This window comes from Anticarsia gemmatalis, chromosome 27, assembly GCF_050436995.1.
Source record: "Anticarsia gemmatalis isolate Benzon Research Colony breed Stoneville strain chromosome 27, ilAntGemm2 primary, whole genome shotgun sequence".
NCBI lineage: Eukaryota > Metazoa > Arthropoda > Insecta > Lepidoptera > Erebidae > Anticarsia > Anticarsia gemmatalis.
Window position 1 is genome coordinate 1,855,217 of NC_134771.1, and position 269,726 is coordinate 2,124,942.

At 35.6% G+C, this 269,726-nt stretch overlaps 9 protein-coding genes across 10 annotated transcripts; 5 read left to right on the forward strand and 4 right to left on the reverse strand.

The window, feature by feature from the left end:
- Positions 1-1,431: 1,431 nt before the first annotated feature.
- Positions 1,432-2,250, reverse strand: LOC142984403 (uncharacterized). The gene is made up of 2 exons (XM_076131957.1): positions 2,169-2,250; positions 1,432-1,740 (listed from the first exon to the last, which is right to left on the reverse strand). The coding sequence occupies exons 1-2, from the start codon at positions 2,217-2,219 to the stop codon at positions 1,432-1,434; spliced, it is 360 nt and encodes a 119-aa protein (XP_075988072.1). The 5' UTR covers positions 2,220-2,250.
- A 2,486-nt stretch (positions 2,251-4,736) lies between these two features.
- LOC142984606 (uncharacterized) lies at positions 4,737-6,202 on the forward strand. Its single transcript, XM_076132345.1, has 2 exons — positions 4,737-4,866; positions 5,220-6,202. The coding sequence occupies exons 1-2, from the start codon at positions 4,822-4,824 to the stop codon at positions 6,039-6,041; spliced, it is 867 nt and encodes a 288-aa protein (XP_075988460.1). The 5' UTR covers positions 4,737-4,821; the 3' UTR covers positions 6,042-6,202.
- Positions 6,203-13,297: 7,095 nt separating this feature from the next.
- Positions 13,298-37,621, forward strand: Oda (Ornithine decarboxylase antizyme). Its single transcript, XM_076132429.1, is given in 8 exon segments — positions 13,298-13,538; positions 31,018-31,119; positions 31,581-31,587; positions 31,589-31,685; positions 32,198-32,325; positions 33,826-33,921; positions 35,212-35,324; positions 35,975-37,621. Coding segments are annotated over 8 exon segments (810 nt in total). The 5' UTR covers positions 13,298-13,428; the 3' UTR covers positions 36,132-37,621.
- Positions 37,622-39,382: 1,761 nt separating this feature from the next.
- On the reverse strand, positions 39,383-43,378 carry Dhfr (dihydrofolate reductase). The gene is made up of 4 exons (XM_076132140.1): positions 43,075-43,378; positions 42,431-42,602; positions 41,138-41,248; positions 39,383-39,624 (listed from the first exon to the last, which is right to left on the reverse strand). Exons 1-4 carry the CDS (start codon positions 43,161-43,163, stop codon positions 39,436-39,438), a joined length of 561 nt encoding a protein of 186 aa, XP_075988255.1. The 5' UTR covers positions 43,164-43,378; the 3' UTR covers positions 39,383-39,435.
- A 9,627-nt stretch (positions 43,379-53,005) lies between these two features.
- Positions 53,006-167,124, forward strand: Dgk (diacyl glycerol kinase 1). Its single transcript, XM_076132120.1, has 24 exons — positions 53,006-53,343; positions 107,120-107,204; positions 110,420-110,487; positions 151,192-151,265; positions 152,880-152,991; positions 153,344-153,458; positions 154,765-154,929; positions 155,411-155,533; positions 155,866-155,990; positions 156,435-156,511; positions 157,030-157,190; positions 157,565-157,678; positions 158,082-158,173; positions 158,858-158,998; positions 159,567-159,825; positions 160,722-160,808; positions 160,885-160,975; positions 161,375-161,501; positions 161,881-161,973; positions 162,858-163,013; positions 163,617-163,761; positions 164,019-164,087; positions 164,388-164,500; positions 165,028-167,124. The coding sequence occupies exons 2-24, from the start codon at positions 107,126-107,128 to the stop codon at positions 165,118-165,120; spliced, it is 2,679 nt and encodes an 892-aa protein (XP_075988235.1). The 5' UTR covers positions 53,006-53,343; positions 107,120-107,125; the 3' UTR covers positions 165,121-167,124.
- A 29,901-nt stretch (positions 167,125-197,025) lies between these two features.
- Positions 197,026-203,115, forward strand: LOC142984479 (uncharacterized). The gene is made up of 3 exons (XM_076132114.1): positions 197,026-197,153; positions 199,480-199,649; positions 200,107-203,115. Exons 1-3 carry the CDS (start codon positions 197,139-197,141, stop codon positions 200,180-200,182), a joined length of 261 nt encoding a protein of 86 aa, XP_075988229.1. The 5' UTR covers positions 197,026-197,138; the 3' UTR covers positions 200,183-203,115.
- A 12,585-nt stretch (positions 203,116-215,700) lies between these two features.
- G6P (Glucose-6-Phosphatase) lies at positions 215,701-220,060 on the reverse strand. The gene is made up of 7 exons (XM_076132373.1): positions 219,885-220,060; positions 219,191-219,355; positions 218,618-218,809; positions 218,039-218,169; positions 217,427-217,614; positions 216,891-217,012; positions 215,701-215,958 (listed from the first exon to the last, which is right to left on the reverse strand). The coding sequence occupies exons 1-7, from the start codon at positions 219,935-219,937 to the stop codon at positions 215,733-215,735; spliced, it is 1,077 nt and encodes a 358-aa protein (XP_075988488.1). The 5' UTR covers positions 219,938-220,060; the 3' UTR covers positions 215,701-215,732.
- A 3,339-nt stretch (positions 220,061-223,399) lies between these two features.
- LOC142984555 (segmentation protein even-skipped-like) lies at positions 223,400-239,856 on the forward strand. Of its 2 annotated transcripts, none has more exons than XM_076132258.1 (4): positions 223,400-223,802; positions 235,524-235,587; positions 235,875-236,007; positions 239,480-239,856. In XM_076132258.1, exons 1-4 carry the CDS (start codon positions 223,445-223,447, stop codon positions 239,804-239,806), a joined length of 882 nt encoding a protein of 293 aa, XP_075988373.1. In that variant the 5' UTR covers positions 223,400-223,444; the 3' UTR covers positions 239,807-239,856. The 2 variants fall into 2 exon arrangements, with proteins under 2 accessions (XP_075988373.1, XP_075988374.1); XM_076132259.1 differs by lacking the exon at positions 223,400-223,802 and adding an exon at positions 228,347-228,529.
- A 3,263-nt stretch (positions 239,857-243,119) lies between these two features.
- On the reverse strand, positions 243,120-249,433 carry LOC142984533 (uncharacterized). Its single transcript, XM_076132232.1, has one exon. It carries the CDS (start codon positions 249,279-249,281, stop codon positions 243,519-243,521), a length of 5,763 nt encoding a protein of 1,920 aa, XP_075988347.1. The 5' UTR covers positions 249,282-249,433; the 3' UTR covers positions 243,120-243,518.
- Positions 249,434-269,726: the final 20,293 nt, after the last annotated feature.

Below are 269,726 nucleotides of genomic sequence, written 5' to 3' on the forward strand. Positions count from 1 at the left end.
CGCACAAATAATTGTTCCGTGTGGGAATCGAACCCACGACCTCTCGACGCAATGGTATCGGCATGGTCACCTAAGCCATTGCGCCACGGTAGTCATAATCTTATTGGGAATCACAATCGTGTAAGATTGACTTAAGTCAATTGAAAAACATTTATTCTATGAAATAAAAGTAATGTCATAAGATTCGTGCCTTATCGATACACCTGTAGGGTTTGATAAAAACAACGTTTTTTTATAATGTAATATATTTCAACTCAAATTGCTAAATATATAATCTTGATATAATAACAGATATTTCGTAATAAGCTGGCAACATTGCGATGCCGTGTTAGTGTTGCCATAATGTTAGGTGATATCGTTATATTTAAAATGTTTTAAGTATAAAAAGATAGATAAATATATTGTGACTTTGGTTAGTTTAGATTTTAAAGTTCAAATTGACTTTTTGGGTAACTTGGAACATGCTTGGTTATACAGTAAATAATAAGATCTAATTAACCTTCAAATCATAGTTCAAAGACAGTCTTTCTTTCGTCCGAGTAACCCAAATTATCAAAGATATCAGAAAAATCTGAAGCATTATAAATCATATATAAATACATACATATAAGAAAGTTATCCACAATAACATTCAATACATAATAACACAGAATACACACATACATACAAATATCTATAAAAAAGCAAAACAAACATTCCAACAACTTTTCAAAATGGCTGAAGTATTTTCTGACAAAAATATTTTCCCAAATTTTTAAACTAACTATGCACTTGGTAACGTCAAATAACACATAAATGTGTGATAATTTTGACGTTAATAGGATGCATAGTAAGTAAAAATCGAATCCCCAATTATTATTTAATATCAGCACAGGGATTAACGTAATAATGCATTTTTTTGACAACTCCCACACTAAGAAATGCTCTTGTATCGCGAGGACTTTTACAAACATACAAACAATGGACACAAAGTACAACCAGTCCCGAAACAATTATTCGTGGATCGCACAAATAATTGGTCCGTGTGGGAAACGAACCCACGACCTACCGACGCAATTATAGCGGCGTGGTGGCCTAAACCACTGCGCCACGGAGGCAATCGATACTGGTTGATAGAAAGACTTGAATGAATAGACCATTGTCGCAAATTGTCAGTTAGCCTACCCAAGTTCAAAATGCATAATTAATCCTTATGTAATATTAAATATTTACAGTCTAACTAAGAAACATCGTGTAAACTGATCAGTTATAGAGTGTTTTGTCTCTTTCAATCCATTTCATAACTGTATATGAGTGAAAAAGACAAAACACAAACGAATGAAAGCTTACATGACATTTTTATGTAAGGCTGCAATAAGAGAAGTAAAACAGCTGCAATTTTCCCCAAATTTTGCCATTAAAAATACATCAACCAATCAAACGCTTCACTCCTTAGTAAAGAATGTTATAGCCATTGTAGCCGTAGTTGTTGTAACCGCATCCACAGCCGCAACCTCCGTAGGAAAGGGCTGGGGCAATAGCTGGTGCTGCTACGGGCACTGGGACGGCAGCGATCACATTAGGGTTGAGGGGCAGAGTCTCGGAGAGCAGGCTGCTGACGGTGAGGAGGGAGAGGGTGTCGGCTAGGCTGCTGGCCACGCTAGGGGAAGCAATGATGGGGGAGGCAACGATAGGTGAAGAGATGGCCAAGGGAGCGGTTGAACCACAGCCGCAGTTGCGGATGATTTGGCTGGCAGCGTTCTGTAAATAAGATTGAGTGTTACATAAAGCTGAAATAAGGAGTTGTTAACGTGGCGGTAAAGTGGTTTTAGTGAAGAAATCTAAGCTTAGGACGATTTTAGCAATCACAAAAAGTAATGTTCAATTAAATGCAAAGTTTTTCAAGACAAACGCAATGAAGAAAATTATGAAAATATTCACAAATTTTGTTTTTGGTTAAATTTAACACCAAAATACAGCACAGCGAGTCTGCAGTATTCTACTTTATTTATATATTTTTACACAGTTAAAAGTATCTTAGTAAAATAGAATCTCAACCTGACCACCATGAAAAGCTCAAAAACCAAGGTTTTTAAGGCTATCAGTCGCATATACACTCGTAAACCAATAGGCCACGAAATCAAAGCAACACAAAAGAAAAGATTGTAATAAATAAAATGTAGTCTTACCTGGAAAAGAACAGCCTGCGCCACAACGAGGAGTACTGCGAAGTATTTCATATTTAGTTCTTTAATAATCTTCACAACTGAATGGTCTTTCAAACTACATGAAGTCTATTTATACCATGTTTATTTCAACATTTAGTACATTTCACTATTGCTTATCGAGTTCTAAGTTATGTTTATGGGGTAACTTTGATAAAGGTACAGGTTAAATTACGAAAATATTTAGGTTAATATGAAATAAGTAGATATTTTGGGTCAACGATTACCAAAATTCAGGCTTTTTCGTATACCTATTTATGAGAAGTTTGCATGACAGTTTCCCCCTTAAAAAAACAGGTCTAAGGTTAATCGACAGAGTCAAAGGATTAAAGGTCAGATTGTTAGGAATTTTAAATCAAAGCTTAATTAGGCAATATTTTTTAAAACGCAATATGTGAAAAAAACATTGCATAAACTTTTCATAATGCGCGCTCATTAAATAGTAAGATTTTGCATGTATATCGTACTGTTATTCCTACTATTATATTTTGTTTATGTGAACATCTTTGAGATTACGAGAAAACGGAAATAATATGTTAACATTAAAATAAGAACATAGAACAGCATTACTATTGTAACCAAAAACTATTTCGTAGGAGTCGTATTTGAAGAAATACGTGTAATAAACCAATAATATTATTTTTGTACATGAAACTGTGTATTTTGACCTTTCGCAAGGGTAAATATCCAAATCCCCTAAGGCTATGTTTATTTTTGGTGTTCTCTGATTTCTATTGTATGTATCTTCGTGGTTCAAAAGGTCAGATTCATTCTGGAAGAGAATACATAATCAATAACTCAATTGTACTGATTCTATGGCCTCTGCGGGAATACGACTGCGAATTCAATTCCCAGGGCAGTGAAAATGTATTGAGGCCTTTAAATAACTCTGAGTTTAGTAATAACAATTATTGGCCCAAAAGTAGCGGTATTTTTAATTCGCCTCTGCCAGTAAAAAGGACGTGATAATGTAAAACATACTAACTTACTCTCCAATCAAATGTATGATATACAATAAAAAGTTTTTGGTACTATCATTCCATCGTCGATCACTTTTTTCGACAATCAACCTCACCGTTTTACAAGACTATAAGCAAGTTTCAACATAGTCAACCTAGTGTCAAAGTTGTTCAAGCCGCCAGAAGGCCTTTGACGTGGCTTAACGATTGTTATCGTAGTAGATAACAACCGGGACCGACTTTTAACGTGACCTCCGAAGCACGGAGACGCCCAGTTCAAATACCACTATGCGGTCACCCATCTATGGAGAGACCGCGTCAAGGGTTGCTTAACCCACAGATCGTTTACCGACCGTTGAGCGCAACTGGCTATGGGCGCCTTTATAGGCCACTAATTGAATAAAAAAGTTAAAATGTATCTAACCCTAACCAGCTAAGGTTACTGTTACTGCTACTGTAAGGAGTATTTTCTCGAAATAAGAGATCGGTAAAGCTTCAAGTTAATACCGCTCGTAATGTACGGGACTTTGAATTCCTTGAAGAACTATTTAGAGAACTCTCACGTAAGTATGCAGGGTTTCCTTGCGATGTTTTCCTACAACAACGCCAAGTTACATGAGTTAAACATGTGCAATCATTAGTATATAGCGCAGTAATGGTAAAGTATTTTCTACGAATAAATAAGTATAAACAAGAATAGGGTTTGCAGGTTTTTTATATATTTTATCTGCTAAGGTTTGGGGTCAAAGTAAGGCTTCGTTTTCCAGATTCTTAGAAATTAATTAAGGTATTTACATAAAATTTGAAAATTTGCCAACATAATATTACTCTTCCTAAGCAGAGGTAGCCAATAGCTATTGGTTTCCAAGCCAATATCAACTTGCAAATAATCATTCACCTTTTTTACAGACATTTCTAGTATTCCTGTTAACGTATAGAAATTATACATATTTGATTATTAAATCACAATATAAATTTAAATAAATTTAACCCATTACTGTCCCACTGCTGGGCAAGGGTCTCCTCCCGTAATGAGGGAGGGGTTAGGCCTTGAGTCCACCACGCTGTCTAAGTGCGGGTTGGGGACTTTGTATGCCCTCAATAAATGTTATAAACAATTTTTTTTAGGCATGCAAGATTTCCTCACGAAGTTTTCCTTCACCGTTGGAGCATGTGATAATTATTTCTAATACACACATAACTCCGAAAAGTCATTGGTGTGTTGCCTCGGGTTCGAACCTGCGACCACTTGCGTGGGAGGTGCCAACTTATACCACTCGGCTATCACTGCTCTATCTCTATCTAAATCACAATAATATTCTTATATCTAATCTATAACATAAAGTTTACCTATAAATATTACAAAAAATGCCTATTTTTACATAACTTTATCAATTTCAACTATTTTCTATTGAAAGGACTTTCAAATTTTAATTCCGGAAGTCAGTCATTGCCGAAATTCGGCGAACTAGTGATGTGACATAGAATATTCTTACAACTTTTGTAATCGATCGATTATAATAAATTATATAATTATTCATATTGTTGTGTTGCAATTGTTTAACTTTATATACAAAACCATGCGATTATAATCTATCGATGTATTGATAAGTTAGTTTTACTTCAAGTTTGTTGTGTTTTACGTTTAGTGAAGGAAAATGGTGAAGAGTGCTCTAATCTTGATTTTTGGAGTGATTTTTAATGTAAGTACTAAAAAATACTTATTATTAAGAGTTTTAAAAAACTAATTGTTAAAATTTCAAGATAATTCAAAGTTTCCCAATGATTAAAATTTTGCTTCTGTCATATAACGAGAAAACTCTGCATTTCATCTCCCAGGCTCCAATCTCATTAAAAATACAACTATACTTCAACTTTACATTTGTATTGAGGTATTTATTATCGAAAAATTTACTGGCAATAAGCGAACATAATACCATTAACAGCAAAATCCGAAATCCATAATACATTTGTTTTCCTGTAAATCTTACGGCACAGTTTTAAATTACAGTTAAGTAGTATTTCAAGTCATTCATTTTTAATGCTATTTTCACAGGGGGCAGCATCCCAAACTCTCGACTACATCACATCATCACCATCACCGCTAATTCAAAACTCTTTATCATCATCATGCAACAACTGGGACGAACTCCTACCCACACTAAAAATGATCAAATCTTCCTCAAACATCAAGAAAGAAAGACTTTTGAACGTCGTCAAAATCATAAAATATCTACTATCAGATGAAATGGAAAAGACTCAGTGCGATAAGATTCTAAATGATGTTAAAAACATCAATGAATTTCAAAGTTTAGGTATGCCTGACATAGACAGTATTGTAGATGAAAGACTTAAACCTATAAAAGATGCTTTAGAAGACAAAAACTGCGTACCAAACTTCGAACTGAAGAATGAAATGGCCAAAAACAATAATACAGCAGAATTGAACAAAGTCTTAGCTAAAATATCTGCGGCGTTGGCTAAAGTGAAAGAATCTAACGAGAATGCTGAATCAGGAGTATGCCGCCGCAAAAATGAATTCAACTCTATAACTAAGTCTGCAAGATTCAATATCCCTTGTCAGAAGGCGTCCGATATTTTAAAGGAGACTACTACTTTTGTCGTACCTAAAGAAGCTTATTGCAATCTCCCTGCCAATATAAATTTAGACTCTATTTTGAAGAACCCAAAGGTGAATTCAGATAATTTGCCGTTTAAACTAGTGCCTAATTCTGTGACCTGTGTGGATTCAGATGACAATGTTGCGATACTATTTAAACCTAAAAAGATATCTTTAATGCAAGTCTATGGGAATTTATTGAAAAAGATTACTATTACTGTTTTAGTGCCTTACTTTGTTTCTAAAATTAATGGCTGATTTATTTTGATTGATTTATTTATTGATTGTGTCATATTTCTAGGAATTAAGTAGTTATTTATACAATTTCGTATTCTGCCGTTATTGTTCGAGAATTTTCTATTAGATGTTTTTAACTTTTACTATTTATTGTTAATTTAAGAGTAAATAAAATGGTAACATAATTATTTTATTGTTTCATTTATACCAGAGGGGATATCACGTATCTCAGTTGACAACTAATTGAAAGCCACTATGCTGTACATTGTTTTTTCCCTTAGATTATAGTGATGAACACGTTACGTCAAAGCAGCAATGTACTGCCATCAATTTGACGCACACTAGTTGCCAATCAACTGAGATACGTGGTAAACACTCTGGGATCCTTAATTTTTGTTTCTACATCAAATTTGCGATATTTTTTAACCGACTTCAAAAAAAGGAGGAGATTCCCAATTCGACCTTATGTTTTTGTTTTGTTTTTTTTTTTGTATCTTGCACTTGGATAACTTTTCGTACAATTCATATATCTACAGAATATATTTGACCTAAAAGAACTATCGATAACTTATAATATTATGTCCGAAATCCAATATAGAAAGTGTTGAGTCAGCACCTTGGATTCATATTCGGGTCACTGATAGTAAAATATCGTTGTCCATGAGGTAGGCTAAAGTGATATTCCAAGCGCACGATATTATTGGGATCATACCTTTCGTTATTTTCATACTACCTGACCCGCGCAACTTCGCTTGCGTCACCTAAGAAAATGGGTCAAAATTTTCCCCGTTTTTGTAACATTTTTCGTTGCTACTCCGCTCCTGATGACCGAAGCGTGATGTTATATAGCCTATAACCTTCCTCGATAAATGGGCTATCTAACACTGAAAGAATTTTTCAAATCGGATCAGTAGTTCCTGAGATAAGCGCGTTCAAACAAACAAACAAACAAACTCTTCAGCTTTATAATATTATAGTATAGATTATGACTTTTAATGTACTTTCAAATTTTAATAATTACTAGCTTTCTGCTCACGGCTTTGCACGCGTGGTTAAACCCCCCTCGGAATGGAATTTCCAAAAATCCTCTCTTAGTGCTCCTCTACACTTCGTAAGAGTTTTTCAGACCAAATCTCAAATTTCTACGCCCAGTAGTTTCGGCTGAGCGTTGTCTATCAGTAACCGTCACATAGTAAGGGAATATCTTTATATATATAATTCTTCTGTAAGTGTGTATGTCACTGAACTTCTCTTAAACGACTGGACCGATTTTGATGAAATTTTTTGTGTGTGTCCAAGGGGATCTGAGAATGGTTTAGATAATTTAAAAAAGTTTAAAATTTTCAAATTAAAAACGTGTAGACAGGACAACGTCTGTCGGGTCCGCTAGTCTTTATATAAGTACTTATGTATTTTGATAATTTTATTACCATTTTCTGCTACGATTGGGCCTGAGTCTCTTCCCATTATGAGAATATGGAGTAAGAACAGTACCCATACTACAGTACCATAGCAAATAAGTTCTCATAAAATTAATACACATGACCGTTATAACTATTATTTGTTTAATTTTCTCATCTCATTGTCTAAAAAAAGATACGAAACTCTTAAAAAAAGCCCTGAAAATAACCAAAAACTCAAATAACGTTTCTTTTTCTTACAATTTCTAAAGCAATAGCCTTAACTCGAGTTGTTGAAACAGTTTCATAATAACATTCACCGTGCGTGTGATAAGAACGTTTTCTGTGTATTTCATATAACTGCGCAGTACTTTTTAAGGTTCCGTAACCAGAGGGTAAATCGGAATCCTATGTTCTTCCTCCGCTGTCTGTCTGTCCGTTTGTCCGTCTGCCCAACTGTCAAAAAGCTGTCAAATAAATGTAAATTTTCACAAATAATGCATTTTCGTTGCCGTATTAACAACAAATGCATTATTTTCTTAGCCTGTTTGAGTGTCCCACTGCTGGGCAAAGGCCTCCCGGCGACAAAATCCGACCAGTCCTTCTCAAAATTTAATGTGTCCAGGTCATCCCGCCATCTCCTTTTAGGTCTCCCGCGTCTACGATGACCATCCTCTGGTACCCGGTTGGTATATATTATTATGTGGGCCAACTTTCTGTATTTCCCCTGAGAATTAAAGAAAAAATAAGTGTTGGCACGGAACCCGTCGCGCGCGAGTCCGACTCATACTTGGTCGGTTTTTTTACGATTTTATTGTTTGTTCTACAAATACATTGTTTCTTTGTGCTCGGAACTTTAATTAAAAGTTATTTTTAAAAGGTATGCCTTGTATTTGCTAAGAATTTAAGGTTTTATATAGGCACTGCGATGCCTTAAATCCTGGTTTCTAAATAGGCTTTTGAAAATCGTCTCAACACTTTGGAAAATAAAGATTTATGATAAATGTTTGTAAGCAAGCGTCTCTTCCTGAATATGATAGAAGCGTTAGGTCTTCAATCCAGAACGCCAAATGCGGGCCGGGGACTTTGCATGCCCTAAAAATGGGTAAATTTTTTTGGCATGCATGATTTCGTCATGATGTCTTCCTTTACCGTTGTAGCTAGTGATATTTATTTCTGATACACACATAATATAGCACATTTTCTGTTTAACTACCTGCTTTACAAAATAATATGTTTCGTACATAGGAGAAGGGTCAGACAGGCAGTAATTACGCAAACAAAACAGAACATGTTTCTTCATAAACATAACAACATTAGAATTACTCCTATCCAACACTAACGCTCTTTAAAAATAGACTTAGCTACTTTCTCCATTACCCACATGCATCCATCAACATAACTTCTACGACTAGAAAATCATCTCCTAACAACGCAAAACTCGTGGTAGTAGTTAGTAACAATATAATTCACGTATAATTTCCACCCCCATGGAACGCGGAAGGCGCCAGAGAGCCTAGCTTCCCCCCTCCTCCCCCCACTCCCCCATACTGACCCACATCGGCTCCACCCTAGAACTCACTTCAGGCGGAAACATTGTTTTACTTTTGCAAGGATGCAAAGCTTCTCGTACTATGAAAAATGGCTGAGAGATTTATGAGTACAGTTTAAAATAGCTGCAGTTTAAGAAAATTTTATTGTATGATTTATTTCACTGTGAATTTGCGATGCTTTGCAAGTATTGCAAAATGTGAACTGTGTTTTATGCTATAGATACTAGTTATCATTTTTAAATGAAAACTTGATGACTATGATATTCATTTTTGTTGTCAATTGTTTCGAATATTATTGTAAGCACCTACCTATGTTATTACTTTATGTCATAACACGTGACTTGGCAGTTTGTTATGTTTCATGATCCAGGATAAACTCCTAGCGAAAAAGTTAGGACAGAGACATAGAAAAACCAGGGTATTAAATTATTTTAGATTTTTCAATTTCTGATAGTTTTTCTTTAGGTGTTTAGAATCGCTTCAAGCAAAGTCTTATTAATTCAGAACTTTAACATTTAGTGTGTATGAAGTTAAATAAACAAATGTGTTTTGTATTTGGTAAACAATTTTTAAGAAGCTAAAAGCAACTAAAAATAGCCCACAAAAAATAAACAATTTGCTTTGAAAGTCAACAGCAGGTTTCCTTTGTCATTTATATTTCCATTCTTATGTACAACACAAAGACTTTTTGATAGAGGGCGTTGGATACGATAAGGCCTCTCAACAATCCTATTTATAAACTTACCTCTGTTATAAGAGGATTCTATTTTAGGAGTAAAAGAACAAATAAATTCAAATATTATTGTTCCACTTCTGGGCAAAGGTCTCCTCCCAAAATGAGGGAGGGAGTAAGGCCTTGAGTCCACGCTGGCCAAGTACGGTATGGGGACTTTGCATACCTTCAAGAACTGTTAAGAATTCTCAGGCATACAAGGTTGCATCACGCTGATTTCCTTCACCGTCGGAACAAGTGAATATTATTGCTAATACACACATAACTTCGAAAAGCCTCGGCTACTTCGCGTGGGAGGTACCAATTTATACCACTCGGCTATCACTGCTCTTAAAAATAAGAATATTGTGGGAGTGATTATGAGTGGTTAGAGTTATATAATTACTAGTGTATGTCCGCGACTTCGCGTGAATAGATTTCACAGGGTAAAAAAATTTACCAATTTCATTTAAATCCGTCCAGTACTTTTGCATACATAATTATAATAATATCACGTCTTTTCCTCATAGGTGAAGCCAAAGACCAAAGAATGATTTGCCATTTGGTACGATCCTTACAAATTTCCCTTGCCTCATTCACATCCATACATCTTGTCATACAGGATAGGTGTTTTATCATTACTTTTATCTTTACAAATTTTACACTTTACATCACTCTACCCATTAGGGAAAACCGTACAAAAATTCGTTCAATATATTTGGAGTTTTAACGCAAACAGACAGACATGACGAGGGAACTTTTCTTATAATATGTATTGATACTGATACAATCTATAGAAATGTTATTTTTCTTGAAAATACCTTTTATCTAACCTACGTAGGTGGTAATATTGTCTTGGTTATTACGTAGGATGGTCTAAGTTAACTAATTATAGTAGTTTTTAAACAATAGCCGTGTCTAGACATAACAATCTGGATATTAATCTATACCTACTAATATTATAAAGCTGAAGAGTTTGTTTGCATTTTGTTTGTTTGAACGCGCTAATCTCAGGAATTACTGGTTCGATTTGAAAAATTATTTCAGTGTTAGACAGTCTATTTATCCAGGAAGGTTTTAAGCTATATAACATTACGCTTGAGCTATTAAGAACGGAGTAGCAACAAAAAATGTTTTAAATACGGGGAAAATTATGACCCATTCTCTCTTATGTGACGCAAGCGAAGTTCCGCTAGTCAAGAAGTCAAGGATAAATGTCACTTAAAAGCATCATATCAGTCAGTTAATATAGGACTTCAATAATTACTATATGTAGGTAGGTACGGCTGAGAAATGACCTAAATTCTAGCGCATTGCAGTCCTAAGGACGTCGAAGGGTCAAAAAGACCTTCGAAGTCCTTTAACGATTTCAAGCCTAGAAGTTATATGTGCTTTAGGCGACTATTGAATTTTTTTCGCTTTCTGAGGTACTGACCGTTTTTTTATATGAAGTTTAACGCTATTGAATAGATAAACTACCGCTATATGTACTTAGAAACTGGGCATGAGAAGAGCTTACAGCAAAAATATTTACTTCTAATCATAGGTAACTTACAAATACTTCGTGATATGGGATTGTAGTTAAAGATGTAAAAATTTTAGGGAGAGAATCTGTGGTAGAGAATAGGCTCGTCCTCAAAATGATTCTGTATGTTTTCGAACACAAGTTTTAGATAGGTGCTTTTAAAAATCATCTTTTTTTGAGTTAAGTCAAGCATTCAGCATTAATCACCTACACAACAAGACGGCAAGGCTTATAAACGTGATTAGAGCCAATGAAGTTTCTAGAAATCGTATGAAAATAGCATTAGCCTTAGTCTGTTCCCATGGGAATAGTGCAAGATTATATCTACGTACATTCAGCCGGACCAAACCGGTTCGATTGGAAGTCAATACCGACAGAGTACCAAGCAGGTTTGCCATGAAATGAAAAATGGCGGTCGGGCAACTGCAAAATAAGTACAACTTATTTTTGTACCTGGCTGGTTTCGAAAGTTTGTTTCAACAATTCTAAATAGAAGATATTTTAACGATAATAAAGTCGACAAACAAAACAATCGAATTGACGTCGGGGTGTAAACAATGTGACGTCATAATGTCACTGCGCATGTGCAGATGAAATATGTGGTTCACACGAGGCGAGAATTTATGCGCAAAAAACAATAATAATAATGTTTTGATAGAAAAGCCTGTTTTAAATAAATTACCTATAGTGGGAAAGGGGAATCGTCTAAATTGCAACAAATCTAAATAATTATTTCGATATCAAAAATTAATTTAGCCTTTCTTCCAACTATGGTGGGGTTAGCTTGCAGTCTCACCGGATGCAGCTGAATATCAGTATTTTACATGGAGCGACTGCCTATCGGACTTCCACTATCCTGTTACCTTGGTAATAACACGATACCCCACGATAGGACTTCTTTAATTTGTTATTTATTAATTATTTCTTTGCAAGCAGGTTATTCCCCAAAACTAGTGATGTCACAAGTATAGTAGTCAATAAAAAAGAATGAAACGTACTTCTATTTTGCACTAATAGTGATTACTTATGACTTTAATATTTAATACTGCTTTTAGGTTTGACTTATAATACAATACATAACATTGTCATGTTCAGAAGAAATATTTGTATTGTACTCTCACTCCTACTGTCACTATTTATAGTTGTTCTTAGAACTTATAAACACTTGTATTGATCCGGTTTTCATTCATTAACCTTATATAAAAACTACCCCTACCAATTCCTCCCGTGTAAACCCTCCCGATCTCCCTAAAAATAGAGGGAGAGGGTGGTCTATATTTATATAGTATTATACCGTCGATGCGGCGACATCCACAGTCGCGAACACGCTGCCGAGCCTGAATGTCGTTTTCCACGTTTCCAGAAAGATCTAGAAGATACCAAACAAGTGTACGCGTTTTTAATGTGCAATTCAGTGAAATAACTAAATATTCCTTAATTGGAAGTGCTTCTTTCAGTGAAGTGTAAATTAAAGTGAAGTTATGACGTTACATGCCTTGCCGGCATCCAGTTATATGATACAAGAACAAATATTTAAAAATATTGAGCCCGAAAAGAGTAGTATGCCTTCATTAATTTTTCGTAATCGGTAAGTCGATCGATTTGAATTTTTTGTTTTGTACGCATTACGGTGCGGCCCAATCGATAGTACTGCTGCTAACTTCACTACGGTCGATGTTGACGTTTTGTTTTGATGGAACGGAACGTTGTCCGTAATAACTTCAAAGGTTGTCAATGACATGAGTATTGATTTTTATTGTTCAAATTTTTTTAATTAGTAGTGAAACGAATATATCATTGATAAATAAGCTTCAATTGAATAAATTATATATTTGATGAACTAAATTGAGACTAAAGCCTATATTAATTTTGTAAATGAAAAATTGATTAAAAACACATGGTTTGCTTATGTGTAACGAAACGTTTTTATCGAGAATAGAAACGTCACGTTTCCGGTAGCCATTATGGAAAAATTGTATTATGCGACCAAATTCAGACGGCTCAAGCCACGTGCGTTTTGTATGTAAATAGAGGTACAACTTAACTTATAGGTTAGCACCTTTCGCTCGGACTTCAAGTTGATTATTCATCAAATCAAATCAATTTACACTTTGCTCGCTGAGTGTTTCGTGTGCACTACGCAATATCTGCAAACCCTACGGTCTTAACCGTGTTTTTCTCCACAAGTTACTTCAAGGCTTAACTACGATTTGCCAAGATGACGAAGTTAATACAACAGTTAAATTTTAGTAGTAGTATTAATAACTTCGCTAACTACTACGATGTTGCTGGTTTTGAGATCGACTCCGAGGAGGAGAAGAACTACTAGTGAGTACTTTTAATTTCTATTATACTGTTGCCTTTTGTTGATAAACACGTATTAGGGTCAATAGTTTTCGAAGAAGAATGTTTTGATTACTTTAAATCGGTATGGCGCTAATTACGTATCAATTTTACATTGTCCTTCTAATTCGATACGTCATCAGTGTATTGGCTGACTACCTTCATGTCGCAATCTTTATATTTTTATCTAACCTTTTTTTCACGTGGAGGTTATTGCCTGAGGAGGTTTTATTCGCGGCAGGCACGGCATGTTTTCGATTATGATCAAGTATTTCGTGTTCGATTTTATGTTGATATTTTTGGCGATATGATTTATATTCCATTTATAAGACGGTATTTATAGCTATCGTATTCAATTTTAAGTTGTTTACTCATGTAAGAAAGCGTTGAATCATCTGATGATGAATTCAAAAAGTATCTTCAACGGCAAAAGAACTACAATTTGCTACAAGATTTTACCTCTTCTAAACAATATTAATTAATTAAAATGAGGAAGTTACATGAAATACATTTAAAATTAAAATGAACATTACACAAGATGTTAATGAAAAACATTCTATTTTTAATTCATGCATCAATCTGAATTAATTCATTGTTTATGGTTACCATAAACATATTATAACATCATTTTTAAAACTGAATATTACATTTTCCTGGCCTTTACTCCCATCATAAGGGAAAAATAACATAACAATAAGCATATATAAAAATCATTTTACACTTAATTTCAACCCAATAATCAAACTTAGGACTTATGTACATATCACATTACTAGCCCCTGGTTTCTAAGTACATTTAGCGGTAGTTTATCTATTCAACACTGTTTTTGTATGAGTTTTAACGCTATTGAATAGATAAACTACCGCTAACTGTACCTCAGAAACCAGGGGTAAGACTGCTAAGACATCAAATAAACATCTTATAAAAGAATTAAGCAGGAATAGACTGAAGTGACTGACCTTTTTGAACAACAAACTATATATAAAAAAAACTCAATTGTCTATGCTAAGTCGCTCTCTAATAGGATGTGAAGCCATACTGGTTGCATACTTATTGCATTAAATAGAATTGCACATTGTTCGCTTATAGTGTATAATTTACATTCCTATATGCATGTGTTGTTTAAAAGTAACAATAACAATTTGTTAATATATGGGGGTAGGTAGGGACTACAACTGACTATGGTCAGTAAACAATCAGTGGGTCATGTAACCTTAATAGATAGACAAATTTAACCTATTAATGGCCCACTGCTGGGCAAGGGTCGATCGGGCTGTTGTAAAGAACAAGCAGCCTTACTGTGCACATTCTGGGTAGATGCTTAGTGTCATTTTAGGTTAGCATCTCTGAGCTTCAAAGTCTTACAAAAGTCACTCCTGGTTTCTGATAATGAAGATATACTTAGCCATATCAAAATACTTCAGTTTGACAGGTCTTACAGTGGTTTCAAAAACAACTTGTCTACTATACAATATGATTATATACATACATACATTAACTAACACTTTCTTCTCATATTGGTAGGCACAGTCAGATTTACACACCAATTGTTTAAATGCTTCATACAAAAATTTTGATCACAGCTAAAACCAATAACAGCTTATTTCTAACACAACTAGAAAAAGTAAAAGGAACCTTGGAATAGAATCTGAATCCTTAATTTAGAAGGCCAAGGCAACTTACTTTCTGTGAAACTTATTACATACTAACATGTATTGTTCTTCAACAAAGAAGAAGTTCAACAAAGGCAGTACTTATTCTTGATCCTTCATATTTTGTGTTCATTTTGCAATAACTAACTTAACCAGTGCAAAGTCTCATTATTATTATATGAAGTAAGTCAATAAGTATAGGATTTATTTAAAGATTTCTACTGGGAGTAAGTACAGCTATCCACATGCCACCTTTTATTAAAATGAGGTTGTGGGTCATACTTTTAAAGTCTATAAGACAGATTTTGGAATTAAGATTTATGACGAATTCAGACCCCAAAGAACTCACTTAAGCTGTTTTAGGATAGATACAAAGTCTCAGCCCGGTTGGTTTAAAATTGACAAAGTTTTATACAAACCTTCATTCCCGATTTTATCTCCTTAGAGGTAGAATTTATAAAAATCCTTTCTTAGCTGATTCCTATATCATAACATCTACCTGCATGCCAAATTTCAGCCCGAACCGTCTAGTGCTTTGGTTGTGCGTTGATAGATCAGTCAGTCAGTCAGTCAGTCACTTTTGTTTTATGATAAAGTCTTTAGACATTTATTAATTTAAAATGCATTGGATCAATCAGTAACTGTAAAAAAAACCCCTACCTTTCATCCACATACATACTCAATACACAAAAGAACACTACATACTTATACATATAAAACAGCATATATAAAATGACGTACACATCACGCCACGTGACGTCACAAACATGTCGAATCGTTTAAGAGTCTTGTTTTTGAATCAATCAGAACCGAATGTTATCAATTGATTTGATTAGATTGTGAAACATTGACTGTGGATAATTTTGATACTTATGTGTTGGTTCGATTCTCATAAAGACCAAAATATATCTGCTTTACTTATTTCTCTTACACATACATACATAAAATCACGCTTTTCTACTACTAGGGTAGGAGAGACCAAAGAACCCCACTTGGTACGGTCCTTACAAACTTCCCTAGATTAATTCGTATTCATGCATCTTGTCATACAGGAAGTTAAGAGTACTACAATTTCTAATACATTTATATTTATTTTCGAATGTTTTGATTAAGTTCTTTGCAATATAAGATTTTCCGGTTCCACAATTAAATGGTTTGTGACAGTTTACCACTTTTGAATAAGTGTTGGTTAGGCTATCAGGTGAAATTTTTTAGTTGTTATCATGCATTTAGGGCCAGATATCTACCGGATAAAATGACTGTAAACTCATGAATTACTATCAGACACTTGTCAAAGTGACCTTAAATGTGAAATCTGTCTTTTAAAAATAAGTCTAATATTTATGATTGTCCTTAAAGGGTGTTTTGTTGATTGATAATTATATTGATACCACAGTTATCATCGTAAATATGATTAGAAGATAATGATTACCGTCTGACTTTGACTGATAGTTTATTTTTTTTATTGGATTTAAACTAGTCAGGCAGATATTATTCCATTGGTGGGTCTGCTCTTCGAGCAAGTTCCAGAAACCTATGACCATAGCAACTACAAGGGTCTGATATAAACCTGGTTGATAAACAACGTGATTGTTATTAGCCACAATTGATAGTGGACAATTGATGGCCAACCTTGGACTAATGGGAGACTCATGACGTGAATTATATGAACAATTTGTACCTATGTATACGGAATAAATAATAGGCATCTATACTAATACTAGCTGACAATGCAAACATTGTTTTGATATATAAAAAAAAAAAGAATAGTGTCACTTACCTCCGGTTTCTGAGTACCTACATTTAGTGGTAGTTTATCTATTAAATAGCGTTTTTTTATATGAGTTTAACGCTATTGAATAGATAAACTACCGCTAAATGTACCTCAGAAACCGGGGGTAAGGGGTATAAAAAATAGATGTTGGCCGATTCTCAGACCTACTTAATATGCTCACAAAATTTCATGAGAATCGGTCAAGCCGTTTCGGAGAGTACGGTAACTAACATATAAGATTAGAAAATTGAGAATTTGTTTTTTTGGTTAAGGCGCTTATCTCAGGAACTACTGGTGCGAATTCAAAAAATATTTTTCTCTTGGATAACCTATTTCGTAAGGAAGGCTTTTGGCTATATAGCCTATGACCAATGATAGCAGAGTAAAAGTAAAAACTGTTACATAAACGGGGAAAATTATGACCCATTCTCTCTTATGTGACGCAAGTAACCGGCGGTCCTATAGACAAGATGTATGGATGTGAATGAGACAAGGGAAGTTTGTAAGGATCGTACCAAGTGGCGTTCTTTGGGCTCTGCCTACCCCTATGGGAAAAAAAGTATGATTTATGAACGTAGAAAATAATTTGCGATTTGACGAAATCGTTCTATACAAAATACCTAGGAATCTGAAACAGAGTATTATATTCCATTGCTAAGTAAAACCTCTCTAAAATTGCGCCATAACCTAGTTCTATGCGAATACAGTCCTTTCACTATCGGTTCAGTTGTTTTCGAGATCGGCACACACATACATGCACACTTCATTTATATTATGGTTCTGTTGTGACAAACATAACGCTGTGTTTATATTCGTTTGTTAAATTAATGAACGTTATAGTTTGTTGTAAATTAGTAAACTTTGTATGTTAGTCATGTGCAATCTCCAAAACTACTGAATCGATTTAAAACATTGTTTGAACGTTTGAAGACCATCTTAAATTGTATTTAACTTACCTTAGCTTGAGTTAATGATCTCTGGAAATCTGTTCATGGAGACAAAGTCGCATGGAAAGGCTATTTAGTTATTTCCGCGAACAAAGGAGAAAAATACTTGAACGAATTTGAGAGAAAATATAATCCTAACCTACTATTAATATAAATGCATAAATTAGGATGTATGTTTCTTTGTTACTCTTACACAAACTACAGAACAGATTTTGATAAAACTTGGAACTGTAAAACACATGAGATACTTTTTACCTCTGAAAATCTTTTCACGCAGACGAAGTTGCGAGCGAAAGCTAGTCAGATATATTCCGTGAAATAAAGATAATGAAATAACACTCGTGCGAGATAAGACGCCATTTTGTCTATTTATTTATAGATTACTTTTACCGTTTGTTGTTTATGATAAGTGAGAAAAACAGGCTTTTGCGTAAATTGTAATGGCGGAAATATGTTTTACAGATATGGGTCTAATACGTTACAATACCTTCAGATAATACTGCTATTGTGGTTTGAGTGGTATGTGACTGCTGGTTACGAGGTTCGATTTCCCGGTTGAGTATAGTGCAGTTGAGCTTTTCTAATTTATCTTGGATTTTTCTCAATAGTACCTATTCTATTTATCCCGGAGTTGAACATACCTGGCATATTGCAGTCGCAAACTATTATATAGGAGTAAAATTGTTAATGGTAGAACGTGGCTGTATTTCATGCATATCCCATATCTTTAGGTATAACAAGGATCTCATTGTTCCGGTTTCTTTTCCGATAAATGGGTATCTAGCGCCTATTACTAACCACCCGTTAAGTGATCAAGTTAAGTCCAGTTATTGTATGGCAAGATGTTTGAATGTGAATGAAGTAAAGTAAGTTTGTAGGAATGACAGTAAATGGCGTTATTTGGTCTCGGTCTGCTATGAAAAAGGAGTATTATGTAAAACATACTTCACTTTGACCTTTCAACCGTTTTATCAATTCTATTTATGTAATACTATCAACCTAGTTACAAGAATTGATTCTATCTAGAACATTCCTACGTTTCGATGATCGTATACTCGATATACTCGTACTTCTTAACTTGCCTAAGCCAAGTGAACTTGCTTAAAAGCCAAGTGAACGTTATGATACCTAAATACGGGAATTAAATTGTGGACTTCAGGACACCAACCTTATTAGCTTCAACTGTAAAAAAAATCTGGGCTTTAATAAAAAGAAAAATGCTGATTACGGGGCTCGCGTATTAAGCATCCTTTATTACAACCGTTTAGTGTTGATTAAAAATAATATATTAGACATAATTATCGGTTGTTTCAACGGTGAAGGAAAACATCTTGATGCAACCTTGCATGCGTGAAAGTTCTTTAGGACAATTCTTGAAGGTATACAAAGTCTCTGACCCCTAAGCGTGGTGGACTCAAGGCCTAACTCCTCTCTCATTTCGGGAGGAGACCCTTGCCTAGCAGTGTGACGATAAAGTTATTATTATTATTTTTTTGTCTCACTGCTGGGCAACGGTCTTCTTGAGTCCACCGCGCAGGCTACGGGTTGGGGACGTTGCATACCCTCTAGAAATGTATTAAAACATTTTCTGGGCATGCAAGGTTTCATCACGATGTTTTCCCTGTTCCAGCAGACGGACTTTAGTTTTTATTCAACTATATCTACGCTAAATTATTAATACCGTTCTGTGATTATGCTGTTGAATCAATTTCGAAAAATCACCTGTTAGATCCCAATGACCGGTCCCTACACCACATGATCATTAGTGGTTTGAGACTATGAGTCATCTGCTTATTATCAGTTGCATAACTTAATAAATGATAGTAAGTGACCCCTCGCTTCCCGCCGTCTGTCTATCGTGTGATAAGCTCAAAAACAAATGAACAATGTGGCGATTTTATGCCATTATCGAGTATTGAGTAGATATCGGGTTGAATGAAAAAAATAACCGGTGAATTTTGCGACAACTAAAGAAAATAGATTTTTTAGTCGAGTAGAAAGTAAAAAAAATGTAGGTGACTTGGTTGAGATATGACGATGATAGTAAACGAAATGTCTAAGCCTAGGGGTCTAAGATATCTTCCAGTTGATCGAAGGCTCGAACCCAACGTACTAACAACTTCTCGTGTGTGTGTATTACAAATAATATAATTATTGCTTTATCTAACCGTGATGAAATCTTGCATGCCATAGGGTTCTTGAAGGCATGCATAGACCCTAGCTCTTGGCCAGCGTGGTTGACTCAAGGCCTAACTCTTCCCAAATTACAGGAGGAGACCCTTGCCCATCAGTTGGACATTTATGGGTTAAATTTATTGATTTAATATCTATTAAGTCCCATTTTATTAATATACTTTATGCATGTACTTAAACAGCAAATGATTTCTTCATGCCTATCTAAAGCGTGCAGTTTCATATCGTATAGTTACATAATATAATTTTATTATTATTACATTAGCTTAGAATGATAAGTTGCACGTTCGTCACGAAGTAAGATAGGTACTTTGGTTATACGCTGATAAATAATTGTTTTGGTGATAAATACACACACACATACATACGTTATGTGTTATGTACTAAATGTCCTCAAAACTGCAGTTCGTGTGTATGGAAAAATTTGTATGTTTGTCACGTCAATATCCAGAGTTTAAGCTCTTATATAGCCTATATACAATTATGTGCACATTTTCCAAACGGGCGAAGCCGGGATGTGTAGTACTTAATACATATTTGAGCTGCGTCAACCAGCTTGCATCCACTTTCGTTTTTCTGTCTTGATCCCACTCGTGAAGTCGGCACAGCGTGTTTTCCCTTACGAAAAGATTTGGCTGATGTCTTTACAACCGGCCGATTGCCTTATGTTGGACCTACTTGGAGACCAGTTTGCATCCCCTCATAAACTTTAATAAAACTTCAAATATGTCATTCTGTTACGTGCTTTCTCCAAAACAACTAAACCGATCTCTCAAGTGTGAACTACATAATAATCGCCATTAAATACATACTTATTACTGCAATAAATTGATTATAATAATTATAATTACTCTAACCTCTCCGACCTGGTCATCATCGGATAAGCGTGGACTTTGATTCATTAAGTGCTTAGCAACATATTACTATCACGATATAATTACATGGTGCAAAAGATTACACAGTAATGTCCTCTGGAAAGATCAACATATATTACATACCTACATAAAATTACGTATTTTCCATGAGGGTAGCCAGTGACTACCAGTTTGTATATTAGGTCGGGGAAAAAGTCTTTTCGCATTATAGTATGTATGAACTTGTAATAAAATCTCTTTGGCTTCAAGAATCACAAATGAGTACACGGTTCGGTCTTCCAGTGAGCTCGTAAGGTACCCAAATATCGAGCTTTTTGTGTAGAGAAAAGATTTTATTACAAGTTCATACATACTATAATGCGAATAGACTTTTTCCCCGACCTAATACTTATAATGTTCTTTCATATTCCTACGTCTGACGATTACGTAGATATAAGGATCAGTAGCGCGATTTTCTGTCTGTCGACTAACTACCGATCAATATAGTATGAAAAGCTGATCAGAGGCCAATAGCGAATGCCATAAAAACTAATTTTGAGTACATTTTCAATGTCAAACTGTCGATACCGACTGTAAAAAATCAAGCTACAAAACATCTTACAAAAGTTTCAATATTGTAAAAGAGAAAACAATTTGCTAATAGAATTTTAGACTCATATAGTGCTTAAAATGAACTCTTCAATCATAGTTTATTTGTATCTAGGTATAACTTTTTTATTCCACTCCAGTTTCTAACCTTTTCAACCTATTTCAAAAGCCTTTTCCCGCCTTGTCAAAGTGACATCTGTCAAAATTCTCCCGCCCGCTGCCGTTCCGTTTATGAAAAGGGGACAATAGAACGCACTGGTAATGTTCCATTCAGCCAATATCGTGCCTCTGTTGAAGTCTTCGTGATATGAAACTGAAAGCCTGAAAAGGTGAATGTTGCATTGAATTTGGCACAATAGAAGGTTGGCATTTAGGTTTTAGAATATTTTTTACTATTTTCTACTCGCGACTTTAAGTACATTTTTTGGAGTAAAAATTATCCTATGTGTTAATCTAGTTTACAAACTATAAGTCTTCTAAATTGCATGATAATCTGTTTAGTAGATTTTGAGTGAAAGAGTAAGAAACATACTTACATACAGATCTTTTTAATCATATTTTATTATTATAGTTGAATTTTGTATTTTTATCGATTAAGTTTGGAAATTACTTGAATTGCTGTTAATAGAAACAAAAAATACAATGAATGGAAAAACTTGTAGATTGCAATTGGAATTATTTTTGTATTTAAAGACGCCTTCAATGCGCTTATCGATTAATTAATTAGTTAAATGAGTAAAATGGTTTGAATTTCAAATGAGACGGAGACGATACGCAGTTGTGACGTCACATATGCGCATATTGTTCATTACTATGTAAACTTCATACAGTAACGGTTTGAGAGAAAGAGACAGATATAGACTTCTCGCTCTTTTAACTAATTTTCATTTCGATTTCGAGTTTTTGTGCAGATATAATATTACTGTTATACCCGAAAGAGGTGTATGATATTCATTAACGTTTCGCCATTAACAATATTAGTCCGATGTAATAGGGGGCAAGTCTATTGCTATACACCAGGCACGTACTGTTAATTAGAAAAATACCAATAACACTGACTGAACAGTGTATCGAACCCGGGACTGTGGTCTCGGATCATACTAAGCAGTCGGATACACCACCGAACCATAGAGGCAGTCTCTAATTGCTACAGTTCCATCACATATTGCCATACAATTTCAGATTCTATCATATTCGTCAACTCTTTTTAACCCAGTAATCGTTAAAACGTGCGCTATTGTAAAACCGTTCATTAGATATTTAGATTATGCGTAGTGCGTGACATAATCAGTATTTGTTAACGCACGCGAGACACGCAATGGCGTTTATTCTGATGCAGAGTTCACGTTCATCCAGTATTCCATTCCAGTTCTGGAACAATCTGTTCGAGCACTAGAATGCGAATAATTCTGGATTACTAAATTCCTGTTGTGGTTTTAAAGTAAGAATCTGTCTGGACTTTGCTCATGCTCGATAAGTGGTCTGGATGGGTTAACTTCTTTATTGCACTATTCAGGTTCTGTGTTGCGTCTTACTGGAGCCAAGTACGTGTAATTGAATCGTAGAGTCATTTAAGTAAATGTAAAATAATTACTATTAAAAGTTTTTTTTTTAATCCAATTTTTTTGTAGGGCTTTGAGACAAAATTGACTATTTCAGCCCATTAATAGTTTGAGTAAGCGCTTAGTTAGTTCTTAGGGACATTTAGACAGTTTTAGAAAGATTTATTCTTTAACTAAACGCTGTAATAACAAGGAAAGCACACAACTAGATGGTCGGACGACATCGTGAAATGTGTGACTGTAATGGATGAGACAAACGCAGGATCGTAAAAAATGGCGTACTGAGGGTGAGGCCAGTACTCAACAGTGGGGAGAAATGGGGTCAATAGATAGATAGATAAAAATGTTGCATTCCAGTGGCACTTGTATTAGTTGTATTCCAATAACAGAACTGGAATCCAGCTGCAACACACAAACCGGGTTTATTTCGCGAAACTTCTCTACAACCTACTGCGTATTTACCAGCATCTAAACGGAAAATTCCTTCGAACAGTTCCACATTAATGTCAAGGTAGCGTCAGAAAGAAAACATAAATTAATCTCTCTGTTATCTGCACGTTTTAGTGGATCTCTGATTGTAACTGTAACTGTTTTATCTTGATTTTAATGGCGGTTTGGAACGAATTAATGTGGTTTTTGTAGTAGTTGATATTTAGCAGAAACAGTATGAAAAAAATGGTGAAAATTGCATTCTGGATCCGTTGCAATCTCAGCGACAATCGTTTTCTCATATTACCAACAATACTAGTATGGGGGCACGGCAGTGGCCCCGCAATGTTTTATTTTTTCTATACAGTACACTAATTATAAACATATGCAACATTAATGAGAACAAGAATGTATATACCTATTTTAGGACCCGCCAAAATTAACAGACAGGAGCAGAGACATCAGACATATTTATGCATTTTTGACAGGGGTAATATGGTACAAGTGTATCACGAGATTTGCGGTCCTGCACACGGTTCTTCCAAAGTTTAATTTAATTGCTAGTGCCCCTGTCAAAAAGGAACGAAAATTATGGTATTATTTAAAAAAAAAAATAATTGAGAAACAACTTGGCATAAAAATATTTCTATTTGTCATTTTTGTTTGCCAAACTAATGAGAAACAATTTATTTTTCTGCTCGCATAATTCACGTAAAATACAAAGTAGGTGATTTCTAATTCAAGAACATTCAACCGATCCGGAAAAAAACATACGGCGCAATATCCGCGAATTCTTTACTTAATAACTATTTTTTGTGTTGGCAACCTTGTCCCGGCTGAATGACGGGACAGCCACGCCCGGCCGCGATTTAAAAATAAATGTAAACAATTTGCGCGCCAATTGCATCACGTGACTTTTGTTTTTTATTTTTATTATCTGTGTAATTTAAATCATTGTTTTAAATTTTTCATTTTGGCTTTTTTTTCTACAAATATTTTGTTTATTGAATAGTATTTTGCCGGTCCTACGTGCCTTCTGAAACACGGAGGAAATAGACATGTATAAGATCGTCAACCATCCACGGAATACCCTCGTAAAGCGTAGCTTACCATCAGAGATCGATCCGCGCGGCTGATATAAGTATTTCTCAGTAGCAATCACATAACACCGGCGACTCTAGAAATCAATTTTATTGTGAAAATAGGCCATGGCACAGTTTTAATCTTGATGTTATCTTTTTTCCATGATCACCTTTTAAACAAGTTTCGTTAAAGCCATCTCGATTTCTGCAAGTAACGCATAGCCAGCCTGAAAAGCTTCTTTTACAAGAGTCCCTTGTTAATAAGCCACATTAGAAATGTAAGGGTAAAATATCTAGCTTAAATATGACTACTCTCCATTTCAAAAACAAAACTTCCCATGAACCCGAAATAAGGAATTGAACTGCCAAAAATGTAGACGTTCTACTTCAAACAAATAATCGATTATTCTCAAATACTTGGCACATATTCCCTGCTCCTTTACAAAACAATATCGGTTACCATTTGCGATTATATCCCGTTGTTGTAATATGGCAACGTTTCAACTGTTTGACGTAGAGATCTATATTCGGATTGGTTTAAGAAAAATGGTGTTGTTTTTGTGCTTTTGGATTTACGAAATTTCTTTTACATTGAAGATGTATTTGGGTATACAAATTAGTCTTTATAAATGGCAACACATCTTCAATTAGTACTGCGTATAATTTACAGTTCTCAAGTCAGTCGTAGTACCTTCAAATCACGACTGCCGTCCATAACTACTATTAGGTCGGGGAAAAAGTCTTTTCGCATTATAGTATGTATGAACTTGTAATAAAATCTTTTTGGCTTCAATAATGACAATCACACTATTCAATAGCGTTTTAACTCATACAAAAAAACGCTATTGAATAGATAAACTACCGCTAAATGTACTCAGAAACCGGGCAATAGACTTTCTGCTGCATTCATGAGATAGGCAAAAAATTCGTCGTTTTCTTGGTCAAATTCAAGACCTGCGTCTCCTTCCAACGTTCTTCTTTTATGATAATGCCAACTTAATTCTGACTTTACTCATTACTATTAATTGGGATTATATGGATCTCAACAGCATAATAAAAAATACATAATCCGTTCACCCCACTCATCGTCCCAGCAATTTCAGCAGACATATTGGCGATAATCACAAAATCGAATGATTCAAGAACTTTCCTCGCGTATTCAGGCCGAACTAGTGTATCTCATATCATAAATACACGCATTTGGCAACAACTATGTTTACAAAGATGTGACTGAATCGTTCCAATTACATGCCGTTTATTGCTGTTAGAATATAAAAGTGTGTTTTTAGAATGTGTTTACAACAATTTTGAAAAAGAAACTTAGGTTAACTGAATTTGTTTGCTGTTTTTGAACCTACATCCCCCTTTTTCCTGGTGACTTAAAGGCGAAGGTATCTAATAGCAATCTTGTCATTTCTCCATGTCATAGTGTAAACATTCCTGGAGAAATCCAGTTACATTTGTGGTTAGGGGAAGAAAATAATGACTAAGAAAATGACGTAGGGCTTTGAAAACGTTACAAAACACGTAGCTTCCCAAGAATAAAACAATTATCACAACAAAAGCCCACGTGAAAATAAACGCTTACCTAACGAAATCTAGGAAATTCCCTACCTGTATAAAAGTCCCGTGGATTCGAAACGTGAAAGTGCTGACGTCATTAAACACTCGCGCTATTATTTGTCTTTTTTTAGTACACAACACTGATGCTATTTTTGAACATTGGCAAGGCCTCGGCCGGTACTGTTTACGAAATTCAAATCAGTCGCTCTCCACACTTCGGACCGAACGCACGTGTTGAAAATAAAAACAAATTATTCTAAAAGTCGCAAATAAACGTAATATGCTGTATAACGTATACAGCATACGGGTATTTTTCAAAAAGTTACCTTTGAAAAACTGTTTTTTGATACCTTAGTTTTTACCGTTGTTGTTTATTTTTAAATTTAGTGAAACATTCCAGTATTTGTGATATATTTTTTGTTGATAATATTATACGAATTTTATTTCGTTTTATTTTATTATAGTAGAGTAGTTTTACTCTAGAAAACATGGTTGTCAAACTGTACGGGTGAGTGACTTTTATTTATAACTCTTAGAACTAATTATTTTCTCTTTATCAGTCTAGCTAATGAAAATTTGTATGAGACTGTGCTATACCAAAAAATGGAGTATATGGGAAGACATTTGTTTCCCAGCCGTAGTATGACGCATTCTACCAGTTGCATGCAATATGAGGGTAGTCAAACTTTTCATAAGATCTTCAAAGTAACATAACTATTAGTAATTTGAAATAGCTTTGCTATAACAATTCACACTCTATTTTGTATAGGCCATGATACATATTTACATTTTCTAGACTAAACTGTTAGCTTCTTCCCGCGATTTTGCTCTTGCAAAAGTTTTCCAAAAATAAAAAGCGTCTTGTAAATCAGACTCTAGTCTTTACATTGTTTGTGCCTCAAATATCAGTCATCCATCCTTCTGTCTTAAACCTACGTGTTTACAACAAAGTAGCTAGAATTTCAAAACTTATTGCTTGAATTGGAATTAATACTACTTTATCAATCATCAATCAATTAAGACGAGGAATTTTGATACATTAGAACTGTTTCGAAATTTTATTTGAGTCCGTTTGTTTACAAACTCCCATACAAGAAGTCATCTATATTTCACCAAAAGCATATTATCACAGGTCCATTCACCTATTCTAAATATAGAGTTAACATACCAACAACAGGAAAAGTGTCTGCATATCTGTTTACCTCCAACTACAAAACTGCTGGATCGTTGTCAATGAAACTTGGCACGGATGAATCATAAAGAGTTATCAAATTCCTAAGTTGTTTTGTTGGGATACTCTTGGCGTGTGTGTTGGATTATTATTAGAAAGTTTCGGGTACTATACTAGTTATTTTAGTATCTGAGGAGTAAAATCAAATCGTAATTTATTAATTTAGGTCAAATATTGACACTTATGATATGGCATAAGGCCATAGTAAGCATAGTATGGCAATAAGCGCGCCCCATAGGACCCTTATTGTGGCACAACGCGCGTCTGCCTTCACCTTCGGGTATAAATAATATGTTTGTAATGTACACAATAAACGCATAAACTTTGACAAAAATTTTATTCAAATACGAACGAAAATATGTATTTGGGATCTGCAAAATTTGTATCGAAACATACAATATAATTTGTATGTTTGTAAAAACTATATATAAAAAGGAAGTAATATAGGAAGATGACATAAAAATATCTTTAAAAAAATATTGAAACAGTTAAATAAATAATATTAAATTTTGCGGTCGTTAACCGGTTTTCAACGGTAATTGTGTTCAACCTTCAGTGCACGTGTCATGGTCAGGCGTGACACGTGCACATAGAGAGGAAAAACCGGTGCTCATCGAAATACTAAGTTACGATCCTTCCTGTGGATTTTTTTGAGAATATTTTGAGTTTTTTTCCCGTTAACACTTATAATTTCATAGTATTGGTAGCCTATGTCTCCGGCAGTTCTCTGAAGTTACAATCCAATAATATTTATTAAAATTAGTGTTTCTTTATTCTAACTATCAAGGTTTCAAAACAGCGTCTCGAAAAGCCGAGCAGTTTCCGAGTTATGACTATAAAATTGTTTTGATTCGAATGTGACCTTGTAAGGAAGTAACATTTGGTTTGTTTTGGCTCTCTTCGGCGTTGTATGTAACCTTGTAATGACGTCATGGTACAGAAGTTTGTTTGTGTGTAGACACAATACTTTGTAATTAAGACTTTTGATAATCTGAAATTCTGAAATCATTATGAATGTGTATTGCTGAAACATATTTTTTCTTGCCTTCGCAACGTAAAGTAGAGTTATAATTTTGATGTTGTCTAAAGTTCAATTAATTATATTATAATGATGAAAAGAAAATAGGTTCAATAAGAAATATTGTAACAAAAGATGACTCTTCATAGCTTCAAATAAAATGTTATGAAAACATAAAAAATATACAGAACAATAAAAAACATTTTCCTTTTTAGGGCGGTTAAAATACGAGTAAATAAAACCAAACCTTATTCATCTGAGGGTAGGCAAAGAAACCCACTTCGTACACCTTTTCATAAATGTTCGCTGAAAAAAACAAAAAAAAATCGTTCTTCAAATTTATCTACACGTGATAACACCATCACGTGTCAGCCTTTTTAATCTAGATGTCCTGATAGGCCTTATCCGATACGTTATCTGCTGGATAAACTATCTTAAGATATAAATAAACAAATTATTTATAGGTGAGGCAATATTATTGGGATTTTCCATAACAAGACTTAGTTTAACTGTCAAACTATTTATATAAAACTGTTGATATACGATGTTTGCTGGTGGGTAAAAACTAAATTTTAAGTCTTACTATGCAGTTGTTAAGGTTTAAGGAAAGAACATTTTTTCCCGGCAAATACCCGTAAAATTCATAGGGACAAGATTGAAATCCAAAATGACCTATTATTTCACGTCTAACGTCTGAACCTTTTTGAGTAATTTTGCAGAATTAAAATTTATCTCGGGAAAGATATAAAATAATCACTTATTCACGTCCCATTGCTAAACTAAGTCCCATAATGAGGAAGGGGACTTTTGAGTCCAAAGGTACCTTTTTTAGAAAATTCTTGGGCATGCAAGTTTTCCGTCGCTGAAAAAGGCGTTGGGGTTAAAACGATGTGACGTTAAACGTTTTAAAATCCCTAAATTTTCGTAGGCATTACGCCAAATACAGTAGATATTATTTATCAAACAATACCAAATGTGCTGGCAGTATTATGTAGCTAAACTTTTTAACGGACACTCTTGGGTACCATCCAAATGCGGGTACTTTGATATTATTTAGTGTTACCGTCTGGCTTTTAGTTATGATATGTTTGCATGAGATATACTAGTACCTTTCTAAATGGCTAATGGAATGGTATTTTTAGAGTATTCCAGTGGACTCTAAAATTAATAAGAATAAGCGTTGAAGGAAGGATAATGAAATTAAATGAAATAGTAGTTTGTTCGTCAGCTGGCTGATAAAAAATCCTTTTTTTTCTTTCTAATACATGACATCACATTATAAAAACTTATTAAAGTCAAAGAATAGGGCTAATTACGTCAGAAATATAAGGAAAATGACCAAAATTATGACGTCATTGCTTCAAATAAATTTATAGCCGTTTTCTTTATGCGTCGGAGTACAGTCTGCGTTCAGCCGTGTCGAAGTATTATTAGTCCCACTGCTGGGCAAACACAAAATCTAACGTATACAGGAAAATATATAGTACGTAGTACCTTTCTAGAATATTCAAACTTAACCATAACTATAAGACTGAAAACATCTATAAATATAAACCACACTCTAGATAAATTATCATCACAAACAAAACTTATCATATAATCTCTATAATTGTATGAATCCACCTAGAATCTTAGTCAAACAGTCACATTATAACTAAATCAAATAACTTCAAGATTTCAAACTAAACTGACGTGTTTTGTGAAACGTATTTTCTTAAAATTCTCACCAAAAGTATAATTGGATCTCGAAAAGCATATTCAGATATAAATTAAAGTAAATTGTGATATAGAACATATTTTCGGCAGTTGAAAAGCATATTTGTAACGCAAAATTCAAATTTAGAAGCGTAAAACTCTAATTCGGAAAGTGAAATTCAGATTTGGAACGTAAAAGTGATCGGAAATTGCGAAAAGCATATTTAGAATTTGAAAAGAACGTGAAAAGCTCATTGAGATTTTCTTGAAGTTTCTAAAGTAGTTCAAGATGCCTTATTACGGTATGTTTGAGAAAAAGGCAGGGGATTTATCGATGTTAAGTGAATATCTTCAAGTAGATGCCTTGTACTTAAACCTTGGAAAAGGGTAGGTTTAAAATAAGTACTTACTAAACTACTATTGTTATCCTTTTTCAACTGGGAGAATAGAAAGAGAGGGATGTATTGTCTTTTTTCACTGGTATAAATAGACGTACGAATTGCGTATCTGTTTTAAAAGAGACATTACTTTTCTAACTGTGCTTGATTCATAAATAAGATGTTATTCTTCCTCAATTGAAATAAGGCGAACGCGTCAATTTATTTATCCCATGGTTGTTCATCCTAATTAATTGATGCATTAAGTTTACCTATGTATCGCTGTACATGAAGTATAAATAGGTAGATAACGAATTGATGTAAATTCAAACAACATAGGGACCGCGGCGGTCATAGCGAGCGCTCAAACGCGCACGCAGACCGCCCGGCTATATTCGAAATCTAACCTTAATGAGAATTATGAACGGGTTTATGTATGTATTACATAATTAAATGTATGATGTTTGTATTGTTACAGTGGTGATGGCGCGTCGCTGAGCGCCGCGGGCAGCAAGCGCTCGGCCCTGTCGGCTTCGGACGCCGAGTGCTTCTCGCTGTGCCTGGGCGCCGGGCCTCTGTGGTAAGAAACTGTTATTATATACAATACTAGATTTTGTTCGAGACTTCGACCGCGTGGTTTGTGCCTTAGGACATAATTTTCATCCCCTATTTTATCCCCTTGGGGATAGATTTAATCAAAATCATTTATTACCGTATTCCCATGTCATAACGTCTACCTGCATGCCAAATTTCAGCCCGATTCGTCCAGTGGTTTTGGCCTGTGCGTTGATAGATCACTATCTTATTTCTGCTCCGTAATTAAGGTATTTTGGCAAAATAAAAGCAGTACCACGCCACCACACCACATTAGGTCTTCCAGACCACACTTGAAATCAAAACACTTCTCTGAAATTGGAGGGCTTGCAAATTTATTCAAACTAGATCAGCAGAACAATAAGATCAGCAAATAATACAGTTTTTCATGTCCTAGAGCTAGTTTCTTCTACAATTAGTCATAGTTTGATGTTGTTTTGTTATCAGGTGGTCCTGATGTCCCTGCTCACGGCTCGGCACCGCCCGGAGGGGTGAATGGCGGGGCCGCGAGCCCCGCGACTCCATCAACACCCACCCACGACGACAACAACCGTAAGTACATCCAACCATCTTTTTTAATATTTTTTTTATTTGCAGGTAACAACCATCTGTTTTATTAAACAAAAGTATACCCATTAGGTAAACCCTGTATTAAAATATATTTAACCCGTTCCTGTGTACGACCCTTCTACGTCGGGCTAAACCAATAAATCAGATAGGAAAAGAAGGCTAGTCTATACTATGAATTACTTGATTCCAAACTTGAACTTTCATGGCGACGTTTTTCTATCTGCAGACCATTAGGTGTATAACATTATTTTTTCGAAGTAAAAACGTGAGAATAAAGCGTAAAAAAGAGGCGGTTTTCATTTCTCAGTACAACGTGGTAATACATTTTTGCACAATTTCTCAGGAATTCACAATATTTTATCACTTGATTATTACAAAAATGATTGTCATGACAAAAAAAACTTGATTGACATGACAAAAATGGCACAAACCGACCTTTTTTCTTCAAAATCATCGTTTTAAGAGTGTTCTTGTAACGCCAGTGTATTGTGCAGGTGACTTGTTGAGCGCCCTACTATGGGGGAGCGCCAGTTCGCTGGCGAGCAGCGCCGAGAGCCTCATCACCGAGCCGCCCTCGCCCTCGCACACCCACCCTGCGCTACACCAGCAGAGGCGTGAAGCGGTACGTACCAATTATTAAACTAGCCACAATCAGCGCAAGAGGAATCTTCCAATTTTTTTTTTTTTTTTTTTTTTTTTGTTAACCCGTACTGTCCCATTGTTGGGCAAAGGTCTCCCCCAAAATCTTCCATCGGTCCCTATCAACGGCTATCTCACGCCAATCCTCCAGATAGATGTCCAAGTCATCGCTCCAACGTTTTCGTGGCCTACCTCGACGTCGTCGGCCCTCAGGCGTCCATTTGGTCACGATTCTTGCCCACCTATCTGAATGCATCCTGATGATGTGTCCTGCCCAATCCCATTTTAGCCGCGCAGCCTTAGTGCCCACATCAGCGACTCCCGTTTTTGAGCGGATTTCGGTATTTGGAATTCGGTCTGCTAGTTTAATACCTAAGACGCTTCGCTCTATGGCTCTTTGGCAAACCTTCAGCTTGGACTTTTGAGCTTCAGTCAGCGACCACGTTTGAGCACCGTAAGTTAGGACAGGCAAGATACACATATCGATGAGTCTTCGTTTATGTATCATTGCAAGGTTACCCTTGAGCAATGATTTCATTGACCAGTAGCTTTTCCAGGCGTTTTCGATACGGCGATCGATCTCTTTATCCTGCCTGTTTTCGAAAGAGACTAGCTGGCCAAGGTAGATATACTCATCGACATATTGTATATCTTGCCCGTCTACCATGACCTTACGCATCGTGCTGTTGGTCATGACCTTAGTTTTGGACCGATTCATCATCAGTCCAACCTCAAGGCTTGCCGCGCTCAGATCTTGGAGCATGTCTTGCAGTTCTGAGGCGGATGATGCAAAGAGGACGATGTCATCCGCAAAGCGTAGGTTTGTGAGTTTTCTGTCCCCAACCTTGATTCCTTTTGACTGCCATGAGTCTGCTAGGGTTTTAAATATCTCCTCAAGAGTGCCTGTGAAAAGTTTGGGAGACAGTGGGTCACCCTGTTTGACACCTTTGTCTATTTTAAATGTTGGTCCAGGGCGGCTGATTTTAATGTTTGCCGTGCTATTAGTATATATATTACTGAGGAGGTCTATGTAACTTTGATCTATTTCTTGTTGTGCTAAGGCGGTAAATATGGACTTATGAGTGATACTGTCAAATGCTTTTGTATAATCTATGAAAGCTAAGTAGAGCGGTATATGAAATTCAGAGTGCTTCTCTATTACTTGATTGATGGTGTGTAAGTGGTCAATTGTTGAATATCCTGGGCGAAAACCGGCTTGTTCGGGAGGTTGGTGAGAATCGAGATAACCGTCAATTCGGTTGTAAATTATTTTTATAAAGGCTTTATAGAGGTGTGGTATTAGACTTATAGGTCTGTAATTATTGATGTCAGTCAATCTTTCAATATTATTTATTTTTTCATAGCTCATGACCTGTAGCGCGATTCTGTATAACTATCGAGTATCGACAACCGGCTAGCAATCGAGAAATTCTGCATGAAAAACAAGCTTGTGCTAATATAAGGTTTTTATTGAAATTTGCAGGTGATCAGTAAGATCTTGGAGCGTAAAGACCGGCAGCCAGTAAAGATCGACTTCAAAATATTCCTCACTGAGAATACAGTCACTCGCTGGGAAGCTGTAAGTAACAATATCTCTCTGTCTGTACGTTATTTTGTAACTAACCTCTCTTTTTCACCCACGGCAGTAAGTGTATCAGATAACTTTTAATAGTAAAAAACTTCATCACAGAATGAAAATAGTTAATATTGGTATACTAACGGTATTGAGTGACCTATCAAACCACTGCTTACTTGTTTGTTAAAGACAAGCATACAATTTTAACAATATATAATATTAATTGACTGATATTAATTTGACTGCCTCTGTGGCGCAGTGGCTTAGGTCGCCACGTCGCCACCACTGCGTCGGAAGGTCGTGGATTCGATTACCACACGGAACAATTATTTGTGCGATCTACAAACAATTGTTTCGGGTCTGGTTGTACTTCGTGTTACGTCTTAAGTCCCCGCGAGACAAGACCAATTTTTTGTGGGAGACCTTTTAAAACGAAGAAAAAGGCTGACTAATAAATCTAACAGAATTTATCTATAGATCATATTATAGCGTAATTATAAACACAAATGGCCTAGTACTATGGACCTATTTCACGTTATATAACTATTAAATTATACTGCGCCACTATCAGTGCAATGGAATGAGTACATTGACATTAATGATAACCTTTTATGTACTTAGTATTATAATATACGTATATAAGCCTAATACAAATAGTAATGTTACTAGCATATTATGCATTTTCTTGGTATAAAAACTTGTCGTAACAAATTCGGCAAATTTTGGGGCTACAAACACTGATATGAATACGACAGTTTACTATGATAAAAATTTTATCAGCCTACGAATTATTTCTGTATATACAAATATCTAGGGTATTTAGATTGACTCGACATCGTCATAATATGATGTATTTAGTTAAAAATCTAAATTGAAACTCGACATGTGCAATAGTTTAGCAATAATAAGTGTGCCTTTGCAGGTGTGTTAGTTTTTATCAAAATAATTTTAAAGTAAAAGCTAAGAAACTTATTAAGTACTTACCTAGCATAACAAAATTTAGCTTAGTTAGTTGATTTCTTAAAATTATCCTCAATAATATTGTAATCAATAATCATTTATTCACATCACTTAATTTCATACAATCTAAATTACTGATCCTGAAAAATACCAGCCTAGAGGTAAAAATCCCACTTGCATAATCTACCTTACTGTAAAACTCATCATAATTTTACTGATTCTGTGAAATATCAGCCAAGAGACAATTAAATCTACACCCATCTACTCTACCTAACTCTCCACAATTTTCCACAAATACAGTTTATATAAAACCATTTGTATGTATGTTTGTAGGTGGTACAAGGCAACACCATCTACCTGCGCATGCCGGGAGTGCTGCAGTCCGGCAGCAAGGAGAGCTTCATGCTGCTTCTTGACTTCGCCGAGGAACGTCTTGGTTGCTCCAAGTGAGTATTACACTATTCAATCAATTATTGTATCAACCACATTGTAAAACGTTTGGCGATTGAAAAGAGTAGCCATGAGTTTCTCGCTAGCTCTTCTTATAAGACTCTACCCCCTTTCCGAGCTAGTGGTTGATTCAGTAATTGTAACGACTATCTTATGTGTCAATATTTGACCTAAATGAATAAATGATTTGATTTTGATTATTTCATTTAAGGTTAGGATAGCATATTCCGTCTATAGGATAAAACCGTCATTTTCAATTAATAATAGAGTTGCAGCGTTTGTGGATTGTCGGTAAAAGGTTTAGGCAACAAGACTTAGAAGAATCAAACCACACAAGATGCAGAGATAATCTTTCTTGAAGCTGTTTTTTAATTATACTTAAGTTCATTGTTATGTAGTGAAGAATTTGGATTCTTTAATTACCCACCACTGACAAGCTATTGACAATTTTCACTGAAAATTGTGGTTACTCGACCAATTATATTCTGCATAAATAACTGTAAAACTATGAATGCGAAAGTAACTGAATCGTACCCAGTGTTATAAGTAGCGTTACAGAAAACATTGCGTAGTTTCAACAGTAAGAAATTGCAATCATCTGAATTATAACTGCAAATATTTATTTACATTTCTTTCTTTTCTTCAGCTGCATCATCTGCGTTCTGAAATCCCGGCCGGACCGCGCAACGCTGCTCCGTACTTTCATGTTCATGGGATTCCAACTGCTGCCCCCCAACTCCCCCCTCATGCCGCAAGAAATCACCAACCCAGAGTACATATTCTTGCACTACAACATGCAGTAACACTCGAAAATTTCGAGTTATAACAAGTCGGAAAATTGACACTATAATCACTTGAAATTTTCGAGTTATAACCCAACATCTTTCAGACACTCCGACTTGAATAACTCGAAAATTTCGAGACATCATCGCGTAGTTAAAAAACGTTTATTATAGAAAACAGTATTTTGAAAGTTGCACGTTTAATCATATTAATGAAAATCACTGGGCTTGCTTAGTATGGCGTATCGACAAGTCTTAAAGTAGTTTTAGATGTTTAGTGTATTATTGTATTGTGTTAATGCGAATTTCTTATGGATAGTGGCACTCAAAAGTTCGTTACTTCTCGAATCATCTTTCAAAAACTCGACATTTCGAGTTTTGTCTCATGTGGCTTGAAAATTCCGAGTTAGTATTAGTAGCTTGAAAATTTCGAGTTTTTAGAACGAATTTTAGTATAGTATCAAAAGAGATTCGTCTTAATTAATTATATAAAAAGTACTTTTATTTCTACGAATTCAGCTTTGAATATAACGCTATCATGAGCTGTTTACTTTCTCAACTGAATGTAGTATGTTAATTCTTAAAGTAATTAATTTCTTTAACAAGTTATTATTACATATATTATTATAAAATTAAAATATGTATTGTCGTCGTGTTTAATCATTATTCACCCGCTCCGGGGTAGAGCGAAAAAAAATAAAAAATGAAACAAAAAAATGTAAAAAAAAGTTAAGAGTAAAAAAAGATTTGTAAAAATATTTCGGATTTCCACCTTTCACGAGTTTCGACTTAGATTTTTTTAACACCTATCACGGCTATTACTTATGCTAATCCTATTTTAATTTGGGTATAAGCATTTTAATCCAGTACAGTTCGAAATATTTTTTTTCTGTCAAATCTTTTGCGCATTGACGATTTTTAGGTGACAGTTAAAAATCGTGACTGGGCACTGTATCTTATAGATTAAGCATTAGTTTTAGTAATAAGTGGTTTTATGTTAATATTTTAGTATTAATATTTGACATATTATGAAATATATAATTCTGTGTACATGTTATTCTCTTGTTCGAGTTGAAACATCTACGAAAAAACTATAGGCGACAGAATTTCACTTATTCGCCTCGACTTCTAAATATATAATTTCCTGAGCCAGTGGGTCATTAAACAGATACTAAAAGCATAATTTAACACCTATTTTATATGTTTTTTTTTCGTAATTCCACGATTAGATGCCAGTAGTTTAAACTACATTTCATAAATGGCTATAAAAACATGATAATCCCACTATAGGTCTAAAATTTCAGTATTATTTAAGCCACATAACATCTCGATGGTTATAAAGTAGTATGAAAAAGAGACTAATATGTACTTAATTCCTTGTAGCATACTTTTGCATGGTCCCCTGAATTTCAGTATTGATCACACATACATTTTGTTTTGATGGGACTTCGTAGTGTTAATGTAAGTCTATTGTATTAATTGATAAATGATTAAAGTTAAATAATAATCAATTTTGACGTTTTATTTCGTTTTCCCCAATATAAAGATAATTTTAAAGATAGTATACGCCAATATACTATGTTAGTTATTACCACATTCTGAGGATCGCACCGTAAATAAATATAGAATAGTACCTACAACATAATAATAGATCGATTTCATTGTTTTAAACCGGGTCATTTAGAACTATATATGGTTGGTATGCACTTGAAGTCAATAGATGGCGTTAGTTCGACTCAAATTACTTCAATATCGTCCAAGAGATGGCGTTGTTCGTAAAAATACTTCGTTTTAAATTACCTTTTAAACTGAAAAGCGAGTTATTTTAAATATAACTACATAATACTAGTATATATAAATCCCTCTAAAATCATACTGACATACTTATCACCTCAAAATAAAACACAAAATCTTTTCCAACAGTATTTTTACGTAGTTTAACAGTACTTTATTATTCTTTAATATAATATTCACAGTTTCCTATAAACTCTGAAGTAGTAAGTGATGTCTCCCTCGGTCTGTCGCTCGGAGGGTATCGCCTCCTCGTCCACCACCTGGAACTGCTGCTTGTCTATGTGAGGGAAGAATGTATCGCAGTCGAACGAAATTTATAACAAGTATATCTTGAACTATTAGGAATATCATATTATTATATACCTGTGATTTCAAAGCGAGTCATTTATCAATATATTTTGGTATGCACTTGAAGTCAACAGATGGCGTTAGTTCCACTCAAATGACTACAGTATCGCCCAAGAGATGGCGTTGTTCGTAATTTTTATTTCGTTAGCCTTTCAATTAGTAACATTTATTTTAACTATAGCTACGTAACACTGGTGTCTATAATACTTCAAAAATCATACTGACATACGTTTCACCTCAAAATAAAACACATAACATAGTTTAACAGTATATTATTTATTTTTTATATAATATTCACAGTTTCCTATATACTCTGAAGTAGTAAGTGATGTCTCCCTCGGTCTGTCGCTCGGAGGGTATCGCCTCCTCGTCCACCACCTGGAACTGCTGCTTGTCTATGTGCGGGCAGAATGTATTACAATCGAACGAATTTATTAGGGTCAGCGCAGACCAAGAGGAGCGCAGCGGAGAGGATTTTTTTAACGCACTTGAAAATCAACTTTAAATTAATTAAAATAAAGTGCATAATTGCTTGAACCTGACAAAAAATGCTCGCGCGTCCTAGAGGATGCGCGGGTATCCCCGCGCATACTCGAGGACGCGCGAGCATCGTACGAAAAATTTCAATGTTGTTACTGAGTTTAAAGAGAGAGAACGTCATTTTTATTCTTCTTCAGTCAAAAGAGCAATTATAATCATAGCCCAGTCTACCATCGTTGACGAATTTTCACGAAAACTGGCCTGTTTAATGAAGAATGGTAACCTAGAAAGTTTTCCTCGCGCAGGCTCGAGCAGTCGCGAGCATGCTCGAGCATCCGCGAGCCGTAAAGAAAATGCTCGAGACCGCGCGAGGATTATTCCGGTCTGTCTGCGCTGGGCCTTAGAAGTATGTGATTATTAATCAAGTTATACATATTTTGGTGCATACTAGAGCTCAATAGATGGCGTTAGTTCGACTCAAATTACTTCAGTATCACCCAAGAGATGGCGTTGTTCGTAAAAATATTTTGTTTTACATTACCTTTTAAACTAAAAACCGAGTTATTTTAATTGTAACTACGCATCACTGGTATGTGTAATCCCTTCAAAATCATACTGACATACTTTTCGCATCAAAATAAAACACAAAATATAGTCTAACAGTATATTATTCAGCAAGTATTGTTCAACAGTATATTATTATTTACAGTTTCCTATAGACTCTGAAGTAGTAAGTGATGTCTCCCTCGGTCTGTCGCTCGGAGGGTATCGCCTCCTCGTCCACCACCTGGAACTGCTGCTTATCTATGTGGGGGAAGAATGTGTCGCAGTCGAAAGATTTCTGTATCTCTGTTAGATAGATCTTGCCGCAGTTCGGGTGGGCCATTGCTGCCTGGAAAAACAGAAAATAAATAGTATCCCAATAAAGTAATTTTTCAGGAACAGAAAAGAAATAGTATACCAATAAAGTAATTTTTTAAGACTAGATGAAGTTAGCAGGACGGTATACATGCGTTCCTAGGTCAGAAGCACGTAGCGACAGAGGGGAGTGGCATTCTAAGAGAGAGCTTCACTTTGCAGTTGGATATGAAAAGCTGAATATATTCAAAATATGCTTATGATTTGAAATAAAACGAAATAACTGGGCATGATTGAAAAAGTTAAGCAACTTTAATAATTTTTACTCAGATTGGAGATTTTAGAATTCAGTAGTTTTATATTAACAAGAGCTACAAAGCCATAGCAAAAGTGTTAATATTTTTCTATAAACTTAAAAAAATTACATTACACCTCAAATATTTATTTGATATTGATATGTTATGAAAAACAAAGGTATTTTTTTCTATTTGAAATAGACTAACGTAAAGCCGTCATTGGATAGTCTTTTAAAAAGGTGCAGTGCATTAGCTTATAAAAACAACGAGACTTAATAAATAAGTCATTTATCAAACATTCATAATAAAATATTTACTACAGACTTGACTGACATTATCATTTAAAAGAATTAACTATGTCATCTCCATGTTAACTTCAGATAAGAGGTGACGAAATTAATTACACAATAATTATAATTTGTTATTATTATCTTGCAATATTTAGAGTTAGGGGCTTCAGGGGTCATGGAACTGATAGGGGCATACCAACACGAAATTTTTATATATTTTTACAATAACTTGGTCATCTGGTAGCGAATTCTTAGTGATAAGACAGATGATAAATTCATTCAAGAATTTTTAACCTGATAATAGAAGGTCCAAAATCCACTAGGTTTTTTGTATAAATTTATATAACACTAGCTGACCCGCGCAACTTCGCTTGCGTCACATAAGAGAGAATGCGTCAAAATTTTCCCCGTTTTTGTAACATTTTTTACTCGTACTCTGCTCTTATTGATCGTAGCGTGATGATATATGGCCTATAGCCTTCCTCGATAAATGGGCTATCTAACACTGAAAGAATTTTTCAAATCGGTCCAGTAGTTCCTGAGATTAGCGCGTTGAAACAAACAAACAAACTCTTCAGCTTTATAATATTAGTAAGTATAGATATAATCTAATAATACATATCTTTTATTCTTCTTGTCATGAAGGTGGTAAACCTCTTTAAGTAGAAAGTATAACCATGACATGGTACCCAATTGAAGCCAAAGAAAAATAAATCAAACAAGTATTTGGCTTGGATGATCTCAAATACATGAGCGCTAGTTTACCATTTATACACACAATTATTAAAAAGATACCTACTAGATATACTTCATAGATAGAAGAATGACCAAATTTTCACACAGGAACACAATTTTTTTTGGACCTGATGGTCAAACTTGGACTATAATAAGTCTACATTATACTCACCCAACTGTTGTTGAGCTGTTATATGAACTATGAGTATTACAATAATGATATTACCTCATATATAGAAGAGCCTCCTATAACCCACGTAGACTCAACATCATCTCTCCCCTCTATGTGTGTGATGGCTTCATCTATACTTGGGACTACCACTACTTCTTTTGGTGCCTGCAATTTTAAAGATACAATTATTATGACATTTTGATTAGTAAGTAAAGCAGCAAGCTAATATTGTCTTGCAAGACTTATGAATGGTTTCTGAGGCACATTTAGCGGTAGTTTATCTATTTAAACTGTCATCTATACTAATCTATACTAATATTATAAAGCTGAAGAGTTTGTTTGTTTGTTTGTTTGAACGCGCTAATCTCAGAAACTAGTGGTCCGATTTGAAAAATTCTTTCAGTGTTAGATAGCCCATTTATCGAGGAAGGCTATCGGCTACATAACATCACGCTACGGTCACTAGGAGCGGAGTAGCAACAAAAATGTTACAAAAATGGGGATAATTTTGAACTATTCTCATAAGTGACGCAAGCGAAGTTGCGCGGGTCAGTTAGTGTTTATATAAGCTTAAACGCTATTAAATAGATATTACCTCTGCCTAAACGTACCTCAGAAACCGTGGGTTAAATATACATAGAGTAAAAATCAATATTAAATTTTGTTGATGATAAATATTTTTGTTCTGTGTGGGAATCTAAGCTATTGTTCTGATTGACTGCACAATTAAATATATTTAAATGACTTTAAAGAAATTATTATGAAATACTCATAGAACTTAAAAAATGCAATTAATGTGCAATATTATAATTAAAAAACTATTAACAATTTAATGATCCATTCATTATGAATGATGAAAGTATGTCAAGTACCTAATGCCCTGACATCTTGAAAAAGTGACTAGTTGCATCATGATTGTACCCTTAGTGGTTTAGGTCGCCACTCCGTTGCGTCGGGAGGTCGTGGGTTCAATTCCCACACGGAACAATTATTTGTGCGATCCACAAATGATTGTTTCGGGTTTGGTTGTACTTTATGTCCATTGTTTGTATGTTTGTAAAAGTTCCCGCGACACAACAGAAATTCTTAGTGCAGGGGTTGTCTTTTTAAATTGAATTGAATTTAGTTGTTAGTCCAATGACAAATGTTACCAAATAAAAAAAATGGTATAGCTATTAAGTTATGGAATTTACTTTTCCTCGTAAAAGGTTTGCAAGTCCATAAAAGATTGGAAACTTATGGGCTGTAGGGATGCATAAATTTAATTAATTGTCAAGACATGACTATTAACTCAGTTTCACAGCATTGGTTACAAGATTAAAAAAAAAAATTAAAACTCATACAAACCTTTTCCTTTACACTATCAACGTTATGTGTAAGCACAATATTTAGTCTGTCGCTCAGTGGTTTGTATTTATCAGGTATTGAGTCCCATGTCTTGCGGCCCATGATCACCGCGTTCAGTTTAGTAGGGTCCTTAACCTTAGACGTCATTGTTGTGAAGTATGCCATTTCTTTTCTGGAAAGTACATATATATGAGTTAATTTACAATTTGGTGCTAAGTGATGACCTTTCTGGCCTAGTAACTGGAATATAAGCCATTCCTATCTCAATAATTAATATTATTTGATATGAATCAGAATTCAAATCTTATCAGAACACAGAGAACCAGCACACTGCCAGGAGTACAAGTGAGGATTGTGAATGACCTCTCTTAAAAGTTTTAGGCAAACAACATCAATTTTAAAAGTTATATTGAGAATATCATATTCAGAAAGTATTATATTGCCTCCCTGAAAGGAATTTCCACCTTACAATTAGGTTTTTCAGAAGAGGGGTTTAGACAAGTTATAGACACCTAAGAAATACATTGATAATGAAACTTAGAAAGTAAGGGTGATACAAACAGTGTTTTGTTCTAGGTACCACAAGACAAAAAATTAACATAATAATTGACTTATAAGATCAATAAGAATACACTTGTTCTTACTTCAGACGCCATGGCAGCGATCCATTAGCTCCAATACCCATATTCTCACAAGCAGCGGCTATTAAATTCAATGTAGATTTTGCCGACATGATTTTAATAAGAAAAAAAAAATACAAAATAATATGGAAGCACACAACTATGGAATGATATTTTAGAAATAAACACTTTTTACTTTAGTTATTCGGTTCCGACTACAAAATAATATACTTTTTCTTATCTTATAATAACGAATAAGTGAATTTAAACAACATGAGGATATTACCGCGCTATCGTATTTATATTTTTTATTTGACATTTGTTGTCAAAAGTTCCAAACTTTAAACTCTGACAGCAAGATAGACATATATTTTGTTCAGCGTGTGTGAAAGAGACCGATATAAAAACATGCGTTGGGTGTAAACATTCTCTCGCCTCACTGTATGTAGAACGCAATAATCAATAGTGCTGTGACCTAGCTATGACAATCATGTAAATCAGTGACAAATTACGTATATTAATTACGAAAATAAAATCATTTATATTCTTTCTCTTGATTTAAATATATAAATAGTGTACAAATTGTAACGTATTTTACGTCTGAGGTTAAAAGAAAGAAACGTAATCTAACCAAATGACGGTGAATAAGTATGGCAATTTGTTTAACAACCAGTTGGACGGTTCATTTTATCTCACCCTATTTATCATAGAATGGGAGCCGTCCTTCAAATGGTCAGCAAGACAATAACAATAAAGGTTGGCCAAACTATATGACGAGACTTTACTTGCTAAGTCTCTTGATGTAATCAGAATCCGTAATGTAAATGTTTTATTACAGGCATTACGGCTACAGAGTAGAAAACTGAAATTATACAGACCTTCGCGCCTTTTTTCTAAAAATTATACTTACCTACTTATACTAGAGTACCTATGGGTGTAGTAAGTATGTATAATTTACAAGTTCTTTAGGCATTGTGCTATTTACATTATCAAAAGCCAAGTTTATGTCTTAATTAAATTTCATCAATATTTTATTACAACGAGCGCAGTGGTAAGCAAAATAGCAAGACATGGCCTCTCCTACATTACGAAAACACCTGTTCCCAATAGTTCGCATATAAAAAGAAGCGATGACGAAATCACCTACTTAAAAATAAACCTACGTCAAGTCAATCAATGACACGGAAAAAGCTTTTTTCAACAGCCGTAAAAACGGCCATAAACGCATTTTAACATCCTTTAACGCGCTTATCGACAATGAAAATAAATAAAAATGTTTATTAAGCTATCAGTCGTACAATAAAGCGTGTGTTTGTCGTAAATTCGAGTTAATGACGTTGCCTGACCTGTGACGGCCATTTTGTGACGTTGAGTGTGGGCAGGGAGTGATTTGGTGAGAGATAAGAAATTATACTGCCATTCCGTACTGAATAACTATAAATAGTAATGTAATAAAGATATAATGGTGAGATATTGAATAATTTATAATAACGACATCTAGCGGCGTCTAATAGAACTATTAAGCTCTTGAAATGACGTAGAAAAGGTTCCGAATCGCACCATCAATAATTATATCCATCGCCGGAAAAAATCTAGTATGTTTATTATAGTTCTTAACATTAAAGTGCATCTCATCATGCTACCGAAATCTTTACGTGTTCGATTTCCGTATGACGAAATTTTAATAGTTATTTTTTTGGCTGATAACTTTTCATACCCTTGTCGAATAAATTATGATTCTATTATCGGCATACAAAGAAACTCTGAAATCACAATAACATTTCAGCATTTCCTATTTCTGCAACTGTTACTGTTTTCTCAAGCCCCAAAAATATTGTCTCTCTCATCAATAAAAATAAATATTATTTTACTCCCGAACGACCAAATAAATATTATTTGACAAATCGTCCTCTGTCAAAATGTTTTTTTTTTCACTAAACTGGGCGCGTTCCAAGTCCATCTCTGTGATTTCCCGCCATATGGCAGCGGTTTACAAAATTCAGCTGTTTGCACAAAATGTACCGTAGTGTGTCATTCGTACTCAATTCTTGGATTACGAATGCGTATTTAGGTTATTGAAGTCTTTAATTAATTTCCTTTTTTATGTAGATACCTACCATGTCTTATAAATAGTTAATTATTTTCGTCTCATATTAGGGGGGCAAGCATATAATAATAATATAACCAGAATGTAATCAAGCTTTGCCGCATCTGTACATATGCTACTACAGAAAATTTTCCTGCAGGAATAGAAACGAGACAACAATTTAGAACTCTAACCGAATCGGGAATCGATCGTAATGTCATGATTGTTAGTCTCTTGGATTTGGATTTGGATTTTCAAACTTCAGAACCAATTTTCATTATACAGGAATCCTTTTTCCTAAATTGGGAACCAAACATAGTATTCATGTGTGTCTTACAAGAGAGTTCAAACCATCAAGCAAACTAAAAACCAAATACGCTTCAATAACTTTGCCTTGCTTGATCGGGGAATCAAACCCACCTACCGACCGCAGACTCAAAGCATACTCTAGTTATTTATTCAAACCAAAATCTGAATAGGTAGGTACTGCCAAAGAAGATATTTCATACAACCTTCACAAACTTTAAAAAGAGTTTTCCCTCAAAATTAATTTAATTACGAGAAAACAAGCCTTTTTAAACATTTCCTAACAAAATATTCATAAACACGGACCAACCAAGAATGTTGCCAGTTAATTATTTATAATTGAGCCGTGAATGATGAGCTAATAAACTGAAACAATGCTTTACAAAAACCTTTTGTGTTAGAATAAAATAAACGGGTTGGAAATTAAATGAGATGTTGTTTTATTAAGGTTTTTGAAAAATTACGCCTTTGTTTTAAGTGGTGTTCTGATTGTTAGTAATTTTATATTGTGTTTTTGAGGCTAATTCCATGTAATGAGTACCTATGTTTGGTTTTCCATACCAGCTATGTTACCTAACTAGTTATATATTATGTAGTTATTTATAATTTAGAATTGAATTCTCAATTGATTTAGTTTGGTCTTAACTACTATGATATCAGAGCAATAGACAGATTATTTTTGCATTAAAATTAGCTTCAATTGCGTTAGACATAGACTTATATTAAAAATAATTTAAGTATAGTACTTGAATAAATGTACCTATATTCTTTAAGTAAATTTTAATACTAAGTTTTAAAAAACGCGTATTTCAAAAATCGTTAACTGTGAGCCACTTGGCAGTTTTCGCATCATACAAAACTGTATTTAATTAAGTATTTTTCTTTCGTTTCTTTTATCAATCTGTTGCCTTGCACTGCTGTCATTACATTACAGAATAAAGTGTTTATTCTTAATTAAATAAGCTGAGGTGTTAACTACGATAACTCGGTTACTCACCAAATCTATCGTAAACAAACCAAACGTACAATATTAAGCTAACTTTTTACATAACTGCGAGCCGGTATACCCGAAGGTGTAGGCAAAGGTGTTTGAAATGCACCCGTGTTTCTCTATTTACAATGTTACTCCCATTAATAGGGTGTTACAATGTTACTCCCATGTAATCTCAATAAAAAAATAATAGGCTCGCCCTATTATTTTTTTATTGCGAAATATCTTAATAAAATTTCCATGTCACAATGTTATTTACTTTACTCCTCCGTAACGGCTTGACCGATTTTCATGAAATTTTGTGAGCATATTGAGTAGGTCTGAGAATTGGCCAATATCTATTTTTCATACCCCTTAGTGACACGACACCATTTTTTTATTTGTATGGCAAAACCACTTTTGCCGATTCAGCTAGTTTTCAAATAAATAACGAAAGCCTTACAGCACTTCGCTCGATTCGGGAATCAAACCCGATACTTTTTGATCAGCAATCGTACACTACTAGACTACAAGGCGTCTAAATTTAACTTTTACTTATAGATAAACTCGCTAGTCGCTTGCGTTAGTAGTTAAATATAGCGCAGTTAATGTAAAGCTCAATGAGATTCAACTCATGTTGATAGTAGGCCGTTAAATATAAACTTTTTATAGATTTTAACGTTCTTTGTGAAGATACGAGGAAAAGTTTTTGAGAAATACGCTTGATTACTGCACTCTGTCCGTGTGCGCATCGAAGTTATTTAATATTACTTGACAAAAATTTGTTCTTTAGTATCAATGGGGACTAATTAGCGGTAATTAACTTTTGAACAAGAAAATATTTAAAAATCCGTTCACAGTACTGCCGTCGTAATAAAGAATGCAGTAATCGACATTTTTGCAAAATTGATATTTTTATCGAAATGACGTTTTAAGACACGTATCTTACTATTGAGTAAAAAAATAAATGAAAAAAATACTTAGAAATCAATGAAAAACTAGTTAATAATGCAGTATTTGCATGAATTTGTTCGCTACTTGTTAATATAAATGCAGTAATGAACATGAACTAGGATAAAATGCAGTAATAATACTCGAAATACTAATTTAAAATGCAGTAATGTTTTTATCATAGGAATAAACGTAGTATTAGTTTTCTTATTCAGATAATTAACAGGTCTTTGATATGTGCCAACACGATTACCATTAAATATCTTGAATCAGGACATACTTTTATGTCAGCCGATAACTTTCACCACCAGGTTGAACAACAATTAAAAAGAGCAAAAAAAGTTTGCGATTTCTCAGACTTCATTGATTGCATTCAGTTAGCTAATTCCGGAAAAGTAACAGTGAAACCTATGGAAGTTACTGATTTTTACAAGTATATTGATCATTCATCGCAGCATAAATTGAAAAAGAGCACAAATCGGATATATTTGAAAGATATTGTTAGTATCGAGGTGCGTAGGAATAATTTTAATTTATTTGTAAAGACCGAACATGATGGTGAACTCCGAGAAATAGGGTTCCTAAAAATGAAACACATAAAGTCTCATTCAATTCCCGATCCCATACAAAATTCAAGTATCACTGAAGCTAGAAAATCTGCAATTATTTCAACGCTCACTAGAGTTATTCCAGAAAATAGACTACCATTTTGGCAAAACTTGCATACCAATGACAATTCAATTGATCTAGTTAATATTTTAGATGTAGATGATTGTGATGAGTAAAGACTGAACTTGCATTTAAATTAATACATTTTAAGACTTACAAAGTGCCATTATTAGCTCTAAGTTCTTTATTGTTTTAGTTTTTAGGTGGGAGCTGAGATCCCTATTTGTTTTTGTTTGTAATCGGGAGCAGCAGTCCCGTTTGAAGCATAACGTTGATTATATGAATGTTGATTGTTTTATAAGTTTATATGATTAAAAGCCTACTAGACCTTGTGAAGGTCTCTAAATAAAAGTATTCGAATTTTATTTTTTTTATTTTTACACACTATCCTAAATTCAAGGGTCTAAAATATTTTGTACTGCATGTATATAATAGTATTTATTTTGACTTTACTATTCCTTTGACTAACACAAAATGCAGTAAAAAGTATTTGCTAGACATGAATGCAGTAATAAGCACAAATACTGCATTTCACTTTGTGATAGACTATAATATCCATTAGTAACACAAGGTTGAAATGCAGTAGTCAACTTTATAAATAACCTAAACCAAAATTAAATATTTGATATTAAAATATATAATGCATAGTAATAAAATATACGTTTGATTTCCAGACGACTAGAGATAACAAGAAATCATTTAACCGCGTTTTTCTCGAAACCGCGAAATTGCAAGTACTGCATTTACGATTACGACGGCAGAGTAAGTTGTTGGATTATTCGATGGACAAACACAAAAGTTATCATTCGAAATATTTCTATAATATTTTTGATCTTCTAAATAATTTATACATTCCACTCAAATTCTTTATAATTAACGGAAATTACAGAGAATTGTTAAAAAAAAAGCATTTTGAGATTATAATATACCTCCGACAGCTGGCTCTGTACAAAGTTGTTGGACTATAGCAAAGATTAATTACTCTATATCCTACCTAGGTAAAACTTAAACTAATTAGTCAAATTCAATCAACGCTAAAATATAAATTAACTACATATTCGAAGTGCACATTATCTCTGAGATATTAATATTGCACTTCAGATGAGAATATCTACGTATTTGTTATCGTCAATAATGAGTCAGCGCCAAGGTTCTTGCGATGACGTTTATTATTATTTATAACTAGTTTAATATTATTATGTGTAATATAATAATAATATTTTGCAAATAGCAGAATGTAATATTTAGCCCAATATTAGAGTAATAATGAAAGTGAAAGAGGTAAGGTATGTAAAGATCGTACCAAGATGCGTTCTTTATGGGCCTATCTCTATGGGTAAAGAGGCGTGATTATGTATGTTTGTTTGTAATGATGAGGTAAATTCTGTATTCTGATCAGATAATAAAATCGACTCATGGCAGCAGTCTTTTTTTTATCGAAAATCCATTTTTTTTGACTATCGTAATTACGGGTATCAGTTTAATAGATCCCTGAAATCAGAGACCTCGAAATACCATGCGCGGTAACTTTTTAAATATACGATCATATGCCTTTATAAAACTCATTGATCAAAAGTAATTAATGTTATTCTGATTTCAGGGATCTATTTAACTCATACCCGTAATTACGATAGAGTAAAAAAATCGATAAAAAAGGTATTACAACCTTATGCGCAGGAGGTGTCGAGACAGACAGCCAGCCAGACTAACAGACAGCTCAGATTTACTAATAGAGTTCCCGTTTTACTCTGTGGATACGGACCCTAAACATTAACCCCCCAAGTGGCAGGGATAAGGAACAAAATTAGGCGACCGGAACCGCGCGACTAAACTTATCTTTCTTATAATGTTAGCACAGATGTGTTCTTAGGTATTAATTATACTGATCTATCCATAGCTAAGGTTATCTTAACCATCAGCTGATAACTAGAGGTTACGCTACAGGTGACTTTAATGTTGTAAACACTCGATCTAATAAATTTTAATATCATGCCTCTTATACCCAAAGGTCTAGGCAGAGGTGTAAGAAATACGCTCACTTTTCGCCATTTACATTCTTCTTCTTATCTTATAGTATGGTTAGTGGTCAACCTAGTGTCAAAGTTGTTCAAGCCGCCCGAAGGCCTTTGACGTGGCTTAACGACTGTTATCTTAATTGACAACAACCGGGACCGACATTTTACGTGCCCTCCGAAGCACGGAGACGCCCAGTTCAAATACTACTATGCGGTCACCCATCGGTCGCCAAGGTTTGCTTAACCCACAGATCGTTTACCGATCGGTGAGCGCAACTGGCTATGGGCGCCATTTACATTGTTAGTCCATGTTGAATCTATAGCCACATACTGAGCACGTTACGAAACTCCGTAGGTATTTCTATTGAGAAATGTTCTAGTATAAATAAGTAAAGACCAAATTACATGAACAGGGAACTAAACCCGAAATGTCATGATGAGCAGCCGAATACTGAAAACTGCGCCATAGTTACTGATATATCCATAGCTAGGGTTATCGTAACCATCGGCTGATAAGTAAAGGTTACGCTACAGGTGACTTTAATGTTGTAAACATTACATCTAATAAATATACTAGACTCAAAGGCGACGGACATTATGTAAACACGTGGTTTTCACTACAAAATAGAAGTTAATTTGTTATTATATTACTATACTACCGATTATCGCCCGGTTGAAACAGTTATTTTACAAAAAAACCTTTACAAATTTTGCCCATAAAACTACCTTTTGAATCACCCTATCTGTAAAAAAATCGCATCAAAATTCGTTGCGTAGTTTTAAGGATCTAAGCATACATACAGACATAGGGACAGACGCGGGAAGCGACTTTGCTTTGTACTATGTAATGATACATATTCTATATACTGAATTCTTCCGTGTTTAAAGAAGGCACGTTAAATTGCGGTTCCCAGCTGTCATTTTCAAAGATCTTTGACAGTCGTTAACAGTAGTCAGAAGCTTGAAAGTCTGACAACCAGTCTTACCGGTATAGGTAGGTATTCTGTTAACCAGGTAACTGGAATGTGGAGGTCCAAAAGATAGTCGCTCCATGTAAAATTCAGCTGCAACCGATGAGACTGGAAATCGACTATTGGCTGAAAGGATTTTACGATAATTATGAGGTCATCGCCCATTAAACAATATCCGATAATAAAGCAAAACTATGGTAGACTAGAAGCCACCCGCGACTTCGTCCGCGTGGAAACCCTTCCCATGTAAAACCCGATACCTCAAAAACTTCGGGATAAAAAATAGCCTATGTGTTATTCTGAGTCTTCAGCTACCTATATACCAAACTTCATCGTAATCGGTTCAGTAGTATTTGCGTGAAAGAGTTACAAACATCCATACATACATTCTCACAAACTTTCGATACATAATACAATTTTAACCACAATGTTAGGTCATAGCTCAATCAATGCGGTGTGCCTACAATAATATCCTGTGCAGGTCTATTTAGAACGTAAATAACCAATTTATCTTGAACCATGGTTTCTATGAAGACTGCAGGATGATAGGGATCTTTGTATACTGGAACAATAATATATTAACATGCTTTTAAAATGTAAGGATATGAGTAAACGGTAAACAAATGCTTTCATTTTTAGACGATCGCCATAACAATACGCATTGTGTCGCGGGTACTTTAACAAACATACAAACAACGGACTTAAAGTATAGCTATTGGGTAACCAAAATAATATCTATATCTACTTGGTTCGAATCCCAATCGGAACCTCTAATCCCTGCCAATAGCGATTATTAAATGTATGACGGAAAATCCAAGGCCATAAATTTCTGGCACGACCCGGGATTTGAACCTGAGACCTCTGCGAGATAGTCGTATTCAGTAACAACCAGGCCACACGCCTTAATCACTGTACCACAAACATAAAAAAAATATGAAGTATCAACATTTTCGTATTTCTCACCCATCCTCTGACCTACCTCGCAAACGTTGCTTAACCTCGAATCGATCGCCATTAACTATCATAAGTGGGGCTCATAGTATAATCACTATCTGATAAAACTATCCCAAATACTACTATCTATTAGATAAAGAATACCTGTGGCGTAGTGGTTAAAAGGGTAGTTGGTACTGCTGATCTGAGGATTCGTAGGTTTGATTCCCACTCGGAGAAAAAATGCTACTATTGCTGAGAGAGCTGAGAAGGTCGTGAGTTCGATTCCTAGATGAAAAAAATAGGTAGGTACGTTAAAGCATCACGTGAATGGTAGTTTGGATTAACTCAGTCGCAGGTTTGATTTCCGTGTCGAGAACTGTATCTATTTTGGTAAAGACAAAAATATGTGACTGATATTTTCATAGATATTACATACTTTCGTAGATAAAATCATGCCTTATTTCAATGGTAGAGGTAAAAGATTGCATTTGCTCTGATTCTTGCAAACAAATTCCATTTTTCATTACAAATTCATCTCAAATTTTATTTTTAGTGTACCTACATACATTTTTCTGAAAAGAAAAGCCCAATAATGTTTTCGATGACGATCATCAAAGGTCGCATTTACGATAATTTGGACTCATGCAAAACACGTGAGATATACTAGTTATCTAATATTATACCAAAACATATATTAATCTATATTTAATATCCCTAGTATCGCGAAACATCTCAATAAATTTTAATATAAATTAAATGTCAAATCAAATTGAGTAATGACTTTTCGCGCGCAAACAGGCGTCACTTGTTATAAAAAAAAAACAAAACATGAAAAATTAATCGCGTTCCAATTTACAAATAATGAGAGCATAATTCGATATTTTTGTCCAACGTTAGCGGTCAGGATAATAAGTGAGCGAGAGGGCGCATACAATAAATTTGCGGTTAGAACGAGACAAATATATTGTGTACTTTCGCATATAGATTTGTTGAAAGCTGCGATAGGGACGTACTTTGGAATACGTTCAGTTTTCCAGCAGCGTTGCAAGGGAGAGGTTATCGCGCGCGCTCTCGCAAATTTATCGCAATTTCCATGTGATATATATAAAAAAATACTAGCCATGTTCTCAAAGGGTGATTTTAGGACGAATAACATCGTGGCGAGGTTATTTTCTCGTTACAATGGTTGAATGTGCAAAAATATTGCGTTTAGTTATCAAAACAAAGTCTAACCGTTTGATTAGTGGAATTCTGTGCGTATTTATATTATTGTAAATATTGGCCGCATTTAAATTGTCGTTGCTTCAGTGGATTAAAAAAACATGGTGCAATGTGATGTGACAGGTGTCAGTGGAGTTTGAGTTTGCGAAATTGGAATTTTAATTATTGGTAAGTTTATGTAGAAACTATTTTTTTTTGTATTTTTTAATAATGACACCTAGCGTTTCGAAAATGAAATTAAAATACATATACATGGGTGGTCTTACTAATACTCATTGCAAATTATAAGATCTTGCAGTCCTGTATTAAATTTTCAAGTCAAATAAAATATAATTAGGTTGAAAAATGGTTTTCTGTTGGAAAATTTCGGGTGTGAAAAAACGTGGAATTTGAATATATTATTATGCCCTCTGAAGGCTCATCCCCTATTACAGAAGGCGCTTATAGCTAGTTGCTCTCACCGGTCGGTAAACGATCTATAGGTTAAGCAACTGTAAAGCTGACATTTTTCAGATGGGTAGCCGCGTAGTGGTTTTACAGCAGAGCGTCTCCGTGCTTCAGAGGAAACGTAAATTTTGGTCCCGGTTGTTGTCAATCTAGGTTTTTGTTGTGAAGCCATTTGCGCTGATATTTCATGCCTTCAAGATTGTTATCTGAAATTGTGAAATTAAAGGTTTGTTTAGCAATTAATTACTGACGAGAGGTGTAAATAATGAATTAGGTATGCAAGATAAGTACCTAGCTGTGTAGAGATTGTAGCTAGTTTTGTAATCTCTGCCTACCTCATTGTAACTTTATAAAGCGTGATGTTATAGTGATTACTTTTTAGACTGAAGGCAACTCCGGTGGCATATAAATAGATGGGAAAAAAGAGCCTGTGTATGATCCCGGATTTTTGGATATTTTCATGTTGTGCTTAGCATGTCTAGCGAATCAGACATACAGTCTTTCACATTTATAATTTAAGTAAGTAATAACATAAGTCCCCAACCCGCACTTGGCCAGCGTGGTGGACTCAAGGCCTGACCCCTCCCTCATTACGGGAGACCCTTGCCCAGCAGTGGGACATTAATGTGTTATTTTATTTTTATTTTTTAATTTATTAACCTAAAACCTTGCATGCCTAAAAGATCTTTAACACACATCTGATTCTTAAGGGCATGCAAAGTTTCTTCACGCACATCGACAGCGTGGTGAACTCAAGGTCCAACCCCTCCTTCCATTAGGGAAAAGACCCTACCCCAGAAGTGGATCAGAAAAGAAGAAAAAGCTAATAATACGAAAGTCCATTTGTCACGCTTTTTCTACAAAACTGCTAACCCGAATACTATACTGAGAGAGAAATCTTAAATTCCTATTCTCACGTGAAAACATCCACGTGAGCAAAGCCTAAAACTTATCTCATGTATGTATGTAATTTTGTATGCAAACAGTTAGATTACAAGTCAGATTGCTTCATAACTTTATGTAAATTACTCTATCAAGATAAGAATGTGTTACAAATAGAATAGGTACTGTTTACTTCTTTGTTTAAAACCTATTGAATACGGTGTAAGGAAGGTAATTACTGCAATAATTTATTTATATACATAACTAGCTGCCCCGGCAAACGTTGCTTTGCCATATAAAAAAGAAAATTGTGTCACTTAGGTGTATGAAAAATAGATGTTGGCCGATTCTCAGACCTAGCCAATATGCTCACAAAATTTCATGAGAATCGGTTAAGCTATTTCGGAGGAGTATGGCAACGAAAACTGTGACGCGAGAATTTTATATATTAGATATCACGTCTGTTATGTATGTACATTAAGGTTTAAGCAGAAGTGTATGAAATTCACCCGGGTATCGCTATTTACAATTTTAGGCCCATGTTTGTTTCTTTGTCGTATGGTTAGTGGTCAACCCAGTCAAGTCAAAGTTGTTCAAGCCGTCCGAGAGGCCTTTGACATGTCTTAACGACTGTTATCTAAGTAGACAATAGCCGGGACCGACTTTTTACGTGCCCTCCGAAGCACGGAGACGCCTAGCTCAAATATCACTATGCGGTCGCCCATCAATGGAATGACCGCGCCAAGGGTTGCTTAACCCACCGATCGTTTACCGACCGGTAAGCGATGAGGCCCATGTAATAGAGCATATTGCCGTATACAAGTTAACAAACTCTTAATTGAGAAATATTTTAATTTAAAAAGTTAAAAAAAACCAATAGCACTTTGCCCAAACTGGGATTTGAAACTGAGACATTGAAAAAAGGTATTAAGGCTTTGATTGTACCATACTGGTCGAGAGCGGGTTTTAAAAGAACTTTCAAGCATGCAAGATTTTCTTCACCGTTCTGGATTTCGAGGTTGGCTATAACAACCGAAATCAAATAATTTATTATTGAATCTACCACTAGCTTCGAATAAAAAAGAAAACCTAGCAAGAAACTCACGGCCGCATTTCAATCGCCAATGTTTCCCGGGCCCACTATGTACAAACAAATATCTCTTATAACGGTGAAGGAAAATGTCGTGAAAAACCTTGCATGCCTGAGTATCTTAAACGGTTCTTGGAAGGACGTCAAAGTCCCCAATTACTTTTTGAAAGACATTTTCACTATCTGACCGGCGTTCGGCATTTATCGCGGGAAATTGTGGAAAAAAACCCCAGATTTTTGATGAAATCGCAAGCAAACGTAGCAAAAGTACTCCAATTTTATTTCTGTCTGAAAATAATTGTGAAACATTATTAAATATCGTTAACAAAATTTCTCAATAGCTATCCAGTTGTTGATAGTCAATAGTGGTAGAGAATTGCGTTACAGGAAACCTTTTTCGCGAGATCTCTAACCGTCTCATACTACTTAACTACCTATGCTCAACACAGTCGAATCTATACTAATATAATAGTTTGTTTGTATGAACTCGCTAATAAAAATTATTTCATTTGTTAGATAGCCCGTTTTTCGAGGAAGATCATCACGCTACGGCCAATAGTAGCAAAGTACACTTAAGAAATGTTACAAAAAACGGGTATTTTTTTACCCATTTTCTTATAGTATAATCTATAGCTAGTATAATCATAAATATCAAACATAGCGACACATCATCTTTGATTAAATAATTTATAAGTCAACGAACGTACTACGAGTATTATAATTTCAGCGGAAACATTAGGAAATTTGCATAGCTAATATCTTTGAAGCTATCGATCTCATCACAGCAATTTGAGGCCCTAAAGCTCCGTACATACCTACAAACGTTTGTCTTAGACACTTAGATATACTGTAAAAAAAATTCGTTCACACTCGAGGCAAAACACCAATGACTTTCTGAAGTTATGTGTGTATCCTACTAATATTATAAATGCGAAAGTTCTGAGTATGTTTGTTACCCTTCCACGCTAATACTACTTAACTGATCATGAATAAGTTTGGTATGTAGGTAGCTGAAGTCCCAGAATAACACGTAGCCTAGGCTTAGTACTTTTTAACTCGCAGTGCCCGAGGGATCGTGATTTACACGGGAAGGGTTTTCACGAAGACGCCTGCAGCCTCCAGTTAGAAATATTTGTCACTTGTTCCAACGGTGGAGGAAAACATCGTGATGCCACTTGCATGCCTGAAAGTTTTTTAAAACAGTTCTTGAACGCATGCAAAGTACCTCAACTCGCACTTCGTGGTGGACTCAAAGCCTAACCGCTCCCTCATTGTGGGAGGAGACCCTTGCCCAGCAGTGGGACATTAATGGGTAAATTTGCAAATGGCCTTTGTAAACTCTATAGACGAAATTTTGGTCTATTTGTTAATCATTTTCGATATTTAGTCAATTCTCTAATGTTATTCCGATGTAAGTGTTACCCAACAGTGTAAGTCTGAATACTTAACTCCAGCATTAGCATATTGATGTGAAATAACAAGGATTATCTCCGGTTTGAGATAATGTTATGATTCATATTACCTTCTTGTTATATATTATCATCCTATTAGGGAGATAAACGGGAGATTCGCGGTGGTTAAGGATATCTTATGTGTAAGTATCTAACAAGAATCTAGGCACGGAGCGCATACAAAAACGGCAATGTTCTAACACTATTGAATATCGAGTAACTATCGAAAATGTATGCAAGAATGTGCTTTTTTACCACTATCGACTACCAACTATTAGCAAAGTATCGAAAAAAAATGAATAAAACTGATCAACGCCCCTAGCGGGTGTCGTAGGAACTAATTTTTACGTACAATTTAAATGTCAAACGTTTAATAACACTTTTCTCTGATTTTAAGGATAATTTTTGAATGAAAAATGATCAGCGCCTCTAGCGGTTGTCGTAGGAACTATTTTTTACGTACAATTTAAATGTCAATCTTTTGTAGTATTTTTCTAAATGTGTACCGATAATTATTTTCTATAGTTTAAATTCTATGCCGAATAATACGACGTCCGGTCAACTTTTGTACCAACTTACTTTTTTTAGCAACAAACGGTCATCGTCTTGCCGATCTTCACAGAGATATAGAGTAATATTTTACGTATGGATTAAGTTAGCACCTAAATTCCTAATTATAAGTTTCCTTTAATAGTTCATCAGGGTGAATTTACAACTTTTAATTGAAAAACCCGAGTGGTTGGTCCTTTGCGCGTCAAATAAATCAAAATTCCACTTGTAGTTAGATACATACATACAAGTATATAATCTAAATATATATAACTCAAAGGTGACAGACTGACATAGTGATCCATCAACGCACATCCCAAACCACTGGACGGTTGGGGCTGAAATTTGGCACGCAGGTAGATGTTATGACGTAGATATCCGCTAAGGATTTTGATCAATTCTACCCCTAAGGAGATAAAATATGGGGTGAGAGTTTGTATGAAAATTCTGACCTAAGTCACAAACCACGCGGACGAAGGCTCAAAACTAGCAATACATATAGAATATGCAAAAAAGTAATTTGTTACCTTTCAACCATCACTGTTTAGGTAAACAGTAAAAATAACTCATATTTTTAACCTCTAGAGTACAACAAATGTAATTTTAACTGCATAACAAATTTTATTCTTCGTAAGAGATTCGACCATAAAACCTTACAACCGGAAATGCGAAATGTAGACCGGAAACAGTCGAATTTGGCAACTGGTTTCGTATTTTATTTATGGTAGGAGTAAATGCAATGTTATTTAGCAGTAGGATTTATTGAGGATCTTGCAACCTTGGGGTACCAAAATTGGAAGTTTTTATTCACTGTTTGATTCATTGTTCTTGTGTAATACGCCAGGAGCTCTGATCAGCATTCGTTAATTGTGATAAATCCTACTAATATTATACATACAAGTTTGTCAGTATGTATGGATGTTTGTTACTCTTTCACGCAAATACTACTGAATCAATTACGATGAAATTTGGTATGTAGGTAGTTGAAGACCCAGAATAACACATAGGCCACTTATCCCGGCGTTCCCGAGGGATCGGGATTTACACGGGAAGGGTTTCCACGCGGACGAAGTCACTTTCGGCCTCTAGTAGTTAAATAAATAAGGTCGTTTGCCTCTTAGACTTTAAAGCTTAATAGAAAAAGGGTTACAAAGGCCTCTTTTCCATCTTCAGCACCTATCAAAAGAAATATAAGAACCTCGTTCTATTTCCACACATGTGACAGGTGGAAAGCAACATAAAGCACACCTAATACGTTAGCAGATCGTTACAAAACAAGTAAAACAAACAATCTAGCCACACCGAGTGCTATCTGAATAAATAGCGGCGAGTAAACACGACGCAATTATGTAAACACACTGATAAAAAATTAACGTCTATTTTCAACTGAACGTTTCAGTTTACATCATTTTTTTGACTGAGATTTTGATGATTTCATTCGTATGATTAAATTTTCTCGCGTTTCGTGACTATTTTCATAAACTATGACAACTATAAGCTTGAAAGTTTGACAGCCAGTCCTACCGAGGGGTATCGTGTTATAACCCAGGTCACTGGGTTGTGGAAGTTCGATAGGCAGTCGCACCAGGTAAACTACTGGTGCTTTCAGCTGCGCCCAGTGAGACTAGGAGCCGACTCCAACATAGCTGGAAGAAATGCTAGGCTGATGATGAAACCACGCAGACGAAGTCGGGCAAAAACGAGTAAACTCTTGCGTTGCATGTTTAATATATAATAGAATACGGGGATTAACGCGAACACGCATTTTACCTTAAAAAGTTTCGGCGCAGGTTGCACTTGCCGTGTTCGCGTTAATTTCCCTATTCTATCCTACTATTATAAATGCGAAAGTTTGTGAGAATGTATGTATGTATGTTTGTTACTTTTTCACGTAAATACTACTGAACCGATTATGATGACATTCGGTATATAGGTAGCTCCAAAATAACACATAGGCTTTTTATCCCGGAATTCCCGAGGGATCGGGAATGACACGGGAAGGGTTTTCAAGCAGACGAAGTCGCGGGCGGCCTCTAGTTATATACATAAGAAACTAGTAGTTTTATAGTCATCTTTTTGCTGTAGACATTCAGACGCCATTTTAAACTTAAAACACTATCCGTCTTGCATTTCCTTTTAATCTCTAGTTCTTTAAGATTTCAGTTTTAACTGTAAAAGTTTTATAGTTTCAGTTTAGTGTTGTATTTTATGAGTGGTTGTGACAGTAAAATATAAGTGCTTTCTTCTTAATGGGTGTAATACTAGCTATATAAATTAATAGATAGATGGGTGAAAATACAAAAGGGAATGCTTTGAGTTTTACTTCTTGGTAATCAGACAGTCGATCTATTTTTTGCATTTATTTGCCATGCAACACACAGGCAACCAAAAACTCAGTGCAGTACGATACTATCAAGTAACTTCAATATTCTCGAGCCCTTCTTATTAAAAAAAAAATTGTCAAAGTTATCTAAACACTTAAGAAAATATATCTCGCCGAATACGGTAAATAACTACATAGGGGAGCAGCTTTTCATACCGTTCTCTCGATAGTTTCTCTCTCTTTCTCTGCAGGAATAAAAGTATGAACTCCTGATCATGAGTTCTCAGGTTCGAATACCGGTTCGGGAAAAGAGTTATTAGTCTTTTCTAATTTATATTAGAACTAGCGTAAGCCCACGCCTTTGTCCGCATGAAAATATTTAGGTATAAAGTATTGTTATACTAAAATTGCTATTAAAATAATTTTGCAAATATACCTGTCTATAATACTATACATCCGTTCTTGAGCCGAGTTTATAATTTCGATCATTATTTTAAGCTGACGATGATCGCTCGTGAGATAAGTGGTGCTTGACCGAACACTTTATCTTACATCTCTTATAACAGTTTATGAAGAGTCTGTACGTTCAAGATGATTTTAAGAAGAATTTCGTAACTTTAAAATCGAAAAAGAAGAAAGAAATTTTGTGTGCGTAACTTTCGATCGCGTAGAAAGAAAGAAATAGAAAAAAACCGTTCTTTTAAATTTGGTTTAATTCTGTTCAGCCAGCAGTAAAATCGTTATAAAAATTGGTTTTATATTAGTACCTTGGACTTATTCAATCTTAACTAAATTTACACTAAAGCTTTTCCCGAAATCTCTGTTATCTCTTGGTGAAAACTTCATAAGAATCTGTTCAGTAGATTTTGAGTTAAACCCGAATGAACAGACAGACAGATATGGCGAGGCGATTTTTTGCAATAATATGGATGCAGGTTATGGTATATGAATAAACCAGTAACTTTTATTATAAGCTTGTCGATTTTTTGGAGAAAAGTCGCAGATGAAGACTAGTGTATCAAAAAATCGCTTAGTCAGATCAATTTTGCCATTAGATATTGCTTGGTTTTCAGGTTAAGTGTCTGATAATATGGCCTTGTTTCGATATACAAATACTTGTTAAATTTTATGTATTAAGGTTAATTTCTTTGATAATATTTTGCAGTTTCTACATGCAACAAATTGTTTGGGACAACATTTAGTAGCTGTGTTGGATTGTGGCAGATTTTTATTGGATCATTAAAGGCGACTTAAAAATTAACGAAAATGTTATTCAAATGTTTTAACAGAGTTTCAAAGAGCGTAGGTATAATACATATATTATGATATTTTTAATTATGAGATCATAGGTTCCAGTCTCGACTCCTGAAGATTTTGGTTGCATATTCATCGGTTACAAAAGTTATTAGATTACCAGACTTTGTTTGAAAAATAATAACAACTGTATATATAGCCTTTTATCACATGTTCAGCAAACTGCCAAAAAAAAAATACACAACCCTCCATTATCTTAGAAATCGTCATACGATATCGGAGTCGTATCGTAGTCGTCGGCACTAAAACAGCCCACTAAATAACGCTAGGTCAGACAGAAGCCAAAATAAAAGCAATCAGAGATATAAATAATATAAAATAGTGCAAAAGTTGATTCATTACATGCTCGTGTGTGAGTAATCGATTATGTTTATGTTTCAAAACCTTTTGTGATACGGGTCAAGACATAAGCGGCAGCGGTTAGCGTTTTAATAAAATCTTTATTAAAAAATGTCGTCCTGGGTATTACGACTACGGTGGTTTTATTAGAACCAATTAGCTGTGTAGGACTTGTTTTATAGTGGCCAAGTGTTTACACAATACATAGGTACACTCTCTATTGCCTTACTCTCATAGTCCGGTGGGACGGCTGAACCAACACGACCAGGGAGAGGCACGGAGGTCTCTCAACTTCGTAAATCCGGGCAACCTCTGGGAATTTCTTAACAGAGAGCTCAGAAAAGAATTTCAGGCTCGAGTCGAGATTTGAACCCGAGACTTAATGTGCGGCAATCGAATATTCTACCGACCGCGCCACAACAGAGGCAGTGAAAAAATATCGCTTACATCTACTTTAACCATTGCATTACAAACGTCATCGAATGATGCAAACTTTTCCGCTCCCGCTACCACCCACAACTTGCAAGTTCAAATTAATTTCAAGTGCAATCATTGACAGACAGACGGATATATGTTATGTATATTATTATTTATTATTGTTATATCAATTTACGTATGTAATGTGGTGTTTTCATTGTGATATTGATGGACGAAGATATTTGTGTATTCATTAATTATCGCCTAGCCTTTCTTCCAACTGTATTGGAGTCGGCTTCCACTCTTACCGGATGCAACTGATTACCAGTATTTTACGTGGAGCTACTGCCTGTCTGACTTCCACATCCAGATACTTGGGCTATAACACGATACCCTTCGGTAAGACTGGTTGTCAAATCTACTGTTTACGACTGTCAGAAATCATTGAAAATCGCGGGGACTTTTTACTAACATAAAACAGACACAAAGTACAACCAGACCCGAAACAACTGTTTGTGGATCGCATAAAATTTGTGCAATTTTTTTTTTGTCCATTACTGTCCCACTGCAGGGCAGGGGTCTCCTCCCAAACGAGGGGGAGGGGTAAGGCCTTGAGTCTCCCACGCTGGCCAAATGCGGGTTGAGGACTTTCTGCAAATTAAAATTTGTAAATTATTAAATAATTGTTCCATGTGGGAATCGAACCCACGACCTCCCGACGCAATGGTATCAGCGTGGCGACCTAAACCACTGCGCTACGGAGGCAGTCGAATCATTATTCTTTATCCATGATTCATATACTACTAACGACTAGTTTGGGCTAGTAATGCACCTGCACTGAAACTTGACCGCAGTGTATATGACCTTGAAGCTCAATCGATATGCTGATAGCCAGTAGCCAGTCTTTGATGTAAGTGCACACGTAATGTTATGTCAATTTAAATTGTTGTAAACTTTAAACTTTTATATGAATATTTTCTGACTTAACTATACTTCTGTAACTATGTACATAGAAATTTTCACTACTTATTATATAATATCAGCTTAGGGATTTGTATTTGGAAAAGAACCTAAGTTTGACTTCAAGTTAATTATTAATTCATAGTACTTTGTATCAAAGTCGCCTCTATGCAAGTTAGCTTTTTTTTTGTATCTGCGTACCATTTAGAAAAAACAATGTGAGGATATTATATCTATATGTTGGTATCGCTTCAGCAGTCCCGACGTGAAGGTGTAACAGACGGACAGGCTTCCGATTTTAAAATAATGTAAGTATAAATTTAAATAATAAGTCATTATCGTTTCATTTGGGTAGGTATATAGTTGTTATTTCATATTTAAGAAGATATTAGGTTTTTTCAATTTGTTTAAAACCCATATTCTTCTGGTTCACACAAGAATCAAACCCACAACCTCACGTCACAACATATTTATACCTTCATCATTCTATCCCTATGATTTTACAGCTAAAATTACATACATACGTTTAATTTCATAACCGGAAAATGATCTACGAACTTCCTTTTAAGGTTTCCTAACTAGTCTAATAGTGACCTTACACTTTAAATAAGGCTGTATTTATAAAGACAAACTATAGCAGTACGATTTTAACTGCACGTTTGGCGCAGTGGTTAAAGTAGTCACCTTGTTGCAATAACCGTAGCGTCGCGCGTGGTGCGTTCGAATCCCACTCAAATCTTTGTGTGATGAGCACGAGTATCTGTTCTAAGCTTGGTTGTCAATGTATTTATATGAGCATGTATTTAGAAGTATATAAGTATGTTTATCAGTTATTTGGTTACAGTACAAGCTCTGCTTAGTTTGGAATCAAATGACCATGTGTGAGTTGTCCAATTATAGTTAATACTTCTATTCAAAATTTATATGAAACAGTATGACCCGTGTCACTTGTGGTATCTGTTTGCGCGCAATTTACGGACTTATTTTTGAAAAAAAATAACTTATTGTTGAAACTAGATCTTCATCTATTTCTTTGCTAAATTACATAAGAATCGGTCGTGCAGTTTACCTGTGAAAGCATAACAGACAATCTATCAAATTTAGGTATAGTAGTAGTAAATCGCTCCGAGGTCGCAGGTTCTTATCCAGGTTGGTGCCAAAAAGTAATATTTGAAGTTTTATGTATCCGTTTAACAATAAATATTAATTGTAACATTGAAGTTATTAATTAAATATTTACGATGTGAAGTAAAGACGTCTTTAAATAACCACCCCCTGTAAATACGTCTTAGGGTCTAAGGGGTATAAGGGTCTAATTGATAATAACTTGTTGTGTAAAGGACGGGATGTAAGAGCCCCAATTTAAGGGATGATGTATGACCAATTATTATGTAAGTTAATTCAAAGTTGGGATTATGAGGCTGTGCTTTTAGTAAAGACTAGCTGACTCGCGCAACATCGCTTGCGTCACATAAGAAAGAATGGTTCAAAATTTTCCCCGTTTTTGTAACATTTTTCACTGGTACTCTGCTCCTATTGGTCGTAGCGTGATGATATATAGCCTATAGTCTTCCTCGATAAATGAGCAATCTAACACTGAAAGAATTTTCAAATCGGTCCAGTAGTTCCTGAGATTAGCGCGTTCAAACAAACAAACGAGCTCTTCAGCTTTATAATATTAGTATAGATATTATAGTATAATATAGTATAGATGACTCTACGAGATGTGTTAGAGTAATTCATGATTAAGCATTAAATGTCTAAATTCAAAATCAAGTACGGTTTATTTCATAAACTTTTAACAAGTTGTTGAAATCGTCATATTTTTAATCTACCATCATTTCGAAAAAGCTGTTGCTCGTGAAAAGAAATGGCAAGAAACTCACGGCGTGCTCTTTTTATGGTAGAAGACCAGAAATCAATAATGGAACACGTTTTTCAAAAATCTAATCTTAAGTAAAATGTAAAGTCTGTAGGCTTCTAGTTATAGTCATAATAATCTTTACCGCTATTAAAATATGAATGCCATTTCGCATTTTTTACACAAAACTATTGTAACACATACTTCAAGATTTATCCTATGTGTTTATCTAGGTTATAAACTATCATACACACTGAAACCAAATTTCATGAAAATCCTTTCGGTAGTTTTGGCGTGAAAGAGTAACAAACATACATACATCCAACCTCTCAATCTTTTATACGGACAAGACAAGACTACAAGACATATTACATCCCGGGATATAAGTTACTTTTTCCAACAATAAGACAACGCAGGCGTAGTCACGAACATAAGCTAGTTTAAGTTCATAAAATCTTTATTTATTGAACACCTTATGCATGTACACATTTTGTCATAAATCTCCGGTATTTTATTTAGTTCATGTAACTTTACTAAGCGGTAAAGTATTTAGGTATCCTCACGATGTTTTCCTTCATCGTTAAAGCAATGACTAGCAATTAAAAATGTGTACTTTACCTGACATAATAATTCACGTAAACAGGAAAACTTGGCGAGTGAGTTGATATGAGACTTGAATAATAAGTAATTTTTACTAAAATCCTTTGATAAATAATAAATTGACTTATGAAGGTAAAAAGAGTTACTATGAGTTCTTGCTGGCTCTTCTAATTGCCTATATAATGGTGAAAGTAAAACTGCACGTTTGGCGTAGCGGTTAAAGTCGTTACCTCGCCCGCAATAACCGTAACGCCGCGTGTGGCGGGTTCGAATCCGAGACAAATATTTGTGTGATGAGCACGAGTATTTGTTCTGAACCTCGATGTCAATCTATCTATTAAAGTATGTATTTAGAAGTATATGAGTATGTCAATTGGTTATATGGTTACCGTACTACAAGCTCTGCTTAGTTTAGATTCAGATGACCGTGTGTGAGTTGTCCAATGATATTTATTTAATGACTTGACTCCGGGAAATCGCTGTACGTCGGGCGAAGTCGCGAGCATAAGCTAGTAATACTATATTAATTAGCGTGCATGACAATTATCACACACCGCAATTGAATTTATTCTGGATTACTTATTTTTCCAAGCCCAAATGCCTATTTAAATGCAATTCACTCCCAATTTCCATTTAATTAGGTCAAAATAAATAAACAAGGTGCAATAATATTATCACTGACAGTAAATGTCACACTGACACATCGGAATTTCCCGCCATTGTAACAATATAGATTATAAATAACAGATAGCGTAAATAGGTCATCGTATTTCGTATACAGCCTATGACGTGGGTAATTGGCATTGGAATTATTTTGCGGAAATAGTTTTGATAGAATAGTTTGGGCTTGTGAGTTTGCTCGCGTTTTTCTGAAGTAAACAGTGCCTTAAATATATTTGTTGCGATTTGCTAGTTGTATAACTTTACTTTAATGCATTCTGCAAAATTTTTAAGGAATATTTACTGGCAATTTTAGAAGTTAATAGGGGAGGCCTTTGCCCAGCAGTGGGACATATAAGAGGGATGAAAGAAAATAGAGTTCCAAGTATCTATGTATATATCCATCGTACATACAAACTTAGACGTTTATTAAGTAAGTAGAATTAAGATAATGTTTAAACTTCAATTGTGTTGTATCATAACTAATTGTTACCTTTCTTTACATAAGTTACTATCTGATGGATAAAAAGTCCGTAAGTTTACAAAAAATATCAAATTCCACTTGTGAAAGTTGTGAATGTCTGTTCGTCTGTATCACTTCCACAATTAAACTTCTCTACCAATTAAGGTGAAGTTTCATGGTAACATAGGCACTGTTTTCCAAAATTAACTTTTAATTTACCAAAATTATACACGAATTACTACTCACGCTCTGTAGTACCTAAGCCACCATTTCAATCACTTTATTTCAACCTGCACCTGTCATAACCACAAGCTGACACTGACTGACAAACTCCTGCAAAACATTTAACATCAAAATAACCGTATCAAACAAAATCGCCGAGTTTTAATAAATATAATTCTACGGTCGGTTTGAACTTCAAACATTTTCGTACCACACATTCAATTATACATGCATACATAAAAACCGACTCGATCCTTTGTTTCCCAATTCGGGAACAAGCTCCCGACACAGCATACATAAATAATATTCAATTAAGGGCCATAATTGCGTCACAATAATTACACCCACATCGCCTTTTGCGAACACAATGGGTATAACTTTCATGGCATTCTCGCCCTTATTGTTTCGGGACAATAGGGATTTTCGTTTGGATTAGGCTATTTTTTTTTTGGATAAAAATGGTTGGATATAAAAGGAGAGTCAATGGAGATGAATTAGGGTGTTATTTAATTGATGGATTATGATGATTTGACATAAGGTTGTGTGATAAAGATACTTTTTTGTGCGATTGACCTTGCAAATGTGTGCGCTGTTTTGGATCTTTTGTGAAGAAAATGGTGGTAATTTGTCAAGTTTTTACTGAGGTGGTCCTTGTCGTACGAAATTTCGGATTACTGTGTTATGAGTTGCAAGTCCGAAGAATGCTATCGGGATTCACTAGGTATATAGAAATGCTTAGCATTTGCCAGAATTGCCAGTTGTTAGTTTGGTTACCTTAGCTTTTTCTAAGGTAATAAATGTTATGTGCTGACCCACTGTTGTGCAGGAGTCTCTTGTCGGGGCGAGTGAGGCGTAAAGCCGTATATGTTGCACCTGACCTCTCACTGGTCGTGTCGGTTTAGCCGTCCCACCGAACTATGAGACTAAGGGAACAGAAAGGATATGAGTTTTGTGCATACACTTGACCACTATGAACAAAGTCCTGCACTTATGGCTGGTTTCAATTAAACTGGCCGCGGCAGCCGAATATCCACCAGGAGGACATTATAAAGTAGGATTGTACTTTCAGGAGTTCAGGGTCTAAGGATGCGATTATCCTCATAACCTGTTTTATTAGTCATAGTTTGATCATTATAAGTTTGAATTTGGCATCTTTACTTAAATGACAGTTATGACAACCACTTGTACAAACGACAGGTGATATACCTACTGAACTATAGTTTAACGAAACTATCAAAGTAGATTTCTACGGTTGGATTTACCATAAAGGGATTTTGACAGTACCGTAGCAATGAATTTAGTGTTGATTAACCATAAATATGGTTTTCGGGTTTATGAGTTTGATTAAATGGCGTTCTCTGCCTTTCTGTCTACTCCTATGGGAAGAAGGCGTGATTTTATGTATGTCTGAGTTTAATTATATTTGGTTAGGTAATAGAATATACTAATTAGGGAAGGATTTGCTTCTTTGTTAAACAAATATTAGGGCTGTTAATTTGAGGCGCCCATAGCCAGATGCGGTCACCAGACGGCCATAAGCGTCCGGGCGGCTTGAACAACTGAGACACTAGGTTGACCACTAACCATACGATGAGAAGAAGGTCAAAACAGCTCGGTACACAAGGCTCAGTAATTGTTCTTCTTATCGTATAGATAGTGGGTCACACCTAAGGTCAAAGTTGTTGAAAGCCTGACGTTTTGAACTACATAAGTAATCTAAATGATTTTTTTCCGTTTCTTACTTTTCCACGTCTTAACAGCTTAACAGACTACAATAATCTTTACAAATATATTCCTAACACCTTAAATATTGATATAAGCTATATACAATCGAGAAAATATCAAAAACTCATGGAAAAATTCTGTACAAATCGCAAGCGAAGTAGCGGAAGACGTTTGGTCAATAAATAATTACATGCATCACCTTAAATCATAACAAACCGTACTCTATGGTTTACGTCACGGGCGCCATCTTTTATTTCTCGCTCACCTACATGATAGCGGTTATTTCAGAACGAAATGTACAGTCGGAAAGAATTGCTGGATTATTTGATTTGTATTAGAATATTTCTTAATAGTACTAAGTTTGTTTACGTGCCCGGTAAATGGCAATATGCTCGCCTTCTGCACCAGTTTGGAGCTAACATTGTTAATGGGGTAATGTGGGTGTATTTCAAACATCTCTGCATACACCTTCGGCTATAGCAGGCGTGATATTATCTTCGGCAATCATAGGTAAATTGAACTGGATCCAAATGGGATATTTTGTATAAAAATTTTATCAGCGTCTGGAACGCGTACCATGGAAACTATTTTTTCAGTACATTTTAAATGTCAAACACTCTATATTCGATAGTCCCGATTGTAGAGAGAGAACCGCGCTATACATTTTCATGTAAAGTTTGTCTATAGCATCCTTTTTTCCATGTGGATAGTGGATAGTGCAAGAAAATTGCACTACAGAGGTACGATTTTCTAACACTATCAACTATCGACAACCAGCTGGCTATCAACAATTTTTATAAAGAAAATCGTATAAGCGCCTCTACCGTGGGTCATGTGAATTATATTCGCAGTCACTTTAAACGCCAATCTCTCGATACTCGATAGTACCGAGTGTAAAGAAAGCACAGGTAACTCATTTTCTCGCGGACTGTACGATAAACAATCTATTTTTTGTTCGTGTAACTAGCGATAGTAACGTAAAGTTATGTTCTTGGCAACGTTGTACGTTATATTTGTGAGTAATGTTTAAATAATTAATAATATATGTGGTATTTTAATGGATAGTTTTTTATTTTGATGCTTTTGGCTGTCGTGACGGGTAATATGTGGTACTGGACTTTGGCACGGGGAAAATGATGTGGAAATGTTTGAAAGAAAACTGTTAGCAGATTGCTCTTCTTGTTTGCTTTCGTATTTTGGATATGAAGACCAAAATTACACCTTATGGCTACTACACACATGCACCGAAAAAGGCGTGACATTATGTATGTTATTTTGTTTGTATATGGCCTTAGCGCATGGATAGATACTACTAACTAATCAGCTAGAGAAATTTACCCCCGATAGTAAACCTTGATCCACACCGCAAACCATTCTTGATCTACACAGAGCCCATTTTTTGCTAGAAAAATAAAATATTAGGTCGGGGAAAAAGTCTTTTCACATTATAGTACCTATGTATGAACTTGTAATAAAATCTTTTCTCTGCACAAAAAAGCTCAATATTTGGGTAACTCACGAGCTCACTGAAAGAAACCTAATGAACCGTGTACTCATTTGTGATTCTTGAAGCCAAAGAGATTTTATTACAAGTTCATACATACTATAATGCGAAAAGACTTTATCCTGAACCTTTTTTTAACGCTTTTTATTCTACAAATATAATCCATATCCGTCTACACACGAAGCAAATCTCATAATAATCGTATTGTTTGTTTAATTTGTGCCAAACGTGGTGTAAACATCACTTGCGGGTAGTTGAGTATTCAGAGCTTTGCCGTTAAAGTCTGCTTACAAACGTTAAGCGTCGTAAAACTTTCTATAACAATGCTTTAAATAACTCATTGATTGTAGGGTACTTTTCGAATAACTTTCAATAAAGCATATTCTTTTTACGGGAGTCTATTTTTTACAGTTTTGGTCATATGACACATATATATATAGGTATAACTTTACCGAGCTCCGAACGAAACTGTTTCTCTCCAATTTTTATAGTTTTGGTCAAATGCTGCCGCCGTTATGTGTGTAGTAGCCATTATACTTGTCAGAAGATTACAAGTTTTTTAAAGAAACAGTAATGATGAACATCAATATTTCATCAAATAAAAATAACATTTTCATTGCAGGAAATGATCTTACGTCCTGAATTGGGTGTAAATTAGTTTACTGTAGTTACAGATATCTAATTTATTGAAGGAATTACTATAAACTTATCAAAAATACCGGAATCAATTCCAGTTATTTCCATCACAAAACACTAGTCCTAATAAACAATATTACAGCTAAAATATTCCCACCGTGTTTACTTAAAACACCACTTTTACAAACATACAAATATCTGTATTTACAATATAATATGAGATATTGTTTGTTGGTTCGCAAATAATACTCAGATGAGTAGGCCGGCTTTATTATATACAGAAAATGTTGTGATTCATTGTGGAAATGGGTTTGAAAAATAAATATATTTTGGTAAAATATACTAGGATCTGTTTCGTGGTGTTAACCTTTGATCTCTTATTGAAGATATTTCGGGTTCGAGTTCAAGGTATTTTAGATTTTCTTTTTAAAAACTTAAACTAATACACACATAACTTCGAAAGTCATTGGCGCGATGCTTCGGGTTCGAACCATCGACCACTTGCGTGGGAGGTGCCAACTTATACCACTCGGCTATCACTGCTATGGTAGACTCAGGGCCTGACCCCTTCCTCGTTCGAAAGGAGACTTTTGCCCAGCAGTGGGACAGTGAGGGTTTAACATAAAATTGCTCAATAAAAATCGACTGCTTTTGTGGCGCAGTGGTTTAGGTTAGGTTAGCGTCAGGAGGTCGTGGGATCCATTCCCACACGGAACAATTATTTGTGCGATCCACAAATAATTGTTTCGGGGCTGGTTGTACTTTGTGTCCGTTGTTTGTATGTTTGTAAAAATCTCCGCGATGCAGGAGCAATTCTAAGTGCGGGAGCTGTCTTTTAAAAAGACAGAATGACATGTAATAATTTACAAACTGCAGTATAATAATATTGTTTATAAAACAGATTGTAGCAGACGCTGTCTGTCGAGTTATTATTAGTCATCCCTCAACACTTGCCCGTCAATTTAAGACATGGATGTATGTCTGGGATATTACATACAAGACATATCTATGACGGCCGATAAAATGTATGGAACATGAGCTTTTTGTTAAATAATGATTTTGATGAAATGCATGGTTATGTGTTCAAATTAAACTCATGGCTTTCAGAAACATCTCTTTAGATTTTTTGTAAAGAAAATTTTACTAATACACACAAAACTCAGAAAAGTCATTGATGTCTTACCTCGGGTTTGAACCTTCGATCACTTGCGTAGGAGCTGTGCATTCTTAGACTACTTTCCTATCACTGCTTTAAGAATTATAGTGTGTTGTCCTGGTTTTCTTCCTTTAAAGGAGAAAACTTAAATATTAAGCGTGTCGCTAGTCGCTACCTTTGCGAATACCTATATGCATCTATACTTCAAAAAGCTTATTGTATCTGTGTTTTTAATGAATCAACTAGGACTGTATAAAATGTAATTATATAGAACAGATAGTTTCAGTTCTGACAGCAATAATCCTCGTTAATGCAACACAACAACGATATTTACTTGTATTCATTCAATCATGACGGATCATGACGGCTTTGTAACTATAACTGTAGTTTATATATCATTAGTAGTATTTATTTCGTTGCTCTCTCTAGTTTTTTAGAAAACATATCCGTACTTTTTTTAATAAAAAATATAAGATGCATACGTCGATACATACATAGCGTGAGATTCTTGCTAGCTCTTCTCATAAGGCTCTACCATCTTTCCGAGCAAGTGGTAGATTCAGTAATTGTAACGACTATCAGAAGTGTCAATATTTGACCTAAATGATTTTGAGTTTTTGATTATACAATCTTATGTATATACAATCACGCCTTTTTCATGTAAGGGTAGGCAGAGACCAGAGACCGCAACTTAGTAGGATGACTTACTTACAACTTTAAAACTGATACGATATTTGTGGATACCGCGCGGAAATCAAACCTACAATTATTGTAGTAGCGTAGAGACAACTTAAACCACTGCTCCACAGATATATCAATGTATTTAGCGAAGTGAGAGATTGAAGCTCGAGAAAACAAATGAACAAAATAAATGCATTGTCTTTCAAAATACGGATGTTATTAAAAGCTCTACATTAACAAGAAAATCATTCAAAACAACCATAGACAAATAACACATCAAGCTAAAAATACCACAGACAACAAAGCGTGTTTTTAATAGCAATATAATAGCAAAGACATTCAATGATTCAGTCTAATCCAAACATTTCGTAATAAAATTATTTTATGTTCGCAACGCAATAAATGTTGGGATTTTCATTTCAAAGTGCAAAAACGATATAAAGATGTTGGATTTGAAATTAATTACAAACAAACGATTAGAATTTAATAGTAATATAGGAAATTTAGAAAATATTGTGACTGTAATGAAATTTTCATTAGGAACCTGATTGATTGATTTTTTTAAAAGACATCTCCCGCACTAACACTTGCTCTTGTGTCGCGGGGACACATACAAACAACGGACACAAAGTACAATCAGACCCGAAACAACTATTTGTGGACCGCACAAATAATTGTTCCGTGTGGGAATCGAACCTACGATCTCTCGACGTAATGGTAGTGCAGTCGAGACCAAGAAATAGAGAATGTACCCGTGTATTGTACTCTTGCTTCACCTAGAAATCAAACCCAGTATTCGTGGCTTAGTTGACAACAGCCGCGCAGATCGATCTCCGAGGTTAAGCTATGCTTGCCGAGGTTGTTCTGTGGATGGGTGACCATCTTATACATATCGAGTTTCTCCGTGTTTCGGAAGGCACGTTAAATTGTGGGTCCCGGCTGTCATTTTCGAAGATCTTTGACAGTCGTTAACAGTAGTCAGAAGCTTGAAAGTCTGACAACCAGTCTTACCGAAGGTATCGTGTTATAACCCAGATATTGGGTTGTGGAGGTCAGATAGGCAGTCGCTCCATGTAAAACAATGGTATCCAGCTGCATCCGGTGAGACTGGAAGCCGACTCCAACATAGTTTGGAACAAAGGCTAAGCGAATATATATATATATATATATATTTCACGATCTATAGTCACTTATGATCAAGCCACATTTTTCTACTAACGCTGTTTACTGAAGCGTTTCAAAAAGTTAATATGTTTCTCACTTATTACTAGAAACCTTATTTACTCATAAATATACCTATCTCATTCACTCTCATTATATCTCGCTCCCACTATCGTATGTTCTTTTCCTCGTGTAGTAGGAACATTCGTTTTAATTAAAATCACATGTAAAATTAATGAAATGTGTATAAAATGTACGGTGTTTAAGTTTTAAATGAAATTATGTTGTTTAAGATATTTCTATTTTCTAGAAACAAGATTGTTTGTTGTTTTGCGCGCACTTTTTTTATTGTTGTAAAAAGTAACATTTTAACTTTATTTTTCATTCTTACTATGAAATATTGTATTACATGAAAATGAACGCGAACATGCATTTTACATAAAAACCTGATCACTGCGAATTTTTTCAGGCCACGTTACATGACCAATGGCATCCTCTTGACAATGATCCCTTCAAAATTCCTTATTTTTCATTCAGATTTCGCCAATACCAACATTGTTAGAAGAAAGGTTAGGCTGATTTAAAATTCATAACTGCACGTTTGGCGCAGTGGTTATAGTGGTCACCTCGCCGCAATACACAGTTTTAGTTTCATAATATATATAATGTTAAGAGCGTATTCTCGCCAACAAGCTTGAAAGCTTGGCGAGTAAAATTATCTGTTACCACATTTGTAAAAAATACTTTTATTTCAATAAAAAAGGTAAATAAAAAAAAAATAACCGTACTGCCGCGTGTGTGCACGAGTATTTGTTCTGAGCCTGGTTGTCAAGTTATCTATATAAGTATGTATTTAGAAGTATATAAGTATGTTTATCACTTATTTAGTTACCATAGTACAAGCTCTAGTTAGTTTCGAATCAAATGTCCCTGTGTGAATTGTCCAATGATATTTATTTATTTACTCATACAATCAAGTCCGCCGATTATGAATACACCATAATATTCTAAGTTCTTTATGGTGCTATTTACATAAATAACTTTAAAATATAAATAGAACATTGATGTTTATTTCAGAGTATGAATTGACATCGGCATTGAGCAGGTTGTAAAGTTTATATTCGTTTAACGGCTTGTATTGTAAGATTTGTAAGCCGAAGCCGCTCGTATTAATCAATCAAGCGGTTTTATGGTATACCTTTATGTTTAAATGTAAATTATGTGTAGGGTACATTAGAGTTATTTGAGATATTATGTAAGGCCGGAAAATTAAAAGTAACTGGGTTTATAGCACCGACTTTCTCTTGGTATTATTAAGATTGACTGCCTCTGTGGTGCAGTCGGTAGTGTATGCGAATGTCAATGGTCTCGGAAGTGCATCCTGAATCGGGTCAAAAATTTGTGTAAGAGCTTTTTTGTCATGAAAGACTTTGTGAATTGCTCGGAGATAGGAAGGTGAAGTTGTAGACCTCTGTGTGTCTGAGAGCACGTAAAGCCGTCAGTCCTGCGCCTGATCTCACACTGGTCGTATCGATCATCCGTTCCGCGATGCAATGAAATTGAAGGAATAGTGTCCCTTGTTGCGCACACACTTGAATTTTTTAAACAAAGTCCTGCACAGTTGGCTGGTTTCAATGAAATCGGTCGCTGTAGCCGAATATCGGCTAAAATTAATCCTTATACTTAGTCTCGGGGGCTATTACGTATCTCAGTTGACAACTATTTGAAAACCGCTACGCTGACCACTGCTTTCTCTCTTATATTATAGTGATTAAGACATTACGTCAAAACAGCAATGTACTGAATAGTGCCAATCAATTTGACGTACTCTACTTGTCATCTGAGATATGTGATAAGCCCGCTGATCATTAAAAAAGCTACGGCTGGGTCAGCTAGGCTAGATTAGCCTACTGGCTTAGCTGATACTTAGCGTAAAACCTATATCGCACTGCCTTTTCTGTCAAAACCGATCTACGCGATTCTCCACCCGTTTAATAAGTATATAGCCATCGCCTATATTCCCTAGTGGATAAAAACAAATCGTAAAGGTCTATACATATATAGTATATAGATTTGTTATCGTTAAGGGCTCCCCTTGTTTTGATGTTGGGTAAACATGCGATGTTTGTTGTGAAGCTAACTTCTGCGTGCTATATCCGCATACGAAGATATTCTAAGATAATACATGACATGATTATTTTGTTATGAATTCTCTACCAAATAGACTTGTCCATTAAATTGTGGGTCTGGGCTTTTTCAAGAATCAGTCGTCAACAGTAATCAGAAACTTGGAAGTCTGACAACTAGTCTTACCGAGGTGTATCGTGTTATAACCCAGGTAACTTGTTGTGGAGGTCCGATAGGCAGATGCACCATGTAAAACACTGGTATTCAGCTGCATCCAGTGAGACTGGAAGCCGACTCTAACAAAGGATAAAAGGGTAGTTGATAGCCTGGATGAAATGTGAAATATGTATATTAATTAATAATTATTTTAAGGGCTGACTAGAGATTCAAACCCGAGATCTCTTCGCGACAGTAAGTTATCAATGCGCAAATTCAGTCAAAACCCTTTCATAAATACGTGCATTCACTAACTAGCTTTTGCTCGCGACTTTGCCGCGTGGTTTGTAACTTAGGACAGAATTTTCATACACACTTTCATCCCCTTGGGGGTAGAATTATAAAGGTACGTCATAACCGCTACCTGCATGTCACATTTCAGCCCGATCCGTTCAGGGCATTGGCTGTGCGTTGATAGATCGCTATGTGAGTCACCCCCGGTTTCTGAGCACATTTAGCGGTAGTTTATCTTTTCAATAGCTTTTTTTATATGAGTTTAAACGCTATCGAATAGATAAACTACCGTTAAATGTACCTCAGAAACTGGTGGACCGTCACCTTTGCGTTATATATATTTAGATATACATATACTGACTCTCAGTCGAAACGCTAAAATTGGACGAGAATTCAATATGAGCAAACGTTTCCCTCTCATCCCTAATTATGTAAATAAAGGTGATCCTAATCGCTTGCGACATTTGATGTGAAACGTAACGTTTAGCATACGATTAGCCTTATTTGACAAACATCAGCATTTTAGCAGTTCAAAGAGAAATATTCAGTGCAGTAATGGGCTTAGGAGAAGGTTAGGGGCATTTGCTTTCCGAGGCGCTTTTAGCTAGTTACCTTCACCGGCGCTCATAGCCAGTGGAGCTCACCAGTAAACGATCTGTGGGCTAAGCAAACCTTGGCGCAGTCATTTCATAGATAGGTGACCGCGAGTATTTGAACTAGGCGTCTCCGTGTTTCGGACGGCACGTATAAAGTCGGTCCCGGTTGTAGTCATTTAAGATAACGGTCGGCTTGAAAAACTTTGACTCTAGATTGATCACTGACCATACGTTAAGAAGAAGAAGACCGGTTGGTGAACGGTCAGTGGGTTAAACAATCTGACTTTGACTGCCTCCGTGGCGCAGTGGTTTAGGTCACCACGCCGATACCACTGCATCGGGAGGTCGTGGGTTCGATTCCCACACGGAGCAATTATTTGTGCGATCCACAAATAATTGTTTCGGGTCTGGTTGTGCTTTGTGTCCGTTGTTTGTATGTTTGTAAAAGTCCCCGCGACACAAGAGCAATTCTTAGTGCGGGAGTTGTCTTTTAAAAACAAAAAAAAAAAATCTTAAAGCGGACATTATATAGATGGGTGACAGTATATGGGTATTTGAGCCGAACGTCTCCGTGCTTTGGACGGCGCGTCAAAAGTCAATCCTGATTGTTAAATCATACAGATATCAAAGACCTTCGAGTGTTATAAACAACTTTGACACTAGATTGGCATTGGCTTTGACACTCGGTAGGAATGAGTCAAAGCTTAGTTACGTGAGAACTACGTTCCTAATATACACCCAAACACCCATCTAATTCTAAGCCTTAGTGGTTTTACCACATTGATTGCTTGTTCTAAAGTTACTCTAGTAAAGCTATCAAACAAAACAATAAAAATAAACAGTTCATAAATCTAAGAGATAATAATAAAAAGTGACAAATATCACCATTATCCATGTCATTATATTTAACGTAAGAACTTCGCACTTCAAAACAAACACGATCAAAGAATAGATTAAAAGACATTTATGAAATATTAGAGTTGTTTTTTTTGTGATTTTATGTATAATATGATCACCCATCCACTAATCAACCTCGGCAAGTGAAGCTTAACTTGAGAGATCGATCCGTGCGGCTTTTGTTATTTAGCCACGAGCTCCTGGAATCGAATGAAAACAACACAATAGAATGAGATTGCGTGTGGTCTTTTACTGGTCATAAAGATGTATAAATCAGTAATTTTGTTTGATATGTAAAGATCAAAGAAATATATAAATTATCGATTAATCGTTATAGTATTGTAATTGTACGCGATTACGATGTTTCGTTGGAATTAGAACAGAATATGACCGCCCACGCTGTATCAAAAGATTTACATAATCCTACTAATGTACGAAATGCGAAAGTTTGTGAGAATGGATAGATGTTTGTTGCTCTTTCACGCAAAAACTACTTAATCAATTTTTATGAAATTTAGTACACTGATAGCTTATAACGTAGATTAACACATATGATACTTTTTAGCACCAGGAATTCTTTTCTCGCGGACGCAGTCACGGGTAGAAACTACTAAACTAAAGTTTTTGAGGATGGATAGTTGCAGGTATGCTTCTTACACTTAAACGCAAAAATTACTGACTGGATTTTCATAAAATTTGGCACACTTACAGTTTATGTGTAGGAAGAGTGCAGAACGATAATATTTTTTTACTAATAATGCTTATAAAGTACATACATTAAATCAATAAATAAAACATTAAACACACTACCACGCATTTGACATTTGTCTATATCATAGAGCACTGAAATAGACATAGAGTACCGTCTTACATGTTTACTGAGGTCTTACTGAATTTCATAAATTTTTATATTAAGTAACTTATAATTTTAATTCATTATAGTCGATTTTCGACTGCTGGCGACCACTAGTAATATTCAATCCGTGATATTGTTTATAAGTTAGAAACAAAAGCGTTACATTCACCTCTGCCTACCATTCCGGAACAGGTGTGTTTAAGTAACCTGCATTAGCGGTGGGTTGAATGTTCGCTTCTAAAATAACATCGTATTTATATCTATTCGCGATGTATTCTGAATACGACCGAATTATTGATTGTAGACGAAAATAAATATGTTTTAAGTAAATGTAGGAGGTTAATTAATGTCTTCTTTTATTTGAAAAGACAACTCCCGCTCTAAGAATTGCTCTTGTGTCGCGGGCAAACATACAAACAACGGACACAAAGTACAACCATGTATGAAAGAGCATTTAGTGGATCGCATATAATAATATGTATAATTGTTCCGTGTGGGAATCGAACCTCTTCAACGGATTGCTGGTGGCATGGCGAACACCTTAACTTCTTCGTCACGGAGGTTAAGGAATAAGGATGGGATATCTGATGTGGACTACCGTCGGATACACTACCGACCGCGCCACAGAGGCATTCTTAGTCATTTCTACAAAAATACTGGTATATATTATGTCTTCCCATAGGTGTAGGCGGAAACCAAAGAACGCCACTGGGTACGATCCTTACAAACTCCCTTGGTTCATTCACATACATACATCTTGTCATACAGGACCGCCGGTTACGAGTAGCACCTGACATTTTTGCAAGACATCTCCGATATGATCTGAGTATGTCTTTCTTTATTTCTATTCTTTTTTATACATTTATTGAGGGCATGCAAAGTCCCCAACCCGCACTTGGTTAGCGTGGTGGACTCAAGGCCTAACCCTTCCCCCTCGTTGTTCGTTCGTTTGGAAGGAGACCCTTGCCCTGCAGTGGTACAGATGTGGGTTATTAAAAAAAACTTTTTTCAGTTATTCATAAATATACATAATATCACACCTTTTTCCCATAGAGGTAGGTAGAGATACTCTTACTCATTCTTTCCAAAAACTCCAGCCGTTATATACAACTATACATAATAATAAACATGTATATATAAGTTGTTATTGCATATTTATCCGGGTTGTGCGCGGTCAACCCGAAATAGTGGGTTATTTATACACATCGTGTAATACATGACCTGGATACAAAGTAATTGTGTCTGCACTGGATGCTGGGTTCCAAAATCTTTTAAAACTTTTATGGTAATTATATGGTTAGTGATCAGACTACTGTACATATATTATCATCGAATGTTGTTCAGCAGTTTAGTTATAAAAGCGTTATCAGACAAACAAACATTACAATTTATAATAATATTACAGATTGTTCAGGTATTTTGAACAGCAGGTGAGATTTTCTTGGCAAATACAAATTGTTTACTTGATTTTTATTATAAATTAAAACTTGTTAAGTGCGAGTATCGTATCGTTATTTTAAAAAAGTTATCACGTTTGCTGTGTATGTTAGCCTCCTGAAATACTAATTATATTGTTTTATTTCTTTTGCCGTTATAACAACAAATACTACTGACTACTACTAATTATAATACTGTCTAACTATCAGGTTTATGGCCCACAGCCTGGTGACAGACAAACAGAGAGCAAAGTCTCAGTACTAAGGTCCCGTTTTTAACTTTTGATTACAAAACAATTAACAAGCCTATACATACATTGCCATTCTTCTCTTTGGCCATTCTACTGCCGACAATTTTATCTCAAACTTGACTTTTCACATAACTATCCACACTCCAGAAGCAGTTACGTCCATCTACTATGTACGAAACGTGCTATATTTACATAAACAGCTACGTCATCGGTATTACGTCACGACTACGTCAACACACCCACGTCTCTAGTGTAATGCGGAAGAAATATCACTAAGAGTATAATATTATAATAAATTACTATGAAAATACTTTTGACTTATAATAGTTAATAAAAGAAATCTTCATCAGTCTAGCCTTGCTTCCAACTATATTGGAGTCGGCTTCCAGTCTCATCGGATGCAGCTGAATACCAGTATTTTACATTTTATATACAGTATGTTACGATACCCCTCGGTAAGACTGGTGGTTAAATTTTCAAGCTTTTAACAACTAGTAAAGGCTGACAAAGATCTTTGAAAATGACAGCCGGGACCTTCAATTTAACGTTTCTTCGGAAACACGGCGAAGCTCGTTAACGTATAATATGGTCACCCATCCAGGGAACAACGATAACGACTGTTATCTTAGTAGAAAACAACCGGACCGACTTTTTACGTGCCCTCCGAAGCACGGAGACGCCTAGTACAATTACCACTATGCGGTCACCCATCTATGGAATGACCGCGTCTAGGGTTGCTTAACCCACAGATCGTTTACCGACCGGTGAGTGCAAGTGGCTATGGGCGCCTCAACCTATTCAGTACCTAGCTAAACCGTTGTGAAGTTACATAAGGAGATGAAAATACGCCAACGATGACGGTACTATGACGTCACATTACATCAGCTGGTGTTATGCTTCATTGATGTCGTCACTCGTGACCTAACTACTTTTGATAAACAGGTATTTTTAGATTGGAAAAGCTATTTAAAGAATCTTGAAGGTAAGAGGCCTCTAAAGGGAGGTTCTTTTAATGGAAAAGCCAAGCTATTCTACAAACTACATATGTTGGAGTCGGCTTTCAGTCTCACCAGATGCAGCTGAATGCCAGTATTTTACATGGAGCGATTGCCTATGAGATCTCCACAACCCAGTTACCTGGGTTATAACACGATACCTCTTGGTAAGACTGGTTGTCAGACTTTCAAGCATTTGACTACTGTTAACGACTGTCAAGATCTTTGGAAATATGGTGGAATATTTCTCAGATACCCGTATGCTCGTATGTTATATTCTGTATGTGCCCGGTAAATAACAAGTGGTCCCCTATCACATGGGACTAACTTTGTTAATGGCAAAACATGGGTATATTTAATACATCTCTGCCTGAACCTTCCATTATAATAGGCGTGATAATATGTACTAGCTGACCCGTGCAACTTCGCTTGTGTCACATAAAAGAGAATCTATACTAATATTATAAAGCTGAAGAGTTTGTTTGTTTGAACGCGCTAATCTCAGGAACTACTGTACCGATTTGAAAAATTCTTTCAATGTTAGATAGCCCATTTATCGAGGAAGGCTATTGGTTATATATCATCACGATACGACCAATAGGAGCGGAGTACCAATAAAAAATGTTACCAAAACGGGGAGAATTTTGATCCATTCTCTCTTATGTGACGCAAGCGAAGTTGCGCGGGTCAGCTAGTGGGTCATAATGTTCCCCGTTTTTGTAACATTTTTTACTGGTACTCTGCTCCTATTGGTCATAGCGTGATGATATATAGCCTATAGCCTTCCTCGATAAATGGGCTATCTAACACTGAAATAATTTTTCAAATCGGACCAGTAGTTTCGCTAATTCCTGAGATTATCGCGTTTCAACACACAGACTCTTCAGCTTTATTATATTAGTATAGACGTATAAAAATGAAGATTTTTCACAAATATGTCCTCAAAATGTATTTTATTCTAACCTGTAGTTAACAGGGTATGCTGTAAATTTCCTGAGATAGGGTAACAAGGTGAACTCACCGTTTCCTCGGGCAATAAAATAAATTGCACGGAACGGCGAAATGCAAACGCTTTACATTTACAAATAACGAATTGTGGTGAATGTTTTTAGGAATAAATTATTTGATTTAAATTTAAAAGGAATCTACTATTTTTATTTTAAAATCTTTATTGCATGTAAATAATGAACAAGTAGGCGGTCGCGATTTCGCCCGCGTGAACTTTTTTTTTCTTGTTCTCGCTTTAATTCTAGCGTGATATTATGAAGCCAATAAAAAGACTATACAACACAAAAAGATTGTTTCAATTAAAAACTGTAGTTCCTGTGATTAGCGCGTGTAAACAAACACACTCTACTGGAATGAAATCTCACTGGAATCGAACCTAGGACTTCGCGGCTAGCAGCCGGACACACTACTGACTGTGTCTAGTAGTTACCGAGAATCAAGCTAAAACTTTTCTGTCAGTAAAACAATTCTATCCTTGCCCTACAACCAATAATAGAAAGAGAAACAATCTAAAAATACTCAAGGCATCAATAAAAGGTTAATTCATCAAAATAACGGCTCGTTGCGAGTCAAACAGACACGTTCAAATAATATTAATGTGACTGCGCCTTTGATGTTTAATATACGCCACAAATTATAGGTGGACAAGCTATGAGAGACAAGCGATTTTATAATAGTAGCTAAAACAGCCGGTTCGATCTCTCAGGTTTAAACTACGCTTGCCGGGGTTGCCCGGATGGGTGACCATTTTACATACGTACCGGGTTCCTTCGTGTTTCAGAAGGCATGTTTAATTGTGGGTCCTAGCTGTCGTTTTCAAAGATCTTTGACAGTATATTATAGTATCGTGTTATTATTTTGGTAACTGGGTAGTGGAGGTCTGATAGGCAGTCGCTCCATGTAAAATACTAGTATTCAGCTGCACCTGGTAAGACTGAAGGTCAAGTTACAAGGTTCCATCAAGATGCTTTCCTTCACCGTTTTACAAGTGATAATTATTTCTCATACACACATAGTTTCAAAAAGTCATTGTTGTGTCTCGGGTGCAAACCGTCGACCACTTGCGTGAGAGGCTATCTGGTCTTTTTTTTATACCCGCTATATCTTTTACCTTGTGGCACAATACATCAGCGTTCGGAAGATTTCCCTCCAATAACACCGGATATCGACAACAATTTAACCAACCGACTTTTATTTGAGCCGACAATAAACGCAAACCATTTGCTCCCAGATCTTATTCCTACTCAACAACTACAAAGAGTTTGGTTTTAATGGATTTTGGAAATATTTGTTTATTTATAACATTACTAGCTGACCAGGCAAACGTTTCTTTGCCATATAAAAAAAAAATGTGTCACTTAGGTGTATGAAATATAGATGTTGGCCGATTCTCAGACCTAGTCAATATGCTCACAAAATTTCATGAGAATCGGTCAAGCCGTTTCGGAGAAGTATGGTAACTAAAACTGTGTCGCGAGAATTTTATATATTAGATGTTATATGCCAAGGTGTAGGCTGAGGTGCATACAATACACAGGTACACTCCCTATTCCATCACTCTCATAACTCGGTGGGACGGATAACCGACACGACCAGTGAGAGGTCATTTGTAAGACTGACAGTTTTATGTACTCTTCGAGGCACGGAGGTCTACGGCTTCAACTTACTAATTCCGGGCATTCTCTGAAAAAATCTAAACAGTAAAACGCAGAAAAGTTTTTTTGGGTCAACCCAGGATTCGAACGCGAGACTTAGGGTCTCAGCACACATATGGGATCGGAAAGGGATCGTCACCGTATCGCCTCGAGCCGTTCAGAATGGTTTGTATTAAACTCCCTACTGCAACGCACACTAATCGGAATAGTAACGTAATCGCCTCGCCTCGGAACAGGCTCCGAACTTGAATTCCCGCGCTTACGGCTCATCGTCCCCGCGCTTACGTTTCTCCGTCCCCGCGCTTACGTCTCTCCGTACCCGAGCTCACATCTCTTCGTCCACCCTTTCCCCTTTCCCCTCCCGCGACTTGCCTGCTAAAGACGCCGCCATTCGCAAGGAGTATTTCATTCGTGTTGCGCGTATGTTTTATTTAAAATTTTAAGTTCGATTCAAACACAAAATAACGATGCAAAGGGAGAAATTTATTGAAGAAGTGAGAAAATATCCATAAGCGAGGCGTAAGCGCGGTGTCGCCTAGCCGTAGCCGAGTTGACGTACAGGCGCTGCTGATACGCTTTCGTTACGTGCATACGGTAGGTTGACGCCTGGTTGACAGCGAGGCGAAAGGCGTTACGGTTACGATCCCTTTCCGATCCCATATGTGTGCTGAGACCCTTATGCGCGGTTGTCGCATATACAACTGATCGCGCTACCGATTCATTTTACAGTTATCTAAACATGTACACAGGTAATTTTTTTAATCTGAAAGCTTCTCAGAAGAACTCTTTTTCTCTTTCTTCCTCTTTTAAGTTGTCTTGTAAGTTGTGTCGCGGGGACTTTTACAAACATACAAACAACGGACACAAAGCACAACCAGACCCGAAACAATTATTTGTGGATCGCACAACTAATTGCTCCGTCTGGGAATCGAACCCACGACCTCCCGTTGCAGTGATATCGGTGTGGCGACCTAAACCACTGCGCCACGACTTCTTAAAGAAAACGAAGCTTTTTCGCTCTTTTTTTGGGCTAAGTACCTAAATACACTTATTCAATAAGACTAGGTACTTAAGTACAATGACATAAGCACTTTTACACTACTCCAGTCAGCTCTTAAGTAGGCTTCTAAATGAGCTGACTAATTAAGGGCTTTCAGGAGTACAAAGGTGGGTTCGGCCTAAAGTCATGAGCTGGAGCTGTCTGCCCTTATCAAACTATCAATCTAAATCTACACATATAATTAAACAGTAAAATTTAATATATTCACAAAATAATAAATTTGGGAACAGTAATACAACACTAATCGACAAAACGTTGACTGTTTCAGTATGTCTGGACCTCGATTCTCTACCACTATCGACTACCGAGAACCGGCTAGCTATCGAAATTTTGACATTTAGAATCTACTGCCAAAATGTTTCCTACGACGCCCGTCAGAGGCGCTGATCAGATTTTCATACAAAATTTCTCGATGACAGGTCGGTTGTCGGTAGTCGATAGTAGTAGAGAATCGAGCTACTGTTTGTATGCGCTACGGAACTACTTGACGGATTTGAATGAAACTGTTTTTGTTTCAAGCTATTAAGTCTAGGCAACTTATAGGCTACAAATTATTTTGAAAAACGAGAAAGATACCACGCGGACGAAGTCTTGGACTACTACGAGTAACACTATTTAACTAAGCAGAGCTTGTACTATGAGTAACCAGATAACCGATAAACAATAATAAACATTCTTATATACTTCTAAATACATACTTATATACATAGATACATTAACAACCAGGCTCAGAACAAATATTCGTGTTGCTCATCACACAAATATTAGTCCTTTATGAATAACTGAAAAATAGTGTTGAAAAATCTCATATATTCTACACTAGTTGACCCGCGCAACTTCGCTTGCGTCACATAAGAGAGAATGGGTCATAATTTTCCCCGTTTTTGTAACATTTTTTTACTGGTACTCTGCTCTTGTTAATCGTAGCGTGATGTTATATAGCCTATAATCTTCCTCGATAAATGGGCCATCTAACACTGGAAGAATTTATCAAATCGGACCAGTAGTATTTGAGATTAGCGCGTTCAAACAAACAAACAAATTCTTCAGCCTTATAATATTAGTATTAGTATAGATTTGTCAATACGCTTGCTCTCTACCCTTAATCCACCCCCTAACCAACCCCCTAAGAGAGCAGGATCCAATAATACCGAGGACTTTGCAATCCCTTCGTCCTAAATGAACAAAGTTTGGACAGCGTAATCTGTTGATATGCGATTATTTCACGATCATTGTGACCCGTTCATTTTTGTTGCCATTTACAATTCAAAGCGAGATGGAAATAGTGAGATACGGGAAGTATTCTATCGTATAGTTAGTGGTCAACCTAGTGTCAAAGTTGTTCAAGCCGCCCGAAAGGCCCTTGAGATGGCCTAACGACTGTTATCTTAGTAGACAACAACCGGGACCGACTTGAATGTATCGAAGCACAGAGACGCTCAGTTCATAGTGGTATTTGAACTGAGCATCTCCGTGCTTCAGAAGGCCTGTTTAAAGTCAGTCACGGTTGTTATCAATTAAGATAACAGACGATTCATTTAAGGTCTTGGATTCTTTTACTTCAGGCGAAAAGAGAGAAAAAATAGGAAAGATAATTCTGAAAATCTAATGCGCATTTATGGATCACATAGATGTAAATGAAGCAAAAAAAGTTTGTAAGAATACCAAGTGGCGTTCTCTGGTCTCTGTCTACCCATATGGGAAGAAGACAAAATTTTATGTATGTATGTATGTATTTATTTGTTTTTTGAAAGCCTTGGTACTTTAGCCATACTCGGACAATTACAAACGTACTACGTGCCAATTTAAGTTAAAAACTAAATGTGTATAAAATTTCTGTCCTAACTGTCCTACTGAATCGTCTTTTATCGAATTATATCAAACCGTCACGGGCTGACTAAATCTTAAGCTGTTTTATAAATACAGAAGTTCATGAAAAGAAACGAAACGACTTCTTTAAAGATTAATGAATGTTTATCCAAAAGCTTTTTACAATATATTTGTTATATAGAAGCAAAATAACGTCTCAGCAATAACAAAACGAAATTTAAATCGAAACGCATCACATTACTCGCGAATAAAAATTCCTTTGATTCCCGCCGGTCCCAAAGGCCCGGGTGCCAACATCCTATAAGGACAGCCAAAAGAAAAATATTTATATACTTAATACGGTAAACATTGTCCCGTATGTTTTTCCGGGTGGATCTTCCCCCTATATAAGGCGATTTCAGACAAGCGTTTTATTCTACATGTTATGTCGTTTCGACATACGCCTTTCAAAAGCAAAATTTCACATCTCTTAACTACAACGCTAATTATTGGCAGCTCCTCGCATCAATCAATTATTGTATCAACCACATTGTAAATCTTTTGGCGATTAAAAATAATGGCCGTTAGTGCATTGCTAGTTCGTCTCATAAGGCTCTACCTCGTTTTCGGGTTAGTGGTATATTTTGCAATTGTAACGACTATCATAAGCGTCAATATTTGACCCGTATAAACGAGGATTCCTGCTATCGGTGACTGCCTATCGGATTTTCACAACCAAGTTTCCTAGGGTGTAACACGATACCCCTCGCTAAGACTGGTTGTCAGACTTTCAAACTTCTGAATACTGTTAACGACGGTCAAAAATCGTTTATAATGACAGCCCGGACCCACAATTTAACGTGCTTTCCGAAACACCTATAATATGGTTACCCATCCACAGACCAACCTCGGCAAGCGCAGCTTAACCTGAGAGATCGATCCGTGTGGCTGTTGTTAACTAAGCCACGAGCTGCGAATAAAAAACGCAAGTGTGAAACCACTCTTAGGGGGTGGGGGTAGTTTTCCCAAAGAATTTAGGGGGTGAAATGTCCACCTGCGTTTTTTATGTTTTATTGGCACTGACTGAAGAGGGTCTTGAATTTTTTTGTTACGATCAACGTGACGAGTGTCTCTCTCAGATGTGAAAGATTGGGGTGTTGCTACCTTTTTTATGTATGGCAACAATTTACGAATAAATTGTATTGTAAATAACAAACAAACGCGTAGATTTTATGTACATTTTGAAAAAAAATTCTGTGTAGGTGTATTACAAGTCTTTTTTTTAAATTGATCTAAATCTTACTCAGATTATAAATGCGAAAGTTTGAGTGTATGTATGTACGTATGTTTGTTACTATTTCACGATCAAGCTACTGAACAGTTTTTCATGAAACTCGGTAAACTGATAGCTTATAACCTCGATTAACACATAGGATACTTTTTACTCCTGGAACAAAACATCAATACATTTTAACCGACTTAAAAAGGAGGTTTTATGTCATCGATCATAGAATATGTATGTATGTCATCGATTATAGAGGACAAACAAAAATATTTGTGTAAATATCGAAAATTAAATGACAGTATTATTCATTTTAACCTTTAAAAAAAGCACAAAGTTTGTCAAAGATATTTGTCTTGCGAGAACGATTTATTAAAGTGACAAAAAACTTGTACAACATTTAACTAAGATTTATATTAGTCTCTTGATGTATCGCTGGCTGTAAATTAAAGTGCCTTTGCTTTGAAAATACTGCCATTTGTCTATAGTGACAAAAGAAATATAGGTTTTTTTAATGTGATTGTTTTTTAAACGAGTTTTCTTTTAAAAATATGAATTGTGCAGTTTTTTGCTCGCATGTAATTTAAAAAGAAATTATGATATTTTCAAAACAAAGTTAAAATAAATCGGTAATGTCTTGCAAAAAGGTCTTGTATGACAAGATGTATGGATGTGAACGAGGCAAGGGAAGTTTGTAAGGATCGAACCAAATAGCGTTCTCTGGTCTCTACCTACCCGTATGAAAAGAAGGCGTGATTTTATGTACATAATATGTTAAGTTATCTGGCCAACGAGTCTATTATCGCCGCATTAAACTAAATAGAAATCGGTTCATCTGTTTAGCTGTGAAAGCGTGAAACATGGCTGTAACATGGAGGGTTTGACATACATCTTTGCCTTCACGTAATGACAAATGTATAACAGGCACTCAGTCACTGTGTATTATGTAAACGAGCTTTGGAATTTCGGCCTCTCATACTAAAGAAACTTAATCAATTTTTCTTAGTTATTTTAAAAAAAAAACAACTCTTGTATCGCGGGGCCTTTTAAAAACATACAAACAACAGACACAAAGTACGATCAGACCCGAAACAATAATTTGTGGATCGCACAAATAATTGTTCCGTGTGGGGAATCGAACCCACGAAGACCTAAACGAGATGGTAGCAGCGTGACGACCTTAACCACTGCGCCACTGAGGCAGTCAAAGTCAGTCATCATTCCTGCAGGGTACACATTTATTATCTCCCAAACTAACCCATACAGTCCAAACTGTCTAGATTTCAAAAGCTGCTTTCAAACTACTGCTCCCAAATTGTAAGCTGAAGCACTAATCATATTAGCGTATTCACTTAACTCCCGGGAGCATCGGTGTCAGTTTACACGCCAATTTGCTCGCGTGAGTTATGACGCGGTTATTAGTAATGCGAGTAGTGGTCCTATAATACTGTTGATGCTAAAGGTTTATGGTATCGGGGGGGTAGAAATTAAAACAGGTTTTAGCTAGAACTAGATGTTGCCTCTGTGGCGCGTTTGATAGTGTATCCTCCTGCTAAACACTAGGTCCTGGCCTACCTAAAGAGTTTTTCAGGTCAGGGCTTTCCATTGACGTACCAGATGGCTGGTTTTCTAGTGGAAACGCACCTCACACCCCAACATTTCTCCCCTAAGAAAGTTGGGCATCCAATGGAATTTCTTCCCCCGTCAAGAAAAGGTCCCGAAAAGGGTTCGATACCCAGGTTCGATAAAGCACAGTTAGTATTTTTCTTATTTATATCAGACTAGTTGAGCCGCGCAGCTCTACTCACGCATTTTTTTGCTTTCTTCTCACCATAAAATGATATAATGATAAGAATTTGGTAACATGCCCGGTATATGGCTAAAGGCTTGCCCCCCATTACATGGGACAAACATTGTTAATGGCGATATGCGGATGCATTTTCATACACCTCTGCCTACACCTTCGGGTATAATCGTCATAATATTATGTTATTCATAATATTAAACAATATAGAGTATGTTATTTATAAAATTGGATAACACGAAAGGTTCTAATATAAGTTAACCTTACAATTGGTCACTAAAACATGTCTGTTTCAATAAGCTACTATTCCCACCATCTCTTTGAAAGGTCAGTATTAAAAACAAATATATTCAAGGTGTGCTCGTCCTAGTTTCTGCAGCTACTTCCATGAACCGCGTTTCAATATTCATTAGTTTTACTAAAATCGATATTGCAATGTATCTATGTTACATTTTACTACTTTTCTATTATAGCCAGTTGCGCTCACCGGTCGGTAAACGATCTGTGGGTTAAGCAACCCTTGGCGAGGTCATTCCATAGATGGGTGACCGCATAGTGGTATTTAAACTGGGCGTCTCCGTGCTTCGGAGGGCACGTAAAAAGTCGGTCCCGGTTGTTATCTACTACGATAACAGTTGCTTGCAATGTAAGCGTAAAAACAACTTATTACCGACTTTGCATTAGAAATCTTGAATTATCTATCTATACTATAATATAATATTATAAAGCTGAAGAGTTTGTTTGTTTGTTTGAACGCGCTAGTCTCAGGATCTACTGGTCCGATTTGAAAAATTATTTCATTTTCAGTTAGATAGTCCATTTATCGAGGAAGGCTATAGGCTATATAAAATCACGCTACGACCATTAGGAGCGGAGTAGCAACGAAAAATGTTACAAAAACGGGGAAGACTCACCCATTCACTCTTATGTGACGCAAGCGAAGTTGCGCAGGTCAGCTAGTTACATGTAAACCTTACATATGAATCAGTCTAAACCTCTATCAGTTAAAAAAGCAGTATCAAAATCTGTAGTGTAGTTGTAAAGATACATACATACATACACAAACGTGGGAAGCGACTTTGCTTTATACTATGTAGTGATAGTAGTCCGGTAAATTGCACCTAGTCTGTATAGAAGCTTGATAGTAATCAATAAAATATTAGGTCGGGGAAAAAGTCTTCGCATTATAGTATGTATGAACTTGTAATAAAAACTCTTTGGATTCAAGAATCACAAATGAGTAAACGGTTCATTAGGTTTCTTTCAGTGAGCTCGTGAGGTACCCAAATATCGAGCTTTTTTGTGTAGAGAAAATATTTTATTACAAGTTCATACATACTATAATGCGAAAAGAGGTGCCCATAGCCAGTTGCGCTCACCGGTCGGTAAACGATCGGTGGGTTAAGCAAACTTTGGCGCGGTCATTCCATAGATGGGTGACCGCATAGTGGTATTTGAACTGGGCGTCTCCGTGCTTCGGAGGGCACGTAAAAAGTCGGTCCCGGTTGTTGTCAACTAAGATAACAGTCGTTAAGCCATGTCAAAGGCCTTTCGTGCGGCTTGAACAACTTTGACACTAGGTTGACCACTAACCATACGATAAGAAGAAGAAGAATGCGAAAAGACTTCCCCGACCTAATACTTCGATCATGTGTTATGTAAACAGTAGTATATTACTGTAACGTGAGACAGTGCAGTATCGATCTTACTTATACTAATGAATATTGAACAGTACAAGGTCTTTCCATGTAGACTTAGGTAGCTATAGATAGGTCGCAATTTTACATATTAAGTCGGGGAAAAGTCTTTTCGCATTATAGTATGTATGTACTTGTAATAAAATCTTTTGTCTACTACAAAAAAGCTCGATATCTGGGTACCTCACGAGCTCACTGAAAGAAACCTAATGGACCGTGTACTCATTTGTGATTCTTGAAGCCAAGGAGATTTTATTACAAGTTCATACATACTATAATGCGAAAAACCTTTCCCCGACTTAATACATACACAGCATCACGCCTCAAGAATTTGTAGTTTAGACCCAATAGGTAAGCTACGCTTGCTGAGGTTGATCAGTGGATGGGTGACCATATTATACATATGCCGAGTTCCGCTGTGTTTCGGATTTTCCCCGGGCAGTAATTTTCAAATATCTTTGACAGTATCGTGTAATAATCCAGGTAAATGGGTTGTGGAGGTCCGACAGACATTCGCTCCATGAAAAATATTTGTGGGTATTCAGTTGCCGACAAAAAGCTCTGACTGAAAATCAGACCTCAGCCCAGCATTTCTTCCAACTATATTGGAGTCGGCTTTCAGTCTCACTGGATGCAGCTGAATACCAGAATTTCACTTGGAGCGTTTGCCTATCGGACCTCCACAACCCAGTTACCTTGGATATAACACAATACCACTCTGTGAGACTGGTTGTCAGACTTTCAAGCTTCTGACTACTAGTAAAAACAAACCAAACATACGATAAACTAAAGTAATAAAGCAAAGCAGTACCTCGATTCTCTACTACTCGAAATCTACTCTAATCGACTACCGACAACCGGCTAGCTATCGAAATTTTGACATTTAGAATGTACTGCCTAAATATTTCCTACGACACCCGTCAGAGGCGCTGATCAGGTTTTCATACAAAATTTCTCTATGACTTTTGGTTGGTTGTCGGTAGTCGATAGTAATAGAGAATCGAGCTACTGCAGAATTGCTTTAGAAACCGCTTCACATCTGTTACATCCCTAGTCTTTGAGGCTTTAAAGTCTACGAGTCTTCAAAAGACTTGATTTACTCAGTCTTTATTGAGTTTGAGAGTATTTTCATTATGTGTCTCTGAATTGATTCTCAATTCTTAATTAGTTTTGGTAGATGAAAGTTGCCTTAGTTGAAGTGCGATGAAAGGAGTTGGCATTCGAATTCCCAGTACTGGAACTCATTTAATGAGAGATTTGAACTGAATCTAAATATTTACCACTCATTTATTTATTTTCTTTTTTTTATTAAAAAAGACAACTCCCGCACTAAGAACTGCTCTTGTGTCGCGGGGACTTTAACAAACATACAAACAACGGACACAAAGCACAACCAGACCCGAAAGATTTAACAATTGCAACGGAGGCATTAATGGCGACTATGGTAATATTATGGCATACAAAATTTTAATTGCCAGTCGAAAAAATGGTTTTAAGGATTTACAATTAGACTAAAAGTTTCGATTCCTATTTAAAGATAGGTCATTAGGCATTCGTTTTCTTTTAAATTCAGGCTCATATGATGCCGGGTATTTACAGTAAATAGTTTTCAGTTTCAGTTTGAAGTTCAAAAATGCGCATCAAATATTATAATATATTCTTCGTCAAAAGTTCGTTAAAGTTAAACTAAATATCATTATCTGCAAACATTCTTCTAACCTTATCAAACTGGAAACCAAATCTACTCACACACCCAAAACCAATCGCCAAAACAAAAAAACTCCCAAAAAATTAAATGCTATTGTTTTACGAGCGCCATAAGAATGAACCCCTCGATAAAATATCGCCGTACATATAATATAGCATGGATTCCGAGTGGTGGATGTATTCCGGAACTTATCCAAGCAATCTCGCTTAATAGGGACCGAGGGTATATGAAATTCCGCTGAGAATGGTTTAAGGGATAAGCTGAAGCGACAGCGGGGAGTAGAGCGATTTATTTGACTGTTCATTGAAATGAGACAGTGTATTTGTTGTGTGGTGTAGTTGTACATATTTTTGATCCTGACTGTATAGATCTCCCGAAATAAAAGAGAAACTAGGCCTCGAAAGAAAGAGAATTTGAAATTAATAAAAACTTATTGTGAATTGCGCTTCTCTGAGTGTCCGTATTGTAAAAAGAATTAGATTTTAGGATATTGTTGTTTGTTAGCATTTGTAGAATATTGTTGCTGATTTGTTTTTTTTTGTTTTCAGGTAAGATATCAGAAGGTTTTTGACGCGATCTGAATGCAAAGGTATTATTTTTTGTAATTATATTTTTAATGATTTTTTAATAAATAAATAATGTATTTATAAGTAAGTGTAATACACAGTCTAGTTATTATAGAAGTAAAAACCTCGGAAAAGGCCTTGTAAAACTGCATTATCATATTCTTCCACTCACACCCGTCCATCAATCTTTATCACAAAACACATACTCCCGCTCCGCCTATAACTTACACCACTACTAAAATGAATGACATTAAGCTGGGCTTACTTTATGGTTGCTCCATGGTTTCAGTCGGTGACGTCACGCGTCATACTGCAACGATCACACTTGACAACAGTTTATGAAGTATTTTATAAGGAAGAGTGATTAGACCTGTATGGGACATACGTGATAAGAAGCGTGAAGATCTAGACAGTAAGGTCTATTTCGTCATATTTTTGACCATTATCTTGCTCTTAAGATTATCTAGTAACTAGTAGATCTGCGCAGTTTCGCCTGCGTTACATGGAGAGAGAGAGAGAGAATGGGTCATATTTTTTTTCGTTTTTGTAACACTGGTCGTAGCGTGATGATAGCTTTTCTTTTTTTCTAGCCTATAGCTTTTCTCAATAAATTGTCTATCAAACATTAAAACAATTTTTCAATTCGCACCAGCAGTTCCTGAGAGAAGCACGTTCAACCAAACAAACTTTACAATATTATAAAATTAGTAAGTCTAGATCAATGAGTGATAGTTTCCATGCGGCAGAAAAAAACATCTTACTAACTTACTTATAATACTTATATGAGAAGGGTTGCTCTTAAACTCAGATAGGGGTGAAACAGAACATAAGCTTATCTATTAATTCACCCTTAAGGGTATGAACAATACCCTATAAATACCAATACCCTATCATATTATATACCTACGTATTACAGAGATACCCGTTGAAGATAACCGTGAAATATCGGCATTTTGAGTGAATACCGCTCCGTCTCGAAGGCTTTTGCGGAGTTTGTGCTTATTAAGGGTTGATGATTGAGTTATCATTATTGCGTTATGTCAAAATAAATACAGAACGCGGTTGTTATCTGATTGTTTTTATTAAAAAAAAAATTGTGTTTCCCCAAAATTACATTATTAACAGCTGTCAAAAACGCACCTGAATCTTACAGCCGTTTCCTGCAAAAATGCTTATATTTTTGTAGATCTTTTTAGCTTCAACAATAATTGTCAGCATTATTCTAATTTGACGTAACCTAAAGGATTTTTTTAACAAAATAAATCTTATGGAGAACCATTCAGTAGCCTTTGAATTCAATGCAATGCAATGCAAATAGACAGACGCGGTCAGAGCTTCGTTTAATAGAGATAGCAAAGGATGCCTTATCCATACTAATATTATAAATGCGAAAGTAACTCTGTCTGTCTGTCTGTCTGTCTGCTACTCAATCACGTCTAAACTACTAAACCAATTTGCATGAAATTTGGTATGGAGATATTTTGATACCCGAGAAAGGACATAGGCTACTTTTTACCCCGGGAAAATGACGCATTTCCCGGGGGAAAATTCAGAAAATTCAACGAATACGCGAAAAATCAATATTATAATGACATTGAATTAACAAAATTCCGTTGCCATGGCAACTGTTTTAATGGCGGATATGTCTTAGCGCGACTTCGTTATACTAAGAGATATAAATAATTTTGAGAATATTTTTCGTGAAAAAAAGCATATTTTATATCATCACGCTACGACCAATAGGAGCAGAGTAGGTAACAGTAAAAAGTGTTACAAAAACATGGAAAATTCTGACCCATTCTCTCTTATGTGACGCAAGCGAAGTTGCGCGGGTCAGCTAGTAATTTATATCTTAACTAGCTTTTAGCCGCGACTTCGTCGCCACCTGAATTTTTCCACGGGAATGCGTCATTTTCCCGGGGTAAAAAGTAGCCTATGACCTTTCTCGGGTATCGAAATATCTCCATACCAAATTTCATGCAAATGGGTTCAGTAGTTTAGGCGTGATTGAGTAACAGACAGACAGAGTTACTTTCTTTCCACTACAGACTCTACACCAAATATGATCTTCTACAAGAATTCATCCATAGGTACTGTAAGTAAGTTTATCAGTCAGTAAACTAAGTTAGAGTCAGTAAGCAGGAGTCGGTGAGGGCGCGATATCTCGCAACTTAATATCAAGCTCCCGGCGTTCCTAATTGTACTGATTGACTTCTATGTACCACTACTATCGTAACTCGATACCTATATAACTGTTTTGAAATGTAAGTGAGAATTTTGTGAGTTTGAGGTACTCTTCGTTACCTCTGAACGGATTCGAAAAATGCCTTCGCATTTTAAACTATTCATCTGTTGTAGATTTTTTTTAACCCATTACTATCCCACTGCTTTGCAAGGGTCTCCTCCCAAACGAGAGAGGGGTTAAGCCTTGAGTCCACCACGCTGGCCAAGGGCGGATTGGGGAAATTGTATGCTCTTAATAAATGTTTTAAAAAAACTTTAGTCATAGCTTTAATATTGATAATATTGTTAGTGTTTCTGATACAATTGTTAAGAATAAACAAATGATCTTAGATTCGGAAGTCGTACAAACACCTAGGTAATTTATTTCCAAGGAAATCATAATAAAAATACTGAAAACGTTATCATCTCAAGACAAATGAAACATTGAAAACATCATCATACAAAATTATCACAGCCAAAGATTTACCTCGTGAATAGTCTATTTTATAGATTTTTACTCGAATCGACTTGAATACTGTCATTTTTTTCTCGCAATTCTAGAAACCTGTAGTAGAGGTCTCGAAAGTTCTTGAGCCTTAAGACTGATGCCCTCAATTCAGAGCTCTGTTATTCTTTCAAGACGGATCTTAATCAGTTCGTTTAATTGGTTTCCATTTAAACTCGGAGAGTTTTGATACTTTCGGTGTAATGTTATTTCTGGTTTATCGTTTCATTTTATTTATGGCTTTTAGAAGTTTTTCGGTGTTTTGGGTGGCAGTTTAATGGTGTAATACCTACTAATAGAATGTGATGGTAATTTTATCTGTTATATAAAGTAGAGAGTAGTCTTTAGCTAATAAACCATTATCAATGGGTAGGAAGATTGCGTAGAAAGAAAGAAGAAATGGAGGATCTCGTGACTAAGCAGCATCAGCCGCACAGATCGCTATTTCAGGTGAAGCTACTCTTACCAAGGTTTGGCAGTGGATGGGTGACCATATATCGGCATTCTCTGTGTTTCAGAAGGCACGTAATAATCTGGGTCCTGGCGGTCATATTGTCCCTCCCATATGTATATTGTGGTCCCAGGGAACTGAGTTGTGGAGGTTTGACAGAAGTCGCTACATATATAGTATTGTACTGGTATTCAGATGCATTTGGTGAAACTATAAGCCAAATTCAACATATGTATTGCAAAAGAGGCTAGACTGATATAACTTTTTTTTAAGTAGAGTAACAAAAGTAAACAATAAACCAATATACTATTAAACGCCTAATAGAAAACACTACACACAAAATGGACGCACATCCCTTTCCGTTCACAGTAATCAGATCAAATTAAGCGCTAAATAGTTTATCGCGGGTAAAAATCCTAGCACACCCTTTACTAAGGGCCGGTACTGACTAGGAAGGGAGTTTGTTTTTCCCTTTTAAGCCTAGATATTGCTTTTGGCTGAGACGTGAGACTTTCGCTACAATAACCGTAGCGCCGCGTGTGGTTCGAATCCCACTCGGGACAAATAGTTGTGCGATGAGCTCGAGTATCTGTTCTGAGCCTGGTTGTGAATAAGTATATATTTACAAGTATATAGGTAATTATGTTTATCAGTTGTTTGGTTACCATAGTAGTACTCTGCTTAGTTTGGAATCAAATGAACGTGTGTGAATTGTCCAATGATATTTATATTTTAACCGAAGGTCGCAACATTAAGTCCTGAAAACTATCAAGCAGTAGTGATGGTCTAAGCATTCGTAAGTGGTTGAGGCTTCGAGCCCGAAGCTACATGTCAAGGACTTCTCGAAGTTTTGTGTGTATTTGAATTAGTTGTCACTTATTTTAACGGTGAAGGAAAACATCTTAATGAAACGTAGCATGCACGAAAGGTCTTTGATTTTTTTTATAAAGGGATGGAAAGTCCCTAACGTGATGTACTCAATGTCAAACCCCTCCTAATTCCGGCAGAAAACTTGCCCAGCTGTGTGTAGTTATTTTTGTTATTTCTTCAAAATCAGGCAACGTGGATTTCTGTAATTTAGAAGCAAACAAACGGATCTATCGAACAGACAAACAGATTTCTTTATCTGATGACAAAAATAATACTGCGAAAAATCAGCTGACAAATTATCTGAGGACAAACAATTAGCCGCAAACAGTCTGCCTAATACGGACACATCCTAATTTTATACCCAAGCTTATTGGCGTGGAATCGACAACGGTATTGCAAGCACATTACGCAGAAGGTACGGATTTTTCCAAATCATTGGGCCCAATCGGCGGAAATAGCCGACAACAGCCGACATCGCCCGAATTACCACGAACTTTGACAACTGACGAACAAAGGATTGCTTTGATTTAATTTGAAAAGGTTATGGATTATTTAATTTATGACTTTATTTTATTAGGTCTGCTTTTTATTTTGAATGTCTGTTAAGGTTTTATTTGTTTTTATTTAGGAGACAATGTACGACGTGTTTTCACTGAAACAAATGGAATGAACCGCTTTTATTTTCATTTTGGATCAGCTAATCGTCTATCTATATCGGCTTTTACTGATATAAAATATGGTTAATTTTGGTTTCAATACATGTACTTATTTTATTTTTTCATTTATTTGTAAGTTTTGTGTTAGTTAGTTGAAATAAGTTGACTAAGAAAGATTTCAAAACGTATTCTATCGCTGCGATCGGACTTCGGAGCTTGGGTAGAACAACAGTTATTCAATAAAAAATACGAACGATTTGTTCATTATTCTAAAAATATGAAACCTTATCTACCCCATCTCAGTATTGAATTAGAATATCAAACAAAGTTTTATCCAATTTAAAACTATACAGACTATTAAAATTCTATGAATATGATTTCAAAACTAATAACTTATGTTTATATAGTTTTAGTCTTGTTAGCATATACGTACTTTTAAAGTAAAATTTGAAATATATTGCGTATTTTTTATTAAAACTGGACTAGTTTTTATCTATACTAATATTATAAAGCTGAAGAGTTTGTTTGTTTGATTGTTTGTTTGAACGCGCTAATCTCAGGAACTACTGGTCCGATTTGAAAAGATCTTTCAGTGTTAGATAGTCCATTTATCGAGGAAGGCTATATCATTACGCTACGACCAATAGAAGCAGAGTAGGTATAAAAAATGTTACAAAAACGGGGAAAATTTTGGCCCATTCTCTCTTATGTGACGCAAGCGTAGTTGCGCGGATCAGCTAGTTCATTAATAACTAGGTACAAATTTAATAGCAATTATTATGTGTAGTAAATACTGTTAATGTAAGATGGTAATGAATATATAAATAAATAAATAAATGATTTTTTTTCTTACTATACCCGGCCATTTCAAATTTGCAAACTAAGTCATGCCATTTTATCGGAGTCTCTCGCTCGCACTTAAACATTGTCACATTAATTTCATTCTTTTGATTATGACGTAGTTCGCACGTTTGTAACCGGCCTGGTTACAGCTCTTCTCATTTTTAATAAGGCATTTCCCATAAAGCTCTTCTCTCCTTTCATAGCGAGTGTCAGGTACTACTGTTGACTATTGTAGCTATATTATTTTTTCAAATTACTCATCAACATCATTGGCCTTTAACCATCAATTACAAATGCTCAATCTTAAATTAATAAATGATTGATTTTGATACATTATTCTAACAATTATTTTGGATTGATAACTTAGCTTTCAAATCCCTCCAAATAATCTAGATCTACATTAAAGAACTAGGTATACGTAAGACGCAATATATAGTTTTATACACAGACACATAAATTCATACTCATCTACCATAGGGAGAGGCAGACACCAAAATAACATAATAAATTTATACTAATATTATTTATATACTAATATTATAAAGCTGAAGAGTTTGTTTGTTTGATTGTTTGTTTGTTTGTTTGAACGCGCTAATCTCAGGAACTACTGGTCCGATTTGAAAAACTCTTTCAGTGTTGTAAGGTCCATTATCGAGGTAGGCTATAGGCTATATATCATCACGCTATGACCAATAGGAGCAGAATAGCAATAAAAAATGTTACAAAAACGGGGAAAATTTTGACCCATTCTCTCTTATGTGACGCAAGCGAAGTTGCGCGGGTCAGCTAGTAATTTTATAATTCCCAAAAAGAGTCTATTGAGTCTATCTATAACTCTACTTTAACTACTGTACCGATTATGTCGTAATTTTGCAGAGCCTTCAGGGTAATAACACGCTATTTTTGTTCCCAAATACATCAAAAGTATAGTCATCAATCATCATACTATAACATTTTTAAACCACCTACCGCACTCAATAACTCACGACCATAGTAACAAAGTAACAAGCTTCCATTACCCGGGTATATCCGGTTGCGCGATCGTTCATACTGCATATAACCGGTTATCCGCTTTATATCCGGTTACGAGCTATTATTCATTGTAATACGGTGTGGTTTTCGTTTGATGTCATTTTTCCTTGGATTGTGAACGGAATGTCGTATGTTGGGATAAAAAGAAACTGTATTTTAAGAAAAATAGGTTACTATGCGACAGTTTCATTTTCAAGTAGATTATGGAGATGTAATGTCGGAAAAATGCCCTTAAACCATTTTTAAGTTACACATAAAGAAACATCTCTAATACAGAACTTAGTAACTAGTCAGTACATTGTTTTATTTTTGTAAGATAAATAAATATTATTGGACAACTCACACACGTTGTCATCTGATTTGTCAAACTAAGCAGAGCTTGTACTATGGTAACCAAATAACTGATAAACATACTTATATACTGCTAAATATATACTTATATAGATAAATTGACAACCAGGCTCAGAACAAATACTCGTGCTCATCACACAAAGATTTGTCCCGGGTGGGATTCGAACCGGCCACACGCGACACTACGGTTGTATCGGCGAGGTGACCGCTTAAACCACTGCGCCAAGCGTGCAGTTTTGTTTTTTTTTTGTACATAAGTTTTATTTGATTTTGTTTGCACGATATAGTTTCCTGTAATTAAAGGAGCATTAAGACTGAAATATTGTTAATGTTATAAATAATTGTACAGTGTATCCTTTTTTGGAGACTCAAATCTTTATATATATAATTCTTCTGTAAGTGTGTATGTCACTGAACTTCTCTTAAACGACTGGACTGATTTTGATGAAATTTTTTGTGTGTGTTCAAGGGGATATGAGAATGGTTTAGATTCACAATTTTGTCCGCTGGACAATGTTTTTTTATTTAATTTTTATGGCAAAACAACGTTTGCCGGGTCAGCTAGTAAATAAATAAATAAGTACATTTATATGCAACAAAGGGCTACAGCTCAGTGTACGCTATGCATAACACAGCACTGATAAATTATTTCAAAACTAAAATTTCATCAAATACGGTTTAGTTTATAGCTACTTTCAGCCTGCGATTTATTCCGCGTGAAAAGATTTCCCCAGGGTAAAAAGTATCTTATATGTTAGTTCAGGATATAAACTATCTGTGTAACATATTTTATCAAAACGCAACGTATAGTTTTTAGCGAAATTGAGCTACAAACACCCCATGCATATCTGCACAATCTTTTTTTGTTATAAATTTATTACAAAAGATCATATTATCTAAAAGATGAAAACTAAAAACACACCGATCCCCCGGTTTAGATCCATTAAAAGTTTCAAGTAATTTTCCATTCGCCCCTATTCCTATTTCTGCGCTTCTATGAAATGAAAACAATTGTATATTTTACAATTAAATGTTACCCGGGATTTCTAGATCTCACCCGGATATCCGGTTTCATCCGGATAACATTTTAATCAAAGAATCGTTGTTTACTTGGAAATGCTTTTGAGATATAATTATTTTTAAAAGTATTTTTATTGTATGTTTGTGTGTACAATATAGGACAGTACCTGCGTCGTTCCGGGGGTCTAACAAACACTATTTTACAATTATAAGGTTAACATTTGATGTATCAATAATTTGATATTATATTGATATGAACATGAAAACAATCAAATCACTTGTAATGGGAACTTTATGGAATCTGGTTCTGAAATAAAACGGATAAATTGTAAAGGATGTCTTTGTTCTACGCTTTCACCATTAAACGGCTGGACCTATTTTGATGAAATCAAGCCAGTTCTTGTGGAAACGACACTCAATATGAAATCGAGAGAGTTAAAAATCTCTAAATTTACTTCTTGAATATTATAACCTTAGTAATACAGCATTTTCGTTAATATTCATTTTATCATTTGACGTGTCACGCACACAATGGTTTGAATACTTTGCACCGACAGTCCATAACTCATAACCGGTTCACCCGGGTATTTACCCGGGTAAATACCCGGTCGCTTACCCGGGTAAGTGTGACGTCACAATAGGGCTGTCATTCAGGGGTATAATAGGAGGCCATACCTTTTAGTTGTGGAATTGAAAAGATATTGAATGTGAGATACTAAGGATGTTATCCGGCTTCGCTTGGTTACTCGGCGCTTTGTAAAATAAGGCGTGTAATAGAAATGAAATTGCTTGAAAATGGCCGTAAATTGAGTAGAGAAAAACCCTGTGTACTCGTATGAATCAAGTCTTAGTAAGAATATACGAGTATACTTAAATTTAAATTTCTATTAAATTATTCTATTTCTATTGAAAATTTGAAATATTAGCACAAACAATGAAATTTTAAAAGCGATATTTATATTCGTTGTTAATTTAAATGGTCACCCATCTGATCCATGACTTGAGGTAACTTATGTTGCTTAGCGCAGATTGATTTGCCAGCGCATCAGCAACTTGACTAGTATCCCCTTATTCATATATTATGATATTTTACATAGTTATATTATAAATGCGAAAGTGTCTTTCTGTCAAGTATCACGCTTGCACGGCTAAGTGCTGTACAGATGTTTATGAAATGTTGCATATAAATAGTTTTTTACTTTAAACAAAATAAATTTCCGGGTCCAAAAGTGTCGAAAACTCTAAAATCTGTGCCAAATCCAACCCGAAAATCCTCCCTTAAATAGCAAACAAATAAAAAAGGGTTTCAAAAACAGCCAGTAATGTGTTGCGTACATAAAACACGTAACAAAGGCAGTGGTCAGTAGCCCTGACCACGCCGGTCTAATGTAACGAACGTGATCTGACTGTGAAGTTAAACTATAATGTAGGGCTGGCACTGGGTGATTGTGAAAAAGTGTTGTTTTTCTCCCATTACGAGAGGAGACCCTTGCCTAGTAGTGGGACATTAATAAATAAAAGCCTATTAATGTCCCAATGCTGGGCAAGGCTGTCCTCCCGTAATGAGGGAGGGGTTAAGCCTTGAGTCCACCACGCTGGCCAATTGTGGGTTGGGGACTTTGCATACCTTCAAGAACTGTTCTAAATATCTCTCAGGCATGCAAGGTTTAATGCCATTAAGTAACGCTCATTATGTATTTTTTTCCATATCATTTTGTTGTCTTGGCCTTCGATACAACGATCCCCTGAGACAAAAGATTCGTCTCAAACACAAAACTTTGAAAGCGAAAAATAAATCAAAACATAATCAGTCCCCCGTGGCAACCCTACAATAGGGTAAGCAACTCGTAAATATTTGTCGATTTGATTGTAAACACAGTGTATCTATGGCATAGTAACTAATTAAGACCAACGCAAGATTTTTTTGAAGAAAAAAATTGTTCTGCAATTAAATGTTAATCTCTAAGCTTTTTGTTCAAATCTAAAGCCTATGTTTAGTCCCGGGTTTTTGACTATCTCTGTGCTATATTTCATCAAAATCGATGCAGCAATTTAGTCATGAGCCCTTTATGTGTCCCAATGCCAGGCAAGAGCCTCTTTCGTTCCAAACCTGTCTACGAGTATAGATACGAAACTTTAATGAAAACAAATCAAGATAACTCCCTTGTGGCAGCCCTACAATAGGGTAAGCAACTCGTAAATATTTGTCGATTTGATTGTAAACACGGTGTGTTTACGGGTTGGGAATCGATTCCCATTATAGTTACCCTGGGAATAACTCGTGCTCAGCTGTCTTGTTACTTTCGCTATGATTTTTTGATGAATTGGGAAATTTATTTTGATACCTTTATCCGTGTCCAAATATTTGTTCTCTTGCGTTTTTCACCTTTGAGTATAACAGGCATGATATTACGTATGTATGTATGTCTGAAATAAAGATATACATACTAGTACATAGATACAAATAGGTACATACAGTTAGGATAAAGACTCTGTAGTCTAACTGTCTTAGCCCCGGTTTCGGAGTACATTTAGCGGTAGTTTATTTATTCAATAGCATTTTTTTGGATGAGTTTTGACGCTATTGAAGAGATAAACTGCCCGATGTTTCGATATAGTTACTTCGATCGTGGTCACGGAATATACTTATATAATTTAGAAAATACCTTATCCTTACCTGGAAATCAAAGCCAAGGCTCCTTGATCAGCAATCGTATTCACTACCGACCGCGTCACAGAGAAACATGTCATAATAGAAAATAACAACAGAATAATAAAGCAAACTGCATCAAATGCAGACCATTTAGCTAATAGCGCGGCTCAAGATGATCGATGTGTTGTCAAGTTGCTTTCAACACGTAATGTATGGTCCGTCGTGTCCTATTACGTTGTAGGATGACTTCCTTATAACAATACTTGAACATAAATATGATCTAAGTGCTTTAGTTGCTATTTCTTAAAGGACTGCTAGAGATTTTATCTAACTAGCTGACCTGGGTAGCCACGGTCTAAAATTTTTGAAAAGCCCTCCAAGCCTTAAACTTCCACATTCTTTTAGCAAACCGTAACACTCCGTAGAAGATAGGCAAAATTACAAGCAAAGCTCTTATTATTATTGGCTCAATATCACAGCAAACTTACTATAAGTTTGCAATAAATTTATTCATTGGAAAAACATCATTTTAGGAGGATTACAATATTTCTTAATAGTAACTTAAAGATTTGAAAAGTGTTCCGCATGACAAAAGTTTTACGCCGACTTACATAGGACTATAACTACAAATTGTTATATTATCCATTCACTAAAGATCATTTATTTTTTACCTTTTCTAAATTGGTTCGGACAAAATTTATTTAAAAGAGCTACAGTTGCCCTAAAATTACTTTAACTCATTTACGAAAAAGGAACTGCAGGGGAAAGCATAAGCTTGTTGTCTATAAAATACTAGATGACTCGCGCAACTTCGCTTGCGTCACATAAGAGAGGATGGGTCAAAATTTTCCCCGTTTTTGTAACTTTTTTCACAGGTTCTCTGCTCCTATTGGTAGTAGCGTGATGATAATATATAGCCTATATCCTTCCTCGATAAATGGGCTATCTAACACTGAAAAAAATTTCCAAAACGGACCAGTAGTTCCTGAGATTAGCGCGTTCAAACAAACAAACAAACAAACTCTTCAGCTTTATAATATTAGTATAGATTAGTATAGATATTACCCAAAACATAATATTTCAATGTATCACCGTAACTTTGAAAGTTCCGTCGAAAGATGCAGAAACTCTTAAAATTATTACTTGTATCCCCGAGGGATGGTTTAGTATATTGAACCCCTACCCTTGCTATCTAATAATGTAATGGATACTGCGGTATATGTACCTCTACTAATATTATAAATGCGAAACTATGTCTATTTCTCATGCTTAATCACTGAACCGATTTCGATAAAATTTTGTAGAAGTAAGTTTTTTTTGCAGGGGCAGCTGTAAGTGTGCACCTTTGATGTAAGTGGTTGTCGGGTCGATTTCGAGACATCACACCAATAATTTTTTCAAGTTATATGTGTATTAGAAATAATTATCACTTGTTCCAACGGTGAAGGAAAACATCGTGATGAAACCTCGCATGCCTAAGAGTTTCAAGAACAGTTCTTGAAGGTATGCAAAGTCTCTAACCCGCACCTGACCGACGTGGTGGACTCAAGGCCTAACCCCTCCCCCGTTTGGGAAGAGACCCGTGCTCAGCAGTAGGACAGTAATGGGTTAAAAAAAAGAAAAGTATCAGGCCTCAAGGCCTATCCCCTTTCTTGTCCAGCAGTGGGAGAGCACAGGTTAAAAAAAAGTTGTCAAGGTCTCTGATCAGTTAAGTAAGTGGTGCCAATATGACGGACAAACGTCTAAATATGAGTTGGGCATGTTAAAATTTGAAATATCATAAAGTTTTGCACAAATATGGATTGAGTCTCAGCATGAAATTTCAGGAATCACGGTTTGACTTTCTCAAAATTTTACGTCAGCGGAGCCGCGCATTTCAAGGTTCTCTACTAAGTTGTCGCACTATGGAGCATATCTACTCAATGAATGGAAAGAACAAATCGAATTACATATTTCACATTTCACGGTCGAACGGGAACATGTTTCATACAAAGATCTTTCCATATAAAATATTGTTCGGATAACTCTGTGTATTGTCAGTCGGGCGGAAAGGTCCGACCTTTCTTCTTGAGTGGACACAGGTGGAATACTTGTATTAACTAAGTTTAGAGCGTTTAAAGTTGAATGGAGATGTAGTTTGCTGAATAAGTTTAAGTAATTAGATGTTTTTAACCGTTGAAATTAGTTAAACGAAATCAAGAACGAATTAAATAAGAATCGAGAAACAAACAGATTACTAATTTTTTGTGGTTTTCTGAGATTTTGTGTTAGATTTTTTCAGCCGGATTTGGGACCTGCGGTCGTAGACATATAGAGCATGTAAAGCCATCGGTCCTCCCACCATCTTACGAGAGTCATGTAATAGAGAGTGTATCTATGTATTGTGCACACACTTGAACACTATAATCCAAGTCTTGCACCGTAGGCCAGTTTCAATGAAGGCGGCGTTATCGAAAAATGTGTCTGTGCATAATGAATGTTTACGAAAAAAGAATTGAGAGAGTTTAAGAAACAGCAATAAAGCAACAAGAAAAGTCTGTTTGTCAGTACAAGCTAATCTTCAGACTGACTGGATGAATTTCATATAACATGACAAACAAAATGAAAATAAATACAAAGTTGTTACACACAGGGTTCCATAACAAGTATTATTATCGTTACTATCAATACTGTGTAATATTTACTATGTTATGTTGTTTCAGAGGGCGATGGCGAGCACGGGCAGCTCGTTCCAGTGGGACAAGCTGTCGCCCGCCGAGTTTCAGCAGCTTCAGGAGCTTACTTCTTGTAAGTTTACCATTATTTACTTTTAATACATAGTATAAAACAAAATCGCTTTCTGCGTCTATCCCTACGTCTGTATGTATGCTTAGATCTTTAAAACTACGCAAACTTTTTGATGCGTTTTTTTAATAGATGTGGTGATTCAAGAGGAAGGTTTATGTGTAAAAGTTGTAAAGGTTCTTTTGTAAAATAATAGTTTAAATCGGGCGAAGCCCCGTACCGCTAGTTTCAAATACAACATCGGAGGCATATGTTTTAAAATCTTTTGACGACTACAAAACGACGACTAAAAAATCGTCATTTAAAATCATAGAAATATCATCAAACACCACTCTATACCGACTTTGATGAAAATAATGTTTAACATAGTTATGACGTAACATCCATCCAGATGGATAAAATAGGGGATGAAAATTTGTATGAAAATTCTGTCCTAAGTCACAAACCATGCGGACGAAGTCGCGGGAAAAGCTAGTCAAATTTTAAACAGCATGCTTTTCAAGCTAATACCCCTATAGAATCACTCGATACTATAAATAGAGTCCAAACCCCACTGAGCAAGCCCACGCTTATCCAATCATTCAGAGAGCCTTCGGTCATATGACACAGGTATTAGCTTGAAATATACGAGTATAGTAACATAATACTTGCAGTGTTCGAGGATATTCCCCTGGGTTGTATTACCAGACTAGTTGACCCGCGCAACTTCGCTTACGTCACATAAGAGAGAATGGGTAATAGTTTTCCCCATTTTTGTAACATGTTTTACCGGTACTCTGCTCCTATTGGTCGTAGCGAGATGATATAGAACCTATAGCCTCAATAAATGGGCTATCTAACACTGATTGAATTTTTACAATCGGACGAGTAGTTCCTGAGATTAGCGTGTTCAAATAAACAAACAAACAAACTCTTCAGCTTTATAATATAAGTATAGATTAGTGGGTTCTGTGAATGGCGGGCTAAAGTTAGAATATCATACTATCGTACCTACTTTAATTCATATAATTCATTTCGTATTATAAAGCACAATGCACGAAGTCGGGCTAGGCAACTAGTTAAACTCAATTTCGAATAAAAAGTATAAAACCGTCAGTGTATACACGAGCTGACGTGTGTTCGTATAATTGTTTCAATTACGCATATTGAAACAGGCGCGGCTGAATTATGTTTATTAACTTGTACATATTGGATTATAGTACTACCTTCGTTTATTATGAGTTTTTAAAGCTAACAAGCTTTTGTCTGTGAATTTGCTCGTGTTTTTTGCAGGGGAAATTAACCTCTTTGCTCAGGTTGTAATCTATTGCAGGATACATTAATAATCATGGTGGTGCACCCTTTTCTCAGGAAGAAAGGACACTTTCGCATTTATTATTTTTTAGAATAATTTTAATATGGCTTTTAGCCGCGGCTCCTCCTGGGTTCCCTTTTTATGCGTAATAGTAGACTATGCTTGGCTTCGGATTTTCCACTATATCCCGTTTCATTTTTATGAAAATGCTTTATGGTTGTTTCATTGTGAAAACATCACAGACAAACAGTCTTGCATTTCTGATGACTTGCGCAGAATCATTTTCTTTCTGTTTTAATTTTCCTACTCTCCTAGGGGATGCTTTAAATATAATAATATATATATATATATATATATATATATATATATTCGCTTAGCCTTTGTTCCAAACTATGTTGGAGTCGGCTTCCAGTCTCACCGGATGCAGCTGGATACCAGTGTTTTACATGGAGCGACTGCCTATCTGACCTCCACAACCCAGTTACTTGGGTATTAACACGATACCCTTCGGTAAGACTGGTTGTCAGACTTTCAAGCTTCTGACTACTGTTAACGACTGTCAAAGATCTTCGAAAATGACAGCCGGGACCCACAATTTAACGTGCCTTCCGAAACACGGAGGAACTCGATATGTATAAGATGGTCACCCATCCACGGAACAACCTCGCCAAGCGTAGCTTAACCTCAGAGATCGATCCGTGCGGCTGTTGTAAACTAAGCCTCTCGTAAAATATAATAATATGTTTACTTAAAAGTTTCCAATCAATTTCAACCAACAAATTCTAATAACATCACTGTCCTTAATTTCAGGTTTACAGTGGTTCAGCAGTTTTCCCGTAAAAACGTAACAGACAGGCAGACAGACTACTTTATAACAATATAAATATAAAAAGATCGATTCCCCAATTCCCATCAGGTTTGAATAACAATCTACTTGAAACATTACCGTAATGATTTGATTAAAATGAGCGAATATTCCCGGTAGACTCGTTTGTATCTAAACTGGAGTTTATCATAATAATGGCTTATTATCTTTTGTATCGAAAGGCCTGTAATCGGTAGATGGTTAACCATCAATGAGGTTTTAAGTCCTTGGTTAAGTATCGCCTATCGTATTTTTATTGATATATTTCTTTATATTTTTTTAGACAACTCCCGCACTAAGAATTGTTCTTGTGTGGCGGGGACTTTTACAAACATACAAACAACGGACACAACGCACAACCAGACCCGAAACAATTATTTGTGGATCGCACAAATAATTGCACCGTGTGGGAATCGAACCCACGACCTCCCGACGCAGTGGTATCGGCGTAACGACCTAAACCACTGCGTCATTATACACTGTATCTATCAGCGTCTGACAGCTAATTTAACCCATTACTGTCCAACTGCTGGGCAAGGGTCTCCTCCTGTAATGAGGGAGGGGCTAAGCCTTGAGTCCACCACGCTGGCCAAATACGGATTGGGGACTTTGCAGACATTAAAGAACTGTTCTCAAGAATTTCCAAGCACGCAACGTTTTCCTTTACCGTTAAAACAAGTGATATTATTATTTCTAATACACACATAACTTGGAAAAGTCATTGGTGTGTTGCCTCGGGATTGAACCGCCGACCACTTGCGTGGGAGGTGCCAACTTATTAGGTCGGGGAGAAATAATTTTCGCATTATAGTATGTATGAACTTGTAATAAAATCTTATCACACAAAAAAGCTCGGTATTTGACTATCTCACGAGCTCACTGAAAGAAACCTAATGTGCCGTGTACTCATTTGTGATTCTTGAAGCCAAAGAGATTTTATTACAGGTTCATACATACTATTATGCGAAAAGACTTTTGCCCCGACCTAATATATAATTACTCCGCTATCACTATTTAGTGCATTTATAATGTTAACTAATGATAATTTTTTGTCAACAGATTCCACTAAGAAGTTACAAGATGTCCTCAAGCTGTTCTGTGAAGTTAAGAAACAGAGTCCAGACGGGGTAAGTCATACTTCATAATAAATTAGTTTTAAAACTATGCAAGACACTGTCTACACCTGTTGCACTGGATGTCGTAGGTTCGTTTCTCTTCAATAAGAAATATTAATAATAAACTGAAACTGCAAAAAGGCAGAAAGGGGAGGCCTTTGTCCAGCAGTGGGACGTTACGAATTTTCTTTACACTTTTTTGTCTCCAACTGTGTCTTTTGAAAACCTTTCCCGTGTTTCAAAAACAAGTCGATTTCCTTGAGCCGTTCGTTTGTCTATGTTAATATAAAACTCTTCCGATACTGAGTGACTGACTGACTGATAGAAAACGCACAGCCGAAACTAGCAGTAGTATGAAGACTCCTTATGTGGTGTAGAGGAGCACTAAAAGAGGGTTTCGGGAAATTAACATTAATTTAGTACGAATATTAAGTTTTAACTCTGCATATCTTTATATATATAATTCTTCTGTTAGTGTGTATGTCACTAAACTTCTGTTAAACGACTGGACCGATTTTGATGAAATTTTTTGTGTGTGTTCAAGGAGATCTGAGAATGGTTTAGATTCTCAACTTTGTCCGCTGGACAATGTTTTTTATTTAATTTTTATGGCAAAACAACGTTTCCCGGATCAGCTAGTTAATATGTATATTCTAAAAGAATATAATATTCTCACTTTAAACACCACAAAAACATAACAGACGTCTATTCACCCTCGACAAAAAGTTGATGTTTTTCAACACGTTTCACTGAATAAGTAACATCGTTATAAAGTTATTAAACTTGCGAGTTTAATACAGTCATATAATGTAAGTAATTTGTTTGGTTATCAAGTAAAAATAACACAAGAACCGAAGGAAATAAGTTTATGAAACAAATAAGAGGCGGAAAGTATTTCTTTTTAGTTATACTTATATTTTTAACTGTACCTATCTTTGGCGCAGTGTTAAGCGTGATCACTGTCTTTCTTTTACTTAGGTTCATATTTCACCCAAGATAAATATTGACGTAATAAGCATAATACGAATAACACTTATAACGACGATACGAATACGAACTTTTAATACGAATAATAACTAATAACCTTTTATACGGGACTAGCATTGTAAATTTTAATAATATATGTTATGGTAATATAACATGACATTACTATGAGCCCCATGAGTTCTAAAATCTCAAAACGAGTACATTACAATTTCAAGTCGTTCATTCTAGAAAAAATAACTACTTGTTGGATTTCTCGTTAATAAAAGGTACCTATAATCTCTTGGATTATGAATACGTTTCCTAGAACATCCACCCAAAGCTTTGTCCCACCGTATGTGTTTCATAGTAAACCGTGACGTCACGATCCTCAGAGTGCAATATATCAGACTGTATGCAATAATCCGTGTACAGGCCGATTCAATATGTTCTGATGAACGAAGCTTAGTCCAGACTGGGAGTGTGACCCATTCAATGTGTGTTTGAAAGTGCCTTAGTTTATACTGACTCGGAATAGAGGCAATTTATTATGTTTTTTCGTTTTTAAGGCTGCACTCGCACTAAGATTTGCTATGTCGCGGGGATTTTTACAAACATACAAACAAAGGACACAAAGTACAACCAGATCCGAAACAATTATTTCTAGATTGCATAAATAATTGTTTCGTGTGGGAATCGAACTCACGACCGACGCAATGGTAGCAGCGTGGCAGCATTAACCATTGCAACACGGAGGCAGTCAACTGTGACGTCACGATCCTCAGAGTGCAATATACCAGACTGTATGCAATAATCCGTGTACAGGCCGATTCAATATGTTCTGATGAACGAAGCTTAGTCCAGACTGGGAGTGTGATCCATTCAATATAGGCTTGAAAGTGCCTTAGTTTATACTGACTCGGGATAGAGGCAATTTATTATGTTTTTTCGTTTTTAAGGCTGCTCTCGCACTAAGATTTGCTATGTCGCGGTGACTTTTACAAACATACAAACAACGGACACAAAGTGCAGACCCGAAACAATTATTTGCGAATCGCACAAATAAATTGTTTCGTGTGGGAATGGAACCCACGACGGAATGGTAACGGCCTGGCGACCTAAACCACTGCGCTACGGAGACAGTGAACTGTGACTTCACAATCCTCAGAGTGCAATATATCAGACTGTATGCAATAATCCGTGTACAGGCCGATTCAATATGTTCTGATGAACGAAGCTTAGTCCAGACTGAGAGTGTGGTCCATTCAATACGTGTTTAATAGAGCCATTGCTTTTATGTTTTCTCTCCTTAAAGGCTGCTCTCGCACTAAGAATTGCTATGTCGCGGAGACTTTTACAAACATACAAACAACGATTTTTTTGAATACGTTTCTTCATCCAACATATCACATTATTTATTTCTGTATTATTTTTGGATTGCACAAATAACTGTTCCGTGTGGGAACCGACCTATGTGCCAAGGAAGCAATATATTTATGTGGGTGGAAGACACTGTTAGGCGTCTTAGTTTATCGTATACAAGTTTTTCCAGAACTCAGGAAAAATCTGTCCCATTTAGTTGGAAAATAGTGGGGATTAAAAAAAACCTACAAATTTGATCAATTTCTCGTTTTCACATTTCTTTATTATTATTCCTTCATAGAATACTCTTCCCCCTTTTCATCCCCTTCGGAGGGGAATTAAAAATATTCAGACTAAACTTCAAGTTTCTACGTTCAGTACTTTCGGATGGGCGTTGTCCATCAGTCAGTCACTAAGTAACGGAATAGTTTTATACAAATTGATGATTTCATTGACAAGCAAGCGAAGCTTTAGGCAAAAGTACATATATCAAATAAAACAAAACTTTTTCTACAAAACCTTCCCATACAATTTCGTACCTAATAAAAGCTTATCAGCAGTCTAAATACTGGTGATAAGAGTCAATCGACTGATAACTGTTATCACTTGATCAGATTTCATTATTTACCTCATAAACGTATATTTTGTTCGTTATCTCAATGACAAATAGAACTTATTATAGTATGACGTCATGTGTGACTGATAATTTGTTTTGAAATAAGCTTTTGCACGCGGATTTACACGCATCGAATTTTACGTTATAACTAGCGGACCCGACAGACGTTGTCCTGTCTACACGTCTCTAATTTATAAAAAATAATTAAAAAAACATTGTCCAGGGGACCAAATTGTGAATCTAAACCATTCTCAGATCCCCTTGAACACACACAAAAATTTCATCAAAATCGGTCCAGTCGTTTAAGAGAGGTTCAGTGACACACACTTACAGAAGAATGACATATATAAAGACTAGCTTTTGCCAGCGACTTCGTCCGCGTGGTTTGTGACTTAGGACAGAATTTTCATACATACTTTCATCCCCTATTTTATCCCCTTGGAGGTAGAATTGATCAAAATCCTTTCTTAGCGGATGCCTACGTCATAACATCTCCCTACGCTATAATTTATCACCCTACCAAATTCATCAGTTTTATGTAAAAACGACACAAACATACACACTTTCAACTTAAGTAATAATAATGTCCTCCTAGCCGTAACCGGCTACGGCAGTCAGATTCGTTGAAACTGGCCATCTGTGCAGGACTTTGTTTATAGTGTCCAAGTGTGTGCACGATACATAGTACACTTTCTATTCCTTCACTCTCATTACCCGGTGTGACGGATAACCGTCACGACCAGTGAGAGGTCAGGCGCAGGACCGACGGCTTTACGTGCTCTCCGAGGCACGGAGGTCTATGACCTCAACTTCTTCGACAATCTCTGAAAAATTCTTAACAGAAAATCTCAGAAAAGGCTTTTTGGCCCGACCCAGGTTTCAAACCCGACTCCTCTTGCGCGGCAGTCGCACACACTACCGACCGCGCCACAGAGGCAGCCTAAACTAAAACCTCAACTAAAGTGTAAACTATACTAATGTCTTAATAGACTTTTCTCATTAAAACATACAATTTAAACTTTGTTATTATCATAAAGTTTCATACACAACGAGGTCACAACGCAACATAACTTTGTATGAAATTGTATGAAGTTTATAACTGAGTTCCGTGCATTTGCTGATGAGTTTTATTTTTGTTTGTTTGTTTGTTTGTTACATTTATTGAGGGCATGCAAAATCCCCAACCCGCACTTGGCCAGCGTGGTGGACTCAAGGCCTAACCCCTCCCTCATTACGGGAGGAGACCCTTGCGCAGCAGTGGGAAAGTAATGGGTTAATGTTTGTTTGTTTGCTCTCTCGGTTTGTAGGTTGTTTGTTAATGATACAAGATTCGATTCCTAGAAACCGAATCTTTAAGGCACTGAGACATTGATTTAATAATTCTGAAGCTTAACTCAATTTAAAGAGGGTTTTCTGTCCTTCCAATAAATGACAAGAATTTAATACGATACAGTTGTCTGGATCGGTTGCTCTGTAAACAGGGGACCATCTTATACATATCGAGTTTCTCCGTGTTTCGAAAGGCACGTTAAGTTGTGGTTCCCGGCTGTCATTTTCGAAGATCTTTGACAGTCGTTTAAAGTAGTCAGAAGCTTGAAAGTCTGACAACCGGTCTTACCGAAGGGTATCGTGTTATAATTCAAGTAACTGGGTTGTGGAGGTCAGACAGGCAGTCGCTCTATGTGAGACACTAGTATTCAGCTGCATCCGGTGAGACTGGAAGCCGACTCCAACATAGTCGGAAAAAAGGCTAGGTTGAAATATGTACTCGTAAAAATTGATCCAAAATGCTCATGTCATTCTTTGTCAATTTTTGACACTCATTTGATCCAAAAAAGCTGCCCTCATCTCCGGTAATGAGGGAGGGTTTAGGCCTTGAGTCCACCACGCTGGCTACTTGTGGGTTGGGTACTTTGCATATCTTCAAGAACTGTTCTAAAGAACACACAGGCATGCTAGGTTGTATCACGATGTTTTCCTTCACCGTAGGAACAAGTGGTAATTATTTGACTCGTATAGCCACTTTTATAATAAAACACCAGTACACTTACCCATATTCATAAAAAATATTATGAAGTTAGTAAGTTAGTTAATATTATAAGAAAGGCTTATAAAGTGTTTTGTTTCTTTCACTACTTGGCGAAATGAAAAAGAGAAAATTATTATAGTTCTTTAACTAAAATAGGTTTATAGTGTGTTTATGAATAAGAGGATTAATGTCTATAGTCTCTAAGGACAGAAACTGTGTCATTAATAAGGCTCTAGCTCGTGTAACACTAGAAGCCTAGTTGAGAAGTATTCTTATCTAAATATAGAACTACCCACCTCTAGAGGCTCGTCAATGTTTCAGCTTTCGTGTAGCTAAAATTAATGTTTTTCATACTAAAGTTTGCTATATTTTTGTCCTGTGTCGTATAATATTTATTTATGTTTATGGTTTTACCCGCATTTAAATATTAACTGTTAGTTTCAGATATTTTTTATAATATCATGCCTGTTATACCCGAAGGTTTAGACAGAAGTATATAAAACATACTCATGTTTTACTGTTAAAATGTTGATCTCATGTGAAAGTGAGTGACATTTTTGCTATGTACCAGGCGTATTGCCAACCCCGTCATCATTATCATCATTTAAATGGAATAATAGATATAAGAAAAAAACATTGCACAAAAGCACATTCAACCGGGAATCAAACCATAAACCTCGTGAGAGTTATATACTAGCACTACAGACAAGAGTATTCATTTATCAATCTAATATTTTAACATTTTCTATCAATCTCTCCATACATTATCTATCAAAACCGCCAAAAATGTTCTACAAAAATTATCTCTCCACAGAAAATCGTTTTAAAAAACCCTCTTTCATGAAATATTGAAAGAAACGCTCTATTTAGTTAGGCTATTGTTTTCATTATATTAGAAAAGGAAAGGAAAGCACTTAATACCGAAGGATTTTATAGTAAACAATGCAAACATTTTAGCAAAAGGAAAATTGAGGAAAAACCTAATAAAAAATACTGAAACAGTAAATTGATTGAATAAGACTATTTGATATATACTAGTTAAAGCACGCGGCATCGTCCGCTTTGTTAAATTTTCTTGAAAATATTAGCCCATGTCATTTTCCAGGATATATTCTTGTCTATGTCCATGCCCCTTGGTCAAGTCTATCTCATCTAGCCCCTTTCTGAAAAGTAATTTGTAATCTGTTATTCTGACAAATACTATCCGAATCGGTTCAGCCTATTATAGTACTTTATATCCAAAGTTGATTATGAAGATAAATAAGACTCTACCAAATGAAATAGGAAAAACCACACTTTCACATTAACAATGTTAAAATAAAATTACCAATAAGAACCTACGACCTCTTAATTTGAGAGATTGTGAAATGGCAACCACATTAACCACTGCGCTATAGATTACTTTAATCATCACCAAGTAATTATTAATTAAGTGATTAAGCCAAGCCATCTTTCGACTTAAACGAATTAAATTCCTTTCAAACAAAAAAGAATTTTCATTTCCATTTATTCCTATCGGCGCCATTAAATACCAAATTTTATCTTCCCATCGAAATTCCAGCTATCTCTCCTTTAATGACGAACTTTATATAGGCCTTTAGGTCAGAGCGAGACAGAGAATATGACGTCATATCTCCCCTCTCGCTCGCATCGACGTCACTGGGAAAACAATCGATGACAACCTTCAAAAGAAATTGAACTTTATACATTAGTACATAAAGTCCAAAATCGATTGCTGATGTTCGAGAAACTATGACGTCACGAAGAAAGGGTGTAAGTCGAAAAATAAATATTTTGTGTCGGAGAAAATTGAGCTTTGTTTGCTTAAAATAAGGCTGGTTTTCGTATGTGTTCTATAAATATATTTAATGGGATAGTAAAGTTAATACGGGAACGGATTTCCGTAGGCTGTTTGTTTTGGTTTGAGAGTTTTTTCTTGTCGACGCTACGTGGTGGCTTGAGAGGGTATTATTTTACATTTATACCCTTTTGGTTATAGGGGGAACGATTTGAACGTAGTATATGTAATTGTAGTAAGAAAGGTTATATTTTTGATACAATTTCGTTGAAGATTCGAAATCTTGACAACTGTACTGCTCGATTCTCTACTACTATCGACTACCGACCGGTTAGCTATCGAGAAATTTTACACAAAAATCTGTTTAGCGCCTCTACCGGGCTCCGTAAGAACTATTTTGACAGTACATTTTAAATGTCAACGTCTCGATACTCGTGGGTACAGACTATTCACAATTGTGATTGTTATATTTATCATAAAGGGAAATTTCAAAATCTATTATTTTAAAACTATTAATAAAGCATTGTGAATTCCTCAATACTCCTTAGTTAGAGTGATGAACTCAAGGCCAAGCCCTGCCTTCATTTCGGGAGGAAATCTGTGTCCAGCAGTGCGATAAAATGTGTCCAAATTTTTTTGCTACACACAATACTGAAAAAACATTTATATTCGGTCGGGGAAAAAGTCTTTTCGCATTATAGTATGTATGAACTTGTAATAAAATCTTTTCTCTACACAAAAAATCTCTATATTTGGGTACCTAACGAGCTCATTGAAAGAAACTTAATGAACCGTATACTCATTTGTGATTCTTGAAGCCAAAGAGATTTTATTACAAGTTCATACATACTATAATGCGAAAAGACTTTTTCCCCGACCTAATATAATTAAAATTGTCAAACTGTTTAAATGGAAAAGAAAAAAGAAACCCAAAAACTTAAAGATATACTGTTTTAGTTTCCCCCTATTTCAATGTGGCACAAAGATTTTCAATAAAAACATTACATTTGCTCAGTGTCACGCTCCAGGCGTTTCCTAACTCCACCCTACACTCTACTCGTAAGATATTCCGTGTGAATACTTCCGGCACATAGTATATAACCAATCTATGTATATGAGAATATGAAGAAGTTTTACATTGTTTTCTTTAGTTTATATAAAAAAAGAATGATTGCAGGCTCTTTATGTAGTCAATTCTAATATTTTGTTAGCGAATATAAATCTGTCTACCTGTCGGTTACATTTTTACGGTTTAACGGCTGAACTGCTTTGAAAAACATTTAGTGAAAGGACTGATCAAAAATCGGGTGTGTAACATGTTTTCAGTGGGCTTGCCGAGGATGCAGTCGCGAATTAAATAATTATGAGGCCATTAGTGAATCATTGAACCTGACCAAGCACAAGAAATAGATCGTAGCGTGGTTTCATAACCACTATGAACCACAAACGTCCTTTAACTTATCCATTTTCTTTTTTGTCTTAGCTAACACAAGACTTACAAAAGTTACAGCATACATGAATATCTAGACATCAAACCCAGGACCTCCTTACCACAAACGTCCTTTAACTTATCCATTTTCTTTTTTGTCTTCGCTAACACTTACAAAAGTTACAGCATACATTTATATCTAGTCATCAAACCTAGGACCTCCATTCGATATGCAACGAAATCATGAAATATTCCATACACTAAGTTCCTTATTCAGCATTCAGTGAAGTGTGTTGTCAATTGTCGTTTGTATACATACATACATATCTACATACATACATATGATACGAGTTGCGGATGTAGCGATATGTAATACGTTTCTTGCAAGTTTAGCAATATTACTGCATTACTTTGCAAGATCGAGTAATACTCACGGCTCATTGAGTAAAACAGTGAAGTACGGACCGTTGCATTTATTCGCTTATGTATTCAAATACGTTTATTATATTAACAGTAGTTGATTATGGGATTCACTTTTACTTAAATAATCTAACCCATTGCTTGACCCACCTCTGAGTTTCCCCCTCGATTGAGTAAAGGGTTAGGCCTTGGCAATTTTACGTCTTTTCGAAAATTCTCAGAAGTTCAAGGTATCATATTTTTTGTTGCTGATACAGCAAGTGGTAATTTTTAAGGTTCTGTGCATAAAAGGTCAAAAACTGAACCTAATTCTAAGCCTCCGCTGTCAGTCTGTCAGTCTCCAAGCTATATCTTCCGTTATCTAACCGTCAAAGGTGAGATTTTTGCATTACTGCATGTCCCGCTCCAAGGAGGAAGCGGGGTCTGTCGGGCTCTCCCACCGGCTAGGCGTTCCGGCTTTAAATTTGGACATCCCGACTAAAAACCTGACGGAGTTCCTTGAACAATTACCATAAAATGGCCAGGACGCGGTACCTCCAATTGGATACTCCGCGTCCCTAGCTTTAACTATCCTTGCTCTGTCGTACACTAATTGACAAATATTTTTCTCTTCGGTTAAACCATAGAAATAAATGTGGTACCACTACAAAGGTCCCTAATCGCATTACTTTGTTATAAGGAAAACTGCAAACAAAACAAGTGAATGGAGTCAATAATTCGTGAACAAATGACTTGATCCCTCCCTCGGCGATGCTTAGACCTTAACGATATGAGAGTGAATGGTATGAATGGAAGAGTACCATGCCATTCAGAAGGTATTATCAGCGAAACTGATGGTATAGGTCAAATGGTTTTTAGAAGTATAGTATGTGGTATTTTGTTTCATAGTTCTGGGTTGTTTAATTTAGGGTTATTTAATTAGGGACTAAATTTCCCGTAGACAAATTACTCTGACTGCCTCCGTGGCGCAGTAGTTTAGGTCGCCGTTTATAGCGTCGTTTGTGTGTTTGTAAAAGTCCCCGCAACACAAGAGCAATTCTTAGTAAAAACCTTTATTCAAAAAAACCAAGTAGCTTTAAATAAAGTTAGTTAGATAAAGCTTGGGAAAGAAATTAGACTTGTTATCTTTTTAGACAAGCCCAAAATACGTAGATAACGTTTTGTTAAAAATCGAAAATATTTTCTATAAGATTTATAGATGCTGTAAGTACTTATATATAATAGTTATGTAGATGAAAATCCTATAAAAACTATGTACCTTTCATTCAAAGTACGTGTAACAAGTACGAGTAAAAAGAAAGATATCCTTAAGTTTTTCATTTCTGCTTACATCTATGACTAAAAACAACGTTGTAATATTACAATTTCTATCGTACAAACCACTTTACACCAAAAATGTACGCTTAGAATTTTGCAGAAATATCAAGAATTCCGTTTTTAATATGTCAGCATATCGTAGACAGCCCTAGTGTGAGACGAGCGCGCTTTGATTGCATGGCGCCTCTGCGACGGAGTAGGGTTACCACCTTTGAGAATATTAGGATGGATTTTTTATAGGATTTTGCGGTAGCGGCGTGGTGACCTAAACCATTGCGCCACGGAATCAGTCTAATTGGGAAGGTACGTTAAATTGTGGGTCCCGGCTATAATTTTCAAAGATCTTTGACAGTCATCAACAGTAGTAAGAAGCTTGAAAGTCTGACAACATTCTTACCGAAAGGTATCGTGTTATATATAACCCAGATAACTGAAAAAACACTAGCATTCAGCTGCATCTGGTGAGACTGGAAGCCGACTCCAACATAGTTTGAAAGAAAGGCTAAGCTGATATATATAATCAAGTAGATATATATATTGCTGTGTAAAGAAGTATTCGTTCTCCAGACTCAATATAATTTCTTAACAAAGAGTCTTATATCAAAGGAATAAGAACCGATGCTATCACAATAGCCAAGTGCTTAGCCCTTTGTGATAACGATCGAGGAAGCTGTCTTCACTTTACACTTTGTAAACGTTTATGATGTTCAAGTTTTGAATAAATTGTTCTGAGGAATGCAGATTGTTATCGGCCGTTTTTAAGTATTAGATGAGTCTTTATAAAATACGATTTCTGGTATTCGAGTTACATTTTTGACTTTATCTATACTAATATTAATGCTGAAGAGTTGGTTTGTTTGTTTGTTTGAACGCGCTAATCTCGGAAACTACTAAGTAGTCCGATTTGAAAAAATCTTTCAGTGTTAGATAGCTTATTTATCGAGGAAGGCTATAGGCTATATAACATCACACTACGGTCATTAGGAGCGGAGTACCAACGAAAAATGTTACAAAAACGGGGAAAATTTTGACTCATTCTCTTAGGTGACGCAAGCGAAGTTGCGCGGGTCAGCTAGTTTATTATATTTTTTTATAGATCTAATGGAATTACTGGAATTTGCTTGATGATTTGGCATCAATTACACTTTATTTTTGAGTAAATGCTTTCTGACATGTATTGTTTTTGGAAATACTGAACCAAACGTGATGGTTATTCTTATCTGTTATCAGTGTTTTAATATTATTACTACCTCCATAGTTTAGCAGTAATTAGTGCGATGGCTATGAAACGTTTGGATGCCGGGTCAAACAAAAATTGTTTCACCATATTTTAGTCCAAGAATTTATACGCATTGATTCGTAAGTCTGATACTAAAATTCTTTAGTTTTTCTGTCTAGAAGTCCTTATGAAATTAATATTCAATGCTGTTTTTTAAATAATACTAATTACATTATTTCATTCCCATAATTTTAATGTTCGATTTTGACGTAAACTCGAATTCGTCATGATTGAAAACGTATTCGAGTATCGGTAAGCGAGCAGGCTCAAATATAACCCTGGCTTTTCCAAACGATGGGTGTGATAAATCAAAAAAGTAAATATCATACCGAAAAATGTACAAAGTTATTTTTTTTCTTTACATAAGATATTTTGTAATTCCTATATAGAAAGTTGTGTTTTATTTCGTCATCTTTTCGTAATGATGTAATTTTATCGGTAATTCGTACATTTATTTGATGTTTTCCTTCGCAGTTGTCAAAGAGATGTGGAGGGGGTTTCTGATTTATTTTGTGTGGTTGTGGTTTTTTATTCTCTTAAATATCGGATTTTTAAAATTTATAATGAAAATTTTCTTGTGTTTAATATGTATATATGTGGTGTTTTACAAACTATAATTTATATACAGCTTTTTGGAGTCTGAACCATACTTTGTATAGTTATGCAGTATATACGATAACGAGAAATTATGAGCACGATTTTTTAAAGAATTAACTAGCGGCCCGCTTCGGCCTCGCTTTGATTATATAGGGTTAACCTTAACAAATTAGAAGAAAACAAATTACTTTAGTATATAAGGGATATAATACTGAATAATGCCAAATAAGTTTGTAAGAATCTTGAAGCTAGGAGAGCAGTATTCTCTTGTCTCTCTTGTCGCCTAAAAAAGTGTGATTTTATATTCCTATTTCAGGCTTATCTAGTACAAAAAGTCAAACTGTGTAACGAAACTATTCCGAGCCGGTCTGTCCTCTTTACCTTCACAATAATGGTCGCCCTCGCTATAAATCGTCGACAAAGCCCTGTGTCGTCACTTTACCACTTATTTCGGGACATTTCCACCTACTAACACTTATGTAAGGGATAGGTTTCAGTGGGGAACTAAGCGAGAATAGCGACGAGTAAAATTATTTTATAGTATTTTTTTATTTAAGTTAAGTGTCCCAGTGCTGAGCTCAGATTTTTTTCCTTCCAAACCCCTCTCCCTTTCCTTCCAAATTCCTTCTCCCTTTCCCTCTAAATACTCCCTCCCATTTTCTCACAAATCCCTCCCCCCCTTTCCTTCCAAATATTAAAGTTAACTCTACCTATTTTACAAGAGTTCGAACCCCAAATTGATCTATACATTTTGTTATATAACAATAGTTTAACGCACGCTTGACGCAGTTTTAAATATTTTTTTATTTTCGATAATTTGTTGCGCTTTTGTGGTCTTTTTGCATGTAAGTCGAAGTTACCTTAACATAGTGGTTCCTTCAAATTGTTCAGGGGCCAGTTGAGAAACGTTTTTAGTATACCCGAAATATTTTGTTTTTTTTGCTGTCATGTCTATTTAAAATCAGTTTTAACTGGTTAAGGGGCTTTCTTATTGACTTAAAAAAAAGGAGGAGGTCCTCAATTCGACCTTATAACTTTAACTTAAAGTACATAGAATCTACTCTCAGTTCTGTAGTATTGAACTGAAATCCCTGTGTAAAGTTATATTAAGCTGTCGCCTGTCTTCTAGAATAACATAATCCTAACCAACTAGAGTGGTTGCATAATCTGTCAGTACATTTCATCTACAACGCCTCGCCTTAGCTTAGGGGTGCAACAATAGCTCTTAGTTATTGTGTTGACTTGTCGGCTCTCGTGATAGATATTAAGACGTTGCATAGATTCTGTAATATAACGGTGGTAAATCCTAAGATTTTCCGGTATAACCTAAGATTTACCAACTCGCAATGGTAAAAGTCCGAACAATTCTTTTATTTCGAACTTTTACCTATATTCACTTGATGATGTCGAGATGTCGCCGGAGCCCCGCTTCGCGGGGCTCCTCCTACTGGGTGGTTAAAAAAAAATAACCACGAAGAATAAGGTGGGTAGGTTAGGTTAGCCTTCTAACCTAACCTACCCATGTCGCTTTGCCAAAAACTCCTTCTTTATAACTATGTCACAGTATTTATTTATACCGTGAAATAGTTATAAACATAGTTATGAAGCAGGATTTTTTTATATATCGTAACATAGTTTTTAAACTCTGGCTTGTTCGGACTTTTACCATTGAGAGTTGGTAAATCTTAGGTTTTACCGGAAAATCTTAGGATTTACCACAGTTCGGGCTTTTACAGTAACATATATATACATATAATAATATATGTGTAGATACTTATTATCAAATCAAATCATTTATTGCGAAGTTTATAACCTTGATTAACCCATTTGATACTTTTGGACCCAGGTCGACCCATTCTTCGGAAAATCTATTCAGTTCCGGGAAATCAAGTGGAATCCCTAGTATAAAATATTTTCTTCTACATTTATAGTACTACGAAATAACTAAAAATACTCGTGCAACGACAGTCTTAAAAGTAAACAGCACCAATTAGCGATTCCATGGAAAATTCCAGAATTCCAGAAACGTTTCCATTATTAGTATGGTAAGAGGATGTCCTAATTTCTTCAGCGTCCTCTTTCCAATATGGTGGGGAATTGCGTTTGAAATTACGTGACTTGTGTTCTAATATTCGACGGTAATTAGTTATTTTACCTTTTGTTTACGCTGTTTGCTTAGAATATTGAGGTGAATAAATGTGTTTTTGAGTTTGGATATTTGTTAGGGGAAAATGGGATATAAATTATAATGTGTGAGAGTTATAAAAATTTGACTAGATTGCTGATTGATATTGTTTATTTGTTGTTTTTTATACTTTTTGAGAGAGTTTAGTTCTTTTACCACTTTAGAAAAGCATTAAAATAGTGTGTGCCCTATAAACTTGTCTATCTTTAAGTAAATTTATAAAAATCTGTCATGGCGTGTGTCATTATTAAGTTCTATTGTTACAAAAATAAAAATCACGCGTGTGCAGAGAATAATTAAAGAACAATCAAGTTTTAGTAAAAAAACTTTAAATATATTAAACATTTATTGAAAAATAAAATCGAAAATCTAGCGCAGATAAAGTTTCTACATCCATTGCCAAACATTTAATCAACTTTTCAACCAACTAAAAACGTAATTTCACAAAACAAAACAACTCTAAATTGATTGCAAAATGAATATTCAGCGATAAAGTCACAACAATGAGTTTGTTTTGATTCAATAGCTCGATAAAAATGAAATAAAAAGACCGTTTGATAGCTGAGCCCTGCTGGAAGCGGAGAGCTATTGAAGAAGCCGACACAATTGATATTATTATCGACTACAATATTATATTAGAGGCGCTTTCTTAGTTTTTTATAGTAAAATTAAATTATACCTCTTACCGTCTCTTCCGGCACCAGTTACCAAGTAAATGTTGTGGACTTTGGATTCTTAAAAAAAGACTCTAAGAACTCTTAGGTATGCTATACCTGTTGTTCTATACCTGTGAAGAAAAACATTATGAGGAAGCCTACCTCATTATGTTTTTCTGCACAGGTATAGAAAGATTTTTTAACACACTATACTTCATTGTTGAGTGGTCTAGGTTTTGTACTCTCGATTCGACAAAATATGTGCCTACCGTTCGCCTGTAACGGTAGCGTGATTTACTGCACTTGTTACTATTGTATCTCTCTACTGTACAGTAGCGAGCGTTTGACTTTAAAATGAACCAAAAAAATGGTAAGAGGCGCAATCAGACTTTCATAAAAAACATGATAACTACTTAGTTGTTTATGACAAATTTTCCCTTTACTATCGGCTGTAGTATCTATACTAATCTGTTTGTTTGTTTGAACGCGCTAATCTCAGGAATTACTGGTCCGATTTAAAAAAATTCTTTCAGTGTTAGATAGCCCATTTATCGAGAAATGCTATAGGCTATATATCATCACGCTACGACCAATAGGAGCAGAGTACCAGTAAAAAATGTTTCGGAAACGGGGAAAATTTTGACCCATTCTCTCTTATGTGACGCAAGCGAAGTTGCGCGGGTCAGCTAGTTACTCATATAACACAGGTGTAATCGCAAACAAAAGCCAGTCTTTAATACAATTAAACCAACACCTATCCTACCCTAATTCGTTAACTTTAATCCTATACCGAACCGGATGTCACGTCAAATTGCGAGTGATACATCACAACGGATGTGACGTAATCGATGTAGCCGTGACGTCGTTAAGAGGGGGGGAAGGGGAGGGGGTGATAATGTTCCTGTGTTCGGGAATTTTCGTTATTGTTCATTGAATATATTTGAGATAATGTTGTATTGAGATATGGTTATTTTGAGAAGGTGATGCTTGAAGGGGTGGTAAGTTAAAATTATTCGCTGTTATTAAAAAAATAATATGGTTGAAGTCTTTATAATAGGTAATTGAATAAAATTGTGACTGAAATAGTCTCTTAGCGTTATTGCAGAATAACGGCAAAGACTGAACTTTGTATCTTTCATTTACTAGTAAATGATAATTTAATAATTTATACACATACATACATAATATCACGCCTTTTTCAAATAAGGCATAGGCAGAAACAGGCAAACCAAAGAACGCCACTTAGTAGGCCATGCATACAAATTTTTCTTGTCTAATGTAATTTCTGTAGTGGCTTAAAAGGGGTTTAATTTAAATGATGGCAAAATAAAAACAATGCCATCAAAAACATCCTGTAAAAAACCTCAAGTCTCGCAGCGTAAAAAGTGGTGAGATCTATGTAATACCAAGTCGATTAATCTGTTTAGTCTCTACTGAAAGGACCTTCTGTCTTAAGTTATTACATAAGTTATTATCATGCCAATATTAAAAATATTTCACGTTTAAAACAAATAAATCGACCTGGCCATCGCATGATTTGATTATTAGTATGTACCACACTGCACAGCACGACGGGCCAGCAACCGAATTCCTCACTAGGGTCCTTCCGAATATAATGATTGAGATGAGTATCTTAAAGAAATTAATGCTCCTGAAATTTTAATGGCGAATTTGTGTTTTCATGCGATGACCAAGTCGATTTATTTGTTTTAAACGTGAAATATTTTTAATATTGGCATGATAATAACTTATGTAATAACTTAAGACAGAAGGTCCTTTCAGTAGAGACTAAACAGATTAATCGACTTGGTATTACATAGATCTCACCACTTTTTACGCTGCGAGACTTGAGGTTTTTTACAGGATGTTTTTGATGGCATCTCACTTCTTTTTGTAAAGCGAACATAAGTCCAATTTGTATGGAAAGACGGTAATTTTTTTCATAATGCAACATATTTTCCTATTGAAATGTTGTTCAGTTTCATAGGCTAAACACCCTTAAGTTATGCCTCATACAGTAGGTACCTATGAACACCTATTATTTTCTATTATACTACAGTAATAATTAATTCATTAACTGCAAATGTAACCTTGTAATCCTATATAAATGTATAAGATTACAAAGTTATTCTTGCCGTTAATGTATTTAGAAAACTGGACTGAAATTAGAAAATATTGAAATTTTCCCATGATTAAGATACTAAATTCTATTTGTATTCTAAATTTGAAGCTTCTAAGTCTGCTAGAAATGCCTTAGACTTTTGATGATCGGTGAGTCAGTGAGTCAGTGAATCAGTGAGTGACAAAATTCAAAACTTTAACAAGTTGTCATTCTTAAAGTTCTGGTTCAAATTGACTGAAATTTTCAATATACCGTGTTCATACAATGACTGATAAGTCGCTAAAAATTCAGGCTTCTTGTTTTATCCACAACGAAATTATAGGGGTTCGAAAATGGCCTGAATTGCTTCGAGAAAAGATGGTATGGTACGGCCGTGCCGCTTTTTTTTGCTCGACTTGCGGGGGCACTGCCGTGCCCCCAGATCTGTGTAATCACTAACACATTTCTAGATTTCATGTCTTTTTCTCTTTTGTAAAAATCGTACATACTCTAGTCAAGCTAGCTAAAAAGCTAATTAAATAGACTATTCTGTTTGTGTTATTGTACAGAGTAAAACTAAAAAAATCTTTTTGCTATATGTGACTCCTAATAAATAAAAAAAGAGAAAATTTCTCGCCTCCGCTTCGCTTTCGCTACCGCGTCTATCCCCTATACCTACACTTCTCTATCTCAACACATATTCCCATAAGTAAAGCTAGTTAAACTCAAAGTAATTCCCCGAAGGCAGGGGTACTCAACATTTTCTCTTGAACAAACCGAGTGCAACTTCAGCGCAGGGGTAAATAACCTTTGGGTGTTTGACTTTAGCGCGGGAATATTTGATGTTCACGAAATTGACTTTAGATGAGGTGTTTTGAGTCGTGAAATGTTGGAGACGGCTGAATTATCGATACCTTAAACAAGGGATTGGTAATTCGATTTCTGAAAACCTGTAATCCTGTAAGCTATTTGTAATTAAATTCAATCAACTCATTTCATTTATTTTCTAGAAATAAAACTGAATTTGACTGAACCGAGAATCTAACTTGAACCTCCGTGATATTTTAAACGTTACGTAATACAATCAGTAAGTTAAACAACCTCCTGAAAACATGCCACCAATGAATGAACTTTGGCTGAGCATCTGTGTGTTTTGGAATTAACGTGAAAATTCGTTCCGGCTATGAATTAAAATAACAGTCACTACTACTTCAATACTTTCAGAGAACTTAAATAAGAACACTAGATTGATTAACCATACAAAAAAAGTACACATTTCCATCCCAATTTGACTTCGCGTAACATAAAAGGCAGCAGAATCACGTTATAGTATTGACACTTCCTACATACCCCTAAGAGGGGGGCAAATAAGATTACATCACCTTTGATTCAAACGCTCCGATGTGCCTCACGTCTCTTTATAGCATACTAGCTTGTTCCTGTGACTTGGTTCACGTGAAAATATTTTCCGGGTATAAAGTATGTGTTAAAGCAGGTTATAAACTATCTGTGTACAAAGATTTATCAAAATCTGTTCAGTATTTTCTGAGTAATTGAGTACCAAACATACATACTTCTATCTTCATTAACTTACGGTCAACTTTATTCATTTCTTATCTGGTAAGTAGCCAACCTAGCTCCTGAAGACCTTTGACGTGGTTTAACTTGACTGGACCGACTTTTTACGTGCTCTCCGAAGCATGGGGACCCATATAAGTACATATAGAACATCCGTGCAAAGATTGCTTAACCCAATGATAGCTTACCGGCCTGTTAGCATCTCAATTAAATGAACAAACCTACGCATTTATAATATTGGTTTATTATAATATTGGTTTATTAAGAAATACATACATTTATCCTACAGACTTTTGCATTTATAATATTAGTAGGGTGTTCCATCGTATGTCGTTTTATTCCTCACGTCGCAGTTCCACGTGTCAGTGACACAGTTGCCGACAAAGCTGCTTTGATGTACACCGGAGAGACGGTGGTGTAGACTTAAGACGTATAAACACTTGAAGGAAAATTGTGTTGAGGTAATAGTCAAGCACTCACTGTTAAAACACTACACAACAAACTGTGTTTAAAACGACTATTTTTTCCGAATATGAAACGAAAATCTTTGAAATAAGTAAGACTCTTTATCAATTCACGGGTCAATTGACAAAACGAGCTGAATTTTCTACATGATTGTCATAAATTCTGTTGTCAGTCACACTTTTACTTCAGAGACATGGTAAATATTAAACAAAATTACATGTTTATGCAATCTATTGAGTCTTTAGCATTCTTAGGATATTAAAAATTCACTCACACACTCATTCTATGTTTCAATGAGGTCTCAAAGGTAGAGTATATAAATATTGTGAAAGTGGTTTCTAGATCAATTTTATTTTATAAAATTGCTTTTTCCTATTTCTATTAGAATATTCTCTACAGAAGCATGAAGCTTAGTTACCTGCAAGAGGTTTGCTTTTCATCACATTATTATGAGAAAAACATTGTAAAGATTTAATACAGCTATGGTACCTAAAATATATGATAACATAAAAAAATCTCGCCTTAAATAAATCCATAAAAACGTGTGTTATTATAGCTACTTTTCCATATTTACATTACATTAAGCTCTGCTTACGTCTAAACGATATAAGGCGTGAATATACGGATCCTATTCGATGGCGTCATAAAGTAATGATGTCCTTTAAATGGGTCAAATAAAATATCAGTAGGTCGATCTATTTCTACCAACAAACATTGCAATCCCAACCTTATTTTCATAGGAATAGAGATCAATTCTCAATGGAGGAGAAATGTAGAATTTTGCTGAAGGAAAAATGAATTTTGTGATCAAGGTAGCAAGGTTCAAATTGGTAGAAAATAGATCTTATTTTCTTCTCAAAATGAAACAGATAACCATGTTTGTGATAGCAGTTTTTGCCATCAAAGGAAGTCATATTTTGTACGCTGGCAATAATTATGGTGATAAAAGTGAAGTGCCTATAGAGAGGACGGGATTTGGATGGGTTCCGGAACAACTAAGTTTTGGCATATATTTGCAGTTTAATTTACAAAGTTTCTTCGTTTTCAGGTTAGTGTTTTTTACTTCCATTTTCCGGGTAGAAGACAATCTTATTGAGGAGATTTTCTCATGGATAGATATGATCGGTGTACAAAGGACCATGCAAAAAAATGTATGGGCAGTGTCCCATCCCATCAACAGACATGGGACAAGTTTCAATATCGTTATTACGTCCCATGAAAAGTCAGTACCAATTTTTAGTTCGGAATTCAATGGGGTTTTTTTTTAAAAAGACTTTTGACAAAAATAAAGTATTTTTATTTTAAAATAAAAAATTACATTTTAGACGATAATTACAGAAAGCAATTGTTCAACTAGACATTTTAAGTATTAATAACACAAAAACAATTGTGTAAGTAGATACTTAAAAACAACAGAACTATTATCCAGACAAAAATAACGTTATATTATTCATCTATTATAATAGTCGATAACATTGCCGCTGGTAAATTAAAGTCGATATGTCGATTGCCCATTGCCCATATACCATATAATTGATATTATATGGGCACAACTTCCAACCATACGCGCTACGCGCCCCTGTTAGGCATGTGCAATACCACTGTTCAATAGCACGTCTGCCAGTTTCACTTCGGTTTATTAATATGTAACAATAATAAACGCGCGATCTAACGTGTCGAGATTGTATTCGTCCTCTAATTAACCAGACATTATCTTCTCGAATATTATACCTTGGCAAATCAGTTAGCTGGTTTTCTCGAAATAATTCAATATAATAAATTCCATTCCGAATATGTTCCGCACAGTAGGATGGTAAAGTACGTCTTACGGCTGTTCTCTCTCGAGTTTTTTTTAGTTAAATAGTACATTTTTAATTCAGTTCTTAATACTTAATAAAACTGTATAAGTATAACATATTTTTTTTATTGCACGATAACCCCATATCCTACAGTGATGTCGCCATAGTAAAAAATAATCATAATGTCGAGATGTATTTGATGAGATATGTTTGGCATCTGTTGATGATATGGGACGATTTTTTGCATAGTCCTTTATATGAGTAAAGAAATATAATATTATATTAATTTAAATTCTTTTACTATACTAACTGACCTGCACGTTTCAGCACCCTATGAGTTGATTTTGAAAAAAATAAATAGTAATTTGGGCCTCGTTTCTTCATAATATATTTTCTTTCTTCTTTCGTTTCTAACGGTTTGAGTATAATATACTGGTTGTGGGTTCAAAAGCAATCCTCTAGCAAGAAATTGAACAGAGTATTTCAACTGCCAGATAAATTTTACAGCAGCCCCAGGTAACCGTTAGATTAGTTTCAGACTGCACATTTAATAATTCAAGGTGCGCTGCAAACTACTGCAGTACCTGCACTCGACTGATATAATATTAAATGTCTTTTGAGAAGGTTTTTCAAAAGAATATCAAATTGCGACGTTTCATACGAGAATTAGTTTGGCTGGGATGGTTAATTTTTTATTTTTAGGTCTTACGTATGGGGTCTTTTCAATTCCTCAAGAATCATTAAAATGCTCTGCTACCTATGACGTATTTTCTTCTTAAAGCAAGTGATAATCCTATCCTACTAATGTTATAATTGCAAGAGTTTTCCTCAGAATGATTGTATGTAATTTACCTTGTCACAATTCCGAATGAGCTTTGATAAAAATAACGAATGTTGTTTCTATCTGGTTAAACATTTTTTAACAATCAGATCTTTGACGATGGCGAGAGTTTTTACAAAAGTTTCTTCAATGTATAAACTGAAATTCTAAACTACGACCACTTGCATGAGAAATTGATATGTTTTTCTTCTTATGCTAAAATTATCTTACTAAAATGTTATTGCCAACTTGATATTCTTTTCAAACGCTTCTCAAAAGACGGTACATATTAAATCCCTGCAAGTGCATGTAACACTGTAACTTTACACTGCATTATTAATAACTTGAACTGAACTACCTGATGTCGTTGTAAAATTAATGTGTTCTAGTTGAATAGGTTGCATTGAAAAGGCAGAAGAATAGATTTTGCAAGGTGAAATTAGAATGGGGGGTCGATGCGAAAAACTTCCTCTACCTCTCTTACGTTTTAAAAGTATTAGGTCGGGGAAATAGTCTTTTCGCATTAAAATATGTATGAACTTGTAATAAAATCTTTTCTCTACACAAAAAAGCTCGATATTTGGGTACCTCACGAGCTCACTGAAAGAAACCTAATGAACCGCGTACTCATTTGTTATTCTTGAAGCCAAAGAGATTTTATTACAAGTTCATACATACTACAATGCGAAAATACTTTTTCCCCGACCTAGTGTTAAATCCCTGCAAGTGCAGGTAACGGTGTAACTTTGTAGACTGCATTATTAATAACCTGAACTGAACTACCTGATGTCGTTGTAAAATTAATGTGCTAGGTGAATAGGTTGTATTGAAAAGGCAGTAGGATGAAGAATAGAAAGTGTGAACTGGGGTTTATCAGGCGAAATTGAAACGGAAGATGAGGAATGAGAATGTAATGTAAAATTTTAGGCTTTCGCACGGAGACGCCTAGCTCAAATACCCCTATATATTTGCTTAGCCTTTGTTCCAATCTATGTTGCAGTCGGCTTCCAGTCTCACCGGGTGCAGCTGGATACCAGTGTTTTACATGGAGCGACGGTCTATCTGACCTCCACAACCCGGTTGTTAACCGGTGTTATAACCCAGGTTTATAACACGGTACCCTTAGGTAAGACTGGTTGTCAAACTTTCAAGCTCCTGACTACTGTTAACGACTGTCAAAGATCTTAGAAAATGACAGCCGGGACCCACAATTTAACGTGCCTTCCGAAACGCGGAGGAACTCGATATGTACAAGATGGTCACCCATGGCTTAACCTCGGAGATCGATCCGCGCGGCTGTTGTTAACTAAGCCGCGAGCTCCTTCAACCGTCTACTATACAAAAGAGCAAATAAACTCGGCAACTAACATCCCCATTAGCATTAACATAGCCGTGCCTCAGATATTGATTTATGCAAATGTCCTCCGATACAGGAACAAACAGGCGAGATTATACAATAAATTACGTGTTATGTAACGTGACTCATCATGGGAGATTAGGGGAGGAAAATGGATTTTTCATGACTACAAAGACTATGATGATGTTACCATGGGGAAATCTTTGTTTTTATTGTCTTGATTAAACCTAGGGCATCTCTAATTCTCTTTAGCTACTAGTATTCCAAATGAGAAAGTCAGTCCGTCTGTTACGATTTGTCTGCTAAACTGCTGAACCGATCTTATTGAGATTACAGGAGAAAAATGTATTTTTCATCAGTCTATCTTTCTGATACTATGGTTCCTTATCGTCATATTACCGTGATTCAGTTCATAGGGTCCTAGGGGTCCATACTGCATACTAATAAAATAATGAATTTAAAAGTCAGTTTGCTTGTTACAATCCGACTGCTAAACTACTTAACCGATTATAGTGAAAGTAAGAAAAAAAGGAACTTGTTATAAAAGGAAGGAGATAGTAAGGTCTGGACTGAAACTGACTTCTTTTTCTAAAGTTACATCGTGTGGGTCAGCTAGTAGATTGGTCCTTATAGCGCAATAGTTTTTGCTTCTTATTTACTATAGTGTGTAATCAATACGTCTATATAACTTATATTAAACAGAAGAATATTATACAATGAATTACGTGTTATGTAGCATGACTTATCACGGGAGATTAGGGGAGGAAAATGGATTTTTCATCAGTCTATCATGCTGTTACCATGGTTCCTTATATAATCGTACTTGCTCAATTTTTCGTTATTTAAAAAGACATCTCCCGCACTACGAATTGCTCTTGTGTCGCGGGGACTTACAAACATACAAACAACGGACACAAAGTACAACCAGACCCGAAACAATTATTTGTGGATCGCACAAATAATTGTCCTGTGTGGTAATTGAACCCACGACCTCCGGACAATGGTAGCGGCGTGGTGACCTAAACCACTACGCCACGGAGGCAGTATACCTTGTTTTCCTTACAATATCTTAATTAAAAAAACCATTAAAACAAATACTATTTTGAATACGAATAGAGTCTTTTACAAGTTTAGTGGTAGAGGGTAAAAAACTGCACAGATGACATGCTAATTCGTTTCGTGTGATACCTACTGTCTGTGGCACTAGGGTTAACGTTCTTAGTCCAATGTTATTTAAACACGAAAGTATCACAAAATTATAAAAGGGAATTGAAACTTTTTTTTTTTAATTTCTATCTTGTCCACTCTTTGAGATGAAACTGACTGGTACCTACTATATTCTGAGCTTAGCTCCGCTTGCTTTAACTAATTATAAATGAGATGTATTTGGTTTTAATTTAATCTAAATCAATTCAGCTATTTAGTCATAAAAAACGTATATAATACAACATCTAAAATAATATTTAAGTTTATACAGTTGTTCCGTTGTTCCAAGGCATAAGCATATAAACAGCCAAAAAAATCATCAAAGTTGAAAAAAAAAGCTATGTCTTATACTTTACACGAAGTTTACGAAATTAATTATATTTTGATTTTGAATTTGAATTGATCCATGTTTTGCAAAATTATTAGTCCCATGTACAAAAATAGAAAATACTCGTGAGATCAAACTTTTTTAAACTCTTTTTTGCCGAATACATTCTAGCCAGCCCTACTCCTATGCATGTATTAGCATACTTATATCCCCCGGGAGCATGCAAGATAAATATTACTTTAGTTTTCCATTAAAAGTACACGATTTCCATTAATACATACATACATACATAAAATCACGTCTTCTTCTCATAGAGGTAGACAGAGACCAGAGAACGCTACTAGGTACGATTCTTACAAACTTCCTTAGCTTCATTCACATCCATATATCTCGAGGAGCTCGTGATTAAGTAAGTAAAAGCAGCATAGTTCGATCTCTCAGGTTAAGCTACGCTTGCCGAGGTTGGTCTATGGATGGGTTACCATATTTTACATACCGAGTTCCTTCTTGATTTCGAAGGCACGTGGAATCGGGGACCCGGCTGCCATTTGTAAAGCTCTTTAACAGCCGTTACCAGTAGTCGGAAGCTTGAAAGTCTGACAACCAGTCTTATCGAAGGGTATCGTGTTAAATCCCAGGTAACTAGGTATTGGAGGTCCGATAGACAGTCGCTCCATGTAAAACACTGGTATTCAGCTGCATCCGGTGAGACTGGAAGCCGACTCCAACATAGTTTGGAAGAAAGGCTGATGAATTCTATAATAACATTTCAGTGTGTGCAAATTGAACCCTTCACAGATTGGCAATTTCAAAGTAATAAAAAGGTTTTAGCTATTTTCTCTTCAATCTATTGCAAAATCAATATTTGTTTTATGGATAATAAATAAAAGGGTTGTTTCAAGCGAAAATTGTTTTTAGAATGAAAATACGACACGGTATTGTTAAGTTACCTTAACAATACCGTGTCGATAGCTTTCTATTTTGTATATTTTTAGCCATGTTATATTAAAAAATACCACCTTTTATTGTCTGTATGTTGGTCTATCACCACGATTTTTTAGCAAACATGCTATAAAATATACAACCAACACAGGATCATGTTTTTTCCCAAAATAGCGGTAAAGTATAGTCCAACAATTTAGTAGAGACCCTTGTATGCAATATTAGCGGCTGGGGAGTAGTATATAAAATTCAGTATTTAGAAAATCTATGATCATTCGGCTTACGCAGTTGACTGTGCTCAAAATACAGCTATTTTATTTAGAAGTTACTCACTTTCAATCATTATAATTAAGATAAAGTGTGTTTTCAAAGGCTTTTTACTAAGTTGACGTACTATGGTTCGTGTGTTAAGCTTTCACGACTAACTGCTGAATCAAATGTAATGTTATTTGAAAGGCAATTAGAAGAACTGTGTCTTTTAATTAATCTTACATAAAGGTCACTGAAAAGATAGTAGTTTTATTCTCCACGCATTATACATACATACATGAAAGCACGGCTTCTTCTCAAAGGGGTAAAGCAGTTAAAATTGGCGTTTTCTGGTCTCATTACGCATTTTTTTAATTTATCTATAAAGACACGTAAATCCTCAAATTCTCTCTTAACAAAGATAGAATTAATCTAAAAAGAAACGTATTTCCATCGCAACTAAAGTTCCCAACCTCTTTATATCACCTTGTTTTCTACACGTTCGAAAAAGGGCTTCGTTCCACAAAAAAACACTTAGAAATACTTCTTAAAAGAACATTGTGTATATAACTTCGTTTGTACTGAGTTGCCGTGTGACAGTGTTCGGTTGAAATTTTATTATCGCATCGATAAATTTCTATTGGAGGGCGTAAAATGTCTGCCCGGGGGTGGCGCAAAAAATGTGCTTCGAAAGTTGTGCCTTTGTGTCACACCGATGCGTATTTTCAAGACGACTTTGATGTGTTTGCAAGAAAATATATGTAATAAATAAATTTAACCCATTAATGTCCCACTGCTGGGCAAGGGTCTCCTCGCGTGATGAGGGAGGGGCTAGGCCTTGAGTCCACCACGCTTAGCAAATATATGTTAATATATAAAAAGAAAAAAAAATATATATTTTTGCTTTATTTTTAATATGTTGCTGTCCCACTGCTAGGCAAAGATTTCTGTCCGAACAGGGAGAGGGATTAGGTCAGGTGTCAACCACGCGAGTTGGGGACCAAACTGAAAATGTTCTTATAATAAAAAGTGGAACTATTCTTCATTGGTAGGTAAATAGTATATTTTTGAGTCACTGATTATATCTTATGTAATGATGATAATCTCATGTATTAAAACATCCTCAAAATTTCCTGTTAAACGTAAAATTCCTGGCAGGCAGGCCGCTGGTTGTAAAAAATCATCCAAATCCCCTTACAACTTACTTTTACAAGTAAAACATACTGCACCGTCTCTTCGTAACGTGGGATTTCACGTACATGGAACCATGGATATACCCATAAATTAGACACTACTAACGCCACTTAGTCTTCTTCATCTTATCGTATGGTTAGTGGTCAACCTAGTGTCAAAGTTGTTCAAGCCGCCCGAAAGGCCTTTGACGTGGCTTAACGACTGTTATCTTAGTAGACATCAACCGAGACCGAGACCGTACGAAGCACAGAGACACCCAGCTAAATACCACTATGCGGTCACCCATCTATAGAATGATCGCACTAACGGTTGCTTAACCCACATATCGTTAACCGGCAACTTGCTATGGGCGTTACTTAGTAAAACGGCAATACTATTAACTCCAAGTTCTTATTCGGTGTAACAGTATACCCAGTCGATGTAATGAAGATAGGTGTTTGTAAAAGATCCAGCCATTTATCTCTATTAGTTTTAAACACACCCCACTTTTACCCCACTTTACCCCACATTTACCCCACTTTCCCCCACTGTTGAGGACTGGGTTTCCTTATTTACTTCTGTAGTTTTAATGTGCTATTATTGAAGTTTTACAAACTGAAGTTAGGGAAGTCGTTTAAAAGAGATTTTTTAGACACTTCGCTGCTCTGGATGTTTTCAAAGAAGAATTTAAGATTTGTAGCTCTAAATACGTCAGTAAAGGTCTTTTAAGATAAATGATGATGATTTTGAGCCTGGGATTAATAAAATATCTTTAAATACAGATTTTTTAATAAGATTTTATTTTAACTTGTTACTGTCTATTCATGTGTAGACAAATTCGATAATTTATTTCGCCTTAGCGACTAAACTGCTGAACTGATTATGCAGAAATTACAGTAAAAGACTTGGTTTCGAACACATTTAATATAATCAACCCTTAAGTGGCTAAAATACCAAATAATAATTAAATTTTATACTATATAAAAATAAGTATCTTTTTTAAATCTTTATTCCCAGTAAGCCAAAGCCTACGACCAACCCATAGACCCACCGCCCATAGCCCCATAGCCCCTAGCCAATAGCCTAACAATTGTTCATACCTACAGCACGTTCTCATCTATATATAACTTACTTATTTTTACTTGAGTCTTAGTAGGCGTCCACCCACGGGTTCCGTGTATTGAATTTCGTATTAACACCAAGATAAGAGGCTTCTGGAGAATTCTATGTTTATTGCTACCAGTTCCAGTCGATGTTTGTTAGGCTATTTATAGTAAGGGAGGCTATTTCTATAAAAATAAGACATACCTCTGACCTCTGTCACGTTTGGCTATTTTAATGTACCCTATAACTACTCAAAATCTGTTGATCAAATCTTTTTAAAGACATAATATACACTTTCTAAACTTTGTTCTTTATTTATACATAACTGGCTAGTATACATTTATGAAAAAAAACGAAGCCTTTTTCTGACATTTCATGAAAATCTGTGCAAATAGCGGTTTAACTACTACGGGAACTTTGTAAGGATAGAATCCAAATTATTTGGTCTTTGCCTGCTATTGTGAAAAGGCGTGATCTTATGTATGTATGAATATTACTGTGGAGTGTGAGCTTTGTTGCCATCACGTCGGGGTCACCAATGTGGATGTTTTGTGCGCGGAGGTGGTGGCGATAAATAACGTACTTCATTATACATGATATATATATTTTCTGGTACCAGACTATTACAATAAACTAATACATATTAATAACTAAATATATGTCCTAACTAAATGAGTGCGCGGAGACGACTGCCGCGTCGGACTATCGCAGGCGTGCGCCTGACTACACAATGTAGCGTCAGCAGTGTCCCTACAATACTCCCCCCTTTACCAAAATTATATTTATAAAATTTTGACATTGATAATACATATGATATAAGAACAATAAACATTAAACACATCAAGAAATAACGAACAGCAAAACCATAGTGTACTTATCTCGCTAACTCTGCGTTCTCACTAACAATAACAATATTGACACACGATACCATGAACGCTATGTGAGCTCTAGTAAAATTCCAAGTAATGATAAACAATGACCACGATATTATAATACGTTATACAAAGAACAAATTATTAACACATCAGCTAAATCTATTTTTAAAAAACACATATTGTATATTATACACGAACACAAGGCAAAAAATTTTACGAACTTTTTCTGCAACCATTTTCCGCGATCCTTTTCTGCGATCCTTTTCCGCGATCTTTTTCGGCGATCTTATTCCGCGTTTTTCACATAACTGGGCCGTACTGAGGTAAGACAGGGTGCACCATCCAACACTGAGCGGTATCCATCCTCGCTTCCAAGTGTGATGAGTGGCTTCGACGCGTGCACTGTTCCATAGAGTGCCACCGCCGGTCCCTCGTCGTCTACCGTCCTCGGAGCATGCTGCGTAGTGTCGTACGCCTCTCCAGGATATCCTAGTATATGCTGCCCATGTCGCCGTGTTGCTCTTCGTCATTGCTCTCGACGATTCCATATTCCGGCAAGCTGGCTGCCACGTGTCACATGTTGCGATTTTCGTTGTCGCTAACCATGCGCGTGTTCTTCGTTGCCACATTCTACTGCTTCGGAAAATCGTGTCTTCAATAATTGTCGAGCTTGTCTGCGTGTCCATGATGCTATTTGCTATCTGCTGGCTGTTGCCACGCTGCACATGCGCTATTTCTTGTTCGCTGGCCATGTGCACGTGCGTCGATGCCACGTTGCTGAAGGTTGCGTTTTCGTTGTACGGGGTCACCAATGTGGAGTGTGAGCTTTGTTGCCATCACGTCGGGGTCACCAATGTGGATGTTTTGTGCGCGGAGGTGGTGGCGATAAATAACGTACTTCATTATACATGATATATATATTTTCTGGTACCAGACTATTACAATAAACTAATACATATTAATAACTAAATATATGTCCTAACTAAATGAGTGCGCGGAGACGACTGCCGCGTCGGACTATCGCAGGCGTGCGCCTGACTACACAATGTAGCGTCAGCAGTGTCCCTACGTTACTATGTACCAAATTGGGTCAGATAAGTGTTAATCCATACTAATATTATAAATGCGAAAGTAACTCTTTATGTCTGTCTGTCTGTCTGTTACTCAACCACGCCTAAACTACTGATCCAATTTGCATGAAATTTGGTATGGAGATATTTTGATACCCGAAAAAGGACATAGGCTACTTTTTACCCCGGGAAAATGACGCATTCCCATGGGAAAACTCAGGTAGCGGACGAAGTCGCGGGTAAAAGCTAGTATGATTATATTTGCACGCCTATGTCTTTTCAAATTGTAGTGAAGTATCAATACACTTTATGCATAATATTTAGTCAGTTTAAAACTCAACATTTCGTTACAAACTGGAGATAATAAAGACAATTAACTGCGTGACTGTGCTACAACTGGAACAGCTGGAGCCGGTGCGCCATGAACAATGGTTCACCTGTTTCATTGCTAGGGATGGGACACTTGCGGATATTTTGAGTTACTGCTGATTTTCGGATATTTGAAGTGACTACCAGTTTAAAGGCCTATTGTTTCTCAAATTTTCTTTACATCGTATGTAATAGCGACAAAGATCTGATCGTCTGTAAGGATTTCTTATCATCCTTATGTGAACGTTCTGTTAAAGTTGAAGTTTTTTATCTGTATTACCACATTTATAAGGTTTTTTAAATGTATTGTAAAAACAAAACGTATCTATTAATCTATTTTAACTAGTAATCAGAATTATCAAAGGACAAAAATCAATTAAATTAATGTTAAGGGTGAGCTCTCGCAATTTTGTTACGATTTTTAAGCCCAAACCTAATTTTCTTATCTGATTTTTAAATCTATATTTTACTTAAAATCATACACTATGCACCACATAATCTAATACGAAAGTATCAAACAGAAATATTTCCCAAAACAAAATTCGAATCTATCTCCACCATAAGTTATTTAGTAGATAATAAACCATTTGAACTGTTCTCGAGAGCGTACTCGTGATATGTGGACAACACGCGGCCGTAATAAACTGAGGTTAACTCGGTTAACGCTAGTGATGGGATCGTTCGGATATTGAGCGGATCTTATGGGTTTTTGCTGTCGGATATTGGCTTATGTGATGTTTATTTTGTTATGATGATGGATGCTTTTTGGCTATGATTTAAGGATATAACATAGTTTTGGTATTTGTCAACCAAAACTGTTATAGCGGTTTCAGTGAAAAATGTTATATGTTTTCACAAAACGTGTGTTGTAGTGGGTTTTATTTGTCCTGTATAGGTCACAGTTAGACATAGTCATAAGAAAATAATAATATTAGGAGCATGTACACAGTAATCAATAATTATAAACATTGTTTCTTAGTTATGATAACCAATCATCGCCATTCTTCAATTACGTAAAATATTTTAATCCGTTCTCGGGTTTAGTTGCAACATATTTTTCATATCGTGTATATATAACAACCCCTCACAATTTTTCCGATACAATAAGAGTTTATTTTCAATAAACAATAAAAAGTTTTCTACAAACAATAACGAACTCGTGGCGTTCTTGACAATTTATAACTTTTACAATTGAAACAAAGAACTGGCTTATATGAAATGTACTTTATCCGATTGTGGCTTATTCTTTTTACAATGTGGTTGAATAAGAAAATACTTGAACATTATTGCATTTGTCTACCTCTATGGTCTGTGCAGTAGTGTATCAGATTTTGAGGTCTCAGGTTCAATTCCCAGGTCGGGAAAAATACTATAGGTATTTTCTTATTTATTAAGAATATTATTCAAAAGGCTCACAGAAATTGGGAACTGGCTCGCAATGTGACTTCTGGTTTGCTTGTATTTCATGGAATTGACATTGCAAAATGTTAAACCGTGAATATACTACATATCTATTGTACTACATAGACTTCTGTCTACGACGTGTATTAAAAGTGAAAATATGAACAAATTAATTGACACCTTTACTTAACCGAATATTTTACATTACATACGTCATACATACATACATACATACATACAATCACGCTTTTTCCCAAAGGTCTAAGTCGTTAAAGAACGCCACTTGCGACAATTCCACAAAGTTCCCTGGCAACAACATTATCCGAATAATTTATCCGAATGTAATCAGCACATCACTACAAAACGTCTGTAATTCTGTATCATCCCTGCGGCAAGAAAGACCCCACAAAGACGTTTTTCTCTTTTGAAAATACCCCGGAAGATATTTGTGCAGATTGGACCATGATAAAACGTAATCTATGGCGGTTTCACTTGTATTTTTTAAACCAAAAAACATGGTAACAGCTCCTTCCAACTTTAGATTTTATTTTCTTAAGGTTTAGGCTTATTTTGCCTTAAATTCTTGCTGGTAGTTGATCACTTACCTTAGTTTGAAAAGGTCATAACAGTCTTCTTACAATTTGAACGATTTTGTGTCTTATGTACTATAGAGAAGGATTATTTTGCTTTGTGTAAAGTTTTCGGTTTATTATTTAACTTTGACCAAGGGAGTCGAGCTTTTAGCCTAATTTGTAAGTAAGTGGTTTTAAGTTAACCCTTTTAGGTGAAGTTGGGTTAACTAAGTATATCAGGTGTTGCTTGAAGCTGTAAGGTCGTAAGTCAAAGCTTCAACAGAATTGTTTTAGGCAACTGCCGCACTAAGAATTGCTCTAACATAGTGGAAACTTTTACAAACATACAAACAAGAAAATGCTGTAGGGTCGTAAGTCAAAGTTTAAACTGATTTTTTATTTGTTTTAGGCAATCTCCGCACTAAGAATTGCTCTAACATAGGGGAGACTACTAATTGTAGATCGCATCGCGTAGTTTCGTGCGGGATTTAAACCCATGACTCTCACTGGTGTAGTAGATATTATTAAATCATTGCATCATTTATATCCGACTGTTCATTTTTAAGCCCAAACCGAGAGTTATATGGATACTAGATGGAGTCATGTCAACTGCACGTTTAGCGTAGTGGTTAACGTGGTCACCTCGCCACAATAGCTGCAGCGCCGCGTGTGGTGAGGTGACCATCTTGACTAAATAAACACTTGTGTGATGCGCACGAGTAGATATCGGTTTTGAGCCTGGTTATCAATTTATCTATATAAGTGTGTATTTGGAAGCATAGAAGTATTAAATATTTGGTTACCGTAATACAAGCTTTGCCTAGTTTCGAATCAGATGACTGTGTGAGAGTTTATTTATATATTTATTTTCTTAAAGTTGTTATAATTGTACAGTGATATGTTGTATGTAAATTGTCCAGTGATATTTATTTATGTCCAGAATTGTCAAGGCAAGCCTTTGGAAGACTTTACAAGTATGAAACTAAAATTCCTAAAAAGAAAAATTTCGCTGTAGCAATCATTACCTCCTGTAACTTTGTTCGCTAAAAAACTCTACCAAACCCCTTTTTGTTTAAATCTCTAACCTCCGATTTGTGAGGTACATTTAGCGGTAGTTTATCTATTCAATAGCGCTAAAACTTATATAAAAAAACGCTGTAAATGTACTCAGAAACCGGGGGTAAGACAAACTTCTCCGTAGCAGTACATATTAATTCTCGTATTATTAATGTATCAAGTCTTTGTTTGTGTTACAACTTTGTATTTATGTTATACGATAATGAAATGTTTGTGTTGTTTAATATATGGGTTAAATAGGTTGCTATGGCAACGGAGAGACGGTGTAGATTATGGTAAGGTTATATTATTAACTGCACGTTTGGCGCAGTGGTTTACGCGGTCACCTCGCCGCAACAACCGTAGCGCCGCGTGTGGTGGGCTCGAATCCTACCCGGAACAAATTTTAATCTTTGTGTGATGAGCACAACTATTTTTTCTGAGCCTGGTGGTCAATTTATCTATATAAGTATATATTTAGAAGTATATAAGTATGTTTATCAGTTATTTGGTTACCATAGTACAAGCTCTGCTTAGTTTGGAATGAAATGACCGTGTGTGAATTGTCCAATCATATTTATTTATTTATTTATATCTTTAGGATAGGCCTATCTGATAGATAGAAATGAAAATGGGGAAAGGCTTTTTTTAGTAATGATTTGGGATATGGAATAGCAGTAAAAGCAGGCGCGGGCGCAGCACTGCCACCGCGCTCGCCGAGTTCACCGACTACGTTAACAACAGTCTGAACCAGGGTTAGTTTGTAGCAGCATTATTTATTGACTACAAAAAAGCGTTTGATACTTTAGAGCATGACGTGCTGCTGCGCGCTATGGACGAGTGTGGTATAAGAGGACCTATCAACCGCTGGTTTAAAAGTTATCTGGAGAACAGAACCCTTCGCACATCCATAGACGGCACCGTGGGAGACGAGGTAAGTGTGGACCTGGGCGTGCCGACCGGCTCCGTGTTCGGCCCGGTGGGGTACATATTGCACGTGAACAGCGTCATCAACGTGATCAAACACTGCACCACGTACATGTATGCAGACGACATGTGCCTGCTATACTCGTCCACGAGCGCGGCAGACGCGCAACACCACATGCAGCTAGATTTTGAAAACATAATAAGGTGGGCTCATGACAACGGAATAATACTAAATTTCACTAAAACTAAGTTAATGCTAATATATTCCCCATATAATAACAATAAAAACAAAATACAAATACACATAACAGGTCATACATACGAATGCTTACACAGTAATAAATATAGATGTCAATGTACAAATATAGATAAAGTAGATAAATATAAATATTTAGGTTTAACGGTAGATAGTAATTTGAACTGGAAGACACATGTCAATGATGTGTGTGCTAAACTCCAATCAGTCTTGGATAAATTCTTTCACCTCAGTAGATTTGTAAATAAAAAAGTATTATCAGTATTATATTTCGCACTTGCTGACTCACTAATTAGTTATGGCTTAAGTAGCTATGGACTTACATTTAAAACACGATTAGATTTAATTTAACAATTACAGATTAGACTGAGTAAGTATCTTGTTAGCAAAAAGGTTAAATTAAAATACAAACAGAATTATGACGAATTATTAAAGTTCTGTAATATTATACCAGTGCACGAAAAAGTTGAATATTTGATAGCTATAGAACAATACAAAATAGATAAATACAAAGAAACCGCAAATCATAAATATACAACTAGGAATGTCGTTCAACGAAAGCTTGTTATACCTTATGTAAGGAACTATTATGGTAAAAGAACTAGGCAATATTTAACACCAACAATATTTAACAAAATAGATTTTATAAGGAACTCGGACATAAATAATATAAGTACTCTGAAAAAAAGACTGAAAAACTACTACTTAAAGATATAAGAATGCCATGTACCTAAGAAATAAATATAAAGATAGATATAAGATAAATATGATTAAAATAATATGTATGTGATAATATGATATATATAATAAGATTTAGTTTTATATAAAGAAAAATAACGTATATAGTATATATTATAGTCGATAAGTAAGAATATTTATATAATAATAATAATTGTAAATTAAAGAGCGCCATTATCGCCAACAAACTGGTTGACAGTTTGGCGATTTTTGTATGTATTTTATAATGTGATGTATTATATGAATAAACGTTATAAAAAAAAAAAGTAGGGATAATCTTATTGTAGAGAAAGTTCAAAATATAAACTCATTAATATTTATCAATAAGAGAGTCACCTAATATTTACGCTTTCACGATTGAAATGTTAAACCAATTGAAAATGAAGAATAAAAGAAACGTATATTAATTTTTTTTAAATAGACAAAACTAAAATAAAACCATTACGTATAACCTTTATCTTACAACTACTGAAATCACTTTGCTTATTGCTATGGTAGGTAATACAATTGGTAACATTCCGTGACAAGACAAGCCGGTATCGTGGGGTGCCATGACAGTATTTATCTCCAGCACTACACAATTTAAAAAGAAATTTAATGAAATTTAATGTGGAAATTGTTAGAAACCTAATATTACATAGATTGTGTTTTTTCCTAAACCAACCACAAAAGGACTGACATTATGGTACGAAACTTTTACGCGAATGAGCGAAACTCTCTAGTTTACCTATATTAATAAAGCACAAGTTAACATCACAATAACATTCTCTCCATCCTTATCTAATACCTAACAAACAAAAGAGACAAAAGGCACATTAATCCAGTAATTCTCTGCACAAACGTTCTATTTATCTCTGGACAATACAAAGAATTCTCATATAAATATTATCCAATACTCATTGTGGGACACTACTGCCGACCACAATATGTGTATAGGTTTGTCTATATGAGACGGTTTATTTGTAACTAGATGATCCGTGCGGATTTGCTTGCGTAAACATTTTTGGCATTTTGAGATTGGGATTTTGAAAAGATCATATTTGATTCCGGGTCTTCGACTATAGCTACAATAATTTTGTAGTAAATCTGTAAGAAAGAGACTCTCATATAACTAATATTGGTATTTTGTAGATGATATAGCACTTGTTTGGGGTACTCTATTACTAATAGATGTAGCAATTTTTTTTACGTAAAGTGGCATTATTTGCAATCCTACGTTATTTTTAATATGATATTTGCAATAATCAGTAAAAATCTTTTTTGTACTTTTAAATCTTTCTAAAATTGTGTAGAAAATATACACCACCTTATTTTGGCTGTTGTAGATAACTGTAATAAAATTGAGTTAAAAAATCAAAAAGCCAAATCCCTCCCCCAATTCTGTAGGAGATCCCAGGAGTTGGATAGTACCTAGTGGGCTTAAAAAACTAAAAATTTAATTTAGCCCCCTTATTAATTTAAGCAAATCATAAAAGTTTTTAACTATAATCAACTATTTATCCAAGCAAAGCGAACCTTCGCTGTAACATTACATTACAACTAACCACTCTCATACAGTCACACTTTAACTCATGAAAAACAGTAGATATACCGCAACACAAAATAAAACATACTGAGCACACGCTCCGTCATGTTCCGCCTCATTTATTTATGAACACGAAGAATATACGAAGAAATGCCTTCTATTTATTCAGGAGGAAAATATCGGGAATACAAACAGAACGTATAAAAATACGGCTTGTTTCTGAATGTTATTCACTAGTTTCTTACCACGGTTTGCCCGGGTTATCTTTTCCTTAACATATTATACATAAATATTTAATATCATTGTCAACCAAATATAATCTTAATTATCTTATATTAGTAAAAGATTTTTCAAATAAGTTCCAGTTTTGACATTATTGATTATATTTTTTGGTCTAAAGACAGATTAAATTTTAAACTACAACGTATACTAAATATAAACACTACAAATCCAAGATGGCCGCTACACGCGGTTGCCTAGCAACCACCCACCTGTTGACACGAGACATGGAACTTTCCACTCTTATCACCTTTGCCATTGATCACTCAGTTATTGAACTTTGAAGACGTCTTTCAAAGATAAAGAACATTGTCTTTTAAACAAAGATTAAATCCTACGCTTTAGTTATATATAGTGGATTTTTCAGAAATATATCTATTTTTAAACTAGATAAAATAATCTGTCTTTTGTAAGCGAAGGTGTAGGCATGTCTATGAAATACACCCAGGTTTCGCTATTAAAAATGTTCGTCCCATGTAGTAGGGAGCGAGCTTATTGCTATGTAACTCCGGCGTATTATTGACAGATATACATATATTTAAAAACCCCTTACTGTCCACTGCTAAAAGTAGGGGATATTAAGCCTTGAGTCCACCACGCTGGCCAAGTTTGGGGACTTATCATGCAATTACATGCATGAACAAATTTTAGGCAAGCAAGGTATCATCATGATTTTTTTCACCGTTAGAGCAAGTGATAATTATTTAAAATACACACATAACTTCGAAAATAATTGGTCTTTTCAATACAAACTAGAAATGGGTAATAAACCTAATGATTACAGTAGTTTATATATTTCACAATGCAAAGAATATTTTGTATTTAAATCTTAAATGTTATAATATCCTGTATTCCCAAACTAAGCAGGCTTATATTTTGGCATAAATTCGGCCAAGAGCCGTATTCCTGCGTAATAAATATTTCAGTAGTAATCCTTTATTTATCCTCGCCGTGGTTGTTATAATCCGAGCTGAACGTGATCATTGGACCACGGCGGTAATACGATTTAAGATTAACTTTACGTTTATAGAATATTTCGTTTGGGAATTGAAGGTATAGTTTAGTGTTGACTGCCTCCGTGGCGCAGTGGTTTAGGTTACCACGCCAACACCACTGCGTTGGGAGGTCGTGGGGTCGATTTCCACACGGAGCAATTATTTGCGCTCCACAAATAATTGTTTCGGGTCTGGTTGTGCTTTGTGTCCGTCGTTTGTATGTTTGTAAAAGTCCCCGCGACACAAGAGCAATTCTTAGTGCGGGAGTTGTCTTTTTAAAAAGAAAAAAAAAGAGAAAAGAAAAGAGTTTCTACAGATTTTGAAGTTGCTGAAGGCTAGTTTTCGAAGTTTTTGATGCTTTAGCATAACTAGATTTCTACAAGATATTTCTTTACAGCGGGATTACCTTTGCGTTCTCTGATATGAGCGATTTTTAATTAATGTGAGCCGCCTGAGACCATGAAAATTCACAAAAAATATAAATCTATAAACTGTAACGGGCGGCTCCACTCGCGTAAAATTATGCTTCCAATAACAAACGTAATTTTTTGCCGCTTTTTTTAAAATTACACAGTACCCTTTTTGCGCGGGTCCACCTCGCACTTGGCCAGTTTTTTTAAAAACCCCTACCTATATTTAGTGGTCAGTCTTTAACTAAATTTCATAGATCATCGAAATCGCTTCATTGGATTAACCGTGAAAGTGTAAAAGGCATACTGGCAGCTGACATATTATCACTATCACAAAAAAGTCATTGTAATATTATTAAACAACTAGCTGACCCGGCAAACGTTGTTTTGCCATGTAAATTAAAAAATATATATTGTCACCTAGGGGTATGAAAAATAGATGTTGGCCGATTCTCAGACCTACTCAATAAGCTCACAAAATTTCATGTGAATCGGTCAAGCCGTTTCAGAGGAGTATGGCAACGAAAACTGTGACGCGAGAATTTTATATATATATTTTTTTTGTGAATCTAAACCATTCTCAGATCCCCTTGAACACACACAAAAAATTTCATCAAAATCGGTCCAGTCGTTTAAGAGAAGTTCAGTGACATACACACTTACAGAATAATTATATATATAAAGATAATAATATACCTACAATCTAAATATTCTAGGATAAAACATGGCGGCCGTTGCCTAGCAACCGAGATTAAATTCGCTATAGATATTATTTTGATTTAGTTAGCGCCCCCGGCGTTATATTTAATGTAATTTATATTACGATTCCATTTGGACGAGGGTGGTAGATTATAATTATTTCTCTTGTTTTCTGATAAGTATTCTAATATAAATAGCTTTTGCTCCAGTAAAATATTCTTTATTTTTGTAACTTTACGACTGTAATACTCGAAAGTGTAAGCAGTGTATAAAAGACATTTGCGTTTCGCCATTAAATAATTATGTTAGTCCCATGTAATCGAGAGAAGCCTCGATAAAGGGATTTATCCAATACTAGCTGACCCGCGCAACTTCGCTTACGTCACATTATAAAGAAATTGTGAATTTTTTCCCCGTTTTTGTAACATTTTTTACTGGTACTCTGCTCCTATTGATCGTAGCGTGATGATATATAGCCTATAGCCTTCCTCGATAAATGGGCTAACTATCGCTGAAATAATTTTTCAAATAGTACCCGTAGTCCCTGAGATAAGCGCGTTCAAACAAACAAACAAACAAACAATCAAACAAACAAACTCTTCAGCTTTATAATATTAGTATAGATAAATAACGAAATTGGGAATCGAACCTCAGGCATTGTGGTTAACAGTCGCATACACTACCGTTCATCTAGAATTCAAAACTATCTACCATTTTTAAACTGATTTAAAATGTGCCTAATTTTATTTTGCGATTCGGATTATTTTAATTTTGAGACAAAATTCTCTTGTTTATATTATTAATTGATATTAGTTTGATTCAAACTCGATAAATGTAAAATTCGATTCTTTGAAAAATAAGATAATAATAAATCTAACCCATTAATGTTCCACTGCTGGACAAGGGTCTCCTCCCGTAATGAAGGAGGGGTAAGGCCATGAGTCTACCATGCTGGCCAACTTTGCACGCCATTAAGAACTGTTCATAGGAACTCTCAGGCATACAAGGTTGCATCACGATGTTTTCCTTCACCGTTAGAACAAGTGATAATTATTTCTTATACACACATAACTTTGAAAAGTCATTGGTGTGATGCCTCGAGTTCGAACCTACAACCACTTGCGTGGGAGGTGCCAACTTATGCAACTATCACTTCTTCACATAAGATAGATCTAGGAAAATTCCTAAGCTCCTGTACCGCGCAGATTTTTCCAAACAAATAGTATTGATTCGTTCAGAAATAAACTAACAGGGTTTGTAAACATGTAAGTGATCTCGCGTTGCCATGGCAACCGTCTGTAATGAGACACCCACACATGTCTGGCTCAGATTTAATAACAAAGGAGATTTTTTAACTTTAGATTTATCTTATTCTATACTAATATTATAGATACGAAAGTATGTATGTATGGTTAATGTTTACGCCAAATTGACAAAATCGATTTGGATAACATTTTGCAGGGCATTCCGTGGCAGGAAGGAAGACCAGGGAAATATTAAAGATAATTAATTACATACGTTATGAATATCACGCCTTTTTCCCACAGGGGTAGGCAGAGACAAAAGAACGCCACTTGGTACGATCCTTACAGACTTTCTTTGCTTTATTCACATCCATACTGGTTGTCATACAGGACCGCCGGTTACGAGTAGCACCTGATCTTTGTACAAGATAAAAAAATAACCGCATATAAGAGATCTTTGATCTGTTATATGCGGATTATATTATTATAATGATATGTAAAACTAAATGATTTTTTCATTGTTACAGGATATCGACTATGAGGGGTTCCGGTGGTTTCTGGACACCTTCCTCGAGGTGTCCACTCCTGATGAACTGTCCAGGTAAGAAACAATACGTAAAACTAAATATCTAATCGAACTATGCAGAAAAGAGACAGTTAAGAGTTTAATATAGTTATTGAGGTAACGTGGGTTCGATCCTCACGGAACAGTTATTAAAATTATTGATAAAAAAATTGTCCGGTGTGGGATTCTAACCCACGACCTCCCGACGCAATGGCGGTGACTTAAACCACTGCGCCACGGAGGCAGTCGAATATAAGAATTAAATAAACCATTTTTCACCACCTGTCTCCTTCACTTCTCACCATTTCTATAAGGAAATCGTCTATCGTATTAAATTAGCCGTCTCAGTAGCTGTACCCTAATGAATAAGTACATCATTTGTGGATCGCACAAATAACTGTACCGTGTGGGAATCGAACCTACGACCTCTCTACACACTGTCGGCTTAACCACTGGTCCATGGACGCCATTTTTTTTTTTAAAGACTACTCCTGCACTAAGAATTACTCTTGTGTCGCGGGGACCTTTACAAACATACAAACAACAGACACAAAGCACAACCAGACCTGAAACAATTATTTTGTGGATCGTATAAATGATTGTCCCGTGTTATCCAACCCACGACCTCCCGACGCAATGGTAGCGACGTGATAACAGCAGTGGCAGTCAAATATTAGAATTAAATAAAACATTTCATCATCTGTCAGACTGTCACGTCCATTCCTCACAATTTCTATAAGGAAATCGTCTATCGTATTAAATTAGCCGTCTCAGTAGAACCTTAATGAATAAGTAGAAGCAACAGGTTGTCACAAATTGCTACAAGGAAAAAGTATCGGACATTTCTTTTGTTTTCATGTTGAGGAAAAAAAGATGTTCATTTGATTAATTTATTTGTTTTTATTGCAAGAGCCTTAATATCTTAATACTTTTTTGTTTCTCTGTAAAGTAATTCCTGAAAAACCTCGAGATTTTGGTCAGCGTCTAGTGAAAGCACATACGAATATTTCTCAGGATATATTATATTAAAAATCCGCTGATTGTACGATAGTACTAAGTGCAAGATAACGCGCTATTATTTAGTTCGTCAACTGAAGCTGGATTCTCTACTACTATTGACTACCGATAACTGGCTATAGACTGCGTAAAAACAATTTTGGCAGTACATTTTAAATGTCTAACTCTCGAGACTCGACAGTATCGACTGTAGAGAATTGCGCTACGGGATACATTTGAAGACTTCGCCGCGTCGTCTAAAAGTTTTTAACCCGACAATAACGCAAATGCGACTATAAAAACGCAAGTGTCTGACTAAAGCGAACGTTTTCTTCGCTTTAGTAGCGGGCTTGACAGATGAGCGCGGTGCGCGCTCTTTCCGCTGTTGTTTCACGCACGAAAGAGCGTGTGTGTAAAGGCGCCTATTATATATTAAAGAATGCTTCAATGTCCGAAAATTTTGTCCTTTTCAAATTTCTACTTTTTAGTTTGCAAAGTCCCTGGTCAATACAAAAATCCATTCTGAACCTCCATTCTTCAAGGCATACGTCTCTTTGTCAAGGAGTCTTTATTTATTAATATACTTCTATTCCAGACATCAATCATTACTCTTACTAAGGAGTCTTTAGCAGTTATTTATTTCTATACTTCCAGACACCTGTTTCTTTCGTTCGTCCGTCGTGACCGTCGACCAGCGCTGCGGGAGATGGCAGCTGCTAGCTCCACTGCAGCGTGCGCGGCTGTCACTGCCCATGCTGACCATCAGGTAACACCAAATAGTAAACTCTTGTATTGTACATAAATATAAACATTCAATTTTGTCACGTCCAAACTGAGCAAATAGATAGTCAAGCAAGGACAAATTTTGATTTGCTTTTTTCAAATTGGTAGTAGCAGGATTGAGGATGTTGAACATGTTTTCAAATTTAAGTTATATACAATAAGGGTTTCAAACACCTTTGTCTGAACCATCGAGTACAACAGTTAATAATAAAAACTACAGACACAAACAAAAGTCTTTTTATATTGATAATCCGCAAAATAATAAAAGATATAGTTTTCTGGAGAGCTTTCTTATTAAATTTGAATTGACTCATGATTAAATATCTTTCTTACAGGGCAAGTTAAGCCTAGCCTCCAAAATCCATGGCTTGGCTGAACGCCTGCAGCAGCTCGGCAAGAGTTCCGGAGACTCGGTGGACGGCAGCGACAAGGGAGCCAGGAGTAGAACTGGTGAGATCTGAAGGAGAGTTAATATCCACTATTGAGCGGCTTAAGATACATATATAATGTCACGCCTTCTACCTATAAGTGTAGGCAGAGACCAAAGAACACCACTTGGTACGAGCTTTGCAACTTCCTTTACCTCATTCACATTTATCATACAGGACCGCCGGATACGGGTATTTCAAATACATATCTCCCTAAAAATGTATTTACACGGTCCTGCGCTTGATTTCCTAAGCCTTGAGTCTTTTATATTACTTAAACAATACTTCGACATAACATCGCACTGTGGTTACGTGAGTCATTGAGCATCGATTATAATATTACACACCAACTTATTCAGCACCTGTATCAATTTTCTTATGACAGCTCCCGCACTAAGAAATGCTCATGTGTCGCTTGGACTTTTACAAACATACAAACAACGGACACAAAGCACAGCCAGACCCATAACAAATATTTGTGGATCGCACAAACATTGTTCCGGGTGGGAATCAAACCCATGACCTCCCGACGCAATGGTATCGGCGTTGAGACCTAAACCACGGCACCACGGATTCTACATAATTCCATTCCTTCAAGACCTGTGATGACGGACAGAAAACACCCCATTGCACGTTAAGGGTTAAAAATAAACAATTTCAATAGAACTGACGTCCTCCCTCTTGAAAGGGGGATTTAAGTTCATAGTTCAGTTAATTATAGCATATTACAAAATAGATGGTTATTTCTTTGCACGTGGGCGTCGAAGACAACGACTATAATAAGATATTATGTTACATGTCCAGTTCAGTGTGGAGACGGCTGCGGTGCAGTTACCTTGTGTGGTTTTTGTAATTAGTTTTTTCTTGTAAATTGTGAGTCTTTTCTGCTTTAAGCATTCTGTTCTTAAAGATTTTTGAGGTGGACTTTACGTAGGTGTACGGTAGGTAGTAAAAATATAGCTTTATAATTGATTCCAAATAAGGTCTCATTCAGTGATCCTTTCGTGAACTGCAGCTGTCCCCATGGATTTCAAGACTCCACAAGTTTTGATTCCTCTGTAAGTCTGGATAACTTTTGGATAATGCAGACAGATTGTTCCACGGTCATACAGGACCGGCTACGAGTATTGCGCATTTGGACATATCTTTTGCGCATGTCTTTCTAGGATATCCCTATATAATAATAGGGTTTTGGAGAATTCAAAACCTATTTTTTCAGCATGTTATTGCCTATATCTTCAAGAGGAATACTTCAATTTTTTTAGAGTTCATATTATGACTCTTGATAATTCATGTACGTTGCTTAATCTATCACACATTTGTTTCAGGGAGCGTGCATCCGATGTTCACAGTGACGACCCACCCGTCGTATTCGTCTCACGAGCTGTGCCTGGGGCGCAACGAGGCCAGCCCCAGCCACAGTCAGATGAGCAGAAACTCCAGCAGGAAGAGCAGCAACTCGCTCAGGGTTAACCAGTCTACGAAGATCGAAGGTACTATTAGAGATTTTAGAGCAATTGTTGAGCAACTGATGCGATTTTTGGGAATGCTTTTTTGACACGATATCAGTTCATGACTTGATGTAGCATAAGTTTATAATGTTGTTAGTCCAGCATCCCATCATTTCTATAAACTCAAATCTTTTAAAAGAGTAAAGGACCTAACCCCCAAAGGACCACTATGGTCATTCGTCGTTTCAAATAAAGATTTTAGAGAATTCTTTGACTTTTTGAATATTATATCCGTTGTTTAAATGAATCCTGTTTGGTTAAACAGAAGTTTTAGCCAATGTAGCGTAGAAGAAATGTAGTAAATCATAGTTAAAGTTATGTTTGATAAATTAGACTTTAGGGTACCTACATACGTCGTCTTTTGAATCAAAAAGAAATCTGTAGCGGTTTAAAAGAGATATAAGCCTACAGTTTTACCCGTAAAACCAATGTTTGTATGTAATCTTCATCTGTCGCTCTGCAGACTTCAAGCACCTGATGCGTCGCTCGTCCACGCTGGAGGTTCACACGGCGAGGGTATCACTCAAGGACATCGTCTGCTACCTATCCTTACTAGAGGCTGGCAGACCAGAAGATAAGCTTGAGTGTGAGTACATAACTTTACTACTAAGTTACTGTCGTAACTTGTACGTGACACGCATACAAGCATATACTAAATTGACCGACTTTATTGAATATATCAACTAGATGCTGCGATAGTATGTAGGGGCATAGGAAAAAAAGAAAAACATAGACATAAATTCGCATAAATAAATTCACAGTAAATTCAACTCTTACTACTCCACTGCTGGGTAAGGGGTTACTTCCAAAATACTAAAGGGATACGGCATTGGGCTCAACACGCTGACCAAGTGCGGGTTGGGGACTATTCATCTCTTAAAAAGTGACTACAGCTAAACGTTTTTTACTTATTTGCAGTCATGTTCCGTCTCTACGACACTGATGGCAATGGAGTGCTGGACACTAACGAAATGGATTGCATCGTGAACCAGATGATGACCGTCGCTGAGTACCTCGGCTGGGAGACCTCCGAGCTAAGACCGGTGAGTACCACGTGAAGAGGGAAGAGATTGTCACCCACTCCCTAAAAGTCTCTTTTAAACTAAGGGTTTGTTTTATAGTATTATCTTTATCTGCCTCCGTGGCGCAGTGATTGAGGTCGCCACTCCGCTATCATTGCGTCGAAAGGTCGTGGGTTCGATTCCCATACGGGACAATTATTTGTGCGATCCCACAATCTATGATCCCACAAATAATTGTTTCGGGTCTGGTTGTACTTTGTGTCCGTTGTTTGTATGTTTGTAAAAGTTTCCGCGACACAAGAACAATCTTAGTGCGGGAGTTGTCTTAAAAAAAAGGGAAGAACTACCTGTCTTTTAATTTTCTATAAGTTATAGTATATTTTTCTTCTAACCTGAAAAGCTCGCTATAATACGCTAAGTAAGTCGTGTTCAACTTATTACTTAAAAAAAGATTTTATATTCCAGATCCTGCAAGACATGATGGTGGAAATAGACTATGATGCTGATGGTACCGTGTCTTTGGATGAGTGGAAACGTGGCGGGTGAGTCAAAGACTGTAATTAGCATTATATTTACGAAATCGTGTCTTATTGCCTTGAGTTTTCCTAAAACCCACACAATACGCATATCGTTGTTTAACGCCAGAAAATATTGTTTAGTTAAACGACAACACTTTAGCCCTTTGTCACACCTGAGCCCTTTGAAAATAAAAGTAATAAGTGTTTTCAAAAAAGTAGATTTTAAATCTACTTATGTTACTGCTGTCTCTGTAATCTGAGCGATTGTGTATATGACTGCAGATGACCATAGAGGTTCGATTCCCGACTGGAACATAGTAGATACCATTAGAACATTATGACCTGCAACCTGTGGATATTTTTCAATTAATTATATTCGTAACTCTCAATAAGATCACAAAATTTTAAAATCAAAACTATTTTTATAATACCATATGCTCCCCCTTCCACCCTTGATGGCTGATTATAAACTAAAAATACAATATGCTTCTTTCTCCATCCATTGGGTGATCATAAAATAAATCAACATATTTCCATTTCAGCATGACAACAATCCCCCTACTAGTGTTACTAGGTCTGGACACAAACGTGAAGGAGGATGGGGAACACGCGTGGCGTTTGAAGCACTTCAGCCGACCGGCGTACTGTAATCTGTGTTTAAACATGCTGGTCGGGTTGGGCAAGAAAGGACTTTGTTGTATATGTAAGTAGCTTTAACAACGTAGTGAATAACACACCGGTATAGGTACATTGAAAAGGTGTGTATAATACGTTAATAACCTATGAACTTTAATATGCGCTTGTTGTTCGAATAAGAGTGATTTAGTTCATGTATAAATAGTAGTTTAGTAAATAATACCCCCTTAAGTATTTTATGCCGTTTGTGTCTCTCATTAGAAAAGATAAACTTGTGTTATTTAATGTGAGCAGCTGAATATTAAAACTACGCTTTTCAAGTACTTACTGTTACTACAAGTCTGGGAAAATAAAGTCTCAGTTGTTTTACCATACGCAGCTGAAGCACCTTATTTTGCGTAGTGTGTAGTGTAATACTAAAAAATGATTGTATATTTCCAGTCTGCAAGTTCACCGTTCACGAGAGATGTGTTCAGCGCGCGCCGGCGTCCTGTATCGCCACCTACTCCAAGTCTAAGAGAGCGCCGGATACCTTAGCTCATCATTGGGTTGAAGGTAAATACACACCATAATATTGACTACTAATTTAACAGCAACTGGTTATATTGTTTAACTTGTGCCATTGCAAAACACTTTTGCACCAGTTTGAGCATAGGTGGTGAGACTTTTGAGAAAGGAAGGGTCAAAAAATCTATTTTTACAGCCATCCTAATAATTAATTATCACTCTCTCATGCCAAAGAGTCAGAACTAAAACCCACAGACTTAAATCTTAGACTTTTTTCTCAATATGAGAGAGATAGTTACTTCCACCATATTATTCACGAGCTATATGGAGATCGTGTTTCTCAAAGAACAGTTTAATAGTTGTTCGAGTAGAACGTTTGTACGCGTTTTTAAACAAAAATTATCAATTGAACACCCTTTCCACTAATTGTAATTATGTATTAATTTCGCAGGTAACTGCCACGGCAAGTGCGCGCGGTGTCGGAAAAAGATCAAGGGCTACAACGGTATCACCGGACTGCATTGTCGCTGGTGCCATATCACTGTGAGTATAACATTACAAATGCGAGTCTGTTTTCCCTTTTTGGTACATTTTTCATCTTAAATCACTGAACCCATTTTCATGAAATTAAAGATATCTAAAAATCTGAGATCAAATGGAAGCTTCAGGAATAAACTCCTAAGCAACTTCATCTATACTCGGACCATTTTAAACGTGCGAACTAAGTCATGTCATTTTATCGGAGTCTCTCTATCGCATTTTAACATTGCCTCATTTCTATGATTCTTTTCATTATGATGTAGCGAGCACGTTCGCAACGGCCTGAGTAGAGTTGAGTTCGTTACTAAGTCAGTTCTTTTAAAAATACGCAATCTTTAGTTAAAGTTTATCAGTAGTCACCTGAATGATGATTCTGGAAGAATCATAAAATAACCTATCTATACTAATATTATAAAGCTGAAGAGTTTGTATGTTTGTTTGTTTGAACGCGCTAATCTCAGGAAATACTGGACCGATTTGAAAAATTATTTCAGTGTTAGATAGCACATTTAACGAGGAAGGCTATAGGCTATATATCATCACGCTACGACCAATAGGAGCAGAGCAGCAGTAAAAAATGTTACAATAACGGGGAAAATTTTGACCCAATCTCTCTTTTGTGACGCAAGCGAAGTTGCGCGGGTCAGCTAGTTTTGTAATAAAGCTCATAATTTAATTATATTTTAGTTGCACAACCGCTGCGTGGGCAGCGCGGGCGGGGCGTGTTCCCTGGGGCGGCACGCGCGCCACATCCTGCCGCCCACCGCCATCAGGCCGCTCGTGCTTGACCGACAGCGCTCCCTGCCGCATAGACCTCATCATGATCAGGTAAAACAACATTACTAGACTTAAGATACATTGTGCAAACTGCATTGAAAAGTAGGCATACTCTTTTGAGGTATGTTGAGAGAAATGCCTTGAAAAGAAGACCAGAAATCTCCTGCTAGTGAAAGAATGTGAAGTGACAATAAAGTGATCAATATATTAATTAAAACGGAAAGCTGTAAATCTGTAATAAAATTAAGAAATAAACACAAATCGAGTTTTATAGTTTATACAAATATATTCAGTTGTACGATTTCCTTATATGGTTGCCAAATTCTTGACATAAAATACCTAAGTAAACCGGTTCTTGTGAAAGAGTCTAGGGACGCTGATCAGTTTTTCATACAAAAATTGTTTTGATAGCTAGCCGGTTTTCGATAGTAAATACTGACTGTAGAAAATTGACGACAGGTGCCTTGCTTTCAGCAGTTTCACAAAGTTTGTTTATTTAAATAGAAATCGTAGACACTTGGACTTTCCTCAATAGAAAAAGTTGAGACTAAACATTCCCACAATTGGCATTTTTTATGATATGTAAGCCATCTCTCATCTACAATTATTCTTTTTTCAGCAATCCCTCCCCACCTCAATATCCCTCCCAATCTCAATCGCAGCGACCTCAGAAGACAAGAAAGAGGAATCGCAAAAGAGGGAGCCTCGCGCGCCCCCTATTTCCTTCCAGATCACCCCCGCTGAAGGCTCCTGCCCCCTTCTAGTGTTCATCAACCCCAAATCTGGGGGGCGGCAAGGGTCGAGGGTGCTGCGGAAACTGCAGTACATCTTGAATCCTAGACAGGTCCATGATATAGCGAAAGGTGGACCAACACAAGGTATGCATGGTTATATCTAATATACTAGCTGACCCGCGCAACTTCGCTTGCGTCACAGAAGAGAGAATGGCTCCTATTGGTCGTAGCGTGATAATATATAGCCTATAGCCTTCCTCGACAAATAGGCTATCTAACACTGAAATAATTTTTCAATTCGGACCGCTAGTATCTGAGATTGGCGCGTTCAAACAAACAAACAAACAAACAAACAAACAAACAAACAAACAAACAAACAAACAAACTCTTCAGCTTTATAATATTAGTAAAGATTATAATGCAACGGGTCTTAAACGCGATTGAAAATTAAAGGTTCAAGTCAGCCTGAGACAGTCGATGTAATTCGATCGAAACGTCGGGTGAACAAATAAGGTATTCTATCCTTTAATTTTCAATCGCGCTTTAAGACCCGTTGCATTATAATATTATGTGTACAAGTCGCAAGAGTTTAAAAAACATGGTTATATTTGCTGTTTTTACGCAAAGGAGAGAAATCAAAGAAAAAATTTTAAAATAAAAAACTGTTCTGACATAATTATCAGTCTTTCTTCCAACTATGTTGGAGTCGGCTTCGAGTCTCACCGGATGCAGCTGAATACCAGTGTTTTACATGCAGCGACAGCCTATATGGTTTAGACAACCCAGATACTTGGGATTTAACACAATGCTACTTCTTGCTAAAATTGGTTGTCAGCTTCTGATAGCTGGTAACGACTGTCAAAGATTATCTTTTGCCATCTTAAATAAAAAGTGTATTAATAATAGTAATTTACGTAATTTTGCGATGACAAATGAAGTATTTCTTCAGACTGATTTTGATACGCTTGATATCACTGGACAAAATTAAATAATATTTTATTTTACTAAAAGGAAAATTAATGAATGAATTTTTGTTTCAGGGTTGCAAATGTTCAAAGACGTAAAGAACTACCGAGTAATATGTTGTGGAGGAGACGGCACTGTCGGCTGGGTGCTTGAAACGATGGGTAAGCAGAATATACAGTAGCATCAATATTATATACTTTACTTTGACAGTAGAATAAAAACCTTATTTGTTCACAGATAAGGTTCAAATGGAGACGCAGCCGGCTGTAGGAGTTATACCATTAGGAACTGGAAATGATTTAGCTAGGTGTTTACGATGGGGAGGCGGGTAAGTGTTAATCTTTGCATAGACCTCTCTCAACGATTCTTCTTCTTCTCGAAAGTCTCGGGTTCGATTCCTAAATCGGGAAAAGTGCTACTGGGTTTCCCAACGTTTGCAGGAATGTTCTCAATGGGAGCTCAGGGTTTACTTTGGTATTTGGTAATTAAGCGACCCTTGGCGCGGTCATTCCATACGGGTGGCCGCATGGTATTTAAACTGGGCGTCTCCTTGCTTCGAAGGGCGCGTTAAAAGTCGGTACCGGTTGTTGCAAATCAAGATAACAGTCGTTAAGCCACGTCAAAGACCTTCGGTTGGCTTGAACAACTTTGACACTAGGTTGACCACTAACCATACGACAAGAAGAAGAAGAACAGGGTCTAATTCAGCCCTTGATTTTCCCTTTAGATACGAAGGCGAGTCGATCCACAAGATCCTGGACAAGATAGCGCGCGCCAGCACCGTCATGATGGATCGCTGGCACATACATGTAGAGAACAATTCCAATCCTAACTCTACCAACACTAGCTCTGACGTAAGTACTTTAATCATTGTTCTAGCTGACCCGCGCAACTTCGCTTGCGTCACATAAGAGAGAATCTATACTAATATTATAAAGCTGAAGAGTTTGTTTGTTTGTTTGTTTGAACGCGCTAATCTCAGGGACTATTGGTGCGAATTAAAAAAATATTTACTTGTTGGATAGCCTATTTATTGAGGAAGGCTATAGGCTATATAACATCACGCTGCAACTAATAGGAGCGGAGTAGCAACGAAAAATGTTACAAAATCGGGGAAAATTTTGACCCATTCTCTCTTATGTGACGCTAGCGAAGTTGTGTGGGTCAGCTAGTTATACATATTTTATGCAGTTTTTAATGACACTTATAGTAATTATGTACATTTTGTTTCAGTTACAGTGTGAGCATCAACAGATGTTGGACTCGGCGCCGCACCCCACCACAGTGCCGTATAATATCATCAATAATTACTTCTCAGTTGGTGTTGTGAGTATCATTTAGTTCCAACTACCTTAAGACGTCCAACTAACTTAAGAGTCTCTTATCTCAAAATGGATCGACAGTCAGTTAGTTTCTACTTTACCTACAATCCTTTAAGCCAGGGGCTCCCAACCTTTTCTTAGTCCGGGACCACGTTTATATTTTTCTTGCTTGCAGGGACCACTTCATAAGTATATTAAAAATAAAGTGCAGTAATCGTCCTGAAACTTTTCAATTTTAAAATCTTTCGCGAACGATATTTTGACTTCCGCGGACCACTGGTGATCCGCGGACCACTGGTTGGGAACCACTGCTTTAAACGCTGCAACTGGATTATAACGAGTATTATTTCAAATAGACGGTTACACCCCATAAACGGAATATTGGCATATACCGTCTATGGGGTGTAACCATCTATTGTTTTTGACTTTAATTGTAAGTATAAAAACACACATTTCCCGCAACTACAAGCGTCCGCATTTTCTTCAAATTTTTTTTATTGTTCATCATCAAAGTTTAATCACGCATTTATTTATTTTGGTAAGGTCAATTTGGATAACTTTGAATCATTTGGGTAACATTGGGTACATATGAACTAGTTTCGATTATTTTTTAATATGAAACCAATACAATTGATAAAGGTTTATTTTAATTTTGCAAACTTTTATTAATTGTGTTGGTTTCATATGAAAAAATAATCGAAACTAGCTTAAATTCCCACTGTCAATGTTACCCAAATGATTCAAAGTTACCCAGGTTTACTGTACGAAATAGTTGATATTAGTATGGTAAATACAATTACCATACTAAAACTAAGTATGACTTATATAAGTAGTAAAAACAGATTAAGATAAAATATAAAGCTTACCTCAATAAATCCTCCGTGTCAGGACGCGGCAATCTGCGTGAAGTTCCACACGGAGCGTGAACGCAACCCGGACAAGTTCAGTTCGCGCATGAAGAACAAGCTGTGGTACTTCGAGTTCGCCACTTCGGAGCAGTTCGCCGCCAGCTGCAAGAACTTGCACGAGAATATTGATATTGTGGTAAATACTTTGATACCATTTATACTCCTTTTCTGTGGTCAGTTATCAATTTAATAAGCTTCGACAGGTTTTATGGCACAATGGTAGCAAGTCCCACTGTCTCCCTAAGGCGTCGCGTTTGTATCCTGGACTATAACTGTGGACAGTAGGGTACTGCCTGCCATAACATTTTTGGTAAAAAATGCGCAGTAATGGCCCGTCGAATAGAAAAGTCCGGAAAGCTCGTAAAGCCGTCGGTATGGACCTTCCACTAGTCTTGTCTTATTGGGTGCCTAATGAAGGAATTGAGAGTGTTATTGGGCTGTAAAGTAACATAAGTACTGTCTTGAGTAAAGTTGAAGGTTTTGGTTAGGTGTTGAGGATTTATCTACGCCCTTAGCTATAATGTTAAGGTCAGAATAGATAATGTATGTAAAATCTATTGATTAATCTATCAATTAGAATATTTTGTAGTTATAAACTTTTGAAATCATGCGTATAAAAAATATTTTTAGATTTTCCAATGCTGTGTTATTAGCAAAATTCGGCTTAAAGTCAGGTCCATGGATTAAAAAAGCATGTTATTTTTTACGAATATAATAACAAGTTCTCTCCCTCTTATAGTGTGACGGGTCATCGCTAGAGTTGAGCAAGGGTCCATCGCTTCAAGGCGTGGCGTTGCTTAACATCCCATATGCTCACGGCGGCTCCAACCTGTGGGGGAACAGCACGGCGCATCGGCGGTCACGCTTCCCTAATGCACAACAAGGTAACTACATTTAAGTTCACGTTCAATCCTTCAATTTTTAACGCCTCTTGATTTATAAGAAAAAGTAGTAGGTAGTGTATTAAATATAACTATATAACTTCCCGTTTCGTTAACTAGGTATGTCCATTATAATTAACGTCGAAAATTTGTTCAACGGTTAAGCCGCAAAAACAGACAGACTGTCTCATTTATATATATCATGTATCTCATTTATATTTGAACGTAATGGTAATGAATAAAATTGCATTTTGTTTCAGATATCGGCGATAAATTAATTGAAGTGATAGGTTTAGAAAACTGCTTACATATGGGACAAGTGCGAACAGGTAAATTACTTTTATATTACAAAATTAATAACTAATTATAACCGTCAAATATACCCTAAAGATATAGCTGTTTGTTACCCTGATCCCAAAGCGCAATAAATTTTATCAATGGGTCGTTTTTTATAAATTGTGAATTTGGCCATTGGAAATAAATTAATTTTAATAAATTGGCCAAATTCACTGCTTTTTTTTGGTAAAAATTACAACGTAACGGCATTTTGCAGGTGCCCAGATATTGCTCAATGATAAAAAAACCTGCAATTTTCTCAAAGATAATTACATTTTGTGTACTTTGTGCAGGTCTCCGCGCATCAGGTCGTCGGCTGGCGCAGTGCAGTTCCATCACCATCACCACTAAGAAGACATTCCCCATGCAGATCGACGGAGAACCATGGATGCAGCCGCCTTGCAAGGTATTACATATATTATATTACGGAGTAGTCTCCAGAACAAACAGAATGTTTTTGATGTAAAAAGAAAACTCTCGCGTTTTGCCTCGCAAGACTTTTACAAATATAAAAACAAAGGACATCAAGTATAAACTCAAAAGACATTTGTTTGTTCCGTATAAGAATCAAACCTACGACCCCGCATTTAGCATTAGTAGTATGTACCTCTACTACACCGCTGTCGTATTGTGCTCTACATTAGACCTTGAATCAGAATGAAAAAAGCTGAACCTACCACAATCATTTACTTAGTTACTTATAGTCTTCCCAAATCGAGCGTGTGTGTTTCTTAAGCATGTGAACGACGCGAGTGAACGACGTATTGGCGTGGCAAAGTCGCGTGTGCGGGCGATGCATATACATGTACTATGCTTGTCAAAGTCCCGCGACGCAAGAGTGACGTCTATTTGGGAGCTTTCTTTAAAATAAATGTAGATTTAAAGCCAAGACCTTACGCTCTTTTTCCTTTGATCATTATTTTTTTTTTTCAGATAACAATAACACACAAGAACCAAGTACCAATGCTAATGGGACCAGCCCCGGAGAAGGGTCGTGGATTCTTCAAACTTTTCACACACTGCTAACTTCTACTTCTATAAAACAACACTTAGAATATTCTAGAACATTCAAGAAAGAACAACTTACGTCACACAACAACCGCGATTTAAAATAATAATAAAGTATGCACCATTTAATTTTGATTGTGCAGAAAAGCAATTTAATTATCGACTTTATATAAAAAATTGATCAGCGCCTCTAACGGATGTTTTAAAAACTATTTTCTTCAAGTATCACGATTTTCTATCACTATCGACTATCGACAAATTTTGTATAAAGACCTGTAGCTCGATTCTCTACTACTATCGACTACCGAAAACCGGCTTGTCATCGAGAATTTTTGTATGACAATCTGATCAGCGCCTCTGACGGGCCTCGTAGGAACTATTTTGGCAGTACTTTCTTAATGTCAAACTTTCGATACTCGACAATACAGACCGTAGAGAATCGCGCTACTGATCAGTGGTCAGCGCTCCTTGCAGGTCCTGTAGGAACTAATTTTTAAGTACATTTTAAATAACAAACTTTTGATACTCGATAGTACCTAAAATAGAAAATCGCGCTATTGGACGAGGCATTTTATTATTATTTTATGACCCGTCTATGTTTGTACTTATTTTCAATGTTAAATGGTGTATAATATACATATATGGTCGTTAATAATTGTTATTAAATCATTTGACCAGTTATTCAGTCGGTAGGCCCTCGTTGAAACATGTATAAAGATCTTATGATGCGTCTAGATACGCAATAAATATATAAATAGTCAAAGATGATCTAAATAATTATTATATAAAGTTGTGATCTGTTATGTTATGTAAATTTTATTTATTTGTTACTCTATATTTAAGTTTAAGCATACAGGTGGTTCCAAAGCAAAAATAAACTGACTCTACCACTATCGACTATCGACAACCGGTTAACTATTGAGAAATTTTGAATGAAAATCTGATCAGCGCCTCTAGCGGGCGTCGTAGGAACTATTTTTGCAGTACATTTTAAATGTCAATCTCTCGATACTCGTACTGAATGTAGAAAATCGCGCTACAGAATGTAGACCCAGTGCAGAGGACTCTCTGTTGACTGTTCTAACAATATGGCGATCTAAGTGCAATGGCAATTATTTCTGGTCTGCAGGTCTGCAATTCTTACCAACCAGACTTAAAGGTTAGCTACGATGAAAGGTAATTTGTTCAAGTTGTTTGGCGGCTCCATATTGTCTTAAGTTAAACACTATTAATTTGAAAAATAATGATATATTGAGTACATAACTTACCGATATCTTCTTCATTCTTTCACTTTCTACCAAAAGACCGTTATTAAAATGATTGAAAACCTCCTTAATAGAAATAAGGTCTGAAAACGCGCTTTTTAAAGCAGGAATTGAACTCAAACAAAACTGACGAATATGGATTTGAACTTGAAACATTAGGCTTAAAATACTATCTATATTTATTTTGTACTTTCACAATAAATTTATCATCATTGTTGAATATACAAGTTCCTAACAATTTTTTATATAAACCTCTTAGAAACACTGGTTTTTGAATACGATACTAAATGAAAAAATACCAATCATAAATACTTGATAGTTATAATTATAATGTAACTATCAAACTCCACCGAAAATAATATCTCACAAAGACAACGCGAATCGATTTTAAAATTACCAAAACATCGCAATTAGGTAAAAAAAAAAAATTGTCATTATTACATTTTTTTTTTTTGAAACTATACTCGAACGATTACAAACGTGCTCACTACGTCATAATCAAAAGAATACTGAGATACTCCGATATAATGACATGACGTAGTTCGCACGTTTGTAAAGGCTCGAGATAATTTATAACGTTTAACTTTCCGATAGATCTTTCTTTGTTTTATTCTGCTTACATAATTATTTTTTTATAACTTCTGATCTCTAAAATATTTTCCTGCATTTTATTAGAAATGCTCTTGCAAAACCCTGACGTCCATTTTTGCTATATTAGATATAAATATATAAAAATATATTATATTATATGAAATATAATATACTGAGTAAAATATTTACTTTTTAATTTCAATATAGCTGTTTTTGTTATTTACAGATAAATAATATTATTACTTACATAGAATATAAAATTGTATACAAGTATAGCATTTATTTATTTATTTTTAATTTAAATAAATTTGCATAAAAAGTCAAATTATATCAATGACTTTACAGTTCAAAATAGGGAACAGTTTTTTCAATATATAAAAATATATATTTTAAAAGACGAATTTTGAAATAAATGACACTTTATGGACATTTACAACTTATATAATGAACATGCAACGCCAAAGTTTTAAATATTGACAAAAACAACCCAAAATAAAACTGGTTTTTGCTATGCATACCCCCAGTTTCTGAGTAAATTAACGATAGTTTATCTATTCAATAGCATTTTTATATGAGTTTAAACGCAATCGAATAGATAAACTACCGCTAAATGTACGCCAGAAACCAGGGGTTAAAGAAACATTTAAAATTCTATGATGCCAGTATTAAATTGTTATTTAATGATTCGGGAATTAACGCGAACATGCATTTTACTTTATGCCTGACGTTTCAGCGCATGTTACACTGTCTGTGGTCGCAGGTCGACTGCGAACATGCCACGCGAAATTTTTAGTTATGAGTATTAAATTATGAAAACGTGTTATGAGTACATAATAATTATTTTGTTAAATAATTTTATTTTAATTTATTATTATAAATAATATAAAAATTAAATTAGCGACTCGTTGTGCATTTTATTGAAATATAATTTAAATGTAACTTTTACTTATTAATTATAAAATTAAATGTAATTATAATTAATTGTTTTACGAAATGTTACTGATTGTTATAAAATGTTTAAAAACATAAGACATCAATGTGTTGTATTAATTTAAGGTTATAATTAAAGGCTTTCAAACATGTACTGATATAAAAAATATTCATTTTAAATGGAAATTGTCTTAATAAATGTAATTTATGTGTCGTGGATATGTAAATGCTTTGACGTATGTGGAATTATAAAAGTTTTATTTTATATACTTACTAGCCTGACAACTTAGTAGAGAGCATGTAGAAATAATCTCGATTAAAATAAATTTAACCTTAAGTCCCACTGCTGGGCAAGGGAGACCCTTCCGTAATGATGGAGGGGTTAGGCCTTGAGTTCACCACGCTGGCCAAGTCTCGATTACAATAAAAAAATCAGTATGAGTTCAAAATAAAGACACTGTTTTAAATAGGTCGTAGTTAAGCAGAAAGGACTCAATACACACTTTGACTTTTCAGACTTTGGACTTTGGATTTTGGACTCTCCTGAGGGTAAATTTTGACACTCTTGATACTGTGGGTTGAGTCGAGGTAGTAGAAAAGTAGTTTCCATGTACATTTTCAAATAGGGATTTCACTACATCATAGATTTGACCCTCAGGAGAATGATTGCATACTTAACTCCATTGTGGTCAAAGTGTGGACTTTCCTTTCTGCTTAACTACGGTGGACTTTCCTTTCTGCTTAACTACGTTCATAGACCACTGTAAGCCGCATAAGACAGAAGACAGCTTCAAAGTCTAAATATGGTATACCTCTGCCACCTGCAAGCCTTGCAAACAAGGCTCTCAACTAAATTGTCGGATTATACATTTAAATATAAAAGAAAAATCGGCACTCAAAATAATTGGCAAAGAAATGTACAATAATTTTCGGTCTACCAAAAAAATCATTGGCCTTTTTGAAATGTTCGATAAAATATTAAATAAATTTAAATGAAAAATTAAATGAATATCAATAACGTGCCAAGAAAAACAATGGAATACGTCCTGAATTCCTATGCCAGCATTTTTGTAAATATTTTTCTATAGACAAATTTTTAATATTATATCCATTTATAGAAACAAATTAGATATATAGTAGTATATAGTGCACTGCGTTATGAAGTTTTTAGTTATAATTGCGATCAGTATGTAGGTTTTAAAAATACATAAATTTAGCATCTAAATAAGACAAGATGCATTGAGAATATTGTTCAGAAAACAAAACAAATAATATTATAAGCGCCAAATTAACTTTATTTATTTTCTTAAAATAATCAAGTTTCAAAATCAAATCATTTATTCATTTAGGACAAATATTGACACTTATGATAGTCGTTACAATTACTGAATCTACCACTAGCTCGGAAAGGGGGTAGAGCCTTATGAGAAGAGCTAGCAAATAAAATATTATTAAATCGAAAACTAAATCAAAACATATATAGATTTTTTACTTTAAACAATGTGGAGCTATTAATAAACATTATAGTTTAGATTATTTATTTACACCAAATATATGTTATTGTAAAAGTAATGACACACGTGCATTTGATTAATGAAAATTTCATTTAAAAAACTCAAAAAGAAATAAACATCATACAAATGAATAAAGGTTCGTACCGCATACTGATCGTATTAAATGTAAATATATATTTAAAGTAAATGTATAAATAAATGTAATTCATTGGTTATCAACTGTCTGTCCGTGTCTGTGTTGGTGCTTATAGAGTTAATGTGTAGCATATCCTTATATTGTGAGTCTTTTAAGATTTATTATAGTGATGCAAGATAGATGCGAAATCTTAGTAATAAAGACCCGTATTACCTTTTGGGCACAGTACCCTAAATATAGGGTTTTTTCTTTAATTTTATTAGTAACCTTTTCATTGCCAATATTTATAAATTCGACAGGATATACTATCGTGCGCTTTTCGTCTTATTTCGAACGAAAACATTTATTTATTAAAAGTCGTATATGACCAATAAACTCAGAAGTTAATGGTAAATTGTCGGTAATTATATTATTATTTTAATAATTATTTTGGCAACCTTAGGAATTTTACTTAAATTTTATATGAATTATAAAGAGAATTAAGAGAATTACCTTTCAGTGCTTTCGTAAAAGCTCTTTTTCAGTGATTAAATTACAATTCTCGTAAAATTTGCATCACTATAATTTATCTTAACACTGTATATTTGTTGTTCTTACTGTTTCTAGCTGATAATTTTAAGATGGAGTTTGAAGCAAATATTGACAATTATTTAAATGAAAATACACCTCTCAAATCATTTACAATACTTATGTTATATTTTTGGAAACTGTTTTGACGTAAACTAATAGAAACATGATGCATTTTAAAATCCAAAATATGTTTTTATTCCTGTATCAATTAACTATATTTTTTTGTGTATATTTACAGATACTTATGAAACATTCCAATTATTTTTCTGATGAAGATAAAAATTACATGTTATTATTTTGTTTTGCTTCATACGCCATCTTGAAAAAAAAACTAAATCTATTCTTGTTGATCTGTTCTCTGTTGTTCATATTATCTCACTTGGCAACACTTTGTAATATTCACGATATTTACACAATAAATATATTTTAGAATAAACCCCCTTATATCACTGTATTATGCACAGATTTAATAAAATACAATATTATTACATCGTATTGAAAAGTGAGATAACTATAATATATATTATTATTAAATAATAATATTAATTTTTAATATTATATTTAAAAAAAACGAGACATTAAAAATCCAAAAATGTATCCAGCGAAAATTTAAATTAAGACATAATCTATATTCTTTTTCGGATTTATTTGTCTCGTTGCGAAAATATTAAAAATTAATATTTCAAATAGATATTTATACGAAATTATCGAATTATGATATCGGATAAAATAAGAAGCTTATTGCATAGTTCAAATATACAGAATAGATAGTTTGTTATTATTTAATTTGTTAGAAACACCGGGATTATACAACACACATTTTAAAGTATCCAAATCACAAAACAAAATAAATAAATAATAAAAAAAAATATAATAAAGATATAATAATGTAGCAACTCTTAGCAAGATATAATAATATACAGTTGCTACATCTACATATACGTTTTGTAGCAAAACTGATGAATTTGTAGCAAGAAAAAAACTTAAATTGATCCCGGTTTTATAGTAAATTATTTTATTTTAAATAAAACCACCCGTGTCTCTAAGATTATGCACTTATTTATTATTAAGAGACCATTATTACCCAACATTACTACAACGGCTGTCCACTATCTATATTAGAATATACAACAGTATATTCATGCATGCATATATAGAGCATGCGAACGGCTGTTTATGAAGCATATGTCATTGTAATAATAATATAATAATAAGTGCATAACCTAGAACACAATAAGACCTATTATTATTTATTAGAATTATTAGTTATTAAGTCAAAGTACTTATTATTAGAAATGATAATTAACCCTGTCAACGCCTTATGATAATAATAATACAACTTTTTTCGCAAAGACATACACAGATCATATCGGTGATGTCTTGCAAAAAGGTCAGGTGCTACTCGTAACCGGCGGTCCTGTATAACAACATGTATGTATGTGAATGAAGCAAGGGAAGTTTGTAAGTACCAAATGGCGTTCTTTGGTCTCTGCCTAACCCTTTAAGAAAAAGGCGTGATTTTATCTATGTATATTAATCATTATATTGCGAAAAAATCTGTTGTTTTTATTCTCTGGCGTTAATAGGGTTAAATGTATAATTTATTTATTATTTAAATGAAATTAGCGTTGCGGTGAAACCAATGAAATATGTGGCAGCTTTAATAGTCGTGTAAGAGATAATTATTATTATATTACATTTATTTAATATTATAATTGTAACGAATATATGTGCATATGAAAATTTTGGGCTTGTTTTATTTCCTGCTTATTTTTATTTAAAAAAACAACTTCCACACAAAGAATTTCTCTTGTGTCGCGTGGACGGAACATACAGACCCGAAACAATTTATTTGTGGACCGCACAAATAATTGTCCCGTGTGGGAATAGAACCTACGACCTCCCGACGCAATGGTAGCGACGTGGTTATCTAAACCACCATTTATATAATCAATAGTCAATTTCATCCAAGTGATAGGAAACGACCAGTGTATTTATTCACAAGCAGTTCACGGATAGCCGGAAATGTATAATTGAAACTAGGTTGGGAAGGCACGGAATAAGGTCTCGGTTATTTTTAACGTTAAACATAAATGACACCCTGAGTTCACCGCGCTAGCCAAAAAGGGTGACTGCATTTCTTAAAGAACTTTTAGTTAGGTAAAGAATGTAAGATCGACGTCATCTTCACGTCTTCAAGTGAGGAAAAACTACCAAGAGACGTCGTCATGAGGGGAAAAACTACCATGAGACGTTTTCATCTAAGGAAAAACTACCATGAGACGTCTTCATCTGAGGAAAAACTACCATGAGACGTCTTCATGAGAGGAAAAACTACCATGAGACGTCTTAATGAGAGGAAAAACTACCATGAGACGTCCTCATCACGTCCTCATGAGAGGAAAAACTACCATGAGACGTCTTCATGAGAGGAAAAACTACCATGAGACGTCTTAATGAGAGGAAAAACTACCAAGAGACGTCGTCATGAGGGGAAAAACTACCATGAGACGTTTTCATCTAAGGAAAAACTACCATGAGACGTCATCATCTGAGGAAAAACTACCATGAGACGTCCTCATGAGAGGAAAAACTACCATGAGACGTCCTAATGAGAGGAAAAACTACCAAGAGACATCGTCATCTGAGGAAAAACTACCATGAGACGTCCTCATGAGAGGAAAAACTACCATGAGTCGTCTTCACCTGAGGAAAAACTACCATGAGACGTCTTCATCTGAGAAAAAACTACCAAGAGACGTCTTCATGAGAGGAAAAACTACCATGAGACGTCTTAATGAGAGGAAAAACTACCATGAGACGTCCTCATCACGTCCTCATGAGAGGAAAAACTACCATGAGACGTCCTCATCACGTCCTTATGAGAGGAAAAACTACCAAGAGACGTCTTCATCTGAGGAAAAACTACCATGAGACGTCTTCATCTGAGGAAAAACTACCACGAGACGTCTTAATGAGAGGAAAAACTACCATGAGACGTCCTCACCTGAGGAAAACTACCATGAGACGTCTTCATGAGAGGAAAAACTACCATGAGACGTCTTCATCTGAGGAAAAACTACCAGGAGACGTCTTCATGAGAGGAAAAACTTCCATGAGACGTCCTCATCACGTCCTCATGAGAGGAAAAACTACCAAGAGACGTCTTCATCTGAGAAAAAACTACCAAGAGACGTCTTCATCTGAGGAAAAACTACCAAGAGACATCGTCATCTGAGGAAAAACTACCATGAGACGTCCTCATGAGAGGAAAAACTACCATGAGACGTCTTCATGAGAGGAAAACCTACCATGAGACGTCTTAATGAGAGGAAAAACTACCATGAGACGACCTCATCACGTCCTCATGAGAGGAAAAACTACCATGAGACGTCCTCATGAGAGGAAAAACTACCATGAGACGTCTTCATGAGAGGAAAAACTACCATGAGACGTCTTAATGAGAGGAAAAACTACCATGAGACGTCCTCATCACGTCCTCATGAGAGGAAAAACTACCAAGAGACGTCTTCATCTGAGAAAAAACTACCAAGAGACGTCTTCATCTGAGGAAAAACTACCAAGAGACATCGTCATCTGAGGAAAAACTACCATGAGACGTCCTCATGAGAGGAAAAACTACCATGAGACGTCTTAATGAGAGGAAAAACTACCAAGAGACGTCTTCATCTGAGGAAAAACTACCAAGAGACATCGTCATCTGAGGAAAAACTACCATGAGACGTCCTCATGAGAGGAAAAACTACCATGAGACGTCTTAATGAGAGGAAAATCTACCATGAGACGTCCTCATCACGTCCTCATGAGAGGAAAAACTACCAAGAGACGTCTTCATGAGAGGAAAAACTACCATGAGACGTCTTAATGAGAGGAAAAACTACCATGAGACGTCCTCATCACGTCCTCATGAGAGGAAAAACTACCAAGAGACGTCTTCATCTGAGAAAAAACTACCAAGAGACGTCTTCATCTGAGGAAAAACTACCAAGAGACATCGTCATCTGAGGAAAAACTACCATGAGACGTCCTCATGAGAGGAAAAACTACCATGAGACGTCTTCATGAGAGGAAATCCTACCATGAGACGTCTTAATGAGAGAAAAAACTACCATGAGACGTCTTCATGAGAGGAAAAACTACCATGAGACGACCTCATCACGTCCTCATGAGAGGAAAAACTACCATGAGACGTCTTCATGAGAGGAAAAACTACCATGAGACGTCTTAATGAGAGGAAAAACTACCATTAGACGTCCTCATCACGTCCTCATGAGAGGAAAAACTACCAAGAGACGTCTTCATCTGAGAAAAAACTACCAAGAGACGTCTTCATCTGAGGAAAAACTACCAAGAGACATCGTCATCTGAGGAAAAACTACCATGAGACGTCCTCATGAGAGGAAAAACTACCATGAGACGTCTTCATCTGAGGAAAAACTACCATGAGACGTTCTCATGAGAGGAAAAACTACCAAGAGACGTCTTCATCTGAGGAAAAACTACCATGAGACGTCCTCATGAGAGGAAAAACTACCATGAGACGTCCTCATGAGAGGAAAAACTACCATGAGACGTCGTCATGAGGGGAAAAACTACCAAGAGACATCTTCATGAGAGGAAAAACTACCAAGAGACGTCTCCATCACGTCTTCATGAGAGGAAAAACTACCAAGAGACGACTTCAATGCGGAAAACTACCAACTGTCTTAAATTATATTTGTTGAAATCCAGAGAAGGTGTAAAAGGTGAATAAATTTGAAAATGCGCGGTATTAAATAAAAACAAGAAAGTAGAGCGAAGCTGCGCGGGTCAGCTAGTAAGTACATAAATTTTAATAGAGAGAAACATTTTCACATATTACGTCATCTGTTATTTCTATGTGTTAGTTTAAAAACTAACAATAAAAAGTCCTCCGCCTCTACTAGTGGTGGTCCTTACTCTAAATATTAAACAATGAATTATCTGTAATGTTAGAATGTTAACGCCTAAACACTATAGATGTTCTTTTGATATAGGCTGGGAGACAGACAACGACAAACAAGCTACAGTAAGGCCAATTCTTTAGCGTAGATTTTCAATCGAAAAAGCGAGAATAAGAAAAAGGTAAAGATTTTTTTTTTGTTTCCAGATAATTGGGATATATTGTGTACTACAATTTCACATTTATACTATCGAGTATATCAAGAAAAGATTGTTCTAACGGCATACGCTAGGGGCGCTGATAAGTTTTTCAAACAAGGTTTTTTAAACTATTGCCAGGCTAGCGACAGTCGACAAGGTAAAAAATCGCCCCTCTGGTCTGACATAGGTAAGTTTATCTGAATTTTATTTCTGCTTCTTCTTCTTCTTCGTGTCAATGGTTTTTCCACGGCGTCACGGCTTGCATCCGATAACTCCTTTCTCGTGCAGGTGTGAGGGCACTTGGGGCAGGAGAGCAGGTGGGCCATTGTCTGCAATGGAGCCCCACAGTCGCAGCCCGATAGGGATGGATCAATGAAGCCCCACTTTGCCATATTTTCTCTGCACCGACCAACTTGGGACCTCAGGCGATTTAAATTTCTGCTTAAAACATTAGTTCATTTTAATATTGTACCTAAAATGAATAGCATGGAATATGTAGCCTTCCACCTTACAGATTGTTAGATACCCCAATATTTTTTAAATTATTTATACCCGGTACCAAAATATGAAGCCGAAAACATCAATATTTCTATTTCTCGTTGTTCTATCTCCTAAACTACACGAGGTATGTGATAATGATTAACAATCGTTTAGCATACAATGGCTTGATCACAATAACGAATTCGTTCCGAATACTCAACACTATTAGGGCTGCCATAAACATATTCAAACGTCAAATCTTTTACGGACGAAGAATTTAACCAAATCAACGAGAGAAGCATTTTCATACCTTCATTAACTTTTCGCAGGCGTGAAGTTACCGACAAATATATTTTATGTACTTTAGTAAGAAAATCGGTTTTTCATAAGCTAAAAAATAAAATATGTTGGATGTTAAATTTTCCATAGAGGGTAGGAACTTCATCACGCTACGATCAATAGGAGCAGAGTACTTACCAGTAAAAAATGTTGCAAAAACAGGTAATTTTCACCCATTCTCTCATGTGACGCAAGCGAAGTTGCGCGGGTCAGCTAGTCCAAAATAAATGAATAAGAGTGGCCTATCTTTGTCGCGACTGATTCTTCCCGGATAAGGTCTGTTATTGTTAAATGGCAACCCTATACACGGCACTGGCTACAAACTTCCGATAGTAAACAGACAGATTGCTGCTATTGTGTTTATTAATATCACGGCTGCATGTTTGATGACAAGCAGAAACGCCTTGCTAAAGAATCTAATAGTCCAATTAAATAATAAAATCTAAGGTCTCAGGTGTTATTTACATTTAACATTTAAATTATTCCAATGATCTTTTTTCTTTTCAGAGACACCCGATACAAATATTTGTTTCGAGTGGGAATCGAATCCACGACCTCTCGACGCACTAGAGGTGGTCCCCAGACCACCTTAAACACTACGCCAGTCAAGAATTGAGTTTATTACAAGTATTTTAGAACAGAATTTAGTAAGCAAGAAGAAATTGGTGGAAGAGACTTCTTCTTAAAAGTTTTTCGCCGATATTTATAGTGTCCAAGTGTGTACACAATATACAGGTACACTCTTTATACCTTAATCTCATAGTCCGGTGAGAAGAACCGGTACCACTATTGAGAAGTCAGGCACAAGACCGACTCCTTTTCCTTCCCTCCAAGGCACGAAGGTCTACGATCTCAACTTCCTAAGTACTATCCGGAGTTAGGACAGAAATTTTACCAGAATACTTCAAAATATTCTTAACAGAAAACCCCAGAAAATAATGTTTAGGCCAAACCCAGAATTTGAACCTGAGACCTCTGCGCGACAGTCACATGTACTATCAGAAGCAGTCAGAAATGTAAACATGATACAAAATGCCTAGCAACTGAATTAACATAATAATTATCACGCAAGTTTTTATAGCGGCGCCTCCACTAAGCACATTCTTGTGAGAGTAGGTGGCATTGCATCATGCATAACCTTAAATTATTATCTACTATTCAATGTTGTTTAATATTTCCTGTTCTAGGTTAAAGAAGCCTACATACTGGGTAGCAAGAATCGTTATGTTATTAATAATGTAAATGCGAAAATTAAGTTAACAGGATGAATGTCATTATTTGATGCATTTATTTTTCTTTTGTGGTAGAGAACCGTGTTACTCTTATCTATAAGAAAATTACTAATTATTTAGAATGCAATAATATTTTATTATTCTACTATTTTGATAATACAGCGGCAGCAGAAATACATCATCTGTGAAAATTCTAAGTCTAGCTATCAACAGGTACAGTAACAGACAGGCAGGCAGTCAAATGGACGGACAGACATGCAAACATTCAAACATACAAAAATACAGACATATAGACATACAGACATACAGACATATAGACATACAGACAGTCAGACAGTCAGTCAGTCAGTCAGTCAGTCAGTCAGACAGTCAGACAGTCAGACAGTCAGACAGTCAGTCAGTCAGACGGACAGACAGACGAACAGACATACAGTCAGTCAAACAGCAAAGTTTAAATTATATGTTCCCGTTATTAACTTTTGGGCACGAACTCATAAAAATAATTGGTTTGTTTTATACATCATTTATTCAGTATAATTAATTGACAGTGAAGATTTCTTAACAAATGCCAATTATAAAGAACTAAAGTGAAACATGTCTATCAAAAGTCGCACTCATTATCTACCGGAACAATAAGCAATCAATTATGTAGAATAATCATAATTAACATTACTAATACAATCTAATGAAATAGTCAGTTTGTCATAGTGAAAATTTCTCCCTCATATTCATAAAAATATATGAAGTTATGAAACGCTTATAAAGAGTTTTGTTTCTTTCACTCCTTAGCGAAATGAAAAAGAGAATACATATTTAGTAGTGTTTTAACTAAAATAGGTTTATAGTGTGTTTATGAATAAGAGGGTATCTATGTCTTTAGCATTTGATAATACCGCGTATCGGCATGCGGTCTAATTTTACACGTTAAAAGTTAAAACGTTTTAATATATTATTTTTAAGGGCAGTTGAAAAGGATATTTTTTGTAAAAATAAAAATATCTACATAAAACACATCAAATTACTCTCGATGTAGAGATGAATCCATTTGCCCTTAAGATAACGACATTAAAATAGTTTTAACATTCTAGTGGTAGTTAAATTAGATCAAATGCAGATACGCGGATTTTCACTAAATCGGGAGATATTTTATTCGTCTTTATTTAAATACAACTCCCCCTAAGAATGACTCTTATGTTGCTGGGGTTTTTACAAACATACATACTATCATGGGATTAACATTATTAGGGCCAAAACTTGGGTGTATATTTCATACGCCCCTGCCTATACCTTTAATATAATGTATGCATAGCAGTAAAAAGAAAAACATACATACATACATTCATACAAAATATCACGTCTTTTTACTCTAGGGGTAGGCATGCATAGACGAAAGAACGCCACTTGGTACGATCCTCACAAACTTTTTTGCCTCATTCAAATCCGTACATCTTGTCATACAGAAAGAATGCTTTATATTTCGAGCAAACCCGTCAATTTTACTAGTTAATTAGCGTTAATTATCTGTTTTGAAACTAAGAAGCGAGGCGTTACGTCCGCGTCCAGTTACAATAGGTATATTACACTAGGTATCACTAAATCAATCGTGAATACATACGCAACTTAATTATTGTACTACATACTTCGGTGAATTGCTTCGTTTAGTCAATATGTAGTAACTAGCTAAGGCATGCGGCTTGCGTCGCTGCTAAGAAATAACAATAATTTTATCCTATTACTGATACAGAACTCAAGGCCTAACCCTTCCCTCATTACGGGAGGAGACCCTTGCCCAGCAGTGGGACATTAACCGGTTAAATTTATTTTATCTATTTATCACTGGCTATCTGAAAATAACATACAATTAGGTCAAACAATTAGGAAAGGAGAGAAGTTAAGAAGGCTTTGAGTCCACCACGCTGGTTTAGTTCGGGTTGGGAATTTAGCATTCCTTCGAGAATCGTGTTTAAGAACTCTCAGGTTTCATCACGATGTTTTCTTTCACTGTTACAACAAGAGCATTATTAATTCTAATAAACACATGACTTTGAAATCTCATAAGTCTGTTGCATCGGCTTCGATCCGTCGTCCACTTGCGCCTATAAAATCTATCATGTTACTAAATATTACAGCAGTTTACCCGAATTAAGGTGAAAACTAAACCGAGTTACATATGTTTAATTTTGTTACACTAATAGGAGTTAAACCATAAGTCTGTGTTTTGAAAAATCAATAACTATAACTTTTAAACTCTACGCGTTGCATGTTTAATGAATAATAGAATACGGGAATAAACGCGAACACGCATTTTACCTTTAAATGCCTAACGTTTCGTCGCAGGTTCCACTCGCCGTGGTCGCATGCAATCTGCGCCGAAACGTTAACTCAATAACTAGATCTTAACCGGGGAATAGAACCCGAGACTCCTCGACATTAGCCGCACTAATTACCCCAGCATCATCGCAAACCCATCCCTTTACAGAAATAAATGACATTTCCATTTTAACTTGCATTTAATTGACGTATAAAATAAAGGTGTAACTGCGTCCTTGGCATTCATACACCGTGTATGAATGTATGGAAATGTATGTACAAATATCTTATGTATGTAGAGTAAGATTACCGGTTTATTTCGTGGATGGGGTTATGTGAGATGGGGACAGGCAATTTTTATAAATTACGTTTCTGTATTCGAGAGCGTCCCGTCCCGGCGTTTTCATTTATATCCGCACAATATTTTAATTCGTCAACCTACATTCATTAATTCCCTTTCCATGACCATTTGAGCAACTCTTTCTCAATTCTTGTCACCACAATATCTTCTTGCAAAATCAACGATCTCTTAAAAAAGATCAGTAGCTCGATTCTCTACTACAATCGACTACCGACAACCGGCTAGCTATCGACATTTGACATTTAGAATGTACTGCCAAAATGTTTCCTACGACACCCGTCAGAGGCGCTGATCAGATTTTCATACAAAATTTCTCGATGACAGTTCGGTTGTCGGTAGTCGATAGTAGTAGAGAATCGAGGCACAGGTGCAATATAATAATAAAAGAATATCTAGTATATAAAACAGGGAAATCCAGTGGGTGAGCAAGATTCGCTTTTGATTTTGTCAGGAATTTATATAAATAGTTGATATTTTTCGCGCATGCATCCGGAGAGATGGGCGAGACTGGTGACAGATTGGACACCACACGATGGACATCGTTGTAGAGGCCGACCACGACGAAGGTGGCATGACGATTTAGCGGCATTTGCGGGTCCATCGTGGCGGAGCTTGGCACAGGACAGACAGGTTTGGAAGGAAAGAGGGGAGGCCTTTGCCCAGCAGTGGGACACATAAAGGGCTAACAAAAAAAAAAGTTGATATTTTTAAATTGATTATTGTCACATAATACATCCAATAAAAACATCCAAAAGTGCAATTAAAAATATTTTATTATAGTCTAAGAGTTAGCGAACTCCAATCATACATACGATTTTGTGTAGATTTTTTGTTATGAAAAAATTATATTGTCAAATAAAAAGAGCTAGCCGCCAGTTTTTATCCATTTTTTCTCAGTAGCAGCCAGTTTTTTCGAAACGGTAAAAGAAACATAATAATGTATCGAAATATTTCTATTCAGGACGAAGTTAAGGATATGTTGAATTGAATTGAGTAGGCTAATATTTTGAACTAAATATATACAAGTGAGTATTTTCTTCATTGTTGTATTAAGGAAGTGTCATTTATGTTTCTACAGTGTTAAATAAAAGTAATAACAACTTTATCTGGTCACGGATGCTATTGGAATGTGGAAACGAAACTTAGGCATCAAAGTCTAAAAATAAACTTCGATAAAGTTGGTAATAGTTAATATTTATTTAAATTATATAATTTTAGTCTCATGCACTGGTTAAAATTGCATTCCTGATAGTTTAAATAAAAACAACAACACAATCAATACATACATAGACACAGATCTCTACTCCCTCCCTCTCTCTCTCTCCATGCTATGAATCCCATAATGTAGTGGGGTCAGCCTTCCTGATCTTTCTCCTCCACTTCGCTTTGTCCTGGATATCGCCTTGAGAAACCTCTCACTCACTCATAGATCTCTCCACTAGATACAAATAAAAAATATAATTGGACAACTCACACACGGTCATTTGATTCCAAACTAAGCAGAGCTTGTACTATGGTAACCAAATAACTGATAAACATACTTATATACTTCTAAATACATACTTATATAGATAAATTGACCTATAGAATAATGAAATATCCTCTCTTAGACCATAATTCTCGATAACGACAAGTTTTTTCGTACGTGTCGTTTCGGTATGCATTTCACTCCAAATTAAATGTCAACGAGATGGGCTTGAAGCCGGCGGCTTCCTTACATACCTTATAAGTCAAGTTCAGTTATGACTGACACGTGACATTGTTGACTGTCTCTGTGGCTAGGAGTGTAGCCGACTGCTGATGCTGCAGATCTCAGGTTCGATTCAGGGGTCGAACAAAGTATATTATTAGTTTTCAGTGATTTATCATACTAATATAAGTAAATACGAAAGTTTGTCAGTATGGATGTATGTTTGTTACCCTGTCACGCAAAAAACTACTGCACAGATTTGTGATATTTGGCACACATATAGGTACCCTCTTATTCATAAACACACTATAAACCTATTTTAGTTAAAAAAACTACTATAATATGTTTTCTCTTTTTCATTTCGCTAAGGAGTGCAAGAAACAAAACTCTTTATAACTCTTTCATAACTTTATATATTTTTATGAATTAGAGGGATAGTATACATATAACCTAGGTTAACACATAGGATACATTTTACCATGGGAAACCTTTTCACGCGAAGGGAGTCGCGGGCAGAAGCTAGGATTAAAATATCTCTCAATAGTACCCCGAAGTTTAAGTAACGTGCTTGAGGTGCCCATAGCCAGTTGCGCTCACCGGTCGGTAAACGATCTGTGGGTTAAGCAACCGTCGGCGCGGTCATTCCATAGATGGGTGACCGCATAGTGATATTTGAGCTGGGCGTCTCCGTGCTTCGGAGGGCACGTAAAAAGTCAGTCCCGGCTGTTGTCTACTAAGATTACAGTCGTTAAGCCTCAAAGGCCTCTCAGGCGGCTTGAACACTAACCATACGACAAACAAACAAACAGTAACGTGCTCGATATATGGCAAAAGACTCGCCCCCTATTACATGGGACTAACATTGTTAATAGCAAAACCTGGATGTATTTCATACAATTCTACCTACACCTTTGAGTTTTAAAGGCGTGATATTACATATGTAACGCATAGCAACTGCCAATGGAAAAGGCCTACTGCAATATGATTCAGCATATATTATTATTAATTATATGCATGACAATTATTGTCAATCTATTATGACTGTATATGGTAATTATTATAATATATGAGATCACTCGTACTATTTACATAGATATACAATAATATACATTATTAATTACGTTGACTTAGTAATAATTTTGAATCCAATAAATATATCATTGGATAACTCACACTGATATGACATAGTAATAATAAATTTAAATGCAATAAATATAACATATCATTGGATAACTCACACACGGTCATTTGAATCCAAACTAAGCAGAGCTTGTAGTAAACCAGATAACTGATAAACATACTTATATGTTTCTAAATACTTATATAGATACATTAGCCACCAGACTCAGAACAAAGACTTGTGCTCATCACACAAAGATTTGTCCTGGGTGGAAATCGAACCCACCACACGCGGCGCTTCAAGTCAACAAGTGCAGTAATTCCTTCGAGTCGGTTTTGTTGTTTGATAAATAGTGCCAAACAGAATGGGATGACCCTAACTGCCTGTAGCAAGACTAATAAACAGATTATACAGTCACTAGCTGACCCGCGCAGCTTCTCTTGCGTCACATTAGAGAGAATGGGTGATTTTTTTTCCGTTTTCGAAACATTTTTTACTGGTACTCTGGTCCTATTGGTTGTAGCGTGATGATATATGATATATATCATCACGCCTTCCTCGATAAATGGGCTATCTAACCCCGAAAGATTTTTTTAAATCGAACCAGTAGTTCCTGATATTAGAGGAGCTCGTGGCTTGGTTTACAACAGCCGCACGGATCGATCTTTGAGGTTAAGCTACGCTTGCCGAGGTTGTTCCGTGGATGGGTGACCATCTTATACATATCGAGTTCCTCCGTGTTTCGGAAGGCACGTTAAATTGTGGGTCCCGGCTGTCATTTTCGAAGATCTTTGACAGTCGTTAACAGTAGTCAGAAGCTTGAAAAGTCTGACAACCAGTCTTACCGAAGGGTATCGTGTTAATACCCAAGTAATTGGGTTGTGGAGGTCAGATAGGCAGTCGCTCCATGTAAAACACTGGTATCCAGCTGCATCCGGTGAGACTGGAAGCCGACTCCAACATAGTTTGGAACAAAGGCTAAGCGAATATATATATAGTTCCTGATATTAGCGCGTTTAAACAGACAAACAAACAATCAAACAAACAAACTCTTCAGCTTTATAATATTAGTATAGATAACAAATTAAATACAAATTGTCATGCATTTGTAATAATATTAATATGCTGAATCATATCGCAGTGTAGGCCTTTTCCGTTGGCAGTTGCTATGGACTATTAAAACTTACAATTTTATTGATTGTTTCACGAGCTTTCTATTGAGCGCAGAAAAGAATAGTTGACTGCCAGTCAAATCAGCTTCTCTTAATGAAACGTTCAAAACACATTTTCGTATAGAAATACAATATAGTGACGTCACAGTTTCGTCCCATGGAACCCTGGTTCTAACACGAGAGTCTGGAAATTGACACGTTAAAGGTTTTTACTTTGCTGGCGTACGTTACGAATTTCTTAGAAATCAAATATACGAGTATTTAAATACAAATATGAATTCCTTAACCCGCAATTGACATTTCGTTTCGCAGCAGACAGTTTAACAAAAACGCACTACCTACTTGACAAACATGCATTGCTCCATTTATACACCAATAAAAAACAACACAACAAAATAAAAACATAAAAATAAAGATTAAATTCCAAATATAAGTCAAGCAAACCCACAAAAAACGTATATGTCATGAGATAATAATAAAAATCGGACCGACCGACCTTCAATTACGTAATACACTTGTTATAATTGTAATTGACGTTAAATTTAAATAATTGAATTATTTATTACAAAGTATATGCTTGAAATATATAATGAATATAATATATTGTACGTCTGTTTGTCTTGACATACAATATGAGCCTTTAAAGATATGGATAGACGGCGACTGGGGCGCAGTGGTTAAGGAAGTCGCCACGCCACTACCAGTGTATCATGAAGTCGTGTGTTCGATACCCACATGGAACACATAATAATTGTACGTTTGGCGCAGTGGTTAACGTAGTCAACTCGCCACAAATATTTGTGTGATGAGCACTAGTGTATGTTCTAAGCCTGGTTGTTAATTTATCTACATAAGTATGTATGTATAAGTAAGTTTATCAGTTATTTGATTACTATAGTACAAGCTCTGCTTAGTTTTGATTCAATGACCGTGTGTGAGTTCTCAAATCATATTATTTGCTTAGTCGGTAATGCCTTCAATATTAAAGATTATTTAATCATTATTTCGGGAACCAACGAAATCATACGCTTTACCTTGAATTTCTCGACGTTCCGGCACACCGATAACAAGCTGGCTATGTGTAAACATGTTCTATATTAAAAAATAGTCTTCACTCAGCAAAAGCCGCAGTAACAACCTAGTGTTATATACTCATAATAAAATAATTTATAGTTAGCTACTGTCGTGCTCAAAATGTGTTATGATTACAGGGTGCAGGTATTTTGATCATAAAATAACACTTGTTTTCACACTCGAGTTTGCTTACGGAAATAAACGTCTAATTATCCCTCACTTGGTGGTGGACTCAAGGCCTAACTCCTCTTTTGAGAGGAGACTCTTGAACAGCAGTGGGACAGTAATGGGTTTAAACTTACTTACTAAGGTTCATACAATAATTTGGATTAGTCTATACATAATTTATTAATTACTAGCTGACCCGCGCAACTTCGCTTGCGTCACCTAAGAGAATAAGTCAAAATTTTCCCCGTTTTTGTAACATTTTTCGTTGCTACTCCGCTCCTATTGGTCGTAGCGTAATGATATATAGCCTATAGCCTTCCTCGATAAATGGGCTATCTAACACTGAAAGAATTTTTCAAATCGTACCAGTAATTCCTGAGATTAGCGCGTTCAAACAAACAAACAAACAAACAAACTCTTCAGCTTTATTATATTAGTATAGATATATAATATATAATATAAATATATATATATATATTCAGCTTTATAATATTAGTACAGATTCAAAAGTACTCTACCCTACCTATGGGAAAAAGGAGTAATTTTATGTATGTATGCATAACTTACCTATTAGTGGTATTTCAGTTGAACGTCTCCGTGCTTCGTAGCGCACGTAAAAAAATAGTCCCGGTTTGTTAATTAAGTTAACAGTTTTTAAAACAAGACATGTCAAATATTTTCTTAAACGCGAAAATTTGACAGTGGATTCACCACTAAACTTTATCAAAAAAAGGGTAATACATTTCAGGAAAAAAAACTATAATGTGCAAATAATAACTCATGGATAAGTGTTGAGTAACCTATCCAAGACATAACGTAACAGCAAATATATAAAACAACTGTCAAAATTCCTTCTGATAAACTAACCAATTCTTTTTTAAAATGGACAAAATTGGTAACATGAATAATTGTACAACCAGTTTGCATACCATCAATTCTTCCATACATATTTGTATCCACAAAAAGGCATACAAACATACAAACAACTCAATCAATAAGTATAAACAAGTTGAAATAACTTGCGTATTTAAATGGCCGACCTTTCTCCTCTCAATGCAAGCGTCTCAATATGATAACGTCGTTTAGACAACTACAAGTCGCTCGATCGAAGTTTATTTATTGTACTGGTTTTAACTTTGTGCTGTAGTTGAAGCTATAAAATATAAATGTATGATATCGCAAACTATCGCGCGTTTTTCTACACTCGATATTATTTTTTGATGAATATTTGACACTTAAAAATAACTGTCAAAAGTGTTTCCTTAAATATCCGCTATTGATTCGTTAAATATTTTCAAAGTCGTCATTAGTACTATTGTTTATTTTGATATCGCATTCATATCCAGTTGACATTTAAAATTAAAATTATTAAGTAAGTTTATTATAATAATTAAATAAGTTTAAAGTAGTTCTAGGGGCACTGTAGAGCAATTTTTTTATTTTATTATTTTTTTTTTTTTATTTTTTTTTAGAAAAGACAACTCCCGCACTAAGAATTGCTCTTGTGTCGCGGGGACTTTTTACAAACATACAAACAACGGACACAAAGCACAACTAGACCCGAAACAATTATTTGTGGATCGCACAAATAATTGTCCCCTGTGGGAATCGAACCCACGACCTCCCGTTGTGGTATCGGCGTGGCGACCTAAACCACTGCGCCACGGAGGCAGTCAATGAAAATGTAATTAGCGACGGTAGCAAGCGCAATTTATAGCTCGATAGTGGTTAGCGTCTATTTATTATGCTTACTTACATTGATTTTATGCAATTTAGCACAAGGGAAGTTGGGATGTCGGAAATGGAATCCAACTTAGGCTTCTACTTTTTTCTAAGAAACTAGATTTACGCCCAGATCATAGGACTTGGTGAGTATGTTTATTGGTAGTATAGCATACTTAATAATAGTATAAATTGAACCCATTACTGTCCCACTGCTGGACAAGGGTCTTCTACCGGAATGAGAGAAAGGAGGGGAGGGATAACAAACCTTGCTTCCAAGAGCTCGTTGACGTCGCATAGCATATCTTGCACTGGCTAGCGATCATCCCAGACATATAATAAACACATACACAATGTACAACAGTAAGAATTGAACCATCAGAAAGGTTACCGGTTCGGTTCCCCAACGGTTAACAGCTTCCTCTTTATGGATATATTACCAATTATTGTAATATATTGTCTTATTGAAATATATTTAACTGTACACGTTTGTGTTTTGGTTGATAATGAGTTCCCAGGTTTGATATCCGAGTTTGTTTTTTTTGTAACTATTCTTTTACCTGCAGCATTTGTCGTCCCATCGGGCTATGATAATGTACCTATGTATTGTACACATATTTGGACGAAATGACCAAAGTCCTGTTCACTTATTCAAAACTAAACCCGCACTAAAAATTGCTCTTATGCATTGACTTTTACAAACATACAAACCATGGATACAAGGTCCAACCAGAACCAAGACTACAATTTCTTATCTATGGAATCTTTTTATCTGAATAAGAATCGAACCCACTACCTCCCAACACAATGATAATGAGGCCATCCATGTCTACCGTAGCCGAGTATAATTTAGGAAGAGTACTACAATCATGAACAAAATCGCTAATTAATGAATACCCTTTCTGAATAAATATGAAAATAAAATCAGTACAAAAATGGAGAATATTATACAGTTCACCTGTTTTTATGTTGTTCAGTTTAATCAGTAATTATAGGTTTGTAAGTGAAGAAAAGAGTAGTTAATTCATGCGGTTTTACTCGCGTTAAAATTCGAATTTAATCAATTACTAAGATAGTGTGTTGGACTCAAGACTTACAAATCTCCCTCGTTCCGTGAGGAAAGCTTTGCCCAGCAGTGGAATAGTATAAGGGCCGTTTTATTTTACTAGCCTTTACATACAACGTTCCGCATCCTAATCGGTGAAGCCATTTTGGAGTTATGCACGTACAAACAAACAGACAAATCTTCATAAACGAAACCGTTTCGGCTTCCGTTGCTTTCATAAAGAGCTTTACATTCTTTTTTCTTTTTAATTATCTTCAATTTACAGGCATCAACGCGTAGCAATTTATTTCATTATAAATACATGCGTAATTTTATAAACATAACCTATTGTTTTTGAAAAAATGGTTGATCCCATTATTTCCCCATTTACTTTGAGAAGTTGCAATATAAAACTGATTACCCATAAGTAAAAGTACCTATGTAGGTACATAAAATCACTCCTATTTTCCTTAGGATTAGGCAAAGACCAAAAAAGTAATAATTCCTACTTACATACCTATTGTTTGTTTGTTTGTCGTACGGTTAGTGGCCAACCTAGTGTCAAAGTTGTTCAAGCCGCCCGAGAGGCCTTTGACGTGGCTTAACGACTGTTATCTTAGTAGACAACAACCGGGACCGACTTTTAACGTGCCCCCCGAAGCACGGAGACGCCCAGTACAAATACCACTATGCGGTCACTCATATATGGAATGACCGCGCCAATGGTTGCTTAACCCACAGATCGTTAACCGACCGGTGAGCGCAACTGGCTATGGGCGCCTCCTCAAACATACCTCTAATAGTATTATTATGTCATCGGGATATAATCTGTCAGATTGCTAAACTTCTTCAAAATAGGTTCAGCAATTTAGCTGAAGTAAGCTAGAGATATAGATAAAGAAACAATCAGCCTAAACAAGAAGTCTGTCCTTTTAAATGGCTTAAAAAAAATACACTTTTTGACCCAGAAATCGTTCCCGAAGCCTAACAAACTCATTTTGTTAGGCTTCGGGACCACCAAAGTAGTTTAAATATGTGCCTATATTATCAAAAAGTTAAGCACCTTGGATTCGAACCCACACTCTATAAGGTCGTCGTTACCATTTCAGTGACATTGTTTTAATGGAAAATTGCAATAAAGATATATTATCTTTTAAAATATGGACTGTTACCTTATCTTAAGTGTTGAGAAAAGTTCATCTGATTAAATACTTATTTGTATCATATTTTTTCGTGATTTATTAAGTGCATGCGGTGGTGGAGGTCTCGAGTTCAAATCCCCGACAAAAATGCATCTCTCAATCTATACTAATAATATTATAAAGCTTGTTTGTTTGTTTCGACGCGCTAAACTCAGGAAATACCGCGAATTGAAGAATTATTTTACTGCTGGATAGCCTCATTATTGAGGAAGGCTATAGGCTATATATCATCACGCTACGACCAATAGGAGCAGAGTACCAGTAAAAAATGATACGAAAACGGGGAAAATTATGACCCATTCTCTCTTATGTGAGGCAAGCGAAGTTGCTCGGGTCAGCTTGTTATAAATATATTTTGTCTGTGCGGGAAAGATAGAATAAGAAGATCTATCTCTAATGGGCTGGAATATGCTTTTGTAATTAGCAGTTTGTTCATTATTCGGGGCCCAAAAAGGCTATTTTTGAAATAAAGTTTTATTTATATTAAAATTACAGGGCCTGAAACAATTAATAACAGAGTCGATCTGAAGGTAGCTTCTAACTGCCGACCTAAAGAATAGCGCAGGGTCGTAATTCGTAAAAAAAGACGTACTAAGACGTCTCTAGGTAAACCTTATTATTTTTCGGACCCTTTACAAGATGCCTTGAAGTCTTGCACCTAGTTACATGGTATTAACACCTACATACGGTACAATTAAGATGTTAATACGACCACACCTCGCGTTGGCACGCGGTAGTCAGCAGGGATTTACAGACGTCATACTGTGAGTATAGAGATATGATGAGAGGATGTGGTGTCGATGTTCTTTGTTAAAGAATTACGTTAAAGTTCACCCTCTTATTCATAAAAATATATGTAATGAAAGGCTTATAAAGTGTTTTGTTTCTTTCACTCCTTAGCGAAATGAAAAAGAGAAAACACATTGGAGTAGTTTTTTAACTAAAATAGGTCTATAGTGTGTTTATGAATAGAGGGTAAAACTAAAAAGATTTATTTCCTGTAGTCATAAAATCTATTTTCTCAATTAGAGATGTTGGTAATCAAAAATACGTACGTGAAATAGTATATAAATGTATCTTATATATCATATTTTTTGTTACATAACAATATGAAAGAGTCAGAAACATAAAGAAAAAACCAAGTTTAATAGTTAAGGCTTGCAAAAACAAAATCAAATCATTTATTCATTTAGATCAAATGCTGACACTTATGATAGTCAATGATACAGAGAGTGAATTTACCGCCAGTTTGAAAGGTAAGGCCTTTGTTTGTACAAGGGGAGGGGTGAGCATTTGGGGGTGCGAATAGGTGCGGGGTTGATAAACTCTTCGATGGACCGAGAATTGAACTTGATTCGTCTAGTGACAAACCTTTATGTACATTCAATGTTCACAAATTGCTCTATCTAGTTCTATGCCCCGACATAATTATTCGTTTTGAGTATAATATTAATCAGAAAAAGAAACATCGCACGACATCTTACCGCATCCATCTTGACCGTCTGTGCACACTACCTTCCCACATCAATGTAAAATCAAGTACTTTTTGTGATGCACTTAGAGTAATTAGTTCAGTAACATAGATGTATAAAAACTATCACATGAATATTGTATCCATTATCCTTGAGTTAGTTTTATTTGATTTATTGCAGTTTCTAAGTGTTTTTATTTAATTAACTAGTATGATAATTATTTGTCACTAAATTGGTGCCGTGATTAATCTTTTTAGAGGTTAGGTTCGATTCCTGTTTGGTGACTTGCGTAATTTTTGTCATGTGACTACTAATGTCCTCCTAGCCGATATACAGCTACGGCGGTCAGTTTCATTGAAACTGGCCATCTGTGCAGGACTTTGTTTATAGTGTCCAAGTGTGTGCACAATACACAGGTACACTCTCTATTCCATCACCCTCATAGTTTGGTGGGACGGATAACCGACACGACCAGTGAGAGGTCAGGCGCAGGACCGACGGCTTTTACGTGCTCTCCGAGGCACGGAGGTCTTCGACAATTCGAAATCTTAACAGAAAATCTCAGGAAAGACTTTTTGGCCCGACCCAGGATTCGAACCCGAGACCTCTCGCACCGCAGTCGCATATACTACCGACCGCGCTACAGAGGCAGCTAACTACTACTGGTGTTGATATTGCTTTATCTGTTGTTAAATTATTTATTGTGAGGTCTGAAGTTCGATTCTTGCGACGTAAAGAAACTTAGCTCAAATCTTTTCAGCATTCGTTTCAAGTTTGAAAACCTGAACAAATACGGGAAGTAATAGTACTAACTAATTTATTCCATAAGAAAACCCAACGAAATATTTTACTCTACTCTGAAATCAAACCTGTGATACAATCAATCCATTGCAATTAATGCATCAACATTGCTCTTTATGATTTTTTAGACAATTTAAAAAAAATATATTATCATACTAATATTATAAATGCAAAAGTTTGTACGTTTGTTAGGTAACCAATCACACCAAAACTAATAATCCAATTCTGATGTTTGATCTACATAAAATAGTATATAACCTAGATTAACATAGGATTACTTTTTACCACAGAAAATCTTTTTATGCCGACGACAGTCAGAAGTCTGTACATAAGCTTTGAAAATTGATTACTAATAAATAAGATTATTTTACAGTACAGAACTTATATAACTAAATATTTACATTAGATTATTAAAATTAAAACTATATATACACATTGACGAAAAAAAACAAATAAATAAAAAAAATAAAGAATATAAAAAAAGGAAGCGCGCTACGCGTCGTAGTACTCCTCCACATCGCTGTCTATCGGGAACGTTCCCAGAATGCTGGCAGCATTGCCACGTTGTATGGCAATGCTTAACCTTTGTCCCAAGAAAATGCCTGTCTGTACACATTTATTTCATCCACATACATACATTTCTTTAATTAAACAAAAATAATTAAAATAAAACTGTCGCATCGTTATCGTAGCTATCAGAATTCGATACCGAATCAATTTATAAGAAAAATACAGCCTTGCATTTCCTGTCAAAAATAAACAAACAAAAATACACCTTAACTTTAAGACATAAGGTCCAAATTCTTTTGACATACTCTAACATTTAACTATACAAAAATAATTAAAGAAAAATAGACTTTATCTCCCAAAAATAAAGATCAATTTTCTTTGTAGGTTTTCGAATGTTTTTTATTTTAAGTTCAAGTGAAATAGATTCTTATGCCTTTAAGAATAAGGTGTAAATTGGGTTGTATGGATTGGTGTTTAATTGGTACATATGTAAGGGATGCCAAATAAGGGTGAACAGGTATTATAGTATCGATTTACAGAGATGATACTGATGGGAAAATTATTGGGATTTTGAGAATTCTATATTTTAATAGGTGTGGAAGTTTTTCAATTTTGTTCTTACAATAATAATAAGGTCGCCCATCCTTTATTCGGCTGCGGCCGCCAGTTTTACTTAATCCCAACTTCCAAACTCCCAACATTTCACTAAACATTTATTTTGCCCGACCCGGGATTCCAACCCAAGACCTCTCTGCAATGGTCACTTACAGTACAGATTACGCCACAGAGGCCTGAGGCAGTCTATTTTTTAGTTTCACGTATTTCGTCGCCTGAAAGGTATGGCATGGCTTAACGACCGTTAACTTTAGAGACAAAAACTTGGAGAGACTTTACTATGCGGTCACCCATTTATAGAATGACCATGTAAACGGTTGCTTAACCCACAAGTCGTTTACCGATAGGCTATGAGCACTTAAAAAACCTAAATATATAACTCAAAGGTGACTGACTGACATAGTGATCTATCAACGCACAGCCCAAACCACTGGACGGATCTCGCTGAAGTTTGGAAAATGTAGGTAGAGGTTATGACGTAGGCATCCGGCTAAGACGGATTTTGATTAATTCTACCCCCAAGGAGATAAAATAATGGGATGAAAGTATGTATGAAACTATGTCAATTTTAAACCGATCGGGCTAAAACTTTGCATGCATAAAGCTATTATGACGTAGGCAGCCCCTAAAAAGGATTTTGATAAGTACTACCCCTTAGGGAAAAAAATAGGGGTTGACATTTTGTATAGTATGTTTTTAGATTTTCGACAGATTAACCGAGATTTACACATAGGATACTTTTTTTTACGGGAAACCTTTTCACGCGGACGAAGTCGCGGGCGGCTTCTAGTCTATACTATATAATATTATATAGCTGAAGAGTTTGTTTGTTTGAACGCGCTAATCTCAGGAACTACTGGTTCTATAGAAAAATTATTTCAGTGTAAGATAGCCCATATATCGAGAAAGGCTATAGGTTATATATCATCACGCTACGACCAATCGGAGCAGAGTACCAGTATATAATGTTACAAAAACGGGGAAAATTTTGACCCATTCTCTCTTACGTGACGCAAGCGAAGTTGCGCGAGTCAGCTAGTGTAGTAATAAAGTTAAATAATAATACGTAACGTGTTACTCGATATTCTGTAATGAATACAAAGTTCGTTAAGTTCTACTTATCATGTAGTTTGACCTTGCTGCCGTGAAGGACGCGACGTAACTAGATATTTTAATAATACTTTATTAATAAGTATCGTTTTTTGTACGAAAGATTGAGTAAAAAGACGCCGACCGAAAATTGTTGCGATGACTTTTACAAAGAAACAAGCAACGGACACAAAGTAAATTCAGACTTCAGACAACTGAAATACACAGCTTCTCTGATATACAAATGAAAGTTGATTTCATCTGAATTGACGTTAGTACCTATTACTATTCAGAATAACATTTTGAAAAAAATATCGGCAACAATGCGATTCGAATGTATTTTAAGACTTGAAGATTCGAGTACCTTTCCATAAATCTAATGATAAGAATCACGTATCTAACAGAATCAGGAAAAGCAAGATTTTAAGTTTTCATTATTTTTCTTTTACCATAGACCTGTTTTCCTACACGTGCCCTAGTTTTCCGTTAAACGTAAGGTTCCCATGCAGAGTTGATTTCAAGCGACTGGTTGAAAAAATGGATGGATACCGGTCTGATAGATCATCATCATCAACGTGGAGTAAGGTAAAGACAACGATGATGATAAAGAATCTACGCGTCTAGAGTTGCGGGTAAAAGCTACGAACACTATCAAAATAATGTCACATAAATCAAAATTGTCACCTTGTCTCTCGCCAGTTATGTCGCTACATAGCTATGCAAAGTTATTGCATATTAACAAATAATACACGCCCCTTCAATTACAGTATAATTCGACTGAACTATTTGCTTTAGACTGTTTGTAATTAGGCCAAAAACTATCCTACAAATCTACTTATGTAATATGTCATTATAAGTCTTTATGCTCTACGAACCCTGCGTAGTGCTTAATACACTATAAATTTTACATGAAAACATCTAACAAGAGTAACTTCGTTGTTTTCACGACAATTATTTTTGTGTATTTCTATCAATTAATATTTGCTCTTGGGTCGCGGGGACTTTTACAAACAGACAAACAAGGAACACAAAGTACAACCAGACCAGAAATAATTATTATTAATTGTGGTCCGCACAAATAATTTTATTGCTTCATGTAAGAATCGAACCCACGACCTCCCGACGCAACGATAGCGGCGTCGTGACCTAACCACTGCGCCACATTCAAAAATTTTATAGCAAATGATTTTTTATAGGATACAACCTAATTCGACACAGTCCATTGCATAAAAATACCTAAGTTATCTTGGATACAAAGTGAAACTATTTTATTAACGGTCTAAGGTCACATACCAACAAGAACATAAAACTATTCTAGATTTTATTAGAATATTAACTGGGTGCAACGATAGCCTAGTGGTTAAAGCATTCACCTTCCACACAAGTGGTCTAGGGTTCGAACCCATAGCAACACCAATGAAAATTTTAAGTTATGTATGTATTAGAAATAATTATCACTTGTTTTAACGGTAAAGGAAAACATGCGATTAAACCTTGCATGCTTCTCCAGCCCGTATTTGGTAAGCGTAGTGGAATCAAGGCCTAACCCTTCCCCAATTTCGGGAGAAGATCCTTACCCAACAGTGAGACAGATATGGGTTAAATTAATTTTCACTAAGTACAGACAATTAGTGCAAAGACGCAAATAGTCAGCTGCACTCACATGTCGGCAGATTGACAGTAAATTAAATAACCAGTGACAAGGAAATTTTAAACGACACTTTCTTGAATTCCATTAAGCGGTTGCCCATCTATCGGCTGTTAGCGCTAAGGATTGCTTACCTTACTGAATGATTTACTAATGTTACACACTATTATTACAAATAGGTAAACCTATCTTTCTTTTATGATTTTGATGAAATAGACGTAGTTAAATTAAACTTAAAATCATTATTTTTCGCCCCTGATTGCTTCAATCGCGCGGACGTTAGGTTCGATTCCCAGAACAGACAAAGACCTATTGGACTTTTCTGATTTGAAGAATTCTATGTTTTATAATATGAACCCGGAGCAAAGCGCCTCCAAATGGCAATAGGCCCGCCCCCTATTACAAGGAACAAACATAGCAAATAACGAAACGTGGGTGTATTTCATAGATTTTACAGTGGCTCCATGTAAAGCACTGGTATTCAGCTGCATCCGGTGAGACTGGAAGCCGACTCCAACATAGGTGGAAGAAAAGCTAGAATGATGATTACAAAAAGGTGGTCTTATATAGTTTTTAATACAATTTTACTCGCAACCGCACCCGCGTTTATTTAGTTTGCCAATAAAGATAACAATCGTTGAATAATCACTAATTACGAATCAAACCTTATTGATTATTTACCTGTTTAAGTAAACCTCATTAACAATATTAATTTAGTTTCCAATTAATGTGTTACTAACGACCAATTACTAGACTAGAAGCGTTTATTCACCGACTCGCCCCCTTTCAGTGCAATTTGGATAAAAAAAATGTCTACAGCAATTGACTTTAAGAAACGGTCAATTGCGAGTTAAACTCATTTTCGAAGGGTTCCTTACCATTCATACCTTTAAGCTATTTTATAAATATATATTCTGTGATTATTTCAAGCATATATTTGTAGCAATTATCAATGTCGAGCAAAAACAAGAAAAAAGAAGTTACGTTTGTTGTCTGGGACCCCTTTAAATATTTATTTTTTACTGTATTGTGGTATTTGCTGTTATATCATTTGTGAAAAAAACAACTGTCTAACTATCACGGTACATGAGACAGTGAGTCCAGGTGATAGACAGTCAACGAAGTTTTAGTAACGGGGTGCCGATTTATCCTTTAGTTACGGAACCTAAGAGGAGGTAGGAGATTCAACAAAAATAATTAGCCCCGAACTCTTGGGCTTTAGTCTAAAAGAAAGTGGTTTTTTAGCTCAGTCCATCACTATCTGTGAACCAAATTTCTATAAAATTCAATCAGTACTTTTGGCGTGAGTTTTGCGTGAAAGAGTAACAAACTTTGTCCGCATAGATTTCAGATACAATGCATCAAACAATCTCGTCTATAATTTTTATTTGGAGCCTCAAAATCTATTCAGGACATTTTGCATAAAAGAGAAACACATACAAGAATTTAAAATCTCTTCCCATTTCCAGGATAAAAGTTCCCCATGTATTCAGGCTATATATCTTTTTGAGCGCCACAATTAATCTAGAAATTTAGTACAAAAGAGTTATCTCATTCAAACCTTGAAATCTTATGCATATTTTTTTACTAATAATTATTGTCCCACTGCTGGGCAAGGGTCAACGAATGCTTAATAAAAACTAAAAAAGAATTTAATGTAAATATTTGCGCTATTTAATAAATAAGTAGTATTTTCGTCGTAGGGCGTAGACGTATCAAAACAAAGTTGTTCAACTGCGCATGTAAAATGCGCGTACGCCGGTATATAAGCGCTCGACGATTCTCAAACGATATCAGTCTCACTTTACGTCGAGAGGATAAACATACAAACATACAAAATGTTCGCTAAATTGGTGAGTACTTTTTTTTATATATATTTTTATTATTCTGCTCTTGACTTTGAAATAGTTTAATAGAAATGTAAAGGTTTCGTGTACTTACCTTTCTAGAAAATATTAGTGTGATGTTATATTGTATACATTCAATTCCTGAAAATTTTGGATCGGTTAGTAATTTTAAGATTTGTAGGAAAAATATAGTAACATTTATAAATTCAACAATTTCTATCCTTTTTAACTCTAAATAATAATAAAATAAACAACAAAAAATATATATTTTGTCTCTCCTGAATACTTACTATTTCTATTCCTTGCTTTTATTCTCATTATCTTAAAGTCACTTAAGCCAAATTTTACTTACATCAGTACAAGTGAAAAATCTACTTTAGTAAAAGATATCTTTTTTGGTCGAAAAGTCGGCTACTAATAAGTTAATAGTGCTCTTTACTTCAAATTATAAATGCGAAAGTGTATATTTATGTTCCGTTTTTACACTGAAATTCGTGAATCGACAAAATTAGCTACATTTGATATCGACAAGAGTAGCCCTTTTCCATGGACCCACCATGGAAAAGGCCTACTCTTAAAAAAATCAGCAATTCTGGGCTTATCGGAGTTTTAAAACAGATTAAAGCAAACTACTTAATTCGATTATTAGATAACTCTATCTGGATAGACCTATCTCTACCTAAAGATACAATATTAGCACTGGAGTTACCTACTTATATACGTGGGCGCTAAACAACAAACAATAAAACAAAATGACAACCACACATTATGAATTAATTAGTCGTAATTCATTAATGTATGTATTCATTCATAGATCAATCATAATTTAGAAGATTATGCTCAGTGTAGTTGTAATTAGAATAATTAGATTATAATGTCACGTTGTAGTAGTGTTTATTTGTCAAGTATTTAAATTTCCCGACTTACTTACAACATGGTGGCTTGGCTATCGAAATAATGCTCCTTTAAAATATTTATTTATTTATTTTATTAACATTGTGTTATTAGCGAAATTCTGCTTAAAGTCAGAATTGCCACCAAACTTAAAAAAACGTATTTCAAACACCTACATTATTTTTAAACTACGAGTAGGTCTTTCAATGTCCTTATTATACCTACTGTTAATGACTAAAAAGAATCATTATCATTCATTTTCTTTAACCCGTGCATGGACACTTATCTCTACCGAAATCTTCAAGTGATAGATAGTTTTGATGTGATTCTAAGATAGTTGCTGTAATCTTTGAGGGATCATCTTTTCATAACCTCTGATCTGCAGAGCAATAACGATTAAAGCTTAACTTGAGAAGCTTAACGCAACTTTGATTTTTGTCAATGCCATTTTGAAATGAATATTTGATGCCCAAGTAAGGCATATCGCAAAAAAATTAAGAAAGAGCAATTTATTGTAACCCGTGGCGCAAATCGCTACCCCTGTTGATCAGGCTAGCTATCGAGAAATATGTTGTAAAAACACGCCTTCTTCCCATACGGGTAAGCAGAGACCATAGAACGCCACTTGGTAGGTACGATCCTTACAAACTTCCTTTGCTTCATTCACATCCATACATGTTGACATACAGGACATAATATTAAATTTTTCATCTTGTGTTAAAACATCTAACAGCGAAAGGCAACCCTAAAAAAGTTATTTTAGTACTTGTCTTCTAATAGTTCTTGAAAGATTCAAGCCCAATTATTTCCTTCGTACCATGCAACAGTCTCGTGTAATTCATGACACTAGAATATTAAATTATTGCGATTAACCGTATCGACGCGTGCAATGCGATGTATTGCCGTTACGCACCGGTTCACGCCGTGTGCTAATTGAACGAAAGTGTTATAGATTCGTTTTACTTTATATGTAAAAGTGAATTTACTAGAACTTTTGTTAACATCAGAATGCTTTAAAATAGGACACTGGCTCCTAAGAATCTATAACATACGAGGTTGAGGGAAATAAATAAATTTTATCTATTACTGTCTTAATGATTGGCAAAAGGTGTTTTGGAGTAAAGAAAGGACTACCATGCCGGCTAAGTGCGGGTTGGACTTTAAATCTTTTTAAGAATTAAGTATTTTCATGACCTCTCAGGCATGCAAGATCATCACGATGATTTTCCTTTACTGCACGTACATAACTTAAAAGACATTTTTCTAGTTGACCACAAAAAGAAGTCGTCAGACGCTACTTTTGTCATTATTTTAGGATACTTGCTACAAAATGATGACGGGATGGAAGCATTATCTAAAATCTTCTAGAACCAGGATTCACTGCAAAACCCCATGAGTTAAAGTAGAAACAAATTTTAACCATCCCATTTCTCCTCAGTTGGTAATCTTCGCGCTGGTCGTAGTAGCCCTCGCCCGGGAGTACCCGGCCGGCGTGCACCCCGCCGTCTGCCCCAACTACCCGTTCTGTGACGCTGATGCCCTCGCCCGCCACACCCCTGATGGACAGCCCATCCCCCAGTGGGGATTCCCAGGAGTTGCACCTCTTGCGTGAGTAGACCATGACGACCTTTATAATGTTTAATATGGAAGATCAGCATCACATCTAAAACCTATAGCGCGATTTTTTACGCTCGGTACTATCGAGTAGTGAGCCTTTGAAAAAGTACTTGGAAAGATAGTTATTGCAGAATTAGCTTTTCATGTAAAACATCTAAATCAATTAATTTTTTATTGTTCTGAAGGAATTTCGTTTGGAGTCATAGTAACATTTGAAAATAAAAATTAAGCAGATTTGTAGACTATATACAATCTTGACAAAAACTAATCATATTGGCTTACTCTTATATTCATTTAAGAAATTATCCATAAAATAGAGGATCTAGGACAAGAACATAATACAGCAAATGCTTATAACAGAATCGTAAAGAGAAATGACACTGTGTTATAAACAAAAGCAAAAACTAAATTTTCCAATCCAATACTAATATTTTTTTGTTTTCCACAGCCCCGTACCCGCCGCTCCGAGGTACCCCGCCGGTCTGCCCCCAGCACTGTGCCCCAACTACCCCTACTGCTGGTAATCACCCCCTAATCACCGACAATTTAACGTCCATCACTTAAATCTTTATATGTAGTAGTATCACCAAACATACCCGCACACAGACACAACAACTAAGGGATTAAATATCGATGTGTGTACTCTTACCCACACATATGCAAGTGTATTTGTACACAAGTTTAATGTCGATGTGTGCGTGGAACTATCTTACTCACACATATGCAAGTGTGTTTACACACAAGTCTAATGTCAATGTGTGCGTGGAACTACGTTACCCACACATATGCAAGTATATTTTTTATACACAATTGTAGCGTCAATGTGTGCGTGGAACTCTCTTACTCACACATATGAAAGTGTGTTTGTATACAAGTATAATGTTGATGTGTGCGTGGAACTATCTTACTCACACATAGACAAGTCAATATAAAGACTCTTTCGTGTCAAAGTGTGTGTTAAACCATCTTTACACACAGATAGATAACGTATACGAAGTGAGTTGAAGGTACAATGTGTGTTTGTGAATTTTACACAACTTGTACTAATACGTATGTAAGATCAATGTCTATCCCAACTAGCACACAAGCTGCTTATACAGTCGTTATACAGCCTGATAGTTGCATAAGAGTCGTTCAAATGCTGTACAATTCTCTATAAGTTGTATACTAGCTATTTAAAAAACCCTTTAACAGCTAGGCGGGACAGTAGCCGTTTAGTAGGAAACTAATGACTTATAGTGATATATGAGCATGTAATTGCATCGCTAGACAGCCTAGGGAAGTATAACTGAGTTAATGGAATCTTCTATAACACCGTTAACTGTATAAGGGGACTTTAGGAGATAAAGGAGTTTAAACGGAGTTATGCGTTGCGCTTATAGCGCTCAAGAGCGTAAATAAGCTTTTTGTAATGCCTTAGGTTCTATAACAGATTTTTTTAGGGCTAGTGTATTACTCATCTATAAAAGAGTTGCGTAGGTCTTTAATAGCGCCTTGAGCGTTATATCAGATATTTATATGGCTTCTGTACGGCAAATAGATGTATAAGGTATCATTCGAAACATTTTTACAGCCATGGGGATTACAGAATTATGTTAAGCACCTAAAGCGCTATAACCGAGTAATATACCTTTATACTAAAGCTTAAAATTATTATCATAATATATTTACATAGGTGCAGTGGTGGTTCAGTCTGTCAACTATTTTTAAAGAATAAAATAAAATAAATAAAATAAATAAAATAAATAAAATAAATAAAATAAATAAAATAAATAAAATAAATAAAATAAATAAAATAAATAAAATAAATAAAATAAATAAAATAAATAAAATAAATAAAATAAATAAAATAAATAAAATAAATAAAATAAATAAAATAAATAAAATAAATAAAATAAATAAAATAAATAAAATAAATAAAATAAATAAAATAAATAAAATAAATAAAATAAATAAAATAAATAAAATAAATAAAATAAATAAAATAAATAAAATAAATAAAATAAATAAAATAAATAAAATAAATAAAATAAATAAAATAAATAAAATAAATAAAATAAATAAAATAAATAAAATAAATAAAATAAATAAAATAAAAAAATAATAAAAATGATTTTCAAACTATTTTAATATTCAACGACTGACCCCTAAAAGTACGAGTAAAATGCTGTTGTGCGACCAAAACAATAAAATTATATTGAAGCACTCCTATGCCACAACTGCAGAACCTTGAGGTCTACAACAGCGAACACTAGAGCCTTTGTACAGCTTAAGCCGCTAGAGCAGATGTAACCAACTCTGAGAGGTGCTTGATCAAGGCGCCATTACAGCATTTGGTAAACATATTTTTTGAGGTTATTACGATCTTTTGAAGATCATATAAATCTATAGCCTGGTAACGTTAACATAATTAAAATCATTTTTTAGTACCTATAACCCTAATTAAACTATCTGTAACCCTCAAAGTCTTATTTATGTTCAAAATACAATTTCCAAATCCACATATCTATATAATTTTTGCATTTAAAACTGAATATTTTGAGGGCGCATGAAAATATTGACGAAAATATACATATATATTGACAGCAAACTGGAACTCGCACTTTCATATCACATACACAAAGAAATAAAAGCGATAGACTACTTGTTATTTTCATAATCCAATCCGTAAAAATAAAATGTCTCCTCATTTGTCACTGATGATTCATTTTAATACAATATATTTAGTTTACACCATAATAAACCGACCATATTACTAATTTAGAGCGTTAGCATTTATAACCGTTACACAGTAGCGCTAAAATAAGGTAAAGGTGGTATAATCGCGCTGCAAGAGCTTTTTCGAACGCTCGTGGCGCTAACCACCTCTGTACAACAGCTGGTAAGCGCCACGAAGCTGCGAAAAAGCTCTTGTAGCGCGATTATACCTCCTTCATCTTATTTTAGCGCTCCTGTATTACTACTATACTACGTACTATTATAATTACTATTTACGACCACTGTAGATCCAATATCGAGCTATAAGCTGGACAGTATGGGCCTATTTGACGCTACAAGAGATCTGTAGCCGCTTATAGAACCACTATACTTCTTACTAAGGAGCCTAAGGCGTTATAAAAATCCTTTAACCGGCCATTGTGCAGCTTGTTATAGCGCTTGTGTGCTAGTTGGGATGTGTGTTATATACTACTATATATAAAAATTAAGGATTCCTATGCTTCACAAGTTATTTTTAAATAACAATAGAAAAAAATGTTAAACTTTGTTACCACAAAAACATCGTGGTTTTAATAAAAACATTATTTTCTTAATAGCTTACTGTAGAAACAATCGGTGTAGATTATTTCGTTCAGAAACACCACTGCCATTGTGTAAAAATGTAAATAAAATATTTGCATTTCATTATAATTTTGTAAAAACATTGTAAAATTGTAAATAAACAAGATATTTTTATATATTTCTGTCGTTTTTTTATCCTTTTCTTTACCAATTGTTGAATTTGCTAGAAGAATATGACACACCCTTTAAATGACCATAATATCATCAAAAAGACTGCAATGGATGAGATTGGCTCATGACCGTAAAAAGTGACGTACTAAAAGAAGGCCTATTCTGAACCACGGGTAAGAATGGGCAGAATAATATATCTATGTATCTTTTCAGCCCTTTTCCACCGACTGTTGAGTATAAGCCTCCCCCTTAGTATATACAATTTTTTAACGTTCTTGCGCTTGTCTCGTCCAAAAATATATGGATAGATAGGTATAAAGGACTATAAAACTTTCTATAATAATATACTTAGCAACAAGCAAAGTCAACCAAAATGTAAGGTACTAGTAACCGGCACTCCTGTATTACAAATATGATATGATCAATGTAGCAAACGAACTCCGTAAAGAACGTACCGAGTGGCGTTGTTTTATCGGGTAAATGAAATTGGGATTTTAAGCCTGAAGGACTTAAAGCATGTTGGGATATAAAAAGTCGTATGAGACAGTGTACCCAATCCTACTAATATAACGAATGCGAAAGTTTGTAAATATGGATAGATGTAAGTATGTTTGATACTTTGCAAAATTTTATAGTTGAAATCTAGATTGACACGTAGTGCCTATACTTTTCACCATGGAACATCTTTATACGGGGCGAAGTCACAGTTGGAAGTCAGTATAGATATAATAAGAAACATCTATGTGTTGATCCCACAAAATATGTTTTCCGCGTGGGAATGAAACACACCTTGAGCAGATTTAGAGGTACGAGAACTACCTTCACGATTTTACTAGCATTATACAGACGTACCAAATATGCGGAAGCAATTTTTATTACACCTCTGCAATGAACTTCAAAGAAAATATTAAGTACCTGCTACTTATTTGTAGGTGTACATACATTAAGCATACGCGAATGTCTGAATTGCAATGAAGAGTGTCACTGCTGCTAAATTTATCAGCCCAAGTACACAGGTTTTTTAAAGTTCTCTATGGTTAGGCTTTCGTGCCTCAAAGCGATGCTTTCGGTTCCATCGCTCGCGGCCTTGTATCTACCATTCCGTTACGTAAGATACTTTTGCTTATAGGATGATACATAAAAGAAATACTTTACCTTTGTAATATACATTCACATAGCCAATAAACATCTTATGTTTTTGCCTGCGCACCTAAACCTTTTTCAGATATCGCTCATTCATATTCACGAACACGCATTAACATGGTTCCCTTACGATAATGTTTTTACTATTACATACATACGTAATATCACGCTTGTTATACCCAAATGTGTATGAAAAACACCCACATTTCATTATTAACTATGTTGATCTCATGTAAGGGGGCGAGCCTATTGCCATATACCGGGCACGTTACCACACTCCGGGCTACTATTGAGCAATATTCTAATAAAAAATTGTCTGACTTAGTTATTTTTTCTGACCTGGGAATCCAACCGGAGACCTCTACCAGCAATTGCATACTTTACAATCCGCGTCACGGAGGCAGTCTTTCTTAAGGCAGAAATCGCAACAGGATACTTTATAACAATAATAAATCATACCAGCTCAAGACAAATTAAATCAGCTATCAGTATTTCGAACCAAAGTAGGCATTGTATTATAATCACCCAAGTTTGGTATAATTGCCAGTCCGTGTATCCGAACGTGAAGTAATGGCGCGCTGTCAAACTGACAGCTGACGTGGATTGGCGGGAAATGCAATAAAAATATTAATTGCTTTACATTGAGTAAGGAATTTAGTAATTTAACTGGTTATAGATACTAATATGTACAGTTTGGTATATTACAAATTCGAACTAGAAAAAGTGAAATAGGTAACATAAACTACAAAATACAGATTTGAGAATCTCCACTTTTTTAAGTCGGTTAAAAGTAGACCTTTGGTGGCCTAAGTACCGTCACCTGTGTCATTTTTACTTTGCCACTTAAACTTTACTAACTGAAAAAGGTACGTTTTATCACTAGCATTTATATTTGGCAGGTATATAATTTCACATAAGTCATCTTTTTAAGGTCCCATATCCAAAGGGTGCAAACGGAACCCTACCACTAAGCCTCCACTATCTATCCTTCAGTCTGTCTGTATGTCCGTCTCTTCGTCCGTATCTCATAAATCGTAATGCTTCGATAATATTATCAATCCGCGACTACATAAACTCGAAAGCCCATAAAAGTATCTCAACTACAAGAACATCAACAAAAGATTAAACCATTCGGCTTCCTTAACTGTTTACATTAATCATATTCAATTTAATACACGAACACATTAATCTTATGGTAGTTATAATAAATTGCAGTACATAGCACGGAATCTTTTATACGCTTTTAAAGTGAGAACAACATGTCATTTTGGGTGATAAAAATTGTTAATTGGTTGTTAAAGCCTTGGGGCGTACCTTTAAAGCGAAATACACATTATAGCACGGCGATATTATAGTATAGTCAACTGTGGCTTACTTTACCTGTGGTTTGTCTTAGTAACTTTACCAATAGGGTACATTATATAATTACAAATTTGTTTTAGTTTAGAAAAGCGGTACAAAAGCAAAACTATCATTAAGCCCCGGTTTCTGAGGTACATTTAACGGAAGTTTATCTATTCAATAGCGTTAAAACTCATATAAAGAAAACGCTATTGAATAGATAAACTATCCCTAAATGTACTCTATAACCGGGGGTAAGTAATGGCCCCACATAGAGCTCCATACTAAAAAAACATAAAAAAACACGTCTATTGCATGGGGATCCCCCTTAATTTTCAGTATATGTTGCTATAGCGGCAACCGAAATACATAATTTGTGAAAATTTCAGGTTCTACGCGGTTTATGAGATACAGCCTGGTGGCAGACAGACTAACAGACAGACAGTGGAGGCTTAGTAATAGGGTTTCGGTTTCACCCCTTGGGTAGGGAACGCTAAAAATGATTATTTGACCCTTATTACACTTTAAAGTTTCAACCAACCATGAAACCTAACATTTATTTTATGATTAGGATTCGGCACCCCAAAATAGGGTTCCATTGACCACAATTAATTAATCATTAGCAATTCAAAGGAATGATTATTCTTTTATGATTTTAAATAGACTACTCCGACCTTTTTATTATATTTTGCACTTTAGTAAATATATTTTGTTTACAAACAATACAATCATTTATATTTATTTATGCCCCAACTATCTATAAAAACGATCGCAATAAATTACAATAAAAACAATACGGTTGCCGCCATTAATGATTCATGACGTTAATTTAGGCGGGAAGTTCTCAACTGTCACAATGACAGGCCGCCATTTTGAATAGCACTGGCATGCACGCATCAGTCAATGGACTTGATATCAGACAGCCTTGAGTTTAATGTAGGTTTGATATGTTTTATGTAGAATGTAGTCAAGCACAAAAATATTGTTAAAAGTTTTAAACTTTCACGTTACGATTATCATGCAACGCGAAAGTATAATATGTAAGTATGAAAATCAATGAATTGTAATATAATAAGTATATATATGAAACAAACCGATCGAATAGGACTCTTTTTATTGTTATGTGTGTACAACACAGGAACACTCTATTCTATCACTCTCATAACCAGGTGGGACAGATAACCGACACGACCATTTAGACGCAGCGCTGACTACGTGTTCTTCAGGACATGGAGGCCTAACGACCTAACTTCCTATCTCCTGGCATTAATTGAGAATTTCTAGACAGAAAAACACAAAAATCACTTTTCAGACCAACCCAGTATTTAAACCAAAGACCTCTGCGCGGCATTTGAAGTCAAATACATTACCGACCGCGCCACAAAAGCAATATATAAGTACTAATTCTTGGTTCACTTTTGTCATCACTTTTCACTCAAAATGTCACATGCAATTGACATAAAAATCTGGTCGCATACCATCTTACTTCCTGCTACATTAAAACCTTTTTACGTATATATTTATGTAGTACTATGATTGAGATATATTAACAACATTTTGAAACTTTGGGTGGCCCGGTAGATAAATAAACGACTTTTATTTATGAGTTCAAACCTTATATGGAAATTATAAAATACTTGTACTTATTTTAAAAATGTAGGTTATTATTATACTCGGTTTTTCCAGCACAATTTATTTAATACCACATACATAATATTGCGCCTGTTATACCCGAATATGTAGGCAGAGGTGTATGAAACACACACATGCTTTACCACTAAAAATCTTAGTCCCGTGTAATAGGGGGCGAGCCTATTGCCATACGGGTACTTTATAAAACCCTGGGCTACTGTTAAGGAATGTCTAAAAATATATAACTCAAAGGTGACCGACTGAAATAGTGATCTATTAACGCACAGCCAAATCCACCGGACGGATCGGGTTGAAATTTGGCATACAGGCAGATGTTATGACGTAGGCATCCGCTTAGAAAGGATTTTGATCCATTCTTCCCTCAAGGGGATAAATTAAGGGGTGATAGTTTGTATGTAACTTCTGCCCTAAGTCATAAACCACGCACACGAAGTCACGGGCAAACTAGTAATTAAATAAATAGTAATTTGCCTGACCCGGTAATTTAACCCGAGACCTCATAATCAGAAGATACGGTAATTTTCCAACCGAGATGTAGTCTATAGCAAAATTAAATAATGTCCCACTGCTGGTCAAGGGTCTCCTCCTGTAATGAGGGAGGGGTTAGGCCATGAGTCTTTGCATAACTTCAAGAACTGTTCTAAACAACTCTCAGGCCTTGAGTTGCATCACAATGTTTTCATTCACAGTTGGAGCCAGTCGTAAGTATATCTAATACACACATAACTTTGAAAAGTCATTGGTGTATTGTCTCGGTTTCGAACCTGCAACTACTTGAAGGTACCAGAGATAAGTAAAATGAATAAAAAGCATGTAATTGGATAGCGTGTTTAAAGTCAGTTTGTCATTTGATTCAATCATTATAATTGGTTGCCCGTCAAGAATTGTAGTGAAAAAACGTTTTGTATAATTACTGCAACGATACGCATAACGGTTTCATGTTACAAGACTTCCACTGTCGAAAATATTTCAGTGTTTCAGTGATCATTTATAGAGAATGCTTCTGGAAATTTCTGGGTATTTATAAAAGCGAATTTTGGGGTAAAAGGGATTATTATAAATGACTCATATGGCACTGTTTGCTTGTAATTTAAATAAAACAAAAAATATGATTGTCTCCGTGGCGCAGTGGTTTAGATCGCCCCGCCCGCGCCATGCCGCTACCATTCCATCGGGAAGTGGGTTCGATTCCCACACGGAACAAATAATTATTGTGCGATCCACAAATAGTTGTTTCGGATTAGTTGTACTTGTGTTCGTTGTTTGTATGTTTGTAAAAAGTCTCCGCGACTCAAGAGCAATTATTAGTGCGGGAGCTGTTTTAAAATAAGAGACGCTAAAACTTCTGTAGCAACGGATTTTCATGAAAATAAGAACATTGATAGTTTATCCCCTTAAGATACTTGTACCAATTTCACGCGGACGAAATTATGAGCAACTAGCTGACCCGCGCAACTTCGCTTGCGTCACATAAGAGAGAATGGGTCAAAATTGTCCCCGTTTTTGTAACATTTTTCACCCGTACTCTGCTTTTATTGGTAGTAGCGTGATGATATATAGCCTATAACCTTCCTCGATAAATGGACTATCTAACACTGAAAGAATTTTTCAAATCGGACCAGTAGTTCCTGAGATTAGCGCGTTCAAACAAACAAACAAACAAACAAACAAACTCTTCAGCTTTATAATATTAGTATAGATATCTAGTTTCCAACTTAAGTAACAATTAAATATAATATCTAGATTCGAAACTCTTTTAATTTCAACTTCAAGACTGCAGCACGAAAGACACAATCGGCGTCCTTCCAGTATTCAACTCCGGGTGTACTTTGTTAACCCTATTCTTCCTCTCTTTCGCACTCTTCACGTTATATTCCATCAGCTGGATGCTGTACTGCTCTTGCAACAGTTTTCTGAACGTAGACAAGATGGCCGCCGTGGAGTACACGCCATCTGTCAAGTTGTCAAGTTTGACAGCGATTTTGGCGCAATTTTCTGATGTCATCTGAAAAAAACATTGTACTCAAAGTGATAGTGTATGCGACTGCAGACCATAGGGTCTCGAGTTCGACACCCAGGTCGTATAAAGCGATATTAGGAATATTCTCAACAAACCACGCGGCTTCGCGACGTATAATTTGGAAAATGAAATATAGATTTATGAAAAAAATAGCCTTTATTTGTCTCGGTTTTATTCAAAAGCAGTTCAGTGGTTAAGCTTTGAAAGCACAAACAGATGAATAGACAGACTATAACCCAGAACTAAGTTTCTTGCCCGCTATTTAGCAACAGGATTACATGGAACTGACTTTATATAAGGCGAAACATAATCGTATTTAATACACCTCTGCCTACACCTTCGGATATAAATGTCGTGATGTACATACCTTATGCACGATCGGTCTTAGTTTGTCTAACTCCTTGTTAGTTTTCAGCGCTTCAGGCACAAGATGCCTAGATTTCAACCAAGCGTAGTTGCTCGTCTCCCGAAGTGATTCTTTCAGCAGCATTTCAGCCTAAAATAAATATTTCGTTAATTAACTGATAGTGGCTTCTTTGCAACTTTATTAAAATAAAATAAAATCAAATGCTTATAATGGTGACGTAGCATCTGCTACGAATCTATGCTACGAATGTGCTACGTGTCCTTCAAGAGTGTCCTTGCTACGAATTTCGCTACGAATCGTAGCAAAAATGTTAGAATTTTTTTTAAGTTCTATTTTTACTACTATTTCAAATATTTTATTACATGCCCATTTTATGAAAATAATATTGACGTTTTTTACTTTTTTACGCGTGACTGTCCCACTACTGAGCAAGAGTCTCCTCAAGTCCTCATAAACGAGGAAGGATTTAGGCCTTGAGTCCACCTCGCTGGCCAAGTGAGGACTTTGTTGCATGCCGAAATGTGTTAATTTTTTTTCATACATAAATACATAATAATATCACCTCGTCTTTGTCCCATAGGGGTAGGCAGAGACCAAAGAACGCCATTTGATACAATCCTGGAACGTGGTCCGTCTCCTGGTAATAAGCTACCTCTTCACCAATTTTCAGCCAAATCAATTCAGCCGTTCTCTACTTATAACTAATGTTACTAACACAACTTTATTTTATGTGATATACATAATATATTATGTGGTATATTATTAAATAAAATAAATACTTACATATTCCAACAAATCCGAGGGCGAGAAACAATTTTCCGAAGCGACCATTTTTCACCAAAAGCACGTTATATGCTAACAAAAGCAAAAAAGTAATAGAACGAATATTATTTACAGTAGCTTTCATTTTCATATTATTATCATTTCGTCTGATAAGCAAGTTCTGTGAAATGTTAATTAAAATGATATAATAAGTATCTTCTATGGGCTTTATTATCAAAAACTACTTGACTACTGATATCTAAATCATTATTAGGTGCTGAAACCTTGATTCTATGAGTAACGTCTGCGTAGACTGATTATTTAATTTAATAAATAACCTATCGCTTGGGCCGGATGTACCTACTTAATAGTATATTTGGAGGACACAGGAGCAATTCTTAATGCTGGAGTTGACGTTTTTTTAAAGCTATTTGTTTATCAAATACAACCTTATTTCTCTCCCTCGCCAACAAAAATAAACTCAAATCTATGATAACCTGAAGTAACCTGTCAAAATTGACACACAACTCGGAAAAATGTTGTAGAATCCATCAAACAATACAAAATTTAATTAAAAAACCAATAAATGGAATCAAAATAATATGTAACTTTTTAAAACACTCGATCAAGATGGCCGGATAAATACTAAGGACAATATAACCAATTTATTTTTAACAGATAATCTATAATTTTGAAATCATGGACATGGTTTATACTGCAAGTCAAGCCAAATTGATTCGAGAAGCTATGAAAAATATATGCACAAGACTCCGCATTTGTATGAGAGCATTATTTTGTATTCCATTCGACCATATAATACCTCCAAATTTGACTAAAGTGAAGTCAATAAAATCACAAGTTACTGTAAAGGAACTAAGGTTTGAAGTACTCCCGAAATCAAAAGTAAGTTTAAAAGAGAAGCCAGAGAGATCTGTTGAAGAAACTCCAGAAATAGTCCCATGTGTTGCAGAAGGAAATGTGTCAGACAATTTCAAGACAAAAAAGTCTAATAGACTGTTCAAAAGAAATAAAAAAGAAAAGAATGAAGGGAAAAGGTTTCTAAAAGCTAAGAAAGATACATCAAAAACTTCGGATAAGATCAAAAATATGAAGAAAACAAAATCTGCATTGAAGAAGGAAAAAAATGGCGTCTTAGAAGAGAAAGCGCGGGAAATTTTGACAGATTTGACAGTTGTAGGCAATGAAAATGACGATTCAGCCGGAGACGGGCCCGCAGCTATTGCGAAATTAAAAAATTGGAGCGACATACCAAGTGGTATGAATTCTAAGGCAGACTGTAGCTGCACTTTTGTCGATTATTTTAGTAAAAAAAGTTATAAGAAGCGTAAAGAATAATTGTAATGTTGTAATAGAATAGTGTGTGTTCCAGTACTTGACTATCTAAGCATAAATTTCTATGAATAAATAAAAATAACTAACATAAATGAAGGTCTTATTCTTATCTTTACGGAACATAAAGATGTACTTATGACAATTCATCGTCGTTCAAGATAAACTACCACTTTTTTCTAAGAACAATTTGAGTAGGAATTTAGCCCTTCAAATGGCGTTAATCAATCAGTTTTTCGACGGCTAGTTTCATTAAAACTAGCCAACGGTGCAGAACTTTGTTTTCAGTGTCCAAGTGCGTACAAAATACACAGGTACACCCTCTATTCCCTCACTCTCATAGTCCGGTGGGACGGATAACGGACACGACCAGAGAGAGTTCAGGCACAGGACCAACGGCTTCACATGCTGTAGCCACGTAGATCTACAACCTCATATCCCAGATTTTTTTAACGAAATTCATATTAATTCAGATTTTTTTAGGTATCCTTAATCAAACTGTGATCTTAATGAAACAACATAGTAATAAAACAATTTTATTTCATAATTAATTAAATAAATAATTTACAAATACTTTGGCAGGTGCAGTGATGTAAACAGTATTGTGTGTATAAAAAGAAAATAGTGACGTAATTTTATATAAAAAAAATATCTTAACCGATGAGAATGCTTTAAAATAGTAAATATAGATAAACTTTTATATTTTTCTTTACAATTCCCATAACAAGAATAGTTTGTTTGTGAGGACATCATAGACATACAAATTAAACAACCTTAAAATAAGATTATTCAGTCGACCGATAGCCGCAAATTGCAAACCGCATACGATTGCGAACCGCAAAGATCAGGGGAACTATCACGTATTTCAGTTGACAACTACTTAAAAGCCTAAGACTATAGTAATTAACACGTTACGTCAAAGCAGCAATGTACTATATAGTGACCATCAATTTGACGTACACTAGTTGTCAACTGAGACACGTGATAAGCCCGCAGGTAACTGTAGACCACAGATCGCAGAGAGGGTTCTTAAAACTCCAAACAATTGAGTTTTTAAAATAAAGGATTTTAAATAGCCATTATAATTTTTCTGTGTTTGGTAGTCAGCTTGTATAGGAACTATTGTAACAGCTTCAATATAATAATATAAGATCAATAAATATCCGTTTTGTACATATTATTCGCAAAATAAATTATGTATTTTTAATATCACAGCAATATAAATAAAAACCCGTTGAAAAAATCAAATTTAAACTATTACTGTCCCACTGCTGGGTAATGGTGCCTTCCCGGAATGAGGGAGGGAGTACACAATATAAATTAATTAATTTAACTAGTAACCCTAAGCCCACGAACGCCATCTAATTTGAGCTAATATATCAATTGACATAATTTTATAAATTTATACTAATTCTGACAACACATACGATGTATGATATTATAGTCCAACAACTTTGTAGAGAGCCTTGTATGCAAAGTTCGCGTTTAATAACGTCAGTAATCTGTAGGCTTTTGTAGCTGACGGTGGTTTGTTTAATACAGCGATTATATTTTAGGAATTTTAGGAACACAAGATTACTATAAGTTTCACTGCTGGGCAAGTGTCTCCTCTTACGAAGAACGAGAGAATATAACATAATTATTAATTATACATAATATCACGCCTTTTTTCATAGGGGTATACAGAGACCAAAGAACGCCACTTAGTATAGGTGCCGCCAAACAACTTGAACAATTTCGCTACATCTTAGTGAACGATTTTTAGGTCAGTTTAGGTATAATAGTTTTGCGCAAAGGCGAGGGCCTTTCAGCTTCGACCACTCGACTGGTATAACAGCCAACCACGTGTCCCCTGCACTGGCTCTACATTCTGTTTAATTTCTAATACAGAAAATTATGTTCAAGTTGTTTGGCGACGTCTATACGATCCTTACAAACTATCAAGATAACTCGTGCATGGCCAAGGCTCTCTACTAACTCCTGATGGACTATAAGTGGTAATTTCACAAGTCCGGGATAACGTATAGATAAAGAGATAGTTAATGTATGAAACAACTGTCAAAACTCCGCCGGTTATGCTATCTAACGCTTATCCAGGACCTGTGATACCGAGCGTACAATTAGCAATGAAAAAATATACTTTATTTAGCACTAATATCATTAAACATAGTAATGTATGACAATAATATTTATTTTAAAAGCTTATTTTTACGTAAGGGTGTTAATTTTGCTAAATTATAAATTTTACCTACTTATTTACTATTTTACATGCATTTATTGCATTTTGAGTTAATTTTACATAAGAAATACTATTGCCCAAATAAATAAGATACGCAAAATACCTTTTTTAGTTTTAAAACTGTTGGATACCAAATCATCTAGCTACAACCTGGGGTACGAAATCGCTTTTATTAAATATTGAAAGGTATCATAATGAAGATGTATTATATTATTATATATTCATTGAGATTGCTAAAGACAATCAACTATTTATGGCATAGGAGTAAAATGTCATTTCTGCTATATTTCATTTTGTCATGGAGGTCAATATATCTATCTATATGACACTGGGGTCTACTATTTATAACGTGGGGTTAATTATTATCGACATAGGGGTCAATTTATGTTAACTTTTTGGGGAAATATCTACAATTTTCACTAATTTTACTCAACTTTGGGCTTTCTAGGCTGGAATCTGGATTTTAACGGCAAATTAGGGTCATATTTAATGTCATTTTTTAAAACTGTCTATTAATCTTAATTACCGATCTATTATAGCGACGGGGGTCAAAATTAAAGACTATTTTTGGGGATGGGGTCTAATTTTCTATGTATATGATACTGGGGTCTTTTATTTATGACATGGGGGTCGCTTATATCGACTAGGGGGTCAGTTTTACCGACGTGGGGGTAAATTATTTTATCTATTTTTTGGACTTTTTATCTACTTCTACTCAACTTTAGGCTTGCTGGGCTGGAAGGGCCACATGGCGAGCGCGGGCGCGAGTCGCAGCAGCAGCATGGGCTTGAAGGCGGCGAGCACAAAGTGCGTGGCGTAGAAGTGCAGCGCGCTCGCCTTGCACATGTTGTCTATCACGTACTTCATGCCGTACACCACGCCCGCCACGCACGCGCCGCGTGTTAGCATTGTATTGTATTTATACTAGAACTAAGGGTCTTAAATGGTTCTTTTGGTCATTGATAGGACAAATTATAGTCTATATTAGTGTCACTTTTATGACCGTGGTAAATATATTAAGTGTCTTATAAGTAACTGATCTATTATAGCGACGGGGGTAAAATTAAAGGCTACTTTTGTCATGGGGGTAAAAAAACATACCTATAAGATGCTGGGGTCTATTAATTATGACGACGGGGTCACTTTTATCGGTGTGGGGGTCAATTTTAACGACATGGGGGTCAACTTTTTTGAATTATTTTGGGAAAATTACTACGATTTTATCTACTTCTACTCAACTTTGGGCTTGCTGGGCTGGAAGGGCCACATGGCGAGCGCGGGCGCGAGTCGCAGCAGCAGCATGGGCTTGAAGGCGGCGAGCACAAAGTGCGTGGCGTAGAAGTGCAGCGCGCTCGCCTTGCACATGTTGTCTATCACGTACTTCATGCCGTACACCACGCCCGCCACGCACGCGCCGCGTGTTAGCATTGTATTGTATTTATACTAGAACTAAGGGTCTTAAATGGTTCTTTTGGTCATTGATAGGACAAATTATAGTCTATATTAGTGTCACTTTTATGACCGTGGTAAATATATTAAGTGTCTTATAAGTAACTGATCTATTATAGCGACGGGGGTAAAATTAAAGGCTACTTTTGTCATGGGGGTAAAAAAACATACCTATAAGATGCTGGGGTCTATTAATTATGACGACGGGGTCACTTTTATCGGTGTGGGGGTCAATTTTAACGACATGGGGGTCAACTTTTTTGAATTATTTTGGGAAAATTACTACGATTTTATCTACTTCTACTCAACTTTGGGCTTGCTGGGCTGGAAGGGCCACATGGCGAGCGCGGGCGCGAGTCGCAGCAGCAGCATGGGCTTGAAGGCGGCGAGCACAAAGTGCGTGGCGTAGAAGTGCAGCGCGCTCGCCTTGCACATGTTGTCTATCACGTACTTCATGCCGTACACCACGCCCGCCACGCACGCGCCGCATATGACTAGTGAACGATTTTTTGTGTCGTGACGGTACCTGGAAAAAAGGAAAAGGACTAAAATCTCTTTGTATTTCTACTTTGCGTAGTAGTGATAAATGTTATTGCGAAACTCGAAGATTTAGGTTCGAATCCTAAACTAAACCATGTTCTTGTGTACAGAGCTTTTATTACAGTGAAAACGAGAATTTAGGGTCATGTATTAAGTTGAAAAATAATACATTACAATGGACAAAGACATATAAGTACATCTGTGGCGAACCTTGTAATGTGCAAATCTGCGAAATTAAAATAAAATTTATAACGTCTAGCAATCTGTTAACTCGTGGCTAGTTGCACTCATAGGTCAGTAAACGATCAGTGAGTTAAGCAACCTTGGAACGGACATTCCAAAGATGGGTGACTACAAATTGGTATTTGAAGTTAGCTTCTCCGTGTTTCGTAGGGCACGTAAAAAGTCGGTCCCGGTTGTTGTCAATTAAGATAATAGTCGTTAAGCCATGTCAGAGACCATCGGCTTGAACAACTTTGACACTAGGTTGAGCACTAACCATACGACAAGAAGAAAGACTATACGTAACTAGCTGACCCGTGCAACTTCGCTTGCGTCCAATAAGAGAGAATGGGTGAAATTTTTCCCCGTTTTTGTGACATTAATTACTGGTAGGTACTATGCTCCTTTTGGTCGTAGCGTGATGATATACAATAGCCTATGTCCTTTCTCGGGTATCAAAATATCTCCATACCAAATTTCATGCAAATTGGTTCAGTAGTTTAGGCGTGATTGAGTAGCAGACAGACAGACAGAGCTACTTTTGCATTTATAATATTAGTATGGATGGTCAAATGCCTACAAGAACGTCTATGCCGAACGGTCAAGTGTTCTGATCGCTAGCAGTTAACTGATTAGTTATTACTCAACAATTTAGTCAATATGTTAGTGCATAGTCAACATATAGTGTTTACTCACTCAGCTACAATAGGTGTGACAGAGAGCGCAAGTCCCAGCAGACTGGCTGTAGACTGTACGAGCGCGAATATAGGAGTACTGCACACGTTGATCTCTTCAGGGCTCTGACACCAACGGAATGCCTGAAACAAAATAGTTTATTAGTATGTTTACTGTTTGTTTAGCGTAGTGTTAGGTCAGTTGTGAGGTCTTAGGTTCGATTTCTAGGTTTGAGTTGTAAAGTAAATTTTAAAAAAATATGTTATTGAGGTCATGACAATGTTTATATATATATTGTAATTACTTTACTGTACGTAGCGCGATAGTACGGTCATTTAAGAAGTAAAGCATCGTTTTCGTGCTATTTAACATGATAACGCCACTATGACACAATTATTGACCAATGCCATTTTATTAATAAGCTAGCTATAGCTATCTTGTGACCCACGTTTTGTAAAGGCTCAACAAAATTATATTTTATTATTTCTATATCTATACTACTACGTAGTAGTACGACCTAAACCACTGCACCACGTGGACAAAGGGTCACTACATACCAGTTTGATGGTCCACTGCGGGTCGTGTCCGGTGAGCAGCAGCAGGTAGTAGGCGAGCACGCTGAGCGCGGCCGCCAGCGCGGCGCCCAGCGCGTGCCAGCCCTGCGCGCGCCGCACCGAGCCCGCGCCGTAGCGCCAGATGAACGGGTCCGAGATGTAGATGCAGAGCGCTGGAGCTAGGAATGAACCTGCAATTCAAAATATGTGTTAAAGTCTAACTAACTTATTAACATCATCGCTTAGCCTTTCTTCCAAACTATGTTGGAGTCGGCTTCCAGTCTCACTGGATCCTGAATACCAGTGTTTTATATGGAACGACTGCCTATCTGACCTCCACAACCCTGTTTCCTGGGTTATAACACTATACCCTTCGGTAAGACTGGCAAGTCTCTGACTACTGATAATGACTATCAAAGATCTTCGAAATTGACAGCCGGGACCCACAATTTAACATGCCTTCCGAAACACTTAGAAACTCGGAATGTATAATATGATCACCCATCCACGGAACAACCTCGGTAAGTTTGGCGTAACCTCAGAGATCGAACCGTACGGCTAGTGTTAACAAAGCCACAAGCTTCTTTATTACAGTCTAACAAATAGTGCACTCGCCTACGAAAGCTCCGAACAGCACTTGATGCGGGAAATGCGTGGCGACGTACATGCGTGCCAACATGACGGAGCACAGCGCTATGGCTGACACCGGGTACAGCACCCACGTCCACCACCAGATGTAGCACTTTCTGTTAACAAATACATTATATAATCATCCATATTATTCACACATACTGTTGAAAACATAATATGAGAAAAATAAAGAAAGAGCTTTTTCCCGATATATTACTGTGATATACTATACTATTATGTATGTAATATAAAAAAACCATTTAATAAATATACAGCATAGTGCAGGTTTAGGCAGAGGTGTATTAAATATACCAATGTTTTGCCATTTACAATGTATAAATTAAGCCCGTATAATAGGATGCGCGCTAATTGCCATATGTCAAGTTGCCATGTAACATGGTATATGGTATGTGCAGCTTCTATTGAGAATATATCAATAAAAATAGCATGTTGCCCAATCAAGGAAATACAGCTGAAGCCTAGCAATCGGTTACCAAAAACACAACAGACCGCAGTCATTTTCTTTTGCGAATTTAATATTAAAAAATAATTCAGCGTCATCACCTATCATGCATAATATGTTTAATCCACATCAGCATGAGCAGTATCAGCATCGCTGCAGCTGTGCTATGACCGGACGGACTCCCCGGCCCTGTCTCACATGTCTGCCACGTCTGCATCAGCACCGGTCTCTCAGACTCTCCGTAGTACGTGGTCTCTCGGACCCACCAGTATGGACGTTCTTCTTGTAGCCACCTGAAAGCATACAGAAAATGGTATATTGGTAGATATTTTTTATAGCTTTTCAGATTTAACTCAAAATCTAACTAAACTTTTAAAATCTATTGTATTTATATGAATTACATACAATTTTCTTTATATTTCTTATGTTAAAAGCCACAAAAGTCAAAGAGAAGTAATACTTTTCAACATAAAATTTCTTGTTTAATAAGGATATCATTTCACACAAAAGTTGTAGTGTGTTCATTTTGGCCATAGCACATGCTGAGAGATTGTGGCATATTAAAAAAGACCTAAGCCAGCACTGCCAATTGAAGCATTCCTTGCGACAATTAGTCCATTAAGCCACCTGCTTTTCAGTCACAAACCTATTAGTATTGTTGTTAAGCTACTTACCATTTCATAATACAATTCAGCCATCCTCCAAAAGCCATGCACAGCAGCAACTGAGTAGCGAACACTGAGTCAAATGTACACATGACGGGGAACATGATCTCAGTCACATAGTGCGGGTTTGATATATTGTTCACCAGTTCGAAATACCATTCAAAGTCCGAGAACCTGAAAAAATTAATGAATTTTGTTTACAATTGTACATTAGTGATTTTTTTATGAAAAAAAAAAGATTTTTCTGTGTCAAAATGTTTTTCTTATGCAGCAGTCTCATAGGGGCTATTCCAAACATACAAACAATTACCTCAAAGTACGACAAGACTAAAATTGTTCGTATATGGATAATACAAATACTTACTTCATAGAATAAAATGATTTAATTTTTACTCTTTATGTGTTATATTCAGATAGTCTGGCTTAGATATTTATTTATACTCAAACATATAACGTTTGCGTGATCTAAGTAGAAACCTGGATCGTGTCGAAACTAAATTATATTTAGAGAAAAAAAGGGACTTTTCTATTAAAATTGAGACGCAATTCTTTCGAATTTTGTCAATTAAAGTACACATTAATCAAGGATAAATCATGCAAATACGTATATCGATAGATTTAATTACTTCCGCAAGTTTTCAAACAAAAATTACGCCTGTATTTTTAAATCTCTATGCGGTAATATAAGAAAATCAATACATACCACTCTTGCACGAATTCAATGCAAACTATGCCAAGTGCGTATATTTGCTCCATTTTGTAATATAATTAGGATTAATAAGATCTCAAAGACTTATGTAACGGCACCGTGGTTTCCGTAAAACACCGGAATTTCAATGATTTTTCGAACCAAAACAAATCAATCGATTTGATAACAAACTTCAGGTTATGTCAAAATATTGACATTTAAGTTCCATTATACGTCAGCGATTATAAGTATAGAAAAATAAATTTACATTACGTTAAAAGTTTTATAATATAATAACAAATTATATATAAAAAATATATATTAGTTACATAATGATCACAAAAATATTACACATATATATTCTTAATCAATATTGTAAAAGATATATCTTTTTGCTAGTAGTGACATCTAGCTATTCTAAATTGTACTGTATAGTGACATCTATCGTCAAATAGAATAAACTTAAGTTTAAACTTTCTATACATCTACTGTACAACAGATAGCGCTCTAACTGTGCTCAAAATTTTTAACCAAACATTGTTTATTACAACTAGAACATTATAATCATATTAACTTGCATAAACTTAAACTTGAAAGATCCAGTATCAAATTGATTGATATTTCAAGCCTCCATGGAGTTCACGGGATCTTTACGTACTTCTAATAAGCGCTTCAGATGAAACTCTTGAAAACCTTATTGTATCTCTATATACATAGAAATAAGTATATTATATACGATATATCTTATTTCAACTTTATTCTCCACGCTTAAATGCTATGATAATTTACTTATTTATTATTATTTTGCACGGTCTAATAACAACGAAAATAATTTTCCATTTGGAAAACTCACATAGTTTTACTCTACCGATACTACTGATAGTTCACAAGTATGTTTTAAAGGTAAAAACACTACCAGTCTCATAATTGGAAACTAATACATAACAATAAAACAGACGGCGAAAAACGAGAATAAGATAATGTCGAACGGAACGACTCATTGGTAATAATGAGGCTTTTTCAACAAAACTATTTACTTTAGATGAGTGACTCACGAGTATACGGGGATTTACTATGAATCATCCTTATTTAGGTACTAGCTGACCCGCGCAACTTCGCTTGCGTCACATAAGATAGAATGGGTCAACATTTTCCCCGTTTTTGTAACATTTTTTATTGCTACTCTGCCCCTATTGGTCGTAGCGTGATGATATATAGCCTATAGCCTTCCTCGATAAATGGACTATCTAACACTGAAAGAATTTTTCAAATCGGACCAGTAGTTCCTGAGATTAGCGCGTTCAAACAAACAAACAAACAAACAATCAAACAAACAAACAAACAAACTCTTCCGCTTTATAATATTATATATTTAGGTATATGTACATAACAATAATACATGCTATGTATTTGAATATGAGTAAAAGACATGTTAAGTAAATCATATTCGTGTATTTCTATTATTGTTTGTTACTCATCGAATTGACGATCACTATATTTCGCTTCATCTAATTTTTACAGTCCTCTAGAGGGTGAAACCGGATCACATATGTGAATTTCTATTATTGTTTGTTAATCGTCGAATTCACGATCGTAATTTCGCTTTAAGAAATTTGTAATGTGTCGAACAAAAAGCATAAAATGGGACCCATTACTAAGACTTCGCTGTCGTTTTTTCTGTCACCAGACTGTTTCTCATGAACCGTGATAGTTAAACAGTTGACATTTTTACAGTTCATGATTATTTCTGTTGCCGCTATAACATGAAATATTACAGTAATCAGACCTTTCAAACGGGAATAATATAGACTAGCTGACCCATGCAACTTCGCTTGCGTCGCATAAGCGAGAATGGATCAAAATTTTCCCCGTGTTTATAACATTTTTTATTGGTACTCTGCTCCTTTTGGTCGTAGCGTAATAATATAATAGCCTATAATCTTCCTCGATAAATGGGCTATCTGACACTGAAACAATTTTTCAAATCGGACCAGTAGTTCCTGAGATTAGCGCGTTTCAATTGTTGTTACTGATCGTAAAGTCCGAGGTTAGATTCTCGATTCAGAAGTTAAGTATTTTTTGGACTTAATAATCTGTAACTCGGTATATTGCATTGCTAAGCTTGCTTAAGCTCTTTCTGTATTAGCTGTTGGTAATTTTGTTGTCCGAAATGTTTTGTGATATTATTTAATTTCGGATTTTACTATCAGACATTTGATCACTGAATTTTAAAATTTACCGCAGAGTGAATCTTTGTGGTAAAATAGCTCTCGGTCTGAAATGTTGAATACATATAATAGTCATTACAATTACGGAATCTAATACCAGTTTGGAAAGAAGGTAGAGCCTTACCTATTATAAAAGAACTAACAAGAAACTCACGGCGCTCACCTAAAGAAAAACTACATCTATACTAATATTATAAAGCTGAAGAGTTTGTTTGTTTGATTGTTTGTTTGTTTGAACGCGCTAATCTCGGGAACTACTGGTCCGATTTGAAAAATCATCAGCCTTCCTCGATAAATGGGCTATCTAACAAGATAGCCCATTTATCGAGGAAGGATATAGGCTATTTATCATTACGCTACGACCAATAGGAGCAGAGTACCAGTGAAAAGTGTTACAAAAACGGGGAAAAATATGATTCTCTCATGTGACGCAAGCGAAGTTGCGCGGGTCAGCTAGTTTAATAATATAATCAGGCGGCATACAGTTTTCATACATACATATTATTATTATTTAATACAAATTAAAGCGCTATATTTATTAAAGATTGTTACACCTATTAACCTCTTTTATGAACACTTTTAAAGTAATAAACGTTTTTGAGTTTATCCCGACTAGACAGTAGAAAAGGTAACTTCTTGTTTCGGAAAACTCTACTTTTCCTTAAAAAAAGTATCGATTTAAAGAAGCCCATATTAATTTAATAAAGATAATTAAATTCTTCACTACAAGTAGGTACATAGTATTAGGTACATAGGATTGCGTAAAATAAATAAAACAACAGTTAATTTATAATATTGTTTAATCACTATTAACCACGTTAAATGCAACAAAGACATTGAGGAAAAAAAATGTTACTATCAAACATAGTGAAAAGAAAATCTATAATTCGTGATTTCAGCGAAAAATAAAAGTCCCAGCGAATAATATCAGCGCTATACAACCAACAAATAAAACGTATTTATAACAGTAGTTAACACAACGCATCATTGACCACTTATTTATTAATCGGTCGCCATTTTTTGTCGCATTACACCAAATCATAATACGTATTTATTTATCAATATACATTCAACAACCGACCTTAACTATATTCAAATAACGTTGAAAACAACTTACCTAGTCGTCGAAGCTGGCGCGTAGCCAAATAAAGGCAAGGGAATTTGAACTTTAGTGTAAGAAAATAAGATGTAAAATGGAGCGAAATGTATATAATAAAAGCTATGGCCTCCCCCTAGCTAGAGGCGTGGTCCACGAGAGACGAAAGACGCGCCACTGACATCAGTACACAACTGACATTCGGACGTTTCAAATACAAAAATTCTTAAGTGGCCAGTGTTAGTGCAGTGATGGAATCGGAAATAAATAAAATGCAAACGAAAATGCCTTCGAAGAACTTCTCGATTGAATCGATTGTCGGCATCAATGATCGACGATCGCCCGAAATCGATATCGAAAATAGTATTTCCCAAGATTATTCGAATACTAATGAACATTCGGAAGACGAGGAACTGAAAATTAGGGATGGAAAAATGGGTTATTATTTTCAACAGAATCGGGTGCCGAATTTCCCTTTTTTCATGTCTTATGATAAACGGATGGGAGGGTTTCAAGAGCAAGGAGGGCAGCAGGAGGAACTGAAGAGGGCGAGCCCTGGGAGTGTGAGGAGTGAGGTGGACAGCGATGGTGTTGATGATAGACCCCATGGTAAGTTTTAGAAAACTAATTTTTAATTACATTTAATAATGCTGAAAATATTATAAAATCTCTATTGTAATCATTTCAATCCCAATAATATTGTTACCGTAATTGAAAAACTCTAAAACATATAAAATATTACCTATCGCAAAGAAAAATCATTTCACCGACGGAATCGGAAAATCCTTTCCCGTCGCTTTTCACGACTTTTCTCTCGCGTGGAGTCGCGCGGCGATTACAGTTTGTGACTTACTGCTCGATAATGTAGATTTTAATTTAAATTTTATTATGTTGACAATTATTTAATTATATGTCTTTAAATAAATAAGATAGGTAACTGTAATTATTATTAATCAATGACCATATTTTAAGTTATAAAAGCGGCGCATTTGTTGTCTTACTAAAGAGCTTTTATAAATTACAATATTCGATGTTTCAATTCGGAAATCACCTCTCAAAATGGATGATTGAAGCCTCCTGAAACCCCTGATTTTAATTTAATAAGCGTATTTATTGATATACATAAATAATACGCCTTATTCTTATAGGGGTAATTAGAGACCAAAGAACGCCACTTGGTACGATCCTTACAAACTTCCCTTGCTTCATTCACATACATACAGTATATTATTCGGTTAATATTGTTTAAGAAAAACAAACATTTAATTTTGCATTAAGTCTTTCATAATCAGCTTTAAAAGAATAATCACATTAATGACTAAACAACCAAAACAGTTTTTTTTACCATAGAGCGGCGTTTTTTTTTTTCTAAAGGCGTTGTCATTATGCCGCATTATGCCTTTACCTTGAGAGAAAATAAAAATATTATTGTCTAGCGGTATTTTACAAGCTATGTCTGCCGCCCGACGTCGCTTTGATGTTTTACAACCGTACCTAGGTCTAACTGTTTTATTCAAATAACGTGGTATTTTATGGCTAGATGTAATTTTAGCGGAGGTTTTTCTTTGTGTAAAAAATGCGTTTTTGCGTTAATTTAGATAATGTTTTTGTGGTACCGTTAGCTCTCCTATTTTTGGATATTGGCGGCATAACTAAAAGATATTCTTAATCGTTTTATTACTCAACTAAGTACTTTATCCAAATTAAAACTTATTACATAAGAACGAACATAAGAAAATCTGTATTCTGTATGTGATAAAAAATTGCGTATTTTATATCCCGTCGGGCCGCGAAACCGCGAATTTTCCCGTCGCTACACCCTTATCGCGAAAATTGGCGACGCGACGCCGCGCCGGCGCGCCGCACTTTGAAAATAATATGGTGTACAAAATGTAAGAAGCTGAAATCTGAATTTTAAAAAGTATCCTATATGTTAATCTAGGTAATAAACTATATGTGTATCAAATCTCATTTAAATCCGTTTCGGCACTTTGCCGTAAAAGAGTAATTAAATAAACATAAAAAGGTTTATCCATCGTCACAAACTTTACTTAAATATTAGCTGCATTTAATCCCCCCTGAATATAATATTATCAACAATATTAAACAGTCAATTGAGCATTACATTGTTTGCAAAACATGCTATTATAATGAATAAAAAAAGGGACACATTTGGTCTATGTCAAGTCCGTTCTGTCAAGTTTTTTTTATATGGCAACTGTAACTGATATGCTTTTTTATTGGTAGTGTTGTAGTCATTTGTTTTTTTTTATGTTCGAATCGAGAATTGATATGTTTTATGAATAATTTAAATGCTAGGGTGAAACACGATAAAGAATGAACTGATTAGAGAATTAATCGCGCAAGAATCCTAGAAAACATGGTCGTGCATTGAAACATGTTTATAATAGGTAATTTATTTTACATAATTAATGCATTAATAGACATACACGGATCATATCGGTGATGTCTTACAAAAGGTAAAGTGCTACTCGTTACCGGCGGTCCTGAATGATAACATGTATTACATGTATGTGAATGAAGCAAGGGAAGTTTATAAGAATCGTACCAAGTGGCGTTCTCTGGGCTCTGCCTACCCTTATGAAAAGGAGTCGTGATTTTATGTATGTATGAAAAATTGTGTTTTATTTCGATTGAAAATGCACATGTTTTTCAACATAAGCACTTATTAAAGCGTTTATTGGCTGTTTAAACATTGGTTACTGAGTAAATATAAACACTTACATTGTCAAACTAATTGCTAAGATTTCGTGGAATAAGGAGCAGTGTTTTTCCTCGCAGATTTCCAAGTACTTACGATCGTTTTAATGAGAAAATTCAACATGCTTAGTATTTTCCGTCGTCTATCTTATTATTGTGTGATTTATCTGTGATTTGCATTAATAAATTATCATTTGAAAAAAATATGATGTCACAAAATGCTTCGCTTTGATTTTCATTTACATTTTGTTCATTTTCTTGACGAAAATCAAAGGGTCTGAAGTAAGATTTAAGTATTAAAGTAGTATTTAAGTATTATTATATGCGTCAGACATGGCTTGTCTTGGAAAATGTGAAAAATAAAGTAGTATGTAATGATTTTAAAAGGCATTAAGAGTGCAAAGACTCGAACAAATATATTTTAGAGTGATATCATCGAATTCATTATGTTTATATTTCCAGACACATATTGTACAGTATTTAAAGCATTATTACGTTCAGTAGGAAAAACAGTTTACTGGTTCTCTAGTTTCTCTCATTCTTCAGTCAATTTATAGGCAGATATGATAATTAAACTAGGTAAACCACCTTAAGAACCAATAAATCTTTCTTTATACAACAACGCAGTCACAACGTTTTAATTCAAACAAAACGATTTTCCAGTAGCATATAAATGGCTACCGTAAGTCCGCCATTGTTGTCAACTGTCACAGCATGACGTCTGTCAAAATTGCCGCCAAAAATTGTAAAAGTTAGTTCTCATTGTCGTTTGTTGTCACAATATGTATTGTTTTTGCTCAATTATGGAGTGGTATAATGGAGAATTTCTCTTTTATTGCTTTGTAGGTTAGGATCGGTTTAAAGCTTCCACATTTTTGGTGAATACGTAATGATTCTTAGAATTTCTTTGGTTTTGATTCTTTTGTTTTAAATGCCGCAGTTAGGAGAAGTGTAATTTGTTTCACCTTATTGCTGCAGAATTTCGTCTCTATAGTATTGGTCTTTGGTCTACTATGGCCTTTCAATATCCTCCCCAAATCATGATGTGATATGCTAAGCATTGGTTACTTCAAAGAAGGTTATTTAAACGCTTAAAAAATGAAAATCAGTGACTAAAAGACTTGTCTGTTTGTTTGTCATATTATCAAACAAAGCCTTAACTAAACTATACGTTAAGCTAGGAACCGCTATATTCCAGAGAACGACAGAAGCCTTTTTTTTCGCGAGCGGAACAGCTTGTACGTATTAAAGAGACTTAAAATCACGCCGGATACCTTAATCCTCCAGTTAAATATGTTAGAAAAGATAAAATTTGTTGTTCAAGTACCAGATAACCTAAACCGTTGGATAATAATGACAGAAAACATCAACAATATATTATTACAGTTAACATATCTTGATACATTTCTTTATAAATCTGTGCCTCGATTCTCTACTACTATCGACTACCGACAACCGAACTGTCATCGAGAAATTTTGTATGAAAATTTGATCAGCGCCTCTGACGGGTGTCGTAGGAAACATTTTGGCAGTACATTCTAAATGTCAAAATTTCGATAGCTAGCCGGTTGTCGGTAGTCGATAGTGGTAGAGAATCGAGGTACTGTTCTCTACAAAACTAACTGGAAGTAGAAGCAGTGCAATACATCATGAAAGTAAAGCAGATTGTATTAATAACTTGGTGTAATAAGTGTCTATGATGTTCAGTGCAAGCCAGTTATGGCAGATGAAGACATGATTAAATTGTTAAGTTTGTGGTACAATGAGAGGGTTTGTCTTTGTTTTAGTGAGTTGGACGGTGTACACAATAATTGGATTGCTTTGAGAAATGATGTTGGATGTAATGGTTATCTTTGTTTGTATGATTTACTTGTTCAATATAACTAATTATTAAAAAAAATACATTGGATAATTCTGTTAAGAAAATTTAAGAAGTAAGTTTTAGTTGGTAGGAGAAAAGATTTGAATGAAAAATATGAAAAGACATACAAACTAGTTATTGATTTTAACACATTATTAACTGGACTTATTCAATAAGAGTGTCCTAGATCATCAAAATAATAGTAATAAGTATAAACACAAATGATAAAGATTTATCTGTGTCGCGTCTATCTGATTCTCACGGTAAATAAACATTCCAATACAATTTCAGCAATTTCTCCAAAAATAACACAACCAAAATTAAAACAATGCCAAATCAATTACATTCCGCCCACGATATCATACACATAATTGCGTAAAAAACTACACCAAGGCCTCATTGTGCCACCAACTTAACAATACACCCGTGAAATAAGCTCGAAACAAAAGCTCTAGAGGGAAAGAGACAGAAAACGATTATGAAGCCACGCCCACAAGGTGGGGATAAAAACCAAGAACGCTGATTGGTCAACGCATTATAGATTTTTATAGCCGTCCGTTACGTGCAACGAAAACAAACTGACATTTGACAGTTTACCTTTTCGAGGCAAAGGCATCAGTGATGGAGGCTTTTAGGAATTATTCGTTTGACCATAGAGCTATGAAAGAAGGTTTTACTGCTGATTTAATGGCTAAAAGTCATGTGTATAGTGATTTGAGCGTGAATACGCCGCCCTCTTCGCCTAAAAGTAAAGGTATGGCTTTATTATTTTGTTTGTTTAATTAGTTATTATTAATAATATATTAGTAAGGTTGTTGATAGATTATATGTTTAAATATTTATTTATTTACTACTTTAACTGCCAGTGATAAGACTTTAACCTTCGGTGCTTGTTTTATTACCTTAAACTTACATATGTTTAGATTTTTGAGTTTATTGATTTCTCATGAGTAAAAATGTAAGAACATTGTTATACAATAATAATATGCTAATTGTGTATAATGGAGAATGTTAACAAATTTGGATTATTAGCTCTCCATATTCTCTGTTAAAAATAAAAAATACTAGTGAAAGAATTACTTTGATACGTCAATTAGTTTCCGATTTATTAGCAAAACAAGTTGTAACCGCGCGAGTCGGTGTGACGTCATTGTACATTACGCTAAGTCTGGCTCACATAGTCTTTTTGAATAATATTTACTATTATTACACTTTAAATGTAATAAGCAGACGAAAACACAACAAAATACTGCATAAGCTATTACATCTACGGCTGGAGACTTGATATTAAGCGGGACGCGGCTCGCGCGGCATGGTGTAGTATGACGTCACGCTGTTAGCGGGACTCGATATTTTTTGAAACTTTGAATGCTTGTAAAATCAAAACTACTTGGTATTTTTGACTGAAACAAAAACTAGTTTGCATGTACATGTACAGGCTTTACTGAGTCAAAATTTCAAGCGATTTGGCATACCTAGTAACATTCTCCATTGTGTAATTAGTGAGTGCTTCTGACTGGTTCTATCTTTTACAAACCAATGGTAAAGAATATCATTAACATTGAAAAGCCTAATTACTGTATTAATATTATTTAATTGATTTTTTCTATAGTTTTTAAAGAATACAACAAAACTAAGTAAAATGTCATTCTCTTTAGAGCGTTAACTATATTTAACATCGAGTCATATCACAGCTACAAAATAACTACGATTTCCACCTAATAAAATAATATAAATATGAAATTACCGATTTTTTCCAAACTAACACATTACACCAAATAATAAGTTGTTAAATCAATAATTATTATAACAGTAATAAAAATGTGCCTTCGTAATAATCGTCAAAGGTACCGCTAACGGCTCCTTTATTACAAACATACAAATTTTGCCAGGTAATACCAACATAAGAATACTGTCAAAAAATATTCCGTTGAAGGAAAACACACCTTAAGTGTTTGAAATAAGGATAGTTTATCATTTTTGAAAAATATTTTTCAAATTGTCAAAATTAATACATTGAGTTGAACGAAAATACACCTTATTACTTTGACTTAAGGTTGATTATAAAGTTATTGGGGTTTGTGTTTAAGCTCTTGTCAAAATTTTATCGTTTATTGCCTTTTTACAATTAGTATCTTTGTAAAACGCCGACTCTTTTGTTGTATCAAAAACAAAATATTAAATATAATGTGACCCGCCATTTTTGGGTTATTTTTATTAGGTCTATAATGTTATCTATGGTACCGTTAGGTTAGTCTATGGTTTTGCGAGTTATGTGCTAATTGCCCGTTATACCTAATAGTGTAATTTTGATTTTTATTTATCCTATTTAAGACACTAAGCCCCGTTTTAAACATTTCTGAATAAGTGAACTTATCTGGACTAATTATGAGATAAATTAAGAGTTGTCACTACATCTGCTATCATTTTTCATTTATCCAGCAGATAGGCTATTCAACACTTACTTTTTAAACTGAGCTAAGTCGGATCGGGCCGTTAGAGTGCAAAATATACCTCATTCTAACAATTACTTTCCTAAATCGTAAAACCAATGACTTAACATCTCAATAACAATTAATTCACCACAATAAATTAAATAAACACCAATTAACGTCAAATAGAACTCACCGCAGCTGCCATTTTGTAAAAGTTCAATTGTATGAAAGAAAGTGTGGGTGGACTCCCGCCATAATCTGACAGGTCGCCATTTTAATTACAGATTATAAATTGGTGAATTAAAGTTACGAATAGTGTTGCAATTTAGCTTAATAAGGGTAAATTGACTGGATATATTGTAATTGGAGTCAAACTGTTTGAATAGATGTATTGGTCGTAAATATTCATGGTCGGTATCGCGATATTTTATTTACATTTTCTTGTTCATCAGCCATCACACCCATATCTATCTATCGATCTATCGTATGCTTAGTGGTCAACCTAGTGTCAAAGTTGTTCAAGCCGCCCGAGAGACCTTTGACATGGCTTAACGACTGTTATCTTAATTGAGAACAACCGGGATCGACTTTTTACGTGACCTCCTTGACTCTCAGTTCAAATACCACTATGCGGTCACCCATCTATAGAATGACCGCGCCAACATTTGATACTGGTTTGTTACCAGCCAGTATCAAAATCATAAACAATAACATTATTACTCTCCGTCATCGTCGTAATCCTTTGAAACCTTGTCAATTGAGCTTAAACTGATTTTGTTTTTATTGTTGCAACTCCCCTAGGAGATATTTATCTTCATTGGTACAATTTTATTGCTTGTGTGAGGGTGAGTAACAAGGGGATGACACAGTGTAATTGACTGTGTATGGGATAATTGCTTTTGTGAATTCAAATTGTTTTAAGTCTCTGGAGATTTGCGAAGTTTTGCTTTGGTAGTTGATTGATAGTGGTAGCATACGGTTTGTTTTTTATTTTATTTTTCTGGCTGTATATTGTTTATATTTAACATTATTATGTTAGTAATTTGGGGAAAAGAATTTGATACCAAGTCGAAGATTTTCCCGTTGCTGATATATATTTTTCTTCATCTCCTTTTAATAGAAATACATTTTATTGACAAATTTTCTATACGTTGTGTAGATGTATGTTTTTATTATTCTTTGCTATATTGTAGTTTCCTAAATGACATAGGTACCTAAATGTGTAAAAGTCACATCCATAGACTAACAAAATGACCGTTAATATCCTTTTAATTCGAAATCAGTGGAACGATCAACCGATGCGGTGATAGACAATAAACATATTAAAGGGGGCCATTCACGGCAATACAATTACCGGCGCGTGGCATGCACAGGGCGACAGCGATTCTCGATAATCCAATTGTTAATGCCCCGGCTATCGGTTTTCGCCTATTACAGTAGCAATTTGGTGCGCAAATTGAACGGTGTCGCATTTAATTAGCTATTTAGTGTCGGTTTGTGAATGTGCTGCTTTATTTTTGTGTTATTTCATGAGTTAATTTTGTTATTATTGGTAATGTCACTGATTATATCTTAATGGGCGACAAAGATTTATAACTTTGAGCTTTTATTTGAGTCTTTCTAAACTATTAACCTTCTCAAAAATAAAAACAAAACAATCGTTATTCAAAAAAATAAATCATAAACTAAAACAATATATATTCGCTTAGCCTTTGTTCCAAACTATGTTGGAGTCGGCTTCCAGTCTCACCGGATGCAGCTGGATACCAGTGTTTTACATGGAGCGACTGCCTATATGACCTTTACAACCCAGTTACTTGGGTATTAACACGATACCCTTCGGTAAGACTCGTTGTCAGACTTTCAAGCTTCTGACTACTGTTAACGACTGTCAAAGATCTTCGAAAATGACAGCCGGGACCCACAATTTAACGTGCCTTCCGAAACACGGAGGAACTCGATATGTATAAGATGGTCACCCATTCACGGAACAACCTCGGCAAGCGTAGCTTAACCTCAGAGATCGATCCGTGCGGCTGTTATAAACTAAGCCACGAGCTCCTCATAAACTAAAACAATGACTGTTCAATTTTTTTTGTAACACATTGGCAATGATCACAAGCATTCAGCCTCATCTGTCACAAGTGCTAACCACCAAAGAGTTTCAATCATATTAGGTGGTTTTTATTAGTCAAATGATTCGTGTACTGGTTTCGGTGTTAAATGGTGAACCACGATGGGTTTCATAACGTTTTAATAATGTTCGTTGTTGGTTCATTGTTTTATCGAGTCGTCAAGGTTAGGAGTGTAAAGGCGCCGCAGTTTTTGAGGCTAATATAATATACATTTATAACTTTATTGGAAGCAATAGTTGACAATGTGAAAATTACTTAAAAAAAGCATCGCTGAAATCATTTAAATCGTCTTTTCTAAGCCGTGAAGCCGATTAAGACACAGATTGACTGTTGCTTTCTTTACTTCCTCTGTCAAAATTTCGCAATTAATGCAAAAGAATAACTTCAAATTATAAAAACAATATTTGACCCGGGGCTTTCTTAAAAGCTAAAAATCTTTAGATGCTTCCACCAAATCTCTACCCAACAAAATAGAACTGCATAAGTTATACTGAAAAGCCTACCTTTCTTTTCTTAATGTCTTCTTTCATTTCCTTTCAAGTTCTTTAATAATACTTTCTCAAGGATAAATACAAATCTTTTCTTCTTTCAAACTCTTCAAAAACTATCTTTCAAAACCCCCGATCTCACGATCATTACAGTGTGGTCCCCGCCTTAACACGCTACGTGTACACAGTCGTTAGCGCACTGAAACAAAGATGGTGCCGATATAATGTCGAAATATGACCTCATACGAATCAATACTCATCATTTGCTATATACTTTATATAGCTGAAATAATATTTGATTAGTTCGGCTCGTGAAAATATTTTCCGCGGTCTTTATTTGGATGGGCATTGGAGATAATAATCACTTGTTTTTGTGATGACCTGTATCTGGCCAGCATCGTGAGGTTAGGTCCTTTCTCATTAAGGATATGAATTTTCAGAAGCGGGACTTGTATGGGTTAAGTTCCACGATTATAAATAATAAATGATTTTACCAGCTTATGTTAGCAGCATATTTTTCATTAAAATATATTCTTACGGGCAAAATTCGCGTTGACTTTCCGTGATCTCGAAAATTTTCTTTTCTTAGAACAAGATTATCTCCATGTGTATCTTGCCATTGGCGACTTGAACCACAGCAATCTGTGCAACCACTCATCATGTGCCTCTAATTTGTCAGTTATATCCATAGACATAAACAAGGAACTAAATGGAACGTCATTTAAATAGTCACGACAAAAAAAACGCGCATAAAACACTTTCCGTGTCTCCGTCAAGTACGATTGCTTCCTAAATATAGAACGGAAGCTTTTAAAACTTACTTTTTAATTCACAATCGTTTCCTCGTTCTTTTTTCAAAAAGACACACGCCATAAACGCAGCTGGGGACCATAGACTATGTAAAAAGTTTGTACAACAACAAATTATTGAAAGGAAGCCACCGGCTAGACTATTGCAAATTGGTTTTTGAGTGTTCTGTCGCCACCCAGCATGGGAACATGTCAAGTGGTTACGACGCCACGAATGACGATTAAAAAAAATCATGAATCGCTTAGCCCGACGCACTTATGAAAGCAATAAATTTAACTCTAATGCGAAATTATTACCGAATAACGTTTCGTCATATTTTTTTGTTAAATAAACATTTGAAACAGCTACAATGTCATGTGAATTGGCCGCTAACCTAAAAACAGTGTCTCGAAGTCGCTAAACGTCAACGACAAAACGCTAATTCAATTCTGGAACGGAAATAGAAATGAACATCTTAATCACGCGGCCATTAAAACAATACGTGACTTAAAAGCGTTCGATATTCCCTTTTAAAAAACTCATGTCAATAGCGCTCCCGTTTGCCGCGCCTTTTTAAATTTAGAACCACTTCAGCGACTAATCAGATTTGTAAAGTCGGCTTTTTGGTTGGAAGAGTTATTTTTTTCTAAATTGAGCGGCTATAGACAGAGGTGTTCGGCCTCTTTGTAGCTTCTGTTTTTATGAAATAGACAAACTGTCTATGGGAAAATATTTAATTAGACAATAGGTTATTGTGTTTGTTTAGTGTTAATGTTCGTTCTGAAACGTTGGGAGCGCTCAATTAGCACCTGCGGGCTACTGGTTCCCGAACGATGGGCCGATACGTCTATTTTACTGTTTTACGACAAGTCAATTTCGAGAGGAATAATTAGATTTTAAGAACTACTGTATAATGATGTGAATTAGAATGATTGCTTTAGAGATACGTTAATATACTTTCCTTTGAAAATTAAGAGAGAGATAAAGCCCTGTACTGAAAAATTACAGTAAGGTATTTGATGTTTTGTATGATACTACTGTCGACTATCGAGAGACGGCTAACTATCGAGATGTTGTCTACGCCATGGGGTTTAATTTTGGAGTACATTCTAAATGTCAAACCCTCAATACTCAATATACCTCAAAAATCAAACAATGTTTCGCTTTCAATTCAATGTTACAACCTTAAAAATATATATTCTTTTCACAAATGTTAACCTTAAAATTGAACCACGCAAAGACAAAATGTACTCTTAACTCGGTCGGCGGCTGGAACGTCTAGACATAACTGTAATTAAGATAATTGTAAAGCGACCGCCACTGAAGTGCTACTTACAACCCTTTCGTAATACTTGAAGATAAATCATAATCGGTCCTCTGCATCTATTAGAGATTTTAGAGTCACTTGGCCTTTAAGAAGTATTTATACATGTTCTAACTCGCCCTTTGTAACTTTCAGCCCCTATTTTGAGTGTTAAAGCCTTCATTTTGTAATGACGTAATATGACTGCCTCCGTAGCGCAGTGGTTTAGGTCACCACGCCGATACCACTGCATCAGGAGGTCGTGGGTTCGATTCCCACACGGAGCAATTATTTGTGCGATCCACAAATAATTGTTTCGGGTCTGGTTGTGCTTTGTGTCCGTTGTTTGTATGTTTGTAAAAGTCCCCGCGACACAAGAGCAATTCTTAGTGCGGGAGTTGTCTTTTTTAATACAAATAAAAAAAAATACAAAAATCGTGAAAGCTATCAAAATGCATAATTGAATTAAAATCATTTTATCCATTTGTAGCCCAACTTTAGGAATAAACGTTAATGCGATTTAAGTTTGACTAAGTACGGCATTGAACATCGTAATTTTCATTTGCGTTTATTAAAATGTTATTTCTTTTGTCCACAGAATCTCTTAGTCCGCAGTCGGAACAGATGACAAACTCCAACCCAGCTCCTGACCCAAATATCAGGTAAATTTTAATTCATTTATGGCAACAAAATTCCGATTCGCGGCAACTTTAAATCAAAAAGTCCCTATCATAGACAACATTTTTGACAGCATATTTTTTAATCACTAAACTATAACACAATAATGTTACAAACAGCCTATTTGTTCTTAATTCAAATTACAACATTCTAAATAAAAAAGACCGAATCCTTACTCTCTCTCATCGCGAAATAAGATGTATAAGACAGGAATGGCTTACATTTTACTTATTTATTCATAGTTTTAACAAAAATACTTTATTTTTATCAGGAGATACCGCACGGCGTTTACAAGGGAACAGCTCGCGAGGTTAGAGAAGGAATTCATGAAAGAAAACTATGTATCCAGACCGAGACGATGTGAGCTAGCCGCTCAACTACAGTTGCCTGAATCTACAATCAAGGTAAGAATCCGCCATGTTAAAAATATTAACGTAATTTACGTGTTAAAAATGTGTTTTTTTAGTGGGAAGAACGGAAGGATTGATTAAAGGATGGATATTTGGTTGAGATTTAAGATGAAAGTACAAAAAATAGTTTTTTTTTTAATTTTCACCATGATTGGGACTGAAAAATGGTACAATGTAAATGTGTAAATATAGTTGTGATTTGCCAATGACGCTTATTTCGATATTTTAAATAGGTATAGTAAAACCTAAAAAAAACAGCGTATAACAAAAAATATAATAATGAACTAAAGTTTGCAGTGTTTCAAAAAAACTTTTAGTACAAACTTGTAAGTTATCGGAATCGCAATTATTTTTCGTGACTTGTAACAGTTTTCAACATAACAAATTCACAAAAACTGACATTCAATTATACCATACACTTTAGTCTCATTAGTGTCACTTGCAAAACGTCAATTTTCAGCCCGCCCACACGATGTGACACGTACAAAACGGGCGTCATTTCAGCGCCACCCACATTAAATGACCTGGATAAAAACCTCTTTGTACTGTTTTCGTAATAACCAATTGACAGATTTTGACATGTAACAGATCACATGATTAAATATAATATTGCGAAAGGATGTACGACTTTGCACGAGTTAAAGACGGTTTAGTTCATTCATTCGGTCTTCCGGAAAAATCTTTATACGCAGAAGTTTGTATGGACGTTTGTTACGATTTCGCAATAACTACTGAATAGATTTTAATGATATTTAGCACACAGACAGTTTATATACTAGATTAAATTAAATGATCCTTTTCATGCCGGAAAATATCTCCACGCTAACGAAATAGCAAGAAGAAATAAAAATCGAAATATTAGCGCTTCAAGTTGATTCCTAATGTTTTGTAACTAGTGTTCAATACTTAATAGTATGATGTGTCAATTAGACTCTCAATAATTGCTTCCACGTTTTGAGATCGCTAATTTGTGAGTATTACTTTACATATGTATTAGAACTTGCTCGGGCGCTTTAGAAATCGAGTTAACTATTGAAATAGTATTTAACAATCAATTAAGCGGCTAAATACTTCAGTAATTATATAAACCGAAGCTTTGTGAAAACGATTTAATTAAAGGTTTTAAAGATGAAAGGAGTAAAACATTTGTCCGCGTCAACTTATCTGCCAAACGGAATAAACAACGCTCTTTCAAAAAACAAGAAAATTTCATTTACAATTATAAAATTCCACTTAAAAAAACTACACGCCAATTTAAATTTAAATTCTTCAGTTCAGTCATAATGTCAATTATCACTTCCAATAAAAAATAAAGAGAAACCCGTAAAGAAAAAAAAAACATGTGTTTTTTACGACTTTATTCGAGTTTTACATTCACGCTAATTTGTCGATGGTATTAAAAGGAGCCGACCGAGTTATTCGGTAGCTGTGGCCTGCTAATGAACATTAATGCGAAGAACGGAACGTAGGGGCATTATAAAATGACCATTATTAGTACCTGGTCCCGCTGTCGAATAGAAATTTTAGGTGTGATAAAATTCTAAAAATGTGACGTTATTTGGTAACAAATGGTGATGAAATAACGGTTTTTATTAAGTAAAGGGTTCTGACTAAAGGTTTTTGAAGAATTTAGACATTCTGAAAGTCGTTTTTCTTCGGTTTGTTAAATCTAAATATGGTTATGTCAAGCATTTTTTGCGTTACTTCTCACAAACTTTTATATTAACGGTCACATTTCAACGTGATATTAATGATACTTTACAAAAGTTTAGCGTAATTATACGGTCTTAAGAAGTCATGAAACTAATCGTATTTTTAGAAACTAATTTTATTTATTAAAATATAAGATAAAAAGAGCATTTCAAAAGCTGAGCGTTTTAACAACAGCAATCCGCTGTCAACAAAACCTCGGCCATTCCATCATTAGTGAGTGAGTGAATGAAAACACTTCATCGTTGTCTATGGGCATCTGTTTTACGACGCGATAATACCAATTAAAATCTATTAAATTATACCTTTCGGCTACCATTTGATGAGTTATAAAAACCAGTTATTTTTATTTGTATGTTTGTTTTTTGTGATTAATTTTTATTGATACTATAAATGCTGTGAAACGTGTCAATAAATGAATTGAGGTTTTGAGTTTTAGATTAGTTGCGTAATGAAATTAAATATGGCGGCGTCTTAGATGTTAGGCGGCTTGATAAAATTATCTTAGAATAAAATAAGCTTTAATATTTGTTGATAATCATATCTTTAGATTACGAACCGGATACGTTTTAACTCGAAGTTTTTGATAAAAATATTGTAAGCTAAAGCTTGTATATTTTTGTAAAATTTCATTTAACAAAAACGAAATGTTTGCTCTTTATTTTGTTGAAATAAACTCACAAAGTCTGTTCACTTTTAGCCGAGCCGTTAAGCCCCTTGTTTTATTATTTCTGAACAATAAAATGCAATAATCTTCTTGGAAGTCTTAAAGGAAAGTCGTTTCGTGCGAATGTTCGTGGTTCCCGCCAATTAACACGTAGCGAACAAAGATGGCGTCGTTTTGGAGGGAAAGTCTTTGGTATTTACATACATTGTGCGCTGGGGTTGCTATTATGTCGGTCTTAATGATTTTAGAAGCAAATATAACGCTTTGTTGACTGCCTTAAGGAATACTTTAAGATTTCCTCGCTTGTTTTACGTACACAAGTCAAATATTCGTCGGAAAGTCCCAGCAAACAAAATTATCTTGTCTTTTATCGTATTCTCGGTTAAATTTAGGCGATATCCTCTTTCAAATGATTTCAAAATTTGCATATATTACATACACACATCTCTTAATGATTTTAGACGGCCACTAAAGCGTTTATGAGCGCTCGCTTATACGAAAATGTACAATTAATTAGCGACTAAGTGCGAAAATGTTGCGGCACGGTTTTTAGTTTTAAAAGCTAGTTCCTACTGCGAGCTAAGATGTGTTTTTTCGGCTTTTAAAGACGTTGAATAGATTTAAAACTCAGCTTAGTCCGCTCATCTTTCAACGGCACCTCGGAAACTGATATACCGATAATAGTGTTTTATTGCGTTAATTAACAACACAATATAATACGTCTCAGCGATTTCTATTTTATTGACGAATGGCGTCATTGGCAACATAATTCCAATATAATTTTTAACATCTATGCTATTTTTATTGGCAGTTTAGAGGTCGAAATTTTAACTTGATATCCTTAATGATAGCTCATCGTAGTTATTTAATAATTATTCAATATGTTATTTCAAATAGGGCACTTTTCTTATGTCGTAGTTTTGAAATTGCATAGGTTTAGGACATAAACAACCTGTAGTCAAATCATCGCTCAATTCCTCTGTCATCAAACTTTAACACAAAAGAATTAGCGTACTTTCAAGCCGATTTACCTTTCAAAAATACAATTTGACAATCAAAAATACTAACTCTATATTTCTTTATCAACAGGTATGGTTCCAAAACCGAAGAATGAAGGACAAAAGGCAACGCATCGCCGTCGCATGGCCTTACGCGGCCGTGTACAGCGACCCGGCTTTCGCAGCATCCATCCTTCAAGCCGCTGCCTCATCCGTAGGCCTGCCTTACGGCTACCCCTCACCCGCCCTAATACCCCCCTTCCACAACCCCCAGCTCCTTCCCGCAGGGTACCCTTACCCTTACCCTCCGTACCCGCGTTACCCCTACATTCCACCCACCCCCCCTTCCCCCGTGAACGCTGAAGCCACATCGCTGAGGCCAGCGTACTCAAACTTCAATTTAAATGTGGATAAATAATTTTGTTTGTTAAGTAAGAAGACTTCAAATAGGACGACAATATTTAATGATTTTTGTTTGATTATTAAGGCATATTATTCGGAAATAATTCTTCAGTAACAAAATAAAAGAAAAACTGTATAATAGCATTTATTGTCGTGTTAAAATAGACACAGAAATTCGAATATTACAACTAGTCTAATCGTAAAATGTCGGACATTTCTTTTCTTTTGTGAAGATTTTAAAGCGTTTGTTATGTACGTGGCTTATCTAGTATTCAGCATAATTTGGTTAGACTAGATGCCTAGTAGAATTTACATCGAAATGAAAGCCGAAAAAGTCGGCTTAGAAAAAAGCTTTTTCTTCTTTTTTCTGTTGTCTTACGAAATGTTTTCAATACAGTAAAATGTATCCTATTTGAAGTAAAAACTATAAATTGTAAATAATAATGTTAGTTAATTTATTGAATGCTGGTCATGTTTGTCTATGGTGAGTGAATGAAACGAATGTTTTGATTATCTGTTAATTTAAAAAAGACATGTATTGTACAGATTAAATTAAGTTTTTGGTGATTACTCATTCCATTTTTAAATGCTCCAAATTAGTGTTGTCAATTTAGTTTATTTTTAAATAATCGAAATTATTAGAATAATGTTTTGTAAGTTTTTCTTTAATGTCAGTATTAGTCTTTGTATTCTTTATTCAAAATTTGACAGTTGATCAGTGTATAAAACCAAAGTATAATAATGTAGTTAAAATTAGTGCAATACAGAAGAAATATAATGTCATTTTTGCAAGTCAATGTTTCAAGTGATTTTGCCGAAGGTTGACAGATGATATTTAAAAATTGATCCTTATATTTAGGACATAAGATTCAAAATTATTTGCCAATTACAAGGAACATAGGCAATTGATTTCGGATCAATAAGTAATTTGAAATCTATCAACCATCTGACGAAATTCTTGAAATTTTTTGAAGTTTTATACAGATTTGCGACTAATCGCTTAATTTTAGTCGCAGGTCTGTATAAATACGATTATTTTGTAAATGTTGTGTATAAAATAAAACGTTTAATTTAACTAATTGTTAGTGTTCATAGTTTTTAGACGATTTAATGTTTAACTACGTAAAATATTAGAAAGTAAGACATTGTAAAAATTACATTTTAAATAATTATAAACAAAAGAAATAAATAAGAAAGTTATTATATACATTTATTTTTGTTGTTTTATTTGAAACTAGAGGCCGCCCGCGACCTTGTCTGCGTGGAAACCTCTTGTGATCTCGTGCAAATCCCGATCCATCGGGAACTCCAGGATAAAAAGTACCCTATGTGTTATTCTGGACTTTAAGCTACCTACATACAAAATTTCATCGAAGCCGGTTCAGTAGTATTTGCGTGAAAGAGTAACAAACATCCATACATACATACTGACAATAAAAGTCGTCCAGTGCAAATTCGACCATAGTTCGTGACAGTATGGCACTTTTTATTTTCAAATCTTACACCCCTACACGTGGAATGCGCAATATGCACGGGTAAATAGTGTACCTCCTACATAGAATTTCCTTCATCTATGTAAATAAATAGTTTTCCATTCACGGCTTTGCCATTACACAAATATTCTTAGTGCTTCCCTACCCTTTCCAAGGAACGTTAGTAGTTCCTACTGTGCTGTGCGTTGTCTGTCGCTAGTAAGTAGTTAGTATATTATAATATTAGGTCGGGGAAAAAGTCTTTTCACATTATAGTAGGTATGAACTTGTTATAAAATCTCTTTGGCTTCAAGAATCACAAATGAGTACACGGTTCATTAGGTTTCTTTCAGTGAGCTCGTGAGGTACCCAAATATCGAACTTTTTTGTGTAGAGAAAAGATCCGCGAAATGGGAAAGTAATATATTCATCGTGACTTCATTTTCTTAAAACTTAAGATTACTAGTTTCCAAGAGGTTTAATACCAAACTTTAAGCCCACCAATTACGTAAGCTTATTAGGCATTAGTGAAATCATATAGTTGCAATAGAAAATCAAACAAATCAACGAAAACTGCATATAAGAGATGCATAAATCGCTAATTATATCTGCAAGGAAAGCAGCATTATTTGTAGAAGAAGCAAAAACCTGTGACAGATATGATTTAAGTTGCAAAAGCTTGAAAATCACTTTGATTTAAACACCCTGTTATACACGAAAATACAGTCGGATTGTATTCAAGAAATTGTGTATTTTTGCTCGAATAAATACTATTTTGGACAAAAACACATAATCAGCGGAGTTCTCTCGTGTCTGCCTAAATTAATGGGAAAAAAGGCGTTTATTCCGGTGGACTAGCAAGCAATAGGACAGTAAGAATGAGCATATTATCTCCTCTACAATGTGTGTGTGCACAGCCGAAACTACTGAGCGTAGAAACTTGAAATTTTGTATGAAGATTCCTTAGGAAGTGTAGAGGAGCACTAAAAAAGTATTATTGGAAATTCCATTCCGAAGGGGGTGAAATTCAAGCAATGCCGTGGATGAAAAGACAGAAGAAAAGAAAGAAAGAAGAATATTTTTATTTTTGCACAACATGTACAAACCTACAACAACAACAAAAATAGGAATCAAAAACAAATAGAAAAACAAGAAGTGTGTAGACGCACTTCGCAGCTGTACAAAAGCAAGGGTGATCGCTCAGCGTAATGTTGTGGCACTTGCATTGCTGCAAGGGCTTGACAGCGCGCGTTGGTTGGTCGTATGGTTAGTGGTCAACCTAGTGTCAAAGTTGTTCAAGCCGCCCGAGTGACCTTTGACGTGGCTTAACGACTGTTATCTTAGTAGACAACAGCCGGGACCGACTTTTTACGTGCCCTCCGAAGCACGGAGACGCCCATCTCATATACCACTATGCGGTCACCCATCTATGGAATGATCGCGCCGAGGATTGCTTAACCCACAGATCGTTTACCAACCGGTGAGCGCAACTGGCTATGGGCGCCTCCACAGCGCTGATTTTCAGCGATCACCACAGAAAAGCTAGTTGTGCTATAATTTAATTATCTACCTGTCTAATAAGCAGCTGTAGTGCTGTACATATAGTATATAATATACAGGTACAATAACGAGGCACCGATCACGCGTCGGTTATACCTCGCCGTGCAATTACTACGACGGACCTTATTGACGGATACGGGACGACCACGACACGGGACGCAGGGACGGAGTTGCAACGACAATAGGACTGAAAATTGGCTTGTTCGTGTGCTGAAGGATGTCGAAGTTGAAAATGAAAACTGTGGTAGAGTGTCTTGCCTGCTATTATTGTACTGGGTACATTATGCTGTGCCGGTAAATAAGAAGACTTCTTGCGGTTTGAAGAAAGTTTATTTTCAGATCCTTATTGTTTCGATGCTAGCTGTGGACTGTGTTGCTAGTACAAATGGCCACCATATTTATACAAAATCCTCAAAATAAATGTAGGCCCTCTTATTGGCCGATAAAAATGGACCAATTAGAATCCCCGCATTTTAGCCAATAGGATTCCAGTAAGACATTTTGGACAAAAGCTTAAGTACTAGGAAACTTGACTGCGACGAGAGCCGCTTACATTAATTAACAATTTTTAGTGTATTTCTGTACAATTTCTTAAATAAAGTATATATATTTACAATTCTTGTCTTATTATCTACCTTATAAAAATACAATCAGTCGAATATTAGAAAATAACATAACAATTCTTAAAACTTAATGCTAAGTGTCGTGCTCAGTGGCGCCACCACGCACATCTCTCCCGCCGTGCGAGGTCGTCGCATCTTCTGTCGGTGCGGGTGCGTCGTCTCCCCTGAGCGGCAGTATCACCAGCTTGCGGACGGGTCGGCGAAGAACTCCTCCTTTGGTCAGGATGTCCACGGTCCTCACGACGTTGTCCGGGCCTGGGTAGACAGCTGTCACACGTCCTCGTAGCCAGATGTTGCGTGGCAGGTTGGGGTCAACGACCTGCACTAGGTCGTCGACTCGTACCGCAGGTCCGCGTCCGTGGGGCTCCCGCCGGTTTTGAAGTTCCGGTAGATATTCTCTCAGCCACCGCGTCCAGAAAAAGTCGGCTAGTCGTTGCGCTGCTCGCCATTTTGATGTTGAAAGTTCGTCTCGTTCTGTGAATGTACCGGGTTGTGGTACTCGGCCGGGTCCGCTCAATAGGAAGTGGTTGGGCGTGAGAGCTTCAGGGTCTTCTGCGTTAACTGATACGTGAGTCAGCGGTCGGCTATTCACGGTGTACTCGGCTTCGCTAAGTAGAGTAGACAGGACTTCCTCCGTAGGGTTTCGCTCGTGCAGTGTCGCTGTGAGGGCCACTTTGACTGACCTCACTAATCTCTCCCATGCGCCGCCCATGAATGGTGCACCGGGGGGTATGTAGCGCCAGGAGATTGTCCTCTTCGCTGCTTCCTGCGATGTCCCTGCGTCGATTGCTTGTCTGAGTTCCTTGTCTGCTCCCTTCAGGTTGGTACCGTTGTCCGACCAGATTTCTGTTGGACACCCACGTCGCGCGATCATCCTGCGTAGCGCCATAATAGCGGAGTCGGTTGTGAGTGAACCCGCTATTTCTAGATGTACAGCTCGTGTGGTGAGGCACGTGAAGATTGCGACGTATCTCTTCTGTCTTGTTCTGCCAACAGCTACCGAGAGAGGTCCGAAGTAGTCCACGCCTGTATACGTGAAGGGTCGTCGATGATGCGCGAGGCGACAGGCTGGCAGGTCTCCGGTCCTTGGGTGTGGCGGTACTTGTGTCTTCATTCTACAGAACAGGCATCTCTTCAGTATAGCTCGGGTCACTGGACGAATGCGTATGACCCAGTATTGTTGTCTGCACTCGTTCACTGTAGCTTCAACTCCGGCGTGATGTAACTGTCGATGTACTGAGTTGACCCACAACTTTACGGTCGGATGGTTTCCGTCTAACACCATAGGGCTTTTGATGGCTTCGTTGGCTGCTCCTATCGCGTCGATTCGGCTCCTGAGTCTGATGACGTCGTTGGTTAGCTCGACGCTTAGGTGATGTAGACGGCTTTCTTTGTTGATCGGTTTGTTGTCTTTTAAGTCTTCTATTTCTGTTGCGAAAGCTTCTACTTGCGATGCACACATGAGAAGTTCTTCTGCTTTCTTGAGTGTTTCAGCTGTTACCGGGATAATCTTGTCGTAGCTGCGTAAGGAAGTTGCTTTCTTGACCACCTCTCTCTTCGTTGTTTGATTCCAGTTCGGGTCCTTCACTGTGTTTCTGATTGTCCTTTTGTAGTTGACGTTATCCGTCCTGTTTCTACACAGTTGAATGAACTGTAGAACTCTCGCTGTTGTGTATCGAAGTCGATTCCAGTCTGAGAAGCGTGATACATCGGGTAAACCTTGACTTAGTTTCAGATCTTCCTTGTGGCGTGTGAGGTGTACCTTCTCTTCTGTCGAATCTTCCGTCTTCTCGTTGTGCTTCTCTGTTGGCCAAAGTTCTTCATCGGTGAGCAGGAAGTCAGGACCTTTGTACCATCGGTGGTGCTTGTCGAAGGCAACAGGTACGTCTCGAGTGGCGTCGTCGGCTACGTTCATCTTGGTTGGTATCCAACGCCATTCGTTGACCTTTGTACTCTCTTCAATCGCTGCTAAACGGTGAGCCACGAAGGGTTTGTATGATCTTGATCCCGTTCGTATCCAAGTTAACACTGTTCGACTATCTGTCCAAAATACTCTCTTGTCGGGTTTCTTCTCATGTTCTTCTATGACTGTTTCAGCTATTCTGGTTCCCATCACTGCTGCTTGTAGTTCTAAGCGGGGTATCGACGTCAGTTTGAGAGGTGCTACCTTCGCTTTAGCCATGATGAGTGACACCGCTACGTCCCCGTTCGGCGTCTCCGTTCGCCAATATAGGACCGCTGAGTAGGCAGACTCGCTCGCGTCGGTGAAGACGTGAAGCTGAAGCTTAGTCGCATCGCTGTAGCCGAGGTATCTCCGTGGTATGGTCACGTCTCGAAGTCTTTGTAGATGTTCCATCCATATCTTCCATTCCTCTGCGAGATCCTCTTGTATTTCAGCATCCCAGCCCGTTCCTCTGCGCCAGACTTCTTGTAGTATTTGTTTCGCCTTGATAGTCACCGGTGATGCGAGTCCTAGTGGGTCGAATAGAGACATAACGATCTTGAGTGCTTCCCTCTTCGTCGGCGTCTTCCTTTTCAGTAGTGGCGGTTCAATTCTCGCCAAGTTGAGATTGAACGTTAATTCGTCTGTAGTGATCTTCCATATGACTCCTAACACTCGTTCTGTGGTTTCTGTCGACGTATATAACTCGAGATCTTCCCTTTGTTCTTGTTCTCCTAATGCGGCTAATAGTGATGGTGAGTTCGACTTCCATTGTTTCAACTCGAAGCTTGCGTTTTGATGGATTTGTCGCACGTCCTTTGTTATACGTATAGCGTCTTCCAATGTTTCGAAACTGTCCAAGTAGTCGTCCACGTAATGCTTGTTCTTGATGGCTAACGCTGCTTCTGGGTTTGACACTTCGTATTGTTTCGCGTTCAAGTTTTTGACGTAGATCGCTGTTGATGGTGAGCTCGACGCGCCGAATATTAGTGACTTCATTCTGTACTCTTCGGGGGGATTGTCGTCTCTTCTATCTCCTCGCCATAGGTAACGTAGCGCATCTCTATCTTGAACTCGTAGTTGCACTTGCATGAACATTTCCTTGATGTCGGCTGTGACGGCTATAGCATGTTGTCTGAACTTCATCACGACGCCTGGTAGAGACTGTAGGAGATCCGGACCTTTGAGTAACATGTCGTTGAGAGACACTCCCTTCGTCTTGGCTGCTGCGTCGTGTACCACTCGTAACTTCTCTGGCTTCATGGGGTTGATGACCGCGAAGTGTGGTAAGTACCAGGTTTTACCGGGTGTTGTTTCTCGAGGTGCAGGTTCTGCGTATCCCTTCTGTACGAGTGCTTCCATCTGTTCCTTGTACTTCGTCTTCAAAACTTGATCTCGATCGATCTTCTTCTCGATGTTGTGTAGACGCTTCAAGGAGTTCTCGTAGTTGTTGGGTAAGTTGTAGTCTTCTTTACGCCATAACAGACTTGTTTCATACCTTCCATCTTCAGTCTTTTTCGTAGTGTTGTCTAGGATTCGAAGAGCTTGTTCCTCTGGGTCTGATCTAGGTCTCTTGGGGTTCAGGCAGATCGCGTCCATCTCGAAGTACTGCTTGACTAAGGTTTCTATGTGGTCTTCATTTGTTTCGGTCATATGGGATACGAAGTCGATGCTCTGGGTTTTGTGCTTCAGCAAACTGCCATGGAGTACCCAACCTAGTGACGTGAGAGATGCCACAGGTTGGTCTTTGTTTCCTTTTCTTATGTCCGATGTCAGTAGGAGATGCCAGTTGTCTTGTCCGATCAGTAGCTTCGGCTTCACGTCTTCATATGTCAACTCTCCCTGTATGTCCTTCAGATGTTGACACGCCTTGATGTGTTCCCTAGATACGCGTTGCGACGATACTTGGAAGTTTCTTACTGTACGAGCCTGTATTCTGTCTTCAAAGCCGTTCATACCTTTAATCGAGAATGTGACTCTTCTAGAGGCTATTTCTGACGTTTTGACGTCACTAATTGTCTGTATTTTCAACGGGTCGACGGGTCCTGTCGCTCCTATTTGCTTGGCTAGGTCGTTGTCGATCAGGGTCACTGTAGAGCCGTCGTCCATTAACGCGAAGGTGTTGATTAGACCTGTAGAACCTTCTACTTGCACCGGTATGATTTTTAAGAAAGACTGTTTCTTTCTAGGCGTCCACGTAGAGGTGATGATTTCCGACGCTTCGGACTCTTTCTTATCTTCTTTCTTGTTACAGTGTAGAAGCGCGTGATGAGTGTATTTACAGTCGTTCACGCCGCATTGTTTCGTAGCACAACGGTGAGTAACTTTCCTATATCTCAAACATCGAAAGCAGAGTCGTTTGGCCTTGGCTATGTCCCATCGTTCATCTTCATTCATCTTCTTAAAACGTCCACATTCTGTCACCAAGTGTCCTGTTTGTTCGCATACCGGACATCTCGGTGTGTACGGTTTTTCCGTGACGTTGTGAACTCTCTGTGGCCTCTTCTGTGCGGTGAACGGCGGTTGTGTTGATATTTGCTCAGGTAGCGCGTAAGGACTGCATAGCGTTGATTCTCTTCTCAGGAACTTGTCTAACTTCATCAAGTCTGGGTCTTCTTTGGGTTCCGCGGCGGCGAAGTCGAAGAATCTGTATCGCAGGGTAGGCGTCAGCTTGTCCACTATTGTCTTGCTCACTTCCGGGTTGTACATGTAGTTGATACAGCTTAAGGTTTTTAATGTAGCGACGATATTGGAGATTTTCGTGGCGAATATACATATGTCGCGGGGCGATTCTGTGAGACGTGGTAAAACTCGTAGCGCTTCCATTTGCATCATCGCTATTGACTCTGGTCGTCCAAATCGAGATTCGAGTGCTTGCATTATCTCGGATGGGTGAGCGTCGGTGATAAGCAGACCCTCAACTGCTTCCCTGGCTTTTCCTTTAAGATTTCTTCTCAGGCGGTTTATGTTTTCTACTGTACTATACACACTTTCCGTTTCATAGTAAGCGGCGCGAAAAGGTAGCCAATCTTGATACGAACCATTGAAAATAGGTAGTTCGATGAACTTAGGTCGTTGACCCGCTCTCACTGCTGACGTTATGGCCTCCGCAAGTTCCTTGAAGTCCTGTCGAGCTCCCGCCGGTGTGAGAGTCCCGTGCGACTGATGTTGATCTCCTTGCATAGTGGTTCTGATAACTGACGGCTCTTCCGGCTGATGTGGTTCGTTCGTGATCGCCAAGATTGGTTGCGTGTTTTGCCTCTCTAGCCAGCTGTCAACCCTTTCGTTCACTTCCTCTTTCGTACACACGGATATCTCTTCTTGTTCTTCATCTGAGTCCTCAGTCTCTAGGACGGCTAAGCGCGCGGTAGCCAACTCCACTTGTAAGCGTAACAACTCTTCCCGCGCTTTTGCGATTTTAATAGCTTTAACACGACTCGCGGTTGATCCCCCTTGCGCCCTTAGCACTGGCGGGGGGGAGGGGCACTGTGGTTTGTTCGGTTGCACACTAATGTTCACTTTCCTTTGCACTGTCACTGTCTCACCTGGTTTCGTAGTTTCCTTATTGCGGTTCGGAAGAGGATCCGTCCTCCTGCCAGGCGGCTGCATACACGCGGCGTCCATCCGGAGCGTCGGTGCTGTTGAAGCGGTTACCGAAGGTGTTTCGTCTGTTGGTGGCGCAAGCGGTGCCGAGGCTCGTCCCGAGGGCGCTGTCGTCGCGGTGACCGATGTGGTGGCTGCTGTGTTCTCTGTGTTGTCGGTCGTTCCTGTGACGCTGGTGCCCGTAGCCTCGGTGGTAGCACCGGTCGCCGAGGTGCTGGCCGTGCCCTCGGACGACGACGGTGTTTGTGCGGTCGTCTTGCGCCCCTTTCCTTCTGAACGCGTAGTCGGCATGTTTTCGTTTTGTTCACGTTTCTATCTTCAGTTTTAATAATTTCTTTCTTCACTATTTTTCAGGATTCTTTCTTCAATGTTTTTCAGGATCCTTTCTTCGATAATGTTTCAGGCTTGTTTCTTCACTGTTTTCAGGATCCTTTCTTCGATAATGCTTCAGGCTTGTTTCTTCACTGTTATTCAGGATCCTTTCTTCAATAATGTTCAGGCTTGTTTCTTCACTGTTTTTCAGGATCCTTTCTTCGATAATGCTTCAGGCTTGTTTCTTCACTGTTATTCAGGATCCTTTCTTCAATAATGTTCAGGCTTGTTTCTTCACTGTTTTTCAGGATCCTTTCTTCGATAATGCTTCAGGCTTGTTTCTTCACTGTTATTCAGGATCCTTTCTTCAATAATGTTCAGGCTTCTTTCTTCAATGTTTTCTTCCTGTATCCGGCTCGAAGGACCATTTAATGTACTGGGTACATTATGCTGTGCCGGTAAATAAGAAGACTTCTTGCGGTTTGAAGAAAGTTTATTTTCAGATCCTTATTGTTTCGATGCTAGCTGTGGACTGTGTTGCTAGTACAAATGGCCACCATATTTATACAAAATCCTCAAAATAAATGTAGGCCCTCTTATTGGCCGATAAAAATGGACCAATTAGAATCCCCGCATTTTAGCCAATAGGATTCCAGTAAGACATTTTGGACAAAAGCTTAAGTACTAGGAAACTTGACTGCGACGAGAGCCGCTTACATTAATTAACAATTTTTAGTGTATTTCTGTACAATTTCTTAAATAAAGTATATATATTTACAATTCTTGTCTTATTATCTACCTTATAAAAATACAATCAGTCGAATATTAGAAAATAACATAACAATTCTTAAAACTTAATGCTAAGTGTCGTGCTCAGTGGCGCCACCACGCACAATTATTATTGGCCATACCTTCTAGATTGGCTACATTGACTATCGTTAGTATAGACAGTCTATCTCTTAGCCAACTGGTTATAATATTATTATAATAGGCTGATGATTGATTCTTTGATATGGAAATGACTAGTGTAATTTAGTTATTGTATGAAACCTACGTTTTTAACGATATTAGTCCTGTTTAATAGGGAGCAATCCTATTGCTTTATAAAGGACACGTTACCAAACTATGGGCTACTAATGAAAAAAAAAAATGTTCAGCAGGTTTAGGTAGGTAGCTTTTTGCTCAAAAGTATCGAATCCTGGATCTCGTGATCAGCAGTTGTATACACTACCACTCAGACCACAGACACAGTTAATTTTTTTCTTAGATTACCTAGATAACCTGAATTGTCAGTCTAGACACCTACTTTATTTAATTTCGCCTGTTATATAGAGTTATAAAGTTAATATTGTCAAATTTCACACCTTTAATAACTGTTTAGAACTCCTAGGTATGTAATGGCGCTTATAAGAGCTTATAACCAGTTATGTCTATGGATGGAAAAGTGGTTATTTTAAACTGTGAAGTTCCGTGCTTCCGATGGCACGAAAAGTAAATCTCGTTTTTAATCGACTTCAAAAACGAAGGAGGTTGTAGAGTCTATGTTATAGCATAAATAAATATATAATCAGCGACGACCTGCCATAATAAAATTAGGTACGTCTAATGACATATTGCTAGCCTACCTTGGCTGACACTGAAACCAAATATACATATATCAAATCACGCCGTCTCCCCAAAGGAGTATGCAGGTGAACAATTATTAATTAAAGTTTTATTTTTTACTTTTTAAAGGTGGTTGGCCACTATCACCTAAGCGTTAAGGCAGATTCAACAGCGATTGACACGTGTTCAATCTTTGCGTGTTCTCTTAGCCACGGAAGTCCACAACTTCAACTATCTAACTCAGAGCAAACACTTAGCATTTTTCCAGAAAGCCTTATAAGTAATATTATTTCCAATTCCGTCCCTGTAGTGTACAAGAGACCGTCACGGCGTTACCTTAATTAAACGGCCACCCGTTATCGGCCCGCCGCCCTGATGTATGGACTACAGACACCTGTATTACTTACATACATCTATGTATGGACACATACATATATTTATGTATGGACATAATATACATAAGTGCATGTAGAGACTCAAGAGAACATAGAACTGTCCGTGAATTTGTCCGAGTAGAAAGTAATCTTTCTATTTGTAAAGCTCCTAATTTGTGTACTTTTGTTGGCGTATGAAAAAATTAAAACGAAAAACGGTTATTAAGTTCATAGTACAACAAGTTACAATGAGATCATGATATCATACTACTAGTAGATTGTATAGTTGAGTATAAACCTGAGAATAGCGCAGTGCCGAAACAAGGCATGTCTGTATTGTGGGGTCCCAGCTTATTAAGTCAAACAACCATTATCATTGAAACTAAAATATCCTCCATTTTAATAAAGTCTTAGTATTATTTACTTAATACTCTCTTGTATTTAATTTTATCTAATTTGGTTCAACAATTTAACCATGAAAGAGTTTTCAAAGAGCGTTCAATTTCTTTGAATGTTTTTCTAACACTAACTTTCGCCTATGGATCTGTTAATATGTATATTTTTTATTTAATCTACTGTCTAATATATGGATGTAAATGAAGCAAGCGCAGTTTATATGGATAGTACCAAGTGACGTTCTCTGGTCTATGCCTACCCCTATGGGAGGAAGGCGTGATTTTATGTATGTATGTAGTATAATGTCTATACGGGCTATCCCTTATCTATTACTCTGAAAAATTCATATAATTTTTTTCAGTACAACTGTCAAAAAAATCAGACTAGAAGCAGCATTTTATTTTCAGAAGTTTAGTTACGAACGAAAAGATCAGACTAAAACCATTTCACTCAGAATTAATTTCAAGCTTATTATTATTCATCTAACCTCAACCAAAAAAAATCTTCTTCATATTTACCCGAGACTTATAGCAATATTAATAAGCTCTATATAATTCTTGTTACATAATTGTAACATAGCAATAATGCTGATAACAGATATGGCTGACTGATAACTGAGTAATAAATGATACACGTACAGCGGGGAAAATAGGACCAAGGAGTGGAGGGTGACCATAGAGTTGTAGGTTCTAGGATAGAATATTGTTTATGGGAAACTTTATGGTGTTTTTTTCCTCTTTTTATGACTAGGCGTTTTTGTCTCAATTTTTTTAAGACTACTCCCGAACTAACAAATGCTCTTGTGTCGCGGGGACTTTTACTAACATACAAACAACGTAATGTTATAATGTAACGGGTCTTAATCGCGATTGATAATCAAAGGTTAGAATACCTTATTTGTTCACCCGACTATAATCACTAGTCGGGTGGAAAAAATAAGGTATTCTAAGTTTTGGTTATCAATCGCGATTAAGACCCGTGTGTACAAGTTGCGACAGTTTAAAATCGTTAAATACAAATAACGGACACAAAGTACAACCTACAACTATTTGTGGGTCGCACAAATATTCGAGTGGGAATCGAACTCACGACCCCCTCCCCAAGACGCACTGGTAGTGTCGACCACCTTAACCACTGCGCCACGGAGGTTTAATGATAAAGAATTATCTAGAATGTATGTCCCAATACGGAATCGTCAGTTTATTCAAAGTATAGCACAAATAACAGGAAAATCCTTATTCCTAGGTCACTAGGTCTTAATACTAACTAATACCTAATTATCAAGCACTTAGAGTTACTAAACATAACATGATAATGTGCCATTTCCTGTCATATATATTATACTAGCTGACCCGCGCAACTTCGCTTGCGAGAATAGATAAGATAAGAGAGAATAGGTGAAATTTTTTCCCGTTTTTGTAACATTAATTACTGGTACTCTGCTCCTTTTGGTCGTAGCGTGATGATATATAGCTTATGTCCTTTCTCGGGTATCAAAATATCTCCATACCAAATTTCATGTAAATTGGTTCAGTAGTTTAGGCGTGATTGAGTAGCAGACAGACAGATAGACAGACAGAGTTACTTTCGCATTTATAATATTAGTATGGATTCAATTTAAACGGTAAATCGTTTAAGGAAAGTTTTATTGTTTTGTAAAATCTGTTTAACAATTGAGATGGGTTTTTGGTAGTCCTAATAATATATAATGAGAAAATCTACTATAGTCGAACCAGTTAGCAAAGCCTTGACATGCATACAACTAATATCATAAATGCGAAAGTTTCTGAGTATATTGATATATGTATGTTGATTTATTTCCGGTAGAATATTGATCCCATCGATCCTATTTAAACCTTGTCTCGATAGTTACAAACATTAAAAAAAAATGAAAAACAATTCAGTTCTGTCGTTTAAAAGTTATGCGTGTCATCTCACTCTCCTTCCTCTTTTAAACACCTTCACAACAATCTCTGCATCACCCTAAGGTAGACTGGCAGAAAATGCTCCTGGCATTAAGTCCGTCTTTATACAGCTCTGTATATAAAGTTTAAAAATAAATAAATAAATAATTCTATGTAAAGCATAGATTTTCTTATCCGCTATTTTGTGTTCATAGTCTCATAGTCACCCTACGATATTTTCGTAGCGCACTTAACAATAATACGCTTATCTGCACATAGCTATATTACTGATGCCTATCATGCGCTGTATTATTACTACTCCTCCCATGTGTCTATGGTAGCTCTTTTGTTTATCTGTTACATCATTTTTATTCTGTGTCCACTTGTTTATGGTTCTTGTTTGAATTGCGAATGTATTTTTTTCTTTTTTTCTTGTTGGTGATATGGTTTTATTTGAGGTTTTATTGCTTTTGTTTAAAGAGAATGTGGATATTTATAACTATTAAATATACTTATTGTAAAATAATATTTCATATAGGTTAAAATAAATAAAGTAATAAGTACCATCCACGCAGAAAATACAAGATTGTATTATAAAATTAAGACACGATAATAATAAAAAAAACGTGTGTACTAATATTGTTTAAAAACTGATTGCTTAAGGTTTATTATCCGTTTCTAGGAATTTGAAGAAAGATACTTAAAGTCACAAGAAATGCTGTAATTATTCCTTAAATACTAGAAATAACTACCTAGATTTATTCGTATTCAATTTACATTGGTCAGTATAATTACTTGTTGAAGAAGTGTAAAAAAAACAATGTATGCTTGAGAGTTTTTTAACACATTAGTTCAGAGTATACAATTTCATGAAAATTCGTTCAGTCCTTTTTGCGTGAAAGTCGGTGAAAGAGTAACCAACATAGTTACATATTTGCAAATCTTTACCTATTAATAATATCACTAATAGTCTAGAAATAGCTCAGCAGTCGGGAGACGATCTGTGGGTAAAGTCACCCTTGGCGGAATCATTCAATAGATGAGTGACCGCATAGTGGTATTTGAACTGGGCGTCTCCGTGCTTCGGAGGGCACGTAAAAATCCGGTCCCAGTAGTTGTCTACAAGATAACAGTCGTTAAGCCACGTCAAAGGCCTTCGGTTGCTTGAACAACTTTGACACTAGGTTGACCACTAACCATACGATAAGAAGAAGAAGAACCATTAAATGACATGTTATTTAATCGTTACAAAATATATTGCCATGTGTGTTAATGATGTATAAAGTTGATGTGCCTCTATTATTTAGCGCGGTACTGTAACGACGTGAAAAATTGCTCGCAGTACGAACACCCGACAATTATGTTGGGGTGAAGAGGTCTGAAAACGAATAGACGTGGCAGGGGAATATAAATATTCTAAAGATTTTTTCTTGAGATGTTTTAATGTAAAATATTTGTAAAAAGATTATTTTTTTCAGAGAATATAGCATTGACAGTTGCATAATAGCTGCACGAAAAACTAGCTTCTCTGAGGTGTATTCTTTTTCCCAAAAGAAATAGATTTGATATTAATATTATCATAAACTAGCTTCTGTGTGAAAGGATATCGGATAAAAACTATATTTCGTGTTTATACAGGTTATAAACATTTTGTCTAAGAAAATTCATCTAAATATGTTAAGTCATTTTGATAAAAGTGTAACTAAACACGCATCAAACATTTGCATTCATAATATTAGTAAGACTAACTGAAGAAGGAAATGTTTGTGTTATTTATAAAAATATTTGTACTTATTAAAGGAAAATAATAAACTGTAGGTGAGGTGCCTGTAAATTATTGGTGACTGTTATTAATATTCTTTACGCCAAATAAAAGCCAAAACTTTCGCAACAGCTACCAATTTCAACACAAAGTAATAATTCCTGACTCACCACTCATTTACAAGCATAACCAATAACAACTTATTTATCACAAACTTTAACAGTGTCGACAACTTACAATAGCTAGTGAATCTCCCGCCGAGTTCACCGGTAGCCGATGATTCGTCTCACAACACCATAGACAATATAGACAAACGTCAAATTGACGTTGAGCAAAAAGGTTCGGTGGCGATTTGAAAAAAAAATGTTGATTGTTTTTTTTTATGAAAGGATGAAAACTGTTTAGACAGCTAGAATGTTATCTATATACTAAAATAAAGCGTAAGAGTTTGTTTGTTTGTTTGTTTAAACGCGCTAATCTCAAGAATTACCCGTCCGATTTGAACAATTCTTTCAGTGTTAGATAGCCCATTAATCGAGGAAGGCTACAGGCTATATATCATCACGCTACGACCAATAGGAGCAGAGTACCAGTGAAAAATGTTACAAAAACGGGGAAAATTATGATTCTCTTATGTGACGCAAGCGAAGTTGCACGAGTCAGCTAGTTACTAATAGAAGGTGGTCGCTTTGCTGATACATGGTTATCGAACTCACTAGCTATCATCTTGATTAAAGAGACAATTTCCGCACTAAGAATTGCTCTTAAGTCGCGAGGACTTTTACAATCATCAGATTTATTTTTATTATGGTTTTACCTTCGTACTAATGATTGGTCTGAATAAAAACTTATAAACAAACTCATGAACTAATAGAACATAGGAATTAAAGGCCGAATCGTCAAGAAAACAGGGAATATGGAAGGATATTAGGGTACCTAATGCATTCTGTATGCCTGTGTAATAAATATTTACTAAAGATATTTGTCGGCAATTTAGCACATCCTGTCGTTTCAAAACTACTATTTTAACAGCCCTATAATTTTCCTAGAACCACTTAGACTTAAAAATAATTATAGTATTAAAAGATATTTTCAATTAAAACCTTCCTAATTACAGTTAAGTCTAGTATATTAAAAAGTGATATTAATGTGTGTTTGTTTCACCTTCTTTTTCATGAAAATGCCTGAACCGTTTTAGATAAAATTTTGCAGGGTGATAGTTTATCTTCTGAGAAGGGACATGGCGGAATATTTTCCCCAGTTTTGCGATGCATATGAGAATTTGCGTTTGTATGTTTGCTTTTCCTTTTTTTTCTTAAAAACTGGGCGACAGATAAACGTGATAGTCGTAAGGATCGATAAGCTACATTTAAATGAAACTAACTTCTACTATATCTTCTGGGTAAAGTCGCAGGTAACAGTTAGTTTGCAATAAGTGCTCATACTCTTAAAAACTATTACAATACTGTAATTTCAAGGTAATCATCAACCTATTGGTATTTTAATTACACTTTCTACTTTTCAATAAATATTTAACTAAGTAATACTAATAACTAAAACCTAAATGTAAAATGCCGACTCTAATTGTTTTCACTCTGTACGCAAAGAAAAACTCATATAATTGTTCTAATATTGCAATTTCATTCTAGATTCAGGCCGAATACTTATAAACCAAAACACACTAAGACCAAAACGTCGTAAGTCTCAATACAATGTACTAAACTTACGTCGTTTTCGAATTGGGATTCAATGGTGGTTAAGACGTTTCAAATTTCGAGTAATAAACAACGCGCCGCTAGCAATTTGTTTTGGCCAATCACAGGCGGCGTAGTTTTTTTGAAACAGCCAATGGCGGAACGTAGATAAAGGCCCGTTTCGCTCTAGCAAACCGTGCGAAAAGTCCCTGATCATTTTCATGTTAAAATGCTTTGGGAAACTGTTCAGGGGATTGTGGACCGTATTGTATTGTATAATCAGCCATCATGGAAGCCGGGGCTATTCATGAATGTGTTTCGTAGTTGGAAAAGCTTAGCTCGCTAGCATTTTCCCTGTGAGTGCGAGAGGGATGGATATATACGGAGCTGTGTGTTAGAAAGAGAGGCGAATAGGTGGTTGTTAGGATGTTTCATGTATGGGTATCGGTGAAGTAATTTTCCTGCTTTTATTCGGCTTGCAAGCGGCGGCTGTAACGATACTGTGTAACTGTTTCAGTTTCAGGTTTATTAAATTAAACGAGAAATTTTCAATGTGAAGTTCCGGGTTCGATTTTTCGAAAGATTTTTGGGTTTATGCAGTTCTCAATACAACGCAGGTTTCAGGAATCAAACCTAAGAATGATTTCCAACTTTCGTGTATTTATAAAAATAACTAGCTTTTACCCGCGACTTCGTCCGCCACCTGAATTTTCCCATGGGAACGCGTCGATTTCCCGGGGTAAAAAGTAGCCTATGTAATTTCTCGGGTATCAAAATATATCCATATCAAATTTCATGCAAATTGGTTTAGTAGTTTAGGCGTGATTGAATACAACAGAAAGGCAGACAGACAGAGTTACTTTCGCATTTATAATATTAGTATGGAAGTATGGATTATCATTGGCTTGTCTCAAAATAGTTAATTCATCGTCTGACTGTTCTCTAATTCCGGGAGGATACCCATGCCCAGAAGTAGTACAGCCATAGAATTATTTGTAATCTATTTTCAAGCAAAATTAAAACGATGATCTCAAAATAACTCTTACATAACCTGAAACTATAAAAACGCAATAAACGAACATATTTTTCAACCATTTTGAATATTTTCTACAAATTACGACCCACTAAAGATTAAACTAATAATAATAAAATAAAATACAACATCTATTTCCTAATTTAAGAATAAATCTGTTGAATTTAACAAATTATGTTGTTGGATTGGCGCCAAAATGATAAAATAGTAAAGAGGTTAGAATTTAAATCGACTCTACTTATCTATGGTTGCTGGAAAAAGGTTTTAATCACAATAGAAATGTGTTTTTTATTATGTCTTTTATGGGAATTTTAACCTTTTGTAAGACAGCATTGTTTATTTTCAGCCATAGGGTTTTTTATAGCTTGGTAAATACGTATTGTTTTAAAGCTACCTCAATGACATTCTGTTATCTTTACACATACCTACATAATATCACGTAATCTTCCCATAGGTATAGGCAGAGATTCAACATCGTCACTTGGTACGATCCCTACAAACTCCTCTTGCTTCATTCACATTCCCACATTATGAAAAACACGACCTCTTATCCCTGTATAAACATATTTTAAGCAAGGTTTCATTACGATATTTGCCTTTACCGATAGAGCAAGTGAAAATCACCAGCAAAATACTTTTCAAAATATTAATTTACATTTCCGCATCGCATTTACGATCTATCTCCGTTTAGACTTAACCAGAGACAATAAAACAGCGCTGTATACCGCCAGTTCACCGACAATGATAACAGTTTATCCGCTGCGTCTGTATCCGAATGTGTGACGTTCATTTTGGCGCGAAATGAAAAACAAAATGGCTGACTTTGTTTGCTTGATTTATTGGTCTTTTTTAAATGAAAATGTGGTTGCTTAGATCTGAAATTAAGGCAAAATATCTAAAGAACTTATACCACTTATTATCAGGTAGGTAGAGCCTCTACCTACCGTACCGTAGAGGACTCCATAGGAGGATGTATCTATACATTTCTACAAGTGGTCGTCTTATTTAACCTACGTCTTATTTAATTATATTATTGACTTACTTAATTTATAACTATATTAGCTACGCCTGAAAATATTATAATCGCGACCAATTTCTTGCCAAAATCAAAATGGCAGGTTCATGGTTCAAGTTGCATAGGTACTCACTTACTTTTTCAGTAAAATCGACGCCCGACGGCGCCGGCGTTTTAAAGGAAACAAGAACTAAATATTGTTATGACCTTTAGACCAGTTCAAAAATTCATGAAATTATTTTTACACGATTATGGAGATCAAATTGTGATTAATAATTATATATTCGTTCCTTCCATGGGGACTACAATACCATGGCAATTAAACAACCAATGTCCAAATTAATAAGCACACAGTCTTTATTATAAAGAAATACAGATAAAATCTCAACATTTGTCTAGATTTATAGAAATATTTCCGCAATAATGGCTACAAGTACTGACTAGTCACCCTAACGTTGTTATCTCTAAGAAGAGTCGAAAAAACTTCAACTAAACGCTTAATTAACAGTTCCTTAGAAAATCAACACTCACATTTACGACATCGGAAAGAAATTGTAACAATTTCGCCCAAAAACAATATTTCTTTCAATTCCTTTACAACCTAGGCATAATGGATAATAAACAACGCGGTGAAAAAAAAAAACAAAAAGGGCGGGAAACATTTTGACATTTCGTGTAGCAAAACTTTATGGTTGCGTTGAACATTATGGTTTATAATTCTTGAAAAAAGGTCGGTAAACAATAAGGTTGTATCCCGCTGCGTGATGGTTGTTTATTTTGCTACCAGTAGCAAATAATTAGTTTCGGTCACCATTATCATCTGTAAATAATCTTGTCCGAACTATTGAGATGTTTATTGTACGCAGCGGTGACGAATTCTGTTTCGTTACGCATAAAGAATGCAGAATGAAAGGTTTACACAAAATAAGGGTTGTTTTAAAGAATTGTATGTGAGTTCGCAATGGTGGAACGTTTTTTTTTCTAACTTTATGCATAATTTCTTTGGAAGAAATGCTGTTTTTGTAATACATTGCTACCCGAAATTTCCTTTTACTTACTGGTCAATTAGTTTAGAATTTATGTGATGAAAGAAATGTAGAGTCAGATTTCTTAGACACGATTATAACTTGAACTAACTTGTGGCATTCGTTTAATCTAGTAGTCGTTACCAGAATAAGTAGTTCTGATGGGTATCGTGCTACCCAGGTAACTGGATTGTGGAGGTCCGATAGGCAGTCGCTCCGTTTAAAATACTGGTATCCAGATGCATGATTTTTTTTTTGACAAACAGACAGATTTTCGCTGAATAACTGTTGAGTGGATTAGTTCTTTGTAATGACTAAGTCTCATTCGTAAAGCTAAGAATTTAGGAGAAATCTACCACCAAAACCTAGAGCATCACTTCGTAGCGAAAAAATAACATAAATCCATCCATAGACAAAAAAAAAACAAAATGTCGCCACGCATAAAAAAGGCGGCAATAGTTTCCGAATAAAACATATATTAAGGTACGTCCCACGGGTCCAATGCAACATTTTCAGAGAAAAAAATAGTGTAGATAGCCGGATGATTGCCCCGGTATATCCGTGATACCCGGCTCGCCCGGCCGGTGTTTACGACCGGTCCGGATTAAAAAGTAAACGGGTAAAGGTGTTATTGCCTTGCCTGGGTATTATTGGATGTGAAAGGTTGGGTTTATTTTTTGGGGTATTTTTACCTTAGTTTGTTTGTTTCTTTAATTTTGGGTAATAGGTAGGGGTTTTCTTGTCGAATTAACGTTACTTAGAGGGTTTTATGCGGTGTTACTTACTTGCTCAGCAGTCAAAAGCTGCTTAAAGTGACAACCAGTTTTACCGAAGGGTATCGTGTTATAACCTAGTTAACTGGGTTTTGGTGGTCAGATAGGCAGTCGCTCCATGTAAAATATTGGTATTCAGCTGCATCCGGAGAGGCTGGAAGCCGTCTCCAACATAGTTGGAAGAAAGGCTACGCTGACGATGACTTACTCGCAATAGTATGGCCGAAATATATTTGCTTACATCGTTCATTTACGAATGTAAAATAAGATACACAGATCGTAGCGAGCGGCGTTCTTTTGTCTCTATCTACCCACATAGAGGCATAATATCCTGTATGTGGTCTAAGCTAAAGTAACCACATAATAATGTAGAGTATTTATAACAAAATCGTGTTAAAAACGACGAAATGTTAGTTTATTTCAATACCCTTTCACCTTCATGTATAACAGGCGAGAAGTTATCTCTAATATTATTATGTAGAGCACTTATTTGCATTGATCTCTGCTTATAAACTTAACAAAGAAATAAACTACATTAGATAAGACTTAAATCATAATCAAATCCACCCTTTGCAAAGCAGTCAATCAAAATCAAATCAAAATATTTATCACTCCAATACAAACAGAAGCACCCTACATCATAAATAAAAACAATAATCCTTCGTTGATATCAACTAATATAATAACAAGGTTTAATTCATTTATTATTAAAATTTTCGTTACGCATCCCTTTTCCCGCGACACTCATGAAAATAAAATCATGGCGTCGACCCGCGCGAATTGAATTCAAAATTGGAATCAAAAGACAATCCTTTTTTTTCTCGTTTTCTTTTTTATTGCTACGAATGGCTAGATAGGGTTGCCAGTGTTAAATTTTATATGTGTAGTGAGGAGTGTTAGTTCGGTAACAATGAGTTTGGTTAGGTATTGCTGCTTTTGTTTATGTCCTGGCGTTGTTTATTGTTATTGAAGCTTATTTAGGAGGTATTAACTACTGTGTTCTTTCCCTATTGAAGAAGCTAAACCCTTTTTTAAGTGCCTTTCCAAATGTCTTTTCAGATGTCGGTAAAAGTAATACTTAACTGTAAGCCGTATTAGCCAAATGATGATCTTTTAAATATTATAATGACATAAGCGGTATATTTTAGTGAGGATTAACTTAATAGGCTTATAACAATCGCAATATTGTCGTAGTTTTATGACTAGGTCCCGTTAAAAAGACCGACAGATTTCTAAATTACTTTCTTTCTTATGAAATAAAAACGTATTACCTACATATTAAAATACCTAACTCAAATACGAAAATAACGTTGGTATAAATATTTTCATTTAAAACTCTTCCGTTACTAAGTGACTGATGGACTACGCAAAGCCGAAACTATTAAGCGTAGAAACTTGAAATTTGGTGTGAAGATTCCTTAGGAAGTGTAGAGGAGCACTAAGAGAGGATTTTCAGAATTCTACCCCGAAGAGGGTGAATTTCCGCGTCGACGAAGCCGCGACCGAAAAGCTAGTATTTTTATATGACCTATACTTTAAATGGCTTATCACGCAGTGGGTGAATATTGTTCGTTATTCTTTTTACTGCTAGGAACTTTAAAAACCTTTATTGAAACCCAAATTCAATAAAGTTATTTTTTAAGCAATCGTGACATCAAAAAATCTATCAGCGCGAAACAAAGGTCAAAAAATACCTAAACTATCTAACAAATTAACTAACCGGGAAATCAAACCTCAACTACCCGAACTGAAAATGGACTCCCCATCCAAAACAGATTAAAATAATCCCATTAAATGAAAACCGGGTGACGAGTTAATTGGTGTACCAATACGCTACTGTGTGTCCCCTAAGTAATAAACAGCGTGACATACGCGCTAACTGCAAGGGTCAATTAACTTTATATGCCGGTTATAGGCTCCAATTGGTAGGGTATTTGGAGATTTGATAGTTAAACATTGAAGAATATTATAACACTGCCTACGAACAACACAAGTCGAATATTTTGACAATTAAAGAGTTAATTATTATTATAGTCCTACCTTAGAGCGATATTTTAAGTCTAAAATGATAGTCTGCGTAAAATTTACGTATGCGTTTGCGAAATATTGCTCTATCTATACTAATATTATAAAGCTGAAGAGTTTGTTTGATTGTTTGTTTGTTTAAACGCGCTAATCTCAGGAACTACGGGTCCGATTTGAAAAATTCTTTCAGTGTTAGATAGCTCATTTATCGAGGAAGGCTATATATCATCACGCTACAACCGATAGGAGCCGAGTACCAGTAAAAAATGTTACGAAATCGGGGAAAATTTTGACCCATTCTCTTATGTGCCGCAAGCGACGTTGCGCGAGTTCGCTAGTCTTTCTAAATAGCGCAAATGCATCGCTGTGCGTTTCGGACATTTCACTGGTCACTGGGAGAGTACTGTGTGGCGTACGAGTCAATAAGGTAAGTTGCACCCATTTTGAAATATAATAACCGAGTGAGTCAATTTTACGCATAAGTAGTTTTTCACTACTAGAGTACTACACAATATGATTATCTTTCTAGGGTTAACGAATATAAATATGTTTCGTTCAAAAGTTATAGTAAACCAGGATTTACCTGACTTTGTCCGGTACAGTTTCTTGCTATATTTTTATGAGAGTTATTTACTTATTTCTATAATCAAATTAACCCCAATTTACGGTACCAAATCTTTTCAAAATCGGTTCAGTAGACTTCGCGTGAGACAGTAACAAACAAACATACATTCTGACAAACTTTCACATTTATAATATTAGGATGTGAGGCTCTATTTTACTAACTCGAGATAACGGTTTAAGAAAAAATGCGAAAAACATGCGAACAATGTGTTAAACTTTACTCGCACGTAGAAATAGGTGGTTTTTCATGTTTGACGATGTCATTTTGCCTCTATTATATTTTAATATGTAGATTTAATTTCACTTACCCATGGCATTTGGAAATTGCTTCTTATAATTTCTAACACATTTTCAAAGCAAAACAACTAATAAATTAAGTACTCACACAAAAAGGTTGTCTATCAATGTTATTAGTTTATGATAAAAACAAAAGAAACAGTTATTTGCAGTCTATAAACTAAATTAGTTCACTAAACGAATATTAATACTTTACAACCAAAAGCACATTTAAAATAAAAGAAAACACTATATTGTGGTCAAAAAAATCACAGAATATTATCACCAAAACCCTTGTTTAGTTCAGTTATATTATTTTTACGATACATAATAAAAGTACGAAATAAATTATGGCGGGAAACAGTCAAAGCGGCCGCCATTTTCCAAAAATTTTAACAAGACACAAGCTTAGATATACTGCGGTAGTATACTAATTACTCACGGTCACCAAAATAACAATTAAAAACTACCGTAGAGTGGTCGGAATGGAGTAATAAAGCTATATTCCTTTACGACGGTCACTTTGACAACCATTTTGACAATACATCTCTTTGTCAATGGCGTCCTTGACAGAAAGGCGGGAAAGACAAGACACTTTTTTTTTTCGTCAGACTGTCAAAAGAAAGTTGGATCTTTTTTTGCGGTCAGGTATTGGGGAATAAAATACGCAATTTAATTTTATTATGGTAATGTTTAACAATAAGTTTATGTTTTAGCTGGTTAGAAAATATTGTGTTTTATGAGTCTGTGGCCAGAATTACTGTAGATTTTTTTGCAAGAGTAAAATATTTGCTGTTAAGTCATAATTGGGATACTAAACTTTCATGGCACATGATGACTTGAGGCTTTTACCTACCCAATATGAAAAAGAACTCATTACTTTGTGGGTATCTTGTTAAAATAATAGTAGCCACAATACTTACATACAATCACGAATGATATTTTTAGTGAGTGCAAAAAATATAGGTAATTAATATGATATGATAATTTAATACATTTTCTTCCTTGCATATAGATATCTTTGCAATATCAAGGAAAGCTTCGTTCGTCTATTTAGGCGTCCGACGAATAACGATAAAAATCCTAAGTAATTACAATGTCTCGGGATTCATTCCTAGATGGGACTGAATGATTTTATTGAAATTATGTAGGTTTCAGTCATAAAATAAACATTGAAACCCGTTCCTTACTTCCCCTTAAAAACCCCTATTTATAGCTAAGTAAATGTACTTATCTCTTTGTAAACTAATAATCTTAAAAATTAAATTTCTTTATAACTCTATTGTTCATAAATGTTTATAAAACACTTATTATCACTTCAGATCTATCAACAAAACAAAAATAAACACATACGCCATTTAAACCACTTTGAGCCGGATAAATCCACCCTAATCCGCTTAAATCCGGATTAATAGTCTGTCAAATTGCCGGCAGGGGGCGCTATGGAGCACCTGAGCCTTGCAATGTAGCACCATCTTTTTTTCCTTTAAATCAACACTCGGGTCTTTGTTATTAATGGCTGAAAGTTTATTATTTTGATTCGCAAATTATTTTGGGGGTGAATTTTAATTGTTTTTAAGTGTTTATTACACATGGGGTTCGATAAGATTGGGGTACATGTTATTATATTATAGAGATACAAGTCAAATTAATGTATTAACACATTCTTAAAACTTTGAACTCGAAATATCGGAGTTAATTACAATTAAATAACGACAAGATGTATGGATGTGAATGAGGCAAAGAAAGTTTGTAAGGATCGTACCAAGTGGCGTTCTCTGGTCTCTACCTACCCATATGGAAAGAAGTCGTGATTTTATGTATATTTAATGTATGGAATAAAAGATTGGCTGGTATTTTACTATTCAAAGAGATTTGACTAAACCTTATCTAACGATTTAAGAATAAAATATTATGAATAGCTTTCTCATAACTATTGTTATTATAAGCTATCGTATTTTCATAAGTTATGCGAAAATTGATGTGAAAACATACAGTCACCCCGTGCCTGTATGTTTTGCGATCAAAATTGCGAGCAGTAACTAGCCAACAACAATCACGAAAAAAGGACTAGCTATTATAAAATCTTATAGAACTGTATCATAATATTCCAAACACAGACCACTTATTAAAAAAAAGATTCCATTCCCATATTTCATAATGATTTCCGAACGTTTCAAAGTGTCATGGCGGTTGATTTTTAAACGGATGTTTAACGTTCCCTCTTCTATTTGTGTTAAAAAACTCCCGTCTAATTGCTTGTTTATTGAGATGTTCTTCAGTGACATATTAGGAGCTTTTACAACTCTTAACAGTTCGTAGTGATGTGTGCGGATATTTATAGCGTATATTTTCAGATATTTGCTTGGTAATTCGAAGTTTATTATCAGCAGAAGCTAGTTTTTTTATTCAACTGTAGATACTTATGTAGAATTTCAATGTCAATTGTTATCAGAAATACAGCTGCTATTATATAACTGTATGTCTGATGTATTTACTAAATATTTTAAATTCGAAAAGAATGAAATTAGTTTGAATAAATAAGCCGCATTTGCATTTTTAAACCCGATGTTAAATATCTACATACATAAACTTGGAAGTTTCTTCATAAACGTAATCATTACACAAAATGACATTATAAATTCGCCTCCTTGTTTCAGTGAATAACGAATTCAATCAAGTTCATACGCAAGTAGGTACAGTAATTTATATCAGCAACACTTTAAAGGGAATAGTTATTACTAAACAAAGTATAGCAGCTTAAGATAAAAATATCGTAAGTAAGAGGATATTTTTTAAGATAAAAATATCCGCCGTGCACATCACTATCCTGAAACTTCAGAAGCAAAGATATCAATCGTACAGCCATTAACGTTCTCCGCGTGAGTGCTTTTTTATAATTAGCTTTTTAGCCTTTCAAACAAAGCTTGTTAATAATAAATATAGCTTTTCGTCATTGACTTTGTAGTTGACAATTATTTTGTACTAGCTGACCCGCGCAACTTCGCTTGCATTGAGTCAAATTTTCCCCCGTTTTTGTAACATTTTTCGTTGCTACTCCGCTCCTAATGACTGTAGCGTGATGTTATAATATATAGCCTATAGCCTTCCTCGATAAATGGGCTATCTAACACTGAAAGAATTTTTCAAATCGGACCAGTAGTTCCTGAGATTAGCGCGTTCAAACAAACAAACAAACTCTTCAGCTTTATAATATTAGTATAGATTATATTATAATATTAGTATAGATTAAGAACATTATTATTAAAATATCTTTGCTTTAGTGCAAATGAAGAATTATTTTGATGTGATATTGTGGTTCTTTTGTTTGTTATTATAGTGATAATTATATTTAACATCGTGATGAAATCTTCCGTGCCTGTTCTTTTTTCACATTTTTTGAGGGCATGTAAAGTCCCCAATCCGTTGGCTAGCGTTGTGACCTTAAGGCCTAAACCTTTTACATTGATTGTTTTATTTGGTTTTAATGTAAAAGAGGGATTTTAGAGAGATTGTTCTTCGTATACAAATTAAATAAACTCATACTATGCGATCTATCGCGTTAGTTCGTGGTTCACATACATTTTAGTACTAGGTACTCCACGGATTCTGAGACGCTATTTATTTAACGATAAACATAAGTTTGGTATTGATGTTAATATTTTGTGATGTAGTTTGTTGATATTGCCTGTATTAATGATGAAAAATTATCATAATAATATATCAAGTTACAATACATTAATGTCTGTCGGCGATTGAAAAATCTTCTTATTGTACTCAGTACTGTATATACTATTTAATAAGTAAAGTACTATAATATTTCTTGTTTTTTCTACCTCAATAACGAAATAAATAGTATATCTATAAATTTATCTATAAAATACATAAGTTCTATAATAATATCACCACAATTTCAATACAATAAACGGTATATAACTAAAAATGCCTTGAATCAGTTTCAGCCATATTGTCTGCCCCCACGCCTGCCCCCGCCCGCCCCCCACGGGGAGAGGCGCGCAGATTATATTTTAACGCAATAATTCTACGTGATCATACCGCGTTTACGAGATGTTGATGCACAGTGGGGTAATGGCTGCAGGATACGTCTGAAGATATACTATATTTGTAGTAAATCTTTATTTCTACCATCTATATATGATTGTTTGTTATAAAAGAGACGCAGAGACGTTTTTAAGAGGTTATTGTTACAACTACTGAACCTTAAACTTGATGAATATTAAATTTTAAATTATACTTAAATTCTGAAAGCCGTAATTCACACTAATACTTACTATTAGTTATTATAAATGCAAAAGTCTGTTACGCTTTCACATTCCTGGATATAGTTTAAGTACAAAATCGTGCAGGCGCACATATTTTTTAAAATCAATGTCTACGGCGGTCAAACACTGAAATTCCATATTTCAACATTGCCCACATCAGCTAGTTTAAGAATAAATCCGTGCTTTTTCGAATATTTTTGTATAACATTTATTATAATGAGAGACGACAGTTGGTTATTTTGGAAAAATACATTTATTGTGTAGGTTTAATATAGGTCTAACAATATCTTAACTCCATTTTCTTTCGCAGGTATAGTTTAAGGAGAGATTTTATACTGACCTAATAGCAAAACGTTAAGGTTTCAGTTTTAAATTAACACTCATCTATCAAAATATTTCTGTTTATCTTCAGACATATCTCAAGTCTGTTTCATTCATGTAGGCGACAGCTCTGCCGCCGCTGCTAAGATTAAATTTGCCCAAATTTGAGAGGAGTTTATACTCCCAGTACAGTACTGACAATAGATTGTTACTTTATATTATACAGATATTATATTCAGGCGTTCATTTTTGTATCAAATGCATTTATAGATGATTTAAAATGGTATTTAGAGAGAATGATAACAGTTTTTCTAGAATAAGATATTTTTTTTATATTTTTGAGATTTTGTGTTGCTCAATGGATTGTTAAGTTAACCGCTTTGTGGTTAGTATACGACCTTATTTGAAATGAAAATTTCAACAGTAAAAGAGAAAAATATTAGGTTAAAAGTCCCCAAACTTACATTTTGTCTGAAAATTGCTTAAAACGCGTGTTTATTTCATATATTCAACAATATTTTGTATGAAATACATTTCAGGACAACTTGTGCGGAGGTCTGTACCGCTACCATAGAATAATATTCAATTATTAAAACAATAATCCGCCCTCACCGATCCCTTGAGACGAGGTCGAGCAACGCCATCTACCGACGCTTAACAGAGTTAACCTTTTCGTAATCTCTTTAATTTTTTTGTAATTAAATTAAGTACTTTAAAACAAAATTTTGTATAGTAAGATAGGTACCTATATGCTTAAAATATATGAAATATTGTGATTACTATTTGTATCCTACGGTGCATATACAAAATAATTCTTAATTTTTGAAAATTAATCTCATAATTTAAATAATAAAGAACTGTCAACAGTTTTCATACGTCACTTTTATATGATTTTAAGTAAAACTATTATATTATTAAGTATTTAGACATGAATTTAGACTAATCCATATTCTATGAAGTTGAAATTAAATTTCCAATAATTTACACTTCTCTCTAGCAAATAATAATTTTTTATAATATTATTTTTAATTATATTATTTACTCAACACCATTTTACGGTATGATTGCCTTTCTACAATCTCCTAAAACGTAGTGGAATTCATCCTTACACTGCCATCTATTGTTGAGTAGCAGACACTATTTTAAATACCATCTATTGCCAAAAAGTATTACTACTGGCAATGAAACTATGGATGTAAGTACTGAATTCAAAATGAAGATGTCGCTATGTATTTTTTTTATTTATTAGTTCAAGTATATTTTTTTCTCAACTATAATTTGATGTTATAAAGCAATAATAAATATTTATCAAAT

Bases quoted from the DNA above. Each gene is read 5' to 3' on its own strand.
- LOC142984403 (XM_076131957.1), bottom strand. From the start codon at position 2,219: ATGAAATACTTCGCAGTACTCCTCGTTGTGGCGCAGGCTGTTCTTTTC. The intron at 1,741-2,168 runs GTAAGACTACAT...TCTTATTTACAG, and splicing joins CGCAGGCTGTTCTTTTCCAG to AACGCTGCCAGCCAAATCAT.
- LOC142984606 (XM_076132345.1), top strand. From the start codon at position 4,822: ATGGTGAAGAGTGCTCTAATCTTGATTTTTGGAGTGATTTTTAAT. The intron at 4,867-5,219 runs GTAAGTACTAAA...CTATTTTCACAG, and splicing joins TTTTTGGAGTGATTTTTAAT to GGGGCAGCATCCCAAACTCT.
- Dhfr (XM_076132140.1), bottom strand. From the start codon at position 43,163: ATGTCGGCAAAATCTACATTGAATTTAATAGCCGCTGCTTGTGAGAAT. The intron at 42,603-43,074 runs GTAAGAACAAGT...TGTACTTTCCAG, and splicing joins TCGCTGCCATGGCGTCTGAA to AAAAGAAATGGCATACTTCA. The intron at 41,249-42,430 runs GTTTGTATGAGT...TTAAAATTGCAG, and splicing joins TTGATAGTGTAAAGGAAAAG to GCACCAAAAGAAGTAGTGGT.
- Dgk (XM_076132120.1), top strand. From the start codon at position 107,126: ATGGCGAGCACGGGCAGCTCGTTCCAGTGGGACAAGCTGTCGCCCGCC. The intron at 158,999-159,566 runs GTAAAACAACAT...TTCTTTTTTCAG, and splicing joins ATAGACCTCATCATGATCAG to CAATCCCTCCCCACCTCAAT. The intron at 164,088-164,387 runs GTAAATTACTTT...TACTTTGTGCAG, and splicing joins TATGGGACAAGTGCGAACAG to GTCTCCGCGCATCAGGTCGT.
- LOC142984479 (XM_076132114.1), top strand. The intron at 199,650-200,106 runs GTGAGTAGACCA...TGTTTTCCACAG, and splicing joins CCAGGAGTTGCACCTCTTGC to CCCCGTACCCGCCGCTCCGA.
- G6P (XM_076132373.1), bottom strand. From the start codon at position 219,937: ATGGAGCAAATATACGCACTTGGCATAGTTTGCATTGAATTCGTGCAA. The intron at 219,356-219,884 runs GTATGTATTGAT...TAATTTTTTCAG, and splicing joins ATTGAATTCGTGCAAGAGTG to GTTCTCGGACTTTGAATGGT. The intron at 218,810-219,190 runs GTAAGTAGCTTA...GTATGCTTTCAG, and splicing joins CTGAATTGTATTATGAAATG to GTGGCTACAAGAAGAACGTC.
- LOC142984555 (XM_076132258.1), top strand. From the start codon at position 223,445: ATGGAATCGGAAATAAATAAAATGCAAACGAAAATGCCTTCGAAGAAC. The intron at 223,803-235,523 runs GTAAGTTTTAGA...TTTTGTCCACAG, and splicing joins TGTTGATGATAGACCCCATG to AATCTCTTAGTCCGCAGTCG. The intron at 236,008-239,479 runs GTAAGAATCCGC...CTTTATCAACAG, and splicing joins TGCCTGAATCTACAATCAAG to GTATGGTTCCAAAACCGAAG.
- LOC142984533 (XM_076132232.1), bottom strand. From the start codon at position 249,281: ATGCCGACTACGCGTTCAGAAGGAAAGGGGCGCAAGACGACCGCACAA.